Here is a 288,358-nt window from a genome sequence, read left to right on the forward strand (position 1 = left end):
AAGGTTCCTGGTTCGATCCCGGAAGTTGGCAAGCTTTTTAACAACTTGTTTACCGGTAATTGTACATAATGCGTGTAAGTCCCATAACTGGAGGTTAAATGTTGGGGTGTTAGGAATCCAGCTGCTTTTTGGGTTAGAATGAAGTTATATAAATATTGTATATATCAGGCTTTTGCTTATATTTAGCTGGTATAAAATATAAATATGTCTAAAGTTTGTGTATATACAATATGGATATATATATTAAACACACAAAACCTACATATATACACACATATAACAATAATATATCAATAATATACACGCACAAAAATATACTCACACATATACACCAACTGTATAGACACACATATAAATATTTATGGTGAATACATTAGGTTATAAGACCTGGAGACTGTTATTACACACGCTGCCACTTATTCTAGGTTTATTTTCTTAAAAAAAGGGGGAAAGTAGGATTTCAAACCACGCCTCCACAGGAGACTGTAACCTGAACGCAGCGCCTTAGACCGCTTGGCCATCCTGACTGCTGACAATGAACATGCTCCCTGGTGACATAACAGTTCGCACCACCAGGGACTTCAGTACTAACAGTGATAGCTATGTAACAAGTGTCCACGGCTGGTAGAATGTGGGAGATCTATTATTCATGGGGTGTGACACAGTCATTACACAAGAGCACATATCTAGGAGGAGAGCGATGGAAAAGGCGTCTGATCCTTTTTTTTTCTGCATGCTATGTGCGGCTTTTGGCACCAAAAACTCACAAAAAACAAGTCGAGACAGAAAAAAAGATGATTTTTGACTTTGCGCCAAATTCACGAATCATGAAGAAAACGAGGCTGAAGTTGGTTTCTTAGATATTATAAGTAACTTTTTGACAGTGATGGTGATCAGTGAGTGGAACAGGCTGCCACGAGAGGTGGGGAGTTCTCCTTCCATGGAAGTCTTCATACAGAGGCTGGACAGACTTCTGTGTGAGATGGTTTAGTGCAGGCTCGGACTGGCCCACCGAGGTACCGTTGGATCCCTCGGTGGGCCCCGCCCCCGCCCGACCATGAATGTCACTGAACAAGCCCGCTCGCGGCCCGGCCGCTCGTACCTGTGAATCAGATCATCCAAGTAGAAGCTGCAGTCAGAGCAGTACCGCGGCGCCGGCACCGCCGCAATTACGTCTGCCCGGCCCCTGGCCCGCCCGTACAGTGCGGCACCCGACTCCGCCATTCGACTCAGCCACACAGCACACAGGGCAGGAAAGCAGCGCCGACTCCACCCCTGGTGTCCCTCACGTGACCTTGTCTTCTCTGTGTGTGTGCAGCCCGGGACAACGCGTCGCTGCCTCTGCAGAACCACCACGGCTGCCTGTGACTGCTATCCAGCGCTGCTGCCTGCTGCTGCTTCTGCATTAATGTAAGTAAAAGTGCAGTGCCACTGCCACCAATGTACAGGAATGGCATCTAGCGCTGGGCCTTGTAATGGGCCCCCTCTGCCTGGTCTGTGTGGTGGGCCCCCTCTGCCTGGTCTGTGTGGTAGGCCCCCCTCTGCCTGGTCTGTGTGATGGTCCCCCCTCTGCCTGGTCTGTGTGGTGGGCCCCCCCCGCCTGGTCTGTGTGATGGGCCCCCCTCTGCCTGGTCTGTGTGGTGGGCCGGCGCCACTCTCTGCCTGGTCTGTGTAGTGGGCCGCTCTCTGCCTGGTCTGTGTAGTGGGCCCCTCCACCGGGCCATATGTAGTGGCCCCCCTCCACCGTGCCATGTAGTGGGCCCCCCTCTGCCAGGGCCTTGTAGTGTGCCCCCCTCTGCTTGGGCTGTGTAGTGTGCCCCCCTCTGCCTGGGGCAGATCCCAAATATGGCCACCATGAATTTTATTTCTACCCTGCTACCATATAAGATAGTTACCAGTAAAAATAAACATTCAATTGCCTAAGGGTTAACTAACCTGGATATAGTTAAATGCAGAATATTGTTCCTGTTTGCACAATGTAGAGTGAGCTAAAAATGCACAGGTTCATGAGACCTCATTCACATGGCTTTTTCACCTGACAGATCCATGTCAAATTTTAAAGATGTGGATTTAACAGCTCAATCCGTGGCAGAAATGCGATGCTGAGCCTTGTTGTTTTGCCACAGATGTTAATGCGATAGCTCAATGCGATTTCCATTCTGAGAATTTAACCCTTAGAGGACCAGCGCCGTACATGTACGGCGCAGGGTCCCGTCGGTCCCCGCAGCTAATCGCACGGGTATCGGGAGGCTTTCGCCGCTAAGACCGGCAGGCAGCAACGCTGCCTGGCTGATCCGGGCGAATTTTAGCCCCCCCTGCAGATACAAACGCTTCGATTGGCTGGGTTGTGTAGCATCTACCATGGAACGCTTGTTGGGACAAAGTGATCACTATACCCCCTACGTTAATCCTTGGGGGTGTAGATTCCAAAATGGGGTCACTTTTTAACTTCAAATAACACAGGTCAGATTTGCAAAAAATGGCCTGGGCATTAAGGTGAAAACAGGCCTGCGGCCCTAAAGGAGTAAATGAATCGTAGTGCGGAAAGATCTGCAGCATATGAACAACGGTGCAGCTTTTAGTAGAATTAGGATGCTGAAATGATGCAGGTTTGGCGTGGGATATACGGTAAAAGAACCCATGGTGTAATTCCGCAGTCTCAAAGCTTAAATGTTGAGTTGTACATTACTGTAGGTGGGCCCCTAAAATTAATTCCCTTGGTGGGCCCTAGACACCCCAGTCCGACCCTGGTTTAGTGACTCCTGCATTGAGCAGGGGGTTGGACATGATGACCCTGGTGGTCCCTTCCAACGCTAACATTCTAGGATTCTAAATTGTACTGTTCCTTTAAGCCCAGGCTTCTCTATAGTGCACTCATATAAGGAAGTGACAATTAGAGCTCATGTGGCCGATGTTAACTCAGTTGGGAGAGCGTATGACGGCGGTCTGAAAGGATCCTGGAAGTTGGCAAGCTTTTTAACAACTTGTTTACCGGTAATTGTACATAATGCGTGTAAGTCCCATATCTGGAGGTTAAATGTTGGGGGGCTAGGAATCCAGCTGCTTTTTGGGTTAGAATGAAGTTATATATTGTATATATCAGGCTTTTGCTTATATTTAGCTGGTATAAAATATAAATATGTCTAAAGTTTGTGTATATACAATATATGTATATATTACACACACACAAACCTACATATATACACACATATAACAATAATACATCAATAATATACACACATACATACACAAAAATATACCCACACATATATACACCAACTGTATAGACACACATATAAATATTTATGGTGAATACATTAGGTTATAAGACCTGGAGACTGTTATTACACACGCTGCCACTTATTCTAGGTTTATTTTCTTAAAAAAGTGGGAAGTGGGATTCGAACCCACGCATCCACGGGAGACTGCAACCTGAACGCAGCGCCTTAGACCACTTGGCCATCTTCACTGCTGACACTGGGTATGCTCCCTGGTGATACAACAGTTCGCACCACCAGGGACTTCAGTACTAACAGTGATAGCTATGTAACAAGTGTCCACAGCCGGTAGAATGTGGGAGATCTATTATTCGTGGGGTGTGACACAGTCATTACACAAGAGCACATATCTAGGAGGAGAGCGATGGAAAAGGCGTCTGATCCTTTTTTTTCTGCATGCTATGTGCGGCTTTTGGCACCAAAAACTCACAAAAAACAAGTCGAGACAGAAAAATAGATGATTTTTGACTTTGCGCCAAATTCACGAATCATGAAGAAAACGAGGCTGAAGTTGGTTTCTTATTCGGCAGTTTCTTATTCGGCAATTTTTTCTTTTCTTGTTTTGACAGGTTTAACAACAAAAAATAAGCAACACAATAATAAAAAACAATGCAGTGAGGTGCCCTGATGTGAAAACACTTAAAATCAGCGTCAAAAATTATAAAACTGGCACAAAAATGGGCATCAAAGGGCGATAATGAAAGGGTTAAATCAATTTGAGCCACTGAAATCACATTAAGAATACAGATAATGATGCCCTGCATCAAACCAAGGTCCCTCCAGCCTGGCCCAAATGGGTTCTGGGCATCAGAATTGGCATCAAAGTGGGCACACAGCCAATTTTCACAGATTTGAATAAGTAACTGATGTTTTTATTCAACCCCTTAAAACATAAGTTACTTATTCAAACCTGTGAAAATTGGCTCTTTGCCCACTTTGATGCCAATTCTGATGCCCAGAACCCATTTGGGCCAGGCAGGAGGGACCTAGATTTGATGCAGGGCATCACTATCTGTCTGTTCTTAGTGTGACATCAGTGGCCCAAAGTCATTTAACCCCTTAAAAACATCATTTATTCAAACCTGTGAAAATCGACTGTGTGCCCACTTTGATGCCAGTTCTGGTGCCCATAACCCATTTGGGCCAGGCTGGAGAGACCTGGGTTTGATGCAGGGCATCACTATCTGTCTGTGTTCTTAGTGTGACATCAGTGGCCCAAAGTCATTCAACACCTTAAAAACATCAGTTACTTGTTAGCCTGAAAGAACGGTTGAAAAGACACAATTGTGTTTTTAAATGCAGAATCTCAATGTTTAAAAATAAAAAAGCATGAAAAAGAGAAAAAGCTGTAAAAACCCGGGTTAATAAAAAAGCATCGGGGAAAAAAAATCCAGCATTTCCACGCTTGGGAGCACAGACCGAGGGTCATAGATCGCGCTGCACTTTAATCCAGTCGTGTGGTTTCAATTGAATTAATTTTTTAGTTAATCCAATAATTAATTTACTTATTTATTTGAATTATTTCATACATATTCTTTAAAAACATAAATACCGGAAGCCGTTATATCAGAAATTAAGTCAAGTGAATTTGTTTAATAAAGTCTCAGATGAATAATAAATACATGAAGAAACATTGTTCTAGTTTTGGTGTTACGATCAATAAAACGGAAAGGGAGAAGATACAGATTAGATATTATAAGTAACTTTTTGACAGTGATGGTGATCAGTGAGTGGAACAGGCTGCCACGAGAGGTGGGGAGTTCTCCTTCCATGGAAGTCTTCATACAGAGGCTGGACAGACTTCTCTGTGAGATGGTTTAGTGCAGGCTCGGACTGGCCCACCGAAGTACCGTTGGATCCCTCGGTGGGCCCCGCCCGACCATAAATGTCACTGAACAAGCCCTAACCCTAACCCTAGCCCTAACCCTAACCCTAGCCCTAACCCTAACCCCAGCCCTAACCCTAACTCTAATGGAAAAATGGAAATAAATACATTTTTTTATTTTATTATTTTTCCCTAACTAAGGGGGTGATAACGGGGGGTTTGATTTACTATTTATGGCGGTTTTTATGTTTGGCAGCTGTCACACGCTAAAAGACGCTTTTTATTGTAAAAATAGTTTTTGCATCACCACATATTGAGAGCTCTAATTTTTCCGTATTTTGACCCACCGAGTCATGTGAGGTCTTATTTTTTGCGGGACAAGTTCACGTTTTTATTGGTACCATTTTCGGGCACGTGACATTTTTTGATCACTTTTTATTCCGATTTTTGGGACGCAGAATGAACAAAAACCAGCGTTTCATGAATTTCTTTTGGGGGGGTGCGTTTAAACCGTTCCGCGTGCGATAAAATTGATAAAGCAGTTTTATTCTTCGTGTCAGTACGCTTACAGAGATACCTTACTTAGGTCGTTTTTTTTGTTTTGTCGGTTTTATGCAATGAAAACTATTTTATATAAAAAATAATTATTTTTGCATCGCTTTATTCTGCGAGCTATAACTTTTTAATTTTTTTGCTGATGATGCTGTGTGGTGGCTCGTTTTTTGCGGGACAAGATGACGTTTTTAGCGGTACCAGGGATATTAATATGCGTCTTTTTGATCGTGCGTTATTACACTTTTTGTTTGGCGGTATGATAATAAATCATTATTTTTTGCTTCGTTTTTTATTTTTTAAGGGGTTCGCTAAAGGGGTTAACTAATTGGACAGTTTTATAGGTCGGGTCGTTACGGACGCGGCGATACCTAATATGTGTACTTTTATTGTTTTGGGTTTTTTTTATTTCTAAAAAATGGATTTATTTGGAGGAATATTTTTTTTTTTTCTAATTTATTTGGCGATTTTTTTAAATTTATTTTAACACTTTTTTTTATTTTTTTTACTTTATTAAATAGTCCCAGGTGGGACATCCCTGTCCTGTGACAGATCGCTGATCTGTCACATCACAGATCACTGTGACAGATCAGCAATCTGTCACAGGCACTGCAGAAGGCTTCCTCATGCCTGCGCTTTGCAGGCACTGAGGAAGCCAGCTTCCTGCAGGCCCCCGAAGGCCCCCGTCGCCATCTTGGATTCGGGGGCCTGCAGGAAAGGAGCTCCCCGCAGCAGCGCTGCACATTGCGCTGCCGGGGGGGGCTCAGGGAAGCACGGAGGGAGCCCCCTACCTGCCGATGCTTCCCTTTAACCCCCGATACACCGCGATCATGTTTGATCGCGGTGTGCAAGGGGTTAACGTGTCGGGGGCGGTCCATGACCGCCCCTGACACATTGTGCCGGGTGTCAGCTGTGATAATCAGCTGACACCTGGCCGCGATTAGCGGCGCTCACCAAGTGGGCGCCGCTGATCGCGGTAGACGTACTATCCCGTCCATGGGCATAGGGGCCCGGGTCCCATGGACGGGATAGTACGTCTGATGTCAGGAAGGGGTTAATCCAGTCGTGTGGTTTCAATTGAATTAATTTTTTCGTTAATCCAATAATTAATTTACTTATTAATTTGAATTATTTCATACATATTCTTTAAAAAAATAAATATCGGAAGCCGTTATATCAGATAATAAGTCAAGTGAATTTGTTTAATAAATAAAGTCTCAGATGAATAATAAATACATGAAGAAACATTGTTCTAGTTTTGGTGTTACGATCAATTAAACGGAAAGGGAGAAGATACAGATTAGAGATTATAAGTAGCTTTTTGACAGTGATGGTGATCAGTGAGTGGAACAGGCTGCCACGAGAGGTGGGGAGTTCTCCTTCCATGGAAGTCTTCATACAGAGGCTGGACAGACTTCTGTGTGAGATGGTTTAGTGCAGGCTCGGACTGGCCCACCGAGGTACCGTTGGATCCCTCGGTGGGCCCCGCCCCCGCCCGACCATGAATGTCTCTGAACAAGCCCTCTCGCGGCCCGACCGCTCATACCTGTGAATCAGATCATCCAAGTAGAAGCTGCAGTCAGAGCAGTACCGCGGCGCCGGCACCGCCGCGATTACGTCTGCCCGGCCCCTGGCCCGCCCGTACAGTGCGGCACCCGCCTCCGCCATTCGACTCAGCCACACAGCACACAGGGCAGGAAAGCAGCGCCGACTCCACCCCTGGTGTCCCTCACGTGACCGCGTCTTCTCTGTGTGTGTGCAGCCCGGGACAACGCGTCGGTGGCCTCGGCTGCCTGTGACTGCTATCCAGCGCTACTGCCTGCTGCTGCTTCTGCATTAATGTAAGTAAAAGTGCAGTGCCACTGCCGCCAATGTACAGGAATGGCATCTAGCGCTGGGCCTTGTAATGGGCCCCCCTCTGCCTGGTCTGTGTGGTGGGCCCCCCTCTGCCTGGTCTGTGTGGTGGGCCCCCCTCTGCCTGGTCTGTGTGATGGTCCCCCCTCTGCCTGGTCTGTGTGGTGGGCCCCCCTCTGCCTGGTCTGTGTGATGGGCCCCCCTCTGCCTGGTCTGTGTGGTGGGCCCCCCTCTGCCTGGTCTGTGTGGTGGGCCCCCCTCTGCCTGGTCTGTGTGATGGTCCCCCCTCTGCCTGGTCTGTGTGGTGGGCCCCCCCTGCCTGGTCTGTGTGATGGGCCCCCCTCTGCCTGGTCTGTGTGGTGGGCCGGCGCCACTCTCTGCCTGGTCTGTGTAGTGGGCCGCTCTCTGCCTGGTCTGTGTAGTGGGCCCCTCCACCGGGCCATATGTAGTGGCCCCCCTCCACCGTGCCATGTAGTGGGCCCCCCTCTGCCAGGGCCTTGTAGTGTGCCCCCCTCTGCTTGGGCTGTGTAGTGTGCCCCCCTCTGCCTGGGGCAGATCCCAAATATGGCCACCATGAATTTTATTTCTACCCTGCTACCATATAAGATAGTTACCAGTAAAAATAAACATTCAATTGCCTAAGGGTTAACTAACCTGGATATAGTTAAATGCAGAATATTGTTCCTATTTGCACAATGTAGAGTGAGCTAAAAATGCACAGGTTCATGAGACCTCATTCACATGGCTTTTTCACCTGACAGATCCATGTCAAATTTTAAAGATGTGGATTTAACAGCTCAATCCGTGGCAGAAATGCGATGCTGAGCCTTGGCGTTTTGCCACAGATGTTAATGCGATAGCTCAATGCGATTTCCATTCTGAGAATTTAACCCTTAGAGGACCAGCGCCGTACATGTACGGCGCGGGGTCCCGTCGGTCCCCGCAGCTAATCGCACGGGTATCGGGAGGCTTTCGCCGCTAAGACCGGCAGGCAGCAACGCTGCCTGGCTGATCCGGGCGAATTTTAGCCCCCCCTGCAGATACGAACGCTTCGATTGGCTGGGTTGTGTAGCATCTACCATGGAACGCTTGTTGGGACAAAGTGATCACTATACCCCCTACGTCAATCCTTGGGGGTGTAGATTCCAAAATGGGGTCACTTTTTAACTTCAAAGTAACACAGGTCAGATTTGCAAAAAATGGCCTGGGCATTAAGGTGAAAACAGGCCTGCGGCCCTAAAGGAGTAAATGAATCGTAGTGCGGAAAGATCTGCAGCATATGAACAACGGTGCAGCTTTTAGTAGAATTAGGATGCTGAAATGATGCAGATTTGGCGTGGGATATACGGTAAAAGAACCCATGGTGTAATTCCGCAGTCTCAAAGCTTAAATGTTGAGTTGTACATTACTGTAGGTGGGCCCCTAAAATTAATTCCCTTGGTGGGCCCTAGACACCCCAGTCCGACCCTGGTTTAGTGACTCCTGCATTGAGCAGGGGGTTGGACATGATGACCCTGGTGGTCCTTTCCAACGCTAACATTCTAGGATTCTAAATTGTACTGTTCCTTTAAGCCCAGGCTTCTCTATAGTGCACTCATATAAGGAAGTGACAATTAGAGCTCATGTGGCCGATGTTAACTCAGTTGGGAGAGCGTATGACGGCGGTCTGAAAGGATCCTGGAAGTTGGCAAGCTTTTTAACAACTTGTTTACCGGTAATTGTACATAATGCGTGTAAGTCCCATATCTGGAGGTTAAATGTTGGGGGGCTAGGAATCCAGCTGCTTTTTGGGTTAGAATGAAGTTATATATTGTATATATCAGGCTTTTGCTTATATTTAGCTGGTATAAAATATAAATATGTCTAAAGTTTGTGTATATACAATATATGTATATATTACACACACACAAACCTACATATATACACACATATAACAATAATACATCAATAATATACACACATACATACACAAAAATATACTCACACATATATACACCAACTGTATAGACACACATATAAATATTTATGGTGAATACATTAGGTTATAAGACCTGGAGACTGTTATTACACACGCTGCCACTTATTCTAGGTTTATTTTCTTAAAAAAGTGGGATTCGAACCCACGCATCCACGGGAGACTGCAACCTGAACGCAGCGCCTTAGACCACTTGGCCATCTTCACTGCTGACACTGGGTATGCTCCCTGGTGATACAACAGTTCGCACCACCAGGGACTTCAGTACTAACAGTGATAGCTATGTAACAAGTGTCCACAGCCGGTAGAATGTGGGAGATCTATTATTCGTGGGGTGTGACACAGTCATTACACAAGAGCACATATCTAGGAGGAGAGCGATGGAAAAGGCGTCTGATCCTTTTTTTTCTGCATGCTATGTGCGGCTTTTGGCACCAAAAACTCACAAAAAACAAGTCGAGACAGAAAAATAGATGATTTTTGACTTTGCGCCAAATTCACGAATCATGAAGAAAACGAGGCTGAAGTTGGTTTCTTATTCGGCAGTTTCTTATTCGGCAATTTTTTCTTTTCTTGTTTTGACAGGTTTAACAACAAAAAATAAGCAACACAATAATAAAAAACAATGCAGTGAGGTGCCCTGATGTGAAAACACTTAAAATCAGCGTCAAAAATTATAAAACTGGCACAAAAATGGGCATCAAAGGGCGATAATGAAAGGGTTAAATCAATTTGAGCCACTGAAATCACATTAAGAATACAGATAATGATGCCCTGCATCAAACCAAGGTCCCTCCAGCCTGGCCCAAATGGGTTCTGGGCATCAGAATTGGCATCAAAGTGGGCACACAGCCAATTTTCACAGATTTGAATAAGTAACTGATGTTTTTATTCAACCCCTTAAAACATAAGTTACTTATTCAAACCTGTGAAAATTGGCTCTTTGCCCACTTTGATGCCAATTCTGATGCCCAGAACCCATTTGGGCCAGGCAGGAGGGACCTAGATTTGATGCAGGGCATCACTATCTGTCTGTTCTTAGTGTGACATCAGTGGCCCAAAGTCATTTAACCCCTTAAAAACATCATTTATTCAAACCTGTGAAAATCGACTGTGTGCCCACTTTGATGCCAGTTCTGGTGCCCATAACCCATTTGGGCCAGGCTGGAGAGACCTGGGTTTGATGCAGGGCATCACTATCTGTCTGTGTTCTTAGTGTGACATCAGTGGCCCAAAGTCATTCAACACCTTAAAAACATCAGTTACTTGTTAGCCTGAAAGAACGGTTTAAAAGACACAATTGTGTTTTTAAATGCAGAATCTCAATGTTTAAAAATGAAAAAGCATGAAAAAGAGAAAAAGCTGTAAAAACCCGGGTTAATAAAAAAGCATCGGTGAAAAAAAATCCAGCATTTCCACGTTTGGAAGCACAGACCGAGGGTCATAGATCGCGCTGCACTTTAATCCAGTCGTGTGGTTTCAATTGAATTAATTTTTTAGTTAATCCAATAATTAATTTACTTATTTATTTGAATTATTTCATACATATTCTTTAAAAAAATAAATACCGGAAGTCGTTATATCAGATAATAAGTCAATTGAATTTGTTTAATAAATAAAGTCTTAGATGAATAATAAATACATGAAGAAACATTGTTCTAGTTTTGGTGTTACGATCAATAAAACGGAAAGGGAGAAGATACAGATTAGATATTATAAGTAACTTTTTGACAGTGATAGTGATCAGTGAGTGGAACAGGCTGCCACGAGAGGTGGGGAGTTCTCCTTCCATGGAAGTCTTCATACAGAGGCTGGACAGACTTCTGTGTGAGATGGTTTAGTGCAGGCTCGGACTGGCCCACCGAGGTACCATTGGATCCCTCGGTGGGCCGCGCCCGACCATGAATGTCACTGGTGTCCCTCACGTGACCGTGTCGTCTCTGTGTGTGTGCAGCCCGGGACAACGCGTCGCTGCCTCTGCAGAACCACCTCGGCTGCCTGCTGCTGCTTCTGCATTAATGTAAGTAAAAGTGCAGTGCCACTGCCACCAATGTACAGGAATGGCATCTAGCGCTGGGCCTTGTAATGGGCCCCCCTCTGCCTGGTCTGTGTGGTGGGCCCCCCTATGCCTGGTCTGTGTGGTGGGCCCCCCTCTGCCTGGTCTGTGTGATGGGCCCCCCTCTGCCTGGTCTGTGTGGTGGGCCCCCCTCTGCCTGGTCTGTGTGATGGGCCCCCCTCTGCCTGGTCTGTGTGGTGGGCCGCTCTCTGCCTGGTCTGTGTGATGGGCCCCCCTCTGCCTGGTCTGTGTGGTGGGCCGGCGCCGCTCTCTGTCTGGTCTGTGTAGTGGGCCGCTCTCTGCCTGGTCTGTGTAGTGGGCCCCCTCCACCGGGCCATATGTAGTGGCCCCCCTCCACCGGGCCATGTAGTGGGCCCCCCTCTGCCAGGGCCTTGTATTGTGCCCCCCTCTGCTTGGGCTGTGTAGTGTGCCCCCCTCTGCCTGGGGCAGATCCCAAATATGGCCACCATGAATTTTATTTCTACCCTGCTACCGTATAAGATAGTTACCAGTAAAAATAAACATTCAATTGCCTAAGGGTTAACTAACCTGGATAGAGTTAAATGCAGAATATTGTTCCTGTTTGCACAATGTAGAGTGAGCTAAAAATGCACAGGTTCATGAGACCTCATTCACATGGCTTTTTCACCTGACAGATCCATGTCAAATTTTAAAGATGTGGATTTAACAGCTCAATCGGTGGCAGAACTGCGATGCTGAGCCTTGGCGTTTTGCCACAGATGTTAATGCGATAGCTCAATGCGATTTCCATTCTGAGAATTTAACCCTTAGAGGACCAGCGCCGTACATGTACGGCGCGGGGTTCCGTCGGTCCCTGCAGCAAATGGCACGGGTACCGGGAGGCTTTCGCCGCTAAGACTGGCAAGCAGCAACGCTGCCTGGCTGGTCCGGGCGAATTTTAGCCCCCCCTGCAGATACGAACGCTTCGATTGGCTGGGCTGTGTAGCATCTACCATGGAACGCTTGTTGGGACAAAGTGATCACTATACCCCCTACGTCAATCCTTGGGGGTGTAGATTCCAAAATGGGGTCACTTTTTAACTTCAAAGTAACACAGGTCAGATTTGCAAAAAATGTCCTGGGCATTAACCCCTTCCTGACATCCGACGTACTATCCCGTTCATGGGACCCGGCCCCTATGCCCATGGACGGGATAGTACGTCTACCGCGATCAGTGGCGCCCACGTGGTGAGCGCCGCTGATCGCGGCCGGGTGTCAGCTGATTATCACAGCTGACACCCGGCACAATGTGTCAGGGGCGGTCATGGACCGCCCCCGACACGTTAACCCCTTGCACACCGCGATCAAACATGATCGCGGTGTACCGGGGGGTTAAAGGGAAGCATCGGCAGGGAGGGGGCTCCCTCCATGCTTCCCTGAGCCCCCCACGGCAGCGCAATGTGCAGCGCTGCTGCGGGGGGCTCCTTTCCTGCAGGCCCCCGAAATCCAAGATGGCGACGGGGGCCTTCGGGGGGGCCTGCAGGAAGCTGGCTTCCTCAGTGCCTGCAAAGCGCAGGCATGAGGAAGCCTTCTGCACTGCCTGTGACAGATTGCTGATCTGTCACAGTGATCTGTGATGTGACAGATCAGCGATCTGTCACAGGACAGTGATGTCCCACCTGGGACTATTAAATAAAGTTAAAAAAAAGTGTTAAAATAAATTTAAAAAAATCGCCAAATAAATTAGAAAAAAAAAAAAAAAAACCCAAATAAATCCATTTTTTGGAAATAAAAAAAAAAAACAATAAAAGTACACTTATTAGGTATCGCCGCGTCCGTAACGACCCGCCCTATAAAACTGTCCCATTAGTTAACCCCTTTAGCGAACCCCTTAAAAAATAAAAAACGAAGCAAAAAATAATGATTTATTATCATACCGCCAAACAAAAAGTGTAATAACGCGCGATCAAAAAGACGCATATCAATATCCATGGTACCGCTGAAAACATCATCTTGTTCCGCAAAAAACGAGCCACCACACAGCATCATCAGCGAAAAAATAAAAAAGTTATAGCTCGCAGAATAAAGCGATGCAAAAATAATTATTTTTTATATAAAATAGTTTTCATTGCATAAAACCGACAAAACATAAAAAAAGACCTAAATAAGGTATCTCTGTAAGCGTACTGACCCGAAGAATAAAACTGCTTTATCAATTTTATCGCACGCGGAACGGTGTAAACGCACCCCCCAAAAGAAATTCATGAAATGCTGGTTTTTGTTCATTCTGCGTCCCAAAAATCGGAATAAAAAGCGATCAAAAAATGTCACGTGCCCGAAAATGGTACCAATAAAAACATCAACTCATCCCGCAAAAAATAAGACTTCACATGACTCGGTTGGTCAAAATACGGAAAAATTATAGCTCTCAATATGTGGTGATGCAAAAACTATTTTTACAATAAAAAGCGTATTTTAGCGTGCGACAGCTGCCAAATATAAAAATCGCCATAAATAGTAAATCAAACCCCCCCGTTATCACCCCCTTAGTTAGGGAAAAATATTAAATTAAAAAAAATGTATTTATTTCCATTTTTCCATTAGGGTTAGAGTTAGGGCTAGGGCTAGGGATAGGGCTAGGGTAGGGTTAGGGCTAGGGTTAGGGCTGAGATTAGGGTTAGGGGTGTGTTGGGGTTCGGGTTGGAGTTAGAATTGGGGGTTTCCACTGTTTGGGCACATCAGGGGCTCTCCAAATGCAACATGGCGTCTGATCTCAATTCCAGCCAATTGTGAGTTGAAAAAGTCAAATGGTGCTCCTTCCCTTCCAAGCTCTGCCATGCGCCCAAACAGTGTTTTACCCCCACATGTAGGGTATCAGCCTAATCAGGACAAATTGCAAAACAATTTTTGGGGTCCAATTTCTCCTGTTACCCTTAGGAAAGTAAAAAATTGGGGGCAAAAATATCATTTTTGTGGAAAAAAATGATTTTTTTATTTTCACGTCCGAGCGTTATAAACTTCTGTGAAGCACTTGGGGGTTCAAAGTGCTCACCACACATCTAGATAAGTTCCGTGGGGGGTCTAGTGTCCAAAATGGGGTCACTTGTGGGGAGTTTCAATAGTTTAGGTACATCAGGGGCTCTCCAAACGCACATGACACCTGCAGACCATTCCATCAAAGTCTGCATTCCAAAACGTCACTGCTTCCCTTTAGAGCCCCGACATGTGTCCATACAGTAGTTTTCTCCCACATATGGGGTGTCAGCGTACTCATGACAAATTGGACAACTTTTGGGGTCCCATTTCTCCTGTTACCCTTGGGAAAATGAAAAAATTGGGGACTAATTGATCATGTTTGTGGAAAAAATACGATTTTTTTTATTTTCATGCCCGGGCATTATAAACTTCTGTGAAGCCCTTGGGGGTTCAAAGTGCTCACCACACATCTAGATAAGTTCCGTAGGGGGTCTCGTTTCCAAAATGGGGTCATTTGTGGTGGGGTTTCCACTGTTTAGGTACATTAGGTGCTCTCCAAAGGCAACATGACACCCGCAGAACATTCCCTCAAAGTCTGCATTCCAAAACGTCACTACTTCCATTCCGAGCCCCGACATGTGCCCATACAGTAGTTTTCTCCCATATATGGGGTGTCAGCGTACTCAGGACAAATTGGACAACAACTTTTGGGGTTCAATTTCTCCTGTTACCCTTGGGAAAATAAAAAAAATTGGGGACTAATTGATCATGTTTGTGGAAAAAATACGATTTTTTTATTTTCATGCCCTGGCATTATAAACTTCTGTGAAGCCTTTGGGGGTACAAAGTGCTCACCTCACATCAAGATAAGTTCCTTAGGGGGTCTAGTTTTTAAAATGGGGTCATTTGTGGGGGGTTTCCACTGTTTAGGTACATTAGGGGCTCTCCAAAGGCAACATGACACCCGCAGACCATTCCATCAAAGTCTGCATTCCAAAACGTCACTACTTCCCTTCCGATCCCCGACGTGTGCCCATACAGTAGTTTTCTCCCACATATGGGGTATCAGCATACTCAGGACAAATTGGACAACAACTTTTGGGGTCCAATTTCTCCTGGTACCATTGGGAAAATAAATAAAAAAATCGTGACTAAAAGATCATGTTTGTGGAAAAAATACAAATTTTTTTTTTTTTTATTTTCACGCCTGGGCGTTATAAACTTCTGTGAAGCACTGGGGGGTTCAAACTTCTCACCACACATCTAGATAAGTTCCTTAGGGGGTCTAGTTTCCAAAATGGTGTCATTTGTGGGGGGTTTCCACTGTTTTGGTACATCAGGGGTTTTCCAATCGCGACATGATGTCCGATCTCAATTCCAGCCAAAAACATCAAATGGCGCTGCTTCCCTTCCGAGCTCTGCCATGCGCCCAAATAGTGGTTTACCGCCACATGTGGGGTATCAGCATACTCAGGACAAATCGCACAATAACGTTTAGGGTCCTGTTACCCTTGGGAAAATAAAAATTGGGGTGAAAAGATCATTTTTGTGGAAATAATATGATTTTTTAATTGTACCGCTGTACGTTATAAACTTCTGTAAAGCCCTTGTGGGTTCAAAGTTCTCACCACATATCTAGATAAGTTCCTTTGGGGGTCTAGTTTCCAAAATGGTGTCACTTGTAGGGGGTTTCCTCTGTTTAGGTACATCAGGGACTCTCCAAACGTGAAATGGCATCCGATCTGAATTCCAGATAATTTTGCATTGAAAAAGTCAAACGGCGCTCCTTCCATTCTGAGCTCTGCCATGCGCCGAAACAGTCGTTCCCCCCCACATATAAGGTATCAGCGTACTCAGGACAAATTGCACAATAACTTTTGCAGTCCAATTTCTCCTGTTACCCTTGGTAAAATAAAAAAATTGAACCTGAAGTATTTTTTTTGTGAAAAAAAGTTAGATGTTCATTTTTTTTAAATATTCAAAAAAATTCCTGTGACGCACCTAAAGGGTTAATAAACTTCTTGAATGTAGTTTTGAGCACCTTAAGGGGTGCAGTTTTTAGAATGGTGTCACTTTTGGGTATTTTCTATCATATAGACCCCTCAAAGTGGCTTCAAATGTGATGTGGTCCTAAAAATAAAATGGTGTTGTAAAAATGAGCAATCGCTGGTCAACTTATAACCCTTATAACTTCCTAACAAAAAAAAATTTTGGTTCCAAAATTGTGCTGATGTAAAGTAAACATGTGGGAAATGTTAGTTATCAAGTTTTTTGTGTGCCGTATCTCTGTGATTTAAGGGCATAAAAATTCAAAGTTGGAAAATTGCGAAATTTTCAAAATTTTCGCCAAATTTCCGTTTTTCTCACAAATAAACGCAAGTTATTTGAATGAAATTTTACTACTAACATGAAGTACAATATGTGACGAGAAAGCAATGTTAGAATCACCGGGATCCATGGAAGCGTTCCAGAGTTATGACCTCATAAAGGTACAGTGGTCAGAATTGTAAAAATTGGCCCGGTCATGAAGGTGCAAACCACCCTTGGGGGTGAAGGGGTTAAGGTGAAAACAGGCCTGCGGCCCTAAAGAATTAAATGAATCGTAGTGCGGAAAGATCTGCAGCATATGAACAACGGTGCAGCTTTTAGTAGAATTAGGATGCTGAAATGATGCAGATTTGGCGTGGGATATACGGCAAAAGAACCCATGGTGTAATTCCGCGGTCTCAAAGCCTAAATGTTGAGTTGTACATTACTGTAGGTGGGCACCTAAAATTAATTCCCTTGGTGGGCCCTAGACACCCCAGTCCGACCCTGGTTTAGTGACTCCTGCATTGAGCAGGGGGTTGGACACGATGACCCTGGTGGTCCCTTCCAACGCTAACATTCTAGGACTCTAAATTGTACTGTTCCTTTAAGCCCAGGCTTCTCTATAGTGCACTCATATAAGGAAGTGACAATTAGAGCTCATGTGGCAGATGTTAACTCAGTTGGGAGAGCGTATGACGGCGGTCTGAAAGGTTCCTGGTTCGATCTCGGAAGTTGGCAAGCTTTTTAACAACTTGTTTACCGGTAATTGTACATAATGCGTGTAAGCCCCATATCTGGAGGTTAAATGTTGGGGGGTTAGGAATCCAGCTGCTTTTTGGGTTAGAATGAAGTTATATATTGTATATATCAGGCTTTTGCTTATATTTAGCTGGTATAAAATATAAATATGTCTAAAGTTTGTGTATATACAATATATATATATATTACACACACACAAACCTACATATATACACACATATAACAATAATATATCAATAATATACACACATACATACACAAAAATATACTCACACATATATATACCAACTGTATAGACACACATATAAATATTTATGGTGAATACATTAGGTTATAAGACCTGGAGACTGTTATTACACACGCTGCCACTTATTCTAGGTTTATTTTCTTAAAAAAAGTGGGAATCGAACCCACACATCCACGGGAGACTGCAACCTGAACGCAGCGCCTTAGACCACTTGGCCATTTTCACTGCTGACACTGAGTTTGCTCCCTGGTGCTACAACAGTTCGCAGCACCAGGGACTTCAGTACTAACAGTGATAGCTATGTAACAAGTGTCCACAGCCGGTAGAATGTGGGAGATCTATTATTCGTGGGGTGTGACACAGTCATTACACAAGAGCACATATCTAGGAGGAGAGCGATGGAAAAGGCGTCTGATCCTTTTTTTTCTGCATGCTATGTGCGGCTTTTGGCACCAAAAACTCACAAAAAACAAGTCGAGACAGAAAAAAAGATGATTTTTGACTTTGCGCCAAATTCACGAATCATGAAGAAAACGAGGCTGAAGTTGGTTTCTTATTCGGCAGTTTCTTATTCGGCAATTTTTTCTTTTCTTGTTTTGACAGGTTTAACAACAAAAAATAAGCAACACAATAATAAAAAACAATGCAGTGAGGTACCCTGATTAGTGTTGAGCATTCCGATACCGCAAGTATCGGGTATCGGCCGATACTTGCTGTATCGGAATTCCGATACCGACTTCCGATATTTTTTCAATATCGGAATTCGGCATCGGAATCGGAAGTTCAAAGTTGATTGACAGACTGACGTCATCATGATGCGCGATGTGTGCGCATCATGATGCGCCGTCATTTCGGGCCTTCCGGGGGTCTCTGCCGGCCTGCCGGGGGGCTGTGCCGGCCTGCCGGGGGGCTGTGTGGACTGCCCGGGGTCTGTACCGGCCTGCCGGGGGGCTGTGCCGGCCTGCCGGTGGTCTGTGCACCCTGTGGGGGTCTGTACCGGCCTGCCGGGGGGCTGTGCCGGCCTGCCGGTGGTCTGTGCACCCTGTGGGGGTCTGTACCGGCCTGCCGGGGGGCTGTGCCGGCCTGCCGGGGGGCTGTGCACCCTGTGTGGGTCTGTACCGGCCTGCCGGGGGGCTGTGCCGGCCTGCCGGGGGGCTGTGCTGATGTCCGGGGGTCTGTGCAAGCATCGTCCGATGGGACTACAAGTCCCATCGGGCGATGCCTGCTACCATGACAGTGATTGACACATTAGCCAATGATGGGACAGTAGTAGTCCCATCATCCGGCTAATGTGTTAAATGTTAAAAAAAAAAAAATACTACATACATACTACATGCATACTACATACATACTACATGCTACATACATACTACATACATGCTACATACATGCTACATGCTACATACATACCACATACATACTACATACATACTACATATATACTACATGCATGCTACATACATACTACATGCTACATACATACCACATACATACTACATACTACATACATACTACATGCATGCTACATACATACTACATGCATACTACATGCATGCTACATACATACTACATGCTACATACATACTACATGCTACATACATACCACATACATACTACATACATACTACATACATACTACATACATACTACATGCTACATACATACTACATATATACTACATGCATGCTACATACATACTACATGCTACATACATACAACATACATACTACATACATGCTACATACATACTACATGCATGCTACATACATACTACATATATACTACATGCATGCTACATACATACTACATACATACTACATGCTACATACATACCACATATATACTACATACATACAATACATTCATACAATACATACATAGACATACAGTACATATAACATAGAGTAACATACTTACCAATACTTGTCACATTGTTCCCCGAAGCCATTGTCTTTTCCGGAATAAATATTAACATAACAAACCACAAAAATACTCACCCACGATCCGAAGCAGTCCACGAGTGTGTCCCACGACGATCTTGGGTAGAGAACGGCAGCATCAGCTGTTGCTGCCGTTCTCTACGGGCTGCAGGAATCCAATGACGGAAGGTAGGTATCCTTCCGCACTGTATTCCTCCGTGTGGGAAATTCCCACACAGCAATGGCATAAAGTGAGACTAGGGACTTTTTTTTTTTTTAAGTGGCGGAGGAATACAGTGCGGAAGGATACCTACCTTCCGTCATTGGATTCCTGCAGCCCGTAGAGAACGGCAGCAACAGCTGATGCTGCCGTTCTCTACCCAAGATCGTCGTGGGACACACTCGTGGACTGCTTCGGATAGTGGGTGAGTATTTTTGTGGTTTGTTATGTTAATATTTATTCCGGAAAAGACAATGGCTTCGGGGAACAATGTGACAAGTATTGGTAAGTATGTTACTCTATGTTATATGTACTGTATGTCTATGTATGTATTGTATGAATGTATTGTATGTAGTATGTATGTAGTATATATGTGGTATGTATGTAGCATGTAGTATGTATGTAGCATGCAGTATGTATGTAGCATGCATGTAGTATGTATGTAGTATGTATGTAGCATGCATGTAGTATGTATGTAGCATGCATGTAGTATATATGTAGTATGTATGTAGCATGTAGTATGTATGTAGCATGCATGTAGTATATATGTAGTATGTATCATGTAGTATGTATGTAGCATGAATGTAGTATATATGTAGTATGTAGCATGTAGTATGTATGTAGCATGCATGTATTATGTATGTAGCATGCATGTAGTATGTATGTAGTATGTATGTAGCATGTAGTATGTATGTAGCATGCATGTAGTATGTATGTAGTATGTATGTAGTATGTATGTAGCATGCATGTATTATATATGTAGTATGTATGTAGCATGTAGTATGTATGTAGCATGCATGTAGTATATATGTAGTATGTATCATGTAGTATGTATGTAGCATGCATGTTAGTATATATGTAGTATGTAGCATGTAGTATGTATGTAGCATGCATGTAGTATGTATGTAGCATGCATGTAGTATGTATGTGGTATGTATGTAGCATGTAGTATGTATGTAGCATGCATGTAGTATATATGTGTTATGTATGTAGCATGTAGTATGCATGTAGTATGTATGTAGTATATATGTGGTATGTATGTAGCATGTAGTATGTATGTAGCATGCAGTATGTATGTAGCATGCATGTAGTATATATGTAGTATGTATGTAGTATATATGTAGTATGTATGTTGCATGTAGTATTTATGTAGTATGAATGTAGCATGTATGTAGTATATATGTAGTATGTATGTAGTATGTAGTATGAATGTAGCATGTATGTAGTATGCATGTTGTATGTATGTAGCATGTAATTTTTTTTATTTTTTTTTACATTTAACACATTAGCCGGATGATGGGACTACTACTGTCCCATCATTGGCTAATGTGTCAATCACTGTCATGGTAGCAGGCATCGCCGGATGGGACTTGTAGTCCCATCGGACGATGCCTGCACAGACCCCCGAAGCCTGCACAGCCCCCCGGCAGGCCGGCACAGCCCCCCGGCAGGCCGGCACAGCCCCCCGGAGCCTGCACAGCCCCCCGGCAGGCCGGCACAGCCCCCCGGCAGGCCGGCACAGCCCCCCGGAGCCTGCACAGCCCCCCGGCAGGCCGGCACAGCCCCCCCCGGCAGGCCGGCACAGCCCCCCGGAGCCTGCACAGCCCCCCGGCAGGCCGGCACAGCCCCCCGGCAGGCCGGCACAGCCCACCGGAGCCTGCACAGCCCCCCGGCAGGCCGGCACAGCCCCCCCGGCAGGCCGGCACAGCCCCCCGGAGCCTGCACAGCCCCCCGGCAGGCCGGCACAGCCCCCCGGCAGGCCGGCACAGCCCACCGGAGCCTGCACAGACCACCGGAGCCTGCACAGACCCCCTGGCAGGCCGGCACAGCCCCCCGAAAGGCCCGTACAAACCCCAGAGAGGCTGTACAAGGGCAGGAAAGGGTTTTTCTTATTCCGATACCGGAAGTCCCATAGACTTGAATGGGACTTCCGGTATCGGAATCGGCGATACCGATACTTTTTTTAAAGATCGGCCGATACCATCCGATACGATACTTTGAAGTATCGGACGGTATCGCTCAACTCTAACCCTGATGTGAAAACACTTAAAATCAGCGTCAAAAATTATAAAACAGGCACAAAAATGGGCATCAAAGGGCGATAATGAAAGGGTTAAATCAATTTGAGCCACTGAAATCACATTAAGAATACAGATAATGATGCCCTGCATCAAACCAAGGTCCCTCCAGCCTGGCCCAAATGGGTTCGGGGCATCAGAATTGGCATCAAAGTGGGCACACAGCCAATTTTCACAGATTTGAATAAGTAACTGATGTTTTTATTTAACCCCTTAAAACATAAGTTACTTATTCAAACCTGTGAAAATTGGCTCTTTGCTCACTTTGATGCCAATTCGGATGCCCAGAACCCATTTGGGCCAGGCAGGAGGGACCTAGATTTGATGCAGGGCATCACTATCTGTCTGTTCTTAGTGTGACATCAGTGGCCCAAAGTCATTTAACCCCTTAAAAACATCATTTATTCAAACCTGTGAAAATCGACTGTGTGCCCACTTTGATGCCAGTTCTGGTGCCCATAACCCATTTGGGCCAGGCTGGAGAGACCTGGGTTTGATGCAGGGCATCACTATCTGTCTGTGTTCTTAGTGTGACATCAGTGGCCCAAAGTCATTCAACACCTTAAAAACATCAGTTACTTGTTAGCCTGAAAGAACGGTTGAAAAGACACAATTGTGTTTTTAAATGCAGAATCTCAATGTTTAAAAATAAAAAAGCATGAAAAAGAGAAAAAGCTGTAAAAACCCGGGTTAATAAAAAAGCATCGGGGAAAAAAAATCCAGCATTTCCACGCTTGGGAGCACAGACCGAGGGTCATAGATCGCGCTGCACTTTAATCCAGTCGTGTGGTTTCAATTGAATTAATTTTTTAGTTAATCCAATAATTAATTTACTTATTTATTTGAATTATTTCATACATATTCTTTAAAAACATAAATACCGGAAGCCGTTATATCAGATAATAAGTCAAGTGAATTTGTTTAATAAAGTCTCAGTTGAATAATAAATACATGAAGAAACATTGTTCTAGTTTTGGTGTTACGATCAATAAAACGGAAAGGGAGAAGATACAGATTAGATATTATAAGTAACTTTTTGACAGTGATGATGATCAGTGAGTGGAACAGGCTGCCACGAGAGGTGGGGAGTTCTCCTTCCATGGAAGTCTTCATACAGAGGCTGGAAAGACTTCTCTGTGAGATGGTTTAGTGCAGGCTCGGACTGGCCCACCGAGGTACCGTTGGGCCCCGCCCCCGCCCGACCATGAATGTCACTGAACAAGCCCTAACCCAAGCCCTAACCCTACCCTAACCCTAGCCCTAACCCTAACCCCAGCCCTACCCCTAATGGAAAAATGGAAATAAATACATTTTTTATTTTATTATTTTTCCCTAACTAAGGGGGTGATAACGGGGGGTTTGATTTACTATTTATGGCGGTTTTTATGTTTGGCAGCTGTCACACGCTAAAAGACGCTTTTTATTGTAAAAATAGTTTTTGCATCACCACATATTGAGAGCTCTAATTTTTCCGTATTTTGACCCACCGAGTCATGTGAGGTCTTATTTTTTGCGGGATGAGTTGACGTTTTTATTGGTACCATTTTCGGGCACGTGACATTTTTTTTTTTTGTAAATTCTTTATTTTAGAATTTTTTAAGTTTTTGAACATCACCATTAAACACAACACCAATTCTCAGGTACAGTTGGCGACATATTAAATAGTGTCTGGTTTAGGGCGGGAAGGGAGGAGAAAATAAGGAAAAAATAGGTAGGGGAGGAAAGGAAAAAAGAAAGGGAAGGGGAAAAGGGAACATATTCATATACAATATCAACAACATTAACAATAACAACATGTGGTTGACAACATGAGCACAATCATTGCATGGGTGCACTTCAAAAAATAACGCTTCTCCATGTATTACAATTGAGCTATCTAATATGGGGTAGTAAGGCCAGGAGCCCCAAAGCAGAAGCCACCCAATTCAGTAGAGCCTAACAAAACAAAAAACTCCAGAATGTTCCTAAAGAGGATTGTCTTCTAAGTACCTATTCCAAGGGGCCCAAGTCGACACGAAAGCTTTATGATTATAAATTTCCCAGCTAGACAGCTCCTCTAAACGATAAATCTGATTTATTTTCGTATACCATTCTCCCAATGTGGGAGGAGCTACATCCTTCCAATGGGTAGCTATCAACTGTCTCGCCGCACTCAACATCAGTGGAAGAAGCCCATGTTTTTTTGGTAAAAAATCTTTTGACGGGCATGAAAGGAGAGCTTCCGTGGCTCCAAGATCCACCTTTATTAATCCTAATTTTTTGAGAACTAACTCAACTCCCTCCCAAAAAATTCGCAATCTAGGACATTCCCAGAATATATGCGTATGATGTCCTCTAGGATTGAGGCATCGCTAGCAATCATCATTATCCACGAGGCCTAACTGGAACAACTTAGCTGGAGTTAAATGCCACCTAGTTAATATTTTATAAGAATTCTCCTGCAAAAGTACACATCTAGAAAAACCCCTAGCATTTGACAGCATTTTAGATATTTGATCTTCTGTAAACGTGATATTAAGTTCAATTTCCCACGAGTGTATAAATGAGGGTTTAGAATGTACATTCGGAGAGATGAGATGTGAGTAAATGCGGGATATAATTTTCTGCCGTGGGGATGGAAGTTTAATCATAATATCTAGCCAGGACCAATTAGATTTAGACGGGAATCTCCTTCCAAACTGTAAAAGTATGCGTTTGATGTGTTGTTTCTGGAGAAAATTTGTTGGTTGGACCAATGCCCCCTGTGGCCAAGATCCCTCCCGCAAAGTGTTATTACTATAAAAACTATTTAACGTTTCTCTAGGGAGGTTGGACCATAAATTGTATGGATCCTGAAAGTCTTGCTCTAACAAATAGGGAATTGAGCCAATCGGTGTCAATGTGGAGGGGAAAGTATCTTCCGGGAACTCTCCCATTACCAATCTTTTAATACGCAACGTAGTTGTAGTTACATCATCCAACCTAAGAGAGGCCGGCGGCTTAGCCCTAGTCCAGAGATACGGCAAACCTCTCGGGCCCAGTAAAGCCCAGTCAACACTATCCCCCTCCTCCCTTTCAGCACAGGACACCACCTTTAACCATCTACTGAGATGGATAGCCTTATAATATAAAAGAAGGTCTGGAACCCCTAACCCTCCAAAAGAGAGAGGACGAGAAAGAAACTTATAAGGTAACCTAGCCCTTTTATTTTTCCATATAAATTTTCCAATAAGGGATTTTAATGTTCCAAAAAATGTCAGGGGAATCCGAATCGGAACCATGTTCATGGTATATAGTATAATGGGCATTATATATGCCTTAAACACATTAATACGACCCATCCAGGATAAAGTGGGTAAGCTATACTTCTGCATCAGGTTTTTGACCTTTTGAATTAAAGGAGTGTAATTGTCATGGAATAGGTTAGTGGGGTCTCTAGTTATCATTATTCCCAAATATCTAATAGAATTAGTGGCCCAAGAGAATGGAATCTGCGTACGAATGGTGGAGGTCTGAGAGTGAGGGAGACCAATGTTTAACGGGCACGTGACATTTTTTGATCGCTTTTTATTCCGATTTTTGGGACGCAGAATGAACAAAAACCAGCGTTTCATGAATTTCTTTTGGGGGGGTGCGTTTAAACCGTTCCGCGTGCGATAAAATTGATAAAGCAGTTTTATTCTTCGGGTCAGTACGCTTACAGAGATACCTTATTTAGGTCGTTTTTTTATGTTTTGTCGGTTTTATGCAATGAAAACTATTTTATATAAAAAATAATTATTTTTGCATCGCTTTAATCTGCGAGCTATAACTTTTTTATTTTTTTGCTGATGATGCTGTGTGGTGGCTCGTTTTTTGCGGGACAAGATGACGTTTTCAGCGGTACCATGGATATTAATATGCGTCTTTTTGATCGTGCGTTATTACACTTTTTGTTTGGCGGTATGATAATAAATCATTATTTTTTGCTTCGTTTTTTATTTTTATTTTTTAAGGGGTTCGCTAAAGGGGTTAACTAATAGGACAGTTTTATAGGTCGGGTCGTTACGGACGCGGCGATACCTAATATATGTACTTTTATTGTTTGGGGTTTTTTTATTTCTAAAAAATGGGTTTATTTGGTGTTTGAATGGGTTTGAATACATTAGGTTATAAGACCTGGAGACTGTTATTACACACGCTGCCACTTATTCTAGGTTTATTTTCTTAAAAAACGTGGGAAGCGGGATTCGAACCCACGCATCCACGGGAGACTGCAACCTGAACGCAGCGCCTTAGACCACTTGGCCATTTTCACTGCTGACACTGAGTTTGCTCCCTGGTGCTACAACAGTTCGCAGCACCAGGGACTTCAGTACTAACAGTGATAGCTATGTAACAAGTGTCCACAGCCGGTAGAATGTGGGAGATCTATTATTCGTGGGGTGTGACACAGTCATTACACAAGAGCACATATCTAGGAGGAGAGCGATGGAAAAGGCGTCTGATCCTTTTTTTTCTGCATGCTATGTGCGGCTTTTGGCACCAAAAACTCACAAAAAACAAGTCGAGACAGAAAAAAAGATGATTTTTGACTTTGCGCCAAATTCACGAATCATGAAGAAAACGAGGCTGAAGTTGGTTTCTTATTCGGCAGTTTCTTATTCGGCAATTTTTTCTTTTCTTGTTTTGACAGGTTTAACAACAAAAAATAAGCAACACAATAATAAAAAACAATGCAGTGAGGTACCCTGATTAGTGTTGAGCATTCCGATACCGCAAGTATCGGGTATCGGCCGATACTTGCTGTATCGGAATTTCGATACCGACTTCCGATATTTTTTCAATATCGGAATTCGGCATCGGAATCGGAAGTTCAAAGTTGATTGACAGACTGACGTCATCATGATGCGCGATGTGTGCGCATCATGATGCGCCGTCATTTCGGGCCTTCCGGGGGTCTCTGCCGGCCTGCCGGGGGGCTGTGCCGGCCTGCCGGGGGGCTGTGTGGACTGCCTGGGGTCTGTACCGGCCTGCCGGGGGGCTGTGCCGGCCTGCCGGTGGTCTGTGCACCCTGTGGGGGTCTGTACCGGCCTGCCGGGGGGCTGTGCCGGCCTGCCGGTGGTCTGTGCACCCTGTGGGGGTCTGTACCGGCCTGCCGGGGGGCTGTGCCGGCCTGCCGGGGGGCTGTGCACCCTGTGGGGGTCTGTACCGGCCTGCCGGGGGGCTGTGCCGGCCTGCCGGTGGGCTGTGCTGATGTCCGGGGGTCTGTGCAAGCATCGTCCGATGGGACTACAAGTCCCATCGGGCGATGCCTGCTACCATGACAGTGATTGACACATTAGCCAATGATGGGACAGTAGTAGTCCCATCATCCGGCTAATGTGTTAAATGTTAAAAAAAAAAAAATACTACATACATACTACATGCATGCTACATACATACTACATGCTACATACATACTACATACATGCTACATACATGCTACATGCTACATACATACCACATACATACTACATACATACTACATATATACTACATGCATGCTACATACATACTACATGCTACATACATACCACATACATACTACATACTACATACATACTACATGCATGCTACATACATACTACATGCATACTACATGCATGCTACATACATACTACATGCTACATACATACTACATGCTACATACATACCACATACATACTACATACATACTACATACATACTACATGCTACATACATACTACATATATACTACATGCATGCTACATACATACTACATGCTACATACATACAACATACATACTACATACATGCTACATACATACTACATATATACTACATGCATGCTACATACATACTACATATATACTACATGCATGCTACATACATACTACATACATACTACATGCTACATACATACCACATATATACTACATACATACAATACATTCATACAATACATACATAGACATACAGTACATATAACATAGAGTAACATACTTACCAATACTTGTCACATTGTTCCCCGAAGCCATTGTCTTTTCCGGAATAAATATTAACATAACAAACCACAAAAATACTCACCCACGATCCGAAGCAGTCCACGAGTGTGTCCCACGACGATCTTGGGTAGAGAACGGCAGCATCAGATGATGCTGCCGTTCTCTACGGGCTGCAGGAATCCAATGACGGAAGGTAGGTATCCTTCCGCACTGTATTCCTCCGTGTGGGAAATTCCCACACAGCAATGGCATAAAGTGAGACTAGGGACTTTTTTTTTTTTAAGTGGCGGAGGAATACAGTGCGGAAGGATACCTACCTTCCGTCATTGGATTCCTGCAGCCCGTAGAGAACGGCAGCAACAGCTGATGCTGCCGTTCTCTACCCAAGATCGTCGTGGGACACACTCGTGGACTGCTTCGGATAGTGGGTGAGTATTTTTGTGGTTTGTTATGTTAATATTTATTCCGGAAAAGACAATGGCTTCGGGGAACAATGTGACAAGTATTGGTAAGTATGTTACTCTATGTTATATGTACTGTATGTCTATGTATGTATTGTATGAATGTATTGTATGTAGTATGTATGTAGTATATATGTGGTATGTATGTAGCATGTATGTAGCATGCAGTATGTATGTAGCATGCATGTAGTATGTATGTAGTATGTATGTAGCATGCATGTAGTATGTATGTAGCATGCATGTAGTATATATGTAGTATGTATGTAGCATGTAGTATGTATGTAGCATGCATGTAGTATATATGTAGTATGTATCATGTAGTATGTATGTAGCATGAATGTAGTATATATGTAGTATGTAGCATGTAGTATGTATGTAGCATGCATGTATTATGTATGTAGCATGCATGTAGTATGTATGTAGTATGTATGTAGCATGCATGTAGTATGTATGTAGTATGTATGTAGTATGTATGTAGCATGCATGTAGTATATATGTAGTATGTATGTAGCATGTAGTATGTATGTAGCATGCATGTAGTATATATGTAGTATGTATCATGTAGTATGTATGTAGCATGCATGTAGTATATATGTAGTATGTAGCATGTAGTATGTATGTAGCATGCATGTAGTATGTATGTAGCATGCATGTAGTATGTATGTGGTATGTATGTAGCATGTAGTATGTATGTAGCATGCATGTAGTATATATGTGTTATGTATGTAGCATGTAGTATGCATGTAGTATGTATGTAGTATATATGTGGTATGTATGTAGCATGTAGTATGTATGTAGCATGCAGTATGTATGTAGCATGCATGTAGTATATATGTAGTATGTATGTTGCATGTAGTATTTATGTAGTATGAATGTAGCATGTATGTAGTATGTATGTAGTATATATGTAGTATGTATGTAGTATGTAGTATGAATGTAGCATGTATGTAGTATGCATGTTGTATGTATGTAGCATGTAATTTTTTTTTTTTTTTTTTACATTTAACACATTAGCCGGATGATGGGACTACTACTGTCCCATCATTGGCTAATGTGTCAATCACTGTCATGGTAGCAGGCATCGCCGGATGGGACTTGTAGTCCCATCGGACGATGCCTGCACAGACCCCCGAAGCCTGCACAGCCCCCCGGCAGGCCGGCACAGCCCCCCGGCAGGCCGGCACAGCCCCCCGGAGCCTGCACAGCCCCCCGGCAGGCCGGCACAGCCCCCCGGAGCCTGCACAGCCCCCCGTCAGGCCGGCACAGCCCCCCCCGGCAGGCCGGCACAGCCCCCCGGAGCCTGCACAGCCCCCCGGCAGGCCGGCACAGCCCCCCGGCAGGCCGGCACAGCCCACCGGAGCCTGCACAGCCCCCCGGCAGGCCGGCACAGCCCCCCGGCAGGCCGGCACAGCCCCCCGGAGCCTGCACAGCCCCCCGGCAGGCCGGCACAGCCCCCCGGCAGGCCGGCACAGCCCACCGGAGCCTGCACAGACCACCGGAGCCTGCACAGACCCCCTGGCAGGCCGGCACAGCCCCCCGAAAGGCCCGTACAGACCCCAGAGAGGCTGTACAAGGGCAGGAAAGGGTTTTTCTTATTCCGATACCGGAAGTCCCATAGACTTGAATGGGACTTCCGGTATCAGAATCGGCGATACCGATACTTTTTTTAAAGATCGGCCGATACCATCCGATACGATACTTTGAAGTATCGGACGGTATCGCTCAACTCTAACCCTGATGTGCAAACACTTAAAATCAGCGTCAAAAATTATAAAACAGGCACAAAAATGGGCATCAAAGGGCGATAATGAAAGGGTTAAATCAATTTGAGCCACTGAAATCACATTAAGAATACAGATAATGATGCCCTGCATCAAACCAAGGTCCCTCCAGCCTGGCCCAAATGGGTTCTGGGCATCAGAATTGGCATCAAAGTGGGCACACAGCCAATTTTCACAGATTTGAATAAGTAACTGATGTTTTTATTTAACCCCTTAAAACATAAGTTACTTATTCAAACCTGTGAAAATTGGCTCTTTGCTCACTTTGATGCCAATTCGGATGCCCAGAACCCATTTGGGCCAGGCAGGAGGGACCTAGATTTGATGCAGGGCATCACTATCTGTCTGTTCTTAGTGTGACATCAGTGGCCCAAAGTCATTTAACCCCTTAAAAACATCATTTATTCAAACCTGTGAAAATCGACTGTGTGCCCACTTTGATGCCAGTTCTGGTGCCCATAACCCATTTGGGCCAGGCTGGAGAGACCTGGGTTTGATGCAGGGCATCACTATCTGTCTGTGTTCTTAGTGTGACATCAGTGGCCCAAAGTCATTCAACACCTTAAAAACATCAGTTACTTGTTAGCCTGAAAGAACGGTTGAAAAGACACAATTGTGTTTTTAAATGCAGAATCTCAATGTTTAAAAATAAAAAAGCATGAAAAAGAGAAAAAGCTGTAAAAACCCGGGTTAATAAAAAAGCATCGGGGAAAAAAAATCCAGCATTTCCACGCTTGGGAGCACAGACCGAGGGTCATAGATCGCGCTGCACTTTAATCCAGTCGTGTGGTTTCAATTGAATTAATTTTTTAGTTAATCCAATAATTAATTTACTTATTTATTTGAATTATTTCATACATATTCTTTAAAAACATAAATACCGGAAGCCGTTATATCAGATAATAAGTCAAGTGAATTTGTTTAATAAAGTCTCAGTTGAATAATAAATACATGAAGAAACATTGTTCTAGTTTTGGTGTTACGATCAATAAAACGGAAAGGGAGAAGATACAGATTAGATATTATAAGTAACTTTTTGACAGTGATGGTGATCAGTGAGTGGAACAGGCTGCCACGAGAGGTGGGGAGTTCTCCTTCCATGGAAGTCTTCATACAGAGGCTGGAAAGACTTCTCTGTGAGATGGTTTAGTGCAGGCTCGGACTGGCCCACCGAGGAACCGTTGGATCCCTCGGTGGGCCCCGCCCCCGCCCGACCATGAATGTCACTGAACAAGCCCTAACCCAAGCCCTAACCCTACCCTAACCCTAGCCCTAACCCTAACCCCAGCCCTACCCCTAATGGAAAAATGGAAATAAATACATTTTTTATTTTATTATTTTTCCCTAACTAAGGGGGTGATAACGGGGGGTTTGATTTACTATTTATGGCGGTTTTTATGTTTGGCAGCTGTCACACGCTAAAAGACGCTTTTTATTGTAAAAATAGTTTTTGCATCACCACATATTGAGAGCTCTAATTTTTCCGTATTTTGACCCACCGAGTCATGTGAGGTCTTATTTTTTGCGGGATGAGTTGACGTTTTTATTGGTACCATTTTCGGGCACGTGACATTTTTTGATCGCTTTTTATTCCGATTTTTGGGACGCAGAATGAACAAAAACCAGCGTTTCATGAATTTCTTTTGGGGGGGTGCGTTTAAACCGTTCCGCGTGCGATAAAATTGATAAAGCAGTTTTATTCTTCGGGTCAGTACGCTTACAGAGATACCTTATTTAGGTCGTTTTTTTATGTTTTGTCGGTTTTATGCAATGAAAACTATTTTATATAAAAAATAATTATTTTTGCATCGCTTTAATCTGCGAGCTATAACTTTTTTATTTTTTTGCTGATGATGCTGTGTGGTGGCTCGTTTTTTGCGGGACAAGATGACGTTTTCAGCGGTACCATGGATATTAATATGCGTCTTTTTGATCGTGCGTTATTACACTTTTTGTTTGGCGGTATGATAATAAATCATTATTTTTTGCTTCGTTTTTTATTTTTATTTTTTAAGGGGTTCGCTAAAGGGGTTAACTAATTGGACAGTTTTATAGGTCGGGTCGTTACGGACGCGGCGATACCTAATATGTGTACTTTTATTGTTTGGGGTTTTTTTATTTCTAAAAAATGGGTTTATTTGGAGGAATTTTTTTTTTTTTCTAATTTATTTGGCGATTTTTTTAAATTTATTTTAACACTTTTTTTTATTTTTTTTACTTTATTAAATAGTCCCAGGTGGGACATCCCTGTCTTGTGACAGATCGCTGATCTGTCACATCACAGATCACTGTGACAGATCAGCAATCTGTAACAGGCACTGCAGAAGGCTTCCTCATGCCTGCGCTTTGCAGGCACTGAGGAAGCCAGCTTCCTGCAGGCCCCCGAAGGCCCCCGTCGCCATCTTGGATTCGGGGGCCTGCAGGAAAGGAGCCCCCCGCAGCAGCGCTGCACATTGCGCTGCCAGGGGGGCTCAGGGAAGCACGGAGGGATCCCCCTACCTGCCGATGCTTCCCTTTAACCCCCGATACACCGCGATCATGTTTGATCGCGGTGTGCAAGGGGTTAACGTGTCGGGGGCGGTCCATGACCTCCCCTGACACATTGTGCCGGGTGTCAGCTGTGATAATCAGCTGACACCAGGCCGCGATTAGCGGCGCTCACCACGTGGGCGCCGCTGATCGCGGTAGACGTACTATCCCGTCCATGGGCATAGGGGCCCGGGTCCCATGGACGGGATAGTACGTCTGATGTCAGGAAGGGGTTAATCCAGTCGTGTGGTTTCAATTGAATTAATTTTTTAGTTAATCCAATAATTAATTTACTTATTAATTTGAATTATTTCATACATATTCTTTAAAAAAATAAATACCGGAAGCCGTTATATCAGATAATAAGTCAAGTGAATTTGTTTAATAAATAAAGTCTCAGATGAATAATAAATACATGAAGAAACATTGTTCTAGTTTTGGTGTTACGATCAATAAAACGGAAAGGGAGAAGATACAGATTAGATATTATAAGTAACTTTTTGACAGTGATGGTGATCAGTGAGTGGAACAGGCTGCCACGAGAGGTGGGGAGTTCTCCTTCCATGGAAGTCTTCATACAGAGGCTGGACAGACTTCTGTGTGAGATGGTTTAGTGCAGGCTCGGACTGGCCCACCGAGGAACCGTTGGATCCCTCGGTGGGCCCCGCCCCCGCCCGACCATGAATGTCTCTGAACAAGCCCGCTCGCGGCCCGGCCGCTCGTACCTGTGAATCAGATCATCCAAGTAGAAGCTGCAGTCAGAGCAGTACCGCGGCGCCGGCACCGCCACGATTACGTCTGCCCGGCCCCTGGCCCGCCCGTACAGTGCGGCACCCGCCTCCGCCATTCGACTCAGCCACACAGCACACAGGGCAGGAAAGCAGCGCCGACTCCACCGCTGGTGTCCCTCACGTGACCGCGTCTTCTCTGTGTGTGTGCAGCCCGGGACAACGCGTTGCTGCCTCTGCAGAACCACCTCGGCTGCCTGTGACTGCTATCCAGCGCTGCTGCCTGCTGCTGCTACTGCATTAATGTAAGTAAAAGTGCAGTGCCACTGCCGCCAATGTACAGGAATGGCATCTAGCGCTGGGCCTTGTAATGGGCCCCCCTCTGCCTGGTCTGTGTGGTGGGCCCCCCTCTGCCTGGTCTGTGTGGTGGGCCCCCCTCTGCCTGGTCTGTGTGGTGGGCCGGCGCCACTCTCTGCCTGGTCTGTGTAGTGGGCCGCTCTCTGCCTGGTCTGTGTAGTGGGCCCCTCCACCGTGCCATGTAGTGGGCCCCCCTCTGCCAGGGCCTTGTAGTGTGCCCCCCTCTGCTTGGGCTGTGTAGTGTGCCCCCCTCTGCCTGGGGCAGATCCCAAATATGGCCACCATGAATTTTATTTCTACCCTGCTACCATATAAGATAGTTACCAGTAAAAATAAACATTCAATTGCCTAAGGGTTAACTAACCTGGATATAGTTAAATGCAGAATATTGTTCCTGTTTGCACAATGTAGAGTGAGCTAAAAATGCACAGGTTCATGAGACCTCATTCACATGGCTTTTTCACCTGACAGATCCATGTCAAATTTTAAAGATGTGGATTTAACAGCTCAATCCGTGGCAGAACTGCGATGCTGAGCCTTGGCGTTTTGCCACAGATGTTAATGCGATAGCTCAATGCGATTTCCATTCTGAGAATTTAACCCTTAGAGTACCAGCGCCGTACATGTACGGCGCGGGGTCCCGTCGGTCCCCGCAGCTAATCGCACGGGTATCGGGAGGCTTTCGCCGCTAAGACCGGCAGGCAGCAACGCTGCCTGGCTGATCCGGGTGAATTTTAGCCCCCCCTGCAGATACGAACGCTTCGATTGGCTGGGTTGTGTAGCATCTACCATGGAACGCTTGTTGGGACAAAGTGATCACTATACCCCCTACGTCAATCCTTGGGGGTGTAGATTCCAAAATGGGGTCACTTTTTAACTTCAAAGTAACACAGGTCAGATTTGCAAAAAATGGCCTGGGCATTAAGGTGAAAACAGGCCTGCGGCCCTAAAGGAGTAAATGAATCGTAGTGCGGAAAGATCTGCAGCATATGAACAACGGTGCAGCTTTTAGTAGAATTAGGATGCTGAAATGATGCAGATTTGGCGTGGGATATACGGCAAAAGAACCCATGGTGTAATTCCGCAGTCTCAAAGCTTAAATGTTGAGTTGTACATTACTGTAGGTGGGCCCCTAAAATTAATTCCCTTGGTGGGCCCTAGACACCCCAGTCTGACCCTGGTTTAGTGACTCCTGCATTGATCAGGAGGTTGGACAGGATGACCCTGGTGGTCCCTTCCAACGCTAACATTCTAGGATTCTAAATTGTACTGTTCCTTTAAGCCCAGGCTTCTCTATAGTGCACTCATATAAGGAAGTGACAATTAGAGCTCATGTGGCTTATGTTAACTCAGTTGGGAGAGCGTATGACGGCGCTCTGAAAGGTTCCTGGTTCGATCCTGGAAGTTGGCAAGCTTTTTAACAACTTGTTTACCGGTAATTGTACATAATGCGTGTAAGCCCCATATCTGGAGGTTAAATGTTGGGGGGCTAGGAATCCAGCTGCTTTTTGGGTTAGAATGAAGTTATATATTGTATATATCAGGCTTTTGCTTATATTTAGCTGGTATAAAATATAAATATGTCTAAAGTTTGTGTATATACAATATATATATATATTACACACACACAAACCTACATATATACACACATATAACAATAATACATCAATAATATACACACATACATACACAAAAATATACCCACACATATATACACCAACTGTATTGACACACATATAAATATTTATGGTGAATACATTAGGTTATAAGACCTGGAGACTGTTATTACAGACGCTGCCACTTATTCTAGGTTTATTTTCTTAAAAAAAGTGGGAAGTGGGATTCAAACCCACGCATCCACGCATCCACGGGAGACTGCAACCTGAACGCAGCGCCTAAGACCACTTGGCCATCTTCACTGCTGATACTGTGTGTGCTCCCTGGTGATACAACAGTTCGCACCACCAGGGACTCCAGTACTAACAGTGATAGCTATGTAACAAGTGTCCACAGCCGGTAGAATGTGGGAGATCTATTATTCGTGGGGTGTGACACAGTCATTACACAAGAGCACATATCTAGGAGGAGAGCGATGGAAAAGGCGTCTGATCCTTTTTTTTCTGCATGCTATGTGCGGCTTTTGGCACCAAAAACTCACAAAAAACAAGTCGAGACAGAAAAATAGATGATTTTTGACTTTGCGCCAAATTCACGAATCATGAAAAAAACGAGGCTGAAGTTGGTTTCTTATTCGGCAGTTTCTTATTCGGCAATTTTTTCTTTTCTTGTTTTGACAGGTTTAACAACAAAAAATAAGCAACACAATAATAAAAAACAATGCAGTGAGGTGCCCTGATGTGAAAACACTTAAAATCAGTGTAAAAAATTATAAAACTGGCACAAAAATGGGCGTCAAAGGGCGATAATGAAAGGGTTAAATCAATTTGAGCCACTGAAATCACATTAAGAATACAGATAATGATGCCCTGCATCAAACCAAGGTCCCTCCAGCCTGGCCCAAATGGGTTCTGGGCATCAGAATTGGCATCAAAGTGGGCACACAGCCAATTTTCACAGATTTGAATAAGTAACTGATGTTTTTATTTAACCCCTTAAAACATAAGTTACTTATTCAAACCTGTGAAAATTGGCTCTTTGCCCACTTTGATGCCAATTCGGATGCCCAGAACCCATTTGGGCCAGGCAGGAGGGACCTAGATTTGATGCAGGGCATCACTATCTGTCTGTTCTTAGTGTGACATCAGTGGCCCAAAGTCATTTAACCCCTTAAAAACGTCATTTATTCAAACCTGTGAAAATCGACTGTGTGCCCACTTTGATGCCAGTTCTGGTGCCCATAACCCATTTGGGCCAGGCTGGAGAGACCTGGGTTTGATGCAGGGCATCACTATCTGTCTGTGTTCTTAGTGTGACATCAGTGGCCCAAAGTCATTCAACACCTTAAAAACCTCAGTTACTTGTTAGCCTGAAAGAACGGTTGAAAAGACACAATTGTGTTTTTAAATGCAGAATCTCAATGTTTAAAAATAAAAAAGCATGAAAAAGAGAAAAAGCTGTAAAAACCCGGGTTAATAAAAAAGCATCGGGGAAAAAAAATCCAGCATTTCCACGCTTGGGAGCACAGACCGAGGGTCATAGATCGCGCTGCACTTTAATCCAGTCGTGTGGTTTCAATTGAATTAATTTTTTAGTTAATCCAATAATTAATTTACTTATTTATTTGAATTATTTCATACATATTCTTTAAAAACATAAATACCGGAAGCCGTTATATCAGATAATAAGTCAAGTGAATTTGTTTAATAAATAAAGTCTCAGATGAATAATAAATACATGAAGAAACATTGTTCTAGTTTTGGTGTTACGATCAATAAAACGGAAAGGGAGAAGATACAGATTAGATATTATAAGTAACTTTTTGACAGTGATGGTGATCAGTGAGTGGAACAGGCTGCCACGAGAGGTGGGGAGTTCTCCTTCCATGGAAGTCTTTATACAGAGGCTGGACAGACTTCTGTGTGAGATGGTTTAGTGCAGGCTCGGACTGGCCCACCGAGGTACCGTTGGATCCCTCGGTGGGCCCCGCCCCCGCCCGACCATGAATGTCACTGAACAAGCCCGCTCGCGGCCCGGCCGCTCGTACCTGTGAATCAGATCATCCAAGTAGAAGCTGCAGTCAGAGCAGTACCGCGGCGCCGGCACCGCCGCGATTACGTCTGCCCAGGCCCCTGGCCCGCCCGTACAGTGCGGCACCCGCCTCCGCCATTCGATTGAGCCACACAGCACACAGGGCAGGAAAGCAGCGCCGACTCCACCCCTGGTGTCCCTCACGTGACCGCGTCTTCTCTGTGTGTGTGCAGCCCGGGACAACGCGTCGCTGCCTCTGCAGAACCACCTCGGCTGCCTGTGACTGCTATCCAGCGCTGCTGCCTGCTGCTGCTTCTGCATTAATGTAAGTAAAAGTGCAGTGCCACTGCCGCCAATGTACAGGAATGGCATCTAGCGCTGGGCCTTGTAATGGGCCCCCCTCTGCCTGGTCTGTGTGGTGGGCCCCCCTCTGCCTGGTCGGTGTGGTGGGCCCCCCTCTGCCTGGTCTGTGTGATGGTCCCCCCTCTGCCTGGTCTGTGTGGTGGGCCCCCCCCTGCCTGGTCTGTGTGATGGGCCCCCCTCTGCCTGGTCTGTGTGGTGGGCCCCCCTCTGTCTGGTCTAGGTGGTGGGCCCCCCTCTGCCTGGTCTGTGTGATGGGCCCCCCTCTGCCTGGTCTGTGTGGTGGGCCGGCGCAGCTCTCTGCCTGGTCTGTGTGGTGGGCCCCCCTATGCCTGGTCTGTGTGGTGGGCCGCTCTCTGCCTGGTCTGTGTAGTGGGCCCCCTCCACCGGGCCATATGTAGTGGCCCCCCTCCACCGGGCCATGTAGTGGGCCCCCCTCTGCCAGGGCCTTGTAGTGTGCCCCCCTCTGCTTGGGCTGTGTAGTGTGCCCCCCTCTGCCTGGGGCAGATCCCAAATATGGCCACCATGAATTTTATTTCTACCCTGCTACCATATAAGATAGTTACCAGTAAAAATAAACATTCAATTGCCTAAGGGTTAACTAACCTGGATATAGTTAAATGCAGAATATTGTTCCTGTTTGCACAATGTAGAGTGAGCTAAAAATGCACAGGTTCATGAGACCTCATTCACATGGCTTTTTCACCTGACAGATCCATGTCAAATTTTAAAGATGTGGATTTAACAGCTCAATCCGTGGCAGAACTGCGATGCTGAGCCTTGGCGTTTTGCCACAGATGTTAATGCGATAGCTCAATGCGATTTCCATTCTGAGAATTTAACCCTTAGAGGACCAGCGCCGTACATGTACGGCGCGGGGTCCCGTCGGTCCCCGCAGCTAATCGCACGGGTATCGGGAGGCTTTCGCCGCTAAGACCGGCAGGCAGCAACGCTGCCTGGCTGATCCGGGCAAATTTTAGCCCCCCCTGCAGATACGAACGCTTCGATTGGCTGGGTTGTGTAGCATCTACCATGGAACGCTTGTTGGGACAAAGTGATCACTATACCCCCTACGTCAATCCTTGGGGGTGTAGATTCCAAAATGGGGTCACTTTTTAACTTCAAAGTAACACAAGTCAGATTTGCAAAAAATGGCCTGGGCATTAAGGTGAAAACAGGCCTGCGGCCCTAAAGGAGTAAATGAATCGTAGTGCGGAAAGATCTGCAGCATATGAACAACGGTGCAGCTTTTAGTAGAATTAGGATGCTGAAATGATGCAGATTTGGCGTGGGATATACGGCTAAAGAACCCATGGTGTAATTCTGCGGTCTCAAAGCTTAAATGTTGAGTTGTACATTACTGTAGGTGGGCCCCTAAAATTAATTCCCTTGGTGGGCCCTAGACACCCCAGTCCGACCCTGGTTTAGTGACTCCTGCATTGAGCAGGAGGTTGGACTGGATGACCCTGGTGGTCCCTTCCAACGCTAACATTCTAGGATTCTAAATTGTACTGTTCCTTTAAGCCCAGGCTTCTCTATAGTGCACTCATATAAGGAAGTGACAATTAGAGCTCATGTGGCCGATGTTAACTCAGTTGGGAGAGCGTATGACGGCGGTCTGAAAGGTTCCTGGTTTAATCCTGGAAGTTGGCAAGCTTTTTAACAACTTGTTTACTGGTAATTGTACATAATGCGTGTAAGCCCCATATCTGGAGGTTAAATGTTGGGGGGCTAGGAATCCAGCTGCTTTTTGGGTTAGAATGAAGTTATATATTGTATATATCAGGCTTTTGCTTATATTTAGCTGGTATAAAATATAAATATGTCTAAAGTTTGTGTATATACAATATATATATATATTACATACACACAAACCTACATACAGTATATACACACATATAACAATAATACATCAATAATATACACACATACATACACAAAATATACTCACACATATATACACCAACTGTATAGACACACATATAAATATTTATGGTGAATACATTAGGTTATAAGACCTGGAGACTGTTATTACAGACGCTGCCACTTATTCTAGGTTTATTTTCTTAAAAAAAGTGGGAAGTGGGATTCGAACCCACGCATCCACGGGAGACTGCAACCTGAACGCAGCGCCTTAGACCACTTGGCCATCTTCACTGCTGATTCTGAGTATGCTCCCTGGTGATACAACAGTTCGCACCACCAGCGACTTCAGTACTAACAGTGATAGCTATGTAACAAGTGTCCACAGCCGGTAGAATGTGGGAGATCTATTATTCGTGGGGTGTGACACAGTCATTACACAAGAGCACATATCTAGGAGGAGAGCGATGGAAAAGGCGTCTGATCCTTTTTTTTCTGCATGCTATGTGCGGCTTTTGGCACCAAAAACTCACAAAAAACAAGTCGAGACAGAAAAATAGATGATTTTTGACTTTGCGCCAAATTCACGAATCATGAAGAAAACGAGGCTGAAGTTGGTTTCTTATTCGGCAGTTTCTTATTCGGCAATTTTTTCTTTTCTTGTTTTGACAGGTTTAACAACAAAAAATAAGCAACACAATAATAAAAAACAATGCAGTGAGGTGCCCTGATGTGAAAACACTTAAAATCAGCGTCAAAAATTATAAAACTGGCACAAAAATGGGCATCAAAGGGCGATAATGAAAGGGTTAAATCAATTTGAGCCACTGAAATCACATTAAGAATACAGATAATGATGCCCTGCATCAAACCAAGGTCCCTCCAGCCTGGCCCAAATGGGTTCTGGGCATCAGAATTGGCATCAAAGTGGGCACACAGCCAATTTTCACAGATTTGAATAAGTAACTGATGTTTTTATTTAACCCCTTAAAACATAAGTTACTTATTCAAACCTGTGAAAATTGGCTCGTTGCCCACTTTGATGCCAATTCTGATGCCCAGAACCCATTTGGGCCAGGCAGGAGGGACCTAGATTTGATGCAGGGCATCACTATCTGTCTGTTCTTAGTGTGACATCAGTGGCCCAAAGTCATTTAACCCCTTAAAAACATCATTTATTCAAACCTGTGAAAATCGACTGTGTGCCCACTTTGATGCCAGTTCTGGTGCCCATAACCCATTTGGGCCAGGCTGGAGAGACCTGGGTTTGATGCAGGGCATCACTATCTGTCTGTGTTCTTAGTGTGACATCAGTGGCCCAAAGTCATTCAACACCTTAAAAACATCAGTTACTTGTTAGCCTGAAAGAACGGTTGAAAAGACACAATTGTGTTTTTAAATGCAGAATCTCAATGTTTAAAAATAAAAAAGCATGAAAAAGAGAAAAAGCTGTAAAAACCCGGGTTAATAAAAAAGCATCGGGGAAAAAAAATCCAGCATTTCCACGCTTGGGAGCACAGACCGAGGGTCATAGATCGCGCTGCACTTTAATCCAGTCGTGTGGTTTCAATTGAATTAATTTTTTAGTTAATCCAATAATTAATTTACTTATTTATTTGAATTATTTCATACATATTCTTTAAAAACATAAATACCGGAAGCCGTTATATCAGATAATAAGTCAAGTGAATTTGTTTAATAAATAAAGTCTCAGATGAATAATAAATACATGAAGAAACATTGTTCTAGTTTCGGTGTTACGATCAATAAAACGGAAAGGGAGAAGATACAGATTAGATATTATAAGTAACTTTTTGACAGTGATGGTGATCAGTGAGTGGAACAGGCTGCCACGAGAGGTGGGGAGTTCTCCTTCCATGGAAGTCTTCATACAGAGGCTGGACAGACTTCTGTGTGAGATGGTTTAGTGCAGGCTCGGACTGGCCCACCGAGGTACCGTTGGATCCCTCGGTGGGCCCCGCCCCCGCCCGACCATGAATGTCACTGAACAAGCCCGCTCGCGGCCCGGCCGCTCGTACCTGTGAATCAGATCATCCAAGTAGAAGCTGTAGTCAGAGCAGTACCGCGGCGCCGGCACCGCCGCGATTACGTCTGCCCAGGCCCCTGGCCCGCCCGTACAGTGCGGCACCCGCCTCCACCATTCGATTGAGCCACACAGCACACAGGGCAGGAAAGCAGCGCTGACTCCACCCCTGGTGTCCCTCACGTGACCGCGTCTTCTCTGTGTGTGTGCCGCCCAGGACAACGCGTCGCTGCCTCTGCAGAACCACCTCGGCTGCCTGTGACTGCTGTCCAGCGCTGCTGCTTCTGCATTAATGTAAGTAAAAGTGCAGTGCCACTGCCGCCAATGTACAGGAATGGCATCTAGCGCTGGGCCTTGTAATGGGCCCCCCTCTGCCTGGTCTGTGTGGTGGGCCCCCCTCTGCCTGGTCTGTGTGGTGGGCCCCCCTCTGCCTGGTCTGTGTGATGGTCCCCCCTCTGCCTGGTCTGTGTGGTGGCCCCCCCCCTGCCTGGTCTGTGTGATGGGCCCCCCTCTGCCTGGTCTGTGTGGTGGGCCCCCCTCTGCCTGGTCTAGGTGATGGGCCCCCCTCTGCCTGGTCTGTGTGATGGGCCCCCCTCTGCCTGGTCTGTGTGGTGGGCCGGCGCAGCTCTCTGCCTGGTCTGTGTGGTGGGCCCCCCTATGCCTGGTCTGTGTGGTGGGCCGCTCTCTGCCTGGTCTGTGTAGTGGGCCCCCTCCACCGGGCCATATGTAGTGGCCCCCCTCCACCGGGCCATGTAGTGGGCCCCCCTCTGCCAGGGCCTTGTAGTGTGCCCCCCTCTGCTTGGGCTGTGTAGTGTGCTCCCCTCTGCCTGGGGCAGATCCCAAATATGGCCACCATGAATTTTATTTCTACCCTGCTACCATATAAGATAGTTACCAGTAAAAATAAACATTCAATTGCCTAAGGGTTAACTAACCTGGATATAGTTAAATGCAGAATATTGTTCCTGTTTGCACAATGTAGAGTGAGCTAAATGCACAGGTTCATGAGACCTCATTCACATGGCTTTTTCACCTGACAGATCCATGTCAAATTTTAAAGATGTGGATTTAACAGCTCAATCCGTGGCAGAAATGCGATGCTGAGCCTTGGCGTTTTGCCACAGATGTTAATGCGATAGCTCAATGCGATTTCCATTCTGAGAATTTAACCCTTAGAGGACCAGCGCCGTACATGTACGGCGCGGGGTCCCGTCGGTCCCCGCAGATAATCGCACGGGTATCGGGAGGCTTTCGCCGCTAAGACCGGCAGGCAGCAACGCTGCCTGGCTGATCCGGGCGAATTTTAGCCCCCCCTGCAGATACGAACGCTTCGATTGGCTGGGTTGTGTAGCATCTACCATGGAACGCTTGCTGGGACAAAGTGATCACTATACCCCCTACGTCAATCCTTGGGGGTGTAGGTTCCAAAATGGGGTCACTTTTTAACTTCAAAGTAACACAAGTCAGATTTGCAAAAAATGGCCTGGGCATTAAGGTGAAAACAGGCCTGCGGCCCTAAAGGAGTAAATGAATCGTAGTGCGGAAAGATCTGCAGCATATGAACAATGGTGCAGCTTTTAGTAGAATTAGGATGCTGAAATGATGCAGATTTGGCGTGGGATATACGGCTAAAGAACCCATGGTGTAATTCTGCGGTCTCAAAGCTTAAATGTTGAGTTGTAGATTACTGTAGGTGGGCCCCTAAAATTAATTCCCTTGGTGGGCCCTAGACACCCCAGTCCGACCCTGGTTTAGTGACTCCTGCATTGAGCAGGAGGTTGGACAGGATGACCCTGGTGGTCCCTTCCAACGCTAACATTCTAGGATTCTAAATTGTACTGTTCCTTTAAGCCCAGGCTTCTCTATAGTGCACTCATATAAGGAAGTGACAATTAGAGCTCATGTGGCCGATGTTAACTCAGTTGGGAGAGCGTATGACGGCGGTCTGAAAGGTTCCTGCTTCGATCCTGGAAGTTGGCAAGCTTTTTAACAACTTGTTTACCGGTAATTGTACATAATGCGTGTAAGCCCCATATCTGGAGGTTAAATGTTGGGGGGCTAGGAATCCAGCTGCTTTTTGGGTTAGAATGAAGTTATATATTGTATATATCAGGCTTTTGCTTATATTTAGGTGGTATAAAATATAAATATGTCTAAAGTTTGTGTATATACAATATATGTATATATTACACACACACAAACCTACATATGTACACACATATAACAATAATACATCAATAATATACACACATACATACACAAAAATATACTCACACATATATATACCGACTGTATAGACACACATATAAATATTTATGGTGAATACATTAGGTTATAAGACCTGGAGACTGTTATTACAGACGCTGCCACTTATTCTAGGTTTATTTTCTTAAAAAAAGTGGGAAGTGGGATTCGAACCCACACATCCACGGGAGACTGCAACCTGAACGTAGCGCCTTAGACCACTTGGCCACCTTCACTTCCGATACTGAGTATGCTCCCTGGTGATACAACAGTTCGCACCACCAGGGACTTCAGTACTAACAGTGATAGCTATGTAACAAGTGTCCACAGCCGGTAGAATGTGGGAGATCTATTATTCATGGGGTGTGACACAGTCATTACACAAGAGCACATATCTAGGAGGAGAGCGATGGAAAAGGCGTCTGATCCTTTTTTTTCTGCATGCTATGTGCGGCTTTTGGCACCAAAACTCACAAAAAACAAGTCGAGACAGAAAAATAGATGATTTTTGACTTTGCGCCAAATTCACGAATCATGAAGAAAACGAGGCTGAAGTTGGTTTCTTATTCGGCAGTTTCTTATTCGGCAATTTTTTCTTTTCTTGTTTTGACAGGTTTAACAACAAAAAATAAGCAACACAATAATAAAAAACAATGCAGTGAGGTGCCCTGATGTGAAAACACTTAAAATCAGCGTCAAAAATTATAAAACTGGCACAAAAATGGGCATCAAAGGGCGATACTGAAAGGGTTAAATCAATTTGAGCCACTGAAATCACATTAAGAATACAGATAATGATGCCCTGCATCAAACCAAGGTCCCTCCAGCCTGGCCCAAATGGGTTCTGGGCATCAGAATTGGCATCAAAGTGGGCACACAGCCAATTTTCACAGATTTGAATAAGTAACTGATGTTTTTATTTAACCCCTTAAAACATAAGTTACTTATTCAAACCTGTGAAAATTGGCTCTTTGCCCACTTTGATGCCAATTCTGATGCCCAGAACCCATTTGGGCCAGGCAGGAGGTACCTAGATTTGATGCAGGGCATCACTATCTGTCTGTTCTTAGTGTGACATCAGTGGCCCAAAGTCATTTAACCCCTTAAAAACATCATTTATTCAAACCTGTGAAAATCGACTGTGTGCCCACTTTGATGCCAGTTCTGGTGCCCATAACCCATTTGGGCCAGGCTGGAGAGACCTGGGTTTGATGCAGGGCATCACTATCTGTCTGTGTTCTTAGTGACATCAGTGGCCCAAAGTCATTCAACACCTTAAAAACATCAGTTACTTGTTAGCCTGAAAGAACGGTTGAAAAGACACAAGCCCTAACCCTTCCCTAGCCCTAACCCTAACCCCAGCCCTAACCCTAACCCTAATGGAAAAATGGAAATAAATACATTTTTTTATTTTATTATTTTTCCTTAACTAAGGGGGTGATAACGGGGGGTTTGATTTACTATTTATGGCGGTTTTTATGTTTGGCAGCTGTCACACGCTAAAAGACGCTTTTTATTGTAAAAATAGTTTTTGCATCACCACATATTGAGAGCTATAATTTTTCCGTATTTTGACCCACCGAGTCATGTCAGGTCTTATTTTTTGCGGGACGAGTTGACGTTTTTATTGGTACCATTTTCGGGCACGTGACATTTTTTGATCGCTTTTTATTCCGATTTTTGGGACGCAGAATGAACAAAAACCAGCGTTTCATGAATTTCTTTTGGGGGGGTGCGTTAAAACCGTTCCGCGTGCGATAAAATTGATAAAGCAGTTTTATTCTTCGGGTCAGTACGCTTACAGAGATACCTTATTTAGGTCGTTTTTTTATGTTTTGTCGGTTTTATGCAATGAAAACTATTTTATATAAAAAATAATTATTTTTGCATCGCTTTATTCTGCGAGCTATAACTTTTTTATTTTTTTGCTGATGATGCTGTGTGGTGGCTCGTGTTTTGCGGGACAAGATGACATTTTCAGCGGTACCATGGATATTAATATGCGTCTTTTTGATCGCGCGTTATTACACTTTTTGTTTGGCGGTATGATAATAAATCATTATTTTTTGCTTCGTTTTTATTTTTATTTTTTAAGGGGTTCGCTAAAGGAGTTAACTAATTGGACAGTTTTATAGGGTGGGTCATTACGGACGCGGCGATACCTAATATGTGTACTTTTATTGTTTTTTTGTTTTTTTTATTTCTAAAAAATGGATTTATTTGTAGGAATATTTTTTTTTTTTTCTAATTTATTTGGCGATTTTTTTAAATTTATTTTAACACTTTTTTTTATTTTTTTTACTTTATTAAATAGTCCCAGGTGGGACATCACTGTCCTGTGACAGATCGTTGATCTGTCACATCACAGATCACTGTGACAGATCAGCAATCTGTCACAGGCACTGCAGAAGGCTTCCTCATGCCTGCGCTTTGCAGGCACTGAGGAAGCCAGCTTCCTGCAGGCCCCCGTTGCCATCTTGGATTCGGGGGCCTGCAGGAAAGGAGCCCCCCGCAGCAGCGCTGCACATTGCGCTGCCGGGGGGGGCTCAGGGAAGCACGGAGGGAGCCCCCTACCTGCCGATGCTTCCCTTAAACCCCCGATACACCGCGATGATGTTTGATCGCGGTGTGCAAGGGGTTAACGTGTCGGGGCGGTCCATGACCACCCCTGACACATTGTGCCGGGTGTCAGCTGTGATAATCAGCTGACACCCGGCCGCGATTAGCGGCGCTCACCACGTGGGCGCCGCTGATCGCGGTAGACGTACTATCCCGTCCATGGGCATAGGGGCCCGGGTCCCATGGACGGGATAGTACATCTGATGTCAGGAAGGGGTTAATCCAGTCGTGTGGTTTCAATTGAATTAATTTTTTAGTTAATCCAATAATTAATTTACTTATTAATTTGAATTATTTCATACATATTCTTTAAAAAAATAAATATCGGAAGCCGTTATATCAGATAATAAGTCAAGTGAATTTGTTTAATAAATAAAGTCTCAGATGAATAATAAATACATGAAGAAACATTGTTCTAGTTTCGGTGTTACGATCAATAAAACGGAAAGGGAGAAGATACAGATTAGATATTATAAGTAACTTTTTGACAGTGATGGTGATCAGTGAGTGGAACAGGCTGCCACGAGAGGTGGGGAGTTCTTTTTCCATGGAAGTCTTCATACAGAGGCTGGACAGACATCTGTGTGAGATGGTTTAGTGCAGGCTCGGACTGGCCCACCGAGGTACCGTTGGATCCCTCGGTGGGCCCCGCCCCCGCCCGACCATGAATGTCACTGAACAAGCCCGCTCGCGGCCCAGCCGCTCGTACCTGTGAATCAGATCATCCAAGTAGAAGCTGCAGTCAGAGCAGTACCGCGGCGCCGGCACCGCCGCGATTACGTCTGCCCGGCCCCTGGCCCGCCCGTACAGTGCGGCACCCGCCTCCGCCATTCGACTCAGCCACACAGCACACAGGGCAGGAAAGCAGCGCCGACTCCACCCCTGGTGTCCCTCACGTGACCGCGTCTTCTCTGTGTGTGTGCAGCCCGGGACAACGCGTCGCTGCCTCTGCAGAACCACCTCGGCTGCCTGTGACTGCTATCCAGCGCTGCTGCCTGCTGCTGCTTCTGCATTAATGTAAGTAAAAGTGCAGTGCCACTGCCGCCAATGTACAGGAATGGCATCTAGCGCTGGGCCTTGTAATGGGCCCCCCCTGCCTGGTCTGTGTGGTGGGCCCCCCTCTGCCTGGTCTGTGTGGTGGGCCCCCCTCTGCCTGGTCTGTGTGATGGTCCCCCCTCTGCCTGGTCTGTGTGGTGGGCCCCCCTCTGCCTGGTCTGTGTGATGGGCCCCCCTCTGCCTGGTCTGTGTGGTGAGCCCCCCTCTGCCTGGTCTGTGTGGTGGGCCCCCCTCTGCCTGGTCTGTGTGATGGTCCCCCCTCTGCCTGGTCTGTGTGGTGGGCCCCCCCTGCCTGGTCTGTGTGATGGGCCCCCCTCTGCCTGGTCTGTGTGGTGGGCCGGCGCCACTCTCTGCCTGGTCTGTGTAGTGGGCCGCTCTCTGCCTGGTCTGTGTAGTGGGCCCCCCTCTGCCTGGTCTGTGTGGTGGGCCGGCGCCACTCTCTGCCTGGTCTGTGTAGTGGGCCCCCCTCTGCCTAGTCTGTGTGATGGTCCCCCCTCTGCCTGGTCTGTGTGGTGGGCCCCCCTCTGCCTGGTCTGTGTGATGGGCCCCCCTCTGCCTGGTCTGTGTGATGGGCCCCCTCTGCCTGGTCTGTGTGGTGGGCCGGCGCCACTCTCTGCCTGGTCTGTGTAGTGGGCCGCTCTCTGCCTGGTCTGTGTAGTGGGCCCCTCCACCGGGCCATATGTAGTGGCCCCCCTCCACCGTGCCATGTAGTGGGCCCCCCTCTGCCAGGGCCTTGTAGTGTGCCCCCCTCTGCTTGGGCTGTGTAGTGTGCCCCCCTCTGCCTGGGGCAGATCCCAAATATGGCCACCATGAATTTTATTTCTACCCTGCTACCATATAAGATAGTTACCAGTAAAAATAAACATTCAATTGCCTAAGGGTTAACTAACCTGGATATAGTTAAATGCAGAATATTGTTCCTGTTTGCACAATGTAGAGTGAGCTAAAAATGCACACGTTCATGAGACCTCATTCACATGGCTTTTTCACCTGACAGATCCATGTCAAATTTTAAAGATGTGGAGTTAACAGCTCAATCCGTGGCAGAAATGCGATGCTGAGCCTTGGCGTTTTTCCACAGATGTTAATGCAATAGCTCAATGCGATTTCCATTCTGAGAATTTAACCCTTAGAGGACCAGCGCCGTACATGTACGGCGCGGGGTCCCGTCGGTCCCCGCAGCTGATCGCACGGGTATCGGGAGGCTTTCGCCGCTAACACCGGCAGGCAGCAACGCTGCCTGGCTGATCCGGGCGAATTTTAGCCCCCCTGCAGATACGAACACTTCGATTGGCTGGGTTGTGTAGCATCTACCATGGAACGCTTGTTGGGACAAAGTGATCACTATACCCCCTACGTCAATCCTTGGGGGTGTAGATTCCAAAATGGGGTCACTTTTTAACTTCAAAGTAACACAAGTCAGATTTGCAAAAAATGGCCTGGGCATTAAGGTGAAAACAGGCCTGCGGCCCTAAAGGAGTAAATGAATCGTAGTGCGGAAAGATCTGCAGCATATGAACAACGGTGCAGCTTTTAGTAGAATTAGGATGCTGAAATGATGCAGATTTGGCGTGGGATATACGGCTAAAGAACCCATGGTGTAATTCCGCGGTCTCAAAGATTAAATGTTGAGTTGTAGATTACTGTAGGTGGGCCCCTAAAATTAATTCCCTTGGTGGGCCCTAGACACCCCAGTCCGACCATGGTTTAGTGACTCCTGCATTGAGCAGGAGGTTGGACAGGATGACCCTGGTGGTCCCTTCCATCGCTAACATTCTAGGATTCTAAATTGTACTGTTCCTTTAAGCCCAGGCTTCTCTATAGTGCACTCATATAAGGAAGTGACAATTAGAGCTCATGTGGCCGATGTTAACTCAGTTGGGAGAGCGTATGACGGCGGTCTGAATCGGTTCGATCCTGGAAGTTGGCAAGCTTTTTAACAACTTGTTTACCGGTAATTGTACATAATGCGTGTAAGCCCCATATCTGGAGGTTAAATGTTGGGGGGCTAGGAATCCAGCTGCTTTTTGGGTTAGAATGAAGTTATATATTGTATATATCAGGCTTTTGCTTATATTTAGCTGGTATAAAATGTAAATATGTCTAAAGTTTGTGTATATACAATATATGTATATATTACACACACACAAACCTACATATGTACACACATATAACAATAATACATCAATAATATACACACATACATACACAAAAATATACTCACACATATATACACCAACTGTATAGACACACATATAAATATTTATGGTGAATACATTAGGTTATAAGACCTGGAGACTGTTATTACACACGCTGCCACTTATTCTAGGTTTATTTTCTTAAAAAAAGTGGGATTCGAACCCACACATCCACGGGAGACTGCAACCTGTACGCAGCGCCTTAGACCACTTAGCCATCTTCCCTGCTGATACTGATTGTGCTCCCTGGTGATACAACAGTTCGCACCACCAGGGACTTCAGTACTAACAGTGATAGCTATGTAACAAGTGTCCACAGCCGGTAGAATGTGGGAGATCTATTATTCGTGGGGTGTGACACAGTCATTACACAAGAGCACATATCTAGGAGGAGAGCGATGGAAAAGGCGTCTGATCCTTTTTTTTCTGCATGCTATGTGCGGCTTTTGGCACCAAAAACTCACAAAAAACAAGTCGAGACAGAAAAATAGATGATTTTTGACTTTGCGCCAAATTCACGAATCATGAAGAAAACGAGGCTGAAGTTGGTTTCTTATTCAGCAGTTTCTTATTCGGCAATTTTTTCTTTTCTTGTTTTGACAGGTTTAACAACAAAAAATAAGCAACACAATAATAAAAAACAATGCAGTGAGGTGCCCTGATGTGAAAACACTTAAAATCAGCGTCAAAAATTATAAAACTGGCACAAAAATGGGCATCAAAGGGCGATACTGAAAGGGTTAAATCAATTTGAGCCACTGAAATCACATTAAGAATACAGATAATGATGCCCTGCATCAAACCAAGGTCCCTCCAGCCTGGCCCAAATGGGTTCTGGGCATCAGAATTGGCATCAAAGTGGGCACACAGCCAATTTTCACAGATTTGAATAAGTAACTGATGTTTTTATTTAACCCCTTAAAACATAAGTTACTTATTCAAACCTGTGAAAATTGGCTCTTTGCCCACTTTGATGCCAATTCGGATGCCCAGAACCCATTTGGGCCAGGCAGGAGGGACCTAGATTTGATGCAGGGCATCACTATCTGTCTGTTCTTAGTGTGACATCAGTGGCCCAAAGTCATTTAACCCCTTAAAAACGTCATTTATTCAAACCTGTGAAAATCGACTGTGTGCCCACTTTGATGCCAGTTCTGGTGCCCATAACCCATTTGGGCCAGGCTGGAGAGACCTGGGTTTGATGCAGGGCATCACTATCTGTCTGTGTTCTTAGTGTGACATCAGTGGCCCAAAGTCATTCAACACCTTAAAAACATCAGTTACTTGTTAGCCTGAAAGAACGGTTGAAAAGACACAATTGTGTTTTTAAATGCAGAATCTCAATGTTTAAAAATAAAAAAGCATGAAAAAGAGAAAAAGCTGTAAAAACCCGGGTTAATAAAAAAGCATCGGGGAAAAAAAATCCAGCATTTCCACGCTTGGGAGCACAGACCGAGGGTCATAGATCGCGCTGCACTTTAATCCAGTCGTGTGGTTTCAATTGAATTAATTTTTTAGTTAATCCAATAATTAATTTACTTATTTATTTGAATTATTTCATACATATTCTTTAAAAACATAAATACCGGAAGCCGTTATATCAGAAAATAAGTCAAGTGAATTTGTTTAATAAAGTCTCAGATGAATAATAAATACATGAAGAAACATTGTTCTAGTTTTGGTGTTACAATCAATAAAACGGAAAGGGAGAAGATACAGATTAGATATTATAAGTAACTTTTTGACAGTGATGGTGATCAGTGAGTGGAACAGGCTGCCACGAGAGGTGGGGAGTTCTCCTTCCATGGAAGTCTTCATACAGAGGCTGGACAGACTTCTCTGTGAGATGGTTTAGTGCAGGCTCGGACTGGCCCACCGAGGTACCGTTGGATCCCTCGGTGGGCGCCGCCCCCGCCCGACCATAAATGTCACTGAACAAGCCCTAACCCTAACCCTAGTCCTAACACTAACCCTAACCCCAGCCCTAACCCTAACCCTAGTCCTAACCCTAGCCCTAACCCTAACCCAAGCCCCAGCCCTAACCCTAACCCTAATGGAAAAATGGAAATAAATACATTTTTTTATTTTATTATTTTTCCTTAACTAAGGGGGTGATAACGGGGGGTTTGATTTACTATTTATGGCGGTTTTTATGTTTGGCAGCTGTCACACGCTAAAAGACGCTTTTTATTGTAAAAATAGTTTTTGCATCACCACATATTGAGAGCTCTAATTTTTCCGTATTTTGACCCACCGAGTCATGTGAGGTCTTATTTTTTGCGGGACGAGTTGACGTTTTTATTGGTACCATTTTCGGGCACGTGACATTTTTTGATCGCTTTTTATTCCGATTTTTGGGACGCAGAATGAACAAAAACCAGCGTTTCATGAATTTCTTTTGGGGGGGTGCGTTTAATCCGTTCCGCGTGCGATAAAATTGATAAAGCAGTTTTATTCTTCGGGTCAGTACGCTTACAGAGATACCTTATTTAGGTCGTTTTTTTATGTTTTGTCGGTTTTATGCAATGAAAACTATTTTATATAAAAAATAATTATTTTTGCATCGCTTTATTCTGCGAGCTATAACTTTTTTATTTTTTTGCTGATGATGCTGTGTGGTGGCTCGTTTTTTGCGGGACAAGATGACGTTTTCTGCGGTACCATGGATATTAATATGCGTCTTTTTGATCGCGCGTTATTACACTTTTTGTTTGGCGGTATGATAATAAATCATTATTTTTTGCTTCGTTTTTTATTTTTATTTTTTAAGGGGTTCGCTAAAGGAGTTAACTAATAGGACAGTTTTATAGGGCGGGTCATTACGGACGCGGCGATACCTAATATGTGTACTTTTATTGTTTTATTGTTTTTTTTATTTCTAAAAAATGGATTTATTTGGAGGAATATTTTTTTTTTTTTTTTAGTTTATTTGGCGATTTTTTTAAATTTATTTTAACACTTTTTTTAATTTTTTTTACTTTATTAAATAGTCCCAGGTGGGACATCACTGTCCTGTGACAGATCGTTGATCTGTCACATCACAGATCACTGTGACAGATCAGCAATCTGTCACAGGCACTGCAGAAGGCTTCCTCATGCCTGCGCTTTGCAGGCACTGAGGAAGCCAGCTTCCTGCAGGCCCTCGAAGGCCCCCGTCGCCATCTTGGATTCGGGGGCCTGCAGGAAAGGAGCCCCCCGCAGCAGCGCTGCACATTGCGCTGCCGGGGGGGGCTCAGGGAAGCACGGAGGGAGCCCCCTACCTGCCGATGCTTCCCTTTAACTCCCGATACACCGAGATCATGTTTGATCGCGGTGTGCAAGGGGTTAACGTGTCGGGGGCGGTCCATGACCGCCCCTGACACATTGTGCCGGGTGTCAGCTGTGATAATCAGCTGACACCCAGCCGCGATTAGAGGCGCTCACCACGTGGGCGCCGCTGATCGCGGTAGACGTACTATCCCGTCCATGGGCATAGGGGCCCGGGTCCCATGGACGGGATAGTATGTCTGATGTTAGGAAGGGGTTAATCCAGTCGTGTGGTTTCAATTGAATTAATTTTTTAGTTAATCCAATAATTAATTTACTTATTAATTTGAATTATTTCATACATATTCTTTAAAAAAATAAATACCGGAAGCCGTTATATCAGATAATAAGTCAAGTGAATTTGTTTAATAAATAAAGTCTCAGATGAATAATAAATACATGAAGAAACATTGTTCTAGTTTCGGTGTTACGATCAATAAAACGGAAAGGGAGAAGATACAGATTAGATATTATAAGTAACTTTTTGACAGTGATGGTGATCAGTGAGTGTAACAGGCTGCCACAAGAGGTGGGGAGTTCTCCTTCCATGGAAGTCTTCATACAGAGGCTGGACAGACTTCTGTGTGAGATGGTTTAGTGCAGGCTCGGACTGGCCCACCGAGGTACCGTTGGATCCCTCGGTGGGCCCCGCCCCCGCCCGACCATGAATGTCACTGAACAAGCCCGCTCGCGGCCCGGCCGCTCGTACCTGTGAATCAGATCATCCAAGTAGAAGCTGCAGTCAGAGCAGTACCGCGGCGCCGGCACTGCCGCGATTACGTCTGCCCGGCCCCTGGCCCGCCCGTACAGTGCGGCACCCGCCTCCGCCATTCGACTCAGCCACACAGCACACAGGGCAGGAAAGCAGCGCCGACTCCACCCCTGGTGTCCCTCACGTGACCGCGTCTTCTCTGTGTGTGTGCAGCCCGGGACAACGCGTCGCTGCCTCTGCAGAACCACCTCGGCTGCCTGTGACTGCTATCCAGCGCTGCTGCCTGCTGCTGCTTCTGCATTAATGTAAGTAAAAGTGCAGTGCCACTGCCGCCAATGTACAGGAATGGCATCTAGCGCTGGGCCTTGTAATGGGCCCCCCTCTGCCTGGTCTGTGTGGTGGGCCCCCCTCTGCCTGGTCTGTGTGGTGGGCCCCCCTCTGCCTGGTCTGTGTGATGGTCCCCCCTCTGCCTGGTCTGTGTGGTGGGCCCCCCTCTGCCTGGTCTGTGTGATGGGCCCCCCTCTGCCTGGTCTGTGTGGTGGGCCGGCGCCACTCTCTGCCTGGTCTGTGTGGTGGGCCCCCTCTGCCTGGTCTGTGTGGTGGGCCCCCCTCTGCCTGGTCTGTGTGATGGTCCCCCCTCTGCCTGGTCTGTGTGGTGGGCCCCCCTCTGCCTAGTCTGTGTGATGGTCCCCCCTCTGCCTGGTCTGTGTGGTGGGCCCCCCTCTGCCTGGTCTGTGTGATGGGCCCCCCTCTGCCTGGTCTGTGTGATGGGTCGGCGCCACTCTCTGCCTGGTCTGTGTAGTGGGCCGCTCTCTGCCTGGTCTGCGTAGTGGGCCCCTCCACCGGGTCATATGTAGTGGCCCCCCTCCACCGTGCCATGTAGTGGGCCCCCCTCTGCCAGGGCCTTGTAGTGTGCCCCCCTCTGCTTGGGCTGTGTAGTGTGCCCCCCTCTGCCTGGGGCAGATCCCAAATATGGCCACCATGAATTTTATTTCTACCCTGCTACCATATAAGATAGTTACCAGTAAAAATAAACATTCAATTGCCTAAGGGTTAACTAACCTGGATATAGATAAATGCAGAATATTGTTCCTGTTTGCACAATGTAGAGTGAGCTAAAAATGCACAGGTTAATGAGACCTCATTCACATGGCTTTTTCACCTGACAGATCCATGTCAAATTTTAAAGATGTGGATTTAACAGCTCAATCAGTGGCAGAAATGCGATGCTGAGCCTTGGCGTTTTGCCACAGATGTTAATGCGATAGCTCAATGCGATTTCCATTCTGAGAATTTAACCCTTAGGGGACCAGTGCCGTAGATGTACGGCGCGGGGTTCCGTCGGTCCCCGCAGCTAATCACATGGGTATCGGGAGGCTTTCGCCGCTAAGACCGGCAGGCAGCAACGCTGCCTGGCTGATCCGGGCAAATTTTAGCCCCCCCTGCAGATACGAACGCTTCGATTGGCTGGGTTGTGTAGCATCTACCATGGAACGCTTGTTGGGACAAAGTGATCACTATACCCCCTACGTCAATCCTTGGGGGTGTAGATTCCAAAATGGGGTCACTTTTTAACTTCAAAGTAACACAGGTCAGATTTGCAAAAAATGGCCTGGGCATTAAGGTGAAAACAGGCCTGCGGCCCTAAAGGAGTAAATGAATCGTAGTGCGGAAAGATCTGCAGCATATGAACAACGGTGCAGCTTTTAGTAGAATTAGGATGCTGAAATGATGCAGGTTTTGGCGTGGGATATACGGCAAAAGAACCCATGGTGTAATTCCGTGGTCTCAAAGCTTAAATGTTGAGTTGTACATTACTGTAGGTGGGCCCCTAAAATTAATTCCCTTGGTGGGCCCTAGACACCCCAGTCCGACCCTGGTTTAGTGACTCCTGCATTGAGCAGGAGGTTGGACAGGATGACCCTGGTGGTCCCTTCCAATGCTAACTTTCTAGGATTCTAAATTGTACTGTTCCTTTAAGCCCAGGCTTCTCTATAGTGCACTCATATAAGGAAGTGACAATTAGAGCTCATGTGGACGACGTTAACTCAGTTGGGAGAGCGTATGACGGCGCTCTGAAAGGTTCCCGGATGTCGGCATGCTTTTTAACAACTTGTTTACCGGTAATTGTACATAATGCGTGTAATTCCCATATCTGGAGGTTAAATGTTGGGGGGCTAGGAGTCCAGCTGCTTTTTGGGTTAGAATGAAGTTATATATTGTATATATCAGACTTTTGCTTATATTTAGCTGGTATAAAATATAAATATGTCTAAAGTTTGTGTATATACAATATATATATATATTACACACACACAAACCTACATATATACACACATATAACAATAATACATCAATAATATACACACATACATACACAAAAATATACTCACACATATATACACCAACTGTATAGACACACATATAAATATTTATGGTGAATACATTAGGTTATAAGACCTGGAGACTTATTACAGACGCTGCCACTTATTCTAGGTTTATTTTCTTAAAAAAAGTGGGATTCGAACCCACGGGCGACTGCAACCTGAACGCAGCGCCTTAGACCACTTGGCCATCTTCATTGCTGACACTGAGTATGCTCCCTGGTGATACAACAGTTCACACCACCAGGGACTTCAGTACTTGGGGTCATGCTTGATTCTGAGCTTTCCTTTGCCCCCCACATTCGATCACTGGCTCGCTCTTGTCATCTGAACCTCAAAAACATTTCTAGAATTCGACCTTTTCTTACTTTTGACTCTGCAAAAACTCTTACTGTTTCTCTTATTCATTTTCGTCTTGACTATTGTAACTCTCTTCTAATCGGTCTCCCTCTTACCAAACTCTCCCCTCTCCAATCTGTCTTGAATGCTGCAGCCAGGATCATATTCCTCACCAATCGTTACACCGATGCCTCTACCTTGTGCCAGTCATTACACTGGCTACCCATCCACTCCAGAATTCAGTATAAACTTATTACCCTCACCCACAAAGCCCTCCATGGCTCAGCACCACCCTACATCTCCTCCCTTGTTTCAGTATACCACCCTACCCGCGCCCTCCGTTCTGCTGATGACCTGAGGTTAGTATCCTCAATAGTCAGAACCTCCCACTCCCGTCTCCAAGACTTTACACGTGCCACGCCAATTCTTTGGAATGCACTTCCCAGGTCAATACGATTAGTCCCCAATCCCCACAATTTTAAGCGTGCCCTGAAAACACATTTATTCAGACTGGCCTATCGCCTCACCACATTAACCTAATCTATCCCTGTGTGGCACAGCCAAAAGTTTTACCATAACCAGATTTCCCGCATCATGTTCACACATGCTTTATGCATCCATTAGCCCTCTGTGTCTGTACTGTTACACACTTAACATTATGGCTGGTCCATACAATCAGGGCAACTGTAAGGCCTCTTTCACACATCAGGTTTTCTGCTTCAGGCGCGATCCGGCGCTTTTGACTAAAACCGGATCCGTCGAAATGCAATGCCGGATCCAGTTTCCCCCCCATTGACTTGCATTAGAGCCGGATCGAGCCGGATGGCCATGCGTTTCATCCGATTTTCGCCGGATCCGGCAATGTGACGCGATCCGGCGTCTGGAAAAAACGGTGACTGTAACGTTTTTTGTATCCGTCGAAAAAGCCGGACACTTCTTGGGGAAGTGCCCATGATCATCTCCAAAAAACAGATCTGCTGGGATGGGGCTGTAGAGGACTTGTTTAGGTCCACAAGCCAACCCAGATGAGAGAGAGAGAGCGAGAGAGTGTGTCCACCGTGACATTGACACTCTCCGCAAAGGCCTGCAGGGACAATCCCTTGATGAGGGGTAAGGCAGAATTACCACGCCCCGAGAGCGCAGAAAGGACATGACGGCAGCCCTGACCCTGGTGAACGGTCTGGGGCAGTGGTGAGACCGAAGGGCAAGGCCTTGAAGTGAAAATGTTCGTCTCCGATGGTAAAGTGCAGAAAGGTTTGGTGACCTGAGAAAATTGTATTGTGAGGTATGTGTCCTTGATGTCAAAAGACGCAAGATATTCCCTCGTTTCCAACGAGGTGATAACAGACCGGAGAGATTCCAATCTGAAATGACGCCCTTTAACGATCTATTAACAGCTTTAAATCTAGGATGGGACGCATGGCTCCGTCCCTTCTTTGGGACTACGAATAGGTTCTATTAAAACTCTTCGAACCTTTCCCATAAGGAACATGACTCCATTGTTGCGGAGAGCGTATATGGTTTGGAAAAATGGAACTGCATGCGCCTCTGTCCTCGGAAAAATGCGACTGGAAGAAGCTTGTTAGCAGGGGAGATGCGAAATCTATTTTGTATCCAGAGGACACCAGATCTCAGACCCATTGGTCTTGAACGACTGCCAGCCAGACCTGAAGATATGCGTCTGTGTAAAGAAAGAAGACTCCCCGTCCTATGTTCTCCGGATACCGGAGCGAGAGAGTGAACAGAAAACTTGCGGGGAGAGGTACCCTTGTGTCCGAACCAGGAGGGTAAGTTTCTCCAGGAATGAGCGGGCTTGAATGAAGTTTGAGAACTCCTATCCCTGAGTAGGCAGGAGATGGGCCGAGGTAGAGGAAGCGTTTGCGGATGACCAGCTTAAGGTACTGCAAAAAAGGCCAGAAGTGAACATGGTGCAGATTCCAAAAGGAGGCGACTGAGCCTAAGTTGTGGGAGAAATTTGCTTGTTCCTCCAGTAGGGTCTAAGATAATTTGGTCAAGTTATTCCTGAACAAACGCCCGCTCTGGTAAGGCAGGGAGGATAGGGATTTCTTGGAAGAGAAGTGTGCTCGCTACTCCTGGAGCCATAGGGCTCTCCTGATGGTAATGGTGTTTGCAGCTACAAATGCAACACAGTTAGCTGCCTCTAGGGAGGCATGCACAACGTAATCCCCGGCTCGGGCAATGAAATTTCTGGCTCGGGCAATGTGGTAAGCTAGACTGACCGCTACGGGAGTCTGAACCAGTCTTAGCTAGAGGCTTCGCCCAGGCTACTATAGGCCTTGCCACTATGTGGCGGTAAAGGAAGGGAAGAGTGCTGCTCCAGCAGCCTGAAAGGCTGACCGAGCAAGATTGTCTGTCGATCAGAGGGGTTTCTAATGGACGAGCAGTCCGAGAGAGGCAGGAGAGCTTTGGAAGCGAGCAGTGATATGGTGGATCCACTGCAGGGGACTTAGTCCACTCCTTTGATGCAAAAAAGGGTACCTGGCTTCCAGTGGCTTTTGCCCTGTGAAGCGCTTGTCTGAGCAACTTCTATGCCTCGTTTGGTTTTTGAAAGACAGGTGTGATCCAGACTAGTACCGGGTGCTTCTTATACTTTCAGGACACTATTAACTGCATCAATTAAAGGATGTAGAGACTCCTGGTACTCAGCGAGTCCGGGTCTACAGCCACATAAGACACGTATTCCGAGTCGTGTTCGTGCAAACTACTGGTGAGGGGAAACGTGAAACAGGGATTGCAGGCGTCGAGGCACAAGTGTCTGGGAAACAGTCTGCACTGTGGATGTGCAATCCTGTAGTCACTCTGCGCCGCAGTCCGGCCCTGAGAAAGACTCCCGTGAGGCTACCGGATCTATAGCCTTAGCCAAAGAGGCCATGTAATAGTCCACTCCTTTGATGCCAGAGACGTGGCCCTTTAGGGCGGACTAAGCCCACTAGGGTCGGCATTAGCAGGGGATCTAGTATGCATGGGGGGTTGCAGGCTGTCCAGATTGCCATATGGCGTCTGCGTGATAATGTGGGCCTTCCAAGCGGCACCTAAAGCATACACCATTGTGTGTGCTTTCTGGTATGTCCTTGAATGTGACATAGTGCCCGTATGATGATGCTGCTTAACAGCTGCTGCCGTGAAGGAGTTAAGCGCTGAGTACCGGCTTCCCCAGGCCCTGTGCCCGTGCCCCAGCTGTATGACAGTACCAGGACAAGACGGCACTTTGAGGAACGAGAAGCGCCGGTCGAAGGGGGCGGAGTCAGGGCCAGGATGTGGCCGCAGCACTGCTCGCTCAGAGCGTGAGGCGCCAAGAAAAGTGGGCAGAGCCGCTGGGTGGGCGGAGCTTGGCCTACCCAGTCAGAAGTCGCGGGTTAAATTTTCGGCAGCGGCACTGCCGGGGCCGCGGCGGTGTCACAGCAATGGCGCAGCGGCGCCTGGGCCGCGTGCTGGAACGCATTAGCCCTTGTGCACAAAACCCCCTAGAGACCTGGACAACTGAAGGACATCAGAGGGAGCCCCATTTCTCCCCCTGCCGACAGCTGAGAGGGGATACAGCAGAGCCGGGTGGTCTGTGGCGCCTGGTTCTGCCGTATGTTAGGATTGTGAGCCGCACAGATCCTTCTCAATCCACCTTCCCTTTGATAGGGAGTTGGAGAGGTTTTGTTCGCCTCCAGTCACCATCCACTTTCGGGCAGTGGTGCACGGACGCCGCATGGAGCCTCTGCCTGTTACCTGAGGTCATTTTTCTTGTCAGGAGTGGTGAGGCAAGCTCCTGAGGTAATTTTTTTTTTGTCAGGAGTGGTGAGGCGAGCTGGCATGTCCAGCTGAAGAACGTGGATCCAGAAGGGGGTACATGGGGGCGACATCCCATGTTCCTGTCTGTTGTTGATGTGAAGAGAGCGGACCCATTGAAGGGATCTGTCGCCCCTAACGAGAACCCAGGCCGGCGTTGAGGTTGCAGGAGGGGATACGGGGAGACGACACTCCACGTGCCCGCCTGTTGATGATTTTGGGAGACTGGGACCTTGAAAGGCCCTGTCGCCCCTTCAATCCTTTGAAAAAAAAAGTAAAAAGGTAAAATGTAAAAATTAAAATAACGTCGGGGTCTGAAGCCAGACCCTAGTGCCTCCTACAGACACTAAGCAAGAACTGGTTCAGGATAGAGCCAGCAGAGGGTGTATACTGCAGAGGAGTAGTCCATTTTTTTTGTGTATTTGCTTAGTGTCCTAGTGGCAGCAGCATAACACCCATGGTCCTGTGTCCCCCAATGAGGCGAAGGAGAAATGAAAAATCGCTGGTTAACTTTTAACCCTTATAACTTAACAAAAAAATTTTTTGGTTCCAAAATTGTGCTGATATAAAGTAGACATGTGGGAAATGTTACTAATTAAGTATTTTTTAAGAAGACGTCCAGATATGAGATTATTAATATGTCTTGTTCCCTTAGGTGGGCCATCATTTCTGCCACTATAGTTTTGTGAATACCCGTGGGGCTATAGATTTTCCTAACGGCAAGGCCCTGTATTGGAATTCCCTTATCTCGAGATCTATAGAGACAGCTAGTCTGAGGTATTTTCGGGAGTCTGTGTGAATGGGGATGTGATAGTACGCGTCGCTGAGGTCTAAAACTGTCATGAAGCAGTTAGGAAACAGGATTTTGATGGTGGACTTGATTGACTCCATTTTGAATCTTTGATTTTTGACGAATCCCTTTAGTTTCCTTAGATTTATGATTGTTCGGAATGTGCCGTCCGGTTTGGTCACTGAAAAAAAGAGGGGAATAGAACCCTCTGCCCGCCTCCTGAAGGGGAACCTGCTGGAGGACTCCTTTTTTTTACTAAACATAGGACCTTGCATTCTAGAGCTTTTTGCTCTCGTGTAGAGGATCTTAGTGGAGTCACCATGTATTTTTGAAGTGGGAGAGAAAGAAAGTCTACCCTTAGGCCCGACTCGATCAGATTTAATATCGAAGGGCTGTTTGAGATTTTCCTCCAGGCTGGAAGGAAAAGGGTTAATCTCCCCCCACCCTGGGAAAACTGTCACTTAGAGGGCTTCTTATCTTGGGAAGAGTTACCGAAGAGGAACCCTCTATCTCTCCTTATTCCCTCGTCCCACTTCTGTTCCCTCTGTGGCCTTCTCTGAAAGAACTTTTTGTTCCAAAAGGACCTCTTAAACGCTGCCGGCCCCAGGTTTGGAAACCACTTCTTATCCCCTGCCTTCTGGAGGATATCATCTAGTGTCTCACCGAATAGGAACTTCCCTTCACAGGGGATGGAGCACAGCTTCATTTTAGTTTGTAAGTCCCCTGGCCAGCATTTAAGTCCTAATGTTCTTCGGGCTGCATTCGACAGTACTGCTGCTTTGGATGATAAAGGACTGAGTCGGTCGATGAGTCCGCCAAGAAGGCCGCAGCTCCTCTTATTACTAGGATAGATTCCAGAATCTTATCTTTTGGTGTGCCTTCCCATAGCTGCTTCTCGAGTTGGTCAACCCATACCATTAGGGCTCTGGAGGTACATGTTGCCGCTATGGTCGGCCTAAGATTCCCTCCTGCTGCTTCCAAAGCCCCTTTGAGGAAGGTGTCAGTCTTTTTGTCTAAGGGGTCTTTGAGAGTACCCATGTCCTCAAAGGGGAGGGCAAACTTTTTTTGAGGCCTTGGCGAGGGCTACTTCGAGCTTCACGGCCTTGTCCCAAGATGTGGACGCCTTTTCATTGAAGGGATATTTTCTTTTAAGGGAAGGGACTGTGGAGTTCTTCCTGTTCGGCTTCTCCCATTCTTTTGTGATTAGGCCCTGTACATTCTCATTTAGTGGGAACACCCTGCGATTCTTTTGGCCCAGTCCCCCGAACATTATGTCCTGAACTGATCTATCAGTACGAGGGTCCAACACCCCCATGGTAGACCTTACTGCTTTTACCAGTGCGTCTACCTCTTCTAGGGGAAAACAATGACGTCCTCCAGTTTCCTCACCTGAGGAGCAGGAGTCAGAGGTATAAGAGGTAATTTCCCCTGATGTCGAGGGATCTAACTGGGAACCAGTTGTGAATTCGCTTTCTGGCCTACCTCTGGTTACTAGTAAAGGTAGTGGAGCTGGTTATATTGACAGAGGGGTCGAGAGTTCTCTTTCCGGGCTCCCTCTGGTGGTTACTGGAGGTAATGGAGCTGATCTAATTAGCAGAGGCCTGCCACCTGATAATGAGGATGACTGGAGATCTGGAGTCTCTGACTGGATTTAAGACAGCCGACTCCCTCTATCCCTGCTGGTGATTTTTTCCTGCCTCCTGAGGTCTTAGCTGAGCATGCAGGGACTGAGCTGGATACTAAGTGTTCATTGCTATTGTTCACATTTGATCTGGTTTTGTCTTTCAGTTTTGTGTGTTCAGCCAGCTCCTGCTGGGGCTGTGCTGAATTTCCATCCTTATGTTACTGCTTGTGCCAGTTTGTTTTTGTCCCTTATTAGATTGGCCTCTTTTTGCTCTGCTTTCAGAATATACCAGAGTGCTGATATAGTGGGTGAAGTCTAGTGACTTCAGTATTTTTCTATCAGACGTGTTGGGCATTTTTTGCGTGATTGCAGACAGTCTTTCCTGTCCTGTCTAGTTAGTGTGGGCCCCATCGTTTGCTCAGTCTATTTTCCTACCTGCGTTTCTGTTTTCATCTTGTCTCACCGACAATATATGTTTGGGGGCTATCTATTCCTTTGGAGTCTGCTCTGGGGCAGTTCAGATTTCCCCTTTCTTGCTTTAGGTTTATTTAGTTCTCCAGCTGTGTCGAGGCGTCTAGGATCATCGCAGGTACGCTCCACAGCGACTGCTAGTTTTGTGGATAGGATCAGGGGTCTGCAATCCGCTTAGTTACCAACAGGGTTGTGGAGTCGGTAAGCCAAACCTGTGACTCCGACTCCTCAATTTCCCTTACACCAACTCCGACTCCACGACTCTGACTCCCACACATATTGCTTATATTTAAGTGAAAAATGTATTGTAGTACAATGTGAACCTCAGACATTTAATCATTTTTATGATCCAATAATCAAGATATTTAGATAGAACAGAATATATATTGGTGTACTACCCGGTTTTCATTCTTTTTGGTACAGATACGATATGGATAGACAGATATGGATAAATGGATAGATAAAAGCAGATTAGAAATCTGCTCTGCTATTGAAAACATTATCTATGAGCTCAAAAACCTTTCAGGTGATGCAGTTTTTTAAAAAGATGATCAGCTTTTGCAGCTGAAAAACGTATCCTCAAAAAACACAGGAAAAACGCTGTGTGTGAATGTAGCCTTAGATCAGGAATATAACAGCCATTTATAGGACATTTCATAACTTTCCCAAACTCCTATGAAAAAATATTCAGCACATCCTGCATTGAATTACTGTACCCAATTTATTATATATTTTAGGAGTCGGAGTCGGTCCATTTTATACCGACTCCACCAAAATGAGCACCGACTCCGACTCCACAGCCCTGGTTACCAACCTCTCTGGTTTTCTGTGGCTTAGTTTGGTCTTGCTTTCCTCCTCGGTGACCCAATCATAGCAGGAACCCTCTACAGTGTCCTTTTTTATTTTATCCCCCTGTTTTAGGGATGTAAGGGCACTCTGAACCTCCGATCTGATTACGGCTCTTAGTTCATAGGCGAAATCCGGGGTCTCCTCACAAGTCACTTCTTGTATGCAAGATTCGCAGAGCTTCTTATCCCATGATATTGGTAAGGCATTCCCTGTTCTTCCTTTTCCCCTTCTTTCCCTAATAAAGGAAAGGAAGCCTATTACAATGGTGAACATTCTCGAAGATCACTCACCCAGGTATGCGCGGTTGCAGGTACCGGTTTGGGAGGTGGAATCAGGTCCTATACAGGTTGACTTGCTCCTTGCAGCTGACATGATGCGCTGCGTGGAGTGGCTACTGGAATGGCCGTCACACCTGTCCCGCTCCTTTTGCCGGTGGTGGTGCTGCTGCTGCCTGGGCTGCTGCTCCTGCTGCTGGTCGCTATCCTCCATTATGTACAGGACGCTCCCAGTCAGGAGTATTCTCAGGCACTTTTTTGAATTTCCCAGCGTGTGACGTCACATCCGCTCCCATCCTGCACCGCTTCTCCCGGGGAGCGCGCACCGCGCATGCGCCGACCCAGGGACCCGGAAGTTGTCGTCCATTTCCGGGGCAGCGACTATCTTGGTACACCTCTGTACCGTGGCACTGCCCGCACGTGTATCCCGGGTCCCTGTTTCTGGAGCAGCGGCTCCGTCCTCCCCCCCCCCCCCCCCCTGCAGACCATATCGGCCCTAGCGGTGGTGGCTTTGGGCACCGCACCCGTCGTGACAGGGGCCCCCCGCTGCCAACAACCGGACAGGTCAGCCCCGGATATCCTTGTCAGGTACCGCAATCCTGTAGGTCACGCGTCAGGGACAGGAACCCAACTGGGGGTGGAGGAGAGGTGCCGCCCTTTTTATCTGTAGGTTCCTGTCCCTGAAGGGCGGATCCCCTCTCCGTGGTGCTGTCATGGGTGAGAGCGAAATGGCTGCAATTCCTAAATGTTTTCACAGGATGTTTTTGTTCAACCCCTGTAATTAAACCTGAAAGTCTCCAATTCAATTACATCTGAGTTGTTTCATTTGAAATCCAAAATAGTGTCCTGCAGAGCTGAAATCACAAAGATTTGGTCACTGTCCAAATATTTCTGTACCTGTGTATATTTTATTGTAGTATTAAAGACTTTGAGTGACAGGGGTGGGAGGATCTGGCTACTCAAATTTTGAAAGATATGATTTTAGCATATAGCAACAGAGGTTATTTGATTTAGGAGCCTTTCGGGTACATACAGCGCCCTCTCCGTTTTATCACATTTATTTAAGCATATAGGAGAAATTTAGGTGACTTACTGTTAGATCCCTGTTATGAATGGGGCACCGAGGAGAAAAAAAAACAAAACAAGCTAAGTCACAGAAAACCAGAGAGGTTGGTAACTATGCAGCTTGCAGATCCCTGATCCTACCACACAACTAGCAGCAGCCGTGGAGCGTACCTACGATGTTCCTAGACGCTTCGTCATAGCCGGAGGACTAAATAAGCCTGAAGCATGAAAAGGGGAAAACTAAATGCCCCAGAGCAGACCGCAAAGGAATAGATAGCCCCCACACATGTATTGACGGTGAAACAAGATGAAGGCACAAACACAGGCAGGAAAATAGGCTGAGTAAACGATGGGGCCCAAACTAACTAGAGAGGAAAGGAAAGACACTGTCTGCAACCTGCAAAAAACCCTACAAAAATAATGTCCAACACTTCTGATAGCAAAATTAACCCTGAAGTCACTAGACTTCTCCCATTATATCAGCACTCTGAAATATTCTGAGTCAGAGCAAAAAGACAACAAACTAGTAAGGGACAAAAAGCAAATTGGCAAAATACTGATAAATAAGAGTGGAAATTCAGCACAGCCCCCAGCCGGGGCTGGCTGACCACACCAAAAAAACTGATTAGACCAACAAAATCAAGTGTGAACATTAGCAGAAAAACTTAGCTTTAGATGACTGGAACAGAGCTGAAAACCAAGAGCTGACAAGCCAGAAGGAATCACCAGCAACTGAATAGGGCGTCGTCTGTCTTAAATCCAATCTGAGACTCCTGAGGTCCAATCGTCATTCTCAGGTGGCAGATCTCCACCGATCAAATCAGCCTCACTACCTCCTGTTACCACCAGAGGGAGTCTGGAAGGAGAACTCACAACTGGTGAACCAGAGAATGAACTCACAACAGATCCCCATTAGGTTAGAATTAAGCAAAGTCGTTCAACATAAAAAGCTGCTCATAGGGTAGAGTTATGATAAGGGACCACTGCATAAAATCGGACAGCAATGTCCAGACTGGACAGCGGGTCCTCCAACTCAAGCGTGATGGTTTGATACATTTCTATGCCGCTATCACACTCAGGTTGGGAGAGCTGTGACAAGTCAGAGCATTGCGATCTAATATTGGTCCGATTTATACGGCCGTCTGACTGTGCCCTAAAAGTACAAGAAGTGTCCTTTTTGGTGTATTAATGACACAAACTAGAAAACTTTTTGTTAAAACTTTAATCTTTAGCTGCCATAGGAGATTTGAGACTGCAATCAATACCGCATTATTTAGTGAAAAATCACAGATCTATGGAAGAATTGCCATTACAAAACTATAGAAAAAATTCCACATGAAAATTATGTACAAAATGAAAGTCAGCAATTCTTTTGGTAGAGCACTATTTTGCGTGGACTTTTTTCTTGAGCTCACATATAATTTTTTTTTTTTGCAGAATTTTGATGAAAATTTAGTGCAGCCAGGGGTTAATTCATCAATAACAAAAATTGCCACTACAGGTATAAACTTAAGCTGGTAAAACAAAGCTCAACTTACTAGTAAAACAGGAGTTTTTGTGTACTCACCATAAAATCCTTTTCTCTGAGCCAATCATTGGGGGACACAGGACAGTGGGTGTTATGTTGCTGCCACTAGGAGGACACTAAGCAATTACACAAAAAGTTAACTCCTCCGCAGTATACACCCTCTGCTGGCTCTATCATGAACCAGTTCGGTGCTAAAGCAGTAGGAACTCACAAACAGAATTGCAATATGTCAAAACCAACAATGACTACAAGCCAACGGCTAACAGGGTGGGTGCTGTGTCCCCCCAATGATTGGCTCTGAGAAAAGGATTTTACGGTGAGTACACAAAAAAATCAGTTTCTCCTTCGCCTCATTGGGGGACACAGGACTGTGGGACGTCCTAAAGCAGTCCCTGGGTGGGAAAGCATCACAACAGGTGAAACCTCGCACACCAAATGCTTAAAAGGTTAACTGATTAAACGAAGCCTAGAGATGCGAAACTGCCGATCGCAGAATCTGTCTGCCGAAGGCTTGAAGATGAGTGATGTAATAGCAAACGTGTGAAGACTGGACCAAGTCACAGCTTTGCACACTTGCTATGCCGATGCCTGGTGCCGAATGGCCCAGGAAGCCCCCACTGACCGAGTGGAGAGTGCCTTAATCCTCGCCGGGATAGGCTGACCTTTGACACGGTAAGCTTCTTGGATCGCTAAACAGATCCATCTGGCTATTGTGGCCTTAGAAGCAGGCAGACCTTTTCTGTGACCTTCTGGAAGCACAAAAAGGGCATCCGATTTGAGGAAAGACGCTGTTCTGGAAATGTACTTTCTGAGAGCCCTCACCAGGTCCAAAGTGTGAAGAGCCTTCTCAGTACGGTGGACTGGAGCCGAACAGAACAAGGGCAGAACTATGTGTTCATTCAGATGAAAAGCCTAGACGACACTAGGCAAGAAGGACGGGGACGTCCTGAGCACCATCTTGTCCTGGTGGAAAATCAGAAATGGAGGTTTGCACGACAAAGTTCCAAGACCCGTCTGATGGATGTTATTGCCACAAGAAAGGCAACCTTCCATGAAAGAAGAGAGAGAAACATCCTGTATCGGCTCGAAGGGGGTCTCTTGTAAGGCACTGAGAACCAAGTTAAGGTCCCAAGGTTCCAAAGGCATCTTGTATGGAGGGACAAGATGCGACACTCTTTGCATGAAGGTCTTTAACCTGTGGCTTGGAATCTATCCATCGCTGGAAAAGGACGGATAGAGCTGAGATTTGGCCTTAGACAGGTCAGTGCTAGGTCTGAATCCAATCCCACTTGAAGAAACTCCAGAATGGAGGGGATGGAAAACACCGGCGAATGACCCTTATCTTTACACCATGAGAAAACGTTTTCCAAACGTGATGGTAAATACGCATGGAAACAGTCTTCCTAGCGTTGATCATGGTAGATGCCACTTGACGCGAGAACCCGGCCTTTGCTAGAATCCAGAATTCAATGGCCAAGCCGTTAAAACTCAGCACTCTCGAGTTCTGGTGGCAAATGGGTCCCTGGGAGAGTAGATCTGGACGATCCGGTAACAGCCAGGGAACGTTAGCGATTAGATGTACTAGCTCCGCATACCAAGCTCGACGTGGCCAGTCTGGAGCGACGAGGATCATCGTAATGCCTTCCGCTTTGATTTTCCAGATGACCCTTGGGATCAGCGGAAGTGGAGGAAAGATGTAAGGGAGGTGAAATTGGCTCCATGGAAGTACTAGAGCATCTGATCCGATGGCTAACGGATCGCGGGACCAGGCTACGAATGCTGGAACCTTGGTGTTTAGACTGGAGGCCATGAGGTCCACATCTGGAGTGCCCCAACGCTGGCAAATCTGATGAAAAGACTTCCGGGTGAAGAGACCACTCTCCTGAGGCTATGCCCTGGTGGCTGAGAAAGTCCGCCGCTCAATTCTCTATGAACTGCATAGATGAGCGATTGATTTGTCTCGGCCCATTGTAGAATGTGCGTCACTTCGATCATCGCTCTTCTGCTTCACATGCCTCCCTGGCGATTGATGTACGTCACAGCCGTGGCATTGTCTGTTTGGATCCAGATGGGACGTCCGGCCAAAAGGTGATGGAATTGATGAAGAGCTAGCTTTATTGCTCGCATCTCGATCGGAAGGTTGGCTTCCTGAGTAGACCAACGTCCCTGAGCCGTGTGATGATGAAAGATCGCACTCCAACCAAGGAGGCTGGCGTCGGTGGTCACTACCAGCCACTGTAAAGGGATAAAAGACCTTCCCTGATCCAATGACGACATTGCCATCCACCACCTGAGAGACCACCTCATCCTGGGTGTCAGGCGAAAGCGGCGACCCAAGGAGGCTGGATTCTTGTCCCAGGCTGAGATCAAAGCCTGTTGCAATGGACGGAGGTGAAATTGGGCAAACGGCACTGCCTCGATGGATGCCACCATTTTCCCGAGGACCTGCATGGCAAACCGCAGGGAGGGAGAGTGGGCAAGAGTTAGCAATTGTGCTCCCTGTATTAGAGAGGAAATATTTTCCGGAGGGAGAATTACCAACCCTCGGGAAGTGTCCAAGATCATCCCCGAAAAGGGAATTCGCTTGGTTGGAACTGGGGAAGATTTCTCCAGGATCACTAGCCAACCTAGGCGAGACAGAGTGTCGATGGCGACACTGACGCTCTCTGCGCAAGCCCGATAGGACGGACCTTTGATGAGATCGTCCAGGTAGGGTAGAATCACCATGCCTCGGGAGTGTAGAATAGACATTACGGCTGACATGACTTTTGTGAATACTCTGGGGGTGGTGGCAAGCCCGAAGGGCAGAGCAGTGAATTGAAAATGTTCGTCTCCGACCACAAAGCGTAGAAATCTTTGATGACTTGAAGATTGGAATCTGGAGATATGCGTCTTTGAAGTTGATTGACGCAAGGTATTCCCCTTTCTCCAGAGAAGCGATGACGGAACGGAGGGATTCCATCCTGAAGTGGCGCACTGTGACGAATTTGTTCAACAACTTTAGGTCTAGGATGGGACACATGGTTCCGTCCTTCTTTGGGACCACAAACAGGTTCGAGTAAAAGCCCTTGAACCTTTCCTTGGGAGGAACCGGAACAATGACTGCGCTGTTGCGGAGGGCATGTAAGGCCTGGTAAAAGGGAACTGTGTGCGCCTTGGACTTTGGAGGACAAGACTGGAAGAAACGTGTTGGAGGGGGGACGTGAATCCGATTTTGTATCCGGAAGACGCGAGATCTGGCCGTGAACGACCGTTAACCAGACTTGGCGAAACAAAATCAGACGGCCGCCTACCCTCTGTCCTCTGGACACGGCAAGAAGTCATTGAGAAGAGAATTTGAGGGAAGGGGCACTTTTGGGTCTGGATCGGGGAGATGTTTCTCCAGGAGTTGGAAGGTTGCGAACCCCTGCGTGGGGGGGCGAGACGAGCTAGCACAAGCAGCTGTGGATAACCAGCCTGTGGTACTGCTAAAAGGTCGGAAGCGAGCCTGGGAGTGGTTCCGACAGGGGCAACTAGGCCTACGCTGAGGGAGGAATTTGCTTTTTCCACCAGTAGCATCTGAGATAATCTGATTGAGCTTATCTCCGAACAAACGCCCGTACTGGTACGGCAGGGAAGTCAAAGATTTCTTTGAAGCGGAGTATGTCCGCCATTCTCGGAACCACAATGCTCTCCTGATGGTCACGGCATTTGCAGCTGCAAGTGCGGCACAATTAGCCGCATCTAAGGAGGCATGAACTACATAATACTGAAAAAGATAAATTTCAGCTCACCTCTTGTAAGTTCGTAAGAACTATTGAAAAGCTCTGAGCGCGGACACGTCTCTGCCAGGACGTATAATGACTCCAAGAAAAAGAAGAAAGGTCCAGTGATCAAGTTACTTTATCACAAGCAGCCATGAATGTGTTTTAAACATGATACAATAAAAATCCTGGATTTTAAATTTCTAGAGCAGGACCTTTCTTCTTTTTCATGAACTACTTAATCCCCTGCCCGGGCGATGTGGTAGGCGAGACTGGTCACCTCGGGCGGCAGGCTATTGTCTCTAAGGGTTTTCATTATGGCCTCTGCCCAGACTACCATAGCTCTAGCTACCCAAGTTGTGGCGAATGAAGAGAAGTGTTGCTCCGGCAGCCTCGAAGACCGACCTGGCCAGATTGTCAATCTGACGATCAGTGGGATTCTTAATTGAAGATCCGTCAGCCAGAGATAGAAGAGTTTTTGAAGAGAGTCTCGATATGGGTGGATCTACTGCAGTAGACTCAGTCCACTCCTGTCTTAGAGTAGGTGCAAAAGGGTACCGTGCTTCTAGCGGCTTCAGGCCCGTGAAGCTCTTATCTGGGCGACTTCTGTGCCTCTTAACAATGTCCATAAACTCAGGGTGGTTAGCAAAAAACCTGTGAGGCCGTTTTGTTCTTTTAAAAGACACTGGGTGATCCGGATTAGTACGGGGTTCTTCGTCTAATTCCATAGCGTGATTAACCGCCTCAATGAGAGAATCTATAGACTCCTGGAACTCAGGGGAGTCAGAGTCTGGGGCCTCATCTGACTCATATTCTGAGTCGTGTTCACTGCGATCCCCTGGTGAGGGTGAACGAGACACAGAGCTAGCAGATGCAGAGGCATCAGAGTTCCGTGGGGACGGGTCACGGGTACATTTCCTAGAAGAATGTGTCCCTTCTGTGGCCATCCTGCCCACGTCTGAGGAAGGCTCTTGTGTGGCAGAGGGGCCCTCTACGGAGGGAAAGGAAATGCCCTGGCTTGAAGAGGAGTCACGAAAGGACTCTAACGCCTTGGTGAGAGAAGCCATGGACTGAGTCAAGGAAGAGGCCCATTCTGGGAGGCTGGCGCCGCTGTGTTCTACAGTAGCGGGGGGCTCGAGGGCATGAAGCGTCGCAGGCCGTACAAAACGGGCTAAGGTGCCTCCGAGGCAGAGACATTGCATGAGGCACATGCGGCATACACCACTGTGTGAGCTTTATCAGCTCTTTTAGTAGCTTTTGATTGAGACATATTGTAAAATGGGAGGCTACCACAGGTAAGAGGCCGCCATGAAGGGTTAAGCGGTGTGCCTGCAGTGGAGGGGTTAAGAAATGTGCATCTGCCGTGGAAGGGTTAAGTGGTTAGCTTACCCAGGTCCTCTGTCCTACCGTCTGTGCCCCAGAAAAGCTGCCTGCTGCGGTGCCCGGCGTTGCAAATGGCGTCCCCAGTCTTCCTGCTTCAGGAGGAAGACCGTAAGAAGTTTATTTGGCGCTTCTCTTGAGTAACGAGTAGTGTCAGAAAAAGTGGGCGGAGAGAAGGCCCGGGGGGCCGTGGCTGCATAATGCAGCGTCCCGGGAAAGCAGGGCTACTCAGGCTCCCATAGAGAGCGCTAGAGGGGGCGGAGCTGGCCAGGTGGGCGTGATCGGGCCTACAGTTAAGTCCATATATATTTGGACAGGGACAACATTTTTCTAATATTGGTTCTAGACATTACCACAATGAATTTTAAACGAAAATTCAGAAGCAGTTGAAGTTATGACTTTCAGATTTCATTTGAGGGTATCCACATTAAAATTGGATGAAGGGTTTAGGAGTTTCAGCTCCTTGAGGCTAAGTGCACACGTACCTTTTTGCCCTGCGGACTTTTCTGTGCAGAATTGAAGAAATCCGCAGGTCAAATGACCTGCATTTTTCCTGCGGATTTCTTCTTGTTTTTTTTTGCGGTTTTCTTGCGGTTTTCCCCTGCAGATTCGGAGAATGGAGCATGTGGAAAACAGCACAAAAGAAGTGACATGCTGCATATTTTGAACCACAAGAAAACCGTGCGGAAAAATCCGCAGCGTCTGCACAGCGGGTTTTTTTTCTATTCATTAACATGCTACTGTATATCACAATGCGGATATGCAGAGTTTCTGCGCGGTAAAATCCGCTGTGGATCCGCTGGAAATCTGCATCGTGTGCACATGGCCTAACATGTGCCACCCTGTTTTTAAAGGGACCAAAAATAATTGGACAGATTAAATAATTGTAAATAAAATGTTCATTTCTAGTACTTTGTTGAAAATCCTTTGTTGGCAATGACTGCCTGAAGTCTTGAACTCATGGACGGACATCTCCAGACGCTGTGTTTCCTCCTTTTTGATGCTCTGCCAGGCCTTCACTGCAGTGGTTTTCAGTTGCTGTTAGTTTGTGGGCCTTTCTGTCTGAAGTTTAGTCTTTAACAAGTGAAATGCATGCTCAATTGGGTTGAGATCAGGTGACTGACTATGCCATTCAAAAATATTCCACTTCTTTGCTTTAATAAACTCCTGGGTTGCTTTGGCTTTATGTTTTGGGTCATTGTCCATCTGTAGTATGAAACGATGACCAATCAGTTTGGCTGCATTTGGCTGGATCTGAGCACCCAGTATGGCTCTGAATACCTCAGAATTCATTCGGCTGCTTCTGTCCTGTGTCACATCATCAATAAACACTAGTGACCCAGAGCCACTGGCAGCCATGCATGCCCAAGCCATCACACTGCCTCCGCCGTGTTTTACAGATGATGTGGTATGCTTTGGATCATGAGGTGCACCACGCCTTAGCCATACTTTTCTCTTTCCATCATTCTGGTAGAGGTTGATCTTGGTTTCATCTGTCCAAAGAATGTTCTTCCAGAACTGTGCTGGATTTTTTAGATTTTTTTTTAGCAAAGTCCAGTCTAGCCTTTTTATTCTTGATGCTTATGAGTGGCTTGCACCGTGCAGTTAACCCACTGTATTTACTTTCATGCAGTCTTCTCTTTATGGTAGATTTGGATATTGATACGCCTACCTCCTGGAGAGTGTTGTTCACTTGGTTGGCTGTTGTGAAGGGGTTTCTCTTCACCACGGAGATTATTCTGCGATCATCCACCACTGTTGTCTTCTGTGGGCGCCCAGGTCTTTTTGCGTTGATGAGTTCACCAGTACTTACTTTCTTTCTCAAGATGTACCAAACTGTAGATTTTGCCATTCCTAATGTTGTAGCAATTTCTCGGATGTGTTTTTTCTGTGTTTTTGCAGCTTAAGGATGACTTGTTTCACCTGCATGGAGAGCTCCTTTGACCGCATGTTTCCTTCACAGCAAAAGCTTCCAAATGCAAGCACCACTCCTCAAATCAACTCCAGGCCTTTTATCTGCTTGAGAATGACATAACGAAGGGATTGCCCACACCTGTCCATGAAATAGCCTTGGAGTCAATTGTCCAATTACTTTTGGTCCCTTTAAAAACAGGGTGGCACATGTTAAGGAGCTGAAACTCCTAAACCCTTCATCCAATTTTAATGTGGATACCCTCAAATGAAAGCTGAAAGTCTGAACTTCAACTTCATCTGAATTGTTTTGTTTAAAATTCATTGTGGTAATGTCTTGAACCAAAATTAAAAAAAAATGTTGCCTGTCCAAATATATATGGACCTAACTGTACCTCGGCCAGAAACCAGGGACTAAATTAGAGGCCAGCAGTGAGGACAGCGGCCAGGCTGAGAGACGGGGGGGGGGGGGGGGGGGGGTCTTGAAAGGCAGGCGGGGGGGCTGGAGCCTGAGAGGCCGTGGCGAAGTGAAGGCTGCAGTGGGCCGGGTGCCTATCCCCCCTGGGGCCCAGACATCAACACAAGACCCCGGGGAAGGAGGTAAGGAATCCTCTCTCCCACTGAAATGGCCGTACTCACTGCGAGCAGAGTCGGGAGCGCTGGACCACATACGGCGAATGTCAGCCGCGCCGTCCATCCTCAATCCACCCTTCCTTTGATAGGGTGGTGGAGAAGGCACTCTAGTTTCTTGACACCAGCCGCTTTCTCACAGGGGTTGTGCAGTGGGGCCACACAAATGCCACAAGGGAGCCTCTGCCTGGATAACCACAATGGGAGCAGGGCAGGCCGGCTGAAGTTCTGGCTCCGGAAGGGTGTACGTGGGGGCAACACCCCATGTTCCCGTCCGTTGTTGGTGTGGGGAGAGTAGACCCATTAAAGGAATCGTCGCCCCTATGAGAGCCCAGTCCGACACGGAGGTTGCAGGAGGGGTTACGGGGAGGCGAAACTCCGCGTTCCTGCCTGTTGATGTTTTTGGGAGATCGGGACCTTAAAAGGCCCAGTCGCCTGATCAATCCATGGATAAGAGAAAAAAATAAAATAATACAAAATAAAATAAGAAAGTCAGGGTCTGAAATCAGACCCTAGTGCCTCCTAAAGACACTAAGCAAGAACTGGTTCAGGATAGAGCCAGCAGAGGGTGTATACTGCAGAGGAGGAGTTAACTTTTTTGTGTAATTGCTTAGTGTCCTCCTAGTGGCAGCAGCATAACACTCACGGTGCTGTGTCCCCCAATGAGGCGAAGGAGAAATTCCTTGAAATTTTGCCTTATTGGCCCGACTGCAGACCTTTCATTTGTCTCAAGCTTTCTAATATCACTATCACAGCATAAGATCTGAACTAGTGATGAGCGTAAGTGCTCATTACTCAAGTTTGCCTATGGTGCTTGTCTATGCATAGAGTATCACGGGTGCTAAACTGACATGTTTGAACCCGACAACCGCATGTTTCACGGCTGTCTGACAAACAAGGGCAATCCCTGCATGTTTCGCGGCTGTTAGACAGCACAAAACATGCGGGAATTGCAAAACGTGGGGATTGCCTAACAGCTGTGAAACCTGCAGCGGTGGGGACTTGAACATGTAATTCGAGCACCTGCGATACTCGGTGTGTACTTGCACTCATCACTAATCTGAACGTGTTCCTCCTACTGATGACGGAATGTGAAATTTGTTGGGAAGAAAGGAAAAACAGTGATTTAAACAATTAAAAATTGCATTTTAATTCTACAAATGTACAACAGTGAAAAATAAATACGTCAAAGACGCCAATCACTGCTCATGTGTAATGGTCCTCCACTGGAATACAATGTTCATGATGTGACGTAGTGGGGGACGCGTCTGTATTGTAAGGTGTTGGGGGTCCTGGGACCTGAATCCTCATAGTCATCATTATATTTTGTAAATTGGAAAACCAAAGTCTATTTCATTTCCAGCAGACTTAGAACTTGAGGCTGAAGCCGGGTCCAGCTGCTGATGCCCCCTGATTGGTGGTGGTAAGGTGAAACCCTGTGTCCTTGAGATCATCGTCACCCTGGAATAAAAAGGAGGAGAATACGATGATGGCGGTCAATACACACGAGCGCAGAATTGAAAGCCTATCATAGACATGGTCAATGTTTCATTTGTGAAGATGTTATTGTGGATTTCATCCTTTCAATGCAAAGAGTGACAACTGCAACACATCAAAATTTCCTGAGTGAGTTGGTGCTGATTTTGGCTCGGCACGTAATTCCTACCGCCTACATTAATGCCCCCATTACTAATATTAGCTCGGGTCTCCTAATGCTGCATAATCCTTCCTCTGAGCAGAAGGTCAGTACTAATGAATATCAGATGGACAAGCTTACCAACTGACTGTATCCGAGTCCACCCTCTGGGGGTCGAGGGCTTGTGGCACGTTTCACTCTTGGCTGTTCGCTTTTTGCTGGCCACGTAGGAAACATGGACGGGTCAATTGGCAGAGGGGTCTCACAGAAGTATTCGTGCTTTAAGGCATCATCTGCAGAAATTCGTTTTGCAGGACAGTACGTCAGGAACCTAGGGGGACATAACACAGCATTATTAGTGGGATAGAGGAACAAGTCACAACTATTTTCTAATGATTCCCTCCACTTTAAATGGAGACCAAGACCATATGTTACAGTGAAATATTTACTTGTTCATGAGGTCAAATCCTTGGTCTGACAGCAGAGCCCCAAATCTCTTTCGGAGGTTGTTGTAAGGATATTCAGAAAAGGTCATTTTCTTTATTGCTGGAAGCTCATTGTAACCGGGCCAGATCTTCTCACTTGGGGTTCCAAGATCCTGGAAAAATAAATAAGGTACAATTGACTGATAACTATATATAGTATCCAGAATAGCCTGGTAGCATCGGCAATACAAATACATGAGATACGAGAGGCCACACGACCATGAAAGATACTGACCAAACTCTTCATCATACAAAGTACATAAAAGAACAGAAAAAGGGGGCTCAAACGTAGAGTGCTAAAAGTGGAATATAATTATATATAGTAGGTCAAAATATAGGTGAAAGTAAGATAAAATTACCACATTAATAGAGCACCAGTGCGAAAGGTTGGACCAAATAAAATGGACAATCGGAAGAAACCGACAAAAAACAAGCAATTGAAAAAAGCCGACTAAAGTCGAAAGTTTTAGGAGTATAAAATTTCAAATTTTATTAATATCAGGATTAAAAAATGGTATGTGATCACAATCTACATAAAAAACAATACACATCTGTATCCCATGAACAATGGGGCCCAACAAATTAGAAATATAAAGAGGATGTGGACATCTCAAAAATTACCAGGATATACAAAGATTTTTAAGTATATGTAATAAAAAATGTGACTATATATATATATATATATATATAAATAAACAAACGTACCTATATATGTGCTAGTAAAAAACATCTATTGTATTATTGTACTTAAAACGTAAAGTGCAAAGATAGTGCAAAATAGAGTGCAAAAAGGTGGCACCACTTAGTATAAATATGAGCGAAAAAAATGCACAATTTGTAGTGAATGAAAATCACAAAAAATAAAGTGATAGAGTGCAATTAACAGAAACACCACCGGGTGTCCGTATATCCAAGGAAAAAAACAGTACACTATGTTAATATCATTCACTGGGTAAGAGAGTAAAGGAAAATGTATAGAGATATAATGCTGAGTGTCAGTGTGTCCACATCTACTGTTCATGGACCAAAAGTGGGTAAAACAGTAAACACAGGTAAGTATTTTAGTGTATTAGTATTAGTACTAGCATATGACTCACAGGGTAATGTCAGCTGCTCCTGGTCTCCTGGCACCCTCCCAACGCGCGTTTCGGCACGCTGCCTTCGTCATACTCATAAAACTTTGGACTTTAGTCGGCTTTTTTTCAGTTGCTTGGTTTTTATCATACAAAGTACGTGTGGGAGTTCAACATCTGAGACCTTCACCAGTTGCACACGCAACAGTTCATATGTTGACTCCAACTGGCTTTTTTTTCTGGGATGCCATATAGATAGCCATTACAGTAGCCAACCAAATACTGCCCAGTGAAAGCCGGGAAAAGTCTTCCAAGACAAACTGGCACAAATCTTTTACAACACTATGTCCTAATCTACACTCATTGCCGGCACAGATTACAGCTCCTAGACGCCTGCTGATCAACGTCATCCACTTCTGTAGTGCCAAGTTCCCTTTAAGCACAATCAAAGTCAAATGTACCTTAAAGATTTTGTTGATTTGATCAATCTCAGATTTTCCAGGGAAGAGCGGCTTTTGGGTCAAAAGTTCTCCAAATATACAGCCAACTGACCACAAGTCTATGGCTGTGGAGTATTCCTGGCAAGAGGAGATAAAAAAAAAATGAAATTATAAAATAAATAAAAAAATACTTGAAAACCAGGTCCACCACTGCAACACTTTATGAAACGCTTAGTAAAACGTAAATGGAAGCACGCAAACAATCCTGATAGATATACGAACCTTCACATATCAAATTACAAGGATACCATGTGTAGTCCAACCTTGCCGCTTACCACCCATATTCGGTAGAGTAATAAAAAGTGGCGGCGTACAATTTACATAGCTGTTCATCTGATTTTAGATATATTACAGCATTAAAAATATGGTTGTAAAGGTGACAAAGTCCATCAGTCTTTTAATAATATGTACCTTAGCACCGAGCAGAAGTTCTGGAGCGCGATACCATAAGGTGACCACGATGGGAGTATAAGGCTTTAGAGGAGAGCCATATTCACGAGCTAAACCAAAATCTCCAACCTGTTAAAATAAAAAAATAAAACACAACTAAAGCCAATGAAATATGCGAAACATTAGGACTGTAAAAAGACAGATGGATCTCATATACCAGCTCTTTTGAAATATCATTATAGTAAATATTATCAAGGTTTCTAACTTCATCTACACATCAGGGAAATACATAAAAAGCAGCGTTCGATGTTCCTAGCAGACACCCCTAATTACTACGATATGTCACCAATGTGTATTTGGCAGAGGTCCAAGTGCTGTGACCACCGCTGATCGTTAGTAGTACCATGCCACATTGCCTCCTTTGGCTTCTTCCAGGAGGCCGGATAGAGACGAGGCAGAAGACGTACCTTTAATATTCCAGCATGACTGAGCAGTAAATTCGACGTCTTGAGGTCCCTATGAAGAATCCAGTTATCATGGAGATGTCGGACGCCCCTTAACAGCTGAATCATAAGTGTCTTCACTTCACCTGTGGAGGAAAGACGGGAAAGGGTTTAAATATTCACTTTTTACTTTACTAAAATAAGATCTAGTTGGAATAATCTGTTCTCCACTAATAAGTAACCGACGTCGGCTGGAAAAAAAGAAGACAGAACTTACTGCAGTGATTAATGTTCAAGAGTTTTAGGAATTAAATCCCAATTCTGAGACGTTTAGGACTTTTGAAAACTTGTTCCATTTTTATGTCAGGACTGAACTGTGAGACGTTTTATCACTGAATAGATGGAGGACATCAGTAATAGTTGACTACAGCCTCCAGTCCGAGGCCACAGATATTCTGAAGGGTATTAAATTAATGAACACCGGGTATTATGGTGCAACAACCTGCTTGGCAAGATGTAAAAACTGGACATATACCTGACCATAATGTCCAGTATTCATACTGACCGATAGAAAAATGAACCGATAAGGATTTTCTAGTAATATACCATCATTGCCAACAAAGTTAGCTGGGAGAGCACACTTAAATTAAATGAAATAAGACTCAATAGGTCAATTGTGGTGAACACCTGTGTAGATTATGTGCCCTCTCCCAGAAATTGGATGGCAGACCATCTGGTAGACTATAAAGACCAACTGAGAATGGTGAGAGAAATACTGATAGGAACCGTAAATATGAATTGATGAAAGTAGAAAAGATAAAATAGCTTAAATAAAATAGCCTTTATTTAAAATTTGTCTCAACAACAAGAAATATTTAAAAAAATGTGCATAAAAGACAATTAAACCGCTATAATAAACTGAGCATATATAAATATATAGGACCATAAATAAAGTACAAATAATGAACCAGACGAAAATATGCTCATGTATCATCTATACCCAAACCTTACAGTCCTGTAGTAGATTGTGAGACCCTATGAACATAGCCATTGCAGAAAAAATAAAGTGCAAAAATAGTGCAAAAACTAATAATTACTCAAGGAGTTGTGCAAAAAAACTTTTTAAGCTTTCTGCAAAAAAATGCAACAGTGCAAAGTATGTTGCAGAAAAATATGCAGCGGTGCAATTAAGCTACAATGGTGCAAACAAGCGCGTCGGGGCGCGTTTTTACTGGCACACACCGGCACCTATCTTCCCTGGATTTGCAGGTATCATTAGCACATTACTGCCTTTGTAGCTTACATGTCTGGCCCATGATCTAGCGCACTATACACAGTCACTTCTTTGCTTCGGTCTAAGTTATTATTGCTTGCACCTTGGCATCTTCACTGTTGCATATTTATGATCTATATGCCTGGTCTATGATTCAGCGCACTTTTGGTGTACAGTCACATTTATTGCTGCAGCCTAAGTTATTATTGTTTGCACCATTGTAGCTTCATTGCACCGCTGCATATTTTTCTGCACCATACTTTGCACTATTGCGGGAGAGAGTGAACTAACAAAGTGACAATGGGAACATCCCGCAGCAAAGCTAAAAACCGGTGTAAATAGGAGGTAACACCTACCAATAGGGCAGATATGGTGATGGTATGCAGGTCTCCCCATATGGAGGGTCTATGGAGAATTAGCATACATTAAGAAAGTGCACATAGACCGGTTTATGGAACGTACAAGACAGGAACTTCCTGTTTCTGACACGCAAAAAGTCACGGTGGTCGTCTGACACAGCGCTCAGCGTTAGGCAGTACACGCGACATCACTATATATAGGAGCCTTTTACCCACACTCACCACTCTGACTAGCGGAGAATACCGCGTCCTGAGATACATGGTGCCACTCTCTTTGGTAAGCTCTCTCATGCACATGTACAGTTTCTTTGGCGCTGTGCACTTTAACGTATGTTAATTCTCCATATACCCTCCATATGAGGAGACCGGCGTACCTTCACCATATCTGCCCTATTGGTACGGTGTTATCTCCTATTTACACCGATCCGCACAGACGCCAAATGGGGACTCTGTACTTCCAAGAGGTTAAATCCCTTAGGATGGGACAGGGCTAAATGTCCGGCATTAGGCCTGGCTGCAGAAGAGGATACATGGAGGCGACATTCCATGTGCTCAATACAAAAATGGTGGGGGGAACAAGAGGCGCAATAGTGCCCTATCACTAGTGACACTTGAAGTATGAGCGGTATAATACAGTTCCACTCACCTATTCCAGTTGTGTAACCCACAACTGGCTTGAGAGCATATCACATTATCAGCTGCTGCAGGATCTTCACCAACCACTCGCACGTGGAAAAACCTTCAGAAAGTTGTGGGAAGCAGGGTGTGTTGCAGTCCGCGCTGCCGAGATTCACAAATCACCTGGGATGCAAGATGTTGTAGCAGTGTACATCTTTATTTCCTCCTACGCGTTTCGGCGCCCTTCCTGGCACCTTCCTCAGGGTATATCCCTGAGGAAGGTGCCAGGAAGGGCGCCGAAATGCGTAGGAGGAAATAAAGGAGTACACTGCTACAACATCTTGCATCCCAGGTGATTTGTGAATCTCGGCAGCACGGACTGCAACACACCCTGCTTCCCACAACATTCCATGTGCTCGTCCGTTAAGGGTGTGGGGAGATCAGTGCCCTTTAAGGGACCCGTCGCCACTAAATAAGCAGCCGAGGCATGGCATCCCATGATATCTTCGTCAGAGGTTGAAATGGTGGGAGCGTTAATCCCTTTAGGACAATGTTGAGATCCCAAGGTTGAACCCGACTAGTTGGTCTTGGTCGAATACGAGTAGCTGCCGTCAAAAATCTTTTTATCCACCGGTGTTCCGCTAAGGCTTGATCAAAGTAAGAACTTAATGCTGCTACCTGTACCTTGAGGGTACTGGGTCTAAGCCCCTTCTCTAACCCGTCTTGCAAAAAATCTAGATTTCGGGCGATATTTGGTCGTTGAGGGTCTGGACTCTCTGGAGCATACCATGACCTAAAGGTTTTCCACGTCTTCTGGTATATGGCGTTTGTTACTGGCTTCCTGCTTTTTTGAAGCGTTCAGATGACTATCAGAGAGGCCTCTGGCCTTCAAGATTAGGAATTCAGAAGCCAACCCGTCAGCCGTAACCTCTCTAAGTCCGGATGATAGACTGGACCTTGGGGTAAGAGGTTTTTGCTTGGTGGAAGGATCAGAGGACCGTCCACCCTCATACTGGATATGGTGCCATATCAGCTTCGTTTTGGCCAAAGTGGTGCCACTATAATGACTCTGGTCTGTTCGTCCCTTATCTTCTGGAGAGTTCATGGCAACAGCGGGATTGGAGGAAAGGCGTAAGCCAGACGGAATTGCCATTGGTGGGCCAAGGCGTCCCTTGCCTAAACATCTGCCGTCTGGGTTTAGAGAAAAATATCGGGATGCCTTTGCATTCTGATGGTTCGCAAATAGGTCGACCTCTAAAGTACCCCCATCTTTTGACCAACGTCTGGAATACCTCTGGGTTTAGGCTCGACTCTCCTGGGTGAACATCTTTCCTGCTTAGGAAGTCTTCCACTCTGTTGCCTACTCCCTTTATGTGAAGAGCGGAAACCGAGAGAAGGTATTTCTCGGGCCAGGAGAACAATTCTGGCCGATATGGCGTTCAGATCTCTGTTTTGAGCTCCCCTGATGCCGGAGATAGGAGATCGTGGTTACATTGAGTAGATCTTTACATGGGTCTGCTGGACTATACACCTGGCTGCTTTGAGGGTCTCCTCCACTGCTTTTAGCTCCCGGAAGCTTGAGGATTGTCTGCTGATCTCGACCAACCACAGACCCTGGAAGGATGTCTGAGACACCATAGCTCCCCATCCCCTCTTGCTGGCATCTACTTCTAAGGTAGTTAATGGGCTCTGGATCCAAGGCACTTCGTTGTTTAATTTCCTTGGGTTGACCCACCAGGCTAATGAAGCTCGTATTGGAATGGTATTGGTATCCTCTTGTTCAATGATCTAGGAGATCCATCCCATTGTGCCAGTATAACCCTCTGAAGGTCTCTGGTATGTGCCTGGGCCCAGGCTATTGATTGGATGCATGACGTCATGGATCTGACAACTGACATGGCAAACCTTAATGACACCGACTTTCTGCTCCGAAGCATATTTATCCTTGCTTTCAGCTGTATATGCTTTTCACTGGGCAGGAAGGATGTCTGGGCCTGAGAATCCAGAAGGACCCCCAAGAACATCTTCTTTATAGATGGAGTGAGCTCTGACTTCTCGTGATTTACTAACCACCCGAGTGATGTTAGTACCTGTAAGGTCATTTCTGTATGTTCTCGCAGGATTTGCGCTGACGTTGCTATTAGCAAGAAATAGGCCAGATATGAAACTATGCAAATATGAAGACTCCTGATGTGGGCCATGGCCTCTGACAAACTTCGTGAAGATTTGTGGCGCCGATGAGAGTCCAAATGGGAGGACGTTGAACTGGTAGCGAAGCACTTCCCTTCCCTGAGTTACGGCGAACCTTAAAAATTTCAGATGACTGGGATGAATTGGGATATGGTAGCATGCTTCCTGTAGGTCGATTTTTGCCATGCTGAAGTTGTTTCCTATCAGTGGAACCGTTGATTTTAGGGTCTCCATCTTGAATCGCCTGTAATAGATAAACTTGAAGCCCCTAAACCAGTTTATTATAGTTTTGTGAGACCAGTTTGTTTTTTTATTTACTAGGAAGAGCTTGGAGCAGTGACCAGTTTCTTTCGCTCTCGGGGACCGGAGAGATAGCCCCTGAGCCTAGCGGGCTTTTCAGGCCCGTTTCCAATGTGGATTAGAGAGACTGAGTCGGTAGCTGGGTTATCCTTATTTTGTGTGGGGGGCGAGAAGAGAACTCTAATCTTACGACTTCTTGAATAGAACTTAGAACCCAGGGGTTGGCAGATATGTCCCGTCCCCTTGGGAAGAAGCGGGAGATGCGGCCTCCCACCTTTCTCTGGGCATCATGGTCTACTCTTATACTGGTCCAGGGAGAGAAAAAGATTCCTGTCCCGTCCACTTTGGGGTAGCTCCATTTTCCCGTTTTGCCCTTGCCCTTGTATTGGGGAGATTGCTGTTTTTTTTGCACCCTTTTTTGCAGTCCTAGGCTCTGGCAAAGATTTCTTCTTGTCTGAGACCTTCTCTAACAATTTATCTAGTGCAAGTCCAAACAAATATTTACCCTTAAACGGAATGGAGCACAACTTCATTTTTGACGCAACATCTCCCATCCATGACTTCAGCTACAGGGCTCATCTCACCGAACTGGATAGAGCCGCAGCTCTAGTTGTTACTCTGAGGGACTCTGCAAAGGCGTCCGCCTGGAAAGCCATAGCATTCTGGAGCAAAGGAAGAGAAGCCAGGATCTCCTCTCAGGGAGTGCCTGATGCCAAGTGGTCCTCTAGCTGGGTTAGCCAGTGGGACATTGATCTTGCGACCGATGTGGAGACCGCATTTGTGCTCAATAGGGCTGCCGACGTCTCCAAGGATTTCCTGAGGAGACCTTCCATCTTACGCTCCAAAGAGTCCTTTAACTGCGAGGAATCCTCAAAAGGCAAGGTAGTCTTCTTTGTTACCCGAGCAACCTGGACGTCTACTTTGGGTATATCGGGCCAGCACTCTGCCGACTCGTCATCCACCGGGAATCTTTCTTTTAGTTCTGATGGAGTACTCAGCCTTTTTTCAGGAGTCTCCCACTCCTCAAGTACTAGTTCCCTTATATTTTTATGTATGGGGAAGTACAGGCTCTTTGTAGAACGTAAGCCTCCAAACATTTCTTCCAGTATGGATAGTGTCGGCTTTTCCTCTTCTACCTCCATGGTTCTTCTCACGGTTATTATGAGTTCCTCCATATTTACTGCGGAGAAGTAGTATCTATTCTCTCCTGAATCTGAATCCGAGCTCAGTTCGTCCCCTTCCTGGAATGAATCCTGCGTGGTGCAGGATCCTTGTCCCCCTAAAACGAGAGGAGAAGGGGAAAGGGTGCACCCTGGAGAAGATTCAATGAATAATTACAGGGATCGGATTTGCGCTAGGCTCCACAGATGGAGAGCGGGAAGGATCGCTATCCATGGTGACGCAATTGTCCTACCTTAGCTGATCTTCCATCCGAGGCTCCTTTAAATAGGGCGACCAGATTAGCGCTTTCCCCCCCTCACGTGGGGAGCCCCTCCCCCGTATTTTCTGGTAGCCGCCAAGGTTAATCCCAGGACTTTTTTTTTACACGAATGTGCCCCCTGTGTTCCAGCCTGGAACACATACCGGAAGTGACGCCCTGCTCTCGCCAGCATCTGACGTCACTTCCGGACTGCAAGTGAGGGAGAGACGCTGGAAGCGGGCCCGCTTCTCTCAAGACCTGGACGCTGCAGGAGCAGAGGAAGAGGCAGAGACGGAGAGCTCGAGGAGGCCTCTGTCCAAAGATTTCCTCAGACCTTACCAGAGTGCGCGGATAGGGGGACCACACGCCCTGAGTCCACAAGGAGACAGGAGCAGCTCTGCGGAGAGGGAAGGTACGCCAACCGACTCCAGCTGCCCGGCTAGGATTTTTTCTTTCCCCCCAGGTATCTGCCGCCAGCACAGCACCCAGGATGCCCTCTTCATCCCTATAGATAGGGACAGGAAAAACACTGAGGAGTGAGGGTAGGAGGAGCTATTTGACATCTTTCGTTTTTCCTGTCCCTATTAGGATAAGAGGACAACCTCCTGGGTGCTGTTGTGGGAGGTTATTAGAGAAAATTAGTTAATGTTAGCGGGTCATATTGACCCGAACAGTACAAGTGTAACAATCAGCGTGTAGCAAAAAGAAAAAAAAAAAAAACACTCATAGTAAGAACCCCTCAAATGAGGAAAAGTTAATTAATCACAAGTTTCAGATCCGCATAATAAAAAATCTGCAGGATCTCAAATTTCATTTCGGGTCATATTGACCCAAACAGAACAGAGAGAACAGTGGCTTTTTTTTTATCATCATGGGGGGGTCGTGGGTGTGAAACCTTGAACCATTGCCTACAAGGGCACATAAATAAATCCATCTATTAATCTACCTGGTAGGAAAGGCTGTTTCATGGTCTCCATAAGTCTCTTCAGATCATGCTCCATATAGTTCATCACAATGTAGATTTTATCCATATTGCTCCCAACAACGATTTCCTGGGCAAAAAGAAAAGCAGCTCAGCGTAATAGAAGCATCAGAATAATATTTCAGCTACATCTCTGAAGGATACATTTTTTATCCATACATGATGGAACGATTAAATGGTCCCCCTTAATAATAATAATCAATTTTATTTCTATAGCGCCGACATATTCCGCAGCACTTTACATTTTAGAGGGGACTTGTAAATAGATAGTATCATGCTGACTAGATGGCTGGGATCAACCAGTTGGTATTCTCACTGATCCCAAGAATATTGATGCCTCGTCCCCATTGCCTGAACTGTCACTTACAATAAAGCCAGCAGGGGACATAAAAACAAATGAATTGACATGCAACCTGTTTGCCAAATCACCCACTGATTTTTATGGTGAGTGATTTTGCGTGGCTACTCCTATGCAGGACATGTTTCTGGGATAAGTGGATGTGCTCACAGTTGAAGTATAAAAAAATCTATTGTGCAAAATACCTTAAAAGTTAATTGTAGTAAATACAGAATAAGCCATCGCGTGTGCACATGAGGAATAACACTACTTTTTTTTTTTAATTAAAGTAATTTTTATTGAAATTTTCAATACAAAGAGGAAAAATAAAGAAAACAACAACCCGCAATAGAGGTACATACACCTCTAACTCCGCTCTCCCCTTCCCCCCAGTTTACAACCCCAATGCAAACAATATTTTAATGGTAAAATGGTATAGCTGATTACATATAGTGCCGCTCCCAAAATTGTTACAATGCTACAAAGGAAGATAACAACAAAAGGTTAATATAAGTCTCAGTTAAAGAGCTACATATCTGAAGTCTCCTTAGTGTAAGCCAAATCAAATTATAATGTAATAATCTCTGTCAGAGTCCATTCTTGCTCCACCTTTATATCGGCGCATCAGGATAGACCCAACTTGAACCTGGTCAGCTCTCTCGACGCACGACCAGAATGATCAATCCAACATGCCCATATTTTTTCAAATTTGGAAATAGAATCTCTCTTGCGATATATACCTCTTTCCAAATTAACTAACCAGTTAATTTTGGTTACATATTCTGCAATTGAGGGGGTTTGGTGGGAGATCCAATACTAGGCTATCAATTTTCTGGCCATAAAAAGCATTCTAGATACAGCTAACGTCCCAACCTCTTCTGTTGGCAAGTCTTCTATATATCTAAGGCTACATACAAAGGGGGTTCTGCTCAGCTCAACCGAATATATTCTATTAGTTATCCCTATTAGTCCACTCCAGAACGCTTCAAGATTTGGACACGACCGTAACATGTGCAGTAGGGTGGCTGTGTTTGTTCGACACCTTGGACAAAGAGGATCAGGCCTAACTCCAATATCGAAAAAAAACTTGGGAGTGCGATAAACTTGATGAATTACATACTGTATAAATGTGACAAACGATGGGCTTCTCCCAGCGAGAGTCCGGGAACTCTTTCTAATATTTCTGACCATAAATTGTCAATAGGAGCAATATCTCGCTCCCACCTCTCCTTCACACGTACAGGATGATTCAGAAGCACCAAATGCAGTATGTCCCAATGCAAATGAGAAATCATCCCAGCTGTTCCTGTGGATTTTTCAATACACTATATAATCTTATTCTGTTGCATGGCTTTTCCTGCAATGAGGCTTTCTGCTTGATACGCGTGTCTAAGTTGTAAATACTTGTAAAATTCTGAATTCTGGATCCCAAATTCCATACGCAAATAAGTAAAATCTCTAATTCTATCTGCCTCCAATATATGTTCAAATCTACGTATCCCGGTGGCCTGGTCATGGAGCAGGGCAGACACACAGAGAGAGCTCTTGCTTCCCAGAGCCCTTACAGTAAAGATTTAGCAAGCACAGGCAGTCCCCCGGCCTCTACATGAGAGATAAAGCCGGTCTTCGCTCTCAGGCACCACGGGAGCCTTCCTCCAGACCTGCTCACCCTGGAATTACTCGATATGTAACAGCCCCAAGCAGCGCGGGAAAACAGACCACACGTGCAGCTATGGCAGCCGCTGAAGAGAGATCTGATGTGCGAGGCCCAAAGGGTGCACGCTTGTCTGCTGCTGCAGCCAGATCATCACATGGAGGACGCACACAGGGAAAACAAACACACAGAAAGTGTGAAGCTGGACAGAACAAAACTGGAGATAAGGTCGGTAGCATTACAGGCATCCAGAGAGTCCAAATCTACGTATCCCTCTTCGGGCCCAGCTCTCAAAACCCTCCAAGTGGCTGAGATTAGAAAGGGAAGGAGTATTCCATATAGAAGTATACTGAGACAACCCATGGATATCATGCATTTTTTTTTTTTTTTTTTTTTTTTTTAACTTTTTCCCCATAGTTTGTTTATTAACAGAAGAGTAGGGAATTCATGAGTTTTTGTACCAAACCCCCCCCAGAGTCCAGTACCTCGTATAGACTACCTGAGTCAAAGTATTGTTGCAAAAGTTGACGCTGAGCTCCCCCTCCACCAGGATCATCCCAACCGCATAGGTGTTGTAACTGTGCTGCCGTGTAGTAAACCCATGGGTTAGGGACAGCCAAACCCCATTTGCTTTTTTCTCTTTGCAAAAGTTCCAATCTGATCCGTGGAGATCCTTTACCCCATATTAGCTCTCTAAATAGTGATTTTATCTTATGGAAACGTCTCTGCGGGATCCATTGTGGTTAATTGTGTAGCATATATAGTAATTGAGGCATCCAGATTTTGACTAGGTTAGTACGTCCCACCACCGATAAAGGCAAACGTAGCCTTTACTACGTCTTAAGCTTAAACTTAGAAAGAATGTGGAAGAGATTAAGGCTCTCATAATCACTGACCCGCGGTGTAATTTGTACCCCAAATATTTAAATTGCGAGACCACCCGTAGGCCTGAAAAATAGGGATTTTGTGTACCCACCGTAAAATCCTTTTCTCCGAGCCAATCATTGGGGGACACAGACAGTGGGTGTTATGCTTCTACCACTAGGAGAACACTAAGCAAACCAGAAAAAAAGTTAGCTCCTCCCCTGCAGTATACAACCTCTCGCAGGCTGGGATTTCTCCAGTTCGGTGAAAAAAGCAGTAGGAGCATAAACAGTCAACAATAACCATAACTAAGTCAAAGCCTAAGAATGCTACAGTGAACCAATAGGCTAAACAGGGTGGGTGCTGTGTCCCCAAATGATTGGCTTGGAGAAAAGGATTTTACGGTGAGTACACAAAAATCCCTATTTCTCCTACGCCTCATTGGGGGACACAGACAGTGGGACGTCCTAAAGCAGTCCCTGGGTGGAGAGCATACATCTGCTAATACCCCATGTACCACTGAGGTACTGCGTCTGCCGAGAGCTGCATTTGCAGAGGCCTGAGAATGAATTAAGCAATGTTTGTAAAGGTATGCAGGCTGGACCAAGTCGCAGCCTTGTGGACAGGCCTGAGAATGAATTTGGTAATGTTTTGTAAAAAGTATGCAGACTGGACCAAGTCGCAGCCTTGCAGGCCTGTTGCCGAATGGCTGAAGAGGCGCCCACTGACCGGGTAGAGTGCGCCTTAATCCCCGCTGGGACAGGCGAGTTCCTGACACAGTAGGATTCATGAATCGCCAAGTGAATCCACTTGGCTAGCGTGGTTTTGACGCGGCTAGACCGTTCCTATGCCCCTCTGGAAGCATGAACAGGGCATCTGACTTATGGAAGGGAGCTGTCCGCGAGATATACCGTCTCATTGCCCTAACCACATCCAGGGTGTGGAGGGCTTTCTGAATGTGATGGACTGGCGCCGGACAAAAAGGAAGGCAAAAAAATTCTCTCGTCGAGATGGAAAGAGGAGATGACCTTGGGCAGGAAGGATGGGGACGTCCTGAGAACTACCTTTTCTTGATGAAAATTCAGAAAATGGAGAATGGCAGGACAGGGCTGCCAATTCCGAAACTCGTCTGATTGACGTAATTGCCAGTAGAAGACCACCTTCCAAGAGAGGATGGGCAGTGACACGTCCTGCAGCGGTTCGAAAGGAGCCTCCTGTAAAGCCCCATGATTCCATTGGCCTTCTATAAGGAGGTGCCACAAGGGAAACTCCCAGAATGAACGTCTTGACCTGAAGTTTGATGGCAATTATGCGTTGGAAAGGTACTGACAAGACCGAACTTTGGCCCTTGAGCGAGCTAAGCGCGAGGCTTGATTTTAATTCAGATTGAAGGAATTCCAATATGGCCGGAATGAAAAAACACCAAAGGTGATCGACCATGATCCTTGCACCGCGAAAAGAAGGTTTTGCCAGGTGCGGTAAAGGGGTGGTACAAGGCTCCTGGGCACAACAGCATTATCTATGGGTAAGCACTAATAAGCATGTTGTATAATATATGGTTGTCCTCTAATTAAACGCTGGGCTGTTTACTGATTGAGGGTTAATCCCCATTATGAGACTTGATGCCTGCGGTTTTTGAGGATGTATATACATATACATTTCTTTCATATGCTATGAATGTGTGGGATGTTTATATCAGGATTGTAATACATTTATATGGCTTACGTGCAATACATTTTTATATGCCCTGGACCCATGTAATTTAAGGAAGATTTTTTAGGGTTTTTTCACTTGTTTGTTACATATGTACAATAATTGATATAATAAAAGTGATACAATTTTTACTATTCTTTGTATGGAACTCCATTTTTTCTGATGCACTGCAGGTGCGGTGATAGATGCATATGGACACAGGCTTCCTAGCACTAATCATGGTTGAAATCATGTCGTGAGAGATCTTAGCCTGTGGTAAAGACCAGGATTCAACGGCCACGCTGTCAAAGACAGGACCTCGGAGTTCTGGTGGAAACTCGGGCCCTGCGAAAGTAGATCCATGCAATCTCGAAGTCACCAGGAGACGTCGGCGACCAGTTGTATTAGTTCTGCATACCATGCTCGGCGCAGCCAATCTGGCGCGACTAGGATCACTCGTACTCCCTCCGATCTGATCTTCTTGATGACGCTCGGAAGCAAGGAAAGAGGGGGGGAAGATGTACGGGAACCGGTGCCATGGCAGAACTAGGGCGTCCGCTCTGATGGCGCATGGATCACGCGAACGGGCAACGAACCGAGGAACGTTGTTGTTTGTTTGTTTTAAACATCTTTTTATTGTTTTAACAGACAAGAATAACAATATATGCGACAAGTACGAATAAGTATCGGCTTCATAGATTTTCGCTCGGACACTTCGAACAACTGTTAGCATCTCTTTTGTTGCTATTTGTGGCATTTTGCTATATGACAGAACAGACAATAGCTAGGTTATGAAAGGCTTAAACTTGTAAGCCCAAGACAATAGTCGCATCAGAGTATAAACTTTCAATTAAATATATAGATAGTAGTTAGAGAGAAGGGGAAAAATATAGAAAAGGAAAATATTTGGGGGTAGGGTGGGATAGGAATTTCAACAGGAGTAGTGTCCAGTCGGTAGTTATTTTGCCCTGTTTGTCTAGTTAGTCAATCAGTGTTGCTTCAAGTTTAGCTGATCTTGGGGCAGATTGATATGATTTACTGAGGGTTTAGTAAGTTTAAGTATTCATCTGTTTCTCTAAAGAGTGTCCACGGCGCCCAAATCGAACTGAATTTATTCATCTTAAAGGTCGTACTGGCAATTATTTCTTCTATGTAATATATTTGGTTTACTTTGTGCAACCATTCTGTCAGGGTAGGGCAGTTCTGTGATAGCCAATGTAAGGGGATAAGCATTTTAGCTGCTGCTAACAAGTACATAAGAAGATTTTTGGAACGTTGTTGTTTAGTCTTGAGGCCATGAGATCCACATCTGGAGTCCCCCAACAATGACAAATCTGCTGAAAGACTTCTGGATGAAGGGACCACTCTCCCGAGGCGATGCCTTGGCGACTGAGAAAACCTGCCGTCCAATTTTCTACTCGGCCCAATGGAGGATGTGACTCACTTCGTGCATGGTCATCCTGCTACGGATACCTCCCTGGCAGTTGATATACGCTACAGCAGTGGCGTTGTTGGATTGGATCCTGATGGTGTGATCTGCGAGATGGTGGAAACTCCGCAGAGCTAATCTGATAGCTTGCATTTCCAAAATGTTGATGGGGAGACATGACTCTCGGGTCGACCAGCGACCCTTGTGCCGTGTGGTGAGAAAAGACCGCACCCCAGTCGAGATTTGCGTCGGTGGTTACTACCAACCATTTTACTGGGAGAAAAGACTTCCCCTGATTCAGGGAGGACCTCAGTGTCCACCACCTGAGGGCTTGCTTGACCCACAGTGACAGAAGGATCCGATGATCCAGGGAGAACGGGTTCTTGTTCCAAGCTAACAGCAACGCATGTTGTAAGGCAGGGTTTCCCAACTCCAGTCCTCAAGGCACACCAACAGATCATGTTTTCAGGATTTCCTTAGTATTGCTCAGGTGATAATTGCTTCACCTGTGCAATACAAAGGAAATCCTGAAAACATGATCTGTTGGTGTGCCTTGAGGACTTGAGTTGGGAAACCCTGTTGTAAGGAACGGAGGTGGAACTGTGCCAATGGAACTGCTTCCATCGCTGCCACCATCTTTCCGAGAATTCCCATGCTGAAATGAATAGAGCGCGAAACCGGTGGTTAAAGAGTCCGCGCTGCCTGCAGTAAGGCTTGGGCCCTTTCTGGAGGGAGAATGACCAACTCGCAGGAAGTGTCCAAGATCATTCCTAAAAAGGACACTGCTGAGTCGGTTTTGGGAAAGACTTTTCGAAAATTATGCTCCAGCCCAGGCGAGAAAGTATCAGTGTTATGTCCATGGATTCCTAGCAGGCTGGAAGGGACGGGCCCTTGATGAGCAGGTCGTCCAGATAGTTACACCGCCACTCCCTGCGAGTGGAGAATGGCCATGACAGCCGCAATGACCTTAGTAAAGATCCTGGGGGCGTTAGAGAGTCCAACGGGCAAGGCAAGGAACTGGAAGTGTTGCTCGTGAATTGCAAAAAACACAGGAACTGCCGGTGAGATGGGCAGATCCGGAGTGTGAAAGTAAGCGTCCTTGAAGTCGATGGATGCTAGGAACTTTTCCTTTTTCCATGGAAGTCACAACTTACCGGAGGGATTCCATTCGGAGTCGCCGTACTTTGACAAACTGATTTAACAGTTTGGGATCCAGAATGAGTCGGATCGTCCCGTCCTTTTTGGGAACCACAAAAAAAGGTTTGAATAAAAACCCATGAACCTCTCATGATGAGGGCCCAGAATGACGACTCCGTCCCTTATCACAGCCCGAAAGAAGGCTCTTGTCTTTTCCTTGGGGGATAGGAAAGGAAAAACTGAGTTGGAGGGGAGGGGAGAAACTTCTATCTTGTATCTGTATCTTGTGAGGCAAGTGTGGCTGAAGGAAAGTAGGCGGCCGCCAACTTTTGCCGGTGCCTGCTGGAAACCGCAACAAGTCATTGGGTAGATCTATGAGATCTGGCTCCCCTAGATCCAGAAGCCCTAGATCTGGGTTTCCAAGAGCGGTTAGGTCTGTATGAGACCTGGGAGCCTCTGTCTCCTCGCGGGGACCGACCAGATCTAGAAGAGAAAGTAGAGGAGGACCAAACGGAATTGTGGCGAGAAGATTGAAGACACGTCGGCTGTTGGTTGCGAAACGGCCGAACAGCCCTTGTGTTGAGGAAGGAATTTACTATTCCCTCCGGTAGTATCAGAAAAGAGCTAGTCCAGTTTCTCCCCAAAAGGAAGACCCGTTTGAAAGGGGAGAGAAGACAATGCTCTTTTAGATGTGACATCCGCCCGCCAGCCACGGAGCTATAGGGCTCTTGTAATGGAGGTCGAATTAGCGGCAGTTTGAGCCGCACAGTTGGCGGCATCACCAGAAGCGTCTACTACAAAGTCCGCTGCGTGAATTATCTGCCTGGCGACAGTGGTTGCCTCCAGAGGAAGAATGGAGCCCTGGAGGGAAGTAATTAAGGCTTCTTCCCAAGCGGCCATTGCCTTAGGCTGGTTTCACACTAGTGTTTGATCGCGCAGCGCATCGTGCGCACGCGCAATGTTCCCCTATCCTTAACATGGTGGTCGCAGGCTCTTGCGAATGTACGCGCTCATCAGCATTTAGCGTTTGCTGCGCATTTTACAGGTGTGCGCCCAGACGTGCCGTACGCTACATGTTGCATTTTTTGTTCTGCCTACATTGTTAAAAAAAAAAAAAAAAAAAAAATAAAATCGCACGCGCACGTGTGCGCCCAAAAATAGCATTACAGTCTATGTGATCGTTGACAAGCGCCTTGTGCGCACACGCGATTTGAGTAAACAATGTCTAGACACTTGTCTAAAACTCCCCCTAAATAAAGCAACATTGTTTGGGAGGAGTGTAGATAAAAGAAGGTGTCTTCAGGGATAATTACTCTACAGACAGCCTTGCAGAGAGCAGACAAAAGCCTAGAAGAGCCTTTCAAGTGTGGATTCAAGCTTCAGGAGCCAAAATGTGAGTATTCTTCAACATAATGTCTGTGTGTCCTGTACAATTTTATAATGTACTAACGTATTTTTTGTTTTCATTTCAGCATGTCTTCTTCTGGATCGGTCTATTCGCCATCTCGGCAAGAACTGGCCTAAGCTGATTGTGAGGTGAGGATGTTGCTGCCTTTGGGTAAGTATAGCTGCCTCTAGAAATGTGTGTTAATTTTCTCTTTCTTTACAGACATCGGACACGGGCACTGAAGATGAAGTGCGGGAGCGGTCTGAGCGGGAGCAGTCTGAGCGGGAGCAGTCTGAGCGGGAGCAGTCTGAGCGGGAGCAGTCTGAGCGGGAGGATACTGAGAGGGAGGATACAGAGCGGGAGGATACAGAGCGGGAGGATACAGAGCGGGAGGATACAGAGCGGGAGGATACAGAGCGGGAGGATACAGAGCGGGAGGATACAGAGCGGGAGGATACAGAGCGGGAGGATACAGAGCGGGAGGATACAGAGCGGGAGGATACAGAGCGGGAGGATACAGAGCGGGAGGATACAGAGCGGGAGGATACAGAGCGGGAGGATACAGAGCGGGAGGATACAGAGCGGGAGGATACTGAGCGGGAGGATACTGAGCGGGAGGATACTGAGCGGGAGGATACTGAGCGGGAGGATACTGAGCGGGAGGATACTGAGCGGGAGGATACTGAGCGGGAGGATACTGAGCGGGAGGATACTGAGCGGGAGGATACTGAGCGGGAGGATACTGAGCGGGAGGATACTGAGCGGGAGGATACTGAGCGGGAGGATACTGAGCGGGAGGATACTGAGCGGGAGCAGCGTAGTCAAGTCGTGGCGAGGAGACGCAATGTTAGTATTTTTTTTTTTTTTTTCTGTCTTTAGTTATCTTGCTTTTTCTCTGTTTCTTTTTGTATCTGTCAAAATTCAAAACATTATAATATTTTTTCTAGGTTCCACAACGGGATGACGAAGTTGTGTACATCGACAACGAGCACCTGATCCGCCTCTTTGAGGAGCGTATCCCGTTGTGGGACAGCCGTGACTAGCAGTACAAAGACACAGTGGTGACCCGGCAGCTCTGGAATGAGGTGGCTGCAGCGATGATGGATGGCTGGGACAGCGCATCTCCAAGTTCAAAAAGGGCGTTCAGTAAGTAAAGATGCTCTGTGATACTGCATTGCTTTATGGTCTTGATGGTGCTGGTGTTTTTTGGCAAGATATATTCTTGCATTAAAAACACCAATGCCATGTGAAAAACAGTGATTTTTTCTGTCTTCTGCTGCTGCATTGCTATATGGTCCTGATGGTGCTTATGTTTTTTTGGCAAGATATATTCTTGTATTAAACACATCAATGCCTTGTGGAATACATTGATTGATTTTTGTCTTCAACTGCAGCATTGAATTATGGTCCAGATGGTGCTGGTGTTTTTTTGGCAAGATATATTCTTGCATTAAAAACACCAATGCCATGTGGAAAACAGTGATTTTTTTTTGTCTTCTGCTGCTGCATTGCTTTATGGTCCTGATGTTTTTTTGGCAAGATATATTCTTGCATTAAAAACACCAATGCTATGTGGAAAACATTTTTTTTTTGTCTTCTGCTGTCATGATCCGGTTTTCACTCTTGCACCGGATGATACTGTTGTTTTCGCTGCTACATATAATCTAGCAGGAAACATAACAGTATCCTCCGTATCAACAGTGACTGCATTGTGTCTAGAATTTTATTTGTGCTGCACCATTGACTGTTTTCAAAGTTCTATCCGTTGTGTGCTGATAATTAAGTTTCCTTAAGTGTATTTTCTAAATTTTTTTTTTCTTTTTTTTCCCAACAGTGAACAAAATCCGCACACGTTGGCGCTCGATGAAGGACCGCTTCAACACTGATGTTCGTGCTGAGGAACAGGTTCGGAGTGGTTCAGCGGCAAGGCGCCGAAGAAAGTACCGCTATTATCAAGAGTTGGCTTTCCTGAGACCGGTCCTTGCCAGCAGAGCGAAAGTTTTTTTTTGGTTTGTTATTACTATGTGCTTTTCAAATCCACAGGTGATGCTTCTTGTAAATGCATGATACTAATGTTTTCCCTTTCTTTCCACAGCACTTGGAGCAGCACCCTGCAACCTGTCCCGGGAGCGGTTCTTCATCGATCGACCTCGGACCCGTCCCAGCCATCCGACAGCTAGGAAGCATCTTGCAGGTCAGCAATACAGACAGCTGTGGTGACCAGGAAGCTGGTCCATCAGGTGTTCCCCTGTCCCAGGTCTCTGTCACTGGTTATGCGGGCACTATCCGCCAGCGGCAGAGGGCCTCGGACAGGCCTGTGATGCCCGAGTTCATGCTCTTGAGCGAGGCCTTTAAGGGCAGCCTCAAGGCGCTGTCCGCCAGAATGGAAAGCGGTTTTTCCCTGATGGAACATGGTTTTAACCACATGGAACACTGCTTCCACTCTGTTGACCAGCGCCTTGACCGTCTGGAGGCCGACCACAACAGACCAGCGCACCATTTTTTCAGTAAAATTGAACAGGGCATGGCGGAACACCTTAGTCCTGAGCAACAGCTGAGTGTGTTACAGGCCTGCAACACTGTTTATTTGCAAGCTATGCAGCAGAATCGGTATGTGCAGCAGTCAGTGGTGTCATTTCCAACAGTTCCACTGCTGACTCGCTTCACCACAATACCGACTTCTGCTGCATACCACTGCACGGCCACCTGCATTTCCCAGCGAAGCCGGACACCACTACACCACCCCAAGTCTGAGTGCTGCTGGACACTCCTCCGCCACCACCACTATGGCAAGTGCTGCTCCTGTATGGAGCACCACCATCTTGGAGCAAAACCACCACAGGACCTGCTTGTGCCAGACACCACCAGTCAACAACAAAGGACCACCGCCAACACTCCTCAGCAACAGAGCACCGCCAGCACTCTTCAGCAACAGAGCACGGCCAACACTCTTCAGCAACAGAGCACTGCCAGCACTCTTCAGCAACAGAGCACCGCCAGCACTCTTCAGCAACAGAGCACCGCCAGCACTCCTCAAAGGAGCACCACCACCACTCCTCATCTTAAGATCACCGCCACTAATACTCCTCCTCGGAGTCCCCCAAGAACTTTGGCTGAGATCACAGACAGGCAGCCTCCTGCTCGGAGAACCAACCCAACTTTCTCCCCTTCTAGGAGTACCGCCACTGCCACTTCTACCGCTAGAGCAGCAAAGGGGTGATCCGCATTCTTTATTTTACAGGGCAACAACACAGTCCACTATCACCAGGCGGTCACAGGCTGCAAGTTGGTCTGGGCAGGATATTCCGGCGCCAAAGAAAAAAAAACCAAAAACTTTGTTCGTCCATCCACCCTCTCCTCCTAATGTGTCTCAACCTGCCTCCATGTTCATTCCAGAGCTCCCTTCCCCCAGTACTTTCGTCGCCCCTTCTCCTAGAACCCCTTCCTCTACCTCCAGTCGTTCCTCGTCTCTCCACACACCCAAAGTATCCCAATCTTCCCCCAAACGTCATTCCTAATAAAAAAGTTTATTTGATTTTTTGTTACAAAATAAATGTGCAATTGTGCTTTAAAAATATTTAGATTGGTTACTGTGTCAATCGCCGACTACACACGCTGCACCGTACACTTAACGTTTTTGCCAGCAGATATTTCCATTACGAGACATGTTTCTTGTTTCAGTCTTGGATATGTGTTGTCAACGAAACAAATCTACTTGACTTGTCTTTCCAACAACAGTCTCTACATTCTTGTAATATTGCACAGACTGGATCCAGCAAAGTTTCACAACTCTAGTCATCAAGATACACCATCAGATCATGTTGTATGGAATCCTCTTTTTTTTGGCTCTTGTGAAGCAGTTAGCAACGGAGCTATGGATTTCATTACAACATGATCTGTTGGTGGACCTTGAGGACTGGAGTTGGGGAACCCTACTGGAACCAGTCTGTGCAATATTAATACAATGTAGAGACTGCTGTGGAAAAGACAACTCATATGTCCAAAAACAAAACCAATCTACATGACTTGTCTTTTTCACAGCAGTCTCTACATTCTTTTAATATTTCACAGACTGGATCCAGCATAGTTTACCAAATCCAGTCCTCAAGGTCCACCAACAGATCATGTTGTAATGAAATCCTCTTTTTTTGTGCTCTTGTGAAACCATTATCAATGGAGAAATGTATTTCATTACAACATGATCTGTTGGTGGACCGTGAGGAGTGGAGTTGGGGAGCCCTGCTGGATACAGTCAATGCAATATTAAAAAAATGTAGAGACTGCTGTGAAAAAGACAAGTCATGAAGATTGGTTTCGTTGACAACACATATCTCCTTGACTGAAACATCAGTAATGGAGATATCTGTTGTATTGCACACACTAAATTATGGAATGTTCCCCAACTACAGTGTTAAAAGCCAACAAACAAATCATGTTTTTAGTAATTCCATTGGAGTTACAAAAAAAAAAGGAAACATGATCTGATGGTTGACATTTAGGACTACATTTTGGAAACCCTGGCATAGAGGATGGTGTTGAGTGCAAGGCATATCTATTGTTACCTTACTTTTTTTTTCCGTTCGCATTTAACTATTAGAGAAAAGGCAAGGAACTATAGATATACCTTGTAAATAACCACATACTCCATTACGTGTTTGTGGAAGAAACACATTACTGATGGTGAAAATAAATATACTTCCCAAATACCCTGACCTTGCATCACTATCACACCGGGGCAGGTGAATTGATTTTGAACCTGCAGCGTTGCTATAACTCATTTTGCAGAAGAGTGTAGTGATGCTGCAGTTTAATCTGTATTGCAATGGCCATTTGTGATAAGTATTCAACTTGACACAAGGCCTGGGTATTTTACCTGACACAGTTGTATAATCTCCACCATCGCTGTTAATTGAACACACTGTAGACATTATAAAGGTAATAATACAACTTGTGTGTGTATGTCACCTACTCAGGAGTATTAGTGAATTAATGATGCACAAAACACAGCATCATAAATTCACTGATACACCTGGCTACTTGCTAATGGTATTGGGAGTGTAAAAACAGAGAATGCACTCAGTACCGGTATCAAAACAGTTTTTTTTATTAACATACCAACAACATGCAATAAAATAATTTTACACCATTTGCTCTTGCCATTCCACCCGTCCTACATCTGAGTTGAAGTAGGCCACAAATTGGTCCCTTATTTGGCCAACTTCGACAGATGACCTGAGAGGGTGCTGTGTAAATTCAGGCAATGGATTAGGGGCAACATCATCAAGATCTAAGTTCGGGTGCTCTCGAGAAATTACAAAATTATGTAGAACACAGGCCTTGACCACCTCATCCACTGTTTCCAGTTTCAGATTAATAGCTGTGCCAAGAATGCGCCATCTAGATACAAGTATACCAAATGCACACTCTACTGTTCTCCTGGCCCTGGTGAGTCTGTAATTATAAATTCTTTTGTGGAAGTCCAAGTCCCGGCTGGAGTAGGGTTTGAGCAGGTTTTGGCACATCTGGAACGCTTCATCACCTACCATTATAAATGGCTGTGGCGGACCTTCGGTGTTGGTAAGAGGCCGTGGCATGGGGAAATTGAAGTTGTTGCCATACAACCTCCTGCCCATGTCAGAGTTCTTAAAAGCCTGGGAGTCATTCCCACGGCCAAATGCCCCAATGTCCACTGCAATAAATATACAGTCTGCACACCCGCAATGGCCATCAGTACAGTAGAAAAGTACTTTTTGTAGTTATAGAACTCGGATCGGAGCCTGTTCTTTTGGGCTTGATAATCCGGATGTGTTTCCCATCCACCGCTCCCAAACAGGGAAATTGCAGACAGTCCAGAATCTGTCGGCGATTTCCAACCAATTTTCTGCGGTTGGCATGGGCATGAATTCAGGACAAAGAATGTTCCACAAAGCCCGGCAGGTGTCCGCTACAATTCCAGACAACATGGAGATTCCAATCCGGTACTGCAAGTGCAGTGACGAGAGTGTCTCTCCAGTAGCCAGGATTCTGTGACACAAAGAAAACAAAAAAAAACATGGATTTTTGTGAGTACTCAACGTAAAATCCTTTTCTCCGAGACGCTCATTGGGGGACACAGGTACTGTGGGTGTATGCTACCGCCATCTGGAGGCTGACACTAGGCAAACAACACAAGGTTAGCTCCTCCCCCGCCATATACACCCTCGCCCTGATTGCAGGCGGAAGCCAGTTTAGTGTAAAAGCAGTAGGAGAACAACAACAATCAGCCTTAATGCAGTAAACAATATGTCTGGCAAGGGACCACCCTGATACTTACGAAAAAAGGTACATTAATTAGACACGTGCCAACCGGCTAACAGGGTGGGTGCTGTGTCCCCCAATGAGCGTCTCGGAGAAAAGGATTTTACGGTGAGTACTCACAAAAATCCATGTTTCTCCTTCGTCTCATTGGGGGACACAGGTACTGTGGGACGTCCTAAAGCAGTCCCTGGGTGGGAGATTGACTCACCGATCCAAGCTGCATCCACCTCTTTGTTCAAAGGTGCGCCACTGCTGCTTGGAGAATCCTTCTACCCGGGCTCGCATCCGCCGAAGCCTGAGTATGGATACTGTAATGTTTAGTAAATGTGTGCAGGCTGGACCAGGTTGCTGCCCTGCATACCTGTTCCGCCGAGGCCTGATGCCGAAGCGCCCAAGAGGCGCCCATTGCCCGAGTAGAGTGCGCTTTGATCCCTGCTGGAACTGACGCACCTCTGATATGATAGGCCTCATGAATAGTTAAACGGATCCATCTGGCTATGGTCGCCTTTGAGGCCACGAGCCCCCTCCTGCGCCCCTCAGGGACCACGAACAGCGTATCCGTCCGGCGAAAAGGTGCCATCCACGACACGTACCTCCTGAGTGCTCTCACTAGGTCTAAGGTGTGAAGAGCTTTCTCTACGCGATGCACCGATGCCGGACAGAACGAAGGCAAGACAATATCCTCATTGATGTGAAAAGAGGACACCACCTTCGGAAGAAAGGGGGGAGCTGGTCTAAGCACCACCTTATCCTTGTGGAAAGCGAGAAAAGGTGCTCGGCAAGACAGGGCCGCCAACTCCGAGACTCGCCTAACGGAGGTAATGGCTACCAAAAATACCACCTTCCAAGAGAGGAATGCTAAGGAAATATCCTGTAGCGGCTCAAAAGGCGCTTCCTGCAGAACGCTCAGGACCAGGTTAAGATCCCAGGTGCCCATCGGCGCCTTATAGGGGGGTACTAGATGAGAGACTCCCTGGATGAAAGTCTTTACCTGCATATTATTAGCAATCTTTCGCTGGAAAAGGACGGACAGCGCCGATATCTGTCTCCTAAGGGAGCTCGGGGCCAGCCCCAAGTCTAGGCCTGATTGAAGAAAAGCCAAGATGTTGGGAATAGAGAATGTCAGGGGCGAATGACCCTGCTCTCGACACCAAGTGAAGAAAATTTTCCAGGTGTGATGGTAAATTCTCGCTGAGGTCGGTTTCCTGGCGCTAACCATTGTAGCGACCACCTCACGCTCAAAATCTGCTTGAGTTAGAATCCAAGATTCAACGGCCATGCCGTCAAACACAGGGCCCCTGAGTTCGGGTGGAAGATCGGTCCCTGGTGCAGTAGATCTGGGCGCTCCGGCAATCGCCATGGGACGTCGGTGAGCAGCCGCACAAGATCTGCGTACCACGCCAGTCGGGCCAGTCTGGTGCCAGCAGAATTGCTGGGACCCCCTCTGCTTTGATCTTCCTGATGACCCTCGGAAGCAATGGCAACGGGGGGAAACAGGTATGGAAGGCGAAACTGGTTCCATGGTAGAACCAACGCATCCACCCCGAACGCTTGTGGGTCTCGTGATCGAGCGACGAGCACAGGCACCTTGGCGTTCGTTCTGGACGCCATCAGGTCCACATCCAGTGTTCCCCACCGTTGGCAAATTTGCTGGAAGACCTCGGGGTGCAGGGCCCATTCCCCCGCCACGACCTCTTGTCGGCTGAGGAAGTCCGCTGCCCAATTTTCTACGCCTGGGATGTAGACTGCCAAAATTATCGACTGGTTCTTCTCGGCCCAATGAAGCACATGTGCTATCTCGCGCATGGTTGCCCTGCTGCGCGTGCCCCCTTGATGATTTACATAAGCCACGGCCGTGGCGTTGTTTGACTGTATCCAAATGGGCCGTCCTGCTAGGGGGTACTGGAAATGCTGCAGCGCCTGCAGATCGCTTGTATCTCCAACAAGTTGATCGGAAGACAAGCTTCCTGTTGCGACCACCGGCCCTGGGCCGTGTGGTGGCGAAAAACTGCTCCCCAGCCGAGGAGACTGGCGTCGGTCGTGACCACTAGCCAGTGGTCTGGGGGAAACGGCTTCCCCTGAAGGGAGGATCTGGTCATCCACCACTCCAGTGATTGCCTGACCTGACAGGATAGATGGCACCGCTGATCGAGGGTGAACGGGTTCTTGTCCCAGGCTGACAAGAGAGCGTGCTTGTAGGGGGTCGAAGATGAAATTGAGCAAACGGAAATGCTTCCATTGCCGCCACCATCTTCCCTAGTATCCTCATCCCAAAACGAATGGTGTGAGGGACCGGCTGCTGGAGCTTCAGGACTCCCTGTCGGAGCGCTAGGGCCTTGTTTTGAGGGAGAATTACCAACCCTTGGGAGGTATCGAAGACCATTCCTAGAAAAGCAATCCTCCGAGCTGGGACCAGAGATGATTTCTTCCTGTTGACCAACCAACCTAAGCGGGAGAGTGTATCCAGTGTAATGCTGACATTCTCCTTGCACGCCCTAAAAGAGGGACCCTTCCCAAGAGGTTGTCTAAGTATGGCAAGACAACCATGCCCCGCGAGTGTAAGACGGCCATCACGACTGCCATTACCTTCGTGAATACTCTGGGTGCGGTGGCTATCCCGAATGGGAGTGCTGCGAATTGAAAATGTCGACCATTGATGGCGAACCGAAGAAACTTTTGATGCGGAGGAAAAATGGGAACGTGCAGGTAGGCATCCTGAATGTCGATCGAGGCCAAGTATTCTCCCTGCTCCATGGCTGATTTAACAGAACGGAGAGATTCCATCCTGAAATGTTTGACTCTGATGAACCTGTTCAGGAGCTTCAGGTCCAAAACTGGTCTGACTGTCCCATCTTTTTTGGGGACCGCGAACAGATTGGAATAAAAACCTTGAGCTTTTTCGTGCTCTGGTACGGGAACAATGACTCCATTGTCTTGGAGTGAATCGATGGCCCCTAGCAGTGCTTTCGCCCGAGACTTCACCTTGGGAAGTCGGGAGAGAAAAAATCGTGTTGGAGGGTACCTGATGAACTTGTACCCTGAAGTCACCAGTTCTACCACCCATAAGGCGTGTGCTACCTCGGCCCAGATATGGCGAAAAAAGAGCAGGCGGACCCCCACCCTGCTGCTGTCGCCTACCAAAGGCTACGGAGTCATTTGACTTTGGGTCTCTGGGTCCTGGCTCCTCTCGACCTGGGCTGGCGAGCGCACATCCTTCCCACCGGAATGGGTCTATAAGAGACCTGTCGCTCCCTATCCTTGTTGAAGCGCATTGGGCCGGTCGAACTGACTGCTGCCATCCATCTGGTGTTGCGAACGGCTCGAAAACGTGTCGGGACCCGACGAAAAGGCTGTTTCGCCTTTTGCTGCGGGAGAAAGCTACTTTTCCCTCCTGTCGCATCGGAGATGAGCCGATCCAACTTCTCCCCGAACAGGCGGCCTCCCTGATAGGGCAAGGAAGTCAAGGACTTCTTGGAAATTGAATCTGCTCGCCAAGTTCTCAACCAGAGGGCCCTCCTAATGGCTATCGCGTTAGCGGCCGCAAACGCTGCACAATTAGCCGCATCCAAAGAAGCATTAATTAAGTAGTCTCCAGCCATAGCAATCTACAAACTGCAAACGCAACATGACAAAAAAGTCAATGTAAGAGCACCAGTCCATCCTGAAGCCGCAGAATGGAGCCGAGCCTACAGCTCTGAAAACAGAAAATGAAGCAATATGAAATTTAAAGAGATCCACCGGGAACGAATAATGGATAACAAAGTGGACAGTCCACTGGGCCATAGTGGTTATGTTATAGTGACAATGGCCGAACTAATGATCCTAGATGACACATGCCATAACAAATATATTTCAGCGTCGCTGTTCTTGTCTAAGCCATTGCTGATTCGTGTCCAGCCAATGTGAAGCACCTTTAGGATTTTCAAAAAAGAATGTTTCATTCCAAGCTGCCACTCTGAACCTAGCTGGATACAGCATAGAGTATGAAACTTGGAGGTTCCTCAGGCGCCTTTTCACATCCGTAAATTGAGCTCTCCTTTTGGATATTTCAACGGCGTAATCAGGAAAAAATGGTATTCTGTGGCCATCTACCATTATAGAATCTTTATTTCTGGCCGCCCTCAGGATGGCATCCCGGTCTTTGTAGTGGAGTAATTTCATTAAAACTGGCCTTGGGGGAGCTCCCGGCGGAAGGGGTTTGGCAGAAACCCTATGTGCTCGTTCCACAGCATAAAGTGGGGACAGGACCTCAGCACCAAAAATTTGGTGAATCCATTTCTCAAAGAATTCAGTCGGATTAGTTCCTTCTGTTTTCTCCGGCACTCCAATAACTCTTACATTATTTCTTCTTAGTCTGATTTCCAAATCATCAACTTTGTTAAACAGAGCTGACATTTAACTCAGCTTCCGATGATGGCTCCGTGCTCCCAGCTCCCCCGTGGCTCTTCCTGTGTCTGTGCCGACTTCCTCCTCCTTCGAGGGCATGAGGCAGGAGCTGCTCATTCAGGCAGCTTGTGTCTGCGGGAAACTTGTGGGAACCTTGCGATATCTGTGGCAATTTATCCTCAAGGTCACTAATCTTCCCTCTTCTGATGCTGCCATGTGATCAGGAAAGATGTATATCTTTGTACCGTGTTAGCCAGTAGATAGAAAAATATTCAGGATTGAGAGTCCTCAGTAGTTGATACCTTTTAATGGCTAACTGAAAAGATGGTAACACATTGCAAGCTTTCGAGACTACACAGGTCTCTTCATCAGGCAGGCAATTGTGCATAAATATGTGACTTCAGATTTTGTATTAGTCTAGCCTGATGAAGAGACCTGAGTAGTCTCGAAAGCTTGCAATGTGTTACCATCTTTTCAGTTAGCCATTAAAAGGTATCAACTACTGAGGACTCTCAATCCTGAATATTTTGCCATGTGATCATTAACTTTCTGGAGGCCCTGCCTCATGCCAGAGTTTTCCTCTTTAACTTGACCTATTTGAGTACTGATGGATGACATGGCAGTGCCATAGTGATTTACAGCAGTTAGGATGTCCTTCAGTGTAGGCTCTGTACACTGTTGGAATGTGGCTGAGATTGCAGGACTCCTGTGTACAGGAATGCGGTGGATGGGAGCTAGCACTACTCCCCCCATTCTCTCTAATGGCATCTTGGGAGTTAATCTATGTGGAGTCAGATTTCTCCTGCAGCTGTTTATATGGGGCCTTGAAGCTCTTCTCTGATCCCCTGGCGTACTCTGCCAGCCTCACCGCTGCATGTAAGGCTGTAGCCCTCCCTGCTTGGGTACCTGTAGTAGACGCTGCAACGCCATCTTGGAAGGCTTCTGGTTTTCCCCGCTGCTGCCACCTTTGGCTTTTTATTTGCTCCCCGGCCATAAAACCATCTTCTGTGGGCACCGATGCGAGCAGGATAATCTTCGGAGGTAATGAGGCTGTAAATCAACTCCGTTACGGCCCAGTGGAGTTCAGGATAAGCTATAGGTCCCGGAGCACTCCCTCCCTGCGTCTGCTCACATGCTCAGCCAGGCCACGCCCCTCGAATAACACTACTTTTGGTCACCATATGCCTTGCAGGCTGCATTTTCCAAACGCTTACACTTTGCAGGCTCTCTCATTTTCAATTGCCTCTGAGCTAGTGGGAGGAGAACAACTACTATTATGTCTCCAATATAGCACACATATAGGGATTCTTGCCCTTCATTGCTTAGATAGAACAGACAGGAACAGTGACAGCATGAAAGAAAATATACCGCAGAACTTAGCAATGTAGAAATGAATCTGGCATTGGGGCGAGGTAAAAGACCTATTAGAAAGCTCAACACGTACACTCTATGTCTGCTTCTGCTTGTTTCCTCACTCTGCTTCTCATCCCCCACCCATCTTTCCTCTCCAAAAAGTATATGCACCCTGACACCTCAATGTCAGAAATTGACATTAAGAGACCACTTTCAAATGTTCAGTTTATCTGATTTTTCTCTTTATAGGTATATTTGAGTAAAATGTAAATTGTTCTTTAAGTCTACAAACTTCTGACATGTCTCCGAATTTCCAAGCAAAAAATTTTGTATTTTTTTTTCTGACAAAGAAAAATGGTCAAAATTAGAAAAAAAAACCCAGCGCATTCAGAACTCAAATAATGCAAAGAAAACAAGTTCATAATCATTTACAAACAACAATACTAATGTTTTAACTCAGGAAGAGTTCTGAAATCAATATTTTGTGGAATAATCGTGATTTTTAAAAACAGCTTTCATGCGTCTTGGCATGCTTTCCACAAGCCTTTCACACTGCTTCTGGCGCAAAAATCTAAGAAGTTCTTCTTTGTTTGATGGCTTGTGACTATCCATCATCCTCTTGATTACATAAGACGTACCCCCAAATTTGGTGAAGAAAAAGATAAAAAAAATTTGTTTATGTTAAATGGAGGTGTATCTTATAATGCCAGTGTCTGTCTTTCAAATCATATATATGTCCCTCATCCTGGTATCTATATAACCCCCATCCTGGCACATGGCCCCCCCTGTTTCTGGTACATTGGCACATTGCCCCCTTGTGCTGGCATATAGCCCCCCATCCCATCCTGGATATGCCCCCCCCGTCACTATTTGCCCCCCCTGCTGGCACTCACATGGCCCCCCTCTCTCTATATGCCCCCCTGCTGGCATGCACATGCCCCCCGTCCCTATATTCCCCCCTGCTGGCATGCAGATAGGCCCCCCGTCCCTATATTTCTCCCTGCTGGCATGCACACGGGCCCCCCGTTTCTATATTCCCCCCTGCTGGCAAGTACACGGCCCCCCGTCCCTATATGCCCCCCTGCTGGCATGCACACGGGCCCCCCGTCTCTATATTCCCCCCTGCTGGCAAGCACATGATAAAATAAACATTTAACTCGGCTTCCGATGATGGCTCCGTGCTCCCAGCTCCCCCGTGGCTCTTCCTGTGTCTGTGCCGACATCCTCCTCCTTCGAGGGCATGAGGCAAGAGCTGCTCATTCAGGCACTTCATTGTAGCTTCAGGACCTTCCATCACGTGACCGCAGTGCACACTGGGAGTCACGTGACCGCAGGTCCTAGTGGTCACGTGACAGAAGGTCCTGAAGCTACGATGAACTGCCTGAATAAGCAGCGCATGCCGCGCGCCCTCGCAGGAGGAGGGTGTCGGCACAGACACAGGAAGAGCCATGGGGGAGCTGGGAGCACGTAGCCATCATCGGAAGGTGAATATAGTGACGGGGCATGGGAGAGGGAGTGCAGGCACATGCAATATGCGCCGCTCCCCTGTCTACCAACTCGGCGCGGCTTCAGCACAGAGGTGATGGACAGCGGGTGCAGTGAATATAACATGAGCCTAATGAGCGGGAGCACGTGACCACTCGCTGTCTCTGCAGCCAGCCCACCCCAGCCCCCTGACACCACTCCAGAGCCGCCCCCCTCCTCTACAGCACACAGACTCGGATAATAAGATGCAGCCCCCAAAATTTGGGGGAACAAAAGTGGGTCTTATAATCCAAAAAATACGGTATATATCACACATACATATTCATAATCATGCTGAAATTGAGCATTTCCTGCAGTCTGACATTGACTAACATGGATTCTGCAGCACTGTTTCTGATGCTTACCCGCACCCTGACAATATTCTCATGCTGGGCTTTTAATATGGTGTTGATCTCACGGAGGGAGGTTATAGGGAATCCTTCCTTCTCTTTTTCCATTTTTAATCTCTTGAGAGCAAAAATTTCATCTGGATAACAATAGCAAAAAAAAGAGGAAAATGCAGAAATGCCTTAGAATGACAGAATACAAATACACTGTCTTTTTGACCTAAAGAATTAAACATTTTTGCCTATAAGTTAATGGAATAGTGCCCCTGGTGGACAAGGTACGAAACCATAGTTTCCTGACATTGGTGACCATATATCGTGCTTATCTGGCACTACTATAGGGTATGCTCAAATAGGGTTCCACCACATATACAAGAAGAAAATAGAACTTGGCACTCCTTCAATGCTGAAATAATATATTTATTGCACGAAAAGAAAAAACAAAGGATACACATAAAGTTGATGTTTCAGCCTAAAATGGCCTTCCTCAGAACATATGGTGGATCAATTGTGAATAATAAATGCTGTAAAGGCAGGGGAAGCCTGTAGTAGAAATAAGACAGCCCGCGTTGCAGAAAAAAGCACGACCGTGCTGGGGAATGTGCTCTGATGCTGAAACACGGGATTGAACCAGGGACCTTTAGATGGTTACAAGAAGCAAAAGGATTGACGTTCCAGCTCCATAAAAAATTTTCTTTACTGAAAAAAACATTAAAATATCACAGATTGGTAGAAAAATCCTCCAATATAGTGAGTGTATACACAGCTGCTGGTGTAACGGCAATGCGTTTCGATCACAGGTGGATCTTTTTCATAGCTTTTGCATGTGACAGTCTATACTTTGTTTACCTTTAGATGGTGACCCTGTATGCACGGATACACAAATTATTATTCATTTTGTCTATATGACTTAATTTGAAAGGGGCAAAATATGTGCCAACCAGGCAGGGCAAATGCAAGTAGCAGCTATTATTATTAGCAGCTAAGGAGTAAAATAAAATTTTGAGAAGACAATAATGAACGCAAATAGGAATGTGAATGTCGCAATAGTAAAATAACAAAAAGCTTTACTTACCTGTCTTCTTGTCCTTTGCTCTGTACACAACTCCATAGGTCCCTTCCTCGACTCGATTCAGGCACTGAAACTCCTCCACACTGCGGCAGCCCTGGTAAAATTTGGTAGAAATGGGTTAAATGATTATATCAGACCAAGAACGCTGTGTTAATATGCACATGTGACCTTCATATTACCTGTAGAGCCGGAAGATATTTAGGCAATTCTTGCTTCAACTCAACAGGTGTCACAACAGGAGGATCGGGGACAAATTCACCTTCTGTCTGAACATTTGAATGTGGGCTCACAATTCTAAATTGTTCTTCCTCATCCTCTTCTTCCTCACTCTCAGCAGAGTCATGATCAAATCTGGACTCTGTAACTGCAAAATAAGGAAAGGTTCTGATACCGACAAAGCTGCCGATAACTCCCTGAACATTTGATTGATGTAGTGTAAGGCAACCTGTCACGAAAGCAGCATAATGTAGGGGCAGAGACCCCGATTGCAATGCTGGGTCACTTACTGGTCCTCTTCCTGTAGTTTTTATAACATCACTGTTTTGTCTGCTGCAGCTCCGCTAGTCCTCTCAGTGTGAGCCTGTGTTGTGTTGTACTCTGTAATCATGACCTTCAGCTATTTCCACCCATTCCATTTATTAATAATTTTCTGCCTATGCACTGTGTAGGCACAAATTGGTCAATCAGTATGGGTTTAACCAGAAGCAATTTCTCTGAACAAAAGCTTTCAGCCTATGCAGAGTGTGTGTAAGTGTCCCATCCACATACCGATTGAGAGATTTCTACCAACGCAGTGCATAAGCAGAAAGATATCAAGCAATATAATGAGTGGGGACAGTCAAAGCTCATGAATACTGAGCACTACACAGTAGATGCTCACACAGAGGACTAGAAGCAGATAAATGTTTACATCAATGTCACATACCAGCTTCTCAGCACATGATTTGGGGTTGCACCTGCAAGGGTAATCTATCTGCTATCACTCAGTCAGCATTCAACCTCTGTCCTATGCTGCACTGAAAACCTAAATCACACCCTGACACAGACCACGTACCCATACCGCTTCATAGACGCTGCCACCACTCACCGAACACACGGGCGATGAGTCCCAGAAGTACCACTACTACTGTTTGGAAATCACCAGGATCATACACTCTAAGGCTGGTTTTACAGTTGCCGTGTTTTTTACGGCCCCTTTTTTTCTGGGCCGTACTGCCGTGATTTTTGCGGTCTCCCGCAAAAAGGGCCGCAAAAAACCTTCTCGGATCGCCGTTTTCCACTGTTCTAACAAATAGCAGGAGAAAAAAAAGGAGATTTTGTGTATCGCTGTGTGTGACAGCGATCAGCAACCGGCCCCCCTGCCGGTATCGTTGATCGCTGCAATAAACCTCTGGACATTTTTTTTCGTCGCTGATCTCTCGCTGGCCAGCACGCATCGCTGCGTGTGACAGGCGGGAGACCAGCGATCAGATGTAAAATAAAAAAAATAAAAAATATTGTTATTCTCACCTTCCGACGTCCCGCGCAGCATTCCCGCCTCTCTCCACGCTCCCGGTCCCAGTAATCCTTTGCAAGAATGACCGCGAGACTTCGCGATCCCGCGAGAACGGACGTCATCGCGGTAATTCTCGCAAAGTATTACTGGGACTGGAGAGGCGGTAATGCTGCGCGGGACGACGGAAGGTGAAAATAATATTTTTTATTTTAATTCTATTTTTGACATGAACACAGTGATGCCGAGCGCGCGGCGTCGCTGTGCTGATCGCTGGTGAAGCTGTCTGTTTGATAGCTCACCAGCGATCACATAGCGACTTACCAGCGATCCTGACACGTTGATATCGCTGTCGGGATCGCTGGTAAGTCGCTATGTGTGACTCCAGCTTTAGCCTCTAATTGGGGGTCACAGAACCATGGGTGTTATGCTGTTGTCCACTAGGAGGCGACACAATGCATAATCTGAAAAAGATTAACTTTGGCTCCTCCTCTGCAGTATAGACCCCTGGACAGCGTCAGCCTTCTCTAGTTTTGTGCAAAAGCATTAGGAGGAACGTAACAGAAATAACATAACCATGCCTGTAAGAAGGCTACTATGTACAAGCTCAAAGAACAATATGAGAACTCAACCGTAAACAACGGCCCGTAAGGGCAACAGGGTGGGAGCTGTGTCCCCCAATTAGAGGCTAAGAGAAAGATTTTACGGTGAGTACACAAAAATCTCCTTTACTCTGTCGCCTCATTGGGGGACACAGAAGCATGGGACATCCCAAAGCAGTCACTGGGTGGGAATCAATGGACGAATATTGTGCTAGCAGGTCCCTAAACTTGGGGCACTGCCGCCTGCAGAACCCGTCTACCCAGGCTCGCATCCGCTGTGGACTGGGTATGAACACTGTAGTGTTTCGTAAATGTGTGTAGGCTAGTCCAAGTGGCCGCCTTACACACTTGTTGTGCCGAAGCCTGGTGTCGAATGGCCCAGGAGGCCCCTACTGCCCGGGTAGAGTGCGCCGTGATACCGGCCGGAAGAGGATAATTGTTAAGTCGGTAAGCCTCTTGTACGGTGGACTTGATCCACCTGGCAAGGGTAGCTTTGGAAGCCAGCAAACCCTTGCGGACGCCCTCCGGAAGAAGGAAAAAGGAATCAGACTTCCGGAAGGGTGCACAGTCCTAGACACGTATATACGCAATGAACTGACAAGGTCAAGCGTATGCAGAGCCTTCTCCACTCTATGAACCGGGCAAAGGGATGGCAGTGAAATTTCTTCATTGAGGTGGAAGGTGGACACAACCTTCGGAAGGAAGGATGGTACTGTACGGAGAACCACCTTGTCCTGGTGAAAAGCTAGGAAAGGCTGTCTGCAGGAGAGTGCTGACAATTCAGACACCCTGCGCAGCGAGGTGATTGCGACCAGAAAAACCACTTTCTGTGACAGGATGCGGAGTGGGACTTCTTTAAGGAGTTCCAAAGGTGGTGCCTGCAATGCTGTCAGGACCAGGTTGAGATCCCACGTTTCCAGTGGGCGTCTGTAGGGGGGAACCAATCGAGAAACTCCCTGGAGAAAAGTCCTTACTTGCGGCTTGTTAGCAATACACCTTTGGAAAAACACTGAAAGCGCTGACACTTGGCTCTTAAGCGAGCATAGGGATAGCCCGGCGTCCAAGCCGAATTGAAGAAAACCCAGTACCTTCGGGAGGGAATAAGGGAGTGGAACCTGTCCACGGGATTCGCACCAGGTAAAGAAAGCTCTCCAGGTACGATAATAAATCTTGGCGGAGGCTGGCTTTCTTGCTCTGATCATGGTTGTGATGACGTCTGGTGAGAGCCCTGCTTGGGTTAGAACCCAGGTATCAAGGGCCACGCCGTCAAATTGAGAGCCCCTGAGTTCAGATGGTAGAACGGACCTTGTGACAGAAGGTCGTGACGGTTGGGGAGACGCCAGGGGGTGTCTGCTGTAAGTTGCACGACGTCTGCGTACCATGTACGTCTGGGCCAGTCCGGCGCGATCAGGATCATTGGAACTCCCTCTTGTTTGATCTTCCTCACGACTCTGGAGATCAGGGGGATGGGTGGAAAAATGTACAGAAGCTGGAACTGGGTCCAGTTCTGCACCAGGGCATCCGCTCCGAGCGACTGCGGGTCGCGGGTCCTGGCCATGAAATTGGAGACCTTGGCATTGAAATGGGATGCCATTAGGTCCACGTCCGGGGTCCCCCAGCGATGGCAGATCTGGTGAAAAATTTTGGGATGGAGAGACCACTCCCCCGCGTCCATTCCTTGTCTGCTGAGGAAGTCGGCTTCCCAGTTGTCCACACCCGGAATGTGGACCGCTGAGAGTACCGACCTCGTCTCTTCCACCCAGTGGAGGATATGTGTCAATTCTCTCATCGCCTGGGCACTGCGGGTCCCGCCTTGGTGATTCACATATGCTACCGCCGTGGCATTGTCCGACTGTATCCTTATGTGAGAGGCTGCCAGCAAGCGATGAAAGGCTCTCAGTGCTAGGAAGATGGCCCGAATTTCCAGAATATTGATGGGCAAGGTCGTTTCCGCTGGTGACCACTTGCCTTGTGCCCTGTGATGTAGGTGCACCGCCCCCCAACCTGTCAGGCTTGCATCGGTGGTCAGGACCTTCAAGTAACCTGAGAGAAAAGATTTTCCACTTGCAAGCGAAGTTGGCTCGAGCCACCAGTGTAGGGACCTCCTGGTTGACAATGTCAACCGGAATTCCCTGTCGAGGGAGAAGGGATTCCTGTCCCAAGACTTGAGGATGGAAAGTTGAAGAGGCCTGAGGTGAAACTGGGCAAATGGTACCGCCTCCATTGCTGCTGCCATCCTGCCAAGGACTCTCATGGCAAACCGGAGAGATCGGGGAGGATTGCGGAGGAGTATGCCAACTCCCAGACGGAGAGCCAGTGTCTTGTCCCTGGGTAGGAGCACCAGACCCCTGGAAGTGTTGAATAGCATCCCCAGGAAGGCCAGGGCCTGACTCGGGGTAGTCGATGACTTTTGTAGGTTGACTAACCAGCCCAGGCGACTCAGAGTGTCGATTGTGATTGAGACACTGTCCTCGCATTCCTTGAAGGTGGAAGCCTTGATGAGAAGGTCGTCCAGATATGGAACGACTACAAAGCCTCTGGAGTGTAGAACGTCCATGGTAGCTGCCATGACCTTGGTAAACGTTCTTGGAGCCGTGGCAAGACCGAACGGGAGAGCCACGAACTGGTAGTGGTCCTGGTTGATCGCGAACCTGAGAAACCGTTGATGGGCGGAAGCAATTGGTATGTGCAGGTATGCGTCTTGTATATCTATGGAGGCGAGATATTCTCCCTGTTCCATGGACGCAATGATGGACCAAAGGGACTCCATGCGAAAATGACGGCCCCGTACATATTTGTTGAGCTGTTTTAGGTCTAGTATGGGCCTGACGCTGCCTCCTTTCTTGGGGACTACGAATACTACCCTCGGAAGCGTTCGTTCACGGGAACCGGTACTACGACTCCTGCTTGAAGGAGAGAGGAGACCGCTTGGTGGAAGGCACGAGCCTTGTCTGGCGGTTTTGGTGGAAGAGAGAGGAAGAACCGGTTCGGTGGGCTGGAAGTGAACTCTATCTTGTATCCTGAAGACACTATTTCCCTGACCCACCTGTCTTCTGTAATAGGCAGCCAGACTTGCTGAAAGAGTAGAAGTCGCCCGCCTACTAGTGGTGTGTCTTCCGGAGTTCGTGAGTCATGATGAAGCGAAGTTCTGAGGTTTCCTCCCTTGGGTTTCGCTTGGCCTGCTTTCGACCGCCAGGTTCTGTCCGGCCTCTGCATCGCCCGTGGGTTGTCCTTGCGTGGAGAGCGGTTACAATTTTGTGCTGGTCTCGAGACTGACCAGCCCGAAGAATTCCGAAAGGATCGGAATCGTGTTTGGTTACGCCGTTTGAACGTGCGTCTAGGTTTCAGCTGAGGGAGAGAGGTACTCTTACCCCCAGTGGCGTTGGATATCATTGTGTCCAACTTCTCAACAAAAAGTCGTCCACTAAGGTACGGGAGATGCGTGAGGGACTTCTTTGAGGCCGCATCCGCTTTCCATTCCTGCAGCTAGAGGATACGCCGGATCGTGATAGCGTCTGCTGCTATCCCCGCTACACCTCTTGCAGAGTCCAGGGCTGCATGAAGCATGTAATCTGCTACAACTGCTATTTGAACTGCTTGGTCCGAAAGCCCAGGATTTGAAGCTTGAAGACCCTCTTGCAATGCTTTGGCCCAAGCCAGAATGGCCTTGTCGCCCAAACTGAAGCGAACGGGGGGCCAGGGAGGCCCCTGCCGCTTCGAAATCTGAACGGGCCATGCGTTCTACCTGCCGGTCTGCTGTGTCCCTGAGGGATGAGCTATCTGGCAGTGAGAGTAGGGTCTGTGCTGCTGGCCTAGAGACTGGGGGGTCCACTTCAGGTGGGTCTGTCCACCCCTTGGTGTCCTTCTCTGGGAAGGGGTACCTTGCTTCCAAATATTTGCGATTGGCAAATTTCTTCTCAGGCTGCGAGAACTGCTTAGTAAGGATTGTCTGAAACTCCAGGTGATTAGGGAAGACCTTAGGTGGTTTCAGGACACTTTCAAAGCAAATTTTGTGTTTTGGGGCTTCCGGGGTTGGATCAGAAATTTCCAGCACCCGATGGATGGAAGAGACTATGTCCTCAACTAGCGCTGTAGTGCTAGGAGGACAAGGTACCGCAGACCTCTCCGTTTCGTTTTCTGAGTCGGAGTTACAGATGCCTTCCAAATCCTGCGTGTCACTAAGTTGTTCCCTGGTGGGCAAAGTGGAGTGGAGGTCTGCTGTGGTCGGAGATCGCTGTGGGGATCTGCGTTGTCTGTCTCTGGTAGGGGACTGTCTAGGTGACCTGGAATCACGGTGTCTCTCCCTGGAGGGAGATGACCGTGTGCTATGGGATGACACAGATGACCGCGACCTGTGGGTTCGCTTACGTCTGTGAGTGTCAGAAACGGCATGTTCCCGAGATAAGCTATCTTTTTGCTGGGTAACGTTCATAGCCGAGACATGCCCCTGCAGAGCCTGCAGCAGTGTGGAGGTTAGATTATCTATGGACTGTGTCATACACTGCGACATCCGAGCAGCCCATTCCGGCGTGGTAGCCGACGCTGAAGCATTGGTAGGGGCTTCCTGGGGTTCTGACCCAGTGTTTTGGATGCAATCCCAGCAATGCGGGTACGTGCTACCACTGGGGAGCCCGGCATAGTGCACAGAGGCTGGCTATCAGGGACCCTACAGGGGTGGCTGCGCAGAGGAGCCTATAGGAGAGCCTTATAGGTGATATGGATTCACAGCTGAGTAAAGAGAACCCAGCTGTGATCTTACCCCACCAGTGTGCCCCTAGGTCCAGCACCGATAAATCACAGTCCTGTGCTCCCCGGAGACTGCCGACGTTGCTGTGGGTGTCCTGTCAGAGATAACTTGCGGCAAAGATGGCCACCGGGACGCTGAGGAGGAGAAGGGGGCGGAGAGCTGAAAAGGGCGCGTAGGGCTATGTAAAAACGCGCCCTTTCTGCCTCAATCCGCCCCTTCTATGACACTTAGAGTGTCATAATCGTCATCCGGGGGGGCGGGCCGGGGAGAAGGCGGCGGCTTCAGCTAGGCCGAAGCCGCTGTGTAAATTAGAAGCCTGATGCCCAGGAGGGCTCCAGGCCGGCGCGGATGTCCGGGAGGGGGTCGGATCTGAACCAGACCCCCCCGGATTGAGAGACAGAGTAGCGGTGGGGCCAGCAGCGATAGCGGTGTCCGTATGGGGGGGTCCCCCTGAGGCGCTAAGATGCCGGTGCTGCCGCAGAGACAGGGACGCAGGGAGCCCTGTCTCTGTATGTGCCATGTCTGTCTGCGCTCTTCCCCGGCCCCAACATGGAGCCCGCAGCGAGGCTGGGGTCCCCGGCTGTTTACGCTGCAGGATGCTGCCTTATATAGACCGTACCTGTGGTGTCTCAACTTAATGCCCCCAGAGGGGGATTAAGGAGGAAGCATCTGTCACCATCAGGGGTCTTCAGCCTCACCTCGACCTCAACCCAGACCCCAAAGAGGTTGGGGAAGGAGGGGGATCTCGACTTCGAACCAGTACCCGAGGGACTGGGGAAGGAGCGACATGGGGAATAGCCACCTCAACTTCAACCGGGCACCCTATAATAGGGGCCGAGGAAGGAGCCATGACGGGGGTCTCGCAGGAGACCCACTTTTCTTCATCTGTAGTCCGTCAGGAAAAAAAACGAAAAAAATCTTTAGGTGTGCCTCCTATGCGACAATGCAAAAACTGGGGAAGGCTGACGCCTTCCAGGAGTGTATACTGCAGAGGAGGAGCCAAAGTTAATCTTTTTCAGATTATGCATAGTGTCGCCTCCTAGTGGACAGCAGCATAACACCCAAGGTTCTGTGTCACCCAATGAGGCGACAGAGTAATGGCGATTCGCAAATACGGTGTATTTGAAATGCATTGCGGCCGTGTCCGTAAGCCGTGAAAAATATCGAGCAAGCTTGATATTTTTTCACGGCCGCAAATATGGCCCTCATGGCCATACGGAGCACAGCCCTCCTACTAATTTTTGCGGCCCAATAGAAATGCATTGGAGATGCAAAAACACGGCAAGTGTAAAACCAGCCTAAGGCTACTGATTCTTTTAGAGCAAAAAAGGGTCAAACCTATTAAAGTTTTAAGCTTTAATAGAAGAGGTACAGTGCTTACAATAAAAGGATATAAAAAAAATATGGAAATAAAAAATGACATACAAATATGCAGAACAGTTATAAAAACAACATGGAGAAAACTTACAGAAATATAGAAATATCTAAACTTTGCAGTCTGGTATTGTTCCCTGTGGAACAATACCCATGTCTGATGAATATGAAATGGATCACATCAGCTTGGTTGTCTCTCAGTCTGTGAACAACTTTCTTTGTGCAAGGCCTAATTTATAGATTTAACCTGGAGATCAGATTTCTAGACCAGCTTCTCATGTTAATATTCTAATTCCTGGTTTGTGACTGGACCATGGCTACTTGACCAATTAATTTGTTATTTTTTTTCTCTGAACACTCTGTGTAACCTTTCTTTCTCATAGTAAATATACAGTGTCAGGCGGCAATTTGGCATCTCCCTTCACAGGCACCAGAAGGTGGTGTGAAATGTCTCCAATTCTGTGTGCTCTCAGGAAGGCACCCTTGGGGTCTAAAACTGCCTTTTGTCAGGATAACATATGCTATCACCTTTGTGAAACCTGCCGCCTAACGACAGATGCTAGTTAACTGCCAGCCATACATCGCCTACAAATACATATTTCCACTACAATCAAAACTACAGTCAGCCCAGTAAGAGACCCAGTACTGAGCCTCTGCTCCAACTTTGTGTTGCTCTCATATCAGGTAGTATTACCTGATGACAGATCCCCTTTAAAGGGGTTGTCCGGTCTAGAATGATTAGTTTGCAGTCACTCCGCAAACAGCAGTGAAGTATACGATATACATACTCCCAGCCAGAACCCATCTAGCGGGCACAGTCCAGAGCTGGGAGGATTCACAAGTCTGCAGTAAGACAGTGTGACCATAGACTAGTTATTCTATACAGAACTCCTTTTATGGTGAGCACGGACATGCAATACAGGATGTATACAATGTGGGTAGAATCACTTATTTCACTGTCGTCCTTATAAGATGGAAAGAGCGACGATCACATCTACTACAACATGTAGAACAACACAGGACTCTTACAGACAGGAACGCGATTCCCATTCTCTCTCTCATCTTCCTCGCTTATCTCTTCATCGCTGATCTCCTCTGCAAAATAATCAAAACCATCAACTATAATAATGATGATGATGATGATGATTAATGTATCAATTTCTTTAGCAAAACAAAACTTATAAGAGGAGAGCAGATGGTTAACACAGAAAATGAATAATTTCTCTTAATAAAAAATTAATTTTCAAAATGGACAACTTTCTTCCCTTCAAATAATTAAGAAGATTGCTGGGACTGTGGGACCATACGTAGAAGTGTCATAAGTGTAGAGAGACGTGGGGGACACAGAGTGTATTTTGGCTCTATAATCAGTTCTATTCTTCCGGATCGGGGGATTCATTTGGGGACATATAGGGTTTTCTACAGGAGGCAGGGCTCCTGAGTATTAAAGACAGTGATAGGTGGAGACTGGAGAGGCCCATAACAAAAGAAGAGATTGAAATGGCTATTATATCTATGGCAAATAATAGGGCCCCGGTGGCAGATGGTATCCTGAGTGAAATTTACAAACAATTAAATTGAGATAGTAACGCCCAGACTGCAAAAGGTTTTTGAAGAGGCTCTTCAGGAGGGTGAATTACCAGCATCCATGAGGGAGGCGGTGGTGGTGGTCATTCCAAAAGAGGGAAGAGATCCGGGGTTTGCAGAATCATAGGCCCATCTCATTGCTGACGGTAGATGTAAAGATTTTGGCTAAAATTTTGGCGAGTGTGGTTCAGGATCTTGTTCATCCTAACCAATTCGGATTTATTTTTTTTAAACCAAAGATTTTTATTATATTCAAATGTCGTTATAATTACATTCAAGCACAGCTTTCAAATCATTTCCATTACATATAGAAAAGTACACGACATTCAATTTCCTCCCCGTCAAGAAGATGAACTAACCCAACCACCTCCCTCCTCCCTCCCCCCCCTTCCCAGCTGCAATACATACTTTCTCAATGTGATTGTCTCCACTGTAACCACATGGCCCAGAGTTTTTCAAAGTGAACTTCCGTATGTCGCCTTCTATAAATTCTCTCCTCCAATCTGATTACGTTATTCACACGAGTAACAAATTCCCCAACCGTTGGGGGTTCAGCATCGATCCATTTTTGAGCTATCAGCTTACGGGCAATATATAAGAGTTTTGCTATGATGGACTTATAGGCACTCCCCACCAACACCTCCTCCACATACCCCAGCACACACGTTACCGGGTCCCTTCCTATAACGCATCGGTATATCTTCTCAACAAGCCCTATAACCTCCTCCCAGTATGATGATAGTCGTGGACAAGACCAAAGTATATGAAGCATCCTGCAGGTTCATATCCACATCTTGGACATTCCGCATTATCCCTCAAGCCCATTTTCCTCATAAGTTCTGGAGTCTTATATGTTCTATGTACAATATATAGTTGCGATATCCTACCTGGCTCACTCAAAGAGAGTTTAGGTATATACTCTAAAATAGACTCCCATGTGTCATCTACTATTTCCCCCACTTCTCTCTCCCATTTAGATTTTACTGTTAAGGGAGACCCAGCCAAGTAAGAATATAATAATTCTCTATAGATGGTAGAAATAACACCTCTCGTACCCCCGGACGCACACACAAAATCCAATACCACATCTCTCTGCACCGTCATATTCATTATCTGTTTCTGCGCTTGAAATGCATGCCTGAGACCAAAATATCGAAATTCCCCACTACATGGGAGTCCAAACTCTTCTTTTAAAACAGTAAAAGACTTGATCTCAGACCCTTCCAGTAGTTGCCACACATATTGCAAACCTCTCCTCTCCCAATCACTAAAGTCCCGCAGTTTGTATAGTTCAGAAAGGTTCACATTATCCCAGATAGGTGTGTATGTCGTCAATTCCTCAACTCTTCTAAGAATTTTGATATGCTGCCATATTTTGTGCATTAGTCCAAATGTGGGCATTTCCTTCCCTAATCTCCCGAAGTTTCCTGCTTCTAGACTCTGTACCAATGTTCTCTTGTTGGTCATTTGGGCCAAAACTCTCCCCATAACGCTCAAGTTCCCCTCTTCTCTCCAGCCCCTAAAGTGCTGCCCCTGTGTTGCTAGAAAGTATATCCATGGATTTGGCGCCGCCAACCCACCCTCTTCCTTCCCCCTTTGCAGTATTTCCAATTTAATTTTTGCTTGTTTTTTCCCCCAAATCAATTCCCTAAAAATGGTATTAATTTTGTAAAATTTTTTCTTTGGGATCCAAACCGGGGCATTATGAAGGATGTACATCAACTGAGGCATCATTATCATTTTAATTAAATTTGTCCTCCCCACTATTGACAGTACTAGCTTACACCATGCTGTCATCTTAACTTTAAATTTAACTAGTAATGGGTCCAAGTTTAGTTCGAGAAATCTAGACACAGGCATAGATACCCATATTCCGAGGTATTTAAATTCCTTAACTACTTTCAAGTGTCCAGCTATCCCCCCCACATCTCGAACTCCCAACTCTCTATCAACCCCCATGATACATGACTTATCCCAATTAATTCTCAATCCGGAAAAGTGTCCAAATTTCCTTATAAGGCCCATGACCTCAGTCAGTGCTTTTCCGCCGTCATTTAAGAACAGGAGTATATCGTCCGCGTATAGGGCGATCTTTTCCTCCAATTCCCCATATCTAAAGCCTTGTATTTCCTTGGAATTACGAATTTTAATCGCTAACGGTTCCATCGCTACAGCAAACAATAACGGTGACAATGGACATCCCTGACGAGTTCCTCTGAACAACCCAAATGCCTCCGAGGTCTCCCCATTAATCCTAATATATCCTTTCGGGTCTACATACAGTAACTTAACCCAGGAGATAAATCTGTGTCCAAATCCCATACATTTCAATACTGCCCATAAATAATTCCACTCTACCCTGTCAAATGCCTTTCGTGCATCCAATGAGACCACCACCCTTTCCCCCCTGTTATCTGCTGGGATTTGAATATTTAAAAAAAGTCTTCGCAGGTTAATGGCGGTGGATCTATTTTGTAAGAACCCTGATTGGTCTGGATGTATCAATTTTGGGACAACTCTAGACATTCTTATCGCTAACATTTTGGCTAGTATTTTAACATCTGATGTCAATAATGAGATTGGAACCAATTCGGATTTATGCCAAATAAGTCTACGGCAATTAATTTACGTAGACTTTTTCTGAATTTGCAGCTGCCGTCGGACAATAGGGGCAGTAGGGTTGTAGTACCATTGGATGCGCGTAAAGCGTTTGATACTGCCACTCAACACTATCTCTGGAGGGTGTTGGAACGCTTTGGTTTTGGGCCGACCTTTATTTCATGGATACGGTTGCAATATACTTCCCCGACCACTAGAGTCAGACTTAACGGTCAAATGTCTGGGAGTTCTGCGCTTCATAGGGCGACTAGGCAGGGGTGTCTTTTGTCCCCGCTACTTTTTGCTTTGGCAGTGGAGCCCTTGGCACAGACAATTAGGAGGACGGCTTCGGTTAAAGGGTTCAGATATGGCTTGGTAGAAGAAAAAGTATCACTGTATGTAGATGATGTGTTTCTTTTTTTGGAGGATTCCCGAGAGTTGTTGTTGAGAGCAATGGATATTATTAAAACATTTGGGTCTACATCGGGATTAGAAATTAGCTGGGAAAAATCTACTGTCATGGCTGTAGTTGATTGTGTTGTTGATTTGCCAGTGTCGGGGGAGGGTAGTAGGTCGTCAGTAGTGCCACAGTTTAAATACCTGGGCATTCAGGTGGCACTTCCAATTTCGAGCTATGCAGATTTCATCTGATTCCACTGCTGTGTAAAGGCCCCGTCACACTAAGCGATCTCGCTAGCGAGATCGCTGATTTTGTGACACATCAGCGATCTCGTCAGCGAGATCGCTGTGTGTGATGGGGATCAGTGACTTCTGAGTGTACTCGGTGCCGAATGGAGGGGGCTGGAATTCTCCATATATTATGGCAGTGTCCAAGTCTGAACCCATATTGGACAGTGGTGCTTAATGCCATAGGATGAATGTACAGTTGTAGGATTGAGAGGGATCCTATGGTGTGTATACTGGGATATGTAGACGAGGTCCAGGTACATAATAAATATAATGTGGCAATAGCTAGATTATTATATATTGCGCGAAAACTGATCGCCAGATTCTGGATAAATGAAGAGCCGCTGACTTTGAGGGAATTTTTCAGGCAGTCTGACTCTTGCGAATATGGAAATAAAACATTTACGCTAAGAGAAAAGGCATAAAAACATTTAAGACACTGTGGACACCTTGGGTGGAGAGACAATGACCCTGAACTTAGGTTACACCATGCATTATTTGCTGCTCTTGTATGTAATGGGGAGGGGGAGGGGAAGGGAGGGAATTTCTGAAACTAATGACCATTGTTAATGTTGTTCTCATTGTGATTTTTGGTCTATTGTTTTGTACCTTGATTTTGGTTAAATAAAAATTTATCTGATTTAAAAAATAAGTGTAGAGAGACAGTGACAATATTACTACCTGCAGTCTGTTCTGATGCAGCCTCTGAGTTGCTTACAGTTTCATCCTCTTCCTCCTCATCATCATCTTCCTCCTCTTCTTCAGCTTCTTCTGATTCCTCGGAGCTGGTCTCCTCTTCCTCCACTGACACAGACCCAGCTGAAATCATATTAAAAATGGTCAAGGATTACTGCATGGACCTGCGCCAATGGGCAGAAGGGGAAACCTTTATCCTCTCTATAATAAAGCGGTGGTGCGCATTCTCACCCACCCCTCATTCACTCTTCATAGGGCTGCCAAGCGATACCCTTAGCTTTTTCCGGTAGCCCCACAGAGCATGAGCACTTCCACTCCACTATAACAGAGATAAAAATGCAGCGGCAAAAATAAGAATTTCCTGTTCTGACGTTTGAACCCTCACCGATCAATAAGAAATAACTTCCTGTGAATAGGTGATAACGATTTCATTGAAGAACCCCTCTCATTTAGGCCCCCGTCACACATAGCGACTCACCAGCGATCCCGACAACGATATGACCTTGTCAGGATTGCTGGTGTGTCGCTACATGATCGCTGGTGAGCTGCCAGACAGGCAGATTTCACCAGAGATGAGGACCAGCGACGACGCGGGTAACAAGAGTGCGCGTCGCTTAGTTACCCGCTGTGTACCTTAGATACCAGCGTGCTGGCGCTGGGAGCTCGTATCCAAGGTAAACAGCGGGTTTCTAATCGCCGCGCGGCGCTTAGAAATTCGCTGTTTACCTTGGATACGAGCTGGGAGCTCGCTGATCATTGCTCTCCCGCTGCCACACGCAGCGATGTGTGCTGGCCAGCGGGAGACCAGCGATCAAAAAAATGTCCAGGGCTTTCGAGCACAATCAGCGATACCCGGCGGGGGCCGGTCGCTGATAGATGTCACACACAGCGATATCGCTGGTGAGATCGCTGTTGCGTCACAAAACTTGTGACTCAGCAGCGATCTCGCTAGCTATCTCGCTGCGTGTGACGGGGGCTTTAGGGTCAAACAAAGAAAACAATCAGGGATACTAATCAGCTGTAATATTAAGCATAAGTTAAGTGACTGGCCCACTAACATTTATTCCCTAACCACCGGGACTCCCACTGATCCCAAGAAAGAGGGTCCCGTGTCACCCGCTGGAGCACAATAATAATTTGCAAAAGAAACACGCTCCTTTACCCGAGGACGATTCTGCAGAGCTAGATTTCCGTTCATTGTCACTGATATCCTGCAGGTCTGACAGAAGATCCCGCATATCCGGTCTGTCATCTTTGACTGAGAAAAGAATAAGTGGTAGTTATTATACGGCAGAGATCCAGAGCAGTGTTACTCTGCAGGATTTGTTCTCAGTGGATGGGCTATGAGGAGGTGGGCCATGGCGTAGGTGAGAAAGGGGTTTTCTCATTATAGACCCCCAAGGTCCTCGGTTAATAGTCCCGGGTACCGCTCCTGGAAAACTGCTGCTTTTGAGTGGCATTCAGTGTCAGGAAATTGGTAATGTAGAATGACATGACTGCCATTAAGATGAATGGCCGTACAGCTGCCAGCGGATCTGGACAAGGGGCCACCTTCAATAGACAACCCTTTAATGAGCTTCTGACGCTCCAATAATAAAACAGGATTTTTTTGGGTTGCTTACCGTAAAATCTGTTTCTCGGAGCCTTCATTGGGGGACACAGAGACCATGGGTGTATGCTTTGCTGCCACTAGGAGGCTGACACTATGCACAAAAAAATGTTAGCTCCTCCTCCGCAGTATACACCCCACCGACCGGCACCAATTTCCTCAGTTAGTGAGAAAGCAGTAGGAGAAGTAACAAAACAGAATGAAAACAGGACAACTCAACTGTAACCAACCGACAACCATAAGAACAGGAGTTGTAAAACATGGGAGGGTGCTGTGTCCAATGAAGGCTCCGAGAAACAGATTTTACGGTAAGCAACCCAAAAAATCCTGTTTTCTCGTTCGCCTTATTGGGGGACACAGAGACCATGGGACGTCCCAAAGCAGTCCCTGGGGTGGGAAACAAACTTCCATCAGGCCAGCGGACTCACCACCGCGGCCTGCAGAATCCGTCTACCTAGGCTGGCGTCCGCCGAAGCGTAGGTGTAGAGTCTGTAGAATTTCACAAACGTGTGAACCGATGACCATGTTGCAGCTTTGCAAAGCTGCAGCGCGGAAGCTCTGTGGCGCACCGCCCAGGAGGCACTCACTGCCCGAGTAGAGTGGGCCCTGATCCCCGGAGGGGCTCCGCGACGCTTAACTCGGTAGGCTTCCAAAATTGCCGATCTGATCCAGCGAGCAATAGTGGCCTTTGACGCCGAGTGACCCTTCCGCGCCCCATCAGGGATAATGAAAAGAGACTCTGTCTTTCGCAAGGAAGTCGTCCTAGACAGATAGACTCTTATCACCCTAACCAGGTCCAGCTTGTTCAAGGACCGCTCTCGGGGATGAGTTGGATACGGACAAAGGGATGGTAGCACGATATCCTCGTTGAGGTGAAACGAGGACACCACCTTCGGCAGGAAAGAGGGCGGAGGCCGCAGAACTACCTTATCCTGGTGGAGCACCAGAAAAGGGGAGCGGCACGAAAGAGCTGCCAATTCCGACACGCGCCGGACGGAGGTGATGGCCACCAGAAAGGCTACCTTCCAAGAAAGGAGAGTAAGGGAAATATCCCTGAGGGGTTCAAAGGGAGGACCTTGCAGAACCTCAAGAACCAGATTAAGATCCCATGGATCCACGGGCGCCCGGTACGGCGGAACCGTGTGAGCCACGCCCTGAAGAAAGGTCTTAACCTGAGGACGGGAAGCCAATGTTTTCTGAAATAGAATGGACAGCGCCGAAACTTGACCCTTCAGGGAACTGAGGGCAAGGCCCGCATTCAATCCTGCCTGAAGAAACGCTAGGACTGAAGGGAGCGAAAGGACATGGGCGCGATGTCACTGGTCTCACACCAAGTGAAATAGGCCTTCCAAGTAAGGTAGTAGATCTTGGAAGATGATGGCTTTCTGGCTTGGATCATGGTCTGAACTACCTGGTCAGAAAATACTGCCCGTTTCAGAACCTCGGTCTCAACAGCCACGCCGTTAAATTGAGCGGCCGAGAATTGGGGTGGCAAATCGGTCCCTGAGACAGCAGATCTGTTCTGTCTGGAAGCTTCCAGGGGGCGTCCGTGAGAAGGTTGACAATGTCCGCGAACCAAGACCTTCTGGGCCAATTCGGGGCGATGAGAATGACTGGAATTCCTTCTGCCTTGATCTTTTTCAACAGGTTGGAAAGAAGAGGCGGAGGGAACAGGTAGGGAAGGTCGAACTGGGACCAAGGAACGGCCAGGGCGTCGGCGCCCACTGCCAGAGGGTCCCGAGACCTGGACACGAATTGTGGGACTTTCCTGTTGAGGCAAGACGCCATGAGGTCTACATCCGGGGTTCCCCACCGAAGGCAGAGCAGATGAAACACCTCCGGATGGAGGGACCACTCTCCCGCCGCGAGACCCTTGCGGCTGAGAAAATCGTCGGCCCAGTTGTCTACGCCGGGAATGTGCACCACGGAAATTGTCGGAATGGAAATCTCCGCCCAACGAAGAATCTTGGACCCCTCCGCCAGGGCTGAGACACTCCGTGTTCCCCCTTGGCGGTAGACATCGCTGTGGCGATGTCTGTCTGAATCCGTACCGGCAGTCCCTTGAGGAGCCTTTCCCAGTGAACGAGAGCAAGATGGATAGCTCGAATCTCCAGAATGTTGATCGGTACTGATTCCCGATCCGACCATCGACCCTGAACAGTGTGGTTGCGGAACACTGCACCCCAACCGAGGAGACTGGCATCTGTGGTTACTATCTGCCAGCGAATGGGAAGGAAGAATCGACCCGATAGAATGAGAGGTGACGACAACCACCAGTTGAGGGACCGCTTGATCCGGTAAGAAGGAGGAACAGGGCGATCCAGGGACCGAGGCGACCTGTTCCACTTCGACAGAATGGCCTGCTGGAGAGGTCTGGCGTGAAATTGGGCAAAGGGAACTGCCTCTATCGCCGCCACCATCTTTCCCAGGACCCTCCTGGCTGTACGGAGGGACGGGAATCGTGAGATCTGCAGCGATCGTACTTCCTGCTGCAGAGAGAGAATCTTCTCTTGTGGGAGAAAGACCCTTGACCGACGAGCGTCGAACAGAAGGCCTAGAAAGACCAGGCGTTGGGTAGGAACCAGACAGGACTTTTTCCTGTTGATGATCCACCCGAAATCGGAAAGAGTGTCCAGGACGATTGACAAACTTTGGTGAGCCTGTTGAAATGAGGGAGCCCTGATCAGAATATCGTTTAGGTACGGGAAAAGAACGAGACCTCTGACTCTCAACAAAGCCATCAACGCAGCCACGATCTTCGTGAAGAGTCTGGGAGCGGTGGCAAGACCGAAGGGCCATGCGACGAGCTGGTAGTGGTGCTGTCTGAGGAGAGAGGCGATAGTCGTAGAGAACGCCGGGACCAAGGCTGGATCCTTTGGAGGCCGGGATTCGAAGAAACGATCCCGTGGGAGAGAGACCAACTGTATCTTGTATCCTGAGGATACGACCTACCTGACCCAAGCGTCCTCTACGGAGGCCAGCCAAACGTCCCTGAAGGAAGGAAGTCGGCCTCCCAATTGGAAAGGCGCCTCACGTGTCCGACGATAGTCATGCTGAAGTAGACCGTCCAGATCCAGATCTGGACGGTCTGCCCTGGGAAGAGTGGGATCGTCAGGAAGGAGTGGGTGTGAAGGAAACTTTCTTTCTCTCCTGGCGAGCCTGCGGCCTCTGTTGGCTGGAGGAGTTGTCCGCCGTATTGAAACGGCGGGAAGTCCGAAAGGGTCGAAACTGACGCCTTAGTGGAGGTCTGCGAGGATTGGACTGAGGGAGAAGTGAACTCGTGCCTCCGGTGGCGTCCTTAATAATCTGGTCCAATTGGGACCCAAAGAGGAGCACCCCCTGAAAAGGCAGGTTAGTGAGGGACTTTTTAGAAGACAAGTCCGCTTGCCAGGCCTTTAGCCAAACTGTACGTCGAATTGCAACTACGTTGCTTGACGCCTGAACTGCACAGGATGCGGTTGCAGGGTTAAAATTCACCGCCCTCTAGCCAATAGCAGGCTGGGCAGGTGAAGGACAGGCGGCGGGAGGGCCTGGGAAGAGCGGGAGAGAAGCCCGCTTAGAAGAAAGGGGCGGGGGGCGTGGCCGCGACGCAGCGGTAGGCCCAAAGTGAAGCCGGGGCCTAAATTAGTTGCGGCGGCCGCCTGTCAGCAGGGGGTCGGCGCGGAGGTCGGAAGAAGGGGACGCCGCAAGCCGCTCTCAAGGGGAGGAAAGGAAAAAGGCCCTGTGCTCCCTGTCCCCAGAAAGGGGGAGGTGGGGGGAATGCGGGGCCAGCAAAAAAGAGCATGGTGTGCCTATAGATGTAGGGCGACTGCGAGCGCCCGCATCCCTGTGCCATTGAAGAGGCCCCCTGTCCGCCGGGAATGAGCAGCCAGGTAATAAAAATCTATACTCACCCATCCCCGATCCGTTACCTGGGTCTGAAGAAGTCCTGCGTCTCATCCAACCGACAGGCTCTGGTAGGCAAGTGGGAGGGAGACTGGCGACAAGGACCCCTGGAGTCGCTGGCACGTCTTGGTGTCGGCGTCCGTCTGGCTGGTCCTGCCGCGGAGAACTGCAAGGATACGGGGTGGCAGTACACGCCGTACTCGCAGACTCCATGTGGGAGTACAGATGTGACTTTTCACTCTGTATCCCTCCGTAGAACCTGTAAAGGAACGACGCACGACGAGGTAGATATGGGTCTAATGAAAGACCCGTGTCCACCTCCTACTGACACTAAGCTAAACTGAGGAAATTGGTGCCGGTCGGTGGGGTGTATACTGCGGAGGAGGAGCTAACTTTTTTTGTGCATAGTGTCAGCCTCCTAGTGGCAGCAAAGCATACACCCATGGTCTCTGTGTCCCCCAATAAGGCGAACGAGAAAGTTTCATTGCATTCATCATGCATCTTACGTCTCTGGCTACCAAATATTGGCAACTGTAAACATTTCTTTCCACTGTTGCAAAATAAACCATCACTGTATTATGTTAAAGTGGATATTGAATCTTGACGATCCTTTCTACCCCAATAAGCCGAATGCAGGCAATTGCGCTTCCAGGAAGCACCAAGGTAAGCTGTGATTATATCTAGGGAAACAGCACATGATGCCCAATGAAGTCAATGGGATAACAGTGTACTACACAAATAACTCTGGCTAAAAGATGAGAAGTTTCAGAGCAAGACACCTCAATGTCACAGCCATAAGGAAAGTAGCCGTCTGCTTCTTGCTTCTACCATTACATTTCACTTACTAAATTCATAACATACATGTACCGTATATACTCGTGTATAAGCCGAGTTCTTCAGCACTTTTTTTTGTGCTGAAAATGCTCCCCTCGGCTTATATACGAGTCATTGTCCCAGAAGCTGGTGGGGAATGGGGAGCGGCGGAGCAGAGGGTCACAGGAGGCAGGAGCTGGCGGCTGCAACTGTGCCCGCTGCTAAAGAGAAATGAATATTCACTGACTTGCAATGAATATTCATTTCTCTTATAGCGCACACAGTTAACAGCCACAGCCGCCGGCTTCCAGCAGCTTTAAAAAAAAAAAAAAAACTCCTACCTACCTTCCCTGCGCACCCTCACAGCTTCCTGTTCCGGCTTCCAGCAGCTCCTGTGGCCGAGCGATCACGTGTCCTCGGTGAGTGGAGAGACGTCAATATTCAGTACCTTAATGAGTGGGGACACGTGATCGCTCGGACGCAGGAGCTGCTGGAAGAGGATGCTGTCAGGGGACGATAAGGAGGTTTTTTTTATACTTTTCTCATGGCGGGCCATGCATTCAAGGATAGGGATGAGTAACCATGCATACAAGGATAGTGATGAGGAGCCATGCATACCAGGACAGGGATGAGGAGCCATGCAGACAAGGACGGGGATAAGGATGAGGAGCCATGCATACCAGGTCAGGGATGAGGAGCCATGCATACAAGGATAGGGTTGAAGAGCCATGCATACAAAGATATGTATGAGGGGACAATGCATACCCGGCTTATACTTGAGTCAATACGTTTTCCCAGTTTTTCACGGCCAAATTAGGTGCCTCGGCTTATACTCGAGTATATACGGTACTTGTAAGAGCGGCCTATAATACGGCTCACCATGTTTCCACATCTCTCCTGCCTCGACTCTTTGCCGCTGTTGGCGTATGGGACTGCGGCTGCGGTAAGTGGTTTTATTTTTGTCACTTTGCTCCTCTCTGGCGGTTCTGTGATGAGCGGATACTGCGGAGGAGAAAACCCGAAATTAGAGCAATAAAATGAAATCTACAGACATTTTCTACTATTATTTTGATCCGGCAAGGAGTTAAAAACAGATATGGACCATTTCTGTTTTTGACTCCTTGCCAGATTAAAATTAAATAACACTGCAGCAAGACCTACAGTCTCATTTTCATTTGTGGAGCTGAGGTTCCGACTTCACGTACAGATATGGGGACATCATGTCCACCGCAGGCGTGGGATGCTACATCATGTTAAGCGATGAGCGGACTTTTCCACTGTGGATCTCTGCAGATTTTATGCTTTACATAGCAAAGGGTAAAAACCAGCACCATATTTTGAGATGTGGTGCATTTCAAATTTTGCAGTACTGGACAATTTCCACTGCAGATTTGCTCCACAGCATGGGGATGAGAGTCGTAAAATCACATTGACCGTGTGGATTTATTGCATGTTAATCAGCTCTAGTTATCTGAATGTGGATGTTTCAGCAGCGCGAGAATGGATCTCTGCAAGCCCTATTCAGGTTAATGGAGAAAAGACCAAAATGTCTGCAATAAATCTTCAGGTTGTGAATATATGCCAACAGGTCAACTAGATTTTTAGGGTTGCACGTAACAGCTAAAAGTGAGCCCTATTCGGCCATGATGGGTTTATTTAACTCATATGTATTATTGCAAATACCTAATTTGAAACGGGATCAGTCCAATATGCAGAACATTGATGCCTGAGGGTGTAATCTGTACTGGTCTTCCATATTAAAAATACTACACAATGTACACACCTTACAAAAAGGAAAATCCCTAAGCAGCTGTAAATAATTTAAAAACAATGCAATTAAAGGGGTTATTCAAAAGATTTCTTTCTTCTCTTCCAGAGCGCATTGCTTTACTGCCTCCAGGCTTTCTGCTTTCCAGGAGAAAGGGAAAGTTGTACTCCTAAATGATTGACAGTTCTGACCAGCGGTATTGTCACTCCCTTGGCCTGAGCTGTGCGCACTTCATGCTGCAGTTTTGACTCTGCAGCATCGGAGGTGTTGAACCTTGCCAGACCCAGCATCAGAGCAGTGTCTATACAAAAGAGCTTGAAAGTGCTGCACTGTCTGCCTAAGAAACCAGCCATCATGATAGATGGAGGAGGTGGCGGGTAACCTAGGCAATGAGTAGTAAACTATAGAATTAAAAATCCCTTCGGTCTTGAGAACAGAGAGGATTTTTAATAGGAGGGAAATTGCAAAGTTGCTTATTGTTATAAGCATTTTGCAATTTTAACCAATTATGAAGTTGATCAAAAGCCCTTTAATTAGATAACTTCATGTACAGACAAGATGCCAGAGAGCTCAATGTTTTTTTTTTTTTTTAAGAATAACAGGAATCTAACAATTATTAGCAAAGAAAGTTTGTGCTTGACCAAAAGCCGCAGACCCTTCTTTCTTGGGGGCTTACATACAAGAGATCCCAAGCCATTTTACTAAAAGTAGCACAAGCAATCAATAAAGAATAAGTGTCAGCCTAAGGCCCCATTGACACATCCATGTTGGCATGTGGGTCCTTTGCAGTAGGACCCACAAGCCAGTTTTTTTCCCCAGAATGATAAATATGGACACGTGTCAGATTCTGAACTGATTTGCAGATCAAAATCATCAGTAAGTCAATGGATGTGAAAAAACAGCGGATGCCTCCTGTGTCACATCTATGTGCTGTTTTTCATTGCCCAATGGGTAGGAAAGCATTTTTTTCGTAAGGGGAAAAAAAGGAGATTTTTGTGTACTCACCATAAAATCTCTTTCTCTTAGCCTTTAATTGGGGGACACAGAACCTTGGGTGTTATGCTGCTGTCCACTAGGAGGCGACACTATGCATAATCTGAAAAAGATTAACTTTGGCTCCTCCTCTGCAGTGTACACCCCTGGACGGCGTCAGCCTTCTCCAGTTTTGTGCCAAAGCATAAGGAGGAACGTAACCAAATAACATAACCATGCCTGTAAGAAGGCTACTATGTACGAGCTCAAAGAACAATATGAGAACTCAACAGGAAACAACTGCCCGTAAGGCAACAGGGTGGGAGCTGTGTCCCCCAATTAAAGGCTAAGAGAAAGATTTTACGGTGAGTACACAAAAATCTCCTTTACTTTGTCGCCTAATTGGGGGACACAGAACCTTGGGACGTCCCAAAGCAATCCCTGGGTGGGAAGCAGTGGACGAATATTGTGCTGACAGTCCCCTAGACTTGGGGTACTGCCGCCTGCAGAACCAGTCTACCCAGGCTCGCATCCGCTGAGGACTGGGTATGAACACTGTAGTGTTTCGTAAAAGTGTGTAGGCTAGTCCAAGTGGCCGCCTTGCACACTTGTTGTGCCGAAGCCTGATGCCGAATGGCCCAGGAGGCCCCTACTGCCCGTGTAGAGTGTGCCGTGATACCGGCCGGAAGAGGGGAACTGTTAAGTCGGTAGGCCTCATGTATGGTGGACCTGATCCACCTGGCAAGGGTAGCCTTGGAAGCCGGCAACCCCTTGCGACTACCTTCCGGAAGAATGAAGAGGGAATCAGATTTCCGGAAAGGTGCAGTCCTGGACACGTAAATTCGCAATGCTCTGACGAGGTCAAGCGTATGCAGAGCCTTCTCCACTCTATGAACCGGAACCGGGCAAAGGGAAGGCAGTGAAATCTCTTCATTAAGGTGAAAGTTGGACACAACCTTCGGAAGGAAGGATGGTACCGTGCGGAGAACCACCTTGTCCTGGTGAAAGGCTAGGAAAGGCCGTCTGCAGGAAAGTGCTGACAATTCCGACACTCTGCATAACGAGGTGATCGCCACTAGAAAAACCACTTTCTGAGACAGAATGGAGAGTGGAACTCCTCTAAGAGGTTCGAAGGATGGAGCTTGCAATGCTGTCAGGACCAGATTGAGGTCCCACGTATCCAGCGGACGTTTGTAGGGAGGAACCAATCGGGAAACTCCCTGGATGAAAGTCCTTACTTGCGGTTTAATAGCAATGCGCTTTTGAAAAAGGACTGAAAGCGCCGACACCTGACTCTTAAGCGAACTTAAGGATAGCTTGGCATCTAGGCCCGACTGAAGAAAACCTAGTACCTTCGGGAGGGAATAAGGGAGTGGGACTTGTCCATGAGATTCGCACCAAGAAAAGAAAGCTCTCCAGGTACGATAATAGAGCTTGGCGTAGGCAGGCTTCCTTGCTCTGATCATAGTTGTAATGACTGCCGGTGAAAAACCTGCCTGGGTTAGAATCCAGGTTTCAAGGGCCATGCCGTCAAATTGAGAGCCCCTGAATTCTGGTGGAAGAACGGACCTTGAGACAGAAGGTCGTGACGGTCGGGTACACGCCAGGGGGCGTCTGCCGTAAGTTGAACGATGTCTGCGTACCAAGTACGTCTGGGCCAGTCTGGCGCGATGAGGATGGTCGGAACTCCCTCTTGCTTGATCTTCCTCACGACCCTGGCGATTAGGGGGAGGGGTGGAAAAATGTACAGGAGTCGGAACTGGGACCAGTCCTGGACCAGGGCATCCGCTCCGAGCGACCGCGGGTCGTGTGTCCTGGCCATTAAATTGGGAACCTTGGTATTGAGATGGGATGCCATTAGGTCCACATCCGGGGTTCCCCAGCGTTGACAGATCTGGTAAAAAATCTCGGGATGGAGAGACCACTCCCCCGAGTCCATTCCTTGCCTGCTGAGGAAGTCGGCTTCCCAGTTTTCTACACCCAGAATGTGTACCGCAGAAAGTACCGACCTTGTGTCTTCCGCCCAGCGGAGGATATGAGCCACTTCTCTCATCGCCTGGGCGCTGCGGGTCCCGCCTTGGTGGTTCACGTATGCCACAGCCGTGGCATTGTCCGACTGTATCCGTATGTGCGAGGCTGCAAGCAAGTGATGAAAGGCTCTCAGTGCCAAGAGAATGGCCCTGATTTCCAGAACATTGATGGGCAATGTCACTTCCCTCGGTGACCACTTGCCCTGTGATGTAGGTGCACCGCCCCCCAGCCTGTCAGGCTTGCATCGGTAGTCAGGATCTTCCATTGTCCTGAGAGGAATGGCTTCCCTCGTGTAAGCGAGGTTGGTTTGAGCCACCAATGCAGGGACCTCCTGGTTGATGACGTCAACCTGAACTCCCTGTCGAGGGAGAAGGGGTTCCTGTCCCAAGATCTGAGCATGGCTAGTTGAAGGACCCTGAGGTGAAACTGGGCAAATGGCACTGCCTCTATTGCTGCTGCCATCCGGCCGAGGACTCTCATGGCAAACCGGAGAGATCGAGGAGGACTGCGAAGGAGTGTGCGAACTCCCAGACGGATGGCCAGTGTCTTGTCCTTGGGAAGGAGCACCAGGCCCCTGGCGGTGTCGAATACCATTCCCAGGAATGTTAGAGACCGAGTTGGGATGGTCGACGATTTCTGTAGGTTGACTAGCCATCCCAGGCAACTCAGAGTGTCTGGAGTGATTGAGACACTGACCTCGCAGTCTTTGAAAGTGGGAGACTTGACGAGGAGGTCGTCCAGGTACGGGACGACTAGGATGCCTCTTGAGTGCAGGACGTCCATGGTGGCCGCCATGACTTTGGTGAACGTTCTTGGAGCCGTGGCGAGTCCGAACGGAAGGGCGACAAACTGGTAGTGGTTTTGGTTGACCGCGAACCTGAGAAACCTTTGGTGGGCGGGAGCAATTGGTATGTGGAGATACGCATCCTGTATGTCTATGGAGGCGAGGTATTCTCCCTGCTCCATGGATGCAATGATGGACCGGAGGGACTCCATGCGGAAATGACGGACCCGTACGTAATTGTTGAGCTGTTTTAGGTCCAGTATGGGTCGGACGCCGCCTCCTTTCTTGGGGACTATGAACAAATTTGAGTAGAATCCTCGGAATCTCTCGTTCGCGGGAACCGGCACCACAACTCCTGATTGAAGGAGAGAGGAAACCGCTTGGTGGAAAACACGAGCCTTTTCTGGTGGTGTTGGAGGAACAGAAAGGAAGAACCGGTTCGGTGGAACGGAAGTGAACTCTATCTTGTATCCGGAAGACACTATTTCCCTGACCCACCTGTCTTCTGTAATAGGCAGCCAGACTTGCTGAAAGAGTAAAAGTCGGCCGCCTACTGGTGGGGTGTCTTCCGGAGGTCTCGAGTCATGATGAAGTGAAGTTCTGAGGTTTTCCTCCCTTGGGTTTCGCTTGGCCTGCTTTCGACTGCCAAGCCCTGTCCGGTCGCTGCTGAGTCCGTGGGTTGTCTCTGCGTGGAGAACGGTTGCGGTTTTGCACTGGGCGCGAAACGGACCAGCCTGAGGAATTCCGAAAGGATCGGAATCGCGTCTGGTTTCTTCGTTTAAACGTGCGTTTCGGTTTTAGTTGAGGGAGAGAGGTACTCTTACCCCCAGTGGCATTGGCTATCATGGTGTCCAACTTTTCGCCGAAAAGCCTTCCAGTAAAATACGGAAGTCGCGTGAGGGACTTCTTTGAGGCCGCATCCGCTTTCCATTCTCGCAGCCAGAGGATGCGTCGGATCGTGATGGCGTTTGATGCTATTCCCGCTACACCTCCGGCGGAATCCAGGGCTGCATGAATCATGTAGTCTGCTACCACTGCCATCTGGACCGCTTGGTCCGAGAGTTCAGGATTTGAAGCCTGAAGACCCTCCTGTAGTTTTTTGGCCCAAGCCAGGATGGCCTTGGATGCCCAAACTGAAGCAAATGCAGGGCCCAAAGAGGCGCCTGCCGCTTCAAAAATAGAACGAGCCATGCGTTCTACTTGCCGGTCTGCTGCGTCTCTGAGGGTTGAGCTATTCGGCAGAGAGAGTAAAGTCTGCGCTGCTAGCCTAGAAACCGGAGGGTCCACTTCAGGTGGATCTGTCCATTGTTTGGTGTCTTTCTGTGGGAAGGGGTACTTCGCTTCCAAATATTTGCGATTAGCGAATTTTTTGTCAGGCTGCGCAAACTGTTTGGTAAGTATTTTCTCAAACTCATCGTGATTAGGGAAGACCTTAGGTGGTTTTTGAACACTTTCGAAGCAAATCCTATGTTCTGGGACTTCCGGGGGCGACTCTGGAATTTTTAGCACCCAATGAATGGCAGAAATTATGTCCTCAACTAGCGCTGTATTGCTAGGGGGAGAAGGTACCACCATTATCTGAGTCGGAGTCACAGATGCCCTCCGAATCCTGTGCCTCGCTAAGGTGATCCCTGGAGGGCGACCTGGGGCGGGGGTCTTCTGTGATGGGGGATCCCTGTGGTAAATTGCACTGTCTGTCTGTGGCAGGGGACTGCCCAGGAGACCTGGAATGACGCTGTCTCTCTCTAGAGGGGGACGACCTTGTGCTATAGTGCGACTTAGGTGATCGAGACCTGTGGGTCCGCTTACGACTGTGAGAGTCGGAAGCAGCATGTTCCTGAGACAAGCTGTCCGTTTGCTGTGTACCGTCCATAGCCGGGGCCCGACTCTGCAGAGCTTGCAGTAATGTAGCAGTTAGGTTGTCTATGGACTGTGACATAGACTGAGACATCTGAGTTGCCCATTCTGGCGTGGCCTGTGACACTGAAGCGTCAGTAGGGACTCCCTGGGGTTCTGACCCAGAGTTCTGGATGCAGTCCTGGCAGTGCGGATACGTGCTGCCACTAGGGAGCGTGGCTTTGCAGGCTGTGCAGAATGCATAGAAAAATTCCTGCCTGGTTCTCTTCCTTGAGCCCGGCATAGTGCACAGAGGCTGGCTATAAGGGATCGTACAGGGGTGGCTACGCAGAGGGAACCCACAGAAAGCCTTATAGGAAGTATAGATTCACAGCTGAGTAATGAGAACCCAGCTGTGGGCTTACCCCACCGGTGTGCCCCTAGGTCCAGCGCCGACAGATCCAAGTTCTGTGCCCCCCGGAGACCGCTGTGATGCTCCTCTCCTGGATCTCATCCAGAAAAAATGGCCACCGGGGCTCTGAGGAGAGGGAGGAGGGGGCGGAGAGCTGAAAAGGGCGCGCTGGGCTGTGTAAAAACGCGCCCTTTCTGCCTCAATCCGCCCCTTCTATGACACTCCAGCGTGTCATTTTGGTCATCCGGGGGGCGGGCCGGGGGGGCGGCCTAAATTAGAAGCCTGATGCCCAGGAGGGCTCCAGAGCGGCGCGGTAGTCCGGGGGGGGGGGGGGGGGGGCCGATTTGTACCAGACCCCCCCAGAATGGTCGACTGGATAGCGGTGGGGGTAGCAGGGGTAGCGGTTTTTGTATGGGGTGCCCCTGAAGCGCTATGGAGCCGCTGCTGTTGCAGAGACAGGGACGCAGAAAAACCCTGTCTCTGCTGTGCCATCCAGTCCGTACCCTCCCCCGGCCCCAACAGGATCCCTCAGCCAGCCTGGGGTCCCCGGAAGCTGCGAAATGCCGCCTGATCTCCGACCCTACCTGAGGCGTCTCAACCTAATACCCCCTGCGGGGGATTAGGGAGGGTGCGTCTGTCACGGTCAGGGGGTCTTCATCCTCGCCTCAACCCAGACCCCTTAAAGGGGTTGGGGAAGGAGGGGGGTCTCGACCTCGAACCAGGACCCGAGGGACTGGGGAGGGAGCGACATGGGGAAAAAACCACCTCGACCTCAACCGGGTACCCCTAATAGGGGACCGAGGAGGGAGCCATGCCGGGAGTCTCGCTGGAGACCCACTTTTCTTCATCTGTATTTCCGTGAAAAAAAGGAAAAAAACTGAAGAAAAAAGGTGTGCCTCCTTGCGACACTAAGCAAAAACTGGAGAAGGCTGACGCCGTCCAGGGGTGTATACTGCAGAGGAGGAGCCAAAGTTAATCTTTTTCAGATTATGCATAGTGTCGCCTCCTAGTGGACAGCAGCATAACACCCAAGGTTCTGTGTCCCCCAATTAGGCGACAGAGTAAACATGGATATGTGAATATGACTTAAGAGTAAGGGCTCGAAAACCATAATGGTTCTGCGATTTTGCGGATGAAGCAGTTTTTCTGCAAAACTGTGTGAATGTACGGGATTCAATACAAGAAGGGCAGAATCGGCAGCTCATCAGGGTTCCCGCACGCATCGCGGCTTTATCGTCTGACCTCACCCTCAGGACTAAAGTAACAAATGCTTTACACAAAAGTAAGAGGACGATCCAGCACGACAAGGGAAACCCAACTGACCCCATTAGAAGTCTGTGGGGTATCTGTCATAAAAACAAAGTTGCCACAACAGCCTGCGTCATTCTGCCCTTTGACCAGACAATTATCAGAAGAGTCACTATTTAGATCGAGAATTCAAAAAACATTAGATGGAGCCAGAACGAGCATATATTGCCAAAAATACAAAAAATGCATGTATCAAAAATTATTTTAATAATTTATCAATAAATTGTACAGAAATTATGTAATATATTAATTACAAAAATGCATGAGCATATATCAAAATCATGTGACTAACTCCATGGGTCAATAAAATGACCAGAGAGTATGGGACCAGAGTGCATAATAACACGTGTGAATAAAATTATCACCATTAAGGTTCTTACATCATTCCATTACATGTGCTTAGCGGTATAGAAAAAACAAATGAGTTAATGAAAATACATCGTGCTAAAATCACCTAGTACATATCAATCATAATACCGCTAAGTAAGCATCACATGATAAGGGTAAGTAATTATTACCAATACGAAGATAACCTCATATTGACACAGTGTTGTGCCTTTACATATACATCATCAAGTGCATTGAGAGAGGAAATAGTAAGGAATATTTACCCATAACGGTGTGTATAAAGTCCCGTCCAGACCCTGGACATATACCCCGATGCGCGTTTCACAACGCAGGATGTCGCTTCCTCAGGGGGCGTGCACACCGTATTATTATAGCGGTATTATGATTGATATGTACTAGGTGATTTTAGCACGATGTATTTTCCTTAACTCACTTGTTTTTTCTATACCGCTAAGCACATGTAATGGAATGATGTAAGAACCTTAATGGTGATAATTTTATTGACACATGTGTTATTATGCAGTCTGGTCCCATACTCTCTGGTCATTTTATTGACCCATGGAGTTAGTCACATGATTTTGATATATGCTCATGCATTTTTGTAATTAATATATTACATAATTTCTGTACAACTTATTGATAAATTATTAAAATAATTTTTGATACATGCATTTTTTGAAATTTTGGCAATATATGCTCGTTGTTTCTCCTTGTTTGAAGTATAATGTTGAGTCGCCATATAGCATGGGCATTTGAGATTTTTTTGCTGGTATTATGTGTACTAGTTGGAGCCAGGTTGTCTGGATGAGAAAAGGGTTACGGGGATACAATGCAGTACAAAACTGCCACAAAAGTTAATGTCATACAAATGGTTTTAAAAAGCTAAAACTTACTTTGAGTGCTAAACTCTACAAGTATTCTTGACTCTGCACTGTACTGCATTCTCTCAGTCTCCTGCAAGAGCCCTGGCTTCCTGCGTTCAGGAAGCGCAGATCCTGCGAGCCCTAGAAGGCATGTTGTATAGGTTGGCAAGTGCAATTATGCGGATTATTACTACCAATTGATTGCTATCAGATCACATTAAAATTAATCTGTCAGAAGGTTTTTGCTATGTAATAGGAGAACAGCAATGGGCTGTGTGTTGCTGTTTCAATACAATCAAGTGTTTTATTAGCAGAAGATTATCACTACAGCACTAGGTGTCTGGTGCCTTTTAGTCCAGCTCTGCCGCCAACACTGATTGGCAGCTTTCCACCTACACACAGTGTACACAGAAAGCAGGCAATCAGTGGTGTAGGCGGGGTTATAAAGAGCTCTGCTAAATCTGCAGCAGAGAAAACCAATATTATCACAACTGCTGCACCCAGTAAACTACCGTAAGTAACATATCACTGGAATCAGGGTCTCTGCCCCTACATCATGCTACTGTCAGATTACATAACAAAAACCTAAAAGATTCCCTTGAAAGGGAACTTTTCATGACCAGAAACGCTATTTACCTGCAGATATAAGGTTCATCTGCAGGTAAACATCTTTAAAATAATGTTAGGCTGCTCTACTGGATACAGGAAGAAAATTAAAAGGGCATTCCCATCTTCAAGATCCTATGGTATCCATGCTTACGACCACTAACAACTAACTGTGATGGATACCTAAGCTACTGCAATGCCTGCAACATGGGGTAAGCGACACAGTGAATCAGAACTATACAACATTTCTAATTGAAGGTATTTGTTAATAATAATAATAAGAAGAAGAAGAATAATAAATAATATAATTTTTACTACTACTACTGCTGCTACTACACCCACAACATATTGGGATAGGATTTTGGAGATGGAAATACCCCTTTAACGCTGGGATCACACATGCGAGAAACTCGGACGAGTCTCGCATGTTAATACCCGGCACTGACACTGGCAATCGGATTGGAGCGTGTGGCTGCATAGCAACACATGCAGATGCAGTCGCATGCTCCGCTCCTGAGTGCCGGGTATTAACATGCGAGACTCGTCCCAGTTTCTCGCATGTGTGATCCCGGCCTAACTTTTAGGGTGAGTGCACACAGTGCGGATTACACTGCCGATTTTTCAGCGCGGATTTGCAGGAAAATCCGCAGATAAAAATGACCTGCGGTTTACCTGCAGATTTGCCTGCGGTTTTCCCCTGCGTTTTGACACCTGTACAATGGAACAGGTGTCAAACCGCTGCAGAATCCGGAGAAAGAATTGACATGCTGCGGATTTAAAAATGAAGCAAATCCACATGGCAAAATCTGCAGCATGTGCACTGCGGATTTAAAAATGCATTGATTAGCATTGTACCGTACATTGCTTGCGGAACTGTAGCAGATCCGCAGAGGCAAATCTGCTGCGGACCCGCAGCAGAATCCGCACCGTGTGCACATGCCCTTATTCTCTCTGCGGTCCGCTTGCCACTGACCTCAAAAAATGGAAGAGGGCAGCCACTGGAAGGATATATGTTTTTTTCTCCCTGTAGCTGCTGCCCCAGTAAAGCAGTCAGGATTTTAACAGAATTTACCTTCAGATTAACCCTATATCTGAAGGTAAATATCTTTTCTGGACATGGAAGAATCCCTTTACAAAGAGAAACAAAAAAGAAAAAAATAATGGTGCTCTACGTATAGGTTATTAACTTGGTTCATGTCATTTATAACAAAAGCTAAAATTCATTCCTTGACCTTAAGAGACAGAACCACTTTGAACAAACTGTTATATAATATATAAAGAAGGATTGGGAAGTCTGCAGTTAAAGGGCTGTTCTACCTTCAGGAGCGCACAGCTCCCCAGCCTCTCTGCTTTGCTGGGTGTGGTGTGCTCCTGAAGATTGACAGCTCGGACCAGAAGCATGGTTGTGCCTGTTAGTCCTATCTGCGATCTCCCAGGAAGGCATTGAGGCGGGTTTTACAGTGATCTGGCCAGCTTCAGAATGCCGAGAAGAGGCTCTACATAAAAGCCTTTAAGCAGCGTATAATAAATGACTAAGTAATATCCCAAAACTTCTTAAGAAAGGAGAAAATTGTTAATAGAATGTTAATTGCAAAGTTGCTTGTTTTTGCAAGCACTTTGCAGTTTTACGCATTTAAGAACTTGAGACAACCCCTTCAAAAGGCACCAAACTCACCCCGTTTCTTCACAAAGTATACTTTTAATGGTTCACCCAAAGGGGCAGGAAAGAGAAGAGACTGCCCTAAAGCATGGGTGCCATTATCTACTCTCCCAGCAGGCAGACAGATTTCCTCCCCCATCATTTACACGGCCCAGCACAGTGAAGCCTGCCAGCCATGTGGGACTCATAAGCTATGGGCTAAGAACCAATTTTGTATGTAAAAAGGTGCAAATTCTATATGTGTATCCACAATGCTATATTCACTATATACAGTGGGTACGGAAAGTATTCAGACCCCTTTAAATTTTTCACTCTTTGTTTCATTGCAGCCATTTGGTAAACTCAAAATTTTTGAGTACTCACAGTAAAATCCTTTACTCCGAGCCACTCATTGGGGGACACAGGACCATGGGTGTATGCTGCTGTCGCTAGGAGGCTGACACTAAGTGAACAGAAAAAAGATTAGCTCCTCCTCTGCAGTATACATCCACATACACTTGCTCCAGCTGAACCAGTTCAGTGGCAAAGCAGTAGCAGAACATAAAACAAGATTACAACATGTCAATCAAAGAACAAATCCAACCGTCAGGCTAACAGGGTGGGTGCTGTGTCCCCCCAATGAGTGGCTCGGAGAAAAGAATTTTACGGTGAGTACACAAAAATCTTTCTCCTTTGCCTCATTGGGGGGACACAGGACCATGGGACGTCCAAAAGTAGTCCATGGGTGGGAAAATAACATAACAGATCAAACCCCACATACCAACTTACTAGAGATGTGCTACCACAGCCTGCAAGATCCATCTGCCCAGGCCCGAATCTGCGGAAGCCTTGCAAATTTGTTCCATCGACGCCTGGTGCCGAAAGGCCCAAGACGCGCCCACTGACCGAGTGGAGTGTGCCTTGATCCCCACTGGGATAGGCTTGCCTCTGATATGGTAGGACTCCTGAATCGCCAAGCGAATCCACCTGGCAATCATGCACTTTGAAGCGGCTAGTCCCTTCCTGTGTCGCTCCAGAAGGACGAACAAGGCATCAGACTTATGGAATGACGCCGTCTGAGAGATGTATCTCCTGAGGGCTCTCAACAGATCCAGAGTGTGAAGAGCTCTCTCCACTCGGTATACTGGCGCCGGGCAGAGCGATGGCAGGACAATGTCCTCGTTAAGGTGGAAGGAAGAGACCACCTTGGGAAAGAAGGACAGGGACGGCCTAAGGACTACCTTGTCCTGGTGGAAAATTAGGAAAGGAGCTCGACAGGACAGAGCGGCAAGCTCCGAGACCCGTCTGATAGAAGTCATCGCAATGATTAAGGCGACCTTCCAGGAAAGGTAGGTCAGCGAGACTTCCTGCAGTGGTTCGAAAGGGGTCTCCTGTAGAACCCCCAAGACCAAGTTAAGGTCCCAGGCTTCCAGCGGCATTTTATAAGGAGGAATCACGTGGAAGATTCCCTGAATGAAAGTCCTTACTTGTAGATTGGAAGCAATCCTACACTGGAACAAAACGGATAAAGCCAAAATCTGGCCATTGAGGGAGCTCAGTGCCAGACCTGAATCTAAGCCGGTCTGGAGAAACTCCAAGATGGTTGGGATGGAGAAGACCAGAGGAAGACGTCCGCGATCCCAGCACCATGAGAAAACCACTTTCCATGTGGGTTATAGATGAAGGGTTCCGGCCGCTAATAGTGGTGGAAACCACCAATTGGGAGAAACCAGCTTGGATTTGGACCCAGGATTCAACAGCCAAGCTGTTAAAACACTGGGCCCCTGAGTTCTGGTGGCAAATCGGGCCCTGGGACGATCCGGCAGTCGCCAGATCACGTCAGCAATGAGTTGTACCAACTTGGCGTGGCCTGCCTGGAGTGATTAGGATCACCGGCACCCCCTTCGCTTTGATCTTACTGATGACCTTCGTGATCAACGGGAGCGGGGGAAAAATGTAGTTGAGACTAAACTGACACCATGGAAGGACCAGTGCGTCCGCCCTGATGGCTTGAGAATCCCGAGACAGAGCTATGACCTGTGGAACCTTGGTGTTTTATCTTGAAGCTATCAGATCCACATCCGGAGTCCCCCAGTGAAGACAGATCTGGTGGAAAACCTCCGGATGAAGGGTCCAATCCCCGGAGGCGAGACCCTGGCGGTTGAGGATGTCTACCACCCAATTTTCTACACCCAGAATGTGAACAGCTGAAATGACCGAATGGCTCTGTTCGGCACAGCGGAGAATGGGAAATAACTCGCGCATTGCTGCCTTGCTGCGGGTAACCCCCCCCCGATGGTTGATATAAGCGACCGCCGTGGCATTGTCCGATTATATTCGGATGGGACAACCTGCTAGGAGATGGTGGAACCGTCGCAGGGACAACCAGATCGCACAAATTTCCAGAACGTTGATCGGAAGGCGTGCTTCCCGAGGAGACCAGCGTCCCTGGACCGTGCGGTGACAGAAGATGGCCCCCCAGCTGAGGAGACTGGCGTCGGTAGTGACCACCAGCCATTGCACTGAAAGAAAGGACTTCCCTGGGTTGAGGGAAGACCACAACGTCCTCCACTTGAGCACTTGTCTGACCAATGGGGACAAATGGAACAGCCGGTCGAGGGAGAACTAGTTTCTGTCCCAGGCCGCCAGAAGCGCATGCTGTAGAGGACAGAGGTGTAGGTGGGCAAAGGGAATGGCTTCCATTGCTGCCACCATTCTCACCAGAACCCTTATGCTGAAACGAATGGAGAGGGGGAATGGGAAACAAAGTGCTCGGGCACCCTGCTGCAGGGCTAATAAGACCTTGTCTCAAGGAAGAATCACCAACCCTCGGGAGGTGTCCAGCATCATCTCTAAAAAGGATATCTGCTGAGCTGGAACGGGAGAGGACTTGTTTAGATTTATTAGCCAACCCAGGCGAGAAAGAGTGTCCAAAGTCATACGCACGCACTCCACACATGCCTGGAAAGATGGTCCCTTGATCAGAAGGTCATCTAAGGCTAGTTTCACACTAGCGTATGGAGGAGCTGCAGAGGGATGCGGATTTCCTCTGTGAAGCTCCGCCCCCTGCCACGCCTCCTCCGTACCCTAACTTTAGCAATGGGTATGCAGGCCATGCTGATGAATGCGAATGGCTCCGCATGCGTCTTTTTGACGGTGCAGCGACAGCACCAAAATGCAACACGTTGCGTTCGGCGCAGGACGCCGCACTTTCAAAAAGACGCATGCGGAGGCATCCGCATGGCCTGCGTACCCAATGCTAAAGATAGATATGCAGGCCGCATGCCGACAGAGGCGGGGCTGAACAGTGTAGGCGCGGCAGGGGGCGGAGCTTCACAGAGGAAGTCCACATCTTTCCGCAGCTCCTCCATACGCCTGTGTGAAACTAGCTAAGTATGGCAAAACGACCATGCCCCGAGAGTGCCGGATTGCCATGACAGCCGCTATGACTTTCGTGAACACTCAGAGCTGCGGCGAGTCCGAAGGGCAAGGCTGTGAACTGGAAATGCTCCTGGCAAACCGTAACGCGCAGGAAATTCTGGTAAGGGGAAAAGATCGGGATATGGAGGTACGCGTACCGGATGTCGCTGGACACGAGGTACTCCCCCTTCTCCATAGAGATGACCGAACGGAGGGACTCAATCCTGAAGTGCGGGACCGTGACGAACGTGTTTAGAAGTTTCAGGTCCAGGATGGGCCGCACCGTTCCGTCCTTTTTCGGGACAACGAACAGGTTAGAGTAGAACCCTTCAAACCACTCATTTTCTGGTGCCGGAATTATGACCCCGTCTTAACGAAGCGAGTCAATGGCTCGGTAAAAGGACCATGCTGCGCCTGTGTTTTGGGGGGGGAGATGAGGGGGAAAGAATCATGCCAGGGATGAAAAGAAAATTCTATTCTGCATCCAGAAGACACCAGATCCCTGACCCATGCGACATGAACAACGGAGAGCCAGGCGCGACACAACAGGAGCAGACGTCCGCCTACCCTGCAGGTGTCGACCGGATGGTAAGAGTCATTGAGCCGAGAACCTATGGGACCTAGATCCCTTAGTTCTGGACTGTTTGTGACGGCTTTTCCAAGATGGGCTGGGTTTATACTAAACTTGGGAACCACTGTCTCTACGTGGTGAGTGCCCCGATCTGGAAGAGGCGGTGGTAGTGAACCAGCCAGGGTTGGAGAAAAAGGACCGGAAACAAGTTTGTTGCTGACGGAGAAAGGGTCGCCTGGTCCTTTGCTGAGGGAGGAATTTACTTTTCCCTCCTGTAGCATCCGAGATAAGATGGTGCAGCTTCTCTCCAAATAAACGGCCACTCTGGTAAGGCAGAGAGATAAGGGATTTTTTTTGACACGGAGTCCGCTCGCCATTCCAAAAGCCACAGAGGCCTTCTGATGGTGATAGCGTTTGAAACAGACAATGCAGCGCAATAGGCAGCATCCAGGTTAGGGTGCACCAAATAGTCTCCAGCTAGGGAAATCTTATTAGCCAGATCAGCCGCTTCCAGAGGAAGGTTACTGTCTTGAATGGTTTTTGCCAGGGAATCCGCCCAAGAGACCACTGCTTTAGCGACCCATGTCGCAACAAAAGAGGGGGAGAGCACAGAGCCTGAGGCTTCAAAGACTGAGTGAGCAAGATTCTCTATCTGGCGTACCGTGAACTTTTTAGTTGAGGATCCATCTGGTAAGGACAGGAGAGTTTTGGAACCAGATGAGACACGGGTGGATCAACTGGAGGGGATTCCGCCCACAACTTCCGCAGATCCGATGAAAAGGGATATCTTGCCTCTAGAGGCTTCTGTCCTGATGTCACCGAGTGATCCGGGACAGAGAAAGAGTCCTCATCAACCTTCAGGGTTTGGTTGACAGCCTCAGTGAGATTATCCATCATCACCTGATACTCCGGCGAGTCCAGGTCGAGAAACTCGTACTGAGTTCTGATCGCTGCAAACCCCTGGTGATGGGGAGCGAGAAATAGAGCTTACGGATGCCGAAGCACGAGCGGGCCCGGGACACGTACTATGGGCCCATTTTCTAGCTGTCATTGAATTTGTGCCTGAGAGCGGCCCCTGCTGGCCGACTGTTCCTGTGTAGAAGAGGAACCTTCTGAAACAGGCAGACGGATGCCCCGACCCGTGGAGGGGTCCTGGAGGGACTCAATCGCTTTAGCCAATGAGGCCATGGACTATGACAGAAACGAAGCCCACTCAGGGGGGCTAGGTACGCTGGGTTAGGCAGCGGCGGAGGACAGCTGAGCGCATTCGGGGTCACAGGCTTTACAGGGAGTGGTACTTTGTCCCCAGGGTAGCGAAGACTGACAGGCGGTACATGAGGCGAAGAACACTGTATGGGTTTTGGTAGCCCTTCTGGCTGTCTTAGAAAATGACATGAGGTACCGCGGTATGTCCTGGCTCTGCTAGGTGCCCCAAGGAGTGATGAGTAACAAGAATGTACTGCAGAGAAGGCCAATGACCTATGCCCAGCTCTTACCCATGGTCCGGTGTCCCAGAGCGGTCCTCTCCTTGCAAAGACTTGGTTGAGATGTTACCGCTGTTATGTCCGAGAATCACAGGCACCTGGAGGGTGGCTGCAGTGCAGATGGAAAACAGGTCCCCAAGCGTCCAAAAGTAATGGCTGCCTGTAGCAGGAAGGAGGTCGCGCTGAGAAAAAGCGCAAAGAGACTGGGGGGGAGCCGGCAGAGCGCACGCGAGCGGGTGGGCGGGGCTTCCTGCCTAGCAAAGGCCGAAGCCGGGGTGTAAATTTCCGACGCCAGAGCAGGGGAGCCAGGAGCCCTCATGACCAGTTCGACCCCAGTATTCACTGATCGGAGATCCAGAGGGCCGTTGAGGAGTCGCAAAACTCGACTGCTCTGCCTGCAGGTGCGTAGTGGACGGTGCAGGGAAGCCCTCCATCCACTTGTTAGGGAAGTGGAGAGGGACCGTCCGCCTCCTTCCATCGCCGCTGTGATGCAGTGGTGATGCAGTGGGGGCTGCTCGGACACCATAGGAGCCTTTGTACATCCTAGGAGTTCACTCCCCTAGGATGGGACAGGGATGTTGTCCAGCTGTAGGCCTGGCTTCAGAAGGGAGTACATGGAGGCGACACTCCATGTTCCAGTCTGTTGATGGTGCGGGAAGAGCAGAGCCCTTAAGGGACCCGTCGCCCCTAGAATCCAGCTCAGGCATGGCTATAACGGTGCAGGAGGGGTACGTGGAGGCGACACTCCACGTTCCCGCCTGTTGTTGTGTGGGGGAGATCGGAACCCTGAAGGGATCTGTCGCCCCAATCGTCCTTGAGTAAAAAAGTTAAAAATAGAATGAAAAATAAAATAAAAAATTGCGGTCTGAAGACCAGACCCGTGTGCCTCCTATGGACACTAAGTATGAACTGGCTCGGCTGGAGGCAGTGTGTGGGTGTATACTGCAGAATTGGAGCTAATCTTTTTTCTATTCATTTAGTGTCGGCCTCTTAGCGACTGTGTCCCCCAATGAGGCGAAGGAGAAAGTTTCACAAAGTCAACTATCACTGCCGACCTCCACCAGTTGGGCCTTTATGGCAGAGTAGCCCAATGGAAGCCTCTCCTCAGTGCAAGACATATGAAAGCCCACATAGTTTGCTAAAAAAACACATGAAGGACTCCCAGACTACGAGAAATAAGTTTCTCTGGTCTGATGAGACGAAGATAAAACTTTTTGGTGATAATTCTAAGCGGTATGTGTGGAGAAAACCAGGCACTGCTCATCACCTGCCCAATACAATCCCAACAGTGAAACATGGTGGTGGCAGCATCATGCTATGGGATGTGTTTTTCAGCTGCAGGAACAGGACGACTGACTGCAATTGAAGGAAGCATGAATGCGGCCAAGTTCAGAGATATCCTGGATGAAAACCGCTTCCAGAGTGCTCTGGACCTCTGATGTGGCAGAAGGTTCACCTTCCAACAAGACAATAACCCTAAGCACACAGCTAAAATAACAACTCTGTGACCATTCTTGACTGGCCCCGCCAAAACCCTGACCTAAACCAAATTGAGCATCTCTGAAGAGACCTGAAAATAGGTATTAGACCTACCGGTAATGATGTTTCCAGGAGTCCATCCTGACAGCACCATGGAGGACGTCCTCCTCCTCCTCCTTACAGGGACAGGAAAGCACACGAGAGGTTAAAAGGCCCCGTCCCACCCCTTTCCCTCAGTGACTTAACAAGTACCACAGCGTGGATAATGCTATAACTCTTTTAATGGTATCATCATATTACATCATATGACATAACTTAACATAACCTGTCCGGGAGGGAACTACCTGTGCTGTCAGGATGGACTCCTGGAAACATCATTACCGGTAGGTCTAATACCTATTTTCCAGGACATCCACCTGACAGCACCATGGAGAGTACCAAAGCACCTCCTCAGGGTGGGATCACCGCCTGGAGAACTTTTCTCCCAAATGCGGTATGTTGGCCTGATAGCACGTCAAGTTTGTAGTGCTTGCGAAATGTATTCAGGCTGGCCCAAGTTGCCGCTCTACAAACCTGCTCGACTGAGGCGCCTGCGCGCTCAGCCCAGGAGGCTGAAACTGCCCTAGTAGAGTGGGCCCTTAAGGTATCTGGTGGGTTGGCGCCTTCCGACTGGTAGGCGTCTGAAATTACTGATGTGATCCATCTTGCGATGGACGCCTTAGAGGCTTTTCTCCCCCTATTTTTACCCCCGTAGAGGATGAACAGGTTTGAGTCAATACGCCAGTCATTGGTGGCCTCTAGATAGCTTATAACTGCCCGTGTTACGTCTAGGGAGTGGAGACGCTGTTCTTTCTCATTGCGGGGATTGCTGCAGAAGGATGGTAGCACTATCTCCTGATTTATATTCTGGTAAGAGGCTACCTTGGGGATAAAAGCCGGATCTAATCTTAAGGTTATATGATCGTCTCTGATCTGGAGATATGGATCCTTGGTGGACAGGGCCTGGATCTCCCCTATTCTTTTGGCCGTGGTAATGGCTACAAGGAAAGCAGTCTTCCGAGAGAGAGTCGAAATGGACATTCTATCACTAGGCATGTAGGGGTCCCTACATAAAGATCTGAGTACCAGGCCGAGGTCCCAGGGCGGGGTGAGCTGCCTAATTGTGGGGCGAAGACGCTGCGTGGCCTTTATGAATCTTACCACCCAAGGATGGGAGGCTAAAGGGTAGTCGAAGAAGGCACTCAAAGCCGAAATCTGGACCTTTAACGTGCTGGGTTTAAGCCCTTTATTATATCCCGACTGAAGAAAGTCTAGGACACTAGGGAGGTCAGGGGTACCTGCCGAGAGGTCGGACCTGCCACCTTCCAGGCAGAATCTCTTCCATATTTTTCTGTAGATTGCAGATGTTACCGGTTTCCTGCTGGCCAGTAGAGTGGATATGACCTGCTCGGATAAGCCCTTTGCTCTCAGGATGTCCCTTTCAGGATCCATGCCGAGAGGCGTAGCCTTGCTGGGTCTGGATGGCGAATCGGCCCCTGGTGGATAACATCTCCCTTCAGGGGTAGCTAGACTGGGTTTCCTACTGCCATGACTCCTAGCAGCGGAAACCAGCTTCTCTTTGGCCAGTATGGCACTATTAATATCACCGACGCGCGGTCCTCGCAGATCTTCCTGAGTACCGCCGGTATCAGCGCCAGTGGTGGGAAATGCATACAAGAAGGGTTCCGTCCAGGCCTGGCTCAGGGCATCTACTCCGTCTTGGTGGTCTGCTGGGTTCAAGGAGTAGAATCTGGCGACCTTTGAGTTCTTCCGGTTTGCAAACAGGTCTATACTGGGGGTCCCCCAACGCTGACAAAGCTGATGGAAGATTTCTTCGCTTAGTTCCCACTCTGTCGGGCTGACCCGCTGTCTGCTTAGATAGTCTGCTACTACATTCTGAGAACCCTCTAGGTGGATTGCCGTTATGGAGAGGACCACCTCTTCTGCCCAGGCGAATATTCGTCCTGCGAGTGCCAGGAGTGGTTGATGTCTCGGACCTCCCTGGTGCTTCAGCAATGAGACTTCTGTTGTGTTGTCGGACAATATCCGGACATGTCGATTTCTCACTACCGACCGGTTCAGACGCAGGGCTTCCCAGACCGCATAGAGCTCCCTTAAGTTGGAGGATCTGCTTCTGATGCTGACCGGCCATCTTCCCTGAAAAATTCTCCTTTCTACGTGGGCTCCCCATCCCCACGTACTGGCGTCTGTGGTGATTACCACGTACGGCGAGGTTGTCCATAGCACGCCCACCTGTAAGTTCTGGGGCTGTATCCACCACCGAAGGGATCTTCTTACCGTGTCTGGTAAGGATATGGGCCCGTCGAGAGAATCCTGACGCCTGTTCCATCCTGCGAGGATTTCCTTTTGCAGGGGCCTCGAATGGGACTGGGCCCATCTGACGCATGGAATGCAAGCCGTCATCAGACCCAGAACTTCCATTGCACCTCTTATGGAGGAGCGATGTCTCAGTAGTCCCTTGACTCTGTCTTGAATTGTCTGCTGCTTTTTTCTCGGTAGCCGGGATATTCTGTCTCCTGAATCCAGAAGGACTCCCAGGAAGATCTTCCTGCTTTCTGGCTTTAGGTCTGACTTCTGGTCGTTGATCAGCCAGCCGAGATACTCCAGTGTTCTGATCGTTCGGCTCCTGTCCTGAATGAGCCATTCTTCTGATCCTGCGACTAGGAGAAAGTCGTCTAGATACGGTATTATAATGACTCTCTGCTTTCTCAGGTAGGCTACCACCTCCGCTACCAGCTTTGTAAAAATTCGGGGGGCCGAAGCCAGCCTGAACGGAAGGCACTGGAACTGGAAGTGGCAGGTCCGGGATGGTAGACTGATTGCGAATCTTAATAAGCACTGAGATGAGGGATGGATGGGGACCTGATAGTATGCACTCTTCAGGTCCAGAGTACACATGACGGCATCCCTGTCTATAAGTTGAATCGCTGAGCGTATTGATTCCATTCGAAACCTTTTGTATACCACCCAGGCATTTAGGGGTTTTAAGTTTATGATTGTTCTGGCCTCGCCAGATGGTTTTGAAATGGAGAATAGGGAAGAGTAATGACCTTTTCCCCTCTCCTGCTGCGGAACTGGCACTATGACCTCTGACCTGAGCAGGTCCTGTAGATCTGCCCACATGGTAGAGTCTTCCGGGACTACGGTGGGGGCGATGTATCTGTCGGGGGGAGGGGAACAACATTCTATGCTGTACCCTTCTGAGATGGTTCTGAGGACCCACAGGTTCTGGGTTACCTGGCACCACCTTGCTGCGAATCGTCGCAGTCTTCCCCCGACACCTATGGCGTCATTGCCTTCTAGACCTGGAGGATGACGCGAAAAGAGGGGCTTTGCTTCTCCCCCTTGGCTCTGAGTGTTTCTAAAGGAGCCCCTGTTGGATCTACCCTGGCTCCTAAAATCGGTCTGTCTCCTGAAAAAGGACCCTCTACGAAAGGACTGGGGACGCTTGGGTTTTTCTTCTGGAAACCCCTTGTTTTTGTCAGACACCTGCTCTAGGATGCTATCTAGAGCTGGCCTGAACACCCTTGAGCCTGAAAAGGGGATGGAGCAAATCTTTGCCTTTGAAGCATTATCCCCAGACCAAGACTTCAGCCAAACCGCTCGACTAGCTGCGTTGGAAAGGGAGCAGTTTCTGGCTGCGAATCTTACTGACTAGGCCGACGTATCTGAAAGGAACACAGTGGCTGACTTCATCAGAGGGAGGGAAGCTAGGATCTCAGATCTAGGGGTCTTGTTGGATAAATGCTCTTCCAACTGCCCCACCCATAGGAACATGGACCTGGCCACTGAGGTGGCTGCTATGTTAACCTTAGTAAGGGCAGCTGCCGATTCCCATGTTCTCTTTAATAGAATATCCGCCTTCTGGTCCATTGGGTCTCTGAGACTTGAGTCCTCGAAGTGGATGGCGGTTTTTTTGGTCACCCTAGCTAGAGGAACATCGATTTTAGGAATTTCCTCCCACAATCGTGTTTCCTCTGGGTCAAAGGGCAGTCGGCTCTTAAAGTCCCAAAACAGTACGAGTCGCCGTTTTGCCTCTTTCCATTCTTCTAGGACCATTGTCTTAATGTGTTCGCTTACGGGGAACACAGTTTGTTTCCGAGCAACCAGTCCCCCAAACATCAGGTCCTGTCGGGACTGCGGTTTTGGAACATCCTCTATCTGCATGGTGTTCCATACCGCCTGCACCAAGTCCTCGGTGTCCTCTAAGTTAAACAGATATTTCCTGCCTTGGTCCCTCCTGTCAGTCGGGATCTCCCCCTCCTCGGGATCCGAGTCCCAGGCGTCTGACCCCTCAGGCGAGCTTGTCTCCGAGGCTAGCTCCATCTCCCACCTCGGCCGCTTCCGGCTTGGCCCCGGACTAGGGGACTGCTGTCGTGAGAGACTGGATCTGGAGGCCTGTACTTCCTCCCGAATCAAGGATCGCATCTCGGCCAGGAGGGACGGCTGCTCGTCTCTTACGACCCTTGAAGTGCAGGGTCCGCAGAGAGTCTTGGTATAGTTGTCTGGCAGCTTTACCCTGCAAACTGGGCATCTGACAGACTTAGATGTGGCCTTTACCGAATCCTTAACCTCTGTCGGGGGGGCTGGGGTACCCTTCTCCTGTACGATACAGAACAGGGATAGTCGGATCAGTTGTCCTGGGCTGCGGGGAAGGCCGTGTGGGGGTTGGATTGCGCCAGGCGCACTTACCCCTCTGTCAGCTGGTGCCTCTGGGTCCATACCACTGAAGCAGCTGTTGCGTGCGGTGAGCTGCTAGCGTGCGGCGGACTGCTGGTGTGCGGCGAGCTGCTGGCGTGCGGTGAGAGCTGCTGGTGCGGCGAGCTGCTGGCGTGCACTGGGCTGCTAGCGTGCCCAGGCTGCTGGCGCGCTGTTATCAAATCGGCGCGTGACGTCATCGCCGTGCGCCGGCCACTTCCGCTTCCTGGTCTGAAGCCCCGCCCACCGAGCGTCCTGCAATGGCGGCGCCCATCCGGCTTTCTGTGGGGACCCGGCTAGCTGCCCCGGGTTCTCTATCCTGACAGGGGGAAGGATTGGACCGGCCGCCCGATCCCCCTGTGCCCTCCGGTAATCTTCCTGCTCCTCTCGTATGTCCCTCCGTGCAGGGACAGGAAAGACGCTGAGGGAAAGTGGTGGAACGGGGCCTTTTAACCTCTCGTGTGCTTTCCTGTCCCTGTAAGGAGGAGGAGGACGTCCTCCATGGTGCTGTCAGGTGGACGTCCTGGAAAATGGCTGTTCACCAACGTTCACCATCCAACCTGACAGAACTGGAAAGGATCTGCAAGGAAGAATGGCAGCGGATCCCCAAATCCAGGTGTGAAAAACTTACATCATTCCCAAGAAGACTCATGGCTGTACTAGCTCAAAAGGTGCTTCTGTGCTTCTACTCAAAACTGAGCAAAGTGTCTGAATACTTATGACCATGTGATATTTCAGTTTTTCTTTTTTTAATAAATTTACAAAAATTTCTACATTGCTGGGGGGGGGGGGGAGGGTTCAGTCAAGATGGGATGTAGAGTGTACATTAATGAGAAAAAAAAAAAAATCAACTTTTTTGAATTTACCAAATGGCTGTAATGAAACAAAGTGAAAACAGTGGTCTGAATACTTTCCGTACCCACTGTAGTTGTCTTAAGTTGGCTGTATTCGGAAATTTATGACTGAAAAACAGAGATCCAACTAATATAAAGATGTATCAAATGGTTACTGGTCAACAGACTGCATAAATCAGCAGTACAAGTTAGTGTAAGAAACTTTGTAATGTATCTTATCAGAGAAATCTCCTTCTTTCTACACTTATGAGCCACTACCTTATCTTTCAAACTCACTATCCACTGTGAAAAAAAATAAAAAACTGTTCAAATTAATTTTGCACAAAGCAAGACTGACTGTCAGCACAGTAAGGAGTCAGGTTACATCTATTATTTCCCATGGAGAAGATAGGGAAGAGGAAGAGTGAGGAGAAGGAGTGAGGGTGCAGGCAAAGGCAGGCAGACCTTACTGTAGATATTGAATGAGTTAGCTTATCCCTGAGATGGATTCACAGCTACACTACTGCGTTTGCTATATAATCTCCTCCATGGTGCTGCTAATTCTGAGCATGTCCTAAACAGAGAAATATGAGTAGGAATCCCTGTTTTAAGGGAGACAACATAGCAGCGCTAGTCTGCTCCCACTATTTCAGAGACAGCTGAAATTTGGATTCTAAAAATGAGAAAACTGGCGAGATATGCAAGTCATATAATGACCAGTGTTATTCTTGATGTACACAGCCAGTGTTAGTCTTGATGTACTCACACGACAATTTATTCTGTAAAAATTTACCTGAAATGAAACTTTAAAAAATGAAATAACACAGAAGTTTGGATCTTAACAGAGTCCAAAACCAAAGTGACAGGACAGGGTGCAGGTAGCAGTACCTTCTCTCCTTGCCTCCCGTCCTTTACGTCTCTCCTCGGCTCGCCTATGTCGTTCTTTCAATTCTTTCTGCTGTTCCCATAGTTTCCTTTCACGCTCACGATTACGTTCCAGTTGTTCTAAACGGTCGCTGCAAGAAAAACATTATTGCATCTTACAGTTATTAGGTTCTTTAGAAGGACGTAGATCTGGGAATTTATTCTGACAGAACATAGGCTGAACTGGATGGATAAATGTCTTTTTTCGGCCTTGCTAACTATGTTAAAAAACGTTTAAGTTAAAAGAGCTGAAACATGGATTTTTGTGAGTACTCACCGTAAAATCCTTTTCTCCGAGACGCTCATTGGGGGGACACAGAGACTGTGGTGTGTGCTACTGCCGTCTGGAGGCTGACACTAGGCATACAAAAAACAAGTTAGCTCCTCCTCCGCCGCATACACCCTCGCCCTGATAGCGGGCGGAAACCAGTTTAGTGCAAAAGCAGTAGGAGAACATCCAAAAATTAGCCTTAACGCAGAAAATCATATGTCTGAAAAAGGACCACCCTACATTAAATAAGAATTAAATAAACAAGAGCCAACTGGCTATCAGGGTGGGTGCTGTGTCCCCCAATGAGTGTCTCGGAGAAAAGGATTTTACGGTGAGTACTCACAAAAATCCATGTTTCTCCTTCGTCTCATTGGGGGACACAGAGACTGTGGGATGTCCTAAAGCAGTCCCTGGGTGGGAGGACAACTCACCGATCCAAGCCGCATGCCCTCCTGTCTAAAGGTGTGCCACTGCTGCTTGGAGAATTTTCCTACCTAGGCTCGCATCCGAAGAGGCCAGAGTATGCACATTGTAATGCTTACAAAAGTGTGCAGGCTGGACCAGGTTGCAGCTTTGCATACCTGCTCTGCCGAAGCGCCCAAGAGGCGCCCACTGTCCGAGTAGAGAGCGCCCCTATCCCTGTTGGAATCGGTGCGCCTCTAATACGGTAAGCCTCCTGAATAGTTAGGCGAATCCATCTGGCTATGGTTGACCGTGAGGCTGCGAGACCCTTCCTGCGCCCTTCAGGAATCACAAACAACGAGTCCGTCTGGCGAAAAGGTGCTGTCCTTGACACGTACCTCCTGAGAGCTCTTACCAGATCTAAAGAGTGGAGCGCCCTTTCCACTCTGTGTACTGGCGCTGGACAAAACGAAGCAGAACAATGTCCTCATTAATATGGAAAGAGGACACGACCTTCGGCAGAAAAAGCGGCGGTGGTCTAAGGACTACTTTATCCTTAAAAAAAGTCAGAAAAGGAGCTCTGCAAGATAATGCTCCTAACTCCGAGACCCGCCTAATGGAAGTTATGGCTACGAAGAATACCACCTTCCTGGAGAGATATGACAATGAAATTTCCTGTAAGGGTTCAAACGGGGCTTCCTGTAGGACACCCAGGACCAGGTTAAGGTCCCAGGCGTCTATGGGTGCTCTATAGGGGGGCACCAAATGAGAGACCCCCTGAATGAACGTCCTGACCTGCATATTGGTAGCGATCTTTCGCTGAAAAAGGACCGACAAGGCCGAAATCTGCCTCCTAAGGGAACTTGGCGCCAACCCTGCGTCCAGGCCAGACTGCAGAAAAGCCAGGATGTTGGGTACCGAAAAGGATAATGGCGCAACCCCGTGTTCTCGACACCAATGAAAGTAAACCTTCCAAGTGTTATGATAAATTTTCGCCGAGGCCTACTTCCGGGCGCTAACCATTGTCGCAACCACTTCACGCCCAAATCCCGCCTGGGTCAGAATCCAAGATTCAACGGCCATGCCGTTAAACACAGGGCCCCTCCCTTGGGAGAAGCGGCAGTGGGGGAAACAGGTATGGGAGCCGAAACTGGCTCCACAGTAGGACCAACGCATCCACCGCGATCGCTCGCGGGTCCTGAGACCAAGCGACAAACGTGCTCACCTTGGCGTTCTCCCTGGACGCCATCAGATCCACGTCTGGAGTCCCCCACCGTTGGCAAATCTGCTGGAAGACCTCGGGGTGAAGGGACCATTCCCCGGCCGCGACGCCCTGTCGGCTTGGGAAATCTGCTGCCCAATTTTCCCACACCTGGTATGTGAACTGCTGAGATTACCGAGTGGTGCCTCTCGGCCCAACGGAGCACATGCTCTATCTCGCGCATGGTTGCCCTGCTGCGCGTGCCTCCCTGGTGATTCACGTACGCCACTGCCGTGGCATTGTCTGACTGAACTCGGACTGGGCGTCCTGCTAGCAAGTGCTGAAAACGCTGCAGCGCCAACCGCACCTCTCGAATCTCCAACAGGTTGATCGGCAGACGAGCCTCCTGAGGCGACCATTGCCCCTGGGCCGTGTGATGCCGGAAGATTGCCCCCCAGCCGAAAAGACTTGCATCGGTCGTGATCACCAACCAATGATCTGGGGGAAAAGGCTTCCCCTGACGAAGAGAGGAGTCGTATGTCCACCATTGAAGCGCCCGTCGAACCTTAACCGGCCTTATTGTTCCGTCCTTCTTGGGGACTGCGAACAGATTGGAATAAAATCCTTGGGTCTTCTCGCACTCTGGTACAGGGACAATGACCCCGTTGCGCCGCAACACCTCGATGGCCCCTAGCAATGCCTCTGCCTGGGATTCCGTTTTGGGAAGCCGGGAAAGAAAAAATCGTCTTGGCGGATCTTTGACAAACTCTATTTTGTACCCGGAACACACTAATTCTGCCACCCATGCGTCACGCGCCACCGCGACCCAGACGCGGCAGAACCTGCGCAGACGTCCGCCTACTCTGCTGTCCTCGGGTACTGGATGCCTCGAGTCATTTCGCTGAGGGCTTCTGGGACCTGGCCCCCCTTGATCTGGGCGGGCGGCCCCGCATCCTACCCAGCGGGTTGGTTCTATACGTGACCTGACGCTCCTTGTCTTGGTTATAGCGAGCTGGGGTGGAGGTACTGGCCGTTGCCATCCACCCGGGGGTGCGAAATGCTCGAAAGCGCGCCTGAGGTTGACGAAAAGGCGGCCTAATCCTTTGCTGTGGAAGGAAGCTGCTTTTTCCCCCTGTAGCATCTGAAATGAGCTTGTCTAATTTCTCCCCAAATAGCCGATTACCCTGAAACGGCAGGGAAGTCAAAGACTTCTTAGAAATAGAATCAGCTCGCCATAACCTTAACCACAAGGCTCTCCTAATGGCGATTGCATTTGCTGCCGCTACAGCAGCGCCATTAGCCGCATCCAAGGATGCATTAATTAAATGGTCACCCGCCATCGCGATCTGACTTGCTATCTCCGCCACTTCCGACGGCAAATATCTATCCTGTAGGACCTTGTTTAAAAAATCTGACCATGACATCATGGCTTTGGCTACCCATGTTGCCGCAAAAGAAGGAAAGAGCGCTGATCCCGATGCTTCATACACCGAGCGAGCTAAACCTTCTATGAGTCGATCCGTGGGGTCCTTAATGGAAGAACCGCTAGGTACTGACAACAAGGACCTTGAAGCTAGGCGTGACACTGGGGGATCCACTACCGGAGATTCCGCCCATTTTCTACAAAGTTCCGATACGAACGGATATCTCGTTTCCAGCGTTTTTTGTCCTGAAAAACGTTTGTCTGGACGTTCCCTATGCCGCTGCACTATATCCTCGAACTCAGGATGAGTGCTAAATACTCTATGTGGTCTCCTGGTCTTCTTAAAGGATATCTTATGACCTGTAGTTAGGGAGACATCATCGTCAATACCCAGAGTCTGATTGACTGCTTCAATAAGACTGTCTACCGTCTCCCAGTACCCCGGGGTATCCAGGTCCAAGGACTCTTCCCAGTCATCACCTGAACTCTGCTCGCTCCCAGAAAATGGTGACGGTGAGCGAGATGCCACACTCACGGATGCTGAGGCACCGGAGGGGCCAGGAGACGCCGTACGGGCTCTTTTCCTGTGCGCCTGCCTAGAGAGTGTGCGGCCCCTGCAGGCCGGAGGCTCTTGTGAGGTGGGTGACACCTCCCAAAAAGGCGAGCCGTCATCTCTACCCCTATCCGGGGCCTGAAAGGTCTCAATCGCCTTCGTGAGTGAAACCATCGACCGAGAGAGTGATAACGCCCATTCTGGGGGATCCAGACCCCTGGGCTCTGTCGCAGGGGAGGACTCCTGGGCGCGTGGGAACATCACCCCACAGGAAACGCATGCGGCATAAAGGAACGTGTGCGTTTTTCCTTTCCCAGACATACTGCTGGCGTCGGCCCACACACAAAAAATCCCTTAAAGGTTTGGGGGGGGTAGGCGGAGGGGGAGGAGGGTACTGTGTAGTGCCCTAGTGTGGCTCCGGGACGGGGTCGCACTTACCCGCTCCTGCGTCTCTCCCCGTGCTTCAGTTGCCTCACTCCTGGTAGGCTGCGATTCCTCTGTGATCGCGGCCTACCCTGCCTTGCCGCCGGAGCCTCAATTTAATCTGGCGCCTGCCCTGGAGATGGGGGGCGGCGCCGGAAATGACGTCACGCGTAGGGCGGCGCTTCCGCCCGCGGCCCAGGCCGAAGCCGCGGGCTAAATTTAGAAGCGGTCCGCCCGACCGCTACCCCGGCCGCCCGCCTCCCCATGCCTGACAACGGGGGGCGGCGCCGGAGAAGACATGCACCCAGTGCAGCGCTTCCGCCCGCGGCCCAGGCCGAAGCCGCGGGCTAAATTAGAGCCGGTCCGCCCGCCTGGCACGCCGGCAGACCGATCTCTACCCCTCTACCTCGGCCATCCGGCTGCAGCTCCCCACAGTCTCCCGGCCGCGCCAATACCCGGAGGGAGGCGAAGCAGGTTAGAGGAGCGGAGGGAAGGGTGGGGGGAGGGGAAGGGGAAAGCGTGCCTTTCCAAAAACGCTGCCCAGGGCCCTCCACTCGCTCCAGCACATACCTGAGGTACTCTGTTTAAGACGGTGCAGGCACCCTAGCTCCGACCGCCTTGCCGGGGCGAGGAGAGGGACCGTCTGCCGCCATGCAGCACCGTCGTCATGCGTTGGTGGAGTCATGGGGGCCGCACAGACTAGTCTTGTGCCTCTGTGAAAAGCCCATGGTTTCAATACCTAGGGGTGGACAGGGCTAAGTCTGGCCTAATGTCCCACGTCGCGGGAGAGGAAACGTGGAGGGATACTCGCACGTGGTCGCCCGTTGCTGGTTTGGGGAAATCGGATCCTTTCAATAGGATGCGTTGGCCCTGTCTTATCTTCATAAAACAAAAAACAAAGAAAAAAATAGATGTCTGGGGAAAAGTCCCAGATATGTCCCTCGGTGCGGGAAAGGATACGCGGAGGCGATACTCAACACGTGCTCGCCTGTTGTTGGTTTGGGGAGATCGGACCCTTTCTATAGGATCCGTCGCCCCTGTCACATCTTCATGGTAAACTAGAAAAAAATTAGTCTGGAGAGATCCAGACTGCGTGTGCCTCCATAAGACACTAAGCAAAAAACTGGTTTCCACCCGCTATCGGGGCGAGGGTGTATGCGGCGGAGGAGGAGCTAACTTGTTTTTTGTATGCCTAGTGTCAGCCTCCAGACAGCAGTAGCACACACCACAGTCTCTGTGTCCCCCAATGAGACGAAGGAGAAATATCTGGTATCCGGCCAAAAGATGATTACAGGGTGTCACACTACCGGGAACTACAGCACTTTTAAGATGAGGAAACTCTTCCACTCATTAAGGCTAGTTTCACATTAGCGTTTTTTTGCGCAGCGCATCGGGCGCATAAAAAACGCAAAGAAAAACGCAAAACAAACGCGCTTTTTTTAACGTCATGCGCACGCTGATGCATCAAAAAAACGCAGCGTTTCTTGCGTTTTACATGCGTTTTTGCATGCGTTTGCTTTTTTTATGCACATGCGTTTTTAGGTGTGTCATTTTTTCCATTGTCTAGAGAACATTCTAGACTTGTTTAACTCAAAAACGCATGCGCAAAAAAAACGCAACCGTGCACAAGACCATGCGCAAGCATGCGTTCCCATAGACTTCAATGTGTTGTTTTTGCGCATTCCGTGCGCAAGCTTTTTTTGCCGAGACAGGGCGCACCAAAAAATGCAACATGTTGCGTCTGGCGCGCCTGACGCGAAAGACAAAAAAACGCATGCGCACGAAAACGCAAGTGTGCGCAAGACCATGCGCATGTCATGTTAAACATAGGTGCGCAGTGTGCATGCGCACAGGTGCGCACGATGCGCTGCGCACAAAAGCGCAAATGTGAAACCAGCCTAAGAGGTAGCTTTGAGAACCTGTATGAAGTTTGTGTGCAATCAGTCTGTAACCCCTGAGGACACCAGAACTGATACATCAAATTGAAACAATACGGATTCTTAATGTAAAGTGCCAGCTTTACTCAACGCACCATGTTTTGGGACTTTTTATTTTGCATGTAGAATCTAATATTAAAGTGTGCAGTGATTTTAGAAAAGGTACTACCCAGTCTCTGCTCCATCCTGCTTGAAGAAAGACATTGCACATTCCTCCATCTACTGTTTGGCCAGACTCGAGCAGCCAGTCATGGACACTTGAGCATGTGTTCAGAGGAATTCCTATGCTCCAGTGGTGACCGTACGAGGAGATTCATCAGCTTCGACATGGCTGGAAATTAGGCCTTAAATTGCCAAGATTAAACTAAAGTTTCTTCTGTTGTGTGCACATAACCAAGCGCTTTTATGGTTGAATAGATTGCAAAGGTCGAGGACAACTTATATCAGCTCTGCATGAAGTCTTTTGTGCTGGGTTCCTTTTTTATTCCTATGCTATACCTCTATCAATAGAGCAAATAAAGAACATGGCAGTCATCAGATGTCGCTCTGTTGTACGCAACATAGTCATGTATAAAACGATTGCCAATTCATTTGAACAAGAGCCACTTGTTACTACATATACCATTGTTGATGCGAGTATGCAAATTGTCCTTTCTTGACAATCCCTTTAAATGAAGCTTTCTAGAAAGCGGTAACATTTATCATACACAACGCTCGGCTTTCCTTACCGTTCCCTCCTAGAATGCTCCCGGGCCAACTCCCTCCTCTTCAGTCGCTCCCGCTCACGGCGTACTTTATCTTGTTCTTCTCTGTGCCTTTTTCGCCTTTCAGGCTCTCGGTCCTTTTCCTTCACACGCATATATTTACCTGCTCCATAATAAATATCACGCGGCAGTCAGTACAAGCTATTCATCTCAGGCAGTAAGGCTATGTTCAAAAGTTGCGGTTTTCCTGCTTTTTTATGAAAATTTTAAGCTGCTCTTTAAGGTACCAGCAAACACTATGAGAACACACTTTTTTTTTTCCTGACTGAATTGGAAACTGCTGCATTTTTGAAAACTGCAACATGTCACCTCTTTCAGCGTTATAGCAGCGTTTTTTTTCACCCATAGAAAGCAATGAGTAAGTGCAAAAGAATAGCAAAAAAATGCAGGTATCGGGTTTTGCTGCATTTTTGGTGCAAAAACCTAAGAAAATTGCAACTTTTTTTTGTTGTTTTTTTTTTTTTTTAGGGGGGGGGGGCACTAAACTTTATCAACATGCACGAGACGATAAAAATGGAGCAAAAAAAACTTGGCAAAAAGGCCACAAATGCGTTGCAAAACTTGCCTTTTGTAAGCAGCTTCTTTACTGCCAAGAGAGCAGGTTTTGCCAGCATAAAAAAAGCAACATGTGAAAATAGCCTTACATGCCACCATTATCCATCTACAGTCATATGTAAAAGTTTGGGCACCCCTATTAATGTTAACCTTTTTTCTTTATAACAATTTTGGTTTTTGCAACAGCTATTTCAGTTTTATATATCTAATAACTGATGGACTCAGTTATATTTCTGGATTCAAATGAGGTTTATTGTACTAACAGAAAATGTGCAATCTGCATTTAAACAAAATTTGACCGGTGCAAAAGTATGGGCACCCTTATCATTTTCTTGATTTGAACACTCCTAACTACTTTTTACTGACTTCCTGAAGCACTAAATTGGTTTTGTAACCTCATTGAGCTTTGAACTTCATAGCCAGGTGTATCAAATCATGAGAAAAGGTATTTAAAGTGGCCACTTGCAAGTAGTTCTCCTATTTGATTCTCCTATGAAGAGTGGCATCATGGGCTCCTCAAAACAACTCTCAAATGATCTGAAAACAAAGATTATTCAACATAGCTTTTCAGGGGAAGGATACAAAAAGTTGTCTCAGAGATTTAACCTGTCAGTTTCCACTGTGAGGAACATAGTAAGGAAATGGAAGAACACAGGTACAGTTCTTGTTAAGCCCAGAAGTGGCAGGCCAAGAAAAATATCAGAAAGGCAGAGAAGAAGAATGGTGAGAACAGTCAAGGACAATCCACAGACCACCTCCAAAGACCTGCAGCATCATCTTGCTGCAGATGGTGTCACTGTGCATCGGTCAACAATACAGCGCATGCATAACGCCTTTTTGTATGACCAAACAACTCAATCTTTGTTTCATCAGTCCACAGGACCTTCTTCCAAAATGTAACTGGCTTGTCCAAATGTGCTTTTGCATACCTCAGGCGACTCTGTTTGTGGCGTGCTTGCAGAAACGGCTTCTTTCGCATCACTCTCCGATACAGCTTCTCCTTGTGCAAAGTGCGCTGTATTGTTGACCGATGCACAGTGACACCATCTGCAGCAAGATGATGCTGCAGGTCTTTGGAGGTGGTCTGTGGATTGTCCTTGACTGTTCTCACCATTCTTCTTCTCTGCCTTTCTGATATTTTTCTTGGCCTGTCACTTCTGGGCTTAACAAGAACTGTACCTGTGTTCTTCCATTTCCTTACTATGTTCCTCACAGTGGAAACTGACAGGTTAAATCTCTGAGACAACTTTTTGTATCCTTCCCCTGAAAAGCTATGTTGAATAATCTTTGTTTTCAGATCATTTGAGAGTTGTTTTGAGGAGCCCATGATGCCACTCTTCATAGGAGAATCAAATAGGAGAACTACTTGCAAGTGGCCACCTTAAATACCTTTTCTCATGATTTGATACACCTGGCTATGAAGATCAAAGCTCAATGAGGTTACAAAACCAATTTAGTGCTTCAGGAAGTCAGTAAAAAGTAGTTAGGAGTGTTCAAATCAAGAAAATGATAAGGGTGCCCATATTTTTGCACCGGTGAAATTTTGTTTAAATGCAGATTGCACATTTTCTGTTAGTACAATAAACCTCATTTGAATCCAGAAATATAACTGAGTCCATCAGTTATTAGATATATGAAACTGAAATACCTGTTGCAAAAACCAAAATTGTTATAAAGAAAAAAGGTTAACATTAATAGGGGTGCCCAAACTTTTACATATGACTGTATGAACTTTCCAATATAATGTAATGTTCATTAAATCATGACGGACCCCTTCTTTCATCATCGTGCCCAGTCCATGCACTAAGGTTCATTGTAAATGTTTCTTGTGACACTGAATTCCAAATATCTGATTGCTTAGTTTTATTTAGACATTGCATTATATGTGTTTGAGCTCCTGAAATTACACACATATAACGCCCATTATACAAAAGTACCTTCAGCAGAATGGCTGCGGTGTCGGCGTTTCTCTTTCTTCTTCTCATCTTTCCTATGATGAGATTTTTCTTTTCGAGAAACTTGCTGTGGAGGTTTAATCGCCAAGGAGTCGTCTTCTTCACCTCTAGGAATAAAGAAATCCCCCACCCCAAAAAATTAAACACACAGGATTTCTTTAGAGGTTTTTTTGGGGGGGCACATTAAGTGGTGCTATTCCCAAAACAGAGAATTACTGTGTTTTTTTTGATCCAGGCTTGAATCTGATTAATATTCAGGTATTGTGGCTTTAAGTGTAAAAAAGTTACCTAAATGTTTTTGGTTTTAAAACCGCTTTATTCAATCTGCCGACGATGCAGTGCACATACTCTGAGGAACCAACCAATCTTTGCTTACAGTGCTTTACCACTGCAGGCAATCAGAGGCCTCAGTGGTTAATGGTCATAATTGGTATCACTACTCACAGTCCTGAGCGACGATTGTGGAAAGTACAGCATGTGCCACTAAGGCAACTGACTGGTTACAGGGATCATACGCTGCCAGCTTGTGAACACAGACGAGCAATGACCGCCAGATCATTAGTGGGGTTATTAAGTGGTGAGATTTTTTTTTCTAGCATTAATATGAAGTCTAATATGTGTCTGCAAGAAAACTTATACGGCTGCTCAAAGGGGTTGTCCACATTATATAATTTGATGGGCATAAGGCTAGTTTAACATTAGCGTTTGGAGGAGCAGCCGTGAAGCTCCGCCCCTGTCATGCCTCCTCCAGTCAGCTCCACCTATGGACGCATGCCGCTGCATGCGTACCCTATCTTTAGCATTGGGTACGCAGGCATGCTTTTGCCGCCGAAAGGCGTCCTTTTGACGGTGCGGTGATCGCACCAAAATGCAACACGTTGCGTTTAGCGCAGGTCACCGCACCGTCAAAAGGACGCATGCAGCGGCAAAAGCATACCAGCGCACGGCCTGCATACCCAATGCTAACAATAGGCTACGCAGGCCGCATGAAGCGGCATGCAGCCATAGGCGGAGCTGACCGGAGGAGGCACGGCAGGGGGTGGAGCTTCACGGCAAGCGTCCGCTGCGCCTCCAAACACTAATGTGAAACCAGCCTAAGACTGGGCAGTACTGTAGATCAGCTGCTAGTCAAGAGAACAGATGCCAATCTGCAGGACCCAGAAGCATTCACTAACTGTGGAGTCCTGCTTTGAAAACTGTTCACATCTGCCCGCTGTAGGGGGTGTAAAAATTGATCGGTGCGGGTGCTGAATGTCAGACCCATACCAATCTGATAGAGATGAGTGAAACGATTGGCAGGACCTATATCCAGCGGCCAGGTAAGTAATCCATTGGATGGAAGCTGTGAACTGCATCCTATCTGCCACGATCACCGGCTCTTTTTTGGCATGGTGTCCTTGTTGCGGTATTACGCACACACAACATAGTACTAGAGATGTCGACAGATAGGAGGCGGTTCACGTGGTTCGAGTCCAGCATCCAAGAAATACTGACCTGGCTGCTGGACAAGGATTCTGCAAATTTCTTTCCTCATTTCTACAATCTGATATTGATGACTTAGCCTGAGGATTGGTCATTGATACAAAAGTAGTGGACAAACCCATTAAAATGATGTAAAAATAAAGAAGCTAAGCATTGTTGTATCTAAAATTTACACATTACCGAACGGAGGGAAATATATAAAAACCAGAACAATGAATTCTGTACCTGTCTTCCATTGAATCTTCGCGTCTGTAAGGGGAATTTCTAATAGTAATCTCCATCCTGTGATCTCTTAACTCGCCTTCTTCTAATGAGTCTCTCTTGGAATCACAATCATCAACCTGGGAAGGATTAAAAAAGGCAAAGTAAGAAACAGAAGGCAAAAAAGACTAACTGAAACTAAAGTCAAAACTATAAAGTGAGAAAAATCTGGCACTGCTAAGTGTGGAAAAGACACAATTAAAGGGGTTGCCTCGTGAGAGACATATATGACATGTCCACAAGATCCTGTGACCTGCACGAATCTCCAGAAAAAGGAATCCCAGAATCCCCCATTCTGATTGGTGCCTGACCTGCAGTGAGAGGTGAGGTGGCCACACACATGCCAGCCTTCTCCAGTGACTACTATTAGAGGTTGGATATTCATCAATTACACAATTATGATATATACTGCTCGTCTTAGGTTGGTCACACACATTTGATACTTGTCGGCAAAGCACTTTTAGTCCAAAAGGTCTCTTCTGACATCCCTATACACATAAACGCCCGGCCTGACAGAGCAGGTCACCCATTACGAAACGCCAAACTTATATAGGGAATTGCTTAAAGGGCTTGTGACTTCGTATTGTCTGCAACTCTCAGCCTTCAGAACAAAAACAGCACAAGATTGGTGATGAAAAAAAACAGGGATTTCTGTGTACTCATCGTAAAATCCTTTTCTCCAAGCCAATCATTGGGTGACACAGAGACCGTGGGTGTTATGCTGCTGCCACTAGGAGGACACTAAGTAAACCAGAAAAAAAGTTAGCTCCTCCCCTGCAGTATACACCCTCTCGCTGGCTGGGATTTCTCCAGTTCGGTGAAAAAAGCAGTAGAAGCACAAACAGTCAACAATAACCATAACCAAGTCAAAGCCTAAGAATGCAACAGTGAGCCAATAGGCTAAACAGGGTGGGTGCTGTGTCCCCAATGATTGGCTCGGAAAAAAGGATTTTGCGGTGAGTACAGGAAAATCCCTATTTCTCCTATGCCTCACTGTGGGACGTCCTAAAGCAGTCCCTGGATGGGGAGCATACATCTGCTAATACCCCATGTACCACTGAGGTACTGCCGATTGCCGGCTGCATCTGCCGAGAGCTTCATCTGCAAAGCCCTGAGAATTAATTAGGCAATGTTTGTAAAGGTATGCAGACTGGACCAAGTTGAAGCCTTGTGGACAGGCCTGAGAAAAAATTTGGTAATGTTTTGTAAAAAGTATGCAGACTGGACCAAGTTGAAGCCTTGTGGACAGGCCTGAGAAAGAATTTGGTAATGTTTTGTAAAAAGCATGCAGACTGGACCAAGTCGCAGCCTTGCAGACCTGTTCTGTCGAGGCCTGGTGCCGAATGGCCGAAGAGGCGCCCACTGACCGGGTAGAGTGCGCCTTTATCCCCAATGGGACAGGCGCGTTCCTGACACAGAAGAATTCATGTATCGCCAAGCGAATCCACTTGGCTAGCGTGCTTTTGACGCGGCTAGACCCTTCCTATGCCCCTCTGAAAGCATGAACAGGGCATCTGACTTATCGAAGGAAGCTGTCCGCGAGATATACCGTCTCAGCGCCCTAACCACATCCAGGGTGTGGAGGGCCTTCTGAATGTGATGGACTGGCGCCGGACAAAAAGGAAGGCAAAACAATTTCCTCGTCGAGATGGAAAGAGGAGACGACCTTGGACAGGAAGGACGGCGACGTCCTGAGAACTACCTTTTCCTCATGAAAATTCAGGAACGGAGAACGGCAGGACAGGGCTGCCAATTCCGAAACTAGTCTGATTGACGTATTTGCCAGTAGAAAACCACCTTCCAAGAGAGGACGGACAGTGACACGTCCTGCAGCGGTTCGAAAGGAGCCTCCTGTAAGGCCACAAGAACCAGGTTAAGGTCCCATGGTCCCAATGGCCTTCTATAAGGAGGCGCCACATGTGAAACACCTAGAATGAACATCTTGACCTGGTCTGGTGGGCAATTATGCGTTGGAAAAGTACTGACAAGGTAGAAATTTGGCCCTTGAGCGAGCTAAGCGCGAGGCTTGATTTTAATTCAGATTGAAGGAATTCCAACATGGCCGGAATGAAAAACACCAGAGGTGATGGACCATGATCCTTGCACCGCGAAAAGAAGGCTTTCCAGGTGCGGTGATAGATGCGCATGGACACGGGCTTGCTAGCACTAATCATGGTGGAAATCACGTCGTGAGAGAACTGAGCCAGTGGTAAAAACCAGAATTCAACGGCTACGCCGTCAATGACAGGACCCCGGAGGTCTGGTGGAAACTCAGGCCCTGCGAAAGGAGAACCATGCGATCTGGAAGTCGCCAGGAGACGTCGGCGACCAGTTGTATTGGTTCTGCATACCATGCTCGGCGCAGCCAATTTGGCGCGACTAGGATCACTGGTTCTCCCTCCGCTCTGATCTACTTGATGACCCTCAGAAGTAAGGAAAGAGGGGGAAAGATGTACAGGAACCGGAACCGGTGCCATGGCAGAACTGGGGCGTCCACTCCGATGGCGCATGGATCGCGCGATTGGGCAATGAACCGAGGAACCTTGTTGTTTAGTCTTGAGGCCATGAGATCCACATCTGGAGTCCCCCCAACAAAGACAAATCTGCTGAAAGACTTCCGGATGAAGAGGCCATTCACCCGAGGCGATGCCATGGCGACTGAGAAAATCTGCCGTCCAATTTTCTACTCGGCCCAGTGGAGGATGTGACTCACTTCGTGCATGGCCATCCTGCTACGGATACCTCCCTGGTGGTTGATATACGCTACAGCCGTGGCGTTGTTGGATTGGATCCTGATAGGGTGATCTGCGAGGGGATGGTGGAAACTCCGTAGAGCTAATCTGATTGCTCGTATTTCCAAAATGTTGACGGGGAGACGTGACTCTCGTGTCGGCCAGCGACCCTTGTGCCGTGTGGTGACAAAAGACCGCACCCCAATCGAGAAGATTTGGGTTGGTGGTTACTACCAACCATTTTACTGGGAGAAAAGACTTCCCTTGATTCAGGGAGGACCTTAGTGCCCACCACCTGAGGGCTTGCCTAACCCGCAGGGAGAGAAGGATCCAACGATCCAGGGAGAACGGGTTCTTGTTCCAAGCTAACAGCAATGCCTGTTGTAAGGAACGGAGGTGGAACTGTGCAAATGGAACTGCTTCCAACGAGGCCACCATCTTTCCGAGAACTCCCATGATGAAATGAATAGAGTGAGAAACCGGTGGTTAAAGAGTCCGCGCTGCCTGTAGTAAGGCATGGGGCCTGTCTGGAGGGAGAATGACCAACTCGCAGGAAGTGTCCAAGATCATTCCCAAGAAGGACATCTGCTGAGCCGGTTTTGGAAAGACTTTCCGAAATTTATGTTCCAGCCCAGGCAAGAAAGTGTAGTACTGTTATATCCACGGATTCATCGCAGGCTGGAAGGGACGGGCCCTTGATGAGCAGGTCGTCCAGATATTGTAAAACCGCCACTCCCCGCGAGTAGAGAATGGCCATGACAGCCGCCATGACCTTAGTAAAAACCCTGGGGGCGTTGGCGAGTCCTACGGGCAAGACAACAAACTGGAAGTGTTGCTCGTGAATTGCAGAAACACAGGAACTGCTGGAGAGACGGGCAGTTCCGGAATGTGAAAGTAAGCGTCCTTGATGTTGATGGATGCTAGGAACTTTTCCTCTTTCCATGGAAGTGACAACTAACCGGAGGGATTCCATTCGGAGTCATCGTACTTTGACAAACTGATTTAACAGTTTAGAATCCAGAATGAGTCGGATGGTCCCGTCCCTTTTTAGGAACCACAAAAAAAGGTTTGAATAAAAACCCATAAGCCTCTCGTGATGAGGGCCCGGAATGATGACTCCATCCCTTATCAGAGCCCGAACAGCCCGAAGGAAGGCTCTTGTCTTTTCCTTGGGGGATAGAAAAGGAAAAACCGAGTTGGAGGGGAGAAAATTCTATCTTGTATCCGGAGGACACCAGCTAACTCACCCACTTGTCGTGGGCAACTGTGAGGCAAGTGTGGCTGAAGGAAAGTAGGCGGTCACCAATTTTGACGGTGTCTGCCGGAAACCGCAACAAGAAATTGGGTAGATCTGTGAGATCTGGCTCCTAGATCCAGAAGCCCTAGACCTGGGTTTCCAAGAGCGGTTAGGTCTGTATGAGACCTGGGAGCCTCTGTCTCCTCGCGGGGACCGACCAGATCTAGAAGAGAAGGTAGAGGAGGACCAACCGGAATTGTGACGAGAAGATTGAAGACACGTCGGCTGTTGGTTGTGAAACGGCCAACAGCCCTTGTGTTGAGGAAGGAATTTACTTTTTCCTTCCGGTAGTATCAGAAAAGAGCTGGTCCAATTTCTCTCCGAAAGGACGACCCGTTTGAAAGGGGAGAGAAGACAATTCTCTTTTAGATGTGGCATCCGCCCGGCGACAGTGGTTGCCTCCGGAGAAATGGTGGTGCCCTGAAGGGAAACAATTAAGGCTTCTGCCCAAGCGGCCATTGCCATAGAGACCCAAGTTGCCGCGAAAGAAGGCAAGATAGTCAATTTGACGATCAGAGGAGTTTCTGACTGAGGAATCCTCAGAAACAGATAGGAGCGTTTTAGAAGTAAGGCGTGATACAGGAGGGTCCACCAGAGGGGACTGTAAACAATCCTTCATTAGGTCTGTATCAATAGGGTATTTAGCCTGAGTAGACTGTTGCCCTGAGAACCATTTATGTGGCCGGTCCCTATGTTTCTGGACGGCTGGTAAACAACCTACGAACACGGTTGGTCTTCTTAAATGAGATAGCGTGTGCTGGAGCGGGAATATCTTCCTCATCCAACTTCAGAATCCTGTTGACTGATTCTATAAGAGAATCAAGCGACTCCTGATCAGATGGGGGATTCTGAGGGGCTGACGAGTCAGATTCGAATTCAGAGTCGTGCTCGCTGCTCATCCTCTGGTGGTATGGGACGCCATGAAGGCATATCTCCAGGGAATTCTATACAGGGATATATGTAGGAAAAAGACACAAACTAAGCGAGATGAGGTGGATAGTCTGGAAGCCCTAACTAGGGCGGAAATAGAAATGGCACAGCACGCTACACCCGACACTCAACTGACACTTAGGCAGGCACATGAAAGGGTCAATAGGTTACTACTAGATAAAGCAACTAAGAAGCAGGCTTTTCAGAAGATTAGATTCTACGAAGAAGGGGAAAAAGTTGGTCATCTATTGTCAATTATAGCTGCAGCCCAGAGAGGCAGCTCATTTATACATAGTATGGATACTGCAAAGGGGACAAGGGTTACTGAGACGCCAGAAATTCTGGAGGTCTTCGCAGGTTTTTACCAGAACCTCTATTCATCGAGTAGAATGGGAGGGGAAGGGGGGGGCGGTGGCATTTCTAGGAGCGGGACTGCTTCCGACACTATCTATGGAAGATAGGGATAAGTTGGGAGTCTCCTATCACAGTAGAGGAGTTGGAGATGGCTCTGCATGGCATGACTAATGAGAGGGCCCCGGGAGCAGACGGTCTTCCTGCGGAAATATACAAACACCTAGAAGAAATTCTGCTACCCAAGCTATTAATAGTTTGAGGAGGCTATGAAAGAAGGGATTTTGCCTGTGTCTATGCGGGAGGCGGTGATAGTGGTGATTCCTAAGGACGGTAAAAATCCAGGAATTCCAGATTCATACAGGCCAATATCCTTGCTGACAGCTGATGTGAAAATACTGGCTAAAGTGCTGGCGAACCGACTAACTGGTGCTGTTGATACATTGATCCATATGGATCAATCAGGGTTTATGCCCAACAGATCAACAGCAGCCAATATACGGAGACTATATCTCAATCTGCAGTTGCCAGTCGATAACCCAGGTGGGAGGGTGATAGCCTCACTTGATGCCCATAAAGCCTTTGACTCTGTAGAATGGTCATACCTGTGGAGAGTGCTGCATAGTATGGGCTTTGGTCCTCAATTTACAGCGTGGATTCAGCTATTGTATACTCAACCCACAGCTAGAGTTAAGATTAATGGGGTAATGTCCGCGGGAATACAGCTGCATAAAGGAACGAGGCAAGGCTGTCCACTGTCGCCGCTCCTGTTCGCTATTGCGATAGAGCCATTGGCAGCTGCTATTAGACGCAACAAGGCAATAAAGGGGTTTCAATATGGCGATTTGGAGGAAAAGGTGGCCCTGTATGCGGATGACCTTTTGTTATTCCTAGGGGACCCCTCGACTTCATTGGATCATGCTGTGCAGACCATTGAGGGGTTCGGTGAGATCTCAGGACTGACCATAAATTGGTCTAAATCAAGCCTATTTAAAGTGTACAAGGAGGTGATATGGACTCAGGAAGACATAGGGGCCAACAAACTACAATGTGTGGAAATGTTTAAATATTTGGGGATACAGGTTTCCCTACAGGTGACTGAGTACCTTAATACAAATCTAGTACCCCTACTGGCAATTCTAAGAACTAAGGTGGATACTTGGAACAAATTACACTTGTCGGTGGTGGGAAGGATTAATCTACTTAAAATGGTTTTAATGCCCAAGCTTTTATATATATACAGTCATATGTTAAAGTTTGGGCACCCCTCCTAATGTTAACCTTTTTTCTTTATAACAATTTTGGTTTTTGCAACAGCTATTTCAGTTTCATATATCTAATAACTGATGGACTCAGTTATATTTCTGGATTCAAACGAGGCTTATTGTACTAACAGAAAATGTGCAATCTGCATTTAAACAAAATTTGACCGGTGCAAAAGTATAGGCACCCTTATTTTCTTGATTTGAACACTCCTAACTACTTTTTACTGACTTCCTGAAGCACTAAATTGGTTTTGTAACCTCATTGAGCTTTGAACTTCATAGCCAGGTGTATCAAATCATGAGAAAAGGTATTTAAGGTGGCCACTTGCAAGTAGTTCTCCTATTTGATTCTCCTATGAAGAGTGGCATCATGGGCTCCTCAAAACAACTCTCAAATGATCTGAAAACAAAGATTACTCAACATAGCTTTTCAGGGGAAGGATACAAAAAGTTGTCTCAGAGATTTAACCTGTCAGTTTCCACTGTGAGGAACATAGTAAGGAAATGGAAGAACACAGGTACAGTTCTTGTTAAGCCCAGAAGTGGCAGGCCAAGAAAAATATCAGAAAGGCAGAGAAGAAGAATGGTGAGAACAGTCAAGGACAATCCACAGACCACCTCCAAAGACCTGCAGCATCATCTTGCTGCAGATGGTGTCACTGTGCATCGGTCAACAATACAGCGCACTTTGCACAAGGAGAAGCTGTATGGGAGAGTGATGCGAAAGAAGCCGTTTCTGCAAGCATGCCACAAACAGAGTCGCCTGAGGTATGCAAAAGCACATTTGGACAAGCCAGTTACATTTTGGAAGAAGGTCCTGTGGACTGATGAAACAAAGATTGAGTTGTTTGGTCATACAAAGAGGCGTTATGCATGGAGGCTAAAAAACACAGCATTCCAAGGAAAACACTTGCTACCCACAGTAAAATTTGGTGGAGGTTCCATCATGCTTTGGGGCTGTGTGGCCAATGTCGGCAACGGGAATCTTGTTAAAGTTGAGGGTCGCATGGATTCAACTCAGTATCAGCAGATTCTTGACAATAATGTGCAAGAATCAGTGACTAAGTTGAAGATACGCAGGGGATGGATATTTCAGCAAGACAATGATCCAAAACACCGCTCCAAATCCACTCAGGCATTCATGCAGAGGAACAATTACAATGTTCTGGAATGGCCATCCCAGTCCCCAGACCTGAATATCACTGAACATCTGTGGGATGATTTGAAGCGGGCTGTCCATGCTCGGCGACCATCAGACTTAACTGAACTGGAATTGTTTTGTAAACAGGAATGGTCACAAATACCTTCATCCAGGATCCAGGAACTCATTAATAGCTACAGGAAGCGACTAGAGGCTGTTATTTTTGCAAAAGGAGGATCTACGAAATATTAATGTCACTTTTATGTTGAGGTGCCCGTACTTTTGCACCGGTCAAATTTTGTTTAAATGCATATTGCACATTTTCTGTTAGTACAATAAACCTCATTTGAATCCAGATATATAACTGAGTCCATCAGTTATTAGATATATGAAACTGAAATAGCTGTTGCAAAAACCAAAATTGTTATAAAGAAAAAAGGTTAACATTAATAGGGGTGCCCAAACTTTAACATATGACTGTATTACACAACTCCCCAATCTGGATACCGCAGAAAAGGTTCGGAGTGGTGAATTCACTGTTTAGGGCCTTGGTATGGGGTAAGAAACAACCTAGAATAAGGCTTGAAACCTTGCAAAGACCAAAGGATGAGGGGGGACTAGCACTACCAAATCCGGAACTGTATTTTCTAGCTGCCCAAAGTCAACATCTCAGAGGGTGGCCTAATCAAGAGAAGGCAGGCGTCATCAGAGGAGTGCTGGAATACGTACTAAATAGAAGCCCGTTGATACTTGGCCTAGAGGATGGGAAGATGGGTGTAATGGGAGACTGGTGTCCCACTCTGCGACTCTTACAAGACCTGTAGAACAGACTAAAGAGGGTGAGAGGGGTGACCGGGTTGACTAGATTCACAGTTATATGGGATAATAATAACCTCCCAGAGATTCGGGAACTTGGGAGACTGGAAGGCTGGAAACGTAGGGGGCTGACATTAATGTCTCAAATTATGGAGGAGGAGCTGAGACCGTTTGTGCAATTACAGAGTGAGTTTCAGTTGCCGGATTCTGAATGGTACCACTACTGTCAGGTACGGCATGCCATTACGGCTCAAAAACTTTCCAGAAACCTGCAGATACAATCTGACATAGTGTTGGACTATATATGTGGTGGTGCTGGACTTACGAAAGGGGTAATTTCTAACACCTACAAAGATATATTGCATACACATTTAATAGGGTTTCCACTTAAAGCAAGATCCAAATGGGAGGGAGAGATTGGGGTGATGACTGACGAGGTATGGGACAGCGTCCTAGAATATGTCCCCAAACTCACTATGAGAGAACCCGCTAGTTTGTCCCATCTTTATGTGATCCATCGTGTGTACCGTACCCCCCTTCTGATGTTTAAAATGGGGCTGAGGGACAACTCTGACTGTCCAAGATGTGGGGGGTCTGATGTCGGAATCCTTCTTATGATGTGGACTTGTCCCAGGCTATCTGCGTTCTGGTTTAATGTCATTAACAGAATAGAAGGGGCTTATGGACGTGTTATACCTAAAAACCCACTGGTCTGCATACAGGGATATGTGGAGGAAATTGAAATAGTTAATAGTGCAAAGCTTGCTATAGCCAGACTACTATATGTAGCAAGGAAGCTGATTGCAAGGAACTGGATCAGGAAAGAACCACCTTCTGGGAGAGAGTTTGTGAAACAGGTGTCTTGTATCATCCAGCTGGAGGAAAGGATATATGCTAAAAGAGGCAATTCTAAAACCTATGAGAGGTTGTGGAATCCCTGGTTACAATACGGTACAGTTAACTGATGGGAATGTGCTATATTTTACAATGCTGGTGTTGTGGATAAACCATTAATACCCGGACATAGGAACATTTCTGTTTTGTATGGTTTGATTGACAATATGGGTAAAGAGGATGACTAATGGCAAATTACGGTGTAAGAGGAATCTTATGGAGAAAAGAGTTATATATGCTGTCTACATGGGGGTGGGAGGGAGGGGAACAGGGATGATCAATTTGTAAATCTATTGTTTGTGGAAGATTTACTGTATATTCTGTATTTTGAATTCTGATTAATAAAAATCTATTTGATCAAAAAAAAAAAAAAGTCGTGCTCGCTGTGAACCTCTGAAAAAGGCGAGCGAGAGAGAGGAGGCGCCGATGCTGAGGCGCGAACGTGACTGGGAGACGCATTATGGGTCAGCCTTCTAGAGATCTGACCATCCCTTGAACGAGGATGGCCCCTGCTGGTGGTTCTGACTTAAAGAGTCCTCCCGGAGGGAAAATATAACCTGGGTCAGAGACTTCACCGACCGTAATAGGGACGCGGCACCCTCAGGGGTACTAAGCGCAGGAGGCCCGTCAGCAGCGCGGCGAGGGGTGTTGGAGCGCAGGTCAGCGCAGGCCAGGTCACAGTCAGTGTATAAGGCAGGGGTGGGGAACGTCTACGTATACGGCCCGCCATATCATTTGATCAGGCCCGCAGCCGCTCCAGAGCCACGATCGGGTACGTGGTTGCAGGAGCCAGAGGAGCACTCTTGCTCTGCTTCCTAGCCCCGCCCGCTGGATACCACGCACTAATACGTGCACGCACTGACGGGGACTGAGCACACCCCCCGCTGGACCCCAGCAGCCCCCGCGCACTGATACTAATGAAGAGGACGAGTAACCGCGCGCCAGAGTGTGAGCTGCGCTGGACTGGTCTGCGGCCTGCCTCCTTCATCACCCCAGTCACCGGTGGTGACCGTGTGCTGCTGTGTGTGCGGTGCAGGGCCTGGGGGCCATCCAGGAGTCACTGTGTTCAACACCAGGTCAGTATGTGCTGCCCAATGGGGACACGTGCTGCCCAATGTGGACATTTGCCTGCCTATTGGATACCTATGCTGCCTAATGGGGACCTGTGCTGCCTAATGGGGACATTTGCCTGCCTAATGGGGACCTATGCTGCCTAATGGGGACCTATGCTGCCTAATGGGGACATTTGCCTGCCTATTGGGGACCTGTGCTGCCTAATGGGGATCTGTGCTGCCTAATGGGGACATTTACCTGCCTATTGGGGACATTTTCCTGCCTAATGGGGACATTTGCCTGCCTATTGGATACCTATGCTGCCTAATGGGGACCTGTGCTGCCTAATGGTGACATTTGCCTGCCTATTGGGGACCTATGCTGCCTAATGGGGACCTGTGCTGCCTAATGGGGACCTGTGCTGCCTAATGGGGACCTGTGCTGCCTAATGGGGACAGTTACCTGTCTATTGGGGACCTATACTGCCTATTGGGGACCTGTGCTGCCTAATGGTGACATTTGCCTGCCTATTGGGAACCTGTGCTGCCTAATGGGGTCATTTACCTGCCTATTGGGGACAGTTACATGCCTATTGAGGGACCTGTGCTGCCTAAGGCTAAGTGCACACGTACCGGAACTCTCGCGGAAATTACCGCGAGAATTCCGGAATTCCAGTCCGCGGGAAAATCGCAATTCCCACGATTTTCCCGCGGAAAAACTAGCATTTTGCAAGCGTAATTAGCTTGCAAAATGCTAGCGTTTTCCAAGCGATCTGTAGCATCGCTTGGAGAACTGATTGACAGGTTGGTCACACTCGTCAAACATAGTGTTTGACGAGTGTGACCAACTTTTTACTACTGAGGCCGCCTATGCAGCATCAGTAGTAAAAGATAGAATGTAAAAAAAAAATAAAAAATAGTGTTATTCTCACCTTCCGACGTCCCGCGCATCCGTTCCCAGTAATCCTTTGCGAAAATGCCCGCGATGACGTCCGTTCTCGCGGGATCGCGATGACGTCGCACGAATGACCGCGAGACTTCGCGATCCCACGAGAACGGACGCCATCGCGGGCATTTTCTCAAAGGACTACTGGGAACGAGAGCGTGAAGAGAAGCGGGAAGACTGCGCGGGACGTCGGAGGGTGAGAATAACAATATTTTTTATTTTTAAATTCTATTTTTTACAGGGATATGGTACCCAAAGCCAGGAGGACAGTCTCCTCTCCTCCGGACCGTGGGTACCATCCGCAAATGTTCTGCTTACTTTCCGCATGTTGTGCACAGCCACATGCGGGAAGTAAGCGGAACAATGCATTCCTATGGGTGCGGGATCGCCGCGATTCCGCAAATTAATGAGCATGCTGCGGTTTTTACCGCGAAGCGATTCCGCCGCGGTAAAAACCGCAGCATTAGCACAGCATTGCGGAATCCCATAGGAATGCATGGGATGCTTATTTTTCGCGTTTTCGCGGCAAAATCGCGCGGTTAAAACCGCCGCGGAAACGCGAAAAAAACGCCACGTGTGAACTCAGCCTAATAGTGACATTTGCCTGCCTATTGGGAACATTTAACCTGCCTATTGGGGACCTCAGAGATTTAGTTTTCGCCACCTCAGCTGCATGATTTATGGCTGCTGGACAGCCTGAATACATGTGAGGAATGCCTGTTTGATAAGGAATCCCCACATGTTTTCAGGCTGACCAGCAGCTGCAAATCATGAAAATGCGTCGACAGAAACTAAATCTCTGAGCACGCCAAAAATACTCAGAGGACACCCAAGCATGCTCGTAAAAACCCGAGCAACAAGTATACTCGCTCATCATTATTAATATTTTTATGCGGCCCCCGAATGCTATTATAAAATTCCAAATGGCCCTCGGCAGAAAAAGGTTCCCCACCCCTGGTATAAAGGATTAGTCTGTCCACTGGGTAATGCAGACTTGCAAATGGTACACACGGTATAAAAACGGTGTGTTTATTAACCGCCCGTTTAGCCTCCTGAGATTGAGGCACAGCGTTCCTGAAAGGGTTAATGGTAGAGTCTGTCTGCAGCTGCAGGGAATGTGCCAGGAAGGGGTTAAGCTTTAATCTGAGGACAGATGCAGCTTACCCGGTCCTGTTTGTGTCCCCCGGGAGGAATAGCGGTGGTCCTGTGGTGTCACCCGGTATCCGGCTGTCCAGAGCAGGCCTAGAGCTCCTGAAGAGGTTAACGGCCGCTGATGGAAAAGGACATGGCCCCCAAGATAGAATTGTGTGTCTCGTAAGAGGTGAGAGGCGCCAAGAGGAGGGGCGGCGACATTAGCGCGGGCGGCGCTAGTGAAATTGCGGCCTAGTAGGCCGGAAAAGCCAGGGACTAAATTTTTGGCCTACCCGTGGTAGGCGTTGGGGGCAGGGCGGGGGTGGCGCTAGTGGGCGGCGCCATTCAAATCGCAGCCTAGTAGGCCGGAGAAGCCGGGGGCTAAATTTCTGGCCTACCCGAGCGAGGAGAGCGGAGGGGGGCCGCGATGGGGTGCCGGTGCACCGCTGCTGACGCCAAATCAGCACTTCTCCCGGGACCATACCTCCACTCCTGTGCTCAGCGCTCCACGTTCTTCCAGCTGCAGGGTCTCATCCTCCGGGCAATGCAGCAGAGCTGGAGGAGTTCTTAAAGGGGTACTGCTCAATCGATCCACCCTGTGGTAGGGGGATGGAGAGATGTGGGGCTGATTCAGGGCATTAGAAAGCGCTGCTCAAGTCTTTTTCCATGCACTCTTGTGCTACGTTCTTTTTGCGCTAGCCCTCGTATCCGTGGAGTACCGACCGTAAGGGAACCATCGTCAGAGGAATCAGCCCCATTCGTCGCAGGAAAGTGTACGTGAAGGGTTACTCCACGTGCTTGCCTGTTCTTGGTTCGGGGGAGAGCGGGCCATAGAAAGGAACCGTCGTCCCCTTCACTCCGTTAAATAAAAAATAAAAATTTACAGAAAAATCAAAAATAAAATAAAAACGGTGGGGTCTGAAACCAGACCCAAGTGCCTCCTACAGACACTAAGCAAGAACTGGGGAATTCCCAGTCAGCGAGAGGGTGTATACTGCAGGGGAGGAGCTAACTTTTTTTCTGGTTTACTTAGTATCCTCCTAGTGGCAGCAGCATAACACCCACAGTCTCTGTGTCCCCCAATGAGGTGTAGGAGAAAATAATTTACCTACTATGTAACCAACAGAGTATCCTTTATACCATCGACCTCATAATTAATAATAATAAGGAAACATTTTCCCCAACAAACAATATACAGAGCTTGGTAGAGCAATGCCTCTTCCTCTGGACCAACTCAGAAACACGGAAGCTGTGAGACGAGTGTGTATGCATTCAATGGAGTGTAAGCAGCTGTCAGACACATATGGCAGTGGTTATTCAGCCTTAAAAGACAGTTCATGTTGAAAGGAAGCAGCCCAAACCTCCGCCTACCTCCCCCCCCCCCCCCACCAACATGTGACATTTTTCTGGGGTCTTACATTTTTTGTATGTTTATACTCCGTTTTTTCTTCTTGTTCCTTTCGCCTTTTCTTTTCATTTAAAATTTCATCCAGCGTTTTCACTTTCCAGGTATCTTTTTCATCCCCCATTTGGTGGGTCAACCTAAGGAGAGAAACTTTATTTTAATATGTCTACAACAAGGGGTTTAAAGCGGCAACACGAGGGAACAAAAGTATAAAAATATTTTGCATGAAGTGTTATACAAATGCACTCCCCAATATACTCTGTCATTTTTATCTGTCCCATTGTCCTCATTTCAGAACATCTTTCCCAATAGCTCTATTTCCATTGAAGTCTTTACACAGTAGCTTCCCTCCTTGGTTTCTGTGTCAGAACATGACCATTAATGTGATGAAGGAAGGGGGGCTGTCCATCTGGATTAGATGACTAGCTAAGCTAGCCCCAATTTTATAATGTCTGATGCAGGGACTAGCTTGGTTGATAGAATGAGCCTAATAGCCAGCCCCCGTCATCACGTCGCTATATAGGGAATGGGAATCTTCATTTATCTATAGAGACTAATGCAGAAGTTGAGATGGAGCGGGGCGCTGAAACTAAAGAATTAACAATAATGTATATTAGTAAGTAAAATAATAAAACATATTATACATAGAGCTCCTTTCCACTCCTTGACATACCATTAGAAGATGGAGCAGGCAGGGCTGTGGGGTCAGTAAGCCAAACCTCCAGCTCCTCAATTTCCCTGACTACACAGCATTGGTCACTACTGAGCATGTACATAAAGTGCAGCACAGATTCATCTCCTCTACTTCTCCACAGCCCTGGTCACTACTGAGCATATGTATATGCTCAGTAGTGACCAGGGCTGTGGAGAAGTAGAGGAGATGAATCTGTGCTGCCCTTTATGTATAAAGGGCAGCACATAAAGGGCAGCACAGATTCAACTCCTCTACGACCCCACAGTACTGGTCACTACTGAGCATGCACATAAAGTGCAGCACAGATTCATCTCATCTATGACCCCACAGTACTGGTCACTACTGAGGATGTACATAAAGAGCAGCACAAATTAATCTCCTCTACTTCTCCACAGTACTGGTCACTACTGAGCATGTACATAAAGGGAAGCACAGATTCATCTCCTCTACATCTCCACAGTACTGGTCACAACTGAGCATGTACATAAAGTGCAGCACAGATTCATCTCCTCTACAACGCCACAGTACAGGTCACTACTGGGCATGTACATAAAGGGCAGCACAGATTCATCTCCTCTACAACGCCACAGCACTGGTCACTACTGAGCATGTACAAAAAGTGCAGCACAGATTCATCTCCTCTACATCTCCACAGTACTGGTCACTACTGAGCATGTTCATAAAGTGCAGAACAGATTCATCTCAGATACAACTCCACAGCACTGGTCACTACTGAGCATGTACATAAAGGGCAGCACAGATTCATCTCCTCTACATCTCCACAGTACTGGTCACTACTGAGCATGTACATAAAGGGCAGCACAGATTCATCTCAGCTACAACTCCACAGCACTGGTCACTACTGAGCATGTACATAAAGTGCAGCACAGATTCATCTCAGCTACAACTCCACAGCACTGGTCACTACTGAGCATGTACATAAAGTACAGCACAGATTCATCTACTCTACGACCCCACAGCACTGGTCACTACTGAGCATGTTCATAAAGTGCAGCACAGATTCATCTCAGATACAACTCCACAGCACTGGTCACTACTGAGCATGTTCATAAAGTGCAGCACAGATTCATCTCAGATACAACTCCACAGCACCGGTCACTACTGAGCATGTACATAAAGTGCAGCACAGATTCATCTCCTCTACAACGCCACAGTACAGGTCACTACTGAGCATGTACATAAAGGGCAGCACAGATCCATCTACTCTACGACCCCACAGCACTAGTCACTACTGAGCATGTACATAAAGTGCAGCACAGATTCATCTCCTCTACATCTCCACAGTACTGGTCACTACTGAGCATGTACATAAAGGGCAGCACAGATTCATCTCATCTACGACCCCACAGCACTGGTCAATACTGAGCATGTACATAAAGTGCAGCACAGATTCATCTCCTCTATATCTCCACAGCACTGGTCACTACTGAGCATGTACATAAAGTGCAGCACAGATTCATCTCATCTACGACCCCACAGCACTGGTCACTACTGAGCATGTACATAAAGGGCAGCACAGATTCATCTCCTCTACTTCTCCACAGCCCTGGTCACTACTGAGCATATACATAAAGTGCAGCACAAATTCATCTCCTCTATATCTCCACAGCACTGGTCACTACTGAGCATGTACATAAAGTGCAGCACAGATTCATCTCATCTACGACCCCACAGCACTGGTCAATACTGAGCATGTACATAAAGTGCAGCACAGATTCATCTCCTCTACTTCTCCACAGCCCTGGTCACTACTGAGCATGTACATAAAGTGCAGCACAAATTCATCTCCTCTATATCTCCACAGTACTGGTCACTACTGAGCATGTACATAAAGTGCAGCACAGATTCATCTCATCTACGACCCCACAGCACTGGTCAATACTGAGCATGTACATAAAGTGCAGCACAGATTCATCTCCTCTACTTCTCCACAGCCCTGGTCACTACTGAGCATGTACATAAAGGGCAGCACAGATTCATCTCCTCTACAATTCCACAGTACAGGTCACTACTGAGCATGTACATAAAGTGCAGCACAGATTCATCTCATCTATGACCCCACAGTACTGGTCACTACTGAGCATGTACTGTTGTGGCCAAAAGTATTGACACCCCTGCAATTCTGTCAGATAATACTCAGTTTCTTCATGAAAATGATTGCAAAAAAACACAAATTCTTTGGTATTATTATCTTCATTTGTCTTAAATGAAAAAAAACACAAAAGAGAATGAAGCAAAAAGCAAAACATTGATCATTTCACACAAAACTCCAAAAATCGGCCAGACAAAATTATTGGCACCCTCAGCCTAATGCTTGGTTGCACAACTTTTAGCCAAAATAACTGCGACCAACCGCTTCCGGTAACCATCAATGAGTTTCTTACAATGCTCGGCTGTAATTTTAGACCATTCTCCTTTGGCAAACTGCTCCAGGTCCCTGATATTTGAAGGGTGCCTTCTCCATACTGCCATTTTTAGATCTCTCCACAGGTGTTTTATGGGATTCAGGTCTGGACTCATTGCTGGCCACCTTAGAAGTCTCCAGTGATTTCTCTCAAACCATTTTCTAGTGCTTTTTGAAGTGTGTTTTGGGTCGAAATCCTGCTGGAAGAAACATGACCTCTGAGGGAGACCCAGCTTTCTCATACTGGGCCCTACATTATGCTGCAAAATTTGTTGGTAGTCTTCTGACTTCATAATACCATGCACACGGTCAAGCAGTCCAGTGCCAGAGGCAGCAAAGCAACCCAAAACATCAGGGAACCTCCGCCATGTTTGACTGTAGGGACCGTGTTCTTTTCTTTGAATGCCTCTTTTTTTCTCCTGTAAACTCTATGTTAATGCCTTTGCCCAAAAAGCTCTACTTTTGTCTCATCTGACCAGAGAACATTCTTCCAAAACGTTTTAGGCTTTTTCAGGTAAGTTTTGGCAAACTCCAGCCTGGCTTTTTTATGTCTCGGGGTAAGAAGTGGGGTCTTCCTGGGTCTCCTACCATACAGTCCCTTTTTATTCAGACGCCGACGGATAGTGCGGGTTGACACTGTTGTACCTTCAGACTGCAGGGCAGCTTGAACTTGTTTGGATGTTAGTCGAGGTTCTTTATCCAACATCCGCACAATCTTGCGTTGAAATCTCTGGTCAATTTTTCTTTTCCGTCCACATCTAGGGAGGTTAGCCACAGTGCCATGGGCTTTAAACTTCTTGATGACACTGCGCACGGTAGACACAGGAACATTCAGGTCTTTGGAGATGGACTTGTAGCCTTGAGATTGCTCATGCTTCCTCACAATTTGGTTTCTCAAGTCCTCAGACAGTTCTTTGGTCTTCTTTCTTTTCTCCATGCTCAATGTGGTACACACAAGGACACAGGACAGAGGTTGAATCAACATTAATCCATGTCAACTGGCTGAAAGTGTGATTTAGTTATTGCCAACACCTGTTAGGTGCCAAAGGTAAGTTACAGGTGCTGGTAATTACACAAATTAGAGAAGCATGATATGATTTTTCGAACAGTGCCAATACTTTTGTCCACCCTCTTTTTTATGTTTGGTGTGGAATTATATCCAATTTGGCTTTAGGACAATTCTTTTTGTGTTTTTTCATTTAAGACAAATTAAATGAAGATAATAATACCAAATAATTTGTGTTTGCAATCATTTTCAGGAAGAAACTGAGTATTATCTGACAGAATTGCAGGGGTGTCAATACTTTTGGCCACAACTGTACATGACGGGCAGCACAGATTCATGTCATGTTCGACCCCACAGCACTAGTCACTACTGAACATGTACATAAAGTTCAGCACAGATTCATCTCCTCTACATCTCCACAGCACTGGTCACTAATGAGCATGTACATAAAGGGCAGCAAAGATTCATCTCATCTTCGACCCCACAGCACTAGTCACTACTGAGAATGTACATAAAGTGCAGCAAAGATTAATCTCTTCTACAACTCCACAGCACCGGTCACTACTGAGCATGTGCATAAAGTGCAGCACAGATTCATCTTCTCTATGACCCCACAGCACTGGTCACTATTGAGCATGTACATAAAGGGCAGCACAGATTCATCTCATCTCCGACCCCACAGCACTGGTCACTACTGAGCATGAACATAAAGGGCAGCACAGATTCATCTCCACTATGACTCCACAGCACTGGTCACTACTGAGCATGTACATAAAGTGCAGCACAGATTCATCTCATCTATGACCCCACAGCACTGGTCACTACTAATCATGTACATTAAGTGCAGCACAGATTCATCTTGCATCTTCTCGCCCAACTACTTGCACCAGTGACCCATTTCCGTCACAGCTCCTCCAGTCCCTTTCCCCTGCTGTCACCCCTCACCTAACTAAAATATTTAACCTCTCTCTCTCTTCTGGTATTTTTCCCTCCTCATTTAAGCATGCCATCATACATCCACTACTTAAAAAACCATCCCTCGACCAAAACTGTGCCGCTAACTATAGACCTGTCTCTAATCTTCCCTTCATCTCTAAACTCCTGGAACGCCTGGTCCACTCCCGTCTTATCCGCTATCTCTCAGAAAACTTCTCGACCCTCTCCAATCCGGTTTCCGCTCTTTACACTCCACTGAAACTGCCCTCACTTAAGTCTCTAATGATCTGCTAACAGCTAAATCAAATGGTCACTACTCCATGCTAATTCTCTTGGATCTCTCTGCAGCTTTCGACACTGTGGATCATCAGCTCCTCCTCACTATGCTCCGTTCCATTGGCCTCAAGGATACCGTTCTCTCCTGGTTCTCCTCCTATCTCTCCAACCGCTCCTTTACTGTATCTTTTGCCAGTTCCTCCTCCTCTCATCTTCCCCTTACTGTTGGGGTCCCCCAAGGATCGGTTCTAGGCCCCCTCCTCTTCTCCTTGTACACTGCCCCTATTGGTCAAACAATCAGTAGATTTGGTTTCCAGTACCATCTCTATGCTGATGACACCCAATTATACGCTTCTTCTCCTGACATCACTCCAGCCTTTCTAGAAAACACCGGCGATTGTCTAAACGCTGTGTCTAATATCATGTCCTCACTATATCTGAAACTGAACCTGTCAAAGACTGAACTCCTGGTGTTTCCTCCCTCTACTAATGTACCTATACCCGACATTGCCATTTCTGTGTGTGGTTCCACTATTACTCCCCAGCAACAGGCCCGCTGTCTTGGGGTCATACTTGATTCCGAGCTTTCCTTTACCCCCCACATTCGATCACTGGCTCGCTCTTGTCATCTGCACCTCAAAAACATTTCTAGAATTCGACCTTTTCTTACCTTTGACTCTGCAAAAACTCTTACTGTTTCTCTTATTCATTCTCGTCTCGACTATTGTAACTCTCTTCTAATCGGTCTCCCTCTTACCAAACTCTCCCCTCTCCAATCTGTCTTGAATGCTGCAGCCAGGATCATATTCCTCACCAATCGTTACACCGACGCCTCTACCTTGTGCCAGTCATTACACTGGCTACCCAGCCACTCCAGAATTCAGTATAAACTTATTACCCTCACTCACAAAGCCCTCCATGTCTCAGCACCACCCTACATCTCCTCCCTTGTTTCAGTATACCACCCTACCCGCGCCCTCCGTTCTGCTGATGACCTGAGGTTAGCATCCTCAATAGTCAGAACCTCCCACTCCCGTCTCCAAGACTTTACACATGCCGCGCCAATTCTTTGGAATGCACTTCCCAAGTCAATACGATTAGTCCCCAATCCCCACAATTTTAAGCGTGTCCTGAAAACGCATTTATTCAGACTGGCCTACCGCCTCAACACATTAACCTAATCTATCCCTGTGTGGCAGAGCCAAAAGTTTTACCATAACCAGGTTCCCCGCATCATTCTCCCACATGCTTTATGCATCCATTAGCCCTCTGTGTCCGTACTGTCACAAACCTAACATTATGGCTGGTCCATACAATCAGGGCAACTGTTACCACCCACCTTTCGTGTCTACCTCTTTCCTCAGACTGTAAGCTTGCGAGCAGGGCCCTCTTTCCTCTTGGTATTTGTTATAATCTACTGTATGTGATTATTGTTATGCTGTAATGTCTATTGTCTGTACAAATCCCCTCTGAAATGTAAAGTGCTGCGGAATATGTCGGCGCTATAAAAATAAAATTTATTATTATTATTATTATCATCTCCTCTACGACTCCACGGCACTGGTCACTACTGAGCATGTGCATAAAGTGCAGCACGGATTCATCTCATCTACGACTCCACGGCACTGGTCACTACTGAGCATGTACATAAAGTGCAGCACAGATTCATCTCCTCTACGACCCCAAAGCACTGGTCACTACTAATCATGTACATAAAGTGCAGCACAGATTCATCTCATCTACGACCCCACAGCACTGGTCACTACTGAGCATGTATATAAAGCGCAGCACAGATTCATCTCATCTCTGACCCCACAGCACTGGTCTCTACTGAGCATGGACATGAAGTGCAGCACAGATTTATCTCATCTACGACTACACAGCACTGGTCACTACTGAGCATGGACATGAAGTGCAGCACAGATTTATCTCATCTATGACTCCACAGCACTGGTCACTACTGAGCATGTACATAAAGTGCAGCACAGATTCTTCTCAACTACGACTCCACATCACTGGTCACTACTGAGCATGAATCTGTGCTGCACTTTATGTACATGCTCAGTAGTGACCAGTGCTGTGGAGTCGTAATTGAGATGAATCTGTGCTGCACTTTATGTACATCTCATCTGCGACTACACAGCACTGGTCACTACTGAGCATGTGCATAAAGGGCAGCACAGATTCATCTCAACTACGACTCCTCAGTACTTGTCACTACTGAGCATGTACATAAAGGGCAGCACAGATTCATCTCCACTATGACTCCACAGTACTGGTCACTACTGAGCATGTACATAAAGGGCAGCACAGATTCATCTCCACTATGACTCCACAGTACTGGTCACTACTGAGCATGGACATAAAGTGCAGCACAGATTCATCTCCATTATGACTCCACAGTACTGGTCACTACTGAGCATGGACATAAAGTGCAGCACAGAGTCATCTCATCTACGACTACACAGCACTGGTCACTACTGAGCATGGACATGAAGTGCAGTACAGATTCATCTCATCTATGACTCCACAGCACTGGTCACTACTGAGCATGTACATAAAGGGCAGCACAGATTCATCTCAACTACGACTCCTCAGCACTGGTCACTACTGAGCATGTACATAAAGAGCAGCACAGATTCATCTCATCTACGATCCCACAGCACTGGCCACTCCTGAGCATGTATATAAAGCGCAGCACAGATTCATCTCATCTCCGACCCCACAGCACTGGTCTCTACTGAGCATGTACATAAAGTGCAGCACAGATTCATCTCATCTACGACTACACAGCACTGGTCACTACTGAGCATGGACATGAAGTGCAGCACAGATTTATCTCATCTATGACTCCACAGCACTGGTCACTACTGAGCATGTACATAAAGGGCAGCACAGATTCATCTCCACTATGACTCCACAGTACTGGTCACTACTGAGCATGTACATAAAGGGCAGCACAGATTCATCTCCACTATGACTCCACAGTACTGGTCACTACTGAGCATGGACATAAAGTGCAGCACAGATTCATCTCCATTATGACTCCACAGTACTGGTCACTACTGAGCATGGACATAAAGTGCAGCACAGATTCATCTCATCTACGACTCCACAGTACTGGTCACTACTGAGCATGTACATGAAGTGCAGCACAGATTCATCTCATCTATGACTCCACAGTACTGGTCACTACTGAGCATGGACATAAAGTGCAGCACAGATTCATCTCCACTACGACTACACCAGATTAAATGAAGGGCCGGGAGTCTCCAAGGATTCTCCTACTCTCAATGCTGTCTGGCAGACAGCATTGAGAGTAGGAGGATTCATGTCTCTCGAGTTATAGCACTTTATAACAAGTTAGTCCCCTGAAGAGTTACTTGGATGAAACGCGTTGGGACACCCCTCTAAGGGAAAGTGCAGGGCATGTGCAATATAGGGTGAGCTGTGGACTTCCCTTGTCAGGGCGGGAGTTTGGGGATCAGATAATGGTTCGCCTTTTAGGGATCTGACAGGGTATTGTCTTCCCATCGCTACCTTCCTGTGATTATACAGAGAATCATTGGAGACTCCCGGCCCTTCATTTAATCTGGTGAGATTCTTCCTTTTTTATTCATATCTCATCTATTGTCATTTTTGTGGCCATAAATTTATGTTTTTTTCTTGGTCTAGGTATGAATATATGTCTGGAATTGGCTACGGCATTGTGTGCTGATCTGTTAATTAATGCTGTATCCTTTGGATAATCTATGCCTGTTATATACCATTAGGTAACATTTTACATCCTGTTTGATGCATTCAGGTGGTTATCTTTGAGAGATCAACCACCAACTTAGCATCTTTTATTGATATCTTAAATCACATTTGGGTGACACATTATTTAGTCCTTTTAATTTACATATTAAAAGTTACGTTTTAATTCCAATTGCTTTATATATATATATATATATATATATATATATATATATATATACATACACACACACACACTTTTTTGGGGTGAGATTTGAATTGTGTCAATTTTGACAGAAATTGTCCCTTGCTTTATTGGTGACTGAACTACTGAACCCAATGTATAATATATTTTCGGAGTCCAAGTCGATCCATTTTATACCTGCTCCACACAGGGCAGATGCGGACTGTATCATACAGTCAGCACCTGCCTCCAAAAGCAGCAGCTGGAGCAAGCTTCAATCACACAGAATGCCTCTGCCAATATTTGACAGCAGTACTTAGATGCTGCGATCACAGTGGGGTGTCCGTTCAAGCCCCCCATCGCCCATGCGTGACACTATCATGAGTCCTCGTGGGATGTCATGGTAGTAAAGGGCCTGCAGAAAGCGTAACTGCAATAATGACCCACCTAAAAATTCCAGGGACTAAATAAATAAAATAAACTTAGTAAAAAAAATTCTTGATTTATTATATTAAATCACTCACCTCTCCATTTATCAAAAAATAAGATAAATTTGTGTTGCTGCAAAAAATTGTTTAACTCATAGAACGTCATGCAGGTCCATGAACGGAAAAATACAACCATTATGGATCTTGAGAAAATAGGAGACAAATTATTTTTGTTACAGAGATCAGAATAGACAAAGCTAGAACGAGAGACTCAACAGAAAACCGATATAAGTTTGATGTTGTTGTAATCGTACCGACCAGGAGAATCGTACTTCCAGGTAAGGACACGTAAAATAGTGACCAAATCACAAAAGTCAGTATTTGTAAGCCAAAACCAGGAGAGGAACAGTATAGTAGAAACACGTCACCACTTCTGTATTTATCACCCACTCCTGGTTTTGGCTTACAGATACTGATGTAAAATACTGACCAAATACTGATCGTGTGAATGGGGCCTTACTTTGTATAGTAAAACAAATGGCGTCATTCAAATCTACAACCGGTCCTGCAAGAAATAAAAAAGCTCTGGTCCAGGCAGATCTTGGGAACCATGAAGTTATGGCTGCTAGAAGGAGGGGAGGAATAGACGAAAATACAAAAAGGATAATGGTCACAGCAGAAAGGGGTTAAGGTGGCCCCTTCACCAGCCTCCTGACCAGCATCACCCCCAAATAGGTGATGGGTGGGAGCTGTGCCCCCTCCTCGCTCTGCCTCCATATTTGGGGAGATTTTATAGGCCCCAGCGATATTTTCCAGCACAATGATTAAGGGACCAAACTGAGCGATAACTCTATGGCAACCACGGTTCTGCCACCCCCACCCCGGTTGCGGTCCCGCACCTCACGGAGACCTATGAGGGTTATAAACACAGGAGTCGTGAAGAAAACAATTTACCCCAAAGTTCTGCGCCGCGCAGCGTGAGCACCGAGGTCACTTCCTGGTGTCTGACGTCTGGAACGCAACGTACATTACGCACAAACTGCCTTTCCCACACGTCTCCACTAGGTGCCCCGCGTGAACAGCAACACACAGCCTGGTTTCCTCCGCGCGTGCGCAGTAGTAAGCTATGGTAGCTCGGCCTGGTCGTCTTCGCTAGTCAGCGCGCGTGCGCAGTAGCAGTCACGGGACCGCTTCCCGCTTTTTTTTATGACATAAATTTATGATGATAAATTGTACTTTAGGGAAAAAAACCTCTAATATAATATAAGCATTGTATAGAACTGAAACATTTCTTCAAATAATTAAATCCTCGTCTGTCAAATGATTAAACTTGTCTTTTCAGCCTTCCACAATTATCATAGGGGACTGACCACCAATATGGCCGACATTGCAGCTTTCTGAAGGAGGCATTGTCACAACTCATCACACTTTTTTCTGTCCCAACAACTTCGTGTATATCTATGCAGCTGTCACCCTCGGGTAGGGACAGACACCGGCCAGTCCAAGCGCTGCAGTCTGATCTTACTCCGATTTATACGGTCATCACAAATCCCACCCATCGGCGCGCCTATCTCGTGATCAGGGTTGTGATGAGAGCCGCGGGTCTGCAGAAGACTCCTGTGCACGTCAGTGTTAATGACCTGTGAACGCTATGAGATTGTGATTTCTGCTGATGCGCGGCTATGTTCAGCACAAGCGATCGCAGCTTCAAGTCTCCTAATGGCACTATAATATACAGTAAAAGTGAGAGAAAAAGTCTTTAAAAATATGAAAAAAACCACCAAAGTTCAAATCACCCCGCTTTTGCCTCATCTCTATATATCTCTATATATAAAAGTGAATAAGTGTGTGTGTGTGTGTATCACCAACCAATGACAAAGCATCTTTCATTTCACCAGAGGGGTAGTAGTCCGGCAGCTGTGAAGGGATGATGTGAGATATTAGTGGTAGTAGCCCGGCGGCTGTGACGGGATGATGTGGGATATTAGGGGTAGTAGTCCGTTGGCTCTGGCTGACAGGATGATGTGGGATATTAGGGGTAGTAGTCCGGCGGCTTTGACGGGATGATGTGGGATAATAGGGGTAGTAGCCCGGCGGCTGTGAAGGGATGATGTGAGATATTAGTGGTAGTAGCCCGGCGGCTGTGACGGGATGATGTGGGATATTAGGGGGAGTAGCCGGTGGCTCTGGCTGACAGGATGATGTGGGATATTAGGGGTAGTAGTCCGGCGGCTTTGACGGGATGATGTGGGATAATAGGGGTAGTAGCCCGGCGGCTGTGACAGGATGATGTGGGATATTAGGGGTAGTAGTCCGGCAACCGTGACGGGATGATGTGGGATATTAGGGTTAGTAGTCCGGCGGCTGTGACAGGATGATGTGGGATATTAGTGGTAGTAGTCCGTTGGCTCTGGCCGACGGGATGATGTGGGATATTAGGGGTAGTAGTCCGGTGGCTCTCGCTGACGGGAAGATGTGCGATATTAGGGGTAGTAGTCCGGTGGCTCTGGCTGACGGGACCATGTGGGATATTAGGGGTAGTAGTCCGGTGGCTCTGGCTGACGGGAAGATGTGGGATATTAGGGGTAGCAGTCCAGTGGCTCTCGCTGACGGGAAGATGTGGGATATTAGGGGTAGTAGTCCGGTGGCTCTGGCTGATAGGATGATGTGGGATATTAGGGGTAGCAGTCCAGTGGCTCTGACTGACGGGATGATGTGGAATATTAAGAGGAGTGGTCCGGTGGCTCTGATGGGATGATGTGGGATATTAGGGGTAGTAGTCCGGTGGCTGTGACGGGATGATGTGGAATATTAGTGGTAGTAGACCGGTGGCTCTGGCTGACGGGGTGATGCGGGATATTAGGGGTAGTAGTCCGATAAAAAAATCGCATTGCAATCGTCCCAATGTTAATCTATGGGGCAGCTCTCATCATCCAATTTTTTTGTCGGCTCTTTTCCTCGGTCCGAGACAAATGCAGCATGCTACAATTGTCACCAATTATCAGATTGGACTCGCTAATGCAAGTGTATGGGTGCGAGAAAAATATCGGACTACAAGAGGACCAGAAGTGTGTCTTGCGAGAAAATCGCACCTTGTGTCCTTTAACAAAAGCCGGCAATTCATTTTGCAATACAGTAAAATCATACTGACATGTTTAATAAAGAAACGAAATAATAGATACAGATACATAGAATATATATATATATATATATATATATATATATATACACACAGTATATATACATATACATGTCATTGAGACATATATATATATATATATTTACATTTCATAGAGTTCTACATAGTAGAATAGCCGCTAATTCAATTGCCGGCTTCTGTAATATCATTCCAAAACCTGACATGAAATGACACATGGTTTACATACAGTAAGCCATTTCATTTCATGTATTTTTTTTATATGTCTCTGACTAATAATTAGATGAGGGTTTGTGTGCAAAATTTGGGACATGTAGGTGTTAAATTAAGGGGTTAATTCATGGAAATTAATTGAGTGGACTTGCTCCCGCGGCAATTTCTCACCAAGAGAGGTAAAGCAAGTGAGTGAGGGCAGATTTTAATAGCCTTGAGAGGGACCATTGTTTTTGGCCCTCCCCTGGCTACAAAATCTGCCCCCATACACCCCAGAAAAGGCGCATCTATAAGATGCGCCTTTTCTGGCACTTATCCTCTCTCATCCCACGCCCGTGTAGCGGTGGGATATGGGGTAATATTAATGGGTTAATGTCACCTTGCTATTGGGAGGTGACATTAAGCCGATTAATAATGGAGAGGTGTCAATAAGACACCGATCCATTATTAACCCTAGACTATTAAACGGTTAAAAAAGCACACACAGACATTAATTAAAAATTCTTTTAATGAAATAAAGACACCAAGTTTTTGACAAAATTTAGTCATCTGCTAATCCAAAAAAAAACTTTGACCTGTAACAAACAAAAAAGCAAAAATATCCTTACCTCTCCGCTGGTCAGTCACGTCCATCAGAAGGGGTTAAGTGTTTTAGAATGGGACCGGTGCTAATGCGACCAGCCCGCTCTAAACCACTGCCAGATTGAATTAGTTCCTCTCTGCGCAGCCTCCCTAGCTGCCCGGAGATGAACTAATGAGCGTGGGAAAGTTTTGCATTTTTTCCCACGCTCATCAGTTCACCTCAGGTCAGCCAGGGGACTCAGAGCAGCCTCAGTGATGTCTCTGGCTGACCTGAGGTGAACTGATGAGCGTGGGAAAACGGATGCTTAGATGCGACAAAATCACATCCTCGCATGAAAATCAGATGACAGACGAATCACTGTTCATGAAACATTTGTGCAATTGTGGTCCATCAAAATCGGAACGATTTTTTTGATGTTGTGTGTGACTCCAGCATAATGGTTTTTAGAGTCCATCATGAGTCAACAGATTTCCTCAGAGGTAGAGATGAATTTTCTATCGCTTGGTTCAGACTAGAACAGATTGGCTAAATAAAACAAGGAGACAGCGTCCAAGGTCAGGTGAAAAAACTTCAAGCTCCATTTATTGTGCAATAAAGGTGACGATTCGACCGGACTTTGTCTTTTTCAAGCAACCTACCAATGGTCAAAATGTCGCATCTGTGGCGCCCCTGAGGCTCAGTCGCCACAGAGGTACTGTACCTTCTCCTAAGGTGTGGTGCCCCACCATCCTGGTAAGTTGGGAGCTCCTTTCCGCACTCGAACACTTGCATCCCACACACAGGATAGTTCAGCACTGATCACATTGCGGCTCATGCTTAGAGGGTAGCAGAGCACCTCTGGTGATTCCTTGCTTCGTAACACGAGATGTGCTGGGAGGTGGGTGGAGTTGAGATTCATATAAAAGAGTGGGAAAGTTTAGAATTAGAGTTGAGTTCAGTTCAGTCTGACAGAAGGTCGGCGGAGTAGGAAGCCACTCAGTGAGGAGTGGGGGATCCCTGGAAGAAGGGATGGAGGAAGGAGTGCTGCAGCTGCCTCAGTGACCTGAGCCAGCTGGCACGGGAAAGTAAGAAAGGTGGAGAGACGTAGGACTGCAACCTAAGCTTCCATAAGAGAGAGAAGGAACAGCACGGAACGAAGGAGTAGGAGAACAGAAAGGAGGAGTGGGTTGGATAGGAATCCTGCCTATAGGTTCTCAGCGCAAGGCCGGGGCCCGGTCCCCGAGGTTGTATGGACACTTATGGTTCTGCAGCAGACACCGGTGGAGTAGTTGGCTGTAAATTCACTACTCCCATCAAAGACTTGGGACACAACAGCAACACGGATAGAGAGCCAGGATCCAGGAGGTCCCTGATCAGGCTACAGTTGTCTGTCGTACAAGTAGAGTTGTTAGGAACATCTGACAGGAGGAACTTCAGGGAACCACGGTACTGGAGTTCTTCACACTAAAAGGCGCAATAGAGGAGTCGTTCAGGAAAGGCACATGTTGGCGGAGTGTTGGAGAGGAGAGCCCTGACTTGCCCGGGAGGTTGATTGAGTCTCTACCCTGGAGGACACGGCACGGAGGCAGGCACCAGTGTGCACCACGAACTGTGAGTAAAGCTTTGAAACTGCAAGCTCTGGTGTCCTCCATTCATTCGTCACTAACACCTTCAGCACCGCTACATCTGGGTACCAGTATCCACACCGTCCTGCACCTATCCTCATCCATAGCGCCTACACTGCCCTGGGACTACAGCTCCACCTGTGAGGAGCTACACTATCTTTGCTGCATCACACCATCAGTCCCAGTGGATCTGCAAGCAGCGTTGGCTAAACATCTTACTTGCCAAACACCACGGGTGGCGTCACGAACTTTCCATATAAACTACATTACAAACATCATCCGCCATTGATATTGGGCGCCCAGGGCCACGGACCGGGTCACCGCTGCTGTGACACATCTCCCCCTGACACCGGCCCGGTACCGAGTACCCCACAGCCCTGGGAGAAGCCTGGGAGGGCGACCCACATCTATGGCAGAATAAATGGAGCTTTGAAGTATTTTTACCTGATCTTGTTGGACGCTGTCTCTTTGGGTTTTTTCGAAGTGGACTCCTTGGGACTTCTTTGACGGCGCATCCATTTTTGGTTCTGGGTGCCCTTTAACCCCTTACCTACAAAGGACGTAATATTCCGTCCATGTGACCCTGGACCTAACTACCATGGACGGAATATTACGTCCCAGCGATCAGCGGCGCCCACGTGGTGAGCGCCGCTGATCGCGGCCGGGTGTCAGCTAATTATCATAGCTGACACCCGGCACAATGTGTCAGCGGCGGTCACGGACCGCCCCCGACACGTTAACCCCTTGCACACCGCGATCAAACGCGATCGTGGTGTACCGGGGGTTAAAGGGAAGCATCGTCAGGGAGGGGGCTCCCTCCGTGCTTCCCTGAGCCCCCCACGGCAGCGCAACGTGCAGCGCTGCTGCGGGGGGCTCTTTCCCTACAGGCCCCCGGATCCAAGATGGCGACGGGGGCCTGCAGGGAGCTGACTTCCTCACTGCCTGCAAAGCGCAGGCATGAGGAAGTCTGCAGCAGTGCCTGTGACAGATCGCTGATCTGTCACAGTGATCTGTGATGTGACAGATCAGCGATCTGTCACAGGACAGTGATGTCCCACCTGGGACAAGGTAATAAAGTAAAAAAAAAAAAAAAGTGTTAAAAATAATTTAAAAAAAAAATCGCTAAATAAATTAGTAAAAAAAAAAAAATATTCCCCAATAAATCCATTTTTTCAAAATAAAAAAAACCAAAAACAATAAAAGTACACATATTTGGTATCGCCGCGTCCGTAATGACCTGCCCTATAAAACTGTCCCATTAGTTAACCCCTTTAGCGAACCCCTTAAAAAATAAAAATAAAAAGCGAAGCAAAAAATAATGATTTATTATCATAACACCGAACAAAAAGTGCAATAACGCGCGATCAAAAAGACGCATATAAATATCCATGGTATCGCTGAAAACGTCATCTTGTCCCGCAAAAAACGAGCTGCCATACAGCATCATCCGCAAAAAAATAAAAAAGTTATAGCTCGCAGAATAAAGCGATACAAAAATAATTATTTTTTATATAAAATTGTTTTCATTGCAAAAAACCGACAAAACATAAAAAACAACCTAAATGAGGTATCGCTGTAACCGTACTGACCCGAAGAATAAAAACGCTTTATCAATTTTACCGCACGCGGAACGGTGTTGAACGCACCCCCCAAAAGAAATTCATGAAACGCTGGTTTTTGTTCATTCTGCGTCCCAAAAATCGAAATAAAAAGCGATCAAAAAATGTCACGTGCCCGAAAATGGTACCAATAAAAACGTCAACTCGTCCCGCAAAAAATAAGACCTCACATGACTTGGTGGGTCAAAATGCGGAAAAATTATAGCTCACAATATGTGGTGATGCAAAAACTATTTTTACAATAAAAAGCGTCTTTTAGCGTGCGACAGCCGCCAAACATAAAAACCGCCATAAATCGTAAATCAAACCCCCCGTTATCACCCCCTTAGTTAGGGAAAAATAATAAAACTAAAAGAAAATGTATTTATTTCCATTTTCCCGCTAGGGTTAGGGTTAGGGTAGTGTTAGGGTTAGGGTTAGGGCTAGGGTTAGGGCTAGGGCTCAGATTAGGGTTAGGGGTGTGTTGAGGTTAGGGTTGGAGTTATAATTGGGGGGTTTCCACTGTTTGGGCACATCAGGTGCTCTCCAAAGGCAACATGGCATCTGATCTCAATTCCAGCCAATTCTGCGTTGAAAAAGTCAAATGGTGCTCCTTCCCTTCCAAGCTCTGCCATGCGCCCAAACAGTGTTTTACCCCCACATGTAGGGTATCAGCCTACTCAGGACAAATTACAAAACAACTTTTGGGGTCCAATTTCTCCTGTTACCCTTAGGAAAATAAAAAATTGGGGGCAAAAATATAATTTTGCGGAAAAAAATGTTTTTTTTATTTTCACGCCCAGGCGTTATAAACTTCTGTGAAGCACTTGGGGGTTCAAAGTGCTCTCCACACATCTAGATAAGCTCCGTGGGGGGTCTAGTTTCCAAAATGGGGTCACTTGTGGGGAGTTTCAATAGTTTAGGTACATCAGGGGCTCTCCAAACGCACATGACACCCGCAGACCAATCCATCAAAGTCTGCATTCCAAAACGTCACTACTTCCCTTCCGAGCCCCGACATGTGCCCATACAGTAGTTTTCTCCCACATATGGGGTGTCAGCGTACTCAGGACAAATTGGACAACAACTTTTGGGGTCCAATTTCTCCTGTTACCCTTGGGAAAATAAAAAAATGGGGACTAAAAGATGATGTTTGTGGAAAAAATACGATTTTTTCATTTTCACGCCCGGACGTTATAAACTTCAGTGAAGCACTGGGGGGTTCAAAGTGCTCACCACACATCTAGATAAGTTCCTTGGGGGGTCTAGTTTCCAAAATGGTGTCATTTGTGGGGGGTTTCTACTGTTTTGGTACATCAGGGGCTTTCCTAACGCGACATGGTGTCCGATCTCAATTCCAGCCAAAAACGTCAAATGGCGCTGCTTCCCTTCCGAGCTCTGCCATGCGCCCAAATAGTGGTTTACACCCACATGTGGGGTATCAGCGTACTCAGGATAAATTGCACAATATCTTTTAGGGTCCTGTTACTTTTGGAAAAATAAGAATTGAGGGTGAAAAGATCATTTTTGTGGAAAAAATATGATTTTTTAATTGTACTGCTGTACGTTATAAACTTCTGTGAAGCCCTTGGGGGTTCAAAGTTCTCACCACACATCTAGATAAGTTCCTTGGGGGGTCTAGAGTCCAAAATGGTGTCATTTGTGGGGGGTTTCCACTGTTTTGGTACATCAGGGGTTTTCCAATCGCGACATGGTGTCCGATCTCAAATCTAGCCAAAAACGTCAAATGGCGCTGCTTCCCTTCCGAGCTCTGCTATGCGCCCAAATAGTCATTTACACCCACATATGGGGTATCAGTGTACTCAGGACAAATTGCACAATAACTTTTAGGGTCCTGTTACCCTTGGAAAAATAAAAATTGGGGGTGAAAAGATCATTTTTGTGGAAAAAATATGATTTTTTAATTGTACCGCTGTACGTTATAAACTTCTGTGAAGCCCTTGTAGGTTCAAAGTTCTCACCACATATCTAGGTAAGTTCCTTGGGGGGTCTAGTTTCCAAAATGGGGTTACTTGGGGGGTTTCCACTGTTTAGGTACATCAGGGGCTCTCCAAACGCGACATGGCGTCCGATCTGAATTCCAGCCAATTTTGCATTGAAAAAGTCAAACGGCGCTCCTTCCCTACTGAGGTCTGCCATGCGCCGAAACAGTGGTTCCCCCCCACATATCAGGTATCAGCGTACTCAGGACAAATTGCACAATAACTTTTGCAGTCCAATTTCTCCTGTTACCCTTGGTAAAATAAAGAAAATTGAACCTGAAGTATTTTTTTTGTGAAAAAAAGTTAAATGTTCATTTTTTTTTTTAATATTCAAAAAATTCCTGTGACGCACCTAAAGGGTTAATAAACTTCTTGAATGTGGTTTTAAGCATCTTAAGGGGTGCAGTTTTTAGAATGGTGTCACTTTTGGGTATTTTCTATCATATAGACCCCTCAAAGTGGCTTCAAATGTGAAGTGGTCCCTAAAAATAAAATGGTGTTGCAAAAATGAGAAATCGCTGGTCAATTTTTAACCCTTATAACTTCCTAACAAAAAAAAATTTTGGTTCCAAAATTGTGCTGATGTAAAGTAAACATGTGGAAAATGTTATGTATTAAGTTTTTTGTGTGCCGTATCGCTGTGATTTAAGGGCATAAAAATTAAAAGTTGGAAAATTGCGAAATTTTCAAAATTTTCGCCAAATTTCCGTTTTTTTCACAAATAAACGCAAGTTATTTGAATGCAATTTTACCACTAACATGAAGTACAATATGTCACGAGAAAACAATGTCAGAATCACCGGGATCCATGGAAGCGTTCCAGAGTTATGACCTCATAAAGGTACAGTGGTCAGAATTGTAAAAATTGGCCCGGGAGTTAACGTGCAAACCACCCTTGGTAGTGAAGGGGTTAATTTTGTCTAATAATGGAGTGCTGCAAGCCACCTTTATCTTGAGGCCACAATCACACGTTCAGTATTTGGTCAGTATTTCACATGAATATTTGTAAGCCAAAATCAGAAAAGGAACAATCAGAGGAAAAGTACAATAGAAACATGTCACCACTTCTGTACACTCTGCTATGGTCTCTATACCACTTTCTCAGGAACTATCTCCTTGCCCTACTTGGGAGGTGTAGGGATTCGCTCTGGTAGGTAATGGCAGGGCTGCAGTAACGAGGCAACACACAGGCTTAAAGTCCAATTTCAGTGGTTTAATGTCACGTTGCTGTAAAGGGCACGTTGTGACGTCCCTTTTAATTGCTGTATATATACACTGTATGTGTTATTGCAATGCTAAAGTAAGGTAGGGACAGCATAGATAAGTAGTTAGGACACTAGGGGGTACTGTAGAGTTAGGGAGATTAGATGCTAGACAGGATAGCAATAGTTAGCTGGTTTTAGCCAGAATAGAAACAGTTAAGTAGCTGTACCAATGGGATTGTTGGTAGGAGAAGTTACCCAGAGGAAACAGAATTGTTCTAGAAAAGTTAGTCAGTGTGTGTGTGAGTAGCGAACAGCAGTACAGGCTGGAGTTACAGACACAGTGGAGTATGAGAACAGGCAAGACGTGGTACAGTGATCTGAAGAAAGTTTGAAGTTTGGCTTCTGGGGAGCACTCTCTGCGAGAGGCAGGAAAGTGGATCTCGGGTTGGAGTCTGGGGACACCGTCTGGAACTGCCAAGGACCTAAGGTCCAGTTGAGGCTGCAAACAGCAGTCTGGTTATTTTGCCAAAGATGGGCAATGTAGACGGGGAGAGTCCAGTGACTGCTGACAGGAGGATTCTGCAGGCCTTGGGCTCAGAGAACGTGCAGGACAAGAAGTTGCAGGGCCAGACCAGGGTCTGTACAGAAGATGTCATGTTTATGTTTTACTGGAATGGAAGGACTGTAACTGTGCTGCTAGGACCTGTTTCACATAAAACCTTAAAGAAAAAGAACAAGGATTCTGCGGACATTTGTTTGTGCTCAGATCCCCATGGGACACTGTATCCTGATCAGGCTCCGGTCCCGCAGGTGGGTGAAGAATTGCACACATGCAGCACCAACATCAAGACACACTCCAAAGTTGTAGTATCGGGGCGCCCGGTTGCTGAAGAGTTAAAGCCTCTCGTCACAGCTGGCACTCTGGCCCCCGTTACATTGCATACAGCAGATTAACAGAAAGTAAGGAAAAACATAAATATACTCAAGCTTGGAGAACCACTGGTCCCAGACTCACCCCTTGCACGGGACGGGCTTAACTAAGCGGCTGCCAGGTCCGCGGCATCCGTCAGGTGCCATTCCCAGGGTTGTTGAGAGTCTTGCTGCTATAGTCCTGCAGCACGGGGATCCTGTATACAAGATCAGGCTAAGTCCAGCCAAGTTCCTATAACTTCCAGACACACTCACCATGTGCCAAACACCAGCCTCCATTACATAGCCCATAACCCCTCCTACAAGTGAGGTAAACATGGGCTGATCATGTGACCATGACATCATCGCAGGTCCTGTCTTTAGGGAAAAACCCGGCCAAACATTAACCTGCTGGGAGAATCTCCTATCCAGTAAAACACCCTTTACTGTACCACATAGGCTATCAATTCGACTACTATTGCCAGACCTGAATTAACAAGCATTTCTCACCTACTGTGTCCCCCCATTTCCTTGTAGATTGTAAGCTTGCGAGCAGGGACCTCACTCCTAATGTCATTGTTTGAATTGTCTTAACTTGTATTGAATTTATTGTCTGTACATGTCCCCGCTTAATTGTAAAGTGCTGCGGAATATGTTGGCGCTATATAAATAAAAATTATTATTATTATTATTACTCTGGTGAATGCAATATTGACATACATGAATAAGCACCTGTGTTCTATGCTGTTGGTAAAAATTGCTTTTCTAGTAGTGGTACTCTGGTCTTGTTTCCTTCACCAAATAACAATCAACCACAGCTTTGACAGGATCTTTTTTTTCTTCGCCCATTGTGAAACTCACTAAGCCCTAAAGTGTTGCACCTTAGTAGTGAGTGCTTACCCACTCCCATTTGCAATCTTACTATGGCACAGGCATTTATTTCTGCAGCACTATCTTCTTTTCTTCTGCCTAGCTGCATGTGTCTGATCTCTACGTGTGGGGAAAAAAATATTTTTACACTCTCAGAAATGATTCCAGGAAATGTAAGGATACATATTGTGCGGACCCATAGACACAGGCTTTTCATCAGCTACTTATTTAGGCCACAGCACAAAACCCTTGCTGACTACTAGTGGAGACCTTATACACCAAACCGATACTTATCCTAATGCTAGCTATGATGGCCATCACTTTTTTTGCACCTACGAGCAGCATTCCATACATTTAGGTTGCACCACTGTAGCAAACCTGATGCATCACAGAACATGGTACAGATGCTTCTCACAAAATTCGAATATCATCAAAAAGTTAATTTATTACAGTTCTTCAGTACAAAAAGTGATGCTCATATATTATATAGAGTCATTACAAACAGAGTGATCTATTTCAAGTGTTTATTTCTGTTAATGTTGATGATTATGGCTTACAGCCAATGAAAACCCAAAAGTCATTATCTCAGGAAATTAGAATACTTTATAACACCAGCTTGAAAAATGATTTTAAAATCTGAAATATTGGCCTACTGAAATGTATAATATCTTAAAGTCCAAAATAATAAATTATTATTAGACACTTCAAAGACGATATATCAACAAATGTCTTTTGTGGCCAATTTTGCCACTAGATTAGAAGAGATTCCAACACAAAAAATGAGATAAAAATTATACAAGTTCATTAATAGCAAGTTAAAAAAGGATGTTTGAAAGGATACTAAAAATTAGACAGGGCTAAAGAAAGCCTCAAATAACAAGGAGGGAAACACAGTAAAAAGGGGGGGGGCACAGCATAGTAATAAAAATCATTATCAGAATAATGTTTATATGGATATTTATCAGGACACCAGGGTAACCTCTATGTTAGATCCATTAATGCTGTCATACTATACAATATAGCAGTATAGACAGGGGCGGACACAGACTGCAGAGGGCCCCTGTGCAAGAAATCTTCTCGGGCCCCCCCCCCCCCAATACTGCAACAAATATAAAGGGAACCTGTCACCCCCCCAGGCGTTTTTAAGTAAAAGAGCCACCTTGTACAGCACTAATGCTGCATTCTGTCAAGGTGGCTCTTTTATTTAGGGTACCTTCCACCGCAGAAAGAATCGTTTTTAAAATTGGTCAGACATACCTGATATTTGTCAGGGGGGCAGGTGTTTCCCCAGAGACGCCTCACATACATCAGTCATGTATTCCTACATTGTGTCTCCGCCTCCAAATCTTTATTTTCAAATCCTACCATCACCCGTCCTCTGTCATGACGTCGGTGGCCAGAGATCTGGCCCTGCAGTCGCTTATGGTTTATTCACACTGCGGGGCTGGGAATCTCGGGCGCAGATAACTACTGCACATGCCCAAGATTCTTGTCCCGCAGTGTGAATAAACCATAAGCGACTGCGGGGACGGATCTCTGGCCGCCGACGTCATGACAGAGGACGGGTGACGGTAACCAAGAAGACATAGTACAGCCGGCGCAGGCGCCATGATTTGAAAATAGAGATTTGGAGGCGGAGACACAATGTAGGAATACATGAGTGATGGATGTGAGGCGTCTCTGCCAGATGGGGAAAGACCTGCCCCCCTGACAAATATCAGGTATGTCTGACCAATTTTAAAAACGATTATTTCTGCGGTGCAAGGTACCCTAAATAAAAGAGCCACCTTGACAGAATGCAGCATTAGTGCTGCACAAGGTGGCTCTTTTACTTAAAAACGCCTGCGGGGGGTGACAGGTTCCCTTTAAGTAAACATATAGGTTGTATGAGCACGGGACTATGGGATGGAGGTTAATCATTATAATATGTTATAACTAACCACCGCTAGTTACTATGCCTGGGCAATGCCAGGCTCTTCAGGTAATATATTTATAAACAGCGTAGAATGAATTGAATTACAATGCAAAGAAGCAGTGTTATCACTCACCAGTCTGCAAATGTTGGTTGTAATCCTGCTCTATGGAGGCAGAATGGGGTTTTAGGCCTGTAGTATAATGATCCCTGGCTTTAACTTATCAGCTTCCGCATATATATATATATATATATATATATTTATATATATATATATATATAGTAAGTTAGAGTCTTCACCATAGCGTATAGCATCAAGAACAAAATCTGTCAAAGGACAATGTCCGCAGTGTTGGAGGAGGACACGATGATGGATCTGAAGCATTCCCCAAAGTGCCTCCATGGTTCCTTCACAATCTCCTCCCGAAATTACCTAATTTCCAGTCAGCTTCCAGCACGTCACTTCCGATGGAACGTCACATGTGAATTTTAAAGTGCTCCTCGGGGCTCCGCCATGTACTCCTGTGTCCGCGGGAAAAGTAAGCTCCCAGCCGGGGCAGTGAGGCAGACTCTCTCTCAAAATCAGGACTGTCCCGCTGGGAGGTATGAATGCTCCCCACCATACACCTTGTACACGTATGGCTCCACACACCACATACACACACGGTTCAGCTTTTTATGCCTCGTACATACACGGCTCCGCTCTGTACACCTCGACACACACGACTCCACTCAGTACACACATGGCTCCACTCTGTAAAACTCGTACACATGCGGCTCTGCTCCGTACACCTTGTACACACGTGGCCACGCTCCGCAAACCTTGTACACACATAGCTCCGCTCAGTAAACCTTGTACACTTGCGGCTTTGCTCCATACACCTTGTAAAGTACACCCGCTGCTCCACTCCGTACACCTCGCACACACGCGGCTCCGCTCCGTACACCTCGAACACGTGCGGCTCTGCTCCTTACACCTCGTACACGTGCGGCTCTGCTCCTTACACCTCGTACACGTGCGGCTCCGCTCCTTACACACATGGCTCAGCTCCGTGCACCTCGTAGACGCGTGGCTCCGCTCCGTACACCTCACACACACGGCTCCGCTCCGTACACCTCACACACGCTGCTCCACTCCGTACACCTCACACACGCGGCTCCACTCCGTACACCTCACAAACACATCTCTGCTCCGTACACCTCACACACGCGGCTCCGCTCCATACACACACGGCTCAGCTCCGTGCACCTCGTACACGCGCGGCTCCGCTCCGTACACCTCAACACACACACGTCTCTTCTCCGTACACCTCACACACACACACGTCTCTGCTCCGTACACCTCACACACGCGGCTCCGCTCCATACACACACGGCTCAGCTCTGTGCACCTCGTACATGCGCGGCTCCACTCCATACACCACACACACGACTCCGCTCCGTACACCTCGCGCACACACACACAGCTCTGCTACATCCACCCTGTAAACTCCCCTGACCCCACACATAAACTTACTTCCCCTCATCCAGCACGATGACAACCAGCACAGCAGAGTCCTGCGTAAAACAAGGGCTAGGGCAGTGCACAGGACATGTGATGAGGTCACAGGAGGGGAGGATTCAGGGGTCACATGATCAGGGGGCCCTGACTCCTTCCCTCCTGTGACTTCATCAATTACAACAAGCCTCTTGCACGACCGCAGCACCAGCGTGCAGAAGAGGCTAAATTGTGGTGCAGCTGGGTAGAGGAGCGCATAATGCCGCGGCCCCCTGCTGCCTGACGCTTGAGCAGCTGGCTCAACTCAAATCATTATAGCTGCGCCCCTGCATGCGGTGCTGGAGGCTGGAGGGCCCCCCTCTCCCCCGGGGCCCCCGTTCAATGCACGGGCGGTAGGTCCGCCCCTGAGTATAGATCATGCAATGCTTAATAAATGGCATGCAATAAATCACATAGGGGAAAAACCTAAGTGGTAAAAGGAGGTAAAAAAGTAAGGTTAAGCTCAGATTAGGCGAACAAATGTGCCAAATATACCAATATGGTGTCCTGAAAAGGGGCTATCCTGTTCCACTTAGCAACAGTATCTGGAAAATTAGAGACTATTTCATCTTAAATATCCCGGTAAATGAGGCTCAGAAATGCCCCAGAAATATTTTTTACCTGGGTAAAATTGATGAATAGACCTATGTAGATGGTGCTGGCCCGAATCGATGTGGCTAGGCTGTGTGTTCCTCCCGCCCGATAGGTGTGGTTTCGCTGATCGCTTCTTCAAGGGGCGTGAGGAGACATATTATGCGGCCCCATGGACCCAGCCTTCTCATCAGCTACTCATTTAGGCCACAGCACAAAACCCTTGCTGACTACTAGTGGTGCCTTATACACCAAACCGATACTTATACTAATGCTAGCTATGATGGCCATCACTTTTTTTGCACCTACGAGAAGCATTCCATACATTTAGGTTGCACCACTATAGCAAACCTGATGCATCACAGAACATGGTACTGTCATGATCTCAGTGCGGGTTTGACTCGCACATGTGGGGTTAATGTCTGGAACCAGTGCTGATGACTGGCACTTCTGGGGTTAAAGGTTATGATCCCAGTGCAGGCTTACCTGCACACCTGGGGCTCATAATTGTGGCCCCTCCCTGGTTCTGGGAAGGCTTCTTATGGCCTCAGGAAGCTCCTATCCCCGTCAGTTATACTTTCGCCCTTGGCAGAGTGCGTTGACCCCTGAGTGTGTTTGTGCTGTGTTCTTGTTTGCCTGATAACTTGGTGTATGACTCGGCCTGTCCTCTGGATACTGCTTGTTGGATTCTGCTTGGTACCTTCTATGTCTGTTTGGCTTTGACCACTGCTTGGCCCCAACTCTCCGTTCTGTCTCATCCCTGGTACTTTACTGTTATCTCTGTGTATGACCCGGGTTGTCTGACTTTGAGTATTCCTGTATAGTATTTTGCCTATCTCTGGCAGCCGGATGCTAAGCCCCGCCCCCTTGTGGTCACATGACCGTAGGTCCTTCACTGCTCACTGACTTTAGCTTCTCCAGGTCCTGTTTTCCTGAACTATCCGGTCGTGTCTGACCCTGGGCCCCTCTGCAGTGTGGGTGAGTCCTTGCTCAGCGGTGACTGCACGCCGACCTTAACAGGACCGTGACAGGTACAGGTGCATCTTGCAAAATTAGAATATCATCAAAAAGTTAATTTATTTCAGTTCTTCAATACAAAAATTGAAACTCCTACACATTACACACAGAGTGATATATTTCAAGTGTTTATTTCTGTTAATGTTGATGATTCTGGCTTACAGCCAATGGAAACCCAAAAGTCATTATCTCAGTAAATTAGAATAATACTGTATAACACCAGCTTGAAAAAATGATTTTAAAATCCGAAATGCTGGCCTACTGAAATGTATGTTCAGTAAATGCACTCAATACTTTGTCGGGGCTCCTTTTGCATCAATTACTGCATCAAAGAGGCGTGGCATGGAGGCGATCAGCCTGTGGCACTGCTGAGGTGTTATGGAAGCCCAGGTTGCTTTGATAGCAGCCTTCAGCTCGTCTGCATTGTTGGGTCTGGTGTCTCTCATCTTCCTCTTGACAATACCCCATAGAGTCTCTATGGGGTTAAGGTCAGGCGAGTTTGCTGGCCAATCAAGCACAGTGATACTGTTGTTTGTAAACCAGGTATTGGTACTTCTGGCAGTGTGGACAGGGGCCAAGTCCTGCTGGAGAATGAAATATAAATCTCCAATAAGCTTGTCGGCACAGTGAAGCATGAAGTGCTCTAAAATTTCCTGATAGACGGCTGCGCTGACTTTGGTCTTGATAAAACACAGTGGACATACACCAGCAGATGACATGGCTCCCGAAACCATCACTGATTGTGGAAACTTCACACTAGACCTCAAGCATCTTGGTTTGTGTGTCTCTCCACTTTTTCTCCAGACTCTGGGACCTTGATTTTCAGTGTGAAGTATCCACAATCAGTGATGGTTTCGGGAGCCATGTCATCTTCTGGTGTAGGTCCACTGTGTTTTATCAAGACCAAAGTCAGCGCTGCCATCTACCAGGAAATTTTTGAGCACTTCATGCTTCCCTCTGCCGATAAGCTTTTTGTCATGAGTAAGGCTATGTTTCCACGTTCAGTATTGGCATTGGCAGCGCTTTGGACGCAGTTCCGTCCAAAGCGCTGCCGGCTTTTGTACGCACGGTGATTCCGCATGTGTTCAATGCACACCTGTGGAATCACCGCATCCTATACATTGGACTGTGATATCTTGTGGAGACTGAGCTTCTCCACAAGATAAATAGACATGCTGCGGTCTAGAGAGACGTGCCGCATGTCCAGTTACGCAGGGAAGCCACGGGTGTCCCGGCACGCATAGTGGAGACGGGATTTCATAAAATCCCCCCCACTATGCTGTAACATCTGGTCGCTGTGGATTGGACGCTGCAGCTGTATACAGCGTCCAATCCGCAGCGTTTTCTGACTGTGGGAATGTGGCGTCCCTGAGGCTCAGTCGCCACAGAGGTACTGCACCTTCTCCTAAGGTGTAGTGCTCCACCACCTAAGTAAGTTGGGAACTCCTTTCCACACGCCAACACCTGCACCCACACACAGGATAGTTCAGCAATGGACCAGATTGCGGCTTCATGCTTTGAGGGTAGCAGAGAGCACCTTTCGTGGGTCCTTGCTTCGTAACACGAGATGTGCTGGGAGGTGGGTGGAGTTAGATATAAAAGAGTGGGAAAGTTTAGAATTACAGATCAGTCTGGGAGGTCAGTCTGACAGAGAGTCGGAGAGAGGAGTCTAGGGGGTCAGTCAGGAGAGACTGAGGACGTATCCCTAGAAGAAGGGATGGAGAAAGGAGTGCTGCAGCTGCGTCAGTGACCTGAGCCAGCTGGCACGGGAAAGGAACAGAAGGAGAAAGACATAGAACTGCAACCTAAACTTCCATAAGAGAGAGAAGGAACAGCGCGGAACGAAGGAGTAGGAGAACAGAGAGGAGTTGTGGGTTGGAAGAGGAACCCTGCCTATAGGTTCTCAGTGCAAGACCGGGGCCCGGTCCCCGAGGTTGTATAGACATTTATGGTTCTGCAGCAGACACCGGTGGAGTAGTTGGCTGTAAATGCATTACTCCAATCAAAGACTTGGGGCACAACAGCATCTGTATAGAGAGCCGGGACTCAGGAGAAAGGGAGTCCCCGAAGTAGGCTACAGCTGTCTGCCGTACAAGGAAGAGTTGTTAGGAACATCTGACAGGAGGAACTTCAGAGTACCACGGTACTGGAGCTCTTCACACTAAAGGCGCAATAGAGGAGTTGTTCAGGACAGGTACATGTTGGCGAAGTGTTGGAGAGGAGAGCCCTGATTTGCCCGGGAGGTTGATTGAGTCTATGCCCCGGAGGACACAGCACGGAGGCAGGCACCAGTGTGTACCACGAACTGTGAGTAAAGCTTTGGAACCACAAGCCCTGGTGTCTTCCAACATTGTGCGCCAACACCGTCAGCACCGCTACATCTGGGTATCATCCTTTACACTAACTGTGCCTATACACTGTCCTGGGGTTACAGCTTCACCTGTGGGGAGCTACACCATCTATGCTGCAAGACACCATCAGCCCCAGAGGATCTGCACGCAGCGTTGGCTTAACATCTTGCTTGCCAAACACCACAGGTGGCGTCACGGAACTATTCCATTCAATTAACTAAACTTCAAATCCCCATTACTTGGGCACCCAGGGCCACGGACTGGGTCACCGCTGCTGTGACATATTCCCCTGACACCGGCCCGGTACCGAGTACCCCACAGCCCTGGGACGGGGCGACCCAGGAACATACCCTTAAACTGCTTAGTGCAGTCGAAATGTGTCGACAGGGTCATGTCGACCTTGTAAATTTTTCTTTTGTATGCACTATATTTTATTTTGAAAAAGAAAAGGAAAATCCTGTCCTGTTGATCTGGACTCCAATTTTTTCTATTATACTTTGCCAAAGTAGCCGTTGTCCCCACCGTTCCCCTTTTTCCATTTGTTTAATTATGAAAAATAAAAATAAATACATACATACATCCATACATATATACAAAATTTGGCATTGTCAGCTGAACTATTAATTAGACTAAAGTACTGTTATTAATCTCACCTGGTGAACAAAAGAAATATGCAAAAAATACATCCAGAATTGCTGTTTTTAATCATCTGTCCTCAAACCAGATTTAACTTTTTAATTATTTTTTTTAAACTCTAAAAATTTAGCCTAATCAGCAGAATAGCGTTACCATTCGATTTTAATGCTCAATGAACGCCAGAAAAACGATGAAAAGCTACGGTGCCTTTTTTTTTTTATTTCACCCCACCACAAAAATGTTTTTTTTTTCCTTTCTCGGTTTTCCAATACAAATTAAACAGTGCCATAAAAAAATATAGCTCATCCCGCAAAGAAAATGCAGAAAAAATAAAATTACTACTTGACATCTTAAAGGGATTGTCCTGTCTAAATGGATTGATGAGTCCCCCCAGGGCACACACTCTACGCTGCAATGTATGTGATATGCCCGTCTAATGGGGCGACCCATACTCCATACACTTGTCCGTGGCACCTTTTTCTGCCTGTAAGGACTTTGTGGTGCACAGTTAATTTGCAACTTCTGATCACTAATCTGAGGCCATCTGGGTCTCTAAAGAAAGCTCATCTCCTATGAACCCTGATAGATCTGCTCCTGCACATGCTGGAGAGTATTTATTGCCTACACTCCAGATACTACAAGTCCCAGCATGCCCTGCTCTCAGTGTCAGCAGCCTCACAATCCCAGCAGTGCGGCAACCAACGTGATGACGTCACATGACTACCAATCTCAGCGTCCTTAGCAACCGAGTTACTGACTCCTAGATTGTGCACTTTGCCTTGATTTGGACCCTCAAATGGCGATCGTGAACCCCTTATCTAACCCCAAGGGGGTGAAGCTGCAGTGCGAGCTGTGCCACAGCCCGGCTTATATACAGTGCAGGGGCTGTAAAGTGACATATTACTGGTGAGTAGCGCAGCTTCCCAGAAGGGATGTGTACTGTGTTATTACAAGATGTGACCAAACACTGACCACACCGGGATATACGATGACGATCAGATCTGCTGCAAATCGAGTCTTTTTCTTTCCATTGATTTACTATGTAATGAATTGATATAGATAGCCACAAGGGGGCGCAGACACACAGATTCACACTCACTTGCATTACTGCTGGTAGCCACTAGAGGGCGCCAACAGATTCAAAATGATTGGGTTAGTATATTATAAGCTTTCACATAGTCATATGCTCAAAATAAATAATATATTACCAAAAAGTGTGTTCTCTGTATCATACATCAGTGTTCTATTGCTTTTACCTTGGTTTTGGTTCTCTAGATGTCATGGTCTAAGTCATCTTTAGTAACTTTTCCCATTGAGAATTGCATTTTTACTATTATGGAACCTCCTTGACCTTTGGCCACGTTTACTTTCATACACAGGCTTTGTAAATGAATATTATTATTTTATTTTCACAAGTGACGCGGAGCACCAGCGGGCAGACTGGACGAGTATTCATCAGCAGATATGCCAGCTCCTGATCCCCGTCCGCACTCCCGTCCCTTTCTTGAATTCTGCAGCAGAAAGATCTCATTCTATACAGCAATTATTGCAGAGAAAGGTAGGGAAGCTCCTCATGTCAATGTAGAATTTCATGGCTCCTTTATTGAAACATTTAACCCTTTCATGCTATGGCCATTTTCCATTTTTTCCTCCCTTTCTTCCCAAAGCCATAGCTTTTTTTTTTTTTTTTTAATATTTCCATCAGTGTAGCCATATGAGGTCTTGTTTTTGTGGGTCGAGTTCTACTTTTGAAAAACACCATTGAATTTACCATATAGCATACTGGAAAACAGTAAAAAAAAAATTACATGTGCAGTTAAATTGAAAAAAAAAAGTAAAAAAAAAATATATATGCTTATTTACTATGTTCACTATATGGTACAGTTGTGGCCAAAAGTATTGACACCCCTGCAATTCTGTCAGATAATACTCAGTTTCTTCCTGAAAATGATTGCAAACACAAATTCTTTGGTATTATTATCTTCATTTAATTTGTCTTAAATGAAAAAACACAAAAGAGAATGAAGCAAAAAGCAAAACATTGATCATTTCACACAAAACTCCAAAAATGGGCCAGACAAAAGTATTGGCACCCTCAGCCTAATACTTTGTTGCACAACCTTTAGCCAAAATAACTGCGACCAACCGCTTCCGGTAACCATCAATGAGTTTCTTACAATGCTCTTTTGGAATTTTAGATCACTCTTCTTTGGCAAACTGCTCCAGGTCCCTGATATTTGAAGGGTGCCTTCTCCAAACTGCCATTTTTAGATCTCTCCACAGGTGTTCTATTGGATTCAGGTCTGGACTCATTGCTGGCCACCTTAGAAGTCTCCAGTGCTTTCTCTCAAACCATTTTCTAGTGCTTTTTGAAGTGTGTTTTGGGTCATTGTCCTGCTGGAAGACCCATGACCTCTGAGGGAGACCCAGATTTCTCATACTGGGCCCTACATTATGCTGCAAAATTTGTTGGTAGTCTTCTGACTTCATAATGCCATGCACACGGTCAAGCAGTCCAGTGCCAGAGGCAGCAAAGCAACCCCAAAACATCAGGGAACCTCCTCCATGTTTGACTGTAGGGACCGTGTTCTTTTCTTCGAATGCCTCTTTTTTCTCCTGTAAACTCTGTGTTGATGCCTGTACCCAAAAAGCTCTACTTTTGTCTCATCTGAACAGAGAACATTCTTCCAAAACATTTTAGGCTGTTTCAGGTAAGTTTTGGCAAACTCCAGCCTGGCTTTTTTATGTCTCGGGGTAAGAAGTGGGGTCTTCCTGGGTCTCCTACCATACAGTCCCTTTTCATTCAGACGCCGACGGATAATACGGGTTGACACTGTTGTACCCTCGGACTGCAGGGCAGCTTGAACTTGTTTGGATGTTAGTCGAGGTTCTTTATCCAACATCCGCACAATCTTGCGTTGAAATCTCTTGTCAATTTTTCTTTTCCGTCCACATCTAGGGAGGTTAGCCACAGTGCCATGGGCTTTAAACTTCTTGATGACACTGCGCACGGTAGACACAGGGACATTCAGGTCTTTGGAGATGGACTTGTAGCCTTGAGATTGCTCATGCTTCCTCACAATTTGGTTTCTCAAGTCCTCAGACAGTTCTTTGGTCTTCTTTCTTTTCTCCATGCTCAATGTGGTACACACAAGGACACAGGACAGAGGTTGAGTCAACTTTAATCCATGTCAACTGGCTGCAGGTGTGATTTAGTTATTGCCAACACCTGTTAGGTGCCACAGGTAAGTTACAGGTGCTGTTAATTACACAAATTAGAGAAGCATCACATGATTTTTCGCACAGTGCCAATACTTTTGTCCACCCTCTTTTTTATGTTTGGTGTGGAATTATATCCAATTTGGCTTTAGGACAATTCTTTTTGTGTTTTTTCATTTAAGACAAATTAAATGAAGATAATACCTAAGAATTTGTGTTTGCAATCATTTTCAGGAAGAAACTGAGTATTTTCTGACAGAATTGCAGGGGTGTCAATACTTTTGGCCACAACTGTAAAACTGATCTGGCACTATAATTTTCCAGGTAAGTGCGAGTACGCAGATAACCCTGATCACATGACAGGGGCGATGATGTGAAGAACATGTGCAAGGAAAGATGTGGACTCAGCACTAGAGCCCGCATCAAACTCGGGGACATGACATGTGACGCAAATATATGTCATATGCCGTGAATGGGCTACAGGATCTTGTCAGCAAGATTTCACCCTCCCAAACTATTTATATACACACATCACTCTTTCAAATGCAAGGCCTGTCTGTTCCTCCATTATTGAGAAGTCAGTGTTTGAACTTACATGTAAATGAGGCTGAAGATCTAAGGTAGATCTGAAGCCTCTGTCACTTGTAGTGCAGCTGGGTTGGTGCAGTGTGACAGACAGGCAGTGACCCAGGAAAGTTCAAAGTAAATGTAGTTTAACCCCTTTACCCCCAAGGGTGGTTTGCACGTTCATGACCGGGCCAATTTTTACAATTCTGACCACTGTCCCTTTATGAGGCCATAACTCTGGAACGCTTCCATGGATCCCGGTGATTCTGACATTGTTTTCTCGTGACATATTGTACTTCATGTTAGTGGTAAAATTTCATTGATATAACTTGTGTTTATTTGTGAAAAAAAACGGAAATTTGGCGAAAATTTTGAAAATTTTGCAATTTTCCAACTTTGAATTTTTATGCCCTTAAATCACAGAGATACGGCACACAAAAAAACTGAATAAGTAACATTTCCCACATGTTTACTTTACATCAGCACAATTTTGGAACCACATTTTTTTTTGTTAGGAAGTTATAAGGGTTAAATTTGACCAGCGATTTCTCATTTTTACAACACCATTTTATTTTTACGGACCACATCACATTTGAAGTAAGTTTGAGGAGTCTATATGATAGAAAATACCCAAAAGTGACACCATTCTAAAAACTGCACCCCTCAAGGTGCTCAACACAACATTCAAGAAGTTTATTAACCCCTTCAGGTGCTTCACAGGAATTTTTTGAATGTTTAAAAAAAAAAATTAACATTTAACTTTTTTTCACAAAAAAATTACTTCAGGTCCAATTTCTTTTATTTTACCAAGGGTAACAGGAGAAATTGGACTGCAAAAGTTATTGGGCAATTTGTCCTGAGTATGCTGATACCCTATATGCAGTCTTCTCTTTATGGTAGATTTGGATATTGATACACCTACCTCCTGGAGAGTGTTGTTCACTTGGTTGGCTGTTGTGAAGGGGTTTCTCTTCACCATGGAGACTATTCTGCGATCATCCACCACTGTTGTCTTCCGTGGGCGCCCAGGTCTTTTTGCATTGATGAGTTCACCAGTGCTTGCTTTCTTTCTCAGGATGTACCAAACTGTAGATTTTGCCACTCCTATTGTTGTAGCAATTTCTCGGATGGGTTTTTTCTGGTTTTTTTTGCAGCTTAACCCCTTAACGACCAGGGGTATTTTTGGTTTTACATTTTCATTTTTCCCTCCCCTTCTTTCCAGAGCCATAACTTTTTTATTTTTCCGTTTATATGGCCATGTGAGGGCTTATTTTTTGCGGGACGAGTTGTACTTTTAAATGACATCATTGGTTTTACCATATCGTGTACTCGAAAACGGGAAAAAAATTCCAAGTGCGGTGAAATTGCAAAAAAGTGCAATCTCACACTTGTTTTTTGCTTGGCTTTTTTGTTAGGTTCACTAGATGCTAAATCTGCCATTATGATTCTTCAGGTCATTACGAGTTCATAGACACCAAACATGTCTATGTCCTCTTTTATCTAAGTGGTGAAAAAAAATTCCAAAGTTTGCTAAAAAAAAAAAAAAAAAAAAAAAAATTTGCGCAATTTTCCGAGACCCGTAGCGTCTCCATTTTTCATGATCTGGGGTCGGGTGAGGGCTTATTTTTTCCGTGCCGGACTGACGTTTTTAATTATACCACTTTTGTGCAGATACGTTCTTTTGATCGCCCGTTATTGCATTTTAATGCAATGTTTTGGTGACCAAAAAAACGTAATTCTGGCGTTTTGAATTTTTTTCTCGCTACGCCGTTTAGCGATCGGGTTAATGCTTTTTTTTATTGATAGATCGGGCGATTCTGAACGCGGCGATACCTAATATGTGTATGTGGGATTTTTTTTTTTTACTGTTTTATTTTGATTGGGGCGAAAGGGGGGTGATTTGAACTTTTAGGTTTTTTTAATTTTTTTTATTTTTAAACATTTTTTTTTTTTACTTTTGGCATGCTTCAATAGCCTCCATAGGAGGCTAGAAGCTTGCGCAACCCGATCGGCTCTGCTACATATGGGCGATGAGCAGATCGCCCATATGTAGCAGATTTACTGCTGTGCTTTCAGCGCCGACCACCGGGTGGCGCTGAAAGCCATATGCCTGGAACAACCATAGAGGTCTCATAGAGACCTCTGGTTGTCCAGGCAACATGACGCCGACCCCCGATCACGTGACGGGGGTCGGCGATGACGTAATTTCCTGCCCGGCGGCCGGAAATGCTATTTAAATGCCCGCTGTCAGCTTTGACAGCGGCATTTAACTAGTTAATAGGCGCGGGCGGACGGCGATTCCGCTCGCGCCTATTGCGGGCACATGTCAGCTGTTCATAACAGCTGACATGTCCCGGCTTTGATGCGGGCTCAGCGCCGGAGCCCTCATCAAAGCAGGGGAAATGTCTGATGACGGACTGTGTCCGTCATTGGACATTAAGGGGTTAAGGATGGCTTGTTTCACCTGCATGGAGAGCTCCTTTGACCTCATTTCCTTCACAGCAAGACCTTCCCAATGCAAGCACCACACCTCAAATCAACTCCAGGCCTTTTATCTGCTTAAGTGAGAATGACATAGCGAAGGGATTGCCCACACCTGTCAATTAAATAGCTTGGAGTAAATTGTCCAATTACTTTTGGTCCCTTTAAAATCAGGGTGGCACATGTTAAGGAGCTGAAACTCCTAAACCCTTCATCCAATTTTAATGTTGATACCCTCAAATGAAAGCGGAAAGTCTGAACTTCAACTGCATCTGAATTGTTTTGTTTAAAATTCATTGGGGTAATGTCTAGAACCAAAATTAGAAAAATGTTGTCTCTGTCCAAATATATATGGACCTATCTGTATCCCACATCATCCCATCAAAGCCACCGGACTACTACCCCTAATATTCCACATCATCCCGTCAGCCATAGCTGCCGGACAACTACTCCATATATCCCACTTTATCCCATCACAGCCGCCGGACTGCTACCACTAATATCCCACATCATCCCGTTAGCCAGAGCCACCGGACTACTCTCCCTAATATCCCTCATCATCCCGTCAGCCTGGGGTCAGAACCAGACTGCTGAGTGGATTTGCCCTAACTTCCATACCAGGGATCCCTTTAATAGAAGCCTGGGGTGAGAATCAGAGCGCTGAGGGATTTACCCTAACTTCCATACCGGAGATCCCTTTAAGAGAGGCCTGGGGTCTGTACCAAATCGCAGAGTGGATTTGCCCTCACTTCCGTACCGGGATCCCTCTAAGAGGGGCCTAGGGTCAGAATCAGAGCGCAGAGTGGATTTGCCCTCACTTCCATACCAGGGATCCCTTTAAGAGAGCCTGGGATCAGAACCAGTGCGCTGAGTGGATTTGCCCTGACTTCCATACAGGAGATCCCTTTAAGAGAGCCTGGGGTCAGTACCAGAGCATTTGAAGGCAATTGCCCTGACTTCCATACCGGGGATCCCTTTAAGATAGCCTGGGGTTAGAACCAAAGCGCTGGATGGATTTGCCCTGACTTCCATACCAATGATCCCTTTAATAGAGGCCTGGGGTCAGAATCAGAGAACTGAGGGATTTGCCCTGACTTCCATACCGGAGATCCCTTTAAGAGGGAAGATGTGCCTATTGGATGGAGGATGTGTGATGTGTATATGGGCACGAGAGGGTGATTCATTTCTGTCATGTGCTCTCTGCTCTTTTCAGGGGGGCAGACAATGGCTGGGAGCTTATGTTCCCGGGGATGCTAGATTTCGCTCACTATGTCAGTGTCCGCTGAGGTGTTTTCTGGAGTGGGAAAACTGTTGCTCATAGCAACCAATCACAGCTCAGCTTCTTTTAAACAGCTCTGGCGAATTGAAAGATGCTTGGTGATACACACACATTCATTTTTATATATAGAGATTGCAATCACAGCTATGCCTGTGACTGCAATGCACTCCCACGGTCTCAATATGTTACTGTGCACATTCTGGGGTACACATAGCGACCCTTGCATATGACACCGGTCGCTGCCTCACACACTCCAGGTCAATTCAACGTCCCGCATCAACTCCTCCTACTTGACTGACAACCGTCATGCTGTGTAACTTCAGGCAAAGAAGCAGTTAGTAAATCAGGTGGCACTGGGTGGGGAATAGAGCTGTAGTGACATAGGCTTCAGATCTACCATAGATCTTCAGCCTTATGTGCATGTCAATTCAAACGTTGATTTCTCAGTGACGAAGGAACGGAGTGGCCATATAAAGGTATTGCTGAATTTGTCTTTTAAAGAGCTATATGCTCGTATAAATATTTTTTTGGGGTGAAATCCTGATGATAGATTCTCTTTAAACACAATGGTCCCGATTTATTATTGCATTAGTGCCAGCTTTTAGTCTTTGTTTTTGGTGTTTTTTCACCTGTTTTTCATTCTGCCTAATTCTACTTTTAATTTGCTCCTTTTTTTAAAGCCTATTTATATATGTTCGGTTATTTTTGTACATTCACCATTGTAGGGTTTAGATTTCCAAATGTCTCCATCTGATTCATCAAACGAGGGCTTGAGGCTTTCTAAATTTCCCCAAAATTTGGTACAAATGTACTCCAGTTCCTTCCTGTAGCGATTTGTACCCCACCTATTTTAGCAAAATTTTTGCACCATTGTACGAACTATGCAACTTTTTGCTTTTAAGAAAGTCGGAAAACAGGTGACTGACAAAATGAAGGTCATGAACCACTAAAAAAAAATCTACAAATACCATGAGAATAAAAAGAAAGAAGAAAAGTGATTAAGAAATGCAAGAGTATTAGGTCCAATATGTTATTTTTTGGGGCACAAATGTAGGCTTTATTATTGTGTAGTGGACATGGGGGAGCAATAAAGGGAAATTTCTGAGGGAGCAATTACAGTGGGGAGTATTACTATTGAGAGGGCTCTACAGCTTCTAGAATATTTCTATGTGGGAAACTAAGGTGACACAAATGATTGAGCTTTTGCATCTAACCATGTCACGTTATAAATGTTGTAGGGGAGAGGTGCCCTAATAACTCCCCAGGTCTGCAGTAAACCATGTCTCTAGATTTCGTTAGCAACAGTCCAGACAAGGTGACAGCTCCCATAATTATGTGCAGAAATAAAAATCGGCAATCAGAAATAAAAACAGATTCACACAAAAATATGATTTTTTTTTAAATTTTAGTTAGTAAAAAATACATTCCCTTTAATGATAATTCCTTTTTCGGTATTTCGTTCCCTTTCAGCAGCACCCTTTGCAGCTCTCGATTCAAATGTAACAGATGCATGGAATTTACATACTTTTCATGAATTTGCGTGGGATTCCTTCCACAGTTCATAAAGACATACTGATAGGGAATGTAGATTGTGTGCACCAATATCTGTATGGAGTATACAATACCATCACACATGATCAATAAATAGTGGTTGTTAGGATAGTGCAACAACTCACTCAGGAAAATAGGTAACACACTAAAAAGTGCAACTGACCCTGCCGGTTCCTGTACAGATCCTGACCCCGTAGTCCCTAGTGGTTCCTGCATGAGCAGAGATAACCCTATCAACAGTCTAGACAATGGCAACTCGGACCTATGCTGCCTGAAAGGCCATCGAGCACTTTATGTTCATCTTAAAGAACTGGAGGGCAGAGCAGGGTGTAAATTACCTACAAAAGGGAAAGTGTGCTGAAATAGAAAAAGATCCCAGAGTGAGTAAAAGAAACTATGAAATACAAAATAAAGTGTACGTACTCTTAGAAAATATGCCGCCTACTTCCTAAAAAGAAACAGAAAATAGGTGCAGAGTAAAGAACATAAACAACAGAGAGATAAACCCTGTTTGGTCTTTCACTAACAGGTTAAGACTACAGTAGTATGGCTGGACATCCAGTAGGAATTACCAGCAGGGGGAAAGAATATAAAGTCACATGTGAAAGGTGATAGAGCAAACAAATGAGTAAATGAAAATACCTGTTACGCTAAAAACACTGAAGCTAGTCTAACAGAAACTAAACACCCAAAGAAAATGTGTATCTGCTGTGGCTCGGTGGAAAGAGTAGCCAGCCACAAAGCACAGGCTGAAGTGTTCGAACTCAGACACATGAGAGTGGTGAATTAGTAACACAATCTGGTTGATGATAATTTGGTCTCCTATTGTAAATCTTTGATCTTTTCACACTACGAGTTAAATGCAATGTTTTATACGAGTGACTGGCATAGCTTTGCTGTAGTTACTCCATGTCATATGTGTGTCACCCTGACAGAAACATTTAATAGAACTGACCAGCAAGGAAGCTCAGAGATTCCTGTATGAAGGACACCATGTGGATGTGATCCCTGCAGCCTCCCATTCTCTGTCTTTCAGCGTAGATGTGTATGGACTGGCATCCGTGGAGTTAGTGCCAGTCTACCTGATCCTTGCTGAAGCCAACATTGGTAAGTAGGGCAAATTATAAATGTCTGTATATGGTGTAACCTATGCTATTGTTGTAAAAAGTGGCACAGCAATAAGGGGTTGCTGCATACTGACATTTTGGTTCTAGTGCTTTAGGGGATGCAATGGCCCCATCTGACACAATAGACTAGCTGTACGCTAAAAGGTGTTTGATTTTGGTGATATATGAATATTTTGCATCAAGATCCAGAAGCCTGACGCTATGTTTTTGGCTGTAAATTGCCTTGCACACTACTACGATTGTCCATCTGACATCTAATTTTATGCGTAGCACTTGAGTAAGGGCATTTAGGTGCTAGCTGCCGTTCCATCCATGGAGGTGGGCTTTGTGACATTGGACATTACCTTGATGGCCAGCCAAGGCCTGGAAGAAGATATGTAGGTTATTGTCGCCATAGGTCATGTCAACTTGACAGATAGCTGAGAGAACATTTAGCAGTCATTCTTTTTGGCCCGCATTATTCTGGCATGTTTACATGAATGATGTATTCTTTATATTACTTATTCTGTATTTGTGTCACTGTTTGATTAGGTCTTGGTCATCTGACCCAGGCAGAAGAATATCTGTCCCGTGCCTACTGGACCGTGCTGAAGACTACAGACTGCAGCAATTCCATTAAATCCAAACTACACCGCAACCTAGGACTTCTTTACTCAGCCAAGGGGGAATTTGAGGAGTCACTCCGACATCTTTCTAATGACGTAAGCAAAAAGTTTACTTTAAACTGCACTTCTATTATGTGCTAGAAGTGACCAAATGTTCTCTGTACAGTCTGTAAAATTAATATATTATTACACTTGTTGTGTAGTTACACAAAGATATCATACTACCCCTGAGGCTTATGTTGTAAAAGTTATGTACTGTATAAGGCTGGTTTCAGACTTGCGTTGAGGAGGGCTGGGGATGGCAGCATACTTCCTCCTTTCTTCTGTAGGAGAGAGAGCCCCGGAATAAAGGCACGCTATGTAGCCGGCCGGAACTAGGGGGGCTGTCAATCAGGTTCCCAGGGGGTATGTTCCCGGGGGAAGTAGTTACAGGCTGGGACCAACACTCATCCAGAAAAGGTGGGGGTGGGACAAAGAAAGGGGGCGGGGCGACTATAAAAGCAGCGCAGGAGACCAGCAGAGGGGACTCGTCAAGGAGTGAGACGAGAATCAGGAAGGAGGAGCCTCGGTGGCGCTGGAGAGCGACAGTGAGACAGCGCTTTCCAGACAGACAGGACAGGAGCTCGCCTGACAGGAGAGGATGGTGCCACTAACCATACCGCGGCTGCGGCCTGTACGCCGAGACCCGCGGCCACCACGGCCCCACTCCATACCACGGGTGCGGCCTGTACGCCAGGACCCGAGGTCGCCACTGCCCATACCATGGCTGCGGCCTGTACGCCGAGACCCGTGGTCGCCATTGCCCATACCATGGCTGCGGCCACCACTGCCCCTCTCCATACCGCGGATGCGGCCTGTACGCCGATACCCACGGCCACCACTTCCCCGCTCCATACCGCGGCTGCGGCCTGTATGCTCAGGCCCGCAGCCGCCAGTGCTCCGCTCCATACCGCGGCTGTGGCCTATACACTGAGGCCTGCGGGCGCCTCGGCCTCAGCACCCAAAGGGACAGCTCCAACAGCGGAGAACCAACCTGGGGCCTATGTCGCCCTCTCAGCACCCGGGTGTGGAACCGCCCGAAGCCTACGACAGCTCTTCCTCGGCTGGGCTCAATGACTGAGACGCCGAACAGACATCTCCCGGACAGCGCCTCTGCAGGACGTCAGAGATTGATAAGTGACACTTCACTTATTATAGTCCAAAGACCCGTAGTCAGCCATATCGCGGCTACATAGTTACCGGCACTTGCCGTACTGGTTGGTATCGTGTTATCTGTGTATTTGTGTCTAGCTTCCCTGCGTGGAAAACTATTGTCAGCTTTATCGTTTATTCATATAATCTACATATAAAAGTTGAGTTTGCTCTTACTCTGTCTCCGGCTCATCACTGCATCCTGCGTACCTGCGATCCTACACTTCCTCCGTGAAGCTCCACCTAGTGACGCATGCGTCCAGCGTTTCCCTGCGTACCTATCTTTAACATTGGGTACGCAGGGACATGCGTTATATGCGGATGTGTCCGCATGCGGCGATTTGACGTGTGCGGCGACCGCACGGAAACTCAAAATTTTGCATGCCCAATGTTAAAGATAGGTACGCAGTCGGTCTTCTAAACACAATTTGACAGCCTTATACTGTAGGTAGATATGAGGGTGTCAGGTTCAGGTCTGGACATCTGAGAGCCGGTGGGTGCATCACGTTCCATACTCTTAACCGTTATATAAGAAGGTGTGAAGTCAGCCTAAGGTCTTCAATACAACTCATTAATTTGTTTCCCCCTCTATGAACTGTCCCTAGCTATTCAGATGAACTGGTTCCTAAACCTGCACTATTTAAAGACTGTGCCAGATATTTATAAAGGGGTAAAGTAATAATTATTTATAAGCCATCCTTGTAAAACAATATCTTGTCAGCTTTCGATGCAGCAGACTGGCATTGGGGGTATACTCTGTTACATCCAAATTCTTATCCATAGTAGACTCGTCAATACTAATTACTTTTGGGTGGAAACAGTATTCACTTTTTTTACCCCAAGATCTATAAATTGACTTTGTCAAGATTGTGCCTCATTTGTACAGTATCTATAGCGCCAAAGAGCTTTGTGAGAAGTTCTAGATAAACTTGAAAAATCCAAAGATTGCCCCTATCATATTCAATGGAGGTGGTCTTCAACAGAAAATTTACCTTAGAAGACTGTTTTAGCTGTCATGGATAGCACAGTGGTTTACCTTGGGATGCTGAGTTTATGTCAGACCAAAGACAATGGCGAAAAAGTAGCATGCACCTTCATGTGCGCCTCACCACAATCCTTTGTCCAGTCAAGGACTTGGAGTAAGATTTGTGGCGAAAGGACCACCATGGCTCCTCATTAATTTGATGAACAGGTGTCTCCACATCCCATCACATACCCGTCCCACCCACTTTGAGAGTGCTGGGTGAAAATGGTGTGAATAACTTTGCGTTGTGCTAAACCTTTGTGACTCTTCAAAGCTTTTATACCAGTTTTCTGGCTTAAAAGCGTTGACGAAGTGGGGCATGTATTTAGTAGGTTCTCATCATGTTTGTGCAGATTCTTCCCACACGCTAAAATAAAAAAAAAGTAGGTTAAAAATGTCTTCCACTTTCACAAAAGTGGTGCCCAAACGATTGCAACCATATTAGACAACAAACACAGATACATAGTTCTCACTCTCCCCATGTCCAGCGTTTCTCTTCGCCGATGCATCGCTGTGTTTTTATTGGCTTCAATGTCACAACTGCAGCGGACGTCACTGTTTCAGGCAGTGACTGAGCTCAGCTGCCTGTGCCATCTTCATCAGCAGAGCTATTAAGGTCTGTGATATGCAGGGGTGATGTGCTATATTTGCTCCAGGCAATGCTCAGAGACCAGAGCAGTGCAGGAGGGTGCATGGGACCCAGAGAGGGTGAGTACTATTTTTGTTTGTACCTTTACAACTATGCAATGATTTGGGCACCACTTTTGTAACAGTGGAAAGCCCCTTTAATATGCTTCCTATAAAATTGGCCGTAAACAACTTGAATTTATTTTTTTTTTAGGGAATGCATCAGTTCATATAAAGAACATGCCTACAACTGTGAACATTTGATTTTCTTTTTCCTGTGAAGCAAACAACAAATAGGACAAAATAACTGAAAACTTCAGTGTGCATAACTGTTCACCCCTCTAAAGTCAGTACATTGTAGAGCCTCCTTTTGTTGCAATTACAGCTACAAGTCGCTTTGGATAAGTCTCTATGAGCTTTCCACATCTTGCCACTGGGATTTTTGCCCATTCTCAAGGCAAAACTGCTCCAGCACCTTCAGGTTAGATGGTTTCCTCTGGTGAACAGCAATCTTCAAGTATGACCACAGATTATCAATTGGATTAAGGTCTGGATTTGACTAGGTCACTTCAGAAACAGTTACACGTTTTCCGTTAAACCACTCAAGTGTTGCTTTAGCAGTATGCTTTAAGTTTTGTGTCAGTCACTGAGAGACTGAAACAGGTTTTGCTGAAGAATATCCCTGTATTTCACAACATCCATCTTCCCCTTGACTTGGAACATTTTCCCTGTCCCTGCTGCCGAAAAACATCCCCACAACATGATGCTGCCATCACCATGTTTCACTGTAGGGACGGTGTTTTTGGGTAATGAGCTGTGTTTATTTGGCGCCAAACATAACATTAACCTTGGTGGCCAGTAGGATCAATTATGGTCTCATCTGACCAAAGCACCTTCCTCCATACATTTGGAGAGTCGCCCACATGTCTTTTGGCAAACTCAAAACGAGCCTTACAATTTTTGTGTGTAATGAAAGGCTTTTTTTCTGCCCACTCTTCCATAAAGGCCACCTCTATGGAGTGTACAGTTTTTTTGTTGGTCGTATGGACAGATACTCCAGTCTCTGTTGGGAACTGTGCAGGTCCTTCAGGGTCACCTCTGGTCTCTGTGCTGCGTCTCTGATTAATCCCTTCTTGTCCGGGCTGAGAGTATTGGTAGGCGACCCTCTCTTGGCAGGTTTGTTGTGGTACTATGTTCTTTCCATTTGATGATAATGGATTTGATGGTGCTCTGAGGATCATCAGAGATTGGGATATTTTCTTATAATCAATCCTGACTTGCACTTCTCAACAACTTTGTCCCTGACTTGTTTGGAGATCTTTTAGGTCTTCATGGTGGTATTTGGTTAGTGGCGCCTCTTGTTAATGGTGTTGCAGCCTCTGTGGCCTTTCAGAAAAGATAAAGTGTATATACTGACAGGTGTGTGACACTTAGATTACACACAAAGGGACTTCCTGTCTCTAAGCATGGGACTTATGAAGGGAATTGCTTGCACCAGAAATGTTTAGGGGCTTCATCGTAAAAGGGGAGAATACATATGCACATGACAATTTTTAGTTATTTGATCCCATAAATTTAACCCCTTCACCCCGGGCCATTTTCCGTTTTTGCGTTTCTGTTTTTTGCTCCTCTTCTTCCCAGAGTCATTTTTTTCCCCGTCAATATGGCCTAGTGAGGGCTTGTTTTTTTGGTGGACAAGTTGTACTTTTGAATGACACCATTGATTTTACCATATAATGTACTGGAAAATGGGAAAAAAAAATTCCAAGTGCAGTGAAATTGCAAAAAAAAATGCAATTCCACAATAGTTTTTGTTTTTTACCATGTTCACCAAATGCTAAAACTGACCTACAATTATTATTCTCCAGGTCATTACGAGTTCGTAGATACAAAACATGTATAGGTTTTTTATTTAAGTGGTAAAAAAAAAAAATTTTGTGATCCGGGGCTGGGTGAGGATTTGTTTTTTTTGCACGTAGAGCTGGCGTTTTTATTGATACCATTTTGATGTACATATGATGTTTTGATCACCTGTTATGGCATTTTATTGCAGTATTGTGGCGACCAAAAAAACATAATTATTGCATTTTTTTTTTTTTCTTGTTATGTCGTCTACCTATCTGATTAATTATTTTTAGATTTTAATTGATCGCGTGTTTCTGAATGAGGCGATACCAAATATGTGTATTTTTGATTTTTTTTTAAATATTTTATTTTGAATTTTGCCCCTATTTTGAATGGGGCAAAAGTGCTATGAGCGCAACTGTGCGGCGCTCATAGGATATCGGCTATGACAGGCGCATGTCATGAAGGGGTTAATTTATTACTATTTTTCTCACTTCTCCAATTTAGACTACTTAGTGCTGATGCATCACACACAAATCGAATTAAAAAAAATGTTTAAACACAGGTTGTAATGAAACAAAATGGGTGAAAAGGCAAAGGGGGTGAATACTTTCGCAATTCACTGTATGTGACAGGGAATTATACTTTGAGCCCACTGGGGACAGTGAGTGTTGTCTGCTTTGTTGTTTTCTATATACTATGTCTGGAGTTGTCTGTGTTTAGAGAAAATCTGGAGAGATAAGAAGCGCAGTAGGGTCTTATCCAGATTACAAAGGGAAAAGTTAAACGGGATTTGCTCACCTGAAGGGGTTGTGAAAGTCACAAGCTCTTAAATAGCTTTTAAGGTACTGTCACACTTAGCGATGTACCAGCGATATGACGCGGTCAGGATCGCTGGTGCATCGCTAAGTGGTCGCTAGTGAGCTGCCACACAGGCAGATCTCACCAGCGACATCGCAGGGGTCGGGGGGGTCGCTACTTACCTGTCAGACGCGGCGATCCTGACGTCTTCCCGCCCGCGTCCACGCTTCGCTCGTCGTCACAGCAGGAAGCCCAGCAGGAAGCTGACGACTAGAAACGGTCCAGGACGTTCTCGCGCGATCAGCGATAACCAGCGGGGGAGCGGTTGGAGGTAAGTATCACACATAGCGATATCGCTGCTGTGTCACAAAAACCAGTGACGTTACAGCGATATTGCTAGCGATATCGCTTAGTGTGACAGGCCCTTTAAGCAAAAGATGGCTGCTGCAGTTCTACCCAACAGATAGTAAGCAAACTTGGAGATGAAAGTGGATATAAATCTCGCACTGCCGAGGATCCAGTATAATCTAGGGAAATGAATGCGGTATGGATGCGGTTTTATTTGTCAATGCGTTTCAAGACTATCATATCTCTTCATCAGGACAAACCACAATGATCTGCCCTGATGAAGAAGTATGATCACCTTGAAACGCGTTGACAAATAAAACCGCATCTGTTTCCCTAGCGCATCCTGGATCCTTGGCAGCGCTGAGTTCTCTGGTCTCACATACCTGGAGCACAGCATAGGAAATATCATATGAAAGCATATCATAGGAAAGCAGAACATTTTTAAACATGCACAGTATATTCTGCAGGGTGTCCTCTGTATGACTATTATTGGAGGTAAAACACCATCGTCAGGAAACACACAGCCCAAAGACAAGTCACTTGCACCTGTAAAGAATGGTAATTTAGGGTAAAAAGTGGAACATTAATTGGTGTATGTGAAGGTCGGGCTCACCTTTCCTTCATCTCACTGTAATAGGAGACAAGAATTCCAGGCCCTGTCAATCACAATTTCCCTCTGAACATAAATCTTTACCGGGATACCCTGTCTTGTTAAATGAGGGAGTTGAAATGATTATTCCCATCGTCATACACAGGAATTGTCACCCAGTGCTTGGAAATACAATCAGTTTAACAATTTACTGCTTGGTTCAATTTTTGAGATATCAACTCTTTTCTTTTGTTTACAGCTTGTTGCCTTGGAGACCGACCACTGCAGCTAGACAGCAGAACAGGTGCAGCGCTTGGAATCTCTTCACTATTAAGCTTGTAAGCACTGTTTTGAAGGAGCACACTGCTGCCTTCTACTCCTGGACAGCTTTACAAAGTAGGCCGGTGGTCGGCTTCCTAGGCAAGGAGCATTAAACAAAAGAAAAGCATTAATATATCAAGAACGGCAGCAAATTCTAACAGGCAGTAAGTTCTTGTTTTTACAATCAGTATCTGACAATACCCATCTATGAAAATAGGATAGCCCTTTTCGGCTAGTTTTTTTTATTCCCAAGTACCTCATTGGCTTAGCTTGTGCTGTGACTTCCTGCTGCGAGAGGGTCAGATAGTGCCGTCTCATTCAGAATATAGACCTAGAGCTGCTCTCATGGCTGCTATTAGGAAAATTAGTGATTTTCGAATGTCCTAATGAAAGCGTGTATTATAATAATAAGGATGTTGGAACAGGTCAATGGATCCATTTGTCTGCCGAAAATCCATTCTGCTCATAGTTCAACCATAGTTTATACAGTAAGTAGTGGTGTAAAGGGATTTTACAGTTTTATGTATAAGTAAGCTAAATTACTGTATAATACATTTCTGATATTCTTTGAGCAATATTGTTATTGCTCTGGAAACAACACCAGACTGATACATTGTAACAAGCTCCCCTAGATACTGTAATTGAGACACAAAGTATATCAGAAAGTTTTAGAACTATTCATTTACACAGTGATTAATATACAGGGGTTTCTCACAAAATTAGAATACCATCAAAAAGTTAATTTATTTCCGTTCTTCAATACAAAAAGTGATGCCTTGACGATACTTCTATCACCTGTGAAATACTAAGGAAATCCTGAAAGCATGACCTGTTGGGGTCCGCGAGGACTGGAGTTTGGGAACCACTGATCTAGAAATATTTTACTTTATGCTATGTCCACCTTTATTACCATTCTTTTTTTACTGCTCCAATACATCTTAAGTAACAAGAATGAAGCAGCTTTGTATATAGTCTTGTTTTTAAAATATGTTTCATTTTCTGTACACAGTCTCTATGCACAGCCAACATGTCTCTGTGACTACAGGCAACAAATAACCATTTCATACCTTTATCTGCCCCTTACTTCTTGCTAACTGACATTGACTAGGTTACCAAGAAGTAAGGGATAAAGGGAGTATGACTGCGGAGACCCTCAGAGTATTGCTTGCAGTCTGTAACTTGATGGAAAGTACAATTAAAGGAATTTGATAGGATCACCAAGCCACGACTTGCCTACTTTGGACACATCATACAAAGTCAGCAATCACTAGAGAAGGACATCATGGTCGGAAGAATAAAAGGAACAAGGCGAAGAGGAAGACCAGGAATCTGGCTTGATACTATCAAGATAACGTAGGAGAAGACCCTGGTGGACCTATCTAGGCTTGCATCAAATTGATCTTCTTATAGACCATTCATTCATCAAGTTCCAATGGCTTGAGATCAGGCCGAAGGCTGTTAAATAATATTAGTAAAATAACCATGGAGAGACAGGTCTGTATAGGAGCTACAATCCCAGCTAATTTCATATCCACACTGTTTGCAAAGTTTTTGGGCATTGAAAGAATTTATATTTTGATCATACTTTTCCTCTGATTTTTCCACTCCTGATTTTGGCTTAGAAACACTGATGTAAAATACTGAACGTGTGAACATGGTCTTATGTGTATGGGAGTTTCTCTTCCAAAAGATGATGCTGCTCAGTAGTCTTCCCTCCCACTGAAAGCAGAGCATGCACGGTCAAAGTGTGCATACATGTATATGGAATGCTGTAAAGTAACTGGAGCTTGTTTTACTTTTCTTAGGTTTTCTTTGCGAGTACAGTTTCGGGACCAAATCATATCAGCACTTCTGGAGGGTACTTCCACATGGCCAATATATTTTTTCGGCAGAATAAAATGGACATTGCCGACTCCCTGTATTCCGAGGTACGTCATCCTGTTGTCTTGACAATTCATACAAATGATTATTTTCAAGCTTAGGCTAAATTTAACAAAAGCATATAAAAAATCTGTGATGAATCTTCCAAAAGAAGACGTTGCGTGCACATAGCTTTAGTTTTAATCTAGCTTTCTTCCCCCCCAAGAAAAGATAATTAATGGGTTTCTCTCTTTAAATTGAAGCCAGTACAGTAATCTATTTCTTGTTGCAGCTCCAGCATTTCTCATGGCCGGTGCAAGCCATATATTTTAATCCTACAGGAACCTATATATGATACCTAACATAGCATTATATAGTAAGCAGCACCTTACAGTATTTGTGTTTGGCCATAATATTAAATATCATATGATGGTTTGTTTCTCAGGTCACTGATATATGGCATGCTCATCTTAGCAGACTGGTGCAGGTTCGGATACAAGCATCATTGAAAAGTGGCCCTGTATGGTTTGATGATCCTGATCAGGAATATTTAGGTATGTTATTATAAGAACATGATGTATGATAAAGTTTTGTACCCAAAAAATCCTTTTTGCCATGATTTTTGAAGAATTGCTGCAAAACCACCATGTTTTTTTTCCCTGCATTTGTGTAACATGTGACGCGCCCAAGGGGCCGTGGGATACTCGGTACCGGACCCGTTAACGTCAATGGGAGATGTCTCAGTGGCGGTGACCCGGTCCGTGGTGCCAGGCGGTCATGTAAAAAGGGTAGAATTGGATGGGGATAAAGTTTATATAGTGATTCGTGACACCAGTTGGAGTGTTCAACTGTAGCATAGCCTGCACTGCAGATGATCCCTGGGGGAGTAGATGGTGATGGCAGTGCAGATGTTAAACCCTCTCCAACCAGGGCAGACCCCCAGAGATTGTGATGCAAGTAGAAAGCACGGAGTAATAAGGCAGGAGACAAGGAAAGTCACTTTATCATTTACTGTAGTTCAGGTGCAGTTCAGAGGGGATATTACAACTCTCACCAGGTTACAGTCTGCTCTGGAGAATGGGAGTTATCTTTCCCTTTGCTGTGACTCAGTGTAAGTTCCTGCTATTCTAATCCCGTCTGGGACCAAGGCTTCCCAGAATTTAGAACTTCTCAGTATTGCCTCTACTCACTGTGTATTTCTCCTTCAGCAACTTGCAGCTTGAATCCTTTGTGACGCAGCTCAAGTTCCCACTTGCACTATCCTTCACTGATCCTAGGTTATTGCAGTATTTCTGAGGGAAAACACTTTTCTGCAGGTCGTATAATCCCACGCATTCCCTCAGCTTGCCACCCTGCTCTGAAAGCATGGATGGTCTAGGGCCTGGTCCCTGATGCTTCTTAGCTCTCACTCCTGGATCGAGCACATGTCTTAACATGGCCTCCAATACATTCTTCCTCCTTCTTCACACTGAGAACAACAACTCGGCCCCGCCCCCTCCCAAATAGGGTATGTCTGCAAAGCTCTCAGCTTCAGACAAGTGAGGGAGTGAGGCAAATTGTGTGTGTGTGTTGTGGTCTCTAGCAGAGAAAGCATAACTCCCATTGCTCACAAAACACATACAAAACAGTACATATTTAACCCTTTTGTGGTGATAAAGACGCAGGGCGCCACACATGCATCGTGGCTGCAATGTGTGAATGCGGCCTAGGACTGTAAAGTGGACATTTAGCAACTTCCCGACATAGGATATAATGATACATCCTATATCGAGTGTGGCTGTATAGAGGGGGCTCAGGAACTCAGTCTGCTCAAGCTGCAAGCTATGGCATACCGCCAGCATTTGCCTGTAGCAGCAGAAACCAGAGCTAATTTTGACCTTCCCCCAACACAATGTCGCTGCAATCTTTTCACTATGCATGTCACAAGCGACCAAATGCAGTTTTGTTTCTAAAAAATATAATAAAAAAATTCTGAGTTGCCCTTTTATCCCATTTTAAAAATAAATAAATAAAAAATTAAGCATATATTTTTCGGTATTCCGAAAAAAGTCCAATCTATCGTAATATAAAATTAGTCAACCTATGCGGTAAACGCTGTAAAGAGAAAAAAAAAAGTCAGGGTATCAGAATTGTCTTTTTTTTTTATCACTATGCCTCAATTCTAAAAGAAAGTAAAAAGTGAAAAATTCTAAATGAATAATGAAAAAAATCAAAACTTCGTGCGAAGCCGTAAAATGGAATCAATAAACACGTCAGCTCACAATGCATAAAAGAAGCCCTCACACGGCTCCACCAACTGAAAAATAAAAATTACAGCTCAGAAAATGGCGCAATAAACCAAACTTCTGAATTTTCCTATCCACTTTTAAATAAAAAGAAGTTATAGATCTTGCAAGAAGGAGAGAAAAAAAAATGTAAAAAAATTAAATAAATCATGGTCATGAAGGGGTTAATGTAAAATGCACATAGGAAGCAAATCTTTCTACGAGCTGATCAATATTCAATACAATTATTTAATCTCTTTCTATAGATGAAAACCAGGAAGCTGAAGCGGTGCAGATCCTCAATGCTATATATGACATCAGAGAACAGGCGCCAAAGAAAGAACCCACCAAGATGGCAAGGGTCCTGCATACTCTGGCTATGCTGTACTTCCTCAGCGGGGATTTTCATAAAGTAAGTGTCTCAGATTCCTCACTATCAATTTTGGTGGATTCCCTTACAAAAATGTAATGCCTCTGGGCAGCTTATGAAAAAGCTTTCCTACATGTGTCCCCATGACAACACTTCCTCACCTCCAGTGGCATTACTAGATTCTGATGGGCGCCGGTGCAAGATGTAAACCAGGGCCACCCTACATCGTGACATATATATATGTCCCTCTTTCTGGTGTGTGTATGTGTATATGTATATATATATACAGTGGGGCAAAAAAGTATTTAGTCAGTCAGCAATAGTGCAAGTTCCACCACTTAAAAAGATGAGAGGCGTCTGTAATTTACATCATAGATAGACCTCAACTATGGGAGACAAACTGAGAAAAAAAAATCCAGAAAATCACATTGTCTGTTTTTTTTCATTTTATTTGCATTTTATGGTGGAAAATAAGTATTTGGTCAGAAACAAAATTTCATCTCAATACTTTGTGATATATCCTTTGTTGGCAATGACAGAGGTCAAACGTTTTCTGTAAGTCTTCACAAGGTTGCCACACACTGTTGTTGGTATGTTGGCCCATTCCTCCATGCAGATCTCCTCTAGAGCAGTGATGTTTTTGGCTTTTCGCTTGGCAACACGGACTTTCAACTCCCTCCAAAGGTTTTCTATAGGGTTGAGATCTGGAGACTGGCTAGGCCACTCCAGGACCTTGAAATGCTTCTTACGAAGCCACTCCTTCATTGCCCTGGCGGTGTGCTTTGGATCATTGTCATGTTGAAAGACCCAGCCACGTTTCATCTTCAATGCCCTTGCTGATGGAAGGAGGTTTGCACTCAAAATCTCACGATACATGGCCCCATTCATTCTTTCATGTACCCGGATCAGTCGTCCTGGCCCCTTTGCAGAGAAACAGCCCCAAAGCATGTTTCCACCACCATGCTTTACAGTAGGTATGGTGTTTGATGGATGCACCTCAGTATTCTTTTTCCTCCAAACACGACAAGTTGTGTTTCTACCAAACAGTTCCAGTTTGGTTTCATCAGACCATAGGACATTCTCCCAAAACTCCTCTGGATCATCCAAATGCTCTCTAGCAAACTTCAGACGGGCCCGGACATGTACAGGCTTAAGCAGTGGGACACGTCTGGCACTGCAGGATCTGAGTCCATGGTGGCGTAGTGTGTTACTTATGGTAGGCCTTGTTACATTGGTCCCAGCTCTCTGCAGTTCATTCACTAGGTCCCCCCGCGTGGTTCTTGTGATCATTCTGACCCCACGGGGTGGGATTTTGTGTGGAGCACCAGATCGAGGGAGATTATCAGTGGTCTTGTATGTCTTCCATTTTCTAATTATTGCTCCCACAGTTGATTTCTTCACTCCAAGCTGGTTGGCTATTGCAGATTCAGTCTTCCCAGCCTGGTGCAGGGCTACAATTTTGTTTCTGGTGTCCTTTGACAGCTCTTTGGTCTTCACCATAGTGGAGTTTGGAGTCAGACTGTTTGAGGGTGTGCACAGGTGTCTTTTTATACTGATAACAAGTTTAAACAGGTGCCATTACTACAGGTAATGAGTGGAGGAAAGAGGAGACTCTTAAAGAAGAAGTTACAGGTCTGTGAGAGCCAGAAATCTTGATTGCTTGTTTCTGACCAAATACTTATTTTCCACCATAATATGCAAATAAAATGAAAAAAAAAAACCAGACAATGTGATTTTCTGGATTTTTTTTTCTCAGTTTGTCTCCCATAGTTGAGGTCTACCTATGATGTAAATTACAGACGCCTCTCATCTTTTTAAGTGGTGGAACTTGCACTATTGCTGACTGACTAAATACTTTTTTTCCCCACTGTATGTCCTCCAGTCTGCTGTTTTTTGAACTATACAAAAAATAAACCATTGTACTCACCAGGGGCATACATAGAAGTCATAGCACTCCATAGCACAAGTATAATGCACTGCCCATAGTCCTCCATATAGTATAATGCACAGCCCATAGTGCATAGCCCATAATCCTCCATATAATATAATGCACCCTCCATAAATACTGTATAATGCACAGCCCATAGTTCTCCATATAATAAAATGCACCCTCCATAGTCCTCCATATAGTATAATGCACAGCCCATTGTCCTCCATATAATATAATGCACCCTCCATAGTCCTCCATATACTGTATAATGCACCCCCATATACCTCCATATAGTATAATGCACCTCCATATATAATGCACAGCCCATAGTACTCTATATAGTATAATGCACTCCTATTAGTCCTCCATATAACATAATTCACCCTTCATAGTCCTCTATACAGTACAATACACAGCCTATAGTCCTCCATACAATACACACGAGGTCAAAATTGTTGGTACCCCTCGTCTAATGACAGAAAAACCCACAATGGTGACAGAAATAACTTGAATCTGACAAAAGTAATAATAAAAAAATCTATGAAAATGAACAAATGAAAGTCAGACATTGCTTTTCAGCCATGCTTCCACACAATTTAAAAAAAAATAAAACTCATGAAATACAGTATGCCTGGACAGAAATGATGATACCCTTAACTTAATATTTTGTTGCACAACCTTTTGAGGCAATCATTGCAATCAAACGATTCCTGTAACTGTCAATGAGACTTCTGCACCTCTCGACAGGTATTTTGGCCCACTCCTCAAGAGCAAACTGCTCCACATGTCTCATGTTTCAAGGTTGCCTTTTCCAGATAGCATGTTTCAGCTCTTTCCAAAGATGCTCAATAGGATTTAGGTCAGGGCTCATAGAAGGTCACTTCAGAATAGTCCATTGTTTTCCTCTTTGCCATTCTTGGGTGTTTTTAGCTGTGTGTTTTGGGTCATTATCCTGTTGCAGGACCCATGACCTACGACTGAGACCAAGATTTCTGACACTGGGCAGCACATTTCTCTAGAATCCCTTGATAGTCTTGAGATTTCATTGTACCCTGCACAGATTCTAGACATCGTGTGCCAGATGCAGCAAAGCAGCCCCAGAACATCAGAGCCTCCTCCATGTTTCACAGTAGGGACAGTGTTCTTTTCTTGCTTTGATTCATTTTTCTGTCTGTGAACATAGAGCTGATGTGCCTTGCCAAAAAGTTCCATTGTTGTCTCATCTGTCCACAGGACATTCTCCCAGAAGCTTTGTGGCTTGTCAACGTGTAGTTTGGCAAATTACAGTCTGGCTTTTTTATGATTTTTTTCAACAATGGTGTCCTCCTTGGTCGTCTCCCATGAAGTCCACTTTGGCTCATACAACGATGGATGGTGCGATCTGACACTGATGTTCCTTGAGCTTGAAGTTCACCTTTAATCTGTTTAGACGTTTTTCTGGGCTCTTTTGTTACCATTCGTATTATCCGTCTCTTTGATTTGTCATCAATTTTCCTTGTGTGGCCATGTCCAGGGAGGTTGGCTACAGTCCCATGGAGCTTACATTTCTGAATAATATGTGCAACTGTAGTCACAGGAACTTCAAGCTGCTTGGAGATGGTCTTATAACTTTTACCTTTAACATGTTTGTCTATAATTTTCTTTCTAATCTTCTGAGACAACTCTTTCCTTCACTTCCTCTGGTCCATGTTGAGTGTGATACACACCATGTCACCAAACAGCACAGTGAATATCTGTAGCCCTCTATACAGGCTCACTTACTAATTCCAAGATTGTAGACACCAGTGATGCTAATTAGTGGACACACCGCGATTTAACATGTCCCTTTTGTCACATTATTTTCAGGTGTACCATAATTTCTGTTCAGGCCTATTTCACAAGTTTTTTTTTTTGTTTTTTTTTTAATTCTGTGGAAGCATGGTTGAAAAGCAATGTCTGACTTTAATTTGTTCATTTTCATAGATTTTTGATTTATTATTACTTTTGTCAGATTCAAGTTATTTCTGTTACCATTGTGGGTTTTTCTGTCATTAAACGAGGGGTACCAACAATTTTGACCACGTATGTATAATGCACCTTCCATAGTCCTCCATAAAGTATAATGCACTTCCCACAGTCCTCCATATAATATAATGCACCCTCCATACATTATAATGCACTCCCCATAGTCCTCTATATAATATAATGCACTCTCCATGGTCCTCCATATCGTTTAATGCACCTCCATACATAATGAACAGCCCATAGTCATCCATATTAGTATAATACACAGTCCACATCCATTATACTTGTATAATATAATGCACAGGACATAGTCTTACATGTAGTGGTATGGCCACCGTGTACTAACTAATTAAAAAAAATAAATGCCTTCCCTCCGTTCCCCCTCCTTACGACATCTTCTTCTGAAGCCGGCATCTGACTTCAGTGTGCAAACTATGGGAGCGCATTACGTCACTGCCTTGCGCCCCTGGTCACGTGCATGCCGAGGTCAGCTGCTGGCCTCTGATTGGCCGGCAGTGTATATAGCTGTGCATGAACCTGATGGGTCTGTGCACTGCAATACACATCAGCTGAATGTGCATCCGAGGACGCACATCCAACTAAAGCATTTGCTGGTGTCGGTGGGCCTATAACCCACCTGCCCCGATCACAGCAGTCACGGTAGTTACGCCCCTGCTCACCTGTGTCCCAATGGTATGGTGTGAAAGTCACATTGAATAGAACCAACTCACCATCCTCATCAATATCTGCAGCCTACCTGCTGATGTTCAAGCCAGTTAAGATGTGGATATTAACCCCTTAGGGATCAGGCCTAATGTGGCCATAATTTGTTTTTTCTCTTTTTTTTTTTTCGTTCTCACATTCTAGAGCTATAATGTTTATTGTTTTAACCAAAATAATGTCCATCAACATATCAAAGTTTAAGAGGAGATTTAGATAGCCTGAAATGGTATCCTCATAATAGTATCTGGGTGTTAATCAACCATATGACATCCAAAGAATGGATAAACAATTATCCAAATAACACCACTTCACAAGAAAAAGTTCCACTGCAGATAGGCGACTTACTGCATTATGGGTAAGATGTAATCCATAGCTTATTCTCTTGAATAGGTCGGATGTCTCATTATATTTAGATTGCTGGCATTTACCTTTTCTGGCCTATTTTAACCTCGATTATGGTCATCTACCAGTTTGCAGCCTGATTATATACTGCTCCATTGTTTGTATGGAGTTGATTTTTCCTTTGTTTCTATACCTCGTGCATGTTTCATGGACATGGTTTCCATGACTCATGTTTTTTTCTACGTTTGTATGGTAACATTATGTAATAAAGATTGATGTATTTTATCTATACTTTTTCTCGTAAAGTGGTGTTATTTGGATAATCGTTTATCCATTCTTTGGATGTCATAACGTTTATTGTTTGCAGACGTAGCCCTATGAGGACTTGCTTTATTTTCAGGATGAGTTGTATTTGTCAGTGGCATCATTTTGGAGTATATACAACCTAATTCCTAACTTTTATTAACTCTTTATAAATAGAAAAAAAAACTATTGTTTTTTTGTTGTTGTTTTTTTACGTTTTCTGCTCTTCTTTTACTGCACAAATATATTGTTGATTTATTCTGTGGGTTACCAGACGTGTCACACGGATGTGTGAATGTAGCCTTAGGCAGTAATAGCCCCAGGATCTGTGTGGAAAGGTTCAATGTAGTATTGGAAAGCGGCACAGCCACAAGGATGTGAAAAGCCAGTAATGTGATGGGATGTGGTTAATATATGTATAAATGCATATGGATTTAAACAACAGACCCTAAATTATAGGAGGTGATATAGATGATAATGTCTCACTTTGCTATATTACAGGCCAGTGAATGGGGAAAGAAACTACTTCAGATTACTGACCAGCTATCGAGGGATGATCAGTCAGACAGCATCAGAGTCCTAATAGAGAACATTGAAAGAAAATTAAATACCGAGCAAGATTATTACCAGAGAGACACTTAATAACTCTATCATATAACTTCCTCAGAATATGAAAATCTCCAACAATATTAAAAACAGAATATCGTTCCGGAGCTTGCCGCTTCTATGACTGCGCAGCCTCACTATAAACTTTGTAGAATTTTCCACATAAACTGAATGTAGCTCAGGAATATACAGTAGAGTGTATGTGCTGTATGCAGTATTATCAATAATAACACTTACATTAAATCTTCAATAAAAAGCCACTGGGGAGCGGATGAGAGAGGACTTCAATACAGTTTTGTTTTGTTTTTTTAGGAAGAAGGAATTTTTCAAGCTGCATAAATCTTTATTTAAGTAGTTCCCAGAAATGGGGGCCAAATATAGCCGGAATTATATAATTTAGAAAGTCAGTAAAACAGAGCTCTCCCTTGCAACTTTATTATAAAAATTAATTAGTGCAGTGTCACGTGGACCCGTCCTGTGTGACGCGACCCGCAGGCCGGTAACTATAAACGACAAGACGCGGCACGTGATACAGTCCTGTGTGACACGGCCCGCAGGCCGGTAACTGTAAACAACAAGACAAAGGGGGAGGGAACACAGTTACAACGGTCCACCCTGCGATAGGGAAAGGGGATGTGGAGACCTCCTGCACTCCCGAGTCAGTGTGCCTAACGTTCCCTATGCTGGTTCCGCACCGGGCGCCGCTCAGGATACCTTTCGCCCTAGCACACCCTACACCTATCCCTTGCTAGGGAGCTGGGTGGCGTAGGCACTGGTCCCACCGCTGTACTAATACACACGAAGGAAAAACACAAACAGGCTCTCCTCATGATGTCCTATACGCCGATGGATATTCTCTACGACCTTGGTCAAGCTCCCCTGGCTCAGTGGAGCAGAGTTTATGGCCTGGACGTTTATAGGCTGGGCTAGCGTCCTACACCTCAGACCATGAGTCTGGACAAAGCGAGCATCCACCAGACTGACTCCTGCTCCGCTGTCCATAAGCATCGGTATCACCTCCGGTACCCCGCCAGCCAAGACCTCTGCTGACATGGTACCTTGGGAGGGCAAAATGGAGGAAATGTATAGTCCCTGGTCGCATCCCTCCAAGCGACCAGGGGAATGCAGCTTCTCAGATGGCACAGATAATTTGGCACGCAATGGGCAAGCCTTCAGGACATGACCAGTCTGCCCACAGTATAATCATGCCGACACCGCTCCCCGAACGTAGGCAGCTCCGAATACAAACTAGCTACACCTACTTGCATAGGTTCGTCTGAAGACTTGGCATGAACTGGGCAGGCTCTCATAAAATGGCCAGGCTTCCCACAGGAAAAGCATACCCCCCCACCACGACGAGCCGCAGACACCCCCTTTTTTTGTCTCAACAACACCGGGCTGTCTGGGTTCCTCCGTCCGCACTGGTGGGTCCTCCTCCCTTTCCCATGTCTTTCCCTGAGGCGTCTATCCACTCGGATGGCAAGGGACATGGTGGCCTCCAGCGACCTGGGGGCGGCGTACTGCACCAGAGTATCCTGCAACTTTGGAGACAAACCCTGCACAAATTGACTCCTAAGTGCAGGGTCATTCCACTGAGTGTTAGTGGCCCATCTCCTAAACTCTGAGCAGTACTCCTCAGCAACCTGGGCTCCCTGTTTACACCTACCAATCTGAGATTCCGCCAGGGCGACGCCATCAGGATCCCCATACACAAGCGCCAAAGCTGAAAAAAACTCGTCCACGGACACCAATGATGGAGAATCGTCCGGTAGGGAGAAGGCCCAGGATTGGAGATCACCTTTAAGAAGGGACATAATAATTCCCACCCGTTGCTCCTCACTCCCTGATGAACGAGGGCGCAGCCTGAAATACAATTTACAGGCTTGCTGGAATACCAAGAATTGATCTCTCCCTCCAGAAAATCTGTCAGGGAGGGATATCTTGGGTTCTGACTGAGCCTGTTCCTGAACCAAGCCCACAGAGCCCACCAACAGCCGCAGTTGCTGCACCAACTCACCGCGCAGCCCCCTAATCTCATCCATAAAGATTTGCAGCATTTGGGAAAAGGACTGCACTGGGTCCATGGCTCAGCAGAGAGAAAAAAAAAAAGTTGTAGGTTGGTGATAATGTCACGTGGACCCGTCCTGTGTGACGCGACCCGCAGGCTGGTAACTGTAAACAAGACAAGCGGGAGGGAACACAGTTACAACGGTGGGCCCTGCGATAGGGAAAGGGGACGTGGAGACCTCCTGCACTCCCCTGAGTCAGTGTCCCCAACGCTCCTAACGTTCCCTATGCCGGTTCCGCACCGGGCGCCGCTCAGGATACCTTTCGCCCTAGCACACCCTACACCTATCCCTTGCTAGGGAGCTGGGTGGCGCAGGCACTGGCCCCACCTCTGTACTAATACACACGAAAGAAAAACACAAACAGGGGAACACCACTTAGCTTTACTCTGTGCACTTGCTCCTGGCAACAGAGTCCACCATCAGAATGCAGGTCTCCTCTTGAAACGCTGCCACCAAGCTCTGTCAGAGCTACAAGGAAATCCCCTATGACTCCTTCCACATCAGGGCTAAGACAGTGCTGCAAGGAACGTTCTCCAGCTCCTTCCTCCACCAAGGATGGTTGAAATGAATACTATCACCAACACTGATTGCAACACCTGTGACTCTTTTATAGCAGAGCCAGCAATCACACCTGCATTATAAATGTGCACTTAACTAAAGAAACAGAGTGCAATGACGCTCACCACCACTGGGGGCAAACTTAGAACAAAGACACCACAGTGCAATAATCCAAATGGCCACCGGGGGCAAAACATCTCTAAGCACAGCTTGAGAAAAAAAAAGGTTACCTGTGCTTTTATCTGTCCTGATCCAGCATGGATCATGACATGCAGAATTTTTGGCTACTTACTGGTATGTTGGACACCCCCATCATCAATTTGTTTCCCATTTTTGGTTAGTAAATGTTATAAGGCCCACTTAGTAAATCATATTGAAACACTCTACACTTAGGCCTCAATCAGACGTATGGATAAGCATTAGTTGATAGCTGTAGGTCACGCATCTGGGACTCTCATGTATCTCCCCAAGATGGGTACACTTTATATCTCATCCAATATGGTGAGCTGCCCAACACATTCAGGCAGGAAATTAATAGAGGTGGACATGCATATGTGGCGGTAAATGACAAACTCAGATGTAGTTGTAGTTTTGTAACACCGATTGGGAAACACTGAAGTAAGGTATCAGATCAATTATGTCTTAAGAGCACCAGGCCTTTTTATGTTCAATGGACTTATATTATTGTGGTTGGCACAAAGATATCAGGGATTCCTGCTCTTTCTTCTCTCCAGCACAAACATCGAAGCATGGAAGTACTTATATAGCAGTATCGAGCAAGCTGTGCGGCTGTGAATCCAGCACTGGAGTGAAATAAATTTGCTAGTATCGGCAGCTCGATCTGCCTTTTTGGCTGCAGCATAACCACGGTGTGTGAATGCAGCCTCATCGATGTAGAAGAGCTCCAATAGACTTGTACACTGCTGATCGAAGGTCACTTAATGCCCTGGGTTGACCATCTATTGATATATGATATTTGTTGAGACAACAGTAAGTATTGCACATATATTTCCTTCAAATATAATAATACCCAATCTACAATATTTTTTAATAATAGTAAATCTTCACTTTTATAGAATACTGCAACATATAGGAATTTTTTTTATTAAAAGTATCTTAGTTACACAGATAATATCATACCTGCTGAAAGTGATATATTCAGAACATGGGAATTAATGGGCAACTCCCCATAAGCATGGGAACCTACATAGAATACCGGAGTCAAATTAGCCCAACAAAGACTGGTTTAGAAAGTCACACTTGTCAATAAAAATATTCAATTTTATTACACATTACTTACAAAAATATAATACAAAAGGTTATCTAACAAAATGAGTCAATATCCAAGGTGGAGACACATCAGATGGATGAATCAGGTAAAAAGGTATGGATCACATATCAATAGTATACCCCTAGAGAGGGGTTTGTCACACTGAATTAAACATGGAGGGGAATGACTTGGAAACAGGCTCTTATGTAGAGTACTGTATCCAGCACACCTTCCTATAAATTCATCTAGGGGCTAATCTTATTATCACTGACTGTCAATTCCCAAGTGGGGGTCTAAACCGACCCAGAAATATTCACACAACAGTCAGAGTGGAAGGTGAAAAAATATGTAGTGAACCTATGCCTGCAATCCCATTAACGGATCCTACCATCCATAACCAGAGACCGCTAAAGTGCCGTTGATAGTGCCATATTATGCGTAACCTTACCCATGTGGGGTCCTGAAAAAGCCTCTCTGCTGCCCAACGTGTTTCGCCCTACTGGGCTTCTTCGGGGGGCTGTGTGGGTGCTATATGGAGCCACCTGCATCCTTATATAGGGGGATAAACTAATGCGAATGGCGCGCGCCATCTTTGAAGAGTCGCGCATGCGCAGAAGCTCACGAGTCCCGTCATGTCACTACCGGTCCTCCCGGAAACCGGTGTGCGTCATCGCAGTGGCTGTTGCCATGGCTGCGTGCACACACACCGGGACCGTGAGGAGGACTGCAGTGGCGCGACAGGACACTAATGCGCATGCGTGGAGCAAATAGATAAACCCCTGTGGGCATTAATTTAGTAAAAAAAAGGGGTGTCTGTGAGTCAAATGATATTTAACCCCATATTGTGCTGATGCAACTAGAAAAAAGCAAAATATAAATAAATTCCAGCACGGAGGGTTTAACCCCTATCTATTTTACCACATAGTAGAAAATCTCATATTCGCAGTTTTTACTGGCAACACTGAATATCAGAAAAGTGTGTGGGGAGAGTTGCATTCTTAGTATAGACCACCAATATGAGATTATTGAGGGCCAACTATCACAGCCCCAACCGATCAACTGTTTTAATGGTCTGCATTGCTCGTCAAGCGCTACCAGCCACTTCATTGTCTACTTTGCTCCATTTATCTGAATGTTTGATATTGGGTATTTCAGCATTGTCCCATTCATTGGAATATAATATTGCATTTTGATGACACTGATACCCCGGCAGGTAGCCAGATGGAATACTGTCTGCTAAATCCTGGAGGATGCAAGAAAACCAAACTTAACAGTAGCTAAATGAAACTCGAAGAAGTTGTTACGGCGGTCTGGGCATGAAAGAAAAGAAGTGGAAAAGTGTACGACTACAATCAGAGAAGGTATCACCTTTGAGTAGCTGATTTAAAGGGAACCTGTCATGCCAAAAACACTATTAACCTGAAGATTTGGAGTTAGTTAATCTGAAGGCCAATAGCATTCTGCAGCTGCTTCTACTGTGGGGAGAGAACTTTATTGTTTCTGGCAGCCACCGGCTTTCAGTCTTAGATGGGTGGCTGGTATAGCTTCAGTCCCCATTCAGTACATACTGAGCCATGACTGTATCCAAGCCCCGGCACTGACTGACGGCAGTGCATTAGTGCAGAGATGGCTGTCAGTGCTGGAGCATGGTTTCAGCCGCCGCTCACTACGTACTGAGCAGTGAGTGAAGTCATGCCGGCCGCGCCACTATGAAAGAAAGCATAAAGTTAATTTCCTACTGGGAGCAGTGTATACAGTGCAGCGCCCATGATATTAACTAGTGATGAGCGAGTATACTTGTTGCTCAGGTTTCCCGAGCATGCTCCGGTGTCTTTCGAGTATTGTGGCGTCCTCGGAGATTTAGTTTGTGCCGAAGCAGCTGCATGATTTACGGTTGCTGGACAGGCTGAATACATGTGAGGAATTCCCACGTGTATTCAGGCTGTCTAGCAGCCGCAAATCATACAGCTGCTTCGGCACAAACTAAATCTCCGAGGACGCCAAAATACTCGGAGGACACCCGAGCATGCTCCGGAGAACCCGAGCAACGAGTATACTCGCTCATCACTAATATTAACCTGCAGATTGACCACATATCTGCAGGCTAATAGCATTTGGAAACATGACAGGTTCCCTTTAACTGCTGTTTAGTCTGCCATTTGATTGTCTTCGCACAGTCATATCTTACAGCTCAAAGCAGGTGATGATGAGAGAACTTGATTGCGCTGCATGCTTTATTATTTATTTTTTGGGAAAAATGTTTGTATCTGGAATATATATACTGCACATGTGTACAGACCCCTGTACTCGCTCCCATTTTGTTCCTTTGGGTGTATCCTTAAATACTTGAAGCTTTAAGCTCTTTAGACAGTGTCAGAATATGTAGGAATCCATCCTATTGACAAGGGGAAATGGTGACATTCAGCTGTCAAGTTATTCATACACTTTCCAATGACGAGCCGAGATCTCATTCTGCGCATGCGGCACCTCCGGCTACATTTTCCTGGAAATCGGTGGAGGTCGATCTGCACATGCGTCGGCGCCATTTTCATGAAGAGCGCCAACAGGTAGAGCACTGCCAACAGCTAAGTCAGTGCCAGCCCAAAATTTTAATAAATGCATGATGATGAATGCAACAGAGGCCCGTGGCTGAGCCCTCTGAGCTGAACACCCTACCCACAGTCCCACCCCGAAACACCGAGGAGCCCGAAATTTATCATGATGATTTAAAGAAAACCAGATTGGGGATTTTTTACACTAAATGTATGTATTAAATCAGTATGACAGCGCCATTCTGCCCATAATTTTTGTTTAACATGGATGATCCTGAGGGGAGGTTCTCTTTAAGGCTGACCCCATACTTTCCGATTACCTTTGACTTAGGGACATGACCTTCACCTTTTTTAGGAACCACTGACCGGCCTAGAGTAAAAAAATAAATAAATAACGGACTCGACTCCCTTCACAGTGTCTTGTACCAGCAAGTTTATTAAGAAAATCATATTCGCCGTCAGGTTTAGCACAAAACAGTCATTTTGTTGTTTCATTGCCATTGTGAATTTTGGGACTGGGAGGAAGTCACCTGGTCATCGCCTCCCCTTTCCCACAAAGAAAAAGAAACTATGATACAATAACAGGCTTAGAATAAATAGTATAATGTAACAGTTCTTTTTTTACATGATTCAGCTTTACATGTATTTACAGTTGTGAACCTTGCTGAAGGTAGCTACAAGCAGTGAACACACCATGTACATTATTACAGCCTAACTACAGGTATTTAGATTCTATTTATACACATTAGATTGCTCATGCCTCTTACTACTACTGTGGTATGGCTTAAAGGGGTTTTTGTGGGATTTCAAATTCAAACTTTAAAAGTAACGTCTCAAGGGGGGGGATTTCCATTATTCAAAGTTTACAGATATTTGAACTTGATGTTTAATAATAGGCACTAGAGCGCATAATCCATGGGCTCCAATGCCGCGCCCATATGTGTATGTGTAGCAGAACCCATGGGTGATATGATGTAATGATTATATCACATGATCAAATTATAGTGACATCATTTATTTAAAGGGGTCGTCCATTGAAAACAAGTAAGGCCGGGGTCACACTGGCGAGGAATACGGGAGAGTGAGAGGCGCTAAAAGCACGCATTACACACGGACCAATGATTCTCTATGGGGTCCCTCGCACCAGCCGTATATTTCTCATCCGTATCCTACGCTCCGTGCCACTCGCAGCATGCTGCGATTGTCAGCGTACTACGCCCGTAATACGCCAATGCAAGTCTATGGGTGCGCAAAAAATACGGATTACACACGGAACACACGTGTGACTTGCGAGAAATACGCACCCGGTGTCTTTTAGCAAAGCCGGCAATTCAGTGCGCTATACAGTAAACTCACACTGACAGGTTTAATAAAGAAACGAAAGAATAGATATAGACACACAGAATACATACATATATATATATATATATATATATATATATATATAAATATATGCATTCTATGTGTCTATATCTATTCTTTCATTTCTTTATTAAAACTGTCATAGGGCTCCATTATATGTCCATTTTGAAAGCCTGCGAGAAAATCTCACCATACGGATGCCATACGGATTACATACGGATTACATACGGATGCTGACATGCGCAAAATACGCGACCACACCTTGATTACGGATGACATACGGAGCACTGTTTAGGGGTCTGTCATCCGTATTACGCATGTAAAATACTGACCGTATTTTGCGCAGGTTAGTGTGACTCCAGCCTTAGCCGTAAAATAGATGATAACTTGCTGATCAGTGTGGGACCCCCACCATTTTCTTGGCTATACTCCCATCTGGTCCACAGGTTGTGCGTCGTCCCACACCTTTACTCCGATCACTTCCATATGAGCAGGATTATCAGATACAACCTATTGACAGGTATGGGATGTTTCTGCAAGGAAGCAGCCATGTTTTTCTAATTTTGTACACCCCCTTACTTCTCAAGTAGTGCTTCATTATTTTACACTGAGGACAAAAATGACAAAACTGACAATGGGTGTAGTTGAACAGCGCGCCATACTGCTCAGTGGGCTCCCATGGTGAATGCTGTAGTAGGCTCACATATTTCCTGGGCATTGTATAGACATCTATGTATTAAAGTGACATTAAGGTTTTGGGTCTTGGATTGTTATAAACTAGGTAAATCATGCATCAGTTTCATGCTACATCCAACGCAAAGCAATATGGCCGACTAGAGTCTTTAGTATTTTCCTTGTATCAATAGTGATGCATCGTACTGTATAACTAACAATTCTTATACAAGAATGTACAGTAAATTACCATACAAATCTTCCGCTATCCATTACAATGGACAGACTAAACTCTGATGCCATCCGTGTGCTGTCCGTGATATTCTCGGATTCCTGTACTTGTACTGGTAATTTTGATCCGTAACTTTGATCAAAAACAGACGTGTCCATGATTTTTTATGCAGACACACTGTCCACAAAAACAAAACATGGAGGCCATGTGCACACGATGCAGATTTGCAGCGTTTCCGCAGTGGATTTTACCGCGCAGAAACGCTGCATATCTGCATTGTGATGTACAGTACCTTTAAAATGAATGAAAAAAAAAAAACCGCTGTGCAGGCGCTGCGGATTTTTCCGCGCGGTTTTCCTGCGGTACAAAATCCGCAGCATGTTACTTCTTTTGTGCAGTTTTCTATCTCCCCTGTCACCAAATCCGCAGGGGGAAGACCGCAATGGAAAACCGCACAAAAACCGCATGAAAACCGCGTGAAAAATGGAAGAAATCTGCAGGAAAAATGCAGGTCATTTGACCTGCGGTTTTCTTCCATTCTGCACGGAAAAATCCGCAGGGCTCAAAACTCCGTCTGCACTCAGCCGGACAAGACAAAAGCATTCGATCTGTGAAAATCACAGTTAGGTCCTGTGCACACGGTGCAGATTCTGTGCAGTTCTGCAGCAGATTTGGCCCTGCAGAACTGCAGCAGAAAAGCAGCAGAACTGCACGTGATGTACAGTACCATTTAAGGCTGTGTGCACACGATGCAGATATGCAGCGTTTCCGCAGCGGATTTTACCGCGCAGAAACGTTGCATATCCGCATTGTGATGTACAGTACCTTTAAAATGAATGGAAAAAAAAAAACGCTGTGCAGACGCTGCGGATTTTTCCGCGCGGTTTTCCTGCGGTACAAAATCCGCAGCATGTTACTTATAGAATCATAGAATCATAGAATCATAGAATCGTAGAGTTGGAAGGGACCTCCTGGGCCATCTGGTCCAACCCCCTGCTCAAAGCAGGATTCGCTAAATCATCCCAGTCAGATGTCTGTCCAGCCTCTGTTTGAAGACTTCCATTGAAGGAGAACTCACCACTTTTCGTGGCAGCCTGTTCCACTCATTGATCACTCTGTCAAAAAGTTTTTTCTAATATCTAATCTGTGTCTCCTCCCATTCAGTTTCATCCCATTGCTTCTAGTCTTTCCTTGTGCAAATGAGAATAAAGTTGATCCCTCTACAATGTGACAGCCCTTTAGATATTTGTAGACAGCTATTAAGTCTCCTCTCAGTCTTCTCTTTTGCAAACTAAACAATCCCAAATCCTGCAACCTTTCCTCATAAGACAGGGTTTGCAGACCGGTCACCATTCTGGTCGCTCTTTTCTGAACTTGCTCCAGTTTGTTGATTCCTCTTTTTTAAAATGTGGTGCCCAAAACTGGACACAATATTCCAGATGAGGTCTGACCAAAGAGGAGTAGAGGGAAATAATGACTTCACGTGATCTAGACTGTATGCTTCTGTTAATACATCCTAGAATTGCATTTGCCTTTTTTGCTGCTGCATCACACTGTTGACTCATATTCAGTCTGTGATCTATTAGTATACCCAAGTCTTTTTCACATGTGCTGTCACTTAGCCCTATTCCTCCCATTCTATATATGCTTTTTTCATTTTTATTGCCCAGATGTAGTACTTTGCATTTCTCCCTGTTAAAAACCATTCTGTTAGTTGCTGCCCACTTCTCCAGTTTATTTAAATCTTTTTGAATCCTCTCTCTCTCTTCTCTAGTATTAGCTATCCCTCCTAGCTTTGTGTCATCAGCAAATTTAATCAGTTTACCCTCAATTCCTTCATCTAAATCGTTGATAAAGATGTTGAACAATACAGGGCCCAGGACAGAGCCCTGTGGTACCCCACTTGAGACATTCTTCCAACTGGATGTGCAGCCATTTACGACCACTCTTTGGGTCCGATCACTAAGCCAGTTATGAATCCACCTAACAGTTGCCTTGTCCATTCCATACTTAGTCATTTTTTCAATAAGGATTGTATGAGAGACTTTGTCAAATGCTTTGCTGAAGTCAAGATATACTATATCTACAGCATTTCCTTGATCCACCCAATCAGTGATACCGTCATAGAAGGAAATTAAGTTAGTCTGACATGACTTATTAGTTACAAACCCATGCTGACTCTGTTTAATCACTTCATTCTTATCCAGGTATTGACATACATGTTGTTTAATAATTTGTTCAAAGATCTTTCCTGGTATAGAAGTCAGACTCACCGGCCTATAGTTCCCTGGGTCCACCTTCTTCCCCTTTTTGAAGATAGGAACAACATTTGCTCTTCTCCAGTCTTCTGGCACTTCTCCTGTTCTCCAAGAATTTTCAAAGATTATGGAGAGGGGTTCAAAAATTTCTTCTGCTATCTCCTTCAGTACTCTGGGGTGTAATTCATCTGGACCTGGAGACTTGAATTCATTTAGGTTAGCTAAGTGTTTCCTCACTATCTTTCTGTTTATAGATATCCTGGATTCTTCTATTCCCTTAATAGGACAGTGAATAACAGTTGATGTTACATTTCCTTTCTGAGAGAAAACAGATGCAAAATAGGAATTTAAAAGTTCAGCCTTCTCAACATCCTGTCTTACCATTTCATCATTTTCATCCTGTAAAAATCCTATAGCATCTTTGACTTTAGTGCGGTTTTCTATCTCCCCTGTCTCCAAATCCGCAGGGGGAAAACCGCAATGGAAAACCGCACAAAAACCGCATGAAAACCGCGTGAAAAATGGAAGAAATCCGCAGGAAAAATGCAGGTCATTTGACCTGCGGTTTTCTTCCATTCTGCACGGAAAAATCCGCAGGGCTCAAAACTCCGTCTGCACTCAGCCTAAGGCTATGTAAAACAAAAAAGGCTGTGCACATGCTGCAGATTTTTCTGCGCAGATTTGGTGCAGAATAAAAGAAGCAGCATGTCGCTTCTTTTGTGCGGTTTTGCTGCAGTTTTCCACCTGCTCCATTATAGAAATCTGCAGGTGGAAACTGCAGGGGATATCCGCACAAAAACTGCACTAAATCTGCGATAAATCTGCACTAAAACTGCAGGTAAAACGCAGGTCATTTTACCTACAGATTTAGCAAAATCTGCGCGGATAATTCCACAGCAGAATCCGCACTGTGTGCACATAGCCTTAGGGCTCGCTCACACCGCCGTATACATCGGACGTATATATCTGACAGTGACAAAAGAATTGAATGCTGCAATTTCACTTCGATATCAGATGTCAAGCACCCATTCAAGTCTATATGTGCGTGGATAACATCGGACTGCACTCGGATGACATCGGAGTGCAGTCCGGTTTCTGCAGACTCACAGAATGGAGAAGGTGGAGAAAATTTTGTTCTCCATCTTCTCCTCAGTGTGTTCCAATTCTGTCATCCAAGAGAATCTGATTAAACTGTGCTGAAACTCGGCTCAAACTCATTTCTATAATCAACCCTTAGTACACATACGGTACAAGATTTAAAGATGTCTGATTGAGGCCTGATAGTTACATCAGGGTAATTGCTCTTGTCTGGGAGCGCCCCCTGTCTTCTCAATAGAAAGTGAACCAGCCAACTTCATGTTATCAAATAGTGTAATAAAAGAAAAAAAAAAGGCATCCGAGTGTGCTACATAATCCATTCTTGTGATTGAAATACTGTAAATGTATCCAACATAATGAATCAGGAAATACAACATGTCATTAATAGCGATATATTTTCATGGGCTAAAAAGAAAGTATTTCTATCAGGAGCTGAATGTCTGTAAAATACAGATATTTGCTGTGCGTTTCCAGCGCCAGTTTTACACAAAGCAGAAAGAGAAAGCCTTAGGATGGGCCCGGGATTGGTGACATCACTGCACCAAAATGGTGATGTCGATTAATTTAAGATGTTTATCTAATCAAACGAGTGTCAGGCTGTGTTCCAACGCTGCAGTCTCAATGCCTTTTTTTTGTGTGCCACGATTACAAAAAAAAAAAAAGCATAAAGTGTGAACACAACCTAAATCATTTGAGTAGAAAGGAAGCTACACCACTAATGATTTCAGGAGTGAAGTTCTACTACTAAACCTCAAACCCTCAAAAGTTGGAAATGTGGCTTTTGGGCCAGGTTCTGTGATTCACTAACATGCAGGCCGAATTAAATAAAACCAAAGTTGTATGCATCATATGTATGACCAATATTAGGCGGTGTGCACACAGCGTCTTTTAGATGCAGGCGAAGAAGTTTCGCCAAAACATTATTTCGATATTGCTGCACCCTATGTTCATTTTAGGGGGTGCTTTTGCAGCGCAGTGTGCACATACCCTTAAGGCCGGCGTCACACATGCGAGAAACTTGCACGAGTCTCGCATCTCATAGTTTTGCCTCCTTTTCCCCACTAAACATAGCAAAGATATGGTACCTAAGTGCATCGAAAAATAGATTTAAAGGGGTTGTTCAGGTTTATGATATTGATTACCTATTCGCCGGATATGTAATCAATATGATAGCGCTATATAAGCAAAGCATAATAATAATAATAATAATATCAGATCACTTAAGGCCCCGTCTCAAATAGCGAGATCGTCAGCGAGATCACTGAAGCGTCACCGATTTTGTGATGCAACAGTGACCTCGCCAGTGATCTCGCTACATGTAACACGTAGTGGTGACTGCCCCCCCCCGCTGCGATGTCGCTGATTGTGCTCGAATGTCCTGGGCCATTTTTTGGCCATATTTTGAACACTGGTGTTTTGCTGGCCAGCATGCATCGTTGTGTTTGACACCGACGAGCGATCTCGTTAGCGATTCAGAAATTATGGACGCAGGCGGGAGTCATCAGAATAGCTGCTGTGTGACAAGGTCTCAAAGACCGCCAAGGTCATTATACGGATCGCTGGAGCATCATTGGGTAAATCTGCCTGTGTGGCAGCTTACTAGCGACCGTTTAGAGACGCACCAGCGATCCTTACCAGGTCGTATCGTTGTTGGGATCGCTGGTGCGTCGCTAAGTGTAACGGTACCCTAAGGCCGGGGTCACACTAGAGAGGAATACGGACGAGTGAGAGGCATTAAAAGCCCGCATTACACACGGACAAATGATTCTCTATGGGGCAGCTCCCAACAGCCGTATATTTCTCGTCCGCAGAGGCGTATCTAGGCTTTCTGGCACCCGGGGCAAGAATTCGGTTCGGCGCCCCCCCCCCCCCCCCCAAGTACATATGCGACTTGCACACTTAGCCATGTAACCACGAGCTGCTCTCCCTTAGGCCGGGGTCACACTGGCGAGGAATACGGGAGAGTGAGAGGTGCAAAAAGCACGCATTACACACGGACAAATGATTTTCTATGGGGTCACTTGCACCAGGCGTATATTTCTCCTCCGTATCCTACGCTCCATGCCACTCGCAGCATGCTGCGATTGTCAGCGTACTACGCCCGTAATACGCCAATGCAAGTCTATGGGTGCGCAAAAAATACGGATTACACACGGGCCACACGTGACTTGCGAGAAATACGCACCAGGTGTCTTTAGAAACCCTGTCATAGGGCTCCATTATATGTCCATTTTGCAAGCCTGCGAGAAAATCTCGCCATACGGATGCCATACTGATTACATACGGATGCTGACATGCGCAAAATACGCGACCACACCTTGATTACGGATGCCATACGGATTACATACGGATGCTGACATGCGCAAAATACGCGACCACACCTTGATTACGGATGCCATACGGATTACATACGGATGCTGACATGCGCAAAATACGCGACCACACCTTGATTACGGATGACATACGGAGCACTATTTAGGGGTCTGTCATCCGTATTACGCATGTAAAATACTGACCGTATTTTGCGCAGGTTAGTGTGACTCCAGCCTAATGCTCTCAATGTTCAGTAAAAAACTGAGAGAAGCAGGAAGAGAAGCTCGTTGTCACAGGACCATACCTATAAAAATCGCATATGAGTGAAGTGTCCGTGTGATGACTACTGGAACCTGCAGCGCTGAATCCTGACATTGCAGCTTCTGAATTCTCACAACGAATGCACTGCACACTTTTAGGATTCTCCCTTGCCGATGTACAGTCATGTCAGCACAAGTATGTGATTTATATACTTCTGGCCACATTCCGACTAGACGTGCCCGGCCTCGCTCCGTTCATTTTCATTGAGTGAGGCCACACATGTCTAGTCAGCATGTGACCGCATGTATGTAAATTACCGGCACAAGAGAATCCTAACAGCGTTCAGTGAGCACTGCGAGAATTCAGAAGTCTGAAGTCACATAGAATGTCTGCAGACTCAGCACAAACCTGGACAACCCCTATAATGTTCCTAACAAATAAAAACATGAGAATTAGTCAGAATCACAAATAATATTTACATCCAGGTACCTTATAGATGACGTCTCTGCAGTCGGTCTCCTTTTCTTCTAGACCCCATGATGAGTTTTCTCATCCACACCTCGTCTCTGTAGACGTCCATCTTCTCCGGTCTTCTGCAGCAAATCTCCACACGACGCCCTTAAAGATAGAAGTGTCATTATAATGCTCCTAAATAAAAATATCTGCAATAAACTGTCTCCTCACACTATTCCCCTCTAGCATCCCACCTGTTCACCATACTGTCTCCTCATATATTTACCCCCTCACTCTCTATACTGTCTGCTCACACATATCCCTGACTCCCCATACTGTGTCCACTTACATTAACCCATTCGCTCCCCATACTGTTTCCTCATATATACTCTTTATTTTGTGTCCTCAAATCTCCCCACACATTAAATCCCCCCATCCCCAATCCCCCACACACATTAAGTATCCCCCATCCCCATTCCAAATCCCCCCACACATTAAATAACCCCCATCCCCACTCCAAATCCCCCCACACATTAACCCAATCCCCACTCATTAACCCCCATCAGCACTCCAAATCCCCCCACCCCCACTCCAAATACCCCCACACATTAACCCCAACCCCACTCATTAACGCCCCCATACATTAACCCCCATCCCCATTCATTAACCCCCACACACATTAACCCCCATCCCCACTCATTAACGCCCCCACACATTAACCCCCATCCCCATTCATTAACCCCCACACACATTAACCCCCATCCCCACTCATTAACGCCCCCACACATTAACACCCATCCCCATTCATTAACCCCCGCACACATTAACCCAATCCCCACTCATTAACCCCCATCACATTAAATAACCCCCATCTCCACTCCAAATCCCCCCACACATTAACCCCATGGCATCCCCACTCATTAACCCCCACACACATTAACCCCATGGCATCCCCACTCATTAACCCCCACACACATTAACCCCCATCCCCACTCTAAATACCCCCACACATTAACCGCCATCCCCTCTACAAATCCCCCCCCATCTCCACTCATTAACTCCCCCTCATCTCCCATCTTCGGTGGTTCTTCAGCTCCACAGAGGAGCACACTTACCACCAGCGTTCGCTCTGGGCGCCGGGGAGTGACGTCAGCAGCGTGATCACATGACCTGATCACGCTGCTGACGTCGCTCTGGCCCGGCGGTCAGAGCTTCAATTGTACTGGCGTCTGTATAGACGCCAGTACAATTGTTCCCTGGGAGCCGGCACGCGCACCTTCTCTGCGCTGGCTGTCAGCTTGACAGCTGACACAGAGAACCGCCGACTCTCAGGCCGGGGGGGCGGCAGAACGCAGCCGCCAAGGAGGACACTGCGGACCGCTGCATTAGGCGGCCCGATTGCGCCCCCCTGCTGGCTGCTCCCGGGGCAACTGCCCCGGCTGCCCCCCCCTAGATATGCCCCTGCTCGTCCGTATTCTACGGTCCGTGCCAATCGCAGCATGCTGCGATTGTCAGCGTACTACGCCCGTAGTACGCCAATGAAAGTCTGTGGGTGCGCTAAAAATACGCATTACACACGGACCACACATGTGACTTACGAGAAATACGCACCCGGTGTCTTTTAGAAAAGCCGGCAATTCAGTGCGCGATGCAGTAAACTCACACTGACAGGTTTAATAAAGAAACGAAAGAATAGATATAGACACATAGAATACACACACATATATATATACACATACATGTCATTGTGACAAACATATATATATATATATTTATATTTCACAGAGTTCTACATAGCAGAATAGCCGCTAATTCAATTGCCGGCTTCTATCAAATCATTCCCCAACCCGACATGAAATGACACATGGTTTACATTCAGTAAAGCATTTCATTTCATGTTTTTTTATATGTCCCTGACTAATAATTAGATGAGAGTTGGTGTGCAAAATTTGGGAGTTGTAGTTGTTATTTTAAGGGGTTAATTAGTTGTTAAAAAATGCGTGGGCTTCCCATTGCCCTATAGTGGTGGCGAGTGGGTTAATCTAACAAAGGGTTAATGTCACCATTCGATTGTACGCATTTTAACCCCTTAAAATAACAACTACAACTCCCAAATTTTGCACACAAACCCTCATCTAATTATTAGTCAGGGACATATAAAAAAACATGAAATTAAATGGTTTACTGAATGTAAACCATGTGTCATTTCATGTCGGGTTGGGGAATGATTTGATAGAAGCCGGCAATTTAATTAGCGGCTATTCTGCTATGTAGAACTCTGTGAAATATAAATATTTATATATGTTTGTCTCAATGACTTATGTATATGTATATATATATATATATATATATATATACAGTGGGGAAAAAAAGTATTTAGTCAGTCAGCAATAGTGCAAGTTCCACCACTTAAAAAGATGAGAGGCGTCTGTAATTTACATCATAGGTAGACCTCAACTATGGGAGACAAACTGAGAGAAAAAAATCCAGAAAATCACATTGTCTGTTTTTTTTTCATTTGATTTGCATATTATGGTGGAAAATAAGTATTTGGTCAGAAACAAGCAAACAAGATTTCTGGCTCTCACAGACCTGTAACTTCTTCTTTAAGAGTCTCCTCTTTCCTCCACTCATTACCTGTAGTAATGGCACCTGTTTAAACTTGTTATCAGTATAAAAAGACACCTGTGCACACCCTCAAACAGTCTGACTCCAAACTCCACTATGGTGAAGACCAAAGAGCTGTCAAAGGACACCAGAAACAAAATTGTAGCCCTGCACCAGGCTGGGAAGACTGAATCTGCAATAGCCAACCAGCTTGGAGTGAAGAAATCAACTGTGGGAGCAATAATTAGAAAATGGAAGACATACAAGACCACTGATAATCTCCCTCGATCTGGTGCTCCACGCAAAATCCCACCCCGTGGGGTCAGAATGATCACAAGAACGGTGAACAAAAATCCCAGAACCACGCGGGGGGACCTAGTGAATGAACTGCAGAGAGCTGGGACCAATGTAACAAGGCCTACCATAAGTAACACACTACGCCACCATGGACTCAGATCCTGCAGTGCCAGACGTGTCCCACTGCTTAAGCCTGTACATGTCCGGGCCCGTCTGAAGTTTGCTAGAGAGCATTTGGATGATCCAGAGGAGTTTTGGGAGAATGTCCTATGGTCTGATGAAACCAAACTGGAACTGTTTGGTAGAAACACAACTTGTCGTGTTTGGAGGAAAAAGAATACTGAGTTGCATCCATCAAACACCATACCTACTGTAAAGCATGGTGGTGGAAACATCATGCTTTGGGGCTGTTTCTCTGCAAAGGGGCCAGGACGACTGATCCGGGTACATGAAAGAATGAATGGGGCCATGTATCGTGAGATTTTGAGTGCAAACCTCCTTCCATCAGCAAGGGCATTGCAGATGAAACGTGGCTGGGTCTTTCAACATGACAATGATCCAAAGCACACCGCCAGGGCAACAAAGGAGTGGCTTCGTAAGAAGCAGTTCAAGGTCCTGGAGTGGCCTAGCCAGTCTCCAGATCTCAACCCTATAGAAAACCTTTGGAGGGAGTTGAAAGTCCGTGTTGCCAAGCGAAAAGCCAAAAACATCACTGCTCTAGAGGAGATCTGCATGGAGGAATGGGCCAACATACCAACAACAGTGTGTGGCAACCTTGTGAAGACTTACAGAAAACGTTTGACCTCTGTCATTGCCAACAAAGGATATATCACAAAGTATTGAGATGAAATTTTGTTTCTGACCAAATACTTATTTTCCACCATAATATGCAAATCAAATGAAAAAAAAACAGACAATGTGATTTTCTGGATTTTTTTTTCTCAGTTTGTCTCCCATAGTTGAGGTCTACCTATGATGTAAATTACAGACGCCTCTCATCTTTTTAAGTGGTGGAACTTGCACTATTGCTGACTGACTAAATACTTTTTTTCCCCACTGTATATATATATATGCATTCTATGTGTCTATATCTATTCTTTCGTTTCTGGTATAAACCCTGTCATAGGGCTCCATTATATGTCCATTTTGCAAGGCGGCGAGAAAATCTCACCATACGGATTACAAGAGGATGAAGACATGCGCAAAATACGCAACCACACCTTGCTTACGGATGACATATGGAGCACTATTTAGGGGTCATTCATCCGTTTTACGCCTGTAAACTACGGACCGTATTTTGCGTCGGTTAGTGTGACCCCGGCCTAAGGGTCCAACACCCAGCACCCCTATTATCAGCTGTTCTCAGCTGCAGGGTAGTTGGGTGTAAACAGTGAACTGTGTAGTGAACAGAGGCTGAGAAAGTCAATAGGGACTGAAATGCAGTTCTCAGCACCAGCCGCTACACAGTGAATGGAGATGTATCATCCCAGCTCTATTACCTGTTTCCATCCGGCAGGTGGTGGAGCAGAAAACACCTGATCCATGGAGTGCCTGGAAATAAGTCATCAGTATCATCAGCATTTACATACCCTTTTACACCAAACTAAAACATCCAACCCGCTCTTCTAGTCATCTGACCGCTGCGGCCAATTACAGACTGCAGTGGTGCTGTCACTTCTGGATGGGGCAGACACGACTCCCAGAGTCGGCGGAGTCCTTCGGACCGGCCTGCCCTGCATCTGTGGGGGTGCTGTAAGGAGAGTATGCCTCTGTTTATTATTTGTAATCAATCCAATCCTAAAAATATATATTTTACTGTCGGACAACCCCTTTGATGGAAATCTGGAAATTCCTAGAGCTTTGCAGGTTAGTAACAGAACGCCCCTACTGCTCCAGCACATACAAACATTGCACACATATAATATAAGATATGGACCCTTTATTGGATGAGACTTCTGCATCTCCTCCCATCATTAGGCGCCTATTCCCCTTATGTTCTTCTCATCCTTTATTGAGAGAAAAGTGCACTTTTTTATTTCAGATCATTCCTAAAGCCGAAAAATTGAAGCTCCTGAACCCCAGTGCAAAATCTATAACACTGCCCCCTATCCTATGTGCCATTTTTAATACTGTTATGTCTTCATATGATAGAGGGGCCACCTATGGCACCAGTGCATGGCTGCATTTGCCAGAGGCATAACTTAAAGCTTTTGGGTCCCGATGCAAAATCTCCAGTAGGGCCCCTAACAATCACAAGTTTTTAATAGTACTGGTCGTTTCATGTGCCAAAAGGATCTTTTGAGGCCCCCAAGACTCCAGGGTGTGACTACAACCCTTGCACCCTCTATAGTTAAGCCACTGTCTTGCCCTTCTATCCTTATAGATACTTGTCTACTAATTCATCTTGCCCTGGTTTGCTCTGTAGAGAGGGGAGATTTGTATACCTAAATATCACCCTTTGCTAAAGTGTGGCCTTTGTGTGACTCCATAGGAGCCACATGAGTTACCTTTTGTTATGTACACCAATTTTTGGCAATAAATTGATAAAAACAACAGAATGTCATGTTCCAACTGATATGGGAAAGAAAAACTAATTCCTACAAGTGACAAACCCAAATTTCCATCTGTACAGCTTCATCAATTGCATAATGGCCGCAACTAAGTACAGTACCACATATTCACCCCTTTGCTGCTGCGGCCATTATACAGCTGATGAAGCTGTGCTGTGCAGCTCTACATCCGAGCAGTTTTGGCCACCACCAGCAACAGATATTCGTCAAGGGTCCTAAGGATAAACCAAAAATGTTAACGTCCCAGACGATCCTTTTCAGTGATCAGATTTTCTGCAGCGCCATCACTGGAGAAATGGAGCATTACATATTGCCCATTTAAATCAATGAGCTGTACTACAGGTCAGGCCAGGTCCTCGGAAGTAAAAGACATTCCCGCTAACTGCTCTCCCTTCTGGACCATAAAGTCATAATCTGATGCTAAGAATTGTACTTTTACCAATGCAAAATGTAAAAGATACTGGATACAACTAATACTGATCATAGGACATATCAGATAAAGAGAGCATATATTTTCAATTCTAGTAGCCCAGCTTTCTTTGCTCTTTCTTTCTTTGCTACCCCCTGATGCACTTTGCATTTTGTTGCAGTTGTTATTTTTTCATCCCATTTACCTGGGTGACCTTACAAAGTAAGTAGAGTAATCTTACCACTTTGGCACTCACTTTTATAATACCATGCTCCAGTAAAATGCATATGAGCAGGTGGTAGATACTTTGTATATGACTTTCTTGTCACATTACCAGATATGTAATGTCTACAAATAAATTAGTGTAACAACATTAGAAATGCAGGACATACACCTTAAATAAATAGCTGGTGGCCAAAAGCTGTCTTACAATTTCGGCTCGGCCGAGTATTCACGTTTCCAAAGTGTAGCGAGGAGAAAACCCAAACCAAATATCTCTGGCAGCTACTTATCTGCTGGAGAGCTAAAGGGTCAAATGTTTTGATTCACTAAAGGGTCCGACATTCTGATTCACTAAAGGGTCCGACGTTCTGATTCACTAAAGGGTCCGACGTTCTGATTCACTAAAGGGTCCGGCGTTCTGCTTCACTAAAGGGTCCGGTGTTCTGCTTCACTAAAGGGTCCGACGTTGGGGCGTGTTCTAGTTGGCCATGTGAGAGGACGCTCAGGAGAGAGCTCCCGCTGAAAGATTAATCCTGTGCAGGCTTTATTACCTGCCCTAAATCAAGTGCTGACTGCTGTCTGGAGGTCCCAGGACCAAAAGAGTGCAAATCGGGTGGTCCGCAGAGGAAGAAATGACCAGGAGATGACAGCGAGATGCGGGTGGAGGAAAGGCAGGAGCAATCCAAGATGGCACCGTGGCCAGGGAGGACGCTGCAAAAGCTAACACCGCATGTCAGAAGAGCATGGCGGCCGCTGCAAAGCTCCAGCAGTTTGCAAGGGTGGAAGCGGTGGAGGAGGCAGAAACAACAGGAGGAGATGGAGCAGATAAAGAGGAGGAGGTGTCTTCGGAAGATGAGACTGAGGTACTGACGAGGGCAGGGGAAGGCGTTATGGCTGTGGTATCAGAGGCTCAGAATGAAGAGAGATCAGGAGGGGAGCCGACCCTGAGGGATGTTTTCAATTTGGTCTCCTCATGTAAGCAGACCCTGCAGGAGGTGAAAGGTGAAATAGCTCACATAAATAAAGCTCTGCAGAAGGTGGATAAGTGTGGCGCCCCCAGGAGTATGGTCGCCACAGTGGCTTTGCCTTCCTCCAGGGTAGGGTAATGCCAGGCTTGGAGGCAATGATGGGTCTCTCTCGCAGTCAATCTATGCATGCAACACAGTTCCACTCCAGGCCAGCAGGGGGGAACTCTGAACCGGGATTAAGGGGAGGAGTGCTCCCTGAGGGCCAAGAGGAAGGAGTAGTTAGTTAGTCTGCGGAGGGTGAAGTGTGCAGACGTGTGGAAGGAGCGCAGAGATAGAGCGGAGAGGACGAGCTCATCTCTGGAGAGAGCGCATGAACTGGAGCCTGGTCTCCACGGTTGTACGGATACTAACGGTCCTGCAACAGACACCAGAGGAGTAGGAGGCTGTAAATGCCCTACTCCCATCTAAGACTTGAGGGCACAACAGCAGCTTGGATAGTGAGCCGGGACTCAGGATAGAGGAGTCCCCGAGATAGGCTACAGCTGTCTGCCGTGCAAGTGAGGTTCTTGAGAACATCTGTCCGGAGGAACTCCAGTGTAACTCAGTACTGGGAGTACTTCATTCGAATAAGCGCTAGTAAGGAGACTGCACAACCCATCTGCTGAGAGAGAATCCCTGAATTGCTCCCGGGCTAGCCTGCTCCATTACCATCTGTAATCAGGACCCTGGACTGCAGTTATCAAGTAAAGGTACAGAAATTGCACCCCGCTGTGTCTTGTCTGCTTCCTACCTTTCCGGCACCGCTATATCCCCGTGCCAACCACATCTACACTGCCCTGGGACTATAGCTTCGCCTGTGGGGAGCTTTTACATCTTTGCACCTCCCTTGCCGAGTACCACAGGTGGCGTCACGAACTATTCACCTAACTACATTCCACCAATCCCCTTTTTCCTATTACTTGGGCGCCCAGGGCCACGGTCCGGGTCACCGCTGCTGTGACACATCCCACTGATACCGTCCCGGTACCGAGTACCCCACAGCCCTGGGACGGCGAGACATAAGCGCATGGGTGCAGTAGAGGAGAAGGTGAACACTGCAGAAGACCATGTTATAAAGCTCCAAAAAGCGGAGAAAAAATTTGCCCAGGCACTGTCAGAACTGACTGCAAAAAATGAGGACCTGGAGAACAGGTCTAGAAGGAATAACCTCCGTATTGTGGGTCTGCCAGAAAAAAACAGAAGGGAGAAATCCCACTGAGTTTATTGAATGTTGGCTGAGGGAGAAGATTGGAGCTGAGATGCTGACGAAAGTCTTTGCCGTGGAAAGGGCTCACAGTGTCCCTCCGCAGCCCCCTGCCCCGGGTGCTAACCCCCGTACTATGCTTGCTAAAATACTGTAACTACAGGGACATTATTCTCAGGAGGACCAGAGAAGTGGAGGATCTAACTGTCGACGGACAGAGGATTGCCATTTATCTGGATTATTCAGCTGCGGTCCAAAAGCAGAGAATGAAGTTTACTAGGGTCAAGAGACGTTTGAGAGAACTGGGGGTTCAGTACTCCATGCTGTTCCCGGCGAGGTTGCGAGCGGTAGCCTTTGAAAAAGTCCAGTTTTTCCTTTCACCAGAGGACGCGACCCAGTGGATGGATATTAATGCTAAAAAGTTACAAGCTAAAGGGGGCTGAGCACCTGTGCTAATTCGGGTGTGAATTGTTTTTCATGCCTAGAATGGGAGAGATGAGTCTTCTTGTTACATGCTCCCTTTTGTCATTGTTCGCAGATTTTGGAATGTTCAGTCTGTATTTACAGGCTCTTTTTGATGTTGTTGTTATATACTGTTTGGGAGGAAGTGGTGTTCTGACATGGAGTGCTGCGGCGACGCAACGTAATTTCTCTTTAATGTGGAATGTTTTAGTGGTTCTGCACTTATGTAGAGTTGTGGTTTCGATGGTGGCGGGAGGCCGGAGGGGAAAGTCGAACAAAGAGAGTGTGTGTGTGTATTGGGCAGAGGAGCCCCACTCTCAATGAGAGGAAGATACTATAGTTTTGGGAGGGGAAGGGGGGAGGGAGTTTAGGGGGGAGGGTCCGGAAGACTGCTTGTATGGAAGGGAGGGGTTGATGTACAGTATATTTAAGTGATGTTATGGGGGTTCAGATTAAAGTTCTGAGCTGGAATGTAAGAGGTCTGGCTGATAGGATGAGGAGGGCGGCTGTCCTGCAGTATGTTTGAGACCAGAGGGCTTCTTTGATATGTTTACTTGAGACGCACTTGGTGCGAGAGAGAGTGGATATGTTGAAAAGGAATTGGATACAGAAGGCTTATCACTCCACCTTCTCTACGTACTCAAGGGGGGTGTCAGTCTTAGTTCCCATGGGGACAAGGTATGAGGAAATGGAAGTGCATGTTGATGCGGATGGATAATATGTGGTGGTGTTATGTAAGATGTTTGGGGTGCTTTTGTTTGTTGTCGCCATGTATATCCCGCCCCCATATTCAAGCAGGAAAATCAGAGAAGTGATGGAACTGGCGCGTAAGGGAGGTATGCCTCTTTTGATTATTGGGGATCTCAATAACATATATGATGACTTCTGGGACAAAAACAAGAACACTCAGAATAGGACACAGGGTCATGTCACCCCATTTGGCACATATATACAGGAGATTGGGTTAGTTGATTTGTGGAGTGTGAGACATATTGGGGAAAGGGGGTACTCATGTTATTCACCAGCACATAGCACCCTGTCTAGAACAGACATGGCTTTGGGAAATGAGATGATAGATTCAATGGTGAGGGAGGTGAGGTAACTGCCTAGGGCAGTCTCGGATCACTGCCCAGTTGAGGTGGAGTTGCGATCGGCGGGGACACTGGTTGGGTGCAGGGGAGAGTGGAAAATTCACCCTAACTGGTTGAATAGCTTAGATCTAGAGGGAATACCGCGGGAGGTGGTGGAGTATTTTACCTTTAATGACGGTAGCGCTGAGATGTCTATTGTCTGGGATGCTATGAAGGCATATCTGAGAGGGTTATTATTTAGGGATATTAGTAGATGTAAGGCAAAGACTAAGCAGCTGGAGAAGGAAGCGATAGAGAGGTTAAAAGAAGCTGAGGACGAAATGGTGACTCTCAACACAGTGGAAGCTAGAAATAGAATGAAGGTTGCACAAAAGAATGTAGATGAAATCTTCCTAAACCGAGCCGAAAGAAGAAGGGAATTCCAGCAGCTGGCTTTTTATGAAGATGGTGAGAGTGTGGGGCACATGTTGTTGCTGGTGGCGTCGGCCCAGAGGGGTATCTCACATGTGCATTCTCTGTTTTCGGGGGATGGCACTAGAGTTTTAGAAAGTGCTGACATTTTGAATGTTTTCACTGAATTTTACACAGATTTGTACTCCTCTTGGGTGGGAGGTTGAGGACACTGTGGCTTTTTTAGAGGGGATTGAACTTCCCAGACTGGAGAATGAGGACAGAGAATGTCTGGAGGCTCCCATCACTGAGGAGGAGTTGAGAAGGGCCCTGGGGTCAATGACGAAAGGGAAAGCACCGGGGATGGATGGGCTTCCAGTCGATATTGGAAGAGGTGTTGATACCAAAACTTAAAGTGGTGTTGGAAGAGGCCAGAAGTAAGGGGATCTTGCCGTTGTCTATGAGAGAAGCTATAATAGTTGTCATCCCAAAGGAAGATAAGGATCCTCAGATGCCAGAATCATATAGACCAATTTCACTGCTCACAACGGATGTTAAACTCCTGGCCAATGTGTTGGCGATTAGACTGTCGGGTGTTGTTTCTAAATTAGTACACCCAGACCAGTCTGGATTCATGCCTGACAGGTCTACAGCTGTCAACCTGAGAAGGCTTTTCTTGAATATGCAGTTGCAAGCTGCTAACTCTGGCCAGAGGGTGGTTGTCTCGTTGGATTCCCATAAGGCATTTGACAGTTTGGAATGGAGCTATCTGTGGCAGGTCCTGCTTCATTTGGGATTTGGCCCACAATTTATTTCTTGGGTTCGGTTATTATATACGCAACCACTGGCTAGGATAAGAGTGAATGGAATGCTATCACACACGGCAGAACTTCACAGAGGGACGAGGCAGGGGTGTCCGCTCTCCCCTCTTTTGTTTGCGCTGGCGATGGAACCACTGGCTGCTAAAATTCGGCAATCAAGGGAGGTCTCCGGATTCAAATATGGCCTGGTAGAGGAAAAAATTGCGCTATATGCAGACGATGTCTTGCTATTTCTAAGTGACCCAAAAACATTGCTGGGTAACGCCATACAACTTATTGAACGGTATGGGAGGTTGTCGGGATTGGTGATCAACTGGGGTAAATCCAATTTGTTTGCAATAGAATGGAAGGTTTAAGGGGAACAGTAGAGGAGGGCAGGCTTAAAGTTGTGGATCAATTTAAGTATTTAGGAATATGGGTATCGCTGCCAATCACAGATTATTTACAGAAAAACTTGACCCCCATGTTAGATGCTCTCAAGGCGAAAATAGGAGCTTGGATTAAGTTGCACTTGTCGGTAGTCGGGTTAATTTAATTAAAATGATTCTGATGCCCAAAATTTTGTACATTCTGCATAATACACCTGTCTGGATTTTTCGGGGGAAATTTAGACAAATAAACGTCCTGTTCAGGGGACTGGTGTGGGGGAAGAAACACCCTCGTATTAGACTGGAAACCCTTCAACGCCCTAAGAGTGATGGGGGTCTGGCCTTGCCTAATCCTGAAATATACTTCCTTGCGGCCCGGTGCCAGCACTTGAGAGGGTGGTCGCTTGAAGCGACTTCTGGTGGGATGCAACACATTTTGGAAAAACTGACAAATCGGTGTCCAGGGGTACAATGTTTGGAGGATGGCTCACTAGGGGTGCTTGGGAAACAACTCTCCACATTATCTCTGATCAATAAACTCTGGAGAAGGGTTAAACAAATTCGGGGGTTACTGGCCTGACCCGGTTCTCGCCAATTTGGGATAATATTAATTTACCAGAATTCAGATGCATGGGAAGACAGGGCGAATGGCAAGATAGAGGGATCCATTTTGTTTTCCAGGTTGTGGACCCACAGGGACTGAAATCCTTTTCTCAGCTACAATCGGAATTTGGGCTCAGAGATTGGGTGGGTTCCATTATGCACGGATGAAGCACACATTTATAGCTCAGTGTAAGAGTTGTAATCTTGAAATACAGGGGGATATTGTCTTGGAGTATGTATGTGGGAAGGGGTCTACAAGTGGGGTTATATCCTCTTTGTATGGAGATCTGTTGCATGCTTTCCTATGAAAATTTCCAATTGGCGCCAGGGCCAAGTGGGAGGGTGATTTGGGCCCTTTGGAGGATGAGAGATGGGAATCCGCTCTGGGGTGGATCACAAAATTATCACTGAGTGAGCCGTATAGACTGTCTCAGCTCTATATAATACTCAGAGTGTACAAGTCCCCGGATGTACTGTTCAAGGCTGGTCTAAGAACAACGTCTGAATGTCCCCGATGCCGAAACGAAGGTGCAGGCATATTTCATATGATGTGGATGTGCCCGAGGTTGTTTTCTTTCTCGATGGTGGTCTTGTGTCGGGTAGAGGCAGCGTACAGATGCGTGGTTCCAAAGGATCCAGTGGTATGTTTGTTGGGTGATGTGGATGAGATTATAGTAGATAATACCTTGAAGACATCAATAGCCAGACTACTCTACATAGCTCGGAAAGTGATTGCGAGAAATTGGATACAAGAGGAGCCGCCCTTGAGAGGAGAATATCTTAACTATGTGAAAAATACCATTATGCTAGAAAAGGGGGTTTACAAAAAAAGAGGGAAATTGGCGCTATATGAAAAGCTATGGTTGCCTTGGCTAGAGTTTGGTTAGGATCTCGGATATATGCCAGAGGGGCCTGGAGGTACCTTGAATATGTGAGATGCTACCTGTAATGTCACGAATAGTGGAAGGATTTTACTAACCTTCATTTTTCTCTACAGATGAAGAATATATGGACAATACAAGCGGTCTAATAGTGTTTGGGGGGGTTGTTAGTACTTGGGGGTGTTAATATGTTAAAATGATTACCTTTGGAAAATTTGTATTCTGATATGTTTTTTCTGAATAAAAATCTGCTTGAGTAAAAAAAAGGGTCCGACGTTCTGCTTCACTAAAGGGTCCGACGTTCTGCTTCACTAAAGGGTCCGACGGTCTGATTCTCTAAAGGGTCAGACGGTCTGATTCTCTAAAGGGTCGGATGTTCTGTTTCTCTAAAGGGTCGGACATTCTGATTCTCTAAAGGGTCGGACGTTCTGATTCAGATTGCCTGACATTTATCTATCCTGATATCATCATCTTTCGGGGGACAGTTGGAAGGTCCTATGTGAACTAAATGGTCATCTAAAGTTGGCAATATCAGCTGGTTTGACTACCTTCAATTTAATGGAGTCCATTAAGCTCACTACCACACACAACCAATTAACCAGGTTCCTTACATCCTCAGCTGAAAGGATGTCTAAACAAGGTAACAGGAGGAGCACACAAGGCATGTATTTCAGGTTCTGTACTAATTTGGGGGCAAACAAGGTCATCCTGTCTTAGCATACCCTCATCACTATGATAGGGCTTATCTTGGAGCTGTAATGAACTTAAAGGCCCTTTTAAAACATTGCTGTAGGGCTTAACATTTTTTAGTTATACCCCTAGTAGAGAATAAACTGCCCACATCTGTGATCCCACCGTTCTGGAAAAAGGCCCCTTGATAAAGCTTGGCGATCCTATCTAGACGAGACATGATGCTTTAAACCACTGAAGTCTAAAAGCGTTGGTGGCATGGCTGTCTCCATAACTTTTATAGACTTCTGTGGAGAGATCTACTATACATGCACATGCGTTCACCTTTCCTATCTGTTTTTTGTAATTCTGGGTTTTATGAGATCCCAAATGTTTTGACTGAGGCCTCCACAACTCTAAGCTGGCTCTGTCCGTGATTGATGTAGGACCCAACAGCAATTCTAAGGGCTGCATCCATGGCACATATTCCCTATCCTAAAATGATGCCACAGTTATCAAAATGAAGTAAAAAAAATCTAAAATGCAACCCCTGTCTTCAACTAATTTTAGCCCATTACTTAAGTCTTATTTATATATAACATAAGGATGAAGACAAGACTAAATCCATTTAACAAATAAAGACAATAATTATGGACATAATTGCTCAAAAAATCCCAGTTCAATATACTGATGAGGAAGGAATGCTTTCTTCCATGGCACCAAGATTTTTTTTTCTATGCATGTTCCCCCATACACAGCCACTTAGTATTCGATAGGTGCAAATAATAAATTCGGTCCCAGGAGTAACGTTATTACTGATGAGACAGAAGGAAGCAGCAGAATTATTACATTTTTAGCACTATAGTGGCACAGAACAAATCTTTCGTTATCTATTTGCAAGCCCCTGTTGAGCTGAGATTCCCACTGTGATTGATAAGTGCATTCATTTACACTGATAATGAAGAGGTAGTTTACTCTGCGACATCATTACAGATACTATCTGTCTGTAATGGGGAACATGGCTTTGGTGCATTGATAGAATCCCTGATTTCCTTTACATCAGAAACACTATTACTACAGTGCGTTCCATCACTGGTCTTGTGATTGCTAGCAGATGCAAGTGCTTTTGTCTCATTGATTTCTTGAGGGCTGGATGCTGCAGATACCAGAGACATCTCTTTAGATGGCCTTCTGGGAATAAGAGATATTGCATAATCTGCAATAATAGCGCCAAGATCTAATTTACACGCCTGGTCAAATTCAGTAAAACCGACATTTGCATTAGCCTCACAAACCACGAACGATCCATTATCCTTCAGGAGAAGGTCGATACCGCATATGTCCATCCCCAAGATGTTTGACACTTGCATAGCTAAAAGTTCGCCTTGTTCACTAAGAGGGAACGTGGAGCCCACACCTCCTGTAACACAAAAAAGGTAGGTTATAGCATATTTTAGTGGCTGTCAAATCTTACAGTTCTTTCCATGTTGTTATTGTTAACATAGCAGCTACATCAATTTTTATATAAACCAAAACAGTAGAAAAGGAGAAGATGGCTACGTCCTTCCTTCTGCATAGGCAAATCGCTTTCAAAGGCTGCTGACAGTTGCCTCTAGGGACGCCTAATGAATATGTGCTTATACAGTCATGGCCAAAAGTGTTGGCACCCTTGAAATTGTTCCAAAAAATGAATTTCTCCCAGAAAATTAGCGCAATTACACGTTTTGTTATACACATTTTTGTTTCCTATGTCTGTATTGGAACACAAAAAAAAGAGAAAACAAAAGGCAAATTAGACATAATTTCACACAAAACACCCAAAATGGGCCAGACAAAAAAAAAGCCCCACAACATCTTTAAACCGCCACCATATTTGACTGTAGGTACTGTATTTTTTTCTTTGTCTCATTTAGTTTTCGATAAACAGTAGAATGATGTGCTTTATCATAAAGCTCTATCTTGGTCTCATCTGTCGACAAGACACTTTCCCAGAAGGATTTTGTCTCACGTGCATTTTGGAAAAAAGCAATCTAGATTTTTTATGACTTTGTGTCAGCAGTGGGGTCCTCCTGGGTATCTTGCATTAGCATTTCATTTCATTCAAATGTTTGTGCTGACACTGAGGCCCACTGAGCCTGCAGGACAGCTTAAATTTCTTTGGAACTTGATTGGGGCTTTTAATCCACCATACGTACTATCCTGCCTTCCAACTTTTCATCAATTTTTCTCTGCCGTCCATGTCCAGGGAGATAAGCTACAGTGCCATGAGTTGTAAACTACTTGATTATCTTGCACACCTTGGACAAAGAAACATCAAGATCTCTGGAGATGTACTTGCAACCTTGATATAGTTGATACTGTTCTACAATTTTGGTTCTCAAGTCCTCAGACAGTTCTCTTCTCCTCCATGCTTAGTGTAGCACACACAATGCAAAGATTGAGTCAACTTCTTCCTTTTTTATCTGGTTTCGGATTACCTATACCTGTTACTTGCCACAGGTGAGTTTGAACAAGCATCACATGCTTGAAACAAAGTTGTTTATCCAAAATTTTGGAAAAATTAAAACATTTTTGTCTAGACCATTTTGGAGGTTTTGTGTGAAATTGTCAAATTTGCCTTTTTTTCTCTGAATTTTTATGTTGTTCCAAGAGACGCAAAGGAAATAAACCTGTGTATAACAAAGCATATAACTGGGAGAAATGCTTCATTTTCTAGACCAAATACAAACTTCAGCCATGACAGTATACTTGCCAACAGTTCTAAATTTACCAGGACAATACTGCAAACTAAGTAGCATAAGGAAAGGGGATTATACAAATCATGCTCAAAAATCCCTTTCATTTTGGGGCGCTAATGAGTGGTCCTGTGTTCAAGTTCAAGTGCCACCCGTGTGCCGCATCAATACCACACGGACAGCCACCGGGGAAGAAGCGCTACAGTAAGCGCTGTTCCCCGGCGGCAGGTGCTGAAGCCGGTTGTCATCATTCTCCCCTGCTCTGACGGTGAGCAGAGGAGAATGATGAGCGTTATATTAAAAACAACAGCAGGTGGGGGCTGTGGAATACCCCGATCATCCGCACCTACTGTCACTGTTATTAGCAGCAGCAAGTGTCGGATGATGGGGGTACGGCCGGTTTCACATTAGCGCTTTTTAAGCGCACGCACGGCCGGGGGTAGCTCCGCCCCCGAGCCGGCTCTCTGCCCGGCGTGCCCGCCCCTTGCTTGTAGCGCCGCCTACTAGCGGACAGCGGCGCCTGCGATCGGCGCACCCTATCTTTAGCATAGGGTGCGCAGATCGTGCGCAGGCCGTGCGCTAGTTGCGCTTTGACCTGCGCTGCGCACTTTTGACGGTGCGCCGTGCGCGCCAAAATCAAACTTTTCGGATTTTGGCGCGCACGGCGCACCGTCAAAAGTGCGCAGCGCAGGTCAAAGCGCAACTAGCGCACGGCCTGCGCACGATCTGCGCACCCTATGCTAAAGATAGGGTGCGCCGATCGCAGGCGCCGCTGTCTGCTAGTAGGCGGCGCTACAAGCAAGGGGCGGGCACGCCGGGCAGAGAGCCGGCTCGGGGGCGGAGCTACCCCCGGCCGTGCGTGCACTTAAAAAGCGCTAATGTGAAACCGGCCTAAGAGTCCCAATAGCCTCCCCACCTGCTGTCATTCGGAATCTATAATAATAAATGCCCTAACCAGCTTCCGGTTGTAACAACTTCCGTCCAGTTGTAACCGGTGACGTCACCACACACACACGCACATGTTAACCCTCAACACACCACACCGCCTCAACACACACTCCTCTCACCTTTCACCTCCACTCATGTCCACTCACTCTTTCACTCCACATATGTTCCTTTCTCTCACTCCGTTTCTCATACTCACACCGTCATCGTCGCTGCCCCGACATCTTCCTCCGCCGCCGCGATCCAGGATCCAGACGTTCTCCAGGCCGCCGACATGTTCTTGCGGGACGCCATCTTGGATGTCGTGAAATCCCGCGAGATTCAAGATGGCGTCGCCGCAACAATATGTCGCTGGCGTGGACGACATCGGGATCCAAAAAGATGGCGTCGGCGAAATCTCGCGAGATTACGCCGACGCCATTTTGGATCCCGATGTCGCCCATGCCAGCGACATGTTGTTGCGGCGACGCCATCTGGAATATCGCGGGACTTCACGACATCCAAGATGGCGTCCCGCAAGAATATGTCGGCGGCCTGGAGAACGTCTGGATCCTGGATCGCGGCGGCGGAGGAAGATGTCGGGGCAGCGATGATGACGGTGTGAGTATGAGAAACGGAGTGAGAGAAAGGAACGTATGTGGAGTGAAAGAGTGAGTGGACATGAGTGGAGGTGAAAGGTGAGAGGAGTGTGTGTTGAGGCGGTGTGGCGGTGTGCGAGATTTCGCCGACGCCATCTTGCATTCGTGAAATTGCGTCATTTACCTCACGCCGACTTGCTGTGCGGACGCTTGGCATTGCCTGTACCACCATAACTACTGCTGCCTTGGTCCTATGCCTGTTTACTGCCGGTGTCTAATTACTGGACCAATTTGCCTGTACCGCCATAACTACTGCTGCCTTGCTCCTCTGCCGGTGTCTAATTACAGGACCAATTTGCCTCTACCGCCATAACTACTGCCTTTGTCCTCTGCCGGTGTCTAATTACAGGGCCAATTTGCCTATACTGCCATAACTACTGCTGCCTTTGTCCTCTGCCAGTGTCTAATTACAGGGCCAATTTGCCTCTATCGCCATAACTACTGCTGCTTTGGTCATCTGCCTGTTTACTGCCGGTGTCTAATTACAAGGCCAATTTGCCTCTACCGCCATAACTACTGCTGCCTTGCTCCTCTGCCGGTGTCTAATTACAGGGCCAATTTGCCTCTACCGCCATAACTATTGCTGCCTTGCTCCTCTGCCGGTGTCTAATTACAGGGCTAATTTGCCTCTACCGCCATAACTACTGCTGCCTTGCTTCTCTGCCGGTGTCTAATTACAGGGCTAATTTGCCTCTACCGCCATAACTACTGCTGCATTGCTCCTCTGCTGGTGTCTAATTACAGGGCCAATTTGCCAATACCGCCATAACTACTGCTGCCTTGCTCCTCTGCCGGTGTCTAATTACAGGGCCAATTTGCCTCTACCGCCATAACTATTGCTGCCTTGCTCCTCTGCCGGTGTCTAATTACAGGGCTAATTTGCCTCTACCGCCATAACTACTGCTGCCTTGCTCCTCTGCCGGTGTCTAATTACAGGGCTAATTTGCCTCTACCGCCATAACTACTGCTGCATTGCTCCTCTGCTGGTGTCTAATTACAGGGCCAATTTGCCAATACCGCCATAACTACTGCTACCTTGCTCCTCTGCCGGTGTCTAATTACAGGGCCAATTTGCCTCTACCGCCATAACTACTGCTGCATTGCTCCTCTGCTGGTGTCTAATTACAGGGCCAATTTGCCAATACCGCCATAACTACTGCTGCCTTGCTCCTCTGCCGGTGTCTAATTACAGGGCCAATTTGCCTCTACCGCCATAAGTACTGCTGCCTTGCTCCTCTGCCGGTGTCTAATTACAGGGCCAATTTGCCTCTACCGCCATAACTACTGCTGCCTTGCTCCTCTGCCGGTGTCTAATTACAGGGCCAATTTGCCTCTACCGCCATAACTACTGCTGCCTTGCTCCTCTGCCGGTGTCTAATTACAGGGCCAATTTGCCTCTACCGCCATAACTACTGCTGCCTTGCTCCTCTGCCGGTGTCTAATTACAGGGCCAATTTGCCTCTACCGCCATAACTACTGCTGCCTTGCTCCTCTGCCGGTGTCTAACTACAGGGCCAATTTGCCACTACCACTTCATAACTACTGCTGGGCAATTACAGGGTCAATTAGTATCTGTTTACTCTACAATACTCCAGGACGCCTTCTTCACTGCCAGATAACTGCCAAATAGACTCCTTTACCTGTGCCAACATGAGTCATAACAAAAAGTATGCCAATGCCAGTGAAAGGAAAGCAGCTTTAGCACTACGACAAAAACAACGCCGTGCTAATGAGACTCCTGAGGAAAAACACCATCGCCTTGAGAAGATTAAGGCTTATAAACGCCGTCGCCTCACACACGAATCTCCTAATTCTAAATCCATAAGATTGGCTGAAGAAGCCTCTGCACGCCGTCACCGCCGACAACAGACGGCCTCTTCCTCATCATTATTATTAGACTCACAACAGGATGCTTCCACATCAGCATGTGGAACAATTTACTGCTACACTTCATCCCATATGCCGTTCACTGACATAACTAATCAGCAATCTGTTTCTGCCCTATCAATACCACCATTCAATACCGATGCACAGTATGCCAATGCCAGTGAAAGGAAAGCAGCTTTAGCACTACGACAAAAACAACGCCGTGCTAATGAGACTCCTGAGGAAAAACAGCATCGACTTGACAAGATTAAGGCTTATAAATGCCGTCGTCTCACACACGAATCCCCTAACTCTAAATCTATTACATTGGCTGAAGAAGCCTCTACACGCCATCACCGCCAACAACAGACGGCTTCTTCCTCATCATTATTAGTAGACTCACAACAGGATGCTTCCACATCAGCATGTGGAACAAGTTACTACCACACTTCATCCTATATGCCGTTCACTGACATAACTAATCAGCAATCTGTTTCTTCCCTATCAATACCACCATTAGTCAATACCAACGCACAGTTTCTTCACATACAAGCTGCAGTTAGCCCTCAGAAAGTGCAACCAAGACAAATATACGTTGGTCTCAAAACTAGGCGCACCCCATCGGTTGGACATGCACTTCTACTACAACCTCACATTTTCACTAATGATGAAAATAGTATTACCGAACACAGCTGTGGTGACATGATCCATGTATGTGAGCATTGAGAAGCTTTGCATTTTGTAGCAGAGATACCTTCTGATAACAACTTTACGCTCTGCTGTCAGAAGGGTAAAGTCCATGTACCCATACTACAATATCCTGATGTCTTTACACGTTTGCTGAAAGGACAAAGTGAAATTAGCAAAAATTTCATGGATAATATTCGAAGTATTAACAGTTCCTTTGCTTTTGCCTCCATGGGTGCAAATATTTCACCACCTCCTGGATATGGCCCATACTGTTTCCGCATACATGGCCAGATCTATCATAGAACTGGAACACTACATCCCTCAGATGACCAGCAACGCGCATTTGCCCAACTTTACATTCTCGATACCACTACCGCAAACGAACAACGCTTACGATGTAAAGAAAATCAAAAATGTCATCCTACATTGATGAACATTATTGCCCTTCAAATCCAAACTATTAATCCTTTTGTGGAAGCTTATCAAATGTTACGTGATGTGGAAGAACAAGAAAAAATTAAATCTCTACAAAACGGAACTGTCATGCCAAACATCACTATGGCTATTAAACAAGATCGTACTCAAGACCCTCGACGCTACAATAATCCCACTGTCAGTGAAGTAGCAGTCGTGTTTCAAAATGACAATGGTGAGCCACTAATGTCCACTCGCAGGATTTCAGAATACTCAAGATGGCATGGCCGCAAGAACATGTCGCCGGCGTGGACAATGTCGGGATCCAGGATGGCGCCGGCGGAAGATGTCGGGGATCGTGGAGCAGCGACGATGACGGTGTGAGTATGAGAGACGGAGTGAGAGAAAGGGTCGTATGTGGAGTGAAAGAGTGAATGGACGTGAGTGGAGATGGTGAAAGGTGAAAGGAGTGTGTGTTGAGGCGGTGTGGTGTGTTGAGGAGGTGTGTGTGTATTGAGGGTTAACATGGCAAGAGGTGTGTCACTATCCTCTCGATGCGATAGCATCGGGCCTTAATCTACTATAATAAATGCGCTAAGCAGCTTTCGGGTTGTAACAACTTCCGTCCAGTTGTAACTGGTGACGTCACAGCACACCTCTTGCCATGTTAACCCTCAACACACCACTCCTCAACATACACTCCTCTCACCTTTCACTATCTCCACTAATGTCCACTCGCAGGATTTCAGAATACTCAAGATGGCATGGCCGCAAGAATATGTCGCCGGCGTGGACAACGTCGGGATCCAGGATGGCGCCGGCGGAAGAAGATGTCGGGGATCATGGAGCAGCGACGATGACAGTGTGAGTATGAGAGACGGAGTGAGAGAAAGGGTCGTATGTGGAGTGAAAGAGTGAGTGGATGTGAGTGGAGATGGTGAAAGGTGAGAGGAGTGTGTGTTGAGGAGGTGTGTGTGTATTGAGGGTTAACATGGCAAGAGGTGTGTCACTATCCTCTCGATGCGATAGCATCGGGCCTTAATCTAGTTTAATATAACGCTCATCATTCCCCGCTCGCTGGCGTAGCAGGGGAGAATAATGACTGTCAGCTTCAGCATCTGCCGCCAGTGAACAGCGCTTACTACTTCCCCAGTGCCGATGGGTGACACACGAAAAGGACATCAATGTGTCTTGTCAATGTGCGGGATGTTTAAAGTCCGTGCTGACGGCAAAAACCAGACATGTCAGTGTGCTTTGCCCACGGACACACAGTCCATGGAAACACACGGACATCTGACAGACCCATTCATTTGAATGGGTCTATGTGAGTACATGTCTCCGGTATGTGTGAAAACTGTCACCACACGTACCGGAGACACGGACATGTGAAAAAGGCCTAAGATGGTGGCTGCAGGCAGTCGTGACTTCATCACTTACAAACGTCATTAAGATCTTTTATAACTACTAAAACAAGATCAACTCCAGGAAGAGAACTAAACATGGGCCTCATATAAAGTTAGCATTACTGCAAAAATTAACTTTGAGCCTCTTTGAAACTGAGCCGGTGAATGCTCTGAAGACAGGGCCAATCTTAGCAATCCGCATATGCTAGCTGCAGTTTTATTTGAAGAATGCAGAACCACCACAGATTTTCCCATGCTACATAAAAAAGTGAAATGTGCGGTGAAAATTCAGCGCCATTTCCACAACAGAATGATCTTGATGAGGATTTTGAAGGCCAGCAACAAGTGCATAACAATTGTAAAATCTCACCCACTTTCCTTGGACTGCAATCTGTTGCAGATTTAGGCTAAGTTCCCACTATGAGTTTTTGATCCTACGTATTTTCACCATGCCAAAAATGCAGCATGAGGATGGGTTTTATAGAAAAAAAGCCCACTGTGCCTTAAACTTACCTGCGGTGCGTGTTTCAAATCCGCAAGACGTCAATTTCTCTTGCAGGTACACTGAGATTTATGCGCAGATTTTCCCCACAGATTTGCATTAAATGCATAAGATCCGCACGTGAAAAACACATTTAATACGCACATGAATGCATCAATAACCTAATTTACACGATAGGTGCAAAAATGCTGCAGGAAATATCAAAAACTGATCAGATACTCATCCTGGGAACGAAACTGGGTCACACGAGCGTAAACTCTCTCATTGGAGACAAATGGGTCGATTATGCAAATCATACTCTAATCCAGAGTGTGATCTAATTCTCTCAGATGAGGAGAAGATGGAGAAAAAAAAAATGTCTCCATCTTTTCCATTCTGTCAGTCCACTGGAATTGGCCTGCACTCAGAGATCATCCGAGTGCAGGCTGATGTTTCCTCCATAGACTTATTAACTTGCCTGCCGAGTGTGATCTGAATATTGTATCAAACTCTCATGCTCACATGTGATTTTTTTTTCCACCCAAGCCGACTCGGTCCAAGGAATGAACTGGACATGTACACTGCGCCATAGTATAACACTGGCCTGGGTCTGATCCGATGTTTTGTCAGATCACACTAGGAATGATAATACAATCATGTCCACATCCGCAGCAAATCTGCCCATGTTCATTCATATACACCTCAGAGCTTCATTAACACTTACCCAAACAGCAATTACTCTGCATTCGGCCATCAGTGGAACTTCGCAACATGGATCCCACGACATGTCCACCAACAATCACCACCCGGATGTCTTTTCCATGAGACTCCTTTACATACTTCTGAAACAGATATGGCGCATCATGTCGCACTAGGTGGGATATGTCCAACAAATGGTGTTTATCTCGAGCAAGAAACACAGCCTTTCCTGGTGGACAAAACAAAACCAGTGTATAGAATGGCCACTGTAATACAGAGGTGGGTAACATGCTCCATGGCAGAAAGCGATTATTCAGGGTATTCTGATGCTCATCTATTCTCCATTAGATCTTGGGCTGTATTTCTCATATGTTTTTATCTTTTACAGGTTTTTACACCCGGTCCCCGTCCTGGTGCTGCGCCCAGGTCTGCCGCTGTTACACCTGGCCCCCGTCCTCCCAAACCAGTGAGTCAATGGAAGCATATTTCGAAACCAATAATCTTGTCAGTTTTCAAGTTCATGCAAGTACTTTACTGTGAATTTTCTATATCAAACTAATTCTAGGTTTTTATAAGTTATTTCCTGCTTTTGATCATAGTGTGAAATAAGATGATATCTTACATGTTACTCAATATGTGGTGACTCACAAGTGCCGAAAACAGAACATCGACAAGCTGGTGACTCACGTGTATGGTATATCCTACATAACAGGACGAGGTATTGTGTGTGATCAACAAGTCTCTAAAGTTGGGATTTTCTTTTATTAAAGGTACTGTCACACTTAGCGATGCACCAGCGATCCCGACAACGATATGACCGGGTCAGGATCGCTGGTACATCGCTAAGTGGTCGCTAGTGAGCTGCCGCACAGGCAGATCTCACCAGCGACATCGCTGGGGTCGGGGGTAGCTACTTACGTGTCAGACGAGGCGATGAAGACGTCCTCCTGCCCGCGTCCATGCCTCGCTTGTTGTCACAGCAGGAAGCCCCAGCAGGAAGCTGATGACGAGAAACGGCCCAGGACGTTCTCGCGCGATCAGCGATAACCAGCGGGGGAGCGGTCGGAGGTAAGTATCAGACATAGCGATATCGCTATAACGTCACAAAAACAAGTGACGTTATAGCGATATTGCTAGCGATATCGCTTAGTGTGACAGGCCCTTTAGAACTGATAGGTCTTCTACCTGTTCCTTGAAGTCAAGTAGTAATGTCTCGCTTACAGAGGTCAGAAGTAAGGTACTAATGAAATGGGACATGGCCGGGGGCATAACTAAAATGGGTGCAGTGGTTGCAGTCCAGGCCTTGGGACTGAAGAGGCCACAAAATGTCCCTTTGGCCCATATGAGAAGATCAGTACTATTAAAGATCCATGACAGTTGGGGGCCCTGTTGGATATTTTGCACTGGGGCCCCAGCACTTCAAGTTCTGCCACTGGACATAGCCCACCTCTAGACTATATAAGTTCTTTCCTCAGGGGTCCCCTCATTGTTTCTGAGGATATGCCATGCAGTGCACCATGTAAGACATTTGGTGGAATTGTCCCAAAATTAAGATTATGGAGACTGGGATATACCGTAATCTAATTTATTCATTCACCTCCACTAATTTGAAGAAAGACACCCCCAGCTGGCTCTCCTTAATGAGCAAATTCCTCAAATACAATCTCATTCCCATATCTTTATCTTATTCAGTTATCCAGCATCTAAAATCACAACAGCCTGCTCATTCATAGAAGTCTACAATTTTACCCTTTGATTTATATACTAAGCCTGTCACCTTGAAAATGTTATATTTACCTAGAAATGCTGTCATGGCTGAAAGTGTTGGCACCCTTGAAATTGTTCCAGAAAATGAAGTATTTCTCCCAGAAAATTATTGCAACTACACTTGTTTTGTTATAAACATGTTTATTTCCTTTCTGTGTATTGGAACAACAACCACAAAAAAACAGAGGTAAAGGCAAACTGAACATAATTTCACATAAAACCCAAAAATGTGCCGGACAAAATTGTTGTCACCTTTCTAAAATTGTGGGTAAACAACATTGTTTCAAGCATGTGATGCTCGTTCAAACTCACCTGGGGCAAGTAACAGGTGTGGGCAATATGAAATTCACACCTGAAACCAGATAAAAAGGGGAGACATTGACTCAATCTTTGCACTGTGTGTCTGTGTGCCAAATTAAGCATGGAGGACAGAAAGAGGGGTAGAGAACCATCTGAGGACTTGAGAATTAAAATTGTTGAAAAATATTAACAATCTCAAGGTTACAAGTCCATCTCCAGAGATCTTGATCTTCCTTTGTTCACGGTGAGCAACATAATCAAGAAGCTTACAACTCATGGCTCTGTAGCTAATATCCTAGGACGTGGATGGCAGAGAAAAGATTGATGAACTGTTGTAGCACAGCTGTCACGACACAGCTGCCAGGTGACCTGGGACCAGGGGCTCATTCTCTGTCCCTGACACATAAAAATATTCACTCACATGTAACAGAGGAATGCACCAGAGTGTGAAGGTAGAGGAATAATACAAAACAGAGAAGGATAAGGAAGTACCACATATACAAACCAAGCAACAGTCAATAATAACTCCTCCAACTCTCCTCATACGTAATCCTTTTCCACCGTTAGCCATGCAGCAAATGCTTGCTCTGACAAGGATGTGTAACAGAGCTCAGATTATAATGGGAAAAGGAGTGGCTAACCGAGCTCAGCTGTGAGTACAGGGATTTCCAACATGGCCAACTGACCCCTGTTCTGCCAGAAGAAATAAACACATATAAAATGAAGGAGAAATGCTTCTTCTCAGAGCCGGAGTAGGAGCAATCAGATGCTGCGGACTTCTGGCTCCACACTGTCGCGGTAACCCCATCACAACAGCATAGTCCGTATGGTTGATAAATATCAAAGACTGACCATCACTTCCAAACAGAAAGCATGTGTGAACAGGTGCAAGCTAATAGTGGCTATCTCTGTTGTGAATGGGTCACCGAGGAGGATGGCGGGAAGGGGCTAAGCGACCAGGAAACCAGAGAGGTTGGTAACTAAGCAGATTGCAGACCCCTGATCCTATCAACACAACTAGCAGTAGACGTGGAGCATTCCTACGATGCCCTAGACGCCTCGGCACAGCCGGAGAACTAACTAAGCCTAAAGCCAGAAAGGTGAAATCTAAACTGCCCCGGAGCAGATCTCCAAAGGAATAGACAGCCCCAAAACATATATTGTTGGTGAGACAAGATGAGACACAAACACAAGCAGAGAATAGACTGAGAAAATGGTGGGGACCAAGCTGTCTAGACAGGACAGAAAAGATACTGTCTGCAATCACGCAAAAAATACCTAAAAAATCCAACACATCTTATATACAAAAAACCTGAGGCCACAAACCCTCGCAACAAAGCAGAAAGCAAAAAAAAAAGGCACAACCAGATTAGATGCAAAGGATTAGCAAAAGAATCACTTAACTGAACCATGCAGATCAGGCAGGAGACAAAAGAACTCCAAATGCACAAGGAGGAAATCACCAGCAACCACTAAGGGAAGCCTGCTCAATTATATGCTTCCAACCAGTAATCCCAGATTCCCAATTATCGTCGTCAGGTGGCAAACTTCCATCAACCTGGTCAGCTCCACTACTCCCAGTAACCACCAGAGGGAGCTCCGGCTCAGAAGTTCGAGCAAGGGAATTCACAACAGTACCCCCCCTTGAGGAGGGGTCACCGAACTCTCATCCACGCCACCAGGCTGATCAGGATGGGCCCGGTGAAAGGCACGAATCAATCTCTTGGCATGGATGTCAGAAGCAGAGACACAAGAATTATCCTCCTGGCCATAACCTTTTCACTTGACCAAGTACTGAAGTCTCCATCTAGCCAGACGAGAATCCAATATCTTCTCTACCTCATACTCCAAATTACCCTTAACCAGTACAGGGTCAGGGGGCGTCGCCATGGGAACTACTGACTCCACAAACCTTTTCAACAAAGATTTATGAAAAACATTATGAATCGTAAACGTAACTGGAAGAGCCAAACGGAAAGAAACGGGGTTAAGGATTTCCAAAATCTTATAAGGTCCAATAAACCTTGGCTTGAATTTTGGCGATGCAACCTTCATTGGAATATTTTTTGAGGACAACCAAACCATATCACCCACTTTAAACTGGGGACCAATGGTCCTATGCCAGTTGGAAAACCGTTGGGCCTTTTCCTGAGAGTGGGCCAACTTATCCACTACTTGGTCCCAAATCTGCTGCATTATCTCTACCACAGAATCCACACTTGGGCAGGCAGAAGCTTCTACCTGCCCCGAAGAAAATCGAGGATGAAATCCAAAGTTACAAAAGAAAAGAGACATCAAAGTGGCAGAACTAGCCCTATTGTTTAGTGCGAATTCAGCCAAGGGCAAAAATGAGACCCAATCATCCTGATCAGCAGATATGAAACATCGCAAATATGACTCCAAAGTCTGGTTTGTTCTCTCAGTCTGCCCATTGGTCTGAGGATGAAATGCAGAGGAGAAAGATAACTGAATTCCCTGTTTGGAACAAAAAGCGCTCCAAAATCTGGAAACAAACTGGACTCCTCTGTCCGATACAATGTTCTCAGGAATCCCGTGCAAACTAACCACTTGTTGTAAAAACAAGGGCACCAACTCAGAAGAAGATGGCAACTTTGGGAGTGGTACAAGATGTACCATCTTAGAAAATCTATCACAGAACACCCAAATAACAGTCATTCTCTGAGAGACAGGGAGATCAGAGATAAAATCCATTGAGATATGGGTCCATGGCCTGCACACTGTCACACAGGACTGCACAAAATTCCTGACATCACGACATAAGGCAGGCCACCAAAAAGACCGACTCACCAAATCTCTGGTACCAAAGATACCTGGATGACCAGCCAATGCGGAACAATGAATTTCAGACATTACTCTTTTCCTCCACTGGTCAGGGACATACAATTTTCCAATAGGGCATCATTCAGGTTTATCCTCCTAAAATGCCTCCAGGGCATGTCACAAATCGGGAGAGATGGCGGAAAGAACTACACCCTCACTTAGAATGATAGCAGGCTCGGTCACATCAAGAGAATCCGCAAAGAAACTCCTAGAAAGGGCGTCCGCCTTAACATTCTTAGTGCCCGGAAGAAAGGAGACCACAAAATTAAAACGCATGAAAAACAAGGCCCACCTAGCCTGTCTAGGATTCAAGCGCTTGGCTGATTCAAGATCAATCAAATTCTTGTGATCGGTGAGGACCACAACTTGATGTCTAGCTCCTTCCAACCAATGTCTATACTCTTCAAATGCCCACTTCATGGCCAACAATTCCCGATTCCACACGTCATAGTTACGTTCAGATGGAGACAATTTTCGAGAAAAGAAGGCACAGGGATTCATCTAGGTTACCAGATCTCTTTGAGACAAAACGGCTCCTGCACCAATCTCAGAAGCATCTATTTCCACCTGAAATGGGAGTGAAACATCAGGCTACCGTAGAACCGGAGCAGAAGTGAATCTCTGCTTAAGCTCCTGAAATGCCAAGACTGCCTCTGGAGACCAATTCACCACATCAGCGCTCTTTTTGGTGAAATCCGTCAGAGGTTTAACAATACCAGAAAAATTACTTAGAAATTTACGGTAGAAATTAGCAAAACTCAAAAACTTCTGAAGAGAAGTGGGCTGAACCCAATCATAAATGGTCTGTACCTTGGTCGGGTCCATTTCAATAGCAGACGAGGACAAAATGAATCCCAAAAACGAAATACTCTGTACACCAAAAAGACATTTCGATCCCTTAACATACAGAGTATTTTCCCTCAAAATCCGGAACACAGTCCGGACATGTTCCACATGAGAATCCCAATCACTGGAAAAAATCAAAATATCATCCAGATAAATGATCAAAAACTTATCCACAAGGTCCCGGAAAATATCGTTCATAAAAGATTGGAAGACGGAAGGGGCATTAGTGAGCCCAAAAGGCATCACCAGGTATTCAAAATGTCCCTCCGGAGTATTAAACGAAGTCTTCCATTCATCCCCGTGCTTGATGCGAATAAGATTATACGCCCCCCTGAGGTCAAGTTTGGTAAACCAACAAGCACTTTTAACTCTGGAAAATAAATCAGAAATCAGGGGTAACGGGTACTGATATTTAACAGTGATTTTGTTAAGGGAACAATAGTCAATACATGGCCTTAATGAGCCATCTTTTTGGCCACAAAAAAAAAACAGCACCCAAAGGCGAAAAGGATGGTCTGATATGACCCTTCTCCAATGATTCCTTGATATAAGATCGCATAGCATTATGTTCAGGTACCGATAAGTTGAAAAGCCGACCCTTGGGAAATTTAAAGTACAACCAGACATTAACTCAATTGCGCAGTCATAACTCCTATGAGGCGGCAAAGACACAGACTTACTCTCACTGAATACATCAGAAAAATCAGCCAAATAGTCAGGAACATCATAAGACTGGGGAGAGGTGGCGAAAACAGGAGTGTCACTAAGAACACATTGACATCCCCAACTCACCACAGACAGAGATTTCCAATCCAAAACAGGATTATGGGTTTGCAACCAAGGAAAACCCAGTACAATAATATCATGTAAATTGTGCAACACCAAAAATTTACAATTCTCTTGATGGTCCGGGGCAACCCGGATTATCACCTGGGTCCAAAACTGGGGTTTATTCTCCGCCAAAGGGGTAGCATCAATCCCCCTCAAGGGTATAGGGGTCTGCAGGGGCACCATGGGGAAACCAAAACATTTGGCAAAGTCAAGATCCATCAGATTCAAGGGTGCTCCTGATTCAACAAAGGCCTTAGCAGAAAATGTAGACAAGGAGCAGATCAAGGTAACTGCCAACAGGAACTTAGGCTGTACACTGCCAACGGCAAAGGAGTGAGCAAAACGTTTTTCTCCTTTAGGGCAGACTGAAATAACATGAGAGGTGTCCCCCCACAAAAGAAGCATAACTTATTACGCCTTCTAAACTCTTGACGTTGAGTCCTAGACAAAACCCTATCACAATGCATGGGTTCAGAAGTTTGTTCAAAAGGCAGCACCGCCTCTCGCGTACTTTTACGTTCACGTAAACGTCGATCAATTTGAATGGCTAATGACATGGAGTCGTTAAGACCAGAGTGGACAGAAAATCCCACAATAACATCTTTTACGGTTTCTGCCAGACCTTTCCGAAAGAGAGCTGCTAGGGCATCATCATTCCATTTAGTAAGGACCGCCCACTTTCGGAATTTCTGGCAATATAACTCCGCAGCATCCTGACCCTGGTTCAATGCCAATAAGGTTTTCTCAGCTTGATCAATAGCATTAGGTTCATCATACAACAACCCCAGGGCCTGAAAAAACGCATCTACATTAGCTAGAATAGGATCTCCAGGTGTCAGAGAAAAAGCCCAATCCTGGGGATCGCCGCGCAGCAGGGAGATGACAATTTTAACCTGCTGCACCGAGCTCCCCGATGAATTAGGTTTCAAAGCAAGAAATAGTTTACAGTTTTTCTTGAAATTCAAAAATTTTGACCGATCCCCCGAAAACACATCAGGAGTAGGGATCTTTGGTTCTACAGCAGATGATTGAGCGAGATAGGCAGAAATTCCCCGCACTTCAACGGCGAGCTGCTCAACATGATCGAACAATTGCTTAGTTTCCATTAAGGAAAAAATCCTCCTACGGCCCCAGAGAAAAAGAGGAAAAAAATATATAAAAAAATTCTGACACTTTTTTTTTACAATTCTTTCCTTCTTTTGAGTACCCTAGAGTCTACAGTTTGGCTGGTGATTCTGTTGTGAATGGGTCACCGAGGAGGATGGCAGGAACAGGCTAAGCCACCAGGAAACCAGAGAGGTTGGTAACTATGCGGATTGCAGACCCCTGATCCTATCAACACAACTAGCAGTAGACGTGAAGCGTTCCTACGATGCCCTAGACACCTCGGCACAGCCGGAGAACTAACTAAGCCTAAAGCCAGAAAGGTGAAATCTAAACTGCCCCGGAGCAGATCCCCAAAGGAATAGACAGCCTCCAAACATATATTGTCGGTGAGACAAGATGAGACACAAACATAGGCAGAGAATAGACTGAGCAAACGCTGGGGCCCAAGCTGTGTAGACAGGACAGGACAGAAAAGATACTGTCTGCAATCACGCAAAAAACCCTAAAAAATCCAACACATCTGATATGCAAAAAACCTGAGGCCACACGACCTCACCCCTGCTAGATCAGCACTCTGGTGTAAACTGGAAGCAAAGCAAAAGATACTAACATAACAGGGGACTGAACAAACTGACACAAGCTGTAACATATGCGTGCGGCCCAGCATTGCCCCCAGCAGGGAGTACGCTGAACCCTGGCAACAAAGCAGAAAGCAAAAAAAAGGCACAACCAGATTAGATGCAAAGGATTTGCAAAAGAATCACTTAACTGAACCATGCAGATCAGGCAGGAGACAAAAGAACTCCAAATGCACAAGGAGGAAATCACCAGCAACGACTAAGGGAAGCCTGCTCAATTATATGCTCCCAGCCAGTAATCCCAGATTCCCAATTATCATCATCAGGTGGCAAACTTCCATCAACCTGGCCAGCTCCACTACTCCCAGTAACCACCAGAGGGAGCTCCGGCTCAGAAGTCCGAGCAAGGGAATTCACAACATATCCCCATATATAACTAACAAATAAAGTTGCACTCTGTAACGCTATAGCAAGCAAACATGAAATATATGGAATTGGATTTGCATTACTGCTGTAGAAGATAGGTTAAAATTAAGATACATAGCGCATATATTTGGCAATTCATGTGTGATCAGCAGCCAATGACAAGGTGATTCTCTTTGCTGGGAATCTATTCAAATATGATACCTCTCCTGGGCTGCTAGCCCATAGCCCACAATTAGATGGGTAGGCAGTGATTAAAACTGCCATAGGCTAGGCACGCATACATTTATGCACTAAGTATCTTCATGTTAACCTATTTTCTAGAACAGTAAAGTAATTCCAGTTTCATATATTTCATGTCCGGATAGTGGATAGTGGATAATCAGCCTCAATCAAGTTCCAAAAAAATTCAAGCTGTCCTGCAAGCTCAAGGTGAATCAGTGTTAGCGTAAATTATCTGTCGTTTGAATGAAATTGAACAATATGGCAGGAGATCCAGGAGGACCCCACTGCTGACACAGAAACATAAAAAAGCTAAATTTTAGTTTCCCAAAATGTACATGAATAAGCCAAAATCCTCCTGCGAAAGCGTCTTGTGGACTGATGAGATCAAGATAGAGCATTTTGGTAAATCACAACATTCTTCTGTTTACCAAAAACGGAATGAGGATTACAAAGAAAAAAACACAGAACTCCTACAGTCAAATATGATGGAGGTTCAAAGATGTTTTGGGGTTGTCTTGCTGCCTCTGGAACTGGGTGCAATGCATCATGAAATCTGAAGATTACCCAAGGATTTTGGGTTGCGATGTAGTGCCCAGTGTCAGAAAGTTGGGTTTGCTTCCTAGGCAATGGGTCTTCCAGCAGGACAATGATCCCAAACATACTTCAAGAAGCACCCAGAAAAGGATGGAAACAAAGCACTGGAGAGTTCTGAAATAGCCGGTAATGAGTCCAGATCTGAATCCCATTGAACACCTGTGGAGAGACCTTAAAATTGCTGTTGGGAGATGGTGCCTTCAAATATGAGAGACCTGGAGCAGTTTGCAAAAGAAGAGCAGTGAAAACTTCCAGTTGAGAGGTATAAGACACTTCTTGATGGTTATTGGAAGTGATTGATTGCAGTTATTCATTCCAAAGGGTGTGCAACCGAATATTACATTGAGAGTGCCAACAATTTTGTCCGGCCAATTTTTGTGTGAAATTATGTCCAATTTGCCTTTTTCTCTCTGTTTTTTTTTGTGCTGTTCCAATACACATAAAGGAAATAAACATGTGTATAACAAAACGTGTAATTGAAATAATTTTATGGGAGAAATACTTCATCTTCTGGAACAATTTCAAGGGTGCCAACACTTTCGACCATGAGTGTATAGGGTTAGTCTGCAGGTAAACATTGTTATAAACCCACCTTATGGAAAGTGCAGTTACCAGAAGAAAATTAATCTATTTCCTCCCTGGAGCCGCTGGCTTTAAGTCATGGGGGTGTGCATGGGGAGGCTACAGTCATCGCTCACAGAACCCAGCACCACTCATTTTACTTTGAGCGGCTGTAAAAAAGCCCTAGCACTTATATCCGTACAGAGACGGCTGTTCATCAAAGTCCTGTGGCATGCACACAGCCACCGGTCACATTTTAGTAAACGGTACTGTGAGCGGTGACTGCTGCAGCTCCATGCAGAGTAGAAGAGTGAAGTGTTACATTAGAGGTGAAGTCAGCTAGCAATCAACAGAAAGAGGGAAGCCCCAATAATGTTAATAACTAAGGAAGCAGGGTTTTAGTAAGTGCATTATCCCGCCCACTGCACTTAGATCCCCAATTTGTTGAATGTGAATGAGTACCTATCAAGTAAACAGAATAAAAATATACAGGTACCAATGAGGTTAATTTTCTCTTGGATACAGGTGCATAGACATGTTTTAGAAGGAGTCAAAGTTTCCCTTTAAATAAGACTAGCTTAGGCCTGTTTCACACTTGCTTTATTTTGCAGCGCGTTTTTCCCGCAAAAAAACGCATTGAAAAACGCATACAAAAGCATACAACTGCTGCGTTTTTTTCAAGCATTTTTATGAGCATGCATGAAAAAAACGCAGCGTTTTTATGCGTTTGTATGCGTT

General features: G+C 46.2%; 3 protein-coding genes across 9 annotated transcripts in view; 1 reads left to right on the forward strand and 2 right to left on the reverse strand.

The window, feature by feature from the left end:
- Positions 1 to 75,794: 75,794 nt before the first annotated feature.
- LOC141097969 (cyclin-dependent kinase 11B-like) lies at positions 75,795 to 202,328 on the reverse strand. 7 transcript variants are annotated; one of them, XM_073585524.1, is made up of 21 exons: positions 202,193 to 202,327; positions 181,144 to 181,267; positions 167,135 to 167,250; positions 165,410 to 165,534; positions 162,882 to 163,020; positions 155,908 to 156,035; positions 140,260 to 140,370; positions 130,787 to 130,909; positions 124,763 to 124,858; positions 123,586 to 123,723; positions 119,062 to 119,127; positions 109,997 to 110,181; positions 109,821 to 109,911; positions 108,764 to 108,885; positions 86,303 to 86,408; positions 79,221 to 79,342; positions 78,775 to 78,882; positions 78,325 to 78,441; positions 76,755 to 76,903; positions 76,447 to 76,636; positions 75,795 to 76,130 (listed from the first exon to the last, which is right to left on the reverse strand). In XM_073585524.1, exons 1-21 carry the CDS (start codon positions 202,252 to 202,254, stop codon positions 76,038 to 76,040), a joined length of 2,511 nt encoding a protein of 836 aa, XP_073441625.1. In that variant the 5' UTR covers positions 202,255 to 202,327; the 3' UTR covers positions 75,795 to 76,037. The 7 variants fall into 7 exon arrangements, with proteins under 7 accessions (XP_073441625.1, XP_073441624.1, XP_073441628.1 ...); XM_073585523.1 differs by having other exon boundaries at positions 162,882 to 163,023; XM_073585527.1 differs by lacking the exon at positions 202,193 to 202,327 and adding an exon at positions 191,769 to 191,928 and having other exon boundaries at positions 162,882 to 163,023.
- Positions 202,329 to 211,327: 8,999 nt separating this feature from the next.
- On the forward strand, positions 211,328 to 239,244 carry ZMYND12 (zinc finger MYND-type containing 12). Its single transcript, XM_073585531.1, has 8 exons — positions 211,328 to 211,906; positions 212,417 to 212,558; positions 221,033 to 221,204; positions 221,756 to 221,925; positions 230,381 to 230,503; positions 230,881 to 230,989; positions 232,966 to 233,111; positions 238,873 to 239,244. Exons 1-8 carry the CDS (start codon positions 211,797 to 211,799, stop codon positions 239,011 to 239,013), a joined length of 1,113 nt encoding a protein of 370 aa, XP_073441632.1. The 5' UTR covers positions 211,328 to 211,796; the 3' UTR covers positions 239,014 to 239,244.
- Positions 239,245 to 258,036: 18,792 nt separating this feature from the next.
- Positions 258,037 to 288,358, reverse strand: part of RIMKLA (ribosomal modification protein rimK like family member A) — a 67,363-nt gene continuing 37,041 nt past the window's right edge. The window contains exons 4-5 of the mRNA XM_073585532.1: positions 277,573 to 277,776; positions 258,037 to 269,096 (exon numbers count right to left, since the gene is read on the reverse strand). Of these exons, the coding sequence (XP_073441633.1) occupies positions 268,648 to 269,096; positions 277,573 to 277,776 (653 nt within the window). The 3' untranslated portion in view covers positions 258,037 to 268,647. The remainder of the gene's footprint in view (positions 269,097 to 277,572; positions 277,777 to 288,358) is intronic.

This window comes from Dendrobates tinctorius, unplaced genomic scaffold (assembly GCF_039654945.1).
Source record: "Dendrobates tinctorius isolate UK_male_01 unplaced genomic scaffold, ASM3965494v1 ptg000086l, whole genome shotgun sequence".
Classification (NCBI taxonomy): domain Eukaryota; kingdom Metazoa; phylum Chordata; class Amphibia; order Anura; family Dendrobatidae; genus Dendrobates; species Dendrobates tinctorius.

Coding starts and splice junctions, on each gene's coding strand:
- ZMYND12 (XM_073585531.1), top strand. CDS start 211,797: ATGGCGATCGTGAACCCCTTATCTAACCCCAAGGGGGTGAAGCTGCAG. Junction 211,907..212,416: donor TGTAAAGTGACATATTACTG/GTGAGTAGCGCA, acceptor TATTTTCACAAG/TGACGCGGAGCACCAGCGGG. Junction 230,504..230,880: donor CCGACTCCCTGTATTCCGAG/GTACGTCATCCT, acceptor TTTGTTTCTCAG/GTCACTGATATATGGCATGC.
- LOC141097969 (XM_073585523.1), bottom strand. CDS start 202,254: ATGGCACCTGACGGATGCCGCGGACCTGGCAGCCGCTTAGTTAAGCCC. Junction 181,268..202,192: donor AAGCCCGTCCCGTGCAAGGG/GTGAGTCTGGGA, acceptor TTCTCTCCTTAG/GTTGACCCACCAAATGGGGG. Junction 119,128..123,585: donor TGCATCAGAACAGACTGCAG/GTAGTAATATTG, acceptor ATTATTTTGCAG/AGGAGATCAGCGATGAAGAG.